The sequence below is a fragment of the Mustela putorius genome, unplaced genomic scaffold, assembly GCF_011764305.1.
Source record: "Mustela putorius furo isolate JIRA1106 unplaced genomic scaffold, ASM1176430v1.1 tig00000129_pilon_pilon_pilon, whole genome shotgun sequence".
NCBI classification, from domain to species: Eukaryota; Metazoa; Chordata; class Mammalia; order Carnivora; family Mustelidae; genus Mustela; species Mustela putorius.
In genome coordinates this window covers 5,767,125-6,028,682 of record NW_025421290.1, presented here as the reverse complement: position 1 = coordinate 6,028,682, position 261,558 = coordinate 5,767,125, and the positions used below count along the sequence as shown (strand labels likewise).

The 261,558-nt window shown below is 42.3% G+C and overlaps 4 protein-coding genes, 1 long non-coding RNA gene and 1 pseudogene across 18 annotated transcripts; 4 read left to right on the top strand and 2 right to left on the bottom strand.

Annotated features, from left to right (window-relative positions):
- The first annotated feature begins 12,552 nt into the window (after positions 1-12,552).
- Positions 12,553-13,594, top strand: LOC101682628 (annotated as a pseudogene).
- A 17,464-nt stretch (positions 13,595-31,058) lies between these two features.
- PYGL (glycogen phosphorylase L) lies at positions 31,059-72,049 on the top strand. 2 transcript variants are annotated; one of them, XM_004738765.3, is made up of 20 exons: positions 31,059-31,591; positions 36,444-36,545; positions 39,432-39,510; positions 43,543-43,646; positions 49,212-49,343; positions 52,411-52,522; positions 53,002-53,084; positions 55,301-55,444; positions 55,675-55,767; positions 56,662-56,808; positions 57,147-57,310; positions 57,765-57,879; positions 58,597-58,698; positions 58,824-58,971; positions 59,070-59,128; positions 59,234-59,375; positions 60,820-61,027; positions 69,138-69,272; positions 69,951-70,017; positions 71,690-72,049. In XM_004738765.3, exons 1-20 carry the CDS (start codon positions 31,349-31,351, stop codon positions 71,864-71,866), a joined length of 2,556 nt encoding a protein of 851 aa, XP_004738822.1. In that variant the 5' UTR covers positions 31,059-31,348; the 3' UTR covers positions 71,867-72,049. The 2 variants fall into 2 exon arrangements, with proteins under 2 accessions (XP_004738822.1, XP_044925282.1); XM_045069347.1 differs by lacking the exons at positions 52,411-52,522; positions 53,002-53,084 and having other exon boundaries at positions 31,248-31,591.
- Positions 72,050-72,179: 130 nt separating this feature from the next.
- On the bottom strand, positions 72,180-135,647 carry ABHD12B (abhydrolase domain containing 12B). Of its 2 annotated transcripts, XM_045069357.1 has the most exons (14): positions 135,190-135,647; positions 118,261-118,352; positions 96,187-96,314; positions 95,129-95,231; positions 92,871-92,990; positions 90,664-90,694; positions 87,577-87,622; positions 87,340-87,469; positions 86,883-86,920; positions 83,549-83,628; positions 74,629-74,711; positions 73,427-73,505; positions 72,692-72,810; positions 72,180-72,559 (listed from the first exon to the last, which is right to left on the bottom strand). In XM_045069357.1, exons 3-14 carry the CDS (start codon positions 96,212-96,214, stop codon positions 72,532-72,534), a joined length of 885 nt encoding a protein of 294 aa, XP_044925292.1. In that variant the 5' UTR covers positions 96,215-96,314; positions 118,261-118,352; positions 135,190-135,647; the 3' UTR covers positions 72,180-72,531. The 2 variants fall into 2 exon arrangements, with proteins under 2 accessions (XP_044925292.1, XP_004738826.1); XM_004738769.3 differs by lacking the exons at positions 118,261-118,352; positions 135,190-135,647 and adding an exon at positions 101,062-101,354.
- On the top strand, positions 109,446-119,592 carry LOC101682412. The gene is made up of 4 exons (XR_198452.3): positions 109,446-109,754; positions 113,202-113,295; positions 116,986-117,058; positions 117,967-119,592. It is a non-coding gene; the product is annotated as an uncharacterized LOC101682412 (long non-coding RNA).
- Positions 135,420-141,156, bottom strand: LOC123390491 (translation initiation factor IF-2-like). Its single transcript, XM_045074578.1, has 2 exons — positions 141,153-141,156; positions 135,420-136,822 (listed from the first exon to the last, which is right to left on the bottom strand). Exons 1-2 carry the CDS (start codon positions 141,154-141,156, stop codon positions 135,420-135,422), a joined length of 1,407 nt encoding a protein of 468 aa, XP_044930513.1.
- Positions 135,653-233,227, top strand: NIN (ninein). Of its 12 annotated transcripts, none has more exons than XM_004738754.3 (32): positions 135,653-135,804; positions 136,272-136,325; positions 144,636-144,839; positions 155,457-155,538; positions 165,433-165,522; positions 167,066-167,226; positions 180,352-180,391; positions 181,725-181,915; positions 186,253-186,399; positions 186,851-187,018; positions 187,499-187,635; positions 187,946-188,086; positions 188,336-188,510; positions 191,184-191,294; positions 191,707-191,796; positions 193,825-193,963; positions 195,980-196,101; positions 197,416-197,921; positions 198,779-200,926; positions 202,217-202,342; positions 202,455-202,524; positions 203,876-204,091; positions 207,007-207,120; positions 210,262-210,384; positions 211,453-211,566; positions 212,359-212,505; positions 213,826-214,005; positions 216,079-216,228; positions 218,533-218,634; positions 222,875-223,075; positions 226,972-227,085; positions 229,274-233,227. In XM_004738754.3, the coding sequence occupies exons 3-32, from the start codon at positions 144,657-144,659 to the stop codon at positions 229,481-229,483; spliced, it is 6,498 nt and encodes a 2,165-aa protein (XP_004738811.1). In that variant the 5' UTR covers positions 135,653-135,804; positions 136,272-136,325; positions 144,636-144,656; the 3' UTR covers positions 229,484-233,227. The 12 variants fall into 12 exon arrangements, with proteins under 12 accessions (XP_004738811.1, XP_012911522.1, XP_004738816.1 ...); XM_004738753.3 differs by having other exon boundaries at positions 135,654-135,804; positions 218,530-218,634; XM_013056068.2 differs by lacking the exon at positions 207,007-207,120 and having other exon boundaries at positions 218,530-218,634.
- Positions 233,228-261,558: the final 28,331 nt, after the last annotated feature.

Below are 261,558 nucleotides of genomic sequence, written 5' to 3'. Positions count from 1 at the left end.
TGTCACTGCCTTTTTCAAACCTGGTTCCTTTGACATTTCTTTGAATGGCTGAACAATGTACTTGTTTTTAAGTAATCACACTGGGGATGTCTGGGTGGCTCAGTCAGTTAAACATCTGCCTTTGGCTTAGGTCATGATCCCAAGGTCCTAGGACCCTGCTCCCTGCTTAGCAGGGGGGCTGCTTTTCACTCTGCCCTTCCCACCTGTTTAAGTATTCTGTCTGTCTCCGATAAATAAATAAAATCTCTAAAAAATAAGTAAATAATCACAACAGTACTGATCACCTTTATATTACCATTACCCCTTATCTATTTTTTTTTTGCTGACTTTTATTTATTTATGTCTGTAAATTTTTATTATTTTCTTTTTATTTAAATTCAATTAATTAACATATAATATATTATTAGTTTCTGATGTAGAGTTCAGTAATTCATCAATCTTATATATTACCCAGTGCTCATTACATCATGTGCCCTCCTTAATGTCCATCACCAGTTACCACATCCCCCCACACCCCTTCCGCCCAGCAACCCTCAGTTTATTTCCTATGATTAAGAGTCTCTTATGGTTTGTCTCCCTCTCTGATTTGATCTTCTTTTATTTTTCCCTATTTCCTCTATGATCCTCTGTTTTCTTTGTTTTATTTTTTTATTTAAATTCAATTAACTACCATGTCATATATTATTGGTTTCAGAGGTAGAGGTCAGTGATTCATCAGTCTTATATAACATCCAGTGCATATGACATTATGTGTCTTCCTTAATGCCCATCATCCAATTACCCAATTCCCTTGCTCCGTCCCCTCCAGCTACCTTCAGATTGTTTCCTATGAGTAAGAGTCTCTTATGGTTTGTCTCCCTCTCTGATTTAATCTTATTTTATTTTTTCTTATATGATCTTCTGTTTTGTTTCTTAAATTCCACATATGAATGAGATCATATGATAAATGCCTCTCTCTGATTCATATATTTTGCTTAACATAATATCCTCTAGTTCTGTCCAAGTCACTGCAAATGGAGAGATTTCATTTTTGATGGCTGAGTAATATTCCATTGTAAATATATACACCACATCTTCTTTGTCCATCATCTGTCGATGGGCTTTTTCCATAGTTTGGTTATTGTGGACATTGCTGCTATAAACATAGGGGTGCAGGTGCCCCTTTGAACCACTATGTTTGTATAGTTCAGAAAAATACCTAGTAGTGTAATTGCTGCATCACAGAGTAGCTCTATTTTCAACTTTTTGAGGAACCTCTATACTGTTTTCCAGAGTAACTGCACCAGCTTGCATTCCCATCAACAGTGTAAGAAGGTTTCCCTTTCTCTACATCCTCACCAACATTTTTCATTTCCTGACTTGTTAATTTTAGCCATTCTGACTTATGAGTTAGTATTGCTTTGTATTTCCCTGATGCTGAGTGATGTTGAGCAGTTTTTGTTGTTGTTGTATCTGTTGGCCATTTGGATTTCTTCCCTGGAGAAATATCTGTTCATGTCTTCTGCCCATTTCTTGATTGCATTATTTGTGCTTTGGGTGTTGAGTTTGATAAGTTCTTTATAGATTTTGGACACTAACCCTTTATCTGTTAAGACATTTGCAAATATCTTTTCCCATTCTTCGGTTGTCTTTTGGTTTTGTGGACTGTTTCCTTTGCTGTGCAGAAGCTTTTTGTCTTTATGATGCCCCAATAGTTCAGTTTTGCCTTTGTTTTCCTTCTTTTGGAGACGTGTCCATCAAGAAGCTGCTATGGCCGAGGTCACAGAGGTTGCTGCTTGTGTTCTCCCCTAGGATTTTGATGGATTCCTACTCACATTTAGGTCTTTCATCCATTTTGAGTCTATTTTTGTGTATGGTGTAAGACAATGGTCCAGTTTCATTCTTCTGTATGTTGCTATCCAGCTTTCCCAACAGCATTTGTTGAAAAGACTGTCTTTTTTCCATTGGATATTCTTTCCTGCTTTGTCAAAGATTAGCTGACCATAGAGTTGAGGGTCCATTTTTGGGTTCTCTATTTGGTTCCATTGACCTATGTGTCTGTTTTTGTGCCTGTACCATACTGTCTCGATGATTACAGTTTTGTAATAGAGTTTGAAGTCCAGGATTGTGATGCCACCAGCTTTGGTTTTCTTTTTCAACATTCCTTTGGCTATTCAGGGTCTTTTCTGGTTCCATACAAATTTTAGGATTCTTTGTTCCAGCTCTGTGAAAAAAGTTGATGGTATTTTGATAGGGATGCATTGAATGTATAGATTGCTCTAGGTACATAGACATTTTAACAATATTTCTTCTTCCAATCCATGAGGCATAGAATAATTTTCCATTTCTTTGTGTCTTCTTCAATTTCTTTCATGAGTGTCCTATAGTTTTCTGAGAACAGATCCTTTGCCTCTTTGGTTAGGTTTATTCCTAGGCATGTTATGGTTTTTGGCACAATTATAAATCAAACTGACTCCTTTATTTCTCTTTCTTCTGTCTGTTAGCGTATAGAAATACAACTGGTTTCTATGCACTGATTTTATATCTTGCCCCTTGGCTGAATTCCTACATGACTTCTAGCAATTTGGGGATGGAGTATTTTGGGTTTTCCACATAAAATATCAGATCATCTGCAAAGAGTGAGAGATTGACTTCTCTTTTGCTGATTCGGATGACTTTTATTTCATTTTGTTGTCTGATTGCTGAGGCTAGGACTTCTAGTACTATGTTGAACAGCAGTGGTGAGAGTGGACATCCCTACTATGTTCCTGACTTGAGGGAAAACTCTCAGTTTTACCCCTTTGAGAATGATATTCACTGTGGGCTTTTCATATATGGCTTTTATGATATTGAGATATGTTCCCTCTATCCTTACACTGTAAAGAGTTTTAATCAAGAAAGAATGTTGTACTTTGTCAAATGCTTTTTCTGCATCTATTGAGAGGATCATGTAGTTCTGTCTTTTTTTTAATTAATGAAGTTTATCACATTGATTTATTTGTGGATGTTGAACCACCCTTGCAGCCCAGGAATAAATCCCACTTGGTTGTGATGAATAATCCTTCTAATGTACTGTTGGATCCTATTGGTTAGTATCTTCATGAGAATTTTGGCATCTGTGTTCATCAGGAATATTGGTCTATAATTCTCCTTTTCGGTGGGGTCTTTGTCTGGTTTTGGAATCAAGGTAATGCTGACCTCATAGAAAGAGCTTGGAAGTTGCCCTCCTTTTCTATTTTCTGAAACAGCTTCAGAAGAATAAGTATTAGTTCTTCTTTAAATTTTTGGTAGAATTCCCCTGGAAAGCCATCTGGCCCTGGACTTCAGTTTGTTGGGAGATTTTTGATTACTGCTTCTATTTCCTTGCTAGTTATGGGTCTGTTCAGGTTTTCTATTTCTTTCTGGTTCAGTTTTGTTAGTTTATAGGTCTCTAGGAATGTATCCATTTCATCCAGGTTGTCAAATTTGCTGGCGTATAGTTGCTCATAATATGTTCTTATAATTGTTTGTATTTCTTTGCTGTTGGTTGTGATCTCTCCTCTTTCATTCATGATTTTATTTATTTGGGTCCTTTCTCTTTCCTTTTTGATAAGTCTGGCCAGGGGGTTATCAATCTTATTAATTCTTTCAAAGAATAAGCTCCTAGTTTCATTGATTTGTTCTATCATTTTTTGTTGTTGTTGTTCTATTTCATTGATTTCTACTCTGATCTTTATTATTTCTCTTCTCCTGCTGGATTTAGACTTTCTTTTTTCTTTCTCCAGCTTCTTTAGGTCTAGAGTTAGGTTGTATATTTGAGAACTTTCTTATTTCTTGAGAAAGGCTTGTATCACTATATATTTTCCTCTCAGGACTGCCTTTGCTGTGTTCCACAGATTTTGAACAGTTGTGTTTTCATTATCATTTGTTCCCATGAATTTTTTCAATTCTTAATTTCCTGGTTGACCCATTCATTCTTTTTTTTTTTTTTTTTTTTAGTTTTTATTTATTTATTTGACAGAGCTAGATCACAAGTAGGCAGAGAGAGGGAGGAGGAAGCAGGCTCCCTGCCAAGCAGAGAGCCCAATGCGGGACTCGATCCCAGGACACTGAGATCATGACCTGAGCCGAAGGCAGAGGCTCAACCCACTGAGCCACCCAGGCGCCCGACCCATTCATTCTTTAGTAAGATGTTCTTTAGCCTCCATATATTTGGGTTCTTCCAAATTTCCTCTTGTGATTGAGTTCTAGTTTCAAAGCATTGTGGTCTAAAAACATTCAGGGAATTCTCCCAATCTTTTGCTACTAGTTGAAACCTAATTTGTTACTAGTTGAGACCCAGGATATGATCTATTCTGGAGAATGTTCCATGCGCACTCAAGAAGAATGTGTATTCTGTTGCTTTAGGACAGAATGCTCTGAATGTATCTATTAAGTCCATCTGTGAGTGTGTCATTCAAAGCCCTTATTTCCTTACTGATCTTCTGCTTAGATTCTGTCCATTGTAGTGAGTGGGGTGTTAAAGTCCTCACTATTATTGTAGTATTACCAATGTGTTTCTTTAATTTTGTTATTAATTGGTTTATATAATTGGCTGCTCCCAAGTTAGAGCATAAATATTTAGAATAGTTAGATCTTCTTGTTGGATACACCCTTTAATTATGATATAGCGTCCTTCCTCAACTTTTATTACACTCTTTGGTTTAAAATCTAATTTATCTGATATAAGGATTGCCACTCCAGCTTTCTTTTGATGTTCATTGCCTGATAAATGGCTTTCCACCCCCTCACTTTCGATCAGTTCTGCTCTTGCTGGGCCCCTGCTCTGAGAGCAGTTGCCCAGCTGAGCTGTCGTTCATGGTTTATGGCTACCCCAAGCTGAGAGCCCAATCCTGGGATCACTGATGGCAGCCAGCTTCCCCACTCAAATGCCTGGGAGCTCTGCCACACTCAGGTACCCCTGGTCTTCCTATGACCCCAGGGAGCCTGAGACCACATTGTCCCACCTAGTGTTCCTCCCCACTTCACCACCTGAGTGCCTCTTAGGCAGGGACACCCCCCACTGGAGCAGATTTCTAAAAGCTCCAATTTTGCACTCCGCTATAATACCACTTTCCGGTAGCTGGCTAACAGAGGCTCCCTCCTTCAACAGTTTAGCTTCTCATATATCACCTCAGATTCACTTCTCTCCACCTCCTACCTTGCAGAAGGTCATAGTTTTTCTATTTGCAGAGTTGCAACTGTTCTTTTCTTAGATCTCTGGTTGAGTTTGCAGGTTTTCGGAATAGTTTAATAACTATCTAACTGAATTCCTGGGACCAGACAAAACTAAAATCTTCTACGGCTGTGCCATCTTGCGCTTCTAGGGAGACAATCCATTATGCTTTGAAAAAAAAAAAGATTTGTTTATTTATTTTAGAGAGAGAGAGAGCACATGCAAGCAGGTAGAGGGGCAGAGAGGGAGGGAAAGAGAATCCTCAAGCAGACTGCCTGCTTAATCTCATAACCACAAGATCATGACCTGAGCCAAAACCAAGAGTCCAGTGCTCAACTGACTGAGCTACCCAGGCACCCTCGTCATTACCCTTTTAAAGTGAACTGGGGGCTGTGTGTGTGTGTGTGTGTGTGTGTGCACATGTATGCACGTGTGTGTTTAAGGAAAACATCCTCTGCAAGCACCTGATCCAGGTTATGACCTCAGAGCAGCACACTAGGGGGCTGGCAGCTGCTCTTGCTCTGTGTACACTAGGTTTCCCCACATCTCTGTTTCCTTACCTGGTACCCTGATACTTCCTTCTTCCTCCTCCATGGGTCTGCTCTGGTGGTTTTCTTCCCTTCTGCTCTCTACCTAAGGCAACACATTAGCCACTTTCTACTCTTCTCGTGGCACTGAGGTTAATGGAACTTATGATTCCTCGCATTGCCTCACAGGAATGATGGACTGATTTGCAAGATATCATCGTATTTTCTGGAAGTGAGGTCCTTTTTTTCTAACTCTAATGTGTGCATTAATCTTTTACTTATCTCTTCAACTCACTGATAAGAAAGGAATACTTTCTGTTGAATCAGGATTTTTTTTTATCATGAATCAAAGGAACTATAGTTATTAAAGAAGTTCTCAGACCACACTACCTTCTAATTTAAAGTAACATGCTAAAGATACCTGCATATATATTCAAATATATGGGCCAGCTACTTCCACTGACACTGGCATTTAGGGGGACCTGAGTCTGACATAATATATCACAGGTAACTGAGACTTCTTCAGTCTTGTCTTTATCCAAAGAACCAGCATTCTGGATATGTACAGAATTTGAGGCACTGAAAAAGACTTAACAGTGGAGGCATCTAATTCAATGCACAGAAAAATCGGTCTAGCTTTTGGATGTATTATTTCTACCACTCTGCTACAACTATGCAAAGAAAAGCTTCAGGTACAGAACTGGATATCACAGAATTAATAGTGATGGTTGCATAACCTAGTGGTAGCACTAAAAATCACTGAATCATATACGTTGAAAGGGTGAGGGACCATGTTGGACATGACCACAGCTCTTCTTACAGCCTCCCTCCAACTACACCCAAGTCTGTTCCTATTTTCTCCAAGCTGTCCCCTGAGATAAAGCCTAAAGCCAAGGATGGGTGTCAGGGACCTAGGAGCAGATCTCCTAACCCTACTCTTTCCTTCCCTTCCCATATTCCCTTGGCTGGTGTAAGGGCTTTGATTTGTTTCCTCTCCTGGTGAAGACTACCTCTCCATTTTGTTCTGAGCCTCTCTAACATGGCCTTTAACTTGCCCCTTTCCTGAAGTTCAGAATGGTGGAGAGAATAGAACACCTTTCTCCCATTAAGGAAGCAATTAAAAATAGCTCTTACAAACCCCCAGTGGTTATGTACCTTGCTCATATCTTTCTTCCTTCTCCTTCCAGGGAAAAATAAACATTCACCATGAAATCTGAAAGAATTAATATTTTGGTTATTGTTCTTGCCCTTTTTTCCCTCAATATTTTTTTCTAAAATTCCCTAATAATAAATATAACAAATCACAACTCCATTAATGAGGATGGCTGGATATTAAATTTTAACAGCTTGCAAACCATCTTTTGAGGCATAGCCACAATTTGTAATGTGTATAATAAAGGAAAGCATAAAGCTAAAGAAACGACCGTGATGGGAGAAACTTCATGGAGGTATAAAACAGTGGTTTTCCACCCTGGCTAAAATCCTTGGTAAGAACAGTATGTTCAACCATGCATTTCTATATGTTCCACACAAAGAAAGGGACACGACGTGAGATCCTGCATACAAAAGCACTTTGTGCAGTAGAGATGAAAGACACGTTAAATGTAAGTATTCATTATTAAGTAACCTACACTCCCATTATCAGACAACCCCGAGAGGACTAAGTGTAGTGACTGAGGACAGCATCTGGCAGTAACTGTCTGAATTCTGGTCCTGGCTCCAGGTTTTGCAGCTGTGCGCCCAAGTGCATGGGATAAAAACTCACCCACATTTTCCACACTCTAAAATAGAGGTAACAATAGAATGGTTTTGAGGGTTCGATCAAATAATATGTGTCAAATATTCTGAACAGGACCCGGCCCATGATGAGTGCTATGAAGTGTTAGGGATTATTCATTTGTGTGCAGTCTGTTCATGATGCCACCATCAAATCCCCCCCTTTATTAATTACCAAGATCCCAACTGAGTGTCAATAATGAGTCATATAATCATCTTCTCGGGAGACAATGCTATCTATGGAACTTGACAAAATGTTAAATTCTTTTGTTAAATTAATGGAAGACTGTAGGCAAGAATGTTCTGAGCAAAAGCAGTAACTTGATTCATAAGACATGCTGAAATCTCTTTTAAAGTCACAATAATCAAAATGGCATACTATTACTAAATCAACCACAACTCAGAAATAGAGATTTCAATAGATATTGAACAGAAAATCACAAAGGGGAAATGAAGCTTATTCAAAAATGTTGAAAAATATTTGAAAAGTGGTTAGCTATTTGGAAAGCCAAACTATATTCTTAATCAAATCTATGTTCCAGATATTAAGGTGGTAATGTAAAATATTTAAAACTTTAATAAACCAGGAGAGATTACAAATATTCATCTGATCTTTCTCAAAGAGGCCTGCATCACTGTAAATTACTTTATGCAATAGGCTTATCAATTTTCTAAAACTCCTTTCCAACTTATATTTTACATTTAAATCCTTCCTTTGTTATCTCTATATATCATGCTTATCTATTTTCTTCTTTAATTAACTGGGTCCCTCTTTATCCTGTCTAAACCTACTTCTAGTATCATAGATACTAGAGGTACTGTATTGATTTTTTTTGTCATGCCATCATTTAACAAACTACTTTTAAGGAAAGATTAAGGTATTGAATATGAACTACTCTGCACTCTGTTTCTGGACTGTATTTTCTTTTTTATTTATTTATTTATTTATTTATTTATTTATTTGACAGAGAGAAATCACAAGTAGATGGAGAGGCAGGCAGAGAGAGAGAGAGGGAAGCAGGCTCCCTGCTGAGCAGAGAGCCCGATCTCAGGACCCTGAGATCATGACCTGAGCCGAGGGCAGTGGCTTAACCCACTGAGCCACCCAGGCGCCCCTGGACTGTATTTTCAACCTAGTAGTTAATGAGTTTATAATGAGCAAGTTGTCTCAAGTAAACGAGGATCCTAATGTTTCCTTCTTTAATGCTGATTCTCACATAGGATCTGTGAAAAGAACACTCCACTCAATTTTTCCCAATTGCCTGGTGGGCAGTGTGGCTGCAGATGTGAAGAAGTAAGTCTCCAGTCTTATCAGTTGGCAGGATGAGAAGGATGAGCAGGTGAAGGTTAATCGTAGCTTCTCATGAGGTTGGTTTCATTGTTGGCAATACAATAACTTAGCAAATATGCGAAATTTAATACTTAGGTATAGGGATGGGCTTGCTCAGAACTGATAGACCTGCAGGAAAAAAAATCATACATATCTATCAGAAAGAAATCAATCTTAGAGACTTATGAGGATCACCTAGAACTCCACACCACTATTAAATTCCATGTGTTCAAGATTTCAAGTATTGAAATGTAGTGCAGTTACCTCCTGCAATACACATACTGTGTGTAAGCTGTTTGTCTACCATCCAAGTGGAAGGGACTTTTCCTCGGTGTTAAGAGAATCTGAGATCTGTTCTCCATGCCCTGGGAAGGGGTAGAGAGAGGATCCCACTGGATCAGATGAAGCATGGAAGACCAGTCCTGGAGCATTTAGGCTGCTAAATCAGGGACTCCCAGGGGACCAGAAAGAACAAGATACAGATGCAGGCTCATTGAAAAGGGGTATCAGATGCATCCCACATGTGCTTTCTTTCTCTTTAGAGGTCTCAAGTATCAGGCTTCACCTTAAGCCTCTTGTCAGGTCTTTGGCAGTAACTAAGGAAACATAATCTCTGAGACACCTTCCTAGAAGGAACTATCAAAGGTGTTCTTAAGGAAAACAAAGGAATGTCCATTATTCCACAAAATGGATCTGACCCAATATGATATTCTTCATGGTCTGAAGCTACCTGGGGCTAGGCTATTAATAGCAAAATAATACCCTATTTTCTTTTTTCTCCAATGCAAAGGTTTTATTGTTGTTGTTGTTCTTGTTTTCAAACCTTAACATCTCTGCAATGAAGACACATTTCACTTGCGTCAAAAGAAACTCACCAGCCACTGTTACGGCAAGTGCCTCTCAGCCTTCAACTGCACAGGGCAATCATCTGGAGAGCTTTAGAAATAGTGATACCAGGCTACCCAGTTAATTGGCTTGGGGTCCAACCTGAGAATGTGGGATTTTTTTTTTTTAATTGCCCACATGGGGTTGCCTGGGTGGCTCAGTAGCCTGAGCCTTTGGCTCAGGTCATGATTTCGGGGTCCTGGGATTGAGCCCCGAGTTGGGCTCTCTGCTCAGCAGGGAGCCTGCTCTCCCCCCTCTCTCTCTGCCTGCTTGTGATCTCTGTCAAATAAATAAATAGACTCTTAACAAAATAATAAATTGCCCACATGATTCTCATGGCCAACCGGGCTTGAGAAGGCAGAGGAAGAGAATGTGAGGATGGCACAGACTCAGAGTTTGCACTGCTGGTGCATTTGAGAAATTAATAAGACGTGGGGCTGAATCAGTTCATTGGTCTGTTACTTCTGGGAAGTCATTTGCACTGGTATGTGGTAAATTTATTTATTTATTTTTATATTTTTAAATTTTATTTCTAGTACAGCTAGCCTGCAGTGTTACATCAGTTTCAGACAGCTGGAAAACTTACATTCATATCACAGTGATCAGTTTACAGGTCCTTTAGAAAATTCCACTAGAATGCAATATAGAAAAAAATGTACAAAATTAATAAACATACACTGTATGTGGTGACTGAAAATGGTAAAAATTGCCAAAATTTTGAGAACAGATTACCAGATTTTCAATTGTTGGGAGCAATTGATGCATTAAAAACTATCACTCAGATGTCCAAATCTGTCAAAAGCTTCCAGCTACTTCTCAGAAAAGCTCTTTACTTATAATTCAGTTAACAGCAGCAGCAACACAATGTAGCCAAAAGGGAAATGCAAACAAACTAACAAAACCCCACATAACCCACAATATTCTCTGACACGTGTTTAAATGATTCTGCAGCATCACAAAGATGATAACAAGGTCCAGATCATCACCAGCAGTTACCATTAACGTTACTCGTAACTGCCAATGGTCGTACTCTACAGGCGTTTCCAACCCCAGGTATGACTATCATTCTGAAAAAGCAAACAGCATGTATTTGTGGAGAAAAATGTATGATATTGTAACTTGGGTTTTTTAGAGTTGTGGGCATTTAATGTTGTAGTTGATTTTGATTTTCTCCAAAAGAGCTAATATGAAGTCCATGGTTCATTTTACAATCTCTGACAAAGACTTCCTAAAATTGAGAAATACTCTAATAATATTGGTAGTCATATATTGAACCTCTTTGTTTTCCATGCAGTGTACAAAACTCTTACTTAATCTTCATCTTACTTACACACTTTAATTATTAGCATTTTAGAAATGATAAAATTAAAGCATAGAGAACTTAAGTATCTTGCCTAAGGTCACACAGCAGGCAAGTGGTAGAGCAAAGATTTGAATGTAGCCTAACTCCAGAGCCCACACTCTTCATTAACCTCTTGATTATAGGACACCATGATCCCTCCACATACCGCGTACAACATATTTACTGACACAATACATATTCACTGAGCACAGATTAAGCGCTAAATATAAGGAAACACTAGAGATACCAGTGAACAAAATAGAGAAGGTCTCCACCTCCTTAGACCTGATATTCTAATTGGGAAATGCAAATAATAAATAATTAGATAAATGAAACTCAGCATTATTTAAAATGCTAACCAGAAATGGAATGGGCTAATGAGATAGAAAGTTCTGGTGTGTCAGCAATTGCCTCTTTGAGAAGGTGGCATTTGGGCAGCAGAGCCATGAGTGATGGCAGAGGGTCTTGAGGTGGGAACAAGCTCCGTGTGTTTGGGGAGCTAGACAGTGATGCCCTGCAGCTGACCTGTGGTAAGAGGGAGAGCAGTGCCAAGTGAGGTCAGGATGTGGGCGGGGCCAAACTGGGGAGGCTCCCACAGGGGGGACACCAGGGAGGAGTCTCGGTCCAAAATAAAGAAAAAAAAAAAAGGAATTTGACTCTGGCTGACATAAAGGCACAGAGAAAAGTTACTAGAATGAATGTAGTAACTTCTGGTTACTCAACTCAGAAAGATGAGGACCAGAACAGCTGTGGGTATCAAGGAGCAGGAACTGATGAGCAATTGACCTTCTCTGGGCCACACAAAGCCTGCTCAAATGCTTCTAGTCTTTCCCAACTTTTTCTCTCTGCTCAAGATTTGATCCCAAAAAGACAGATGTGATTTTTGCTTGGGCTCTCTGTCTGACTCCTAGCTGATAGAGGGCAGGACATCGTGACATAGAACCCAAACCACAGCATCCAACCCAAGGGCTGTTTCCAGAAAAGTGGTGATGGGTGCTGGCAGCCAAATGAGCAAAGGAAAGTGACAGTTCTATCAATGCAGTGATTTGAGTGAATGAGGGCTGTTTAGGTCTGTGACTTTCATTACTGTGATGTGTTTTTTTGTTGTTGTTTTGTTTTGTTTGTTTGTTGTTGGTTTTTTTTGTTTGTTTGTTTGTTTGTTTTACAAAAGCAAGTATTTTGGAAATAACAGAAGCACGGAGGCTCCATTTCGATCTCTGCAGAGAATACACAGTGAAGGGGAATATTCTCTTCAGTATTGACATTATGTCTCAGAATACTAGGTGCTCACAAATGATGGAGCCTGAAAAACAATAGCGCTTCCATAGCTCAGTTGAAACTGGGGCCAGAGCCAATTTTACATCTTTACATCTAATACATCTTTTCTAAGAAATGAACACAAGATATCACTGCCTCTAAGCTACTCAAAACTGAACAAGGAATTTTCTTCTCACAGTTTAAACATCAACATAGCCGATAAAAAAAATTTTTTTTTTAAAGATCCTAGGACTGAATACATACCTTAGTCAACACTATAGGAGCACAAGAAGTGCAGGGAAAAAGGCGCACCCAAGCGGGCACGTCCCATGGAAGGCGAGGATTTCTAGGGCTGAGAGCAGCACACCCAAAGAAGAACCAAGTTGCATGGAGGAAGAGACCCTCGGATTCTTCTTGAACCTGAAGGAAGCAAATTTGTCTTAGGAGGACCGACACCTGTTCAGAAGCAGTTAATGGAAAAAGAGAAAGTGAAGCAACTTGAAAGAGACCAAGTCAGCAGAAGAACGGGACATTGGATCTGACGGTGACAAGCTGAGATGTGCCTTCTGTTAACCAGCTGGTGGTGAAAATATAAGTGGGTGATCAATGCCGAGGGCCTTGGGGCTCAGGAGAGGTCGTCTGACATCCGGTAGCGCCTCAAATACCCAGAATATCAACAACCCAGCTCAGAGAAGAACTGCATTATTAAATTACAGAAATTACCATCTTTGCCTCCTTTATCCCAAACGAGAAGCCCACAAGCTAAGTAAGGAGGAAGATGATAATTTAGGACCAAAGACCCTATCTCTAAGCAGCCGCCAAAATAATCTAGATCCAGTGTAAATACAGAGAATGTAAGGAATGGTGCTACCCAGTGCTCCCAAAATAGAATACTCCAGGCGTTGGGACTGTGCGCAGACAGTCTCTAACTTTGGTATCAGGGGCTCAGGTTTAGAATACAGATGGCTCGTTTATGCCCAGGAAAGCAGCAGCAACTCTAACAACCCTCGGACTCCAAACATGCCAACCACACCCCTTCTGCAAGCCCACAAGCGCGCAGAGCTGTAGGCTGTGACAGACATCGCGAGAGCTGCCGCTCTGTCCGATTTGCAGAAAGCACAGCCAGAGGTGCTGGTGCATCTAGGAAGACCAGGAATAATAGTACTGACTGCCCATGGGAGCACCTTTGTGAAGTTTTGAAAAATGAAGGTGCAAGCACTTCGTCATTTCTAAACACGAACTCCTTGTATAGACTGGTAAGACTTTTTCCTATTTCATGTGCCTCCTTAACCAAAGGGAATTAATGCAGTACAGGTACTCATTAGAAAACACTAATTTCAGTATATACTATTCAGCATTCCCGTTCTCACAGGGCCTATTTAAAATGAGAACTGGGGGCACCTGGGTGGCTCAGTGGGTTAAGCATCTGAATCTTGATATTGCCTCAGGTCAAGATCATAGGGTTCTGGGATGGAGTTCTGTGTTAGGCTCTGTGCTGAGCATGGAGCCTGCCTAGGATTCTCTCTCTCCCTCCCTCTGCCCCTCCCTCTACTTGTGCTCTCTTTCCTCACCACCTCAATAAAATGAAATAAAATAAAATTAGAGTTGAGTGAGCGACATGCTGATTGATTTTTATCAGTATTCTGGACTTAACACATATCATTCATGTCTAAGTCGTGGTTAGCACTTTAGACATTTTAGAAAGCCTCTTGATACAGTGCATTGCTAACAGATAACTCTAGGTTTTGAAAGTCATATTTATAGATTCACTATTTATAGTATATGGCCTCCAGCATGTAACCTGAGGAGTTTTTTATGTTATTAATTGTAGGCTTTTTGACTGAGCCAAAACATACATAAAGGAAATAGAGGTACCACACCACCTTAAATACCAATCAGTTCCTTTGTCTTCTGAGTCACTAGAAAGAGTCCTATGTTCATGAATATGGTTTGTTCTTGGTATATTGAAAGGCAAAAAGGAGACAAGATTTTCTGTTTACTTATCTCATGATATTATTTAAAGGGATGCCCAGATATCTTAATCAGAATTACACTACACTTGGGATGCCTGGATGGCTCAGTCATTGAGCATCTGCTTTCAGCTCAGATCATGATCCCACGGTCCTGGGATCAAATCCCACATTGGGCTCTCTGCTCAGTGAGCCTGCTTCTCCCTCTCCCTCTGCCTCCTATGCCGCTGTGTGCGCTCTCTCTCTCTCTGTCAAATAAATAAATAAAATCTTAAAAAAAAAAAAAAAAGAAAAGAAAAGAATTACACTACACTCAAGAATCAGTCTCGGGTTACTTTACCCAAAAATATTTGGAATCTGAACTGCAAACTCTTGAAAGTTTCTCTCCTGGAGATTACTAACAATAACATTGTTTTATGGATGCATTTATGCCATCAGGTTGCCACTTGCCTTCAGTTTAGTTTTTTCCTTTGGTATTTAAGATGTCTTATTTTGTTGATTAATGTCTTTTTCAATTTAAGATGTTTGAGCATGCAACATCATAAAAACTGTGTATGAAAGACCAACAGTTAATATCTTCAACTGGGAAAAACTGAGAGCTTTTTCTCCATGATCAAGAACAAGACAGGCATGTCAACTTTCACCATTATTGTTCAACTTAGTACTGGATGTCTTAAGCTTCAGCAATCAGACAACAAAAAGAAATAAAAGGCGTCCAAATCAGCAAGGAAGAAGTCAGATTTTCAGTATTTGCGGATGACGTGATATTCTATGTAGAAAACCCAAAAGACTCCACCAAAAAATTGTTAGAAGTAATACATGAGTTCAACAAAGTCATAAGATATAAAATCAATGTACAGAAATATGTTATATTTCCATACACCAATAATGAAGCAATCAAAAAAAAAATCAAGGAATCAATCCCATTTACAATTGCACTAAAACCCAAAAGATGCTAGGAATAAACCCAACTGAAGAGGTAAAAGATCTGTACTCTGAAAAATATAGTACACTTATGAAAGAAATGGAAGAGGACACAAAGAAATGGAAAAATGTTCCATGCTCGTGGATTGGAAGAACATTGTTAAAATGTCTATACTACCAAAAGCAATCTATACATTTAATGCAATCCTTATTAAAATGCCACCAGCATTTTCACAGAGCTAGAACAAAATTTGTATGGAACCACAAAAGACCCTGAATAGCTAAAGCAATCCTGAAAAAGAAAAACAAAACTGAAGGTATCACAATTCTGGACTTCCAAGTATACTACAAAGCTGTAATCATCACAACATTATGGTACTCACACAAAAACAGACACACTGCTCAATGGAACAGAATAGAAAACACAGAAATGGACCCACAACTATATGGCTAATTAATCTTCGACAAAGCAGGAAAGAATATCCAATGGAAAAAAGACAGTCATTTCGACAAATGGTGTTGGGAAAATTGGACAGCAATATACAGAAGAATAAAACTAGACCACTTTCTATCAACATACACAAAAATGGCTGAAAGACCTAAATGTGAGATAGGAAACCATCAAAATCCTAGAGGAGAACACGGGCAGTAACCTCTTGGACACTAGCCATAGCAACTTCCTACAAGATATGCCTCCAGTGGCAAGGGAAAGAAAAGCAAAAATGAACTATTGGGACTTCATCAAGATAAAAAGTTTCTGTGCAGTGAGGGAAACCATCAATGAAACTAAAAGGCAGCCTTCGGAATGGGAGATGTTTACAAATGACATATCTGCTCAAGTATTAGTATCCAAAATCTATAAAGAACTTATCAAACTCATCACACAAAACCCAAACAATCCAGTTAAGAAATGAGCAGAACACATGAATAGGTATTTTCCAAAGAAGATATACAAATGGCTAATAGATACATGAAAGATGCTCAACATCACTCAGCATCAGGGAAATACAAATCAAAACCACCATGAGATACCATCACACACCTGTCAGAATGTCTAAAATATCTAAAACTAACATTAACAACACAAGAAACAACAAATGTGGATGAAGATGAAGGGAAGGGAGAGCCCTCTTACACTGTTGGTGGGAATGCAAAATGGTGCAACCACTCTGGAAAACTGTATGGAGTTTCCTCAAAAAATTAAAAATGGAACTACCCTATGACCCAGCAATTGCACTATTGGGTATTTACCAAAAGGATACAAAAATACAGATTCAGAGGGGTGTATGCATCCTAATGTTTATAGCAGTATTATCAACAATAGCCAAAATAAGGAAAGAGCCCAAATTTCCATTGACTGATGCATGGATAAAGAAGATCTGGCATTTATATACATGGAAATATTGCTCAGACATTAAAAAGAATGAAATTTTGCCATTCACAATGGCACGGATGAAGCTAAAGTGTATTATGTTATGCAAAATAAGTCAGTCAGAGAAAGGCATATACTATATGATTGCATTCATATGTGGAATTTAAGAAACAAAAAAAGATGAACATATGGGAAGGGGAAAAAAGAGAGGGGAGCAAACCATAAGAGACTCTTTTTTAAAGATTTATTTATTATTTTAGAAAGAGAGCACATGCATAGGGGCAAGGGGCAGAGGGAGAAGGAGAGAGAATCTTGAGCAGACTGCTGAGCATGGAGCCCCATGCAGGGGCTCAGTCTCACGACTCTGAGCCAAAATCAAGATTTGGACGCTTAACCAACTGAGCCTCCCATGTGCCCCAAGAGACTCTTAACTAGAGAGAACAAACTGAAGGTTGCTGAAGGGGAGATGGGTGGGGGTTGGTAAATGGGTGATTGGCATTAGGGAGGACACTGGGTATTATATGTAAGTGATGAATCACTAAATTCTACTCCTTTAAAAAAAATTTTATTTATTTATTTGACACACACACACACAGAGATCACAAGCAGGCAGAGAGGCAGGCAGAGAGAGGGGGGGAGGCAGGCTCCACACTCAGCAGAGAACCCAATGCAGAGCTCAATCCCAGGACACTGAGATCATTACCTGAGCCGAAGGCAGAGGCTTAACCCACTGAGCCACCCAGGCGCCCCTAAATTCTACTCCTAAAACCAATATTACACTGTATGTGAAGTAACTAGAATTTAAATAAAATGTAAAAACAAAACAAAACGAAGTGTTTGAGTTCGTATACAGTTTTGAAAGTGGATTATGTGATCATTGTTGTTTAGTTTGTATTTTGGTTCAATTGTTTTGAAGGCTCATTTGGAACTTGCTGTTATTCTATAACAAAGTTGCCCTTGTCCGGTATTTATTTATATGCTGTTTACTTTTCAAGTTGATAAAAACATTCACTCAATATGAAAAAAAAAATTTTTTTAAATCATTCTTCAGGTCTTGCTGATCTGAAAATCTGAACCTCTGTGTCAACATGGACTCTTTTAAACATGGAGTCATAAAAACTGGATTCCCTACCTACATGAACCACATTCAATATGAGCTTAGAGAACGTAATTAACCTCAATAAGACTTTGTTTGTCATAAACTGGAGATAATAGTACCTACATGATAGGTTGATTGTGAGGATTAAGTGAAAAAGTAAGTGGCATGTCTAATGTAGCATCTCATCAGGATCCCGGCAATGCAGAACGGTCAGTGTATCATTAAATATAATGTTTACAATGTGGATGGGGAAGGGGAGGAAGTTTGCGAAGGATTTGGCCTTGAATAACTTTACAAGATTTTCATTCCATGAGTATCATTCACACTGATGTTTCTTAGGGCAAGTAATAATATTATTATTATACTCATAATATTATTATTATTATACTCACAATACACCAAGCACTATTCCAAACACTTCCCCTTTATTAACTCACTTAATCTACACAATATCCCTATGAGGTTGGCATTATTGTTGTTCTCCAATTTAAAAATGAGGAAACTAAAGCAAAAAAGTTAGTGTAATTTTCCCAAGGTCACACAGCTGTTAAGTGACAGAATTAGAATTAGAAACCCCACATGGCAGTTCTGGAGTCTTCACTCCTAACCATTCTGCTCTACTTTCCAAATAGGAAAGAAGCACTAATCCACACATACCTGGGGTCAGGGGGCTGCTCAGCTTCCTCCCTTGCATGCAAAGCTGTTTGACTTGAGATGTGGAATAACAAATGACAACTCCAGTTTTAAAATTACATGTGTTTTGTGGATCCTCAAGAATAGATTTAAAGAGTTTTCAAGTTTTAACTTTCTTTAGACAAATACTTTATGTGAATAAATTCTCGGAGGACAGGGACCTTTTTAAGCATTATTTCAATAGGAACAACTATTTCCTATATGCTGTTCCTTGTACATGTGAACAAACCAGCCACAGCTACCTGTGCACATTCCTTTAACTCTTGATATTGGTCAAGCTTCTCAGCTCCCTCTGGTCTTGTGAGCAAAACACATGGCATGAAGGTGTCATTGACTGGTATGGGATCAGAGGGACACGAGTCTTCTTTTCCTAGAATAGATTAAAATGATTTGTCTCCAAGTATTTGATTATTTTAGATACCTCTTATAAGTGGAGTCAGGTAGTGTTCTCTCTTCTGTGGTTGGCACATTTCCCTCAGCCTGATGTTCCCATGGTTCATCCATGTTGTTTCATGTTACAGAATTCACTTCTTTTTCAAGGCTGAAGACTATCCCGTTTTATGTATATATCATATTTTCTTTATCCATTTATCTATAGATGGACACTCAGGTTGTTTCCATATCTTAGCTATTATGAATAATGTGCACTGAACAATGTGAGTGCTAAAATACATGCAGTCAGGCACCTGGGTGGCTCAGTCGGTTAAGCGTCTGCCTTCAGCTCAGGTCATGATCTCAGGGTCCTGGGATCGAGCCCCACATCAGGCTTTCTGCTCAGTAGGGAGTCTGCTTCTCCCTCTTCCTCTGCCAGCCACTCCCCTTGCTTGTGCACTCTCTCTCTCTGTCAAATAAGTAAATAAAATCTTTAAAAATAAATAAATAATAAAATAAAATATACACAATCAAGGAGTAGAATGGTGGTTGCCAGAGACTGGAGGAAGGAGGAATGGGGAACTGCTAATCGATGGACATAAAGTTTCAATTAAACTACATGAATGAGTTCTAGAGATCTGCTATACAATGTTGTACTTACCATTAACGATATTGTGTTGTACACTTAAAAATTTGCCAAGAGACTAGATCTCACATTAAATGTTCTCACATCATAAAATAAAATTTAATTCTTTTAAAGGATTTGGAGAAATTCTGGTAGACACCTGTTTCCCTGAACCCTGGCCTTTGGCTTTGGCCCTCTCAAAGGATCGCCAGGCTGGTATGAAAAGGATTTCTTCTTTAGGCTCTATTGCCCAGCTAGTGTCTTGGAGGATTAAGACCAAAGCCAATCCCGGCCGAATTCCAAAGTAAACCAGATATCTCTTTGGTATCCACTCACTTTCCTTTCAGTTCATCTCCTCTCACCAGGATACAGTATCCTAAGGACAGAAAGCTTCCAACAGCTGTACTGTACCCCATTCCTGCCTCAGAAGCCATACTCTGCTCAGTCTCTCTTCCCTTTCCCTCATTAATCAAATCTCCTAGCCTTCAGTGTCCACGTTATTGCTCTATCAGGGTAATAATCTCCTGTCCTGCTTCTTACAAACTCCCACGAAGATATTCATAGAAGCTGCTTAAAACATAGAAGTTTCAACAGCATTAGAAATCCTGTCAGCCATTTGACAGGACCTAAAAAGCATCTAGCCCCATGTCCGCACAAAAGGGACGGGACTGTGGAACATCACAGCCAAGATGCTAAGAGAACTTCTTGAAATAAACAGAATTCACCCTTGGGGACAGAGCCGCATAAATAACTGGGAAGGGCCAAAAAGGAGCATAAATCACCCCCACTCTCAGCACCGGGTCAGAAAGCCAGGGCCTGCACAAAATAACACCCAGGGAGCTCTGTCCTGGTGCTGCCTCTTTTTGTATCCACTCCGGACTTGCCTCTCAGAACACCCACAGCTGGACGCAGAGGGAGTACCGAGCGATGGAGGTGATGCTGGCTCATGGAGGCTCAGGCGGGAAGAGCTCCAGAGGCCAGCCACACTCAGGATGTCCTGCTAATAATATTCTTGATGACAAAAAGTAACTTTCTTAGTGAAGCAGAACAAAAGGGAAGGTGTTAGGACAATTTTTTTTTAAGATTTTATTAAATTATTTAACAGACAGAGATCATAAGTAGGCAGAGAGGCAGGCAGAGAGAGAGGAGGAAGCAGGCTCCCCGCTGAGCAGAGAGCCCGATATGGGGCTCAATCCCAAGACTCTGGGATCATGACCTGAGCTGAAGACAGAGGCTTTAAACCACTGAGCCACCCAGGTGCCCCAGGACTACAATTTTTTAAGCTGCAACCATTGCAGCATGGAGGACACTGTAGACAATGGCTAGGCGGGGGGGGGCGGGGGGGGGAACGGACGACCTGCTTGCCCTCCACCATTTTTTGTTAAAATGCTTTAAGGTGGGTATTATAGAGGGCATGGATTGCATGGAGCACTGGGTGTGGTGCAAAAATAATGAATACTGTTGTGCTGAAAATAAAAAATAAATTTTAAAAAAAATGCTTTAAGGGAAACTCTGATCACACAAAAGGAAAGCCCCAGCCCCGCCCAGCAAGGATGGATGACGGAGAATGAGGACCTAAACTGCAGTAATGTGAGTGCAGATAGGTGGGGGTTTGCTTGTTTATTTTATTTTAAGAAGACTTCTTTTTCCTCCTCGCAGCCGGAGATTGCAGTTGGGGGGTGTCAAGGGAAAGAAGAGGTGGGAAAAGCCACTCCCATCTAAAAGGGTGGTCTCTAAGAACATGGAAGCCAAATAGGATCCAAGGGAAGAATCAGCCAGAAAGGAACTCCCTCTCAAAGTGTGTCAGATGGTCTTTGGGCTCAGTGGTATCTGATCATTGATTTCAAGATATTTCCTGTGTTGTGACATACTTCTCTTCTATGACCACCTTCCCTGCCAAGGCGTTAAAGATGCTTCTTAACTCATATAAACCAGTGCCAGTTTTAAGTGAGAAGTGTCTCAGTGCTTGAAACCAAGTGATTTGGGGATTAGAGAGTAAACCAAAATGCCTAGGATTGACTGAGAATAAGCCGGCACCCAAGCAACACATTTCTTCTAACACATACCATGTTCTCAGTAAGAAGACTCTATAAATAAAAATTTCTCAATTTTATTACTTATTTGTCCTTATTTTTTAGATTTCCTTTCTTTGCTGTATTATTTCTTTCTCTTCTGTGGGTCAGTTCTGTCAATTGAAACCATGCCTATCATGCTTTTGGTCTGCCTTAAATGTTTGGCTATATTTGTGTTGAAGGTATATAGAACAATATCGGTAGTTTTGATTTTTTTTTTCAAACCAGTGAAACTGTTCAACAACAGGACTGATCAGGGCAGAGGAGGATGTGCATTGAACAGTCTCCCCATCTCTCCTGTGGCTATAAGTTACCTGGGACATTAAACCCTTTATCGTGCCCAAATCTCTACTCTGGGAGTATGGCATTTGAGGAGACCCACTCAGGGAGCTGTATTCTCAGCTTTATCCTAAGGGTCACCGTGAAATTAGAGGTAAGGACTCATTTAGTAACTCATTTCCCAGTGGGTCACCATATCAGGGGTCCCCAAGACAAAATTTATGTTCAGTGATGTTCGAGAAGGACTCACAGGATATAGTTATCTTCATAGGTACAGTTTACTGCCCCCCCAAAAAGAAAAAAGGATACAAAGCAAAATCAGCATCCCCCCCCCAAGTATACATATATGGGACAAAGTCCTGCTGAACCTAGAACCAGCTTCCAGAAACTATGAGTGGAGTCACAAGATGTACTTAATTCTTCCAACAACCACATGTGGCGACACATGCAAAGTGTTATCTACCGGAGAAGCTCATTAGATTTAGATTCCAAGGTTTTTATTGGAGGCCCCTCATTTAGGAAACTACCATGTGTCAAAATTCCAGCTTCCCAGAAGAAGAGCAGGTGTTCAGCGTAAACATATTGTTTGCACAAACAGTAGACTATCCTTATCAGTTAGGGAATGGGGAGAAAACTCCTGAATTCTAAGTTTCCAGATGCTGGACAAAGGCCAAACTTGCAAGCAAGTCTTTCTAAGGACAGCAGTCTCAGGGTCCCTATGTTATCTCTTTCCTACACCGTCTCCTGGAGGTCACTCTTCCCAGCGCCATGCCATCTCTGATCTTGGAGTTGTTCTGGATTCTGCTGGGTAACCTCAAGTCTTAGAGATCTTGTAAGAGACCACAGGATCTCTGGTTCTATTCATTTGGGACATCAGTACATAGGAAGTTCTCAAAAACATGCATTGAATAAAAGAGCTTTGTAAAAAATGGGTAATTTAAAAACTAAAAGAAAATATTCTAAAATATTAACAAAGGATGATGCTATTACATGAGATTTTTATTTGTTATATTTTTATATGTCATCCTTATTTTCTAGAATAAACACATGCTAGTTTTATAATTAAGAAACAAGTAGAAATAATGTTATTTTCAACAAATCCAAGTGAAAATCTAGTAGGTTAGATGCAGAATTTGCAGTGTGGTGCCAAGAACTACTAGGTAACTTTAATCCTAAAGATATTTTTGGCCACAGAGATTCTAGGGAAGGCCAAGAACATAAAACGTTTGTTTTTTGGGACCCAAACTTAGTGCTATTCCCTTCCATTCAGTCTTCATAGCTGAAATTCCTGAAATACAATGGTCAGCACATAAAACAGATAAATTGAAATTTTAAAAAATTAGAAAACCCACTGATGTTTTTCAGCATCCAGTTGTAAACATCACAAATTTTAACCATCTCCGCTGATGTACAGAAATAACTTTTTAAAAATTTTAATTACTTTCCTAAGCTTATCTCCCTAAGGTTAATAAAAAAATTAGCTTCCAGGAGGAGAAATGCTAGAATATTCTAGGTAACGATGGAAAACTAATCTAATTGTTTCTAAATTTATGATGAGCAATGACATAGTTTGCATTCTCATTTATTATAACTTAAGTTAACAAATGATGATTCAAAAGTATTGGTACCCAGCTAGTCTGAGCAATCCCAATGCTTTCTTCCTAGCCTTCTGGTCAAATTATTTCCATCACTACTTCAATCCCTTTACTTCAAGAGAAATATATATCTATACGCAAACTACATTTTCGATGTCAGGAAGGAAAAAAGATGCCATTAAATCTTCTGTATGAGACCCAGCTATTACATTCCCAACAGAAATGAAAGCATGTGTTCAGGAAAAAAAACATGTACGGATATCCTTATGACAGCATTGTTCATAATAATAAAAAATTGGACACAATCCAAATGTCCACCAACAGTAAAACATAAATGCAATTGTGCTACATTGATATAATGGAATACTATACGGCAATGGAAATATGAGGTTTGGCAAGAACATAAATGAAACTTGTAGACCTAATATTGAGTAAAACAAGTCAGACAGAATATAGATGCTCTGTATAATTCTATTTATGCAAAGTTCAAAAGAGGCAAGAGTAATTTGTAATATTGGAAAACAGGGTGGTGATTACCCTTAGAGAGGGAGAGTGGAAATAGTCTAAGAGAGGCTTCTAGGCTGTTCATAACGTTCTGTAGACCAATCTAGGTGAGTCTGCATGAGTTATTCATTTATAAACTTCATTGTGATACACACTTCAGGTTTATTCACCAGCGTGTATTTTACTGCTATAAAAATAATACCCAAGATTAATAGAGTTTTGTAAAAGAGCTTACACATCAAATGAGAGAGACCGTAATGAAGATTCTTTTAGTAAATGCTTTATAATTGTAAGAACCTGGTTAATAGTATATCCATAATGCCTATTTCTCCAGTTCTTACAAGCCTCTGTGTCAGAGGACATCCCATTAACTCCAACACAATGTCACTGGTTCTTGCTACCAAACCTCCAACCCCTGCATGGCAAATCCTGTATTTCTGGGAGTGTCCAGAAGGTGTCTCCACGTGCTCCCAGTTCTGCAGGCAACCCCCATGCCACTTGAGCTAACAGCTCATAGCGACCCTCCTCCAAGCTGTGCAAAAGAATGACTCACCTGTTCACGTTGGAAGGGAAAAGAGTGTTTCTGGGATCTGAGCATTTTTTTATAAAACTGGTGTGAAAATTCATTCCGTTTTTACCGACAGCCCTCCATGTCCCAATGAGGCACATGCTTCTAAGTAGCTAGACTACAGAACACAATCAAGAAAGGGCCACACTGTCCCAGTCAGACCCACCAGGCCCCTCTGACAACAAAGGCTTCCTCCCGGCTCAATCGAATCAGCAGATTCCTTCTGCCCTTAGGGTGAGCTGTCACCCAGGAAGCTCCTCAGACCTCACCAGCCACCCACAGCTTGCTAGACAGGCTCATATAAACGTAAACCCCACAATGGACATGACTTGACTTCCTCCCAGATGACTTCAACCTGCCGCGGGCACATTGGCTTCACTCAGGGCTGTTTCATCAGTTCCGACATGCTTGAAAACACGGGATGGGCTTGAAAGCATGTGACAGACTCCAGTGGAGATCCCTCCACTCTGCTAGTCTAATCCTGTAAACTCTTACGGGTGACTGGGGAGCCCACAAGCACACCCAGCTTTGAGGGTGTTCTAAACCTAGCATAAGAATGTTAAGATCTCGGGGATGCTTGGGTGGCTCAGTCGGTTAAGCGTCTGCCTTCGGCTCAGCTCATGATCCCAGGGTCCTGGGATGGAGCCCCACATCTCGGGCTCCCTGCTCAGCAGGGAATCTGCTTCTCCCTCTCCCTCTGCCTGCTGCTCTCCTGACTACCGCTCCCCTGACTGCCAATCCCCTGACTGCTCATACTTTCTATCAAATAAATAATTTTTTTAAAATGTTGAGATCCCATGCTTTTTTTTTTCTTAAATTTTTTTTAAATACCTTTTTTTAAAAAGATTTTTTGTTTATTTGACAGAGAGAGAGAAATCTCAAGTAGGCAGAGAGACAGGCAGAGAGAGAAAGGGGAGGAAGCAGGCTCCCTGCGGAGCAGAGAGCCCGACATGGGGCTTAATCCCAGGACCCTGGGATCATGACCTAAGCTGAAGGCAGAGGCTTTAACCCACTGAGCCACCCAGCGTCCCTTTTCTTTTAAAATTTAAGACTGCTCCAGTACTCTGTCTCAGCATAAATTATTCCTTTAGATTTCAATATTTTACATCGAAGATTCTGAAAGGGAGAAAGTGTCATCTACTTTATGCTCTGGCTGGACTGATGAAAATAATCAATTTTGATTTACCATCTTTGGATTATGGGTATCTTTTTCAGGGTGTTTTGTTGCATGGATATCCGGAACAAAGAAGGAGAAATAAAACAGTAATTAAAATTGCAATCACCATCTTGCCAAACCACTGAATAACCTGAGATGTCAAGTTCAAATGGCAAATTCCTCCACCTGCTGGTATGGGTCTGTCTCTGCAGTTCTCACACTAAATCTTATCCTCAAAAACATGAAAGATGATTCGTAATGAAAATAATGAGTGAAGTGAAGCTTCATGTTTTCATCTTAAACTGGAAGTGTATTATGATCCCATGACTAAGATACTATCATTCAAGAGGGTGGAGGAGGACCTAGAACTTCCAGAAAGAAAAACAGGAGAAACAGCTGTTGTCATTTGCCTTTAAGACAAAGACAAGTCACTCTTTCTTTCCTGTGAACTTAGATATCACTCAAGATCTGGGCTAATTATTTTTATACTGTAGTGTGGTCTGCCTTGTATTTTATTTTATTTATTAATTTATTTATGTATTTATTTTTCTTTCTTTTTTTTAAGAAGGAGAAAGCAGGGAGGGAGAGGGGCAAAGGTAGAGGGAGAGAGAATCTTAAGCAGCCTCCACAGCCAGCACAGAGCCCCACTCGGGGCTCAATCTCATGAACCTAAGATCATGACCTGAGCAGAAATCAAGAGTCAGACACTTAACCAACTGAGCCACCCAGGCCCCCCCCACCGGCCTCATATTTTTATGTGAGTGTGGTACCTTAACATAGTTTAAAAGTTCTTGGTAAGGCAGAGACCATAGCCTGTATTTTTTATACCGTTAGCAGTGAACACTATGGATTTATACAGTGGGTGCTCATTCAATCATTGCTTTGTTGATTTTCCAAGTTGGCCAATACTTTCAGGTCCTTCTTTCAACTGGGACATGACCACAGTGGAGACTTATAGTCATGGCTATAAAACCAGGTCAGGTTGTCAAATGACCCACTCCCCTGTCATATATATACCCAATATATACTATATACCCAATAAGTATATAGACTTATTATTAAAAATAAAGGGGTGGGAGGGAGATAAAAGGAGGGAGGTAGTCCCCAAAAAACGGAGTGACGGGGAAACAATGTAACTGGCTACTCTCTAGTCAGTTTGGTTCACTAATGTATCTCAAGTGCCCAGCCCATGCTAGATACATAGTAGTCACTGCATACATATTTTTTGAATAAATTGACAAATTAGAAATATTGAAAATGAGAAACAGATAGATTATGCTATGCAAAACTATGCATTATGAACTATAATCCACCAAAGACAACAAGAAATGCAAAAAGAAGAGCCCTGCATTTGTGTTTGAGAATGGCTTTTAATGCCTCATCCCAACTCCCAGGCTCCATCCTTGCAAATATTAAGTGAAAAAGAAGCTATATTTCTTTGTGTTATATGTTTGAAGTCCTCAGTATCTAAACACCTTACTGATTAGAGCTTTAAAGGTTGGTATTTAAACAGCTCAGAAATGTTAAAGAAAATATCTGGCATTTAAGAACCTATGTTGGTGATTCCCTTAGATTGACTTTCTAAAGAAACAAAATTCTAAAAACTAGTATTTGTATAGGAGAACCGCAGCTTTTCAGGGAACCACAGTTTGTTTTTCATGGTCTATCTTTTATATGGTTAATGCTTACAATTAATCAATCGCCCACAAAGGGGAAGCCAAATGTGCTCACGTAGGTATCTGCATGACCGAGGGCCCAAAACAAGGTTTCTGGGATGCTGTCTTTAGGGCATGTGCCATCATGATTATCTGCTGAAACCCTGTGCTTAGCCCATTTCTCACTTCCCTTCATTTGTTAGGATTTGTTTATATCTCTTTGCAAAATGTCCTCAGAATCAATCTTCTCATTTGTTCCCATAAAAAGTTAAAGCTTTTTCTGAAACATGTGTTGTTGCATTAGCAATGATAGCACAGGGTAAAGCAAATATAAACAGCATATAAACTCAGTTGTGCAAAAAATGCAACTTTATTTTTCATATATCAGCTTAATTTCTAATTTGAGCGTTCATTTTTCCAGGAAAGGAGAAAACGGTCCATTCATTTGGAGACCAAAGCACCATGGAAGGGGCGGGGGATGGAAGGCTCAGGCCTTGACATCTCTACCCCTGGGGATTTGCTGAGTCAGCCTCATACTGGGTCTTTAATGGCTCCTTGGAGGTGGGGAGTCTTTGTGAACAGGTCTAAGCCCTGACTTCTGGAAGCCTCCAAGCAGCCACACCTTCCCTGGGGTCCTGCCACCTCCCTGGGTCTTCCAACGAAGGAGAGCAACATCCCAGGCTGCTTTCACAGACTCAGGCTTCCGGGGTTTCTGCTGCCTCCCCAGAAAAGCAGGCTCCAAGCTCCTCACTTCAAGACCAGAGACATCACCATTCCCCCCACGACTGTTATGTAACCTTCTCTCTCCTGCCCCAGTCTCCTCAGCCCCTTGGCCCTCACTCCTCCTGCATCTCCCAAATGCTCCCAAGGGCCAGCAGTCCCAAACCAGGAAGGCTCATGTCTTTCCTCAGAGATTCTAAGCCCAAGGGCTAGAGGGGCTTCTCAAGGGAGATGGGGAAAAAGTAAACTCCCAGGAGAATACTAAAACATATTGACTATCATTTCAAAAACACAATCTCCAGCCCAAAGTTGACATCTTAAGAATGCTTTCTAACATACCCTAGCACTTCTCCAGGCATGCCTTTTTTTGAGCTTACCCACCTTGTGGAATGAATAGGACAGAGAGCTTCAGTATTATTTTGCAGAAGTCGAAATGGAGGCATTACGTGATTCTCCAGTCTCAGCCTATTCCCCGGCAGGCATATTAAGACCATCAGTGATTTGATGGACGGGAAGAGATGGGTTGTTAAATATTTCTGGCTTTTCAGGAACTCCCACTGGACCACACCTAATGAGCCAAACTACCATATTAATGAGCAATCAAATATGACAGGACCTGAAAGTGCCAGGAACACTCACTTGCTTCAAGATAAGTCAGATATATTCAGGTAACAAGTGAATGGTCACGGTCACGGCCAATTACAGAGATGGCAATTCCGTCAGCCATGCTGTCTACAGATTCTTAGGGCATTTGATAGTATAATAAATCTATAATAAATATGCTAAATATTTAAAACAGCAGAGCCTGGGTAGTCCCCTTGGTTGACAGACTCATACATTAAATATACTGAGCGGAATGTAGTGAAACACGCTCACTGAACATAAAGCTCACCTTTCACACTGCCAATCTCTGGAGCCCAAGTGACCTGACATGGGGCCACTCTGGACTTCTGACATCTCCCTGGATTTCAAAACTGATTAGAAGTAGGTCAAAAGGCCAGGGGACAGTATGGAACAAACCAAGCGGATAGGGTAAATAGGTCAGGGGAGGTGCGGTCAGAATTCAGGTTTACAAAACAGATCCCAAACCCTGTTTCAGAAGAGGGAAAACAACATGCAGAGATCTGAAAACCTCTTCAGCCTGTTCCCTGCGGGATCTTGTGCAAGCTACGTACCTTCTCTAAGCCTCGGTTTCCTCATCTGCCAAATGGGAAGAAAAACAACATGCAGAGATCTGAAAACCTCTTCAGCCTGTTCCCTGCGGGATCTTGTGCAAGCTACGTACCTTCTCTAAGCCTCGGTTTCCTCATCTGCCAAATGGGAAGAAAAACAACATGCAGAGATCTGAAAACCTCTTCAGCCTGTTCCCTGCGGGATCTTGTGCAAGCTACGTACCTTCTCTAAGCCTCGGTTTCCTCATCTGCCAAATGGGAAGAAAATTACAACTTGTCCAGGATTAAATGAGGGAACACATGGCAAGCGCCTAGCCAGAGCCCTCAGGAAATGCTTGCTGTGGTTTTGATTAATCTGAAGATGGTTTGTCAACCCAATAAGCTCTACCTTAAAACACAGTGACTGTTAACCTATGTTTATCTGTTAACCTACTTTAACCTATGTTTAACCTTTGTTAACCTATGTTTAACCTATGTTAACCTATGTTTATCTATGATGACCTATGTTTATCTTTCTGTAGTGGCCACCAGAATGGGACTGAGAGACCTCGAAGTACAGGGAGCATAAGTGACCAAGGGCCCCAGATAACCTTGCTGTCCACGTGCAGAAGCCACGCCTCCAGGGCACCCCCCCCACCTCCCAGCATGACTCAGAGAGCATGGGGATACTTCTGACAGTTGACTTTAGCTCCAGAACAGCCTAGTGGCCTTGGTGGTTCTTCCTAGGACTGCAGGGCAGCCTGGGATGCCCCCTTTCCGTTCTCCCCTCCCTGCTGGTGCTCAGGCTTGCCTCACGGCCTGATGCTTTCGCAGGCTAACTTGGCTCCTTCTCTATTTTCTCTCCCTCAGGCATTCGCCCTGATAAAAATCTTTGCATGTTTAATCATGTCTCAGCATCTGCTTCTCAGTCGACCACACTAAGACACTTTCCCACAAGGTTCTCTGCCGACAATGGGCAACTTAGACTTGTCCTGGGAGGTCTGGACAGTTTATTCAGCAATTCCCCAAGCCCCGTTTCATCATCACGCCCACTGGGTAACAGTAGTTGGGAACCAGGAATCACATAAGCCTTTGTTGGCAAGGCTGGCAATTCAGGCAATGGACTGTTCCTAATAGAATCTAATAGATAATACTACCCTTTATTGAAGAAGAAAAAGCCTCTGACATCCTAAAATACCGTGTGTTTGCCTTTGCCCAGGCTTAAACACACACACAGACACACACACACACCCCACCACCACCACTACCACCACCACCACCAAAGCTGGGGACACCGGTGCAAAGATCAGCCTGTACTGCAGATCAACACAGGCTACTTTGTTTTATGTCAACAAGGCAACCGGCTCCGTGAGTTTTCCTTCATTTTCCACAGACATACCCTTCTCTTTTCTCCCTACTCCACCCGGCCGCCTTCCTTTAAAGAGGTAATTCGAACAAGAGGCCTGACGGAAAAGCTCCCGACTCCTAGTCAGCCCGAAGATCCAGTGCAGGACTTTCTGACTCTTACCAACCCTTCTCTACAGATGAGCAGTAGGGAGCTTTTGACGGGGCAAACTGGGGATGGGTCTGAGGGGTCAAGCAATCCGTGGCTCCGAGTCTTCGAAAAATAACTGAAAGCAGAAGAGGCCCCTGGGATCTCTTTCTGAGACCTGGGATCCAGGATGGGGCCATTCAAGGAGGGCTTGAAGTAAAAGCGGGCGGCTCCCTTCAGAGGCTTACGGCGGACCCCATTCCAGGTGAGAAGTGATAACGCCAGGGGCACAGCAAGTAGACGCGCGTCAGACAAAGGTCTGCCCGTGGTCCACACACACACATCCTCCAGTGTGGGAGCATCTCCAGCGGGTGGCCAGGACCAGCGCCGCCCTCCGGGACTCGCGGATCCGGAAGCTGGTCGCCGAGTGGCTACGTGACGGGCCGTAGGTGCCACCTCGGACGGCCCAGGGGACTCAGCCCAGCCTCCGGAGGGACGGTCCCTGCGGGAGGGGTTCCCGGCCCCCCTCTCCGCCCCAGCCCCGCGCGGCGGGCACGCAGACTCCGGCCGCCCGGGGTCCCACGCGTGCGCCCCGCGCCCCCCGCAGGCCCCACCCCGGCGGCCGCAGAGTCCGGGGCGGGCCAGGCCCTCCTTCCGCCCCCCAGGCCCGAGAGCTGGAGCCCCGGGCGGCGCCGCGCCCAGGGGCGGACCCCAAACTTTCCTCCCACTCAAAAGCGGCCGCAGCCCGCTCCGCCCTGCCTCAGCTCCTCGGCCGCTAGACCCGCTCGCCGCGCTGCCCGCCGCCGCCGCCATGGCCAAGCCCCTGACCGACCAGGAGAAGCGGCGGCAGATCAGCATCCGCGGCATCGTGGGCGTGGAGAACGTGGCCGAGCTGAAGAAGGGCTTCAACCGCCACCTGCACTTCACGCTGGTCAAGGACCGCAACGTGGCCACCCCCCGCGACTACTTCTTCGCGCTGGCGCACACGGTGCGCGACCACCTGGTGGGGCGCTGGATCCGCACGCAGCAGTACTACTACGAGAAGTGCCCCAAGGTACGGCCGGGCGGGAGGTGGCCCCGGAGTGGCCCTCCTCGCCGCGCCCTTGTCCGCACCGCGCTCCCCGCGGGGAAGTGACCCCGGAGTCCGGCTGGACGGGTGGGGTGGGGGGCGCCCAGGGGACGGCGCTGCGCCGCTCCGCCAGCCCCGGACCCACCCGAGTCGCCGCGCCCTGGGCTCCCGCGGCAGCCGGGGAGTGGGCGTCCGGGCCTCCCTCCTCTGTCCGCTGATTTCCCAAACTTGGGAGCATCCACATTAGCATTTAATGGGAAGTGTTAATGGGAGAGCGCCTCCTGGGTGAAAGCCAGGCACGGTTCTAGGCCCCGAGCAAAACTGACGAAAGCCATGCTCTGGCTAAGTTTAATGTTTAGGGAAGGGAGACGATCACAGACGCCCGTCAAAAGGTCATAAGAGCGGGGACTCGGGATAGGGCGGGGGGAGTGGAGAGGAGGCAGAAGAGTCGAAGGAGCGTGCCTCACTGCCCCTAGGTCCTTTGGAGGGGCTGACCTGGGGGGATCCGTGGATGACCTGGGTTCTGAGAGAGGTGAAGAGGGAGGAGCAGAGGTCCCGCCCCACTGTCAGAACTCCGCCCAGTCACGCCCACCAGTTCCGAGTAGTGGGGTGTGGAGCTCCAGCACTTCCTTGTTTCCTGCGGGGATGGAGGTGGAGGGCCAGGCGGTTCTCTGACTCTAAGCCCTACCCCAGAAGCTGCTGGGGAAGACTGTGCCTGACCACCCTTATCCATGGCGCAGGGGCTTATCCAAGACGCAAGATTCCTTAGAGAGCTTTTGGGCGCACAGAGGGGCACCATTTCCACCTGGCGAATGTCGGAAGATTAGGGGAGTGCGGGGGTGGGGTGGTTGGAAAGGATCTGGCAGGGAGAAGCATTGTGTTGTGCAGAGAGAGAGGGGTGTGAATATGTATTGGGAGAGAAAACCGGACAGACTGGCTGGGGGCGTACTGAAAAGGGTGAATGGAAAACAGCATGGAGGTTCCTCAAAATGTTGAAAATAGAACTGCCCTATGACCCAGCAATTGCACTATTGGGTATTTACCCTAAAGATACAAATGTAGTGATCCAAAGGGACACATGCACCCGAATGTTTATAGCAGCAATGTCCACAATAGCCAAACTATGGAAAGAACCTAGATGTCCATCAACAGATGAATGGATCAAGAAGATGTGGTATATATACACAATGGAATACTATGCAGCCATCAAAAGAAATGAAATCTTGCCATTTGCAACAACATGGATGGAACTAGAGCGTATCATGCTTAGCGAAATAAGTCAAGCAGAGAAAGACAACTATCATATGATCTCCCTGATATGAGGAAGTGGTGATGCAACATGGAGGCTTAAGTGGGTAGAAGAATAAATGAAACAAGATGGGATTGGGAGGGAGACAAACCATAAGTGACTCTTAATCTCACAAAACAAACTGAGGGTTGCCGGGGGGAGGGGGTTTGGGAGAAGGGGGTGGGATTATGGACATTGGGGAGGGTATGTGATTTGGTGAGTGCTGTGAAGTGTGTAAACCTGGTGATTCACAGACCTGTACCCCTGGGGATAAAAATATATGTTTATAAAAATAAAAAAAATTTAATAAATTACAAAAAAAAAAAAAAAAAAAAAGGGTGAAGGAGGCAGTGGGGAATGCATATAAACGTCTATTAGGAATATTTTTAATATGTAAAAACATGGGGGAAAAAAAGACTAGTCCAAAGAACCCATGAGCAAAAGAAAGTAAATACTTGTAATAAGAAACTGCAGCTGTTACAAAGCTTTCAAATACTTCCACACCCTGGAAGCCTAGATCTCTACCCAAAGGTGGCAGCTGCTAAAATAGAACCTTAGAAATCACTTGGTGTGTACTTATGTCTACTGTACTTTTTTTATTTGCATAGGAGGGGCCGCACCTCCCATTAAATAAAATTTTTAAAGTTTTTTTTTATTTTTAAAAAATATATATATATTTATTTATTTGACAGAGAGAGACACAGCAAGAGAGGGAACACAAGCAGGGGAGTGGGAGAGGGAGAAGCAGGCTTCCCGCTGATTAGGGAGCGGGTTGGGGGGCTCCATCCCAGGACCCTGGGATCATGACCTGAGAGGAAGGTAGATACTTAAGGACTGAGCCAGCTAGGTACCCCTGTTTTAAGTTTTTAAACTGGAGAGTGAGATGATGAGCATATTTTAGAACCTAGCCTTTCCCAACACACACACACACACACCCCTCCATAGCCTTTAGCACTACAGAATACACTCACCTTGTGTGTTTCTCCTCCCTTGGCTTATCTGGTGCTTTACTGTTCTCCAGTCCTCTGGCTAGTTTCCCACTGGACAGCACTTTCCTGCCTCAGCTCAGGTATAAACCAAATATTCTGATGGGGATAGGCTGGGGATACCACAGTGAACGAAATTCATTCCACACTTTAATAAAATATCTCTACTGTGGCAGTTGTTCCCCTAAGCAGAAGGTTCCTGCCTTCATTAGAACACAGCAGAGCCAGTAAGTGTCTCCCCTGCTCTCCATACAGATGAACCCCTAATCTGGACCTTTGGCCTGGATTCCTTTTCAGATTCCTGCATTTCTGAGTGCTCAGTGAACATACCTAGACCTCTCCCTGTTTCTTCAAACTCAGGTCATCATCTGCATCCTGGCTATCTTCTGTATGTAATTCTAATGGCATTGCCAACCTGTCACCCAGTTGCAGAACTTTGGTCTCACCTTTGATTTCCTCCTGTATCCCCCATTCAGCACATTGCCAAAGTCCGTTGGTTCCCATGGGTTCTCTTGAAATTACCCACTCCTGCATTCTCCCTTCTCTGCGCTGGAAGCCTAGGCTACTGGTGTATGAAGTAGACCTCTGCATCGTTACCTTGCTTCCCATGAGTGTAAAGCTGGCAGCGTGCGGCTGGATATGGCTAGCTCTTGTGCTTCATTTAGCCAGGAACACGCCTTTAAGCAGTTAAAATTTCAGTGCCTTCGAGCAGGACACATATACCCCAGTGGCCCAGGACTCGTTGTTTCATGTGATTCTCATTACACATTTATTTTCTCTGTCTGGCTCCTGAAGGCATTTGGGTATGCAATCCCATCTCATTCTGTGTGCTGTAGCCAGTTAAACTTCCTAAAGCAACACATCTTGCCCTCTGTTCAAATATGGCACCCACTGCCTGTCACAGTCCTGGAGTTCAGGTGAACGGATCCCTCCTATCCTACCTCCCATTACCCTCCTGGGCTCACCTTGCTCTCCCACCAAAATGATCTGCTGTCCCTGTCCATGCCCTTGCCTCCCCACATCTGGGCCTCTGCCCACAATGCACCTGTCACTTGGGATGCCACCCCCCACCACCATGTGTCTCCATGCTCAACTCTTGACTGTCCTGCAAGTTACAGTTGTGTTGTCACCTGTTCATAGATCTTCCCAGAAACATCTGGGTCTTCTGGTTGATGCTAGGACTAAATATAACATTTTAAAATATTGGTTATTGTTATGTCTTCTTTATAAGCCTTTCAAAAATGTCCACTCTATAGAAAATTTACATAAAATATCAGTAGTAATAGTAGTACATGCATATAATTATAAGGTGTATTGGAGATGTTCAAATATTTTGCTACCAGTAATATGTTTTAAGTGTTTAGAGACCTCTGACTAAGAGGATCAGTTTTTCAAGATTTTCAAGTTTTATCCCCAAATGTGAGGTGAGGTTCCCCCCAAAAAAATTACTTAAGGGAAAATAGGAAATCACCTTAAATTCATGTGCTTATGAAGTCTGCTGTGTAATGAGGTGCTTACTCAATAACTTTATTTTAAGCAACAACATTTTTTAGGAAGATATTAAAATGTCTGAAGTCTATGCTGATTTTTTTTTTAATTAGTTAAACTTGGGGGCACCTGGGTGGCTCAGTTGGTTAAAGCCTCTGCCTTGGGCTCAGGTCATGATCCCAGGGTCCTGTGATCAAGCCCTGCATGGGGTGGGGACCGGGTGGGGGGGGGTGGTCTCTGCTCAGCAGGGAGCCTGCTTCCTTTTCTCTCTCTGCCTGCCTTTCTACCTACTTGTGATCTCTGCCTAATAAATAAATAAATAAATAAAACCTTTAATTAGTTAAACTTAGATTGTATTTTGAAAGGCTTTAGGCAATTCTGACCTTGGCACCTTTCACTTTCATCTCAAAAAGTGTTTACCTGGCTTTAGGTCAAAGGCAAACAGTTGCTAAGTTGTTAGAGAAATTTCCCACTTAATTAAGGACAAACAGCAGCAAACCTGAGGTAGTCTTTTGTTTTTGACAGACCATGGCCTTTCTAGAATCATTTTATTCTAAAATAATTAACTGTAGTATTACTTGCAGTAATCAGACACACTGGCTAAGTTCTAGCCATTGTGTGCATCTCGAAGGAGTTAATCCTTACATTTCCTGGATGAGTTGAGATGATCACAGTCAACCTCACCTGAATATCATCATATAAATATGCTACAAAATGAGTGATGAGCTGTGACAGTCTGATTTCTCTTTGTCCCAAACATATGCGTAATTCATGAGGCTGTGAACAGGAAGGAAAACACACACACAAAACAGTGAATCTAATTAGTTGGAGGAGTTTGCTGTTCTCTCCCCTGAGATAAAAACTACTTTGCCAAAAGAAAGGTATAAAATGGTTTTTCTCAAAGCCAGCTGTCAGTTTTGCTTGTGTTTAGCCTTTCATCCATCGTTCGGAGTCTCATGTTCAAATGAGACTGTCTTGGTCTGGCCTGTTTGTGTCTTACAGGTGACCTTTTGTGTTTGTATGTTGACAAATAGTGTTGGTCTTACAGCATTCACCTGACCTCTCTTTGTTTCAGAGGGTTTATTACCTCTCTTTGGAATTTTACATGGGCCGAACATTACAGAATACCATGATCAACCTTGGCCTGCAAAATGCCTGTGATGAGGCCATTTACCAGGTACGTTGTCTCTGTATTTCTTTCATTCTCTCCCCTTAAATTTCAAGTTCAATTCAGGAACCTTGAGAATATAACACCAAAAAAAAAAAAAAAAAAAGTGAAAAATTGCTCCTTAGCTACAGCTATTACAATTAGAAATATAAACTAGTGGAGATCTCTGGTTTAAGAAAAACAAAGTTAGAGAACTGGTTTTGCCTCACAAGAATTTTCTTCACTGTCAGTTTTTGACAGCACTCCCCAGCAAATTACATCTTAGGAATTAGCATCTGAACAAGACTTTGGGCTCTTATGTACTTTCATTATTTTTAAAGAATTTTTAAAGATTTTGTTTATTTATTTGACCGAGAAAGACACCTTGAGAGAGGGAACTCAAGCAGGGGGAGTGAGAGAGGCAGAAGCACCTGCTGAGCAGGAAACCCCATGTGGGGCTCAATCCCAGGACTCTGGGATCATGACCTGAGCGGAAGGCAGATGCTTAACGATTGAGCCACCCAGGTGTCCCTTAAATAACTTATTTTTAAATAATCTCTATATCCAGTGTGGAGCTGGAGCTTGTAACCCTGAGATCGAATCACACACTCCACCAACTGAGCCAGCCAAGCCCCCCTCCTATCTAGTTTTAAAAATGATCAAAATTTGACTGTTACTCATGTATCAAGGCAACATGTATAAATAATGAGTTTTTTTTTAATTACATTGACATACTTTCTTTACTGATAACTGAACTGTAAAATATACTTCCTCCTTAAATGAGGAGCTCAGGGTCTTAAACTTATTATGCTAATTTGTTTTTATGGAAAGTATTTAACTGTTCTTCTCCCGAACTTCAGGGATCTCCCTGCCAAAAACCAAATAGTTCTTAATCCTTTTCATGGGACTGAAAGGAGGAATGTGTATTTTCAAAGATACATTCTAAATGTGAGACCGTCTAGTCCAAACAGCTCCTTGTCCTTCCCATGGGATTGTCTCGTGTGGCCAGCCGCTGACACGAAGGGCTGGTTTCTTTCATGGCGGTTAGATATTTTCTATGAAAGAATCATTGCAGCTCCCCTCCATGTCCCTGTTCTTTGCTTCCCCTGATAGCATGTGAAAATAAAACACCTCGCCTGGCCTGGCATATAACCAGATGGGTGAAGTAACCTACATCAGCCTCTTCGAGGTTTACAGCCTACTGTAGACTTCCATGTTTAGAACTGAAAAGGTCCTGAGTGTTAGCATTAGCCCTAAAGGGTTTCCAGAGCAGCTGTGTCTTTACCTTACTGTTGTTTGTTCACAGCTACTCGATTTACACAGTGGTGTGATACTTATTACTTAAGCTGCTTCCACATTGTGTTGTAGGCTTGCACAAGGACCCCAATAAACCCTGGTCACCGGAAAGCACATTTGAAAACCCCTTCAGAAATAAACAGAGGCGAGGCCGTTTTTGAACTCTCAGGAGGTTTAGTTATTAAGACTTGTGTGAGAAAGCCACCTTTGGTGGAAGGGTGGGGATCCAAGTAGTTGGCTCTAAGGAAACCCCGGGCATCAGCTTCAAGCATGGTTCTAACTTAATGTGTCTGTTTGTAAATCTGTCAGTTATGTTCCCATTTTTAAAATAGTGTCTAATTTAATGACGTGTCTCACTTTCAGATAAGAATACAGTCATTTTCGCAACAAACCATTGTTAGCCAAGCATGGGCTAGATTACTATCTAGTCAACATAGGGGAGGTCATTTAATTTCTCTAGCCATCAGTTTCCTCATTGTAAGATGAGCAGCCCAAAGGGGTCTCCAGGACCGCTCAGCCCTGACATGAGTTCACACTGGTGCCAACCAGACTCTGGTTGTATGAGCTAAACACTCAGGGGCAGGGAGCTGGCTGGCAACCCATTCTGTCCATCAGCAAGGTCATAGATGTCCATTGGCCTCCCATAGTCTCTTTCCCACTTCAGAAAGAAGTAGAGGATTTTCACCCTTGTCCAGCTGGCCCTCAGGGCTGTTTCCCCGGGGTGTTCTCTGGTCCCAGGCCTCATGGGCAGTGACTCAGTAACTAATTTTGGGTTAACAACCATTGACCCTATGAGTAAATATGTTGTGGTCATGAAAAGATGAACTTTACCCCATCCCAGAAGTCTGACCTCATACTCTTTGATAGTTTTCAAAATCCTTCAGCCCAATTAGTGTCAGTTTGGTGCTAGACCATTCCTGAGGTTTTACCCCTACCGCACCCAAAAAAATAATAATAATTTTAAGAAATAGTAATAGCTAATATTTATTGAGGAATATCTGTTCAGGGTGATTCTAAATGCTTTATTTGTATATGCTCATTTAGTTCATAATAGCCCTAAATCAGGCAGATGCTGTTTTCCTCACTTTCTTAAATAAGAGAGGAGGGGCTCCTGGGTGGCTCAGTGGGTTAAGCCTCTGCCTTTGGCTCAGGTCATGATCCCAGGGTCCTGGGATCAAGCCCCGCATCAGGCTCTCTGCTCGGTGGGGAGCCTGCTTCCTCCTCTCTCTCTCTGCCTGCCTCTCTGCCTACTTGTGATCTCTCTCTGTCAGATAAATAAAATCTTAAAAACAAACAAACAAACAAAACAGAAAAAAAAGAGAGGAGAAGCACAGAGAGATTTATGTGTCCCAGAGTCAGAGAGCTAACTAACAGAACCCAGGATGACCCTTTACAGCACACACTCCTCCCCACGCTGCTGCTGGCCATCTGGTACGGTTCGCAGTGCCGTCTCCAGCATCTGCTGGGGGCCTCTTATGTCAGAACACTGTGAGGGAGCTGACAGAACTGAGTCCCCGCAGGACCCTGGAGGCCCGACCCAGAGACTGAGGAAATGACTGTGCTTCCTGAAGCGCCCTGCATTTGTGCCTGCATCCAATGGTGCTTTCCTTTCATCTCCAGCTTGGGTTGGATATGGAGGAGCTGGAAGAAATCGAGGAGGACGCCGGGCTTGGCAATGGTGGTCTTGGGAGGCTTGCCGGTAAGTGACATCTTGAGGGTGTTATGTGCTGTCTGGCCGGTTGACGGCTCCTTACATGCCCAGTATGACTGTGCTTGGAAGAACCAGACAGGCTCTCTAGGAAGAGTGCAAAGTGTGACCTGGCTTACAGGTATCTTTGTCTTTGAGTTTGCACTGTGGTTTGATCATTTCTACACAAAGAGCAGAGAAGGGAACTTGAACCAAAGAGACATTGCTTAAAACCCTTGGAGACATTGCTTAAAACCCCACAGTTAACCAGCTCCTTCCTGTGCTCTTCAAGGTTTCCCAAGTGGCCCCTTTCCTTCACTGCTGTTTGTCCACAGCTGCTCACTTCACGAACCTGTGAGGGGTGACCTGCGCTATTGTCTTGTGCCCTTGACAGTCTGCTTTCTGATGGACTGGTAGGCAACGGTACACTTACTATATTAGTGGTATGATTTAGTTCATTAATACCTTTTTTTATATGGATGCAATTCGAGTGCTTTATCCAGGAAATGATTTTTCTGCAAATGTAAAGGAAAACGTTAAAAAGCTAATACCAACTGCATTAAATAAAAAATATGCTTCCGGATCTATAATGAACTCCTCAAACTCAACACACACAAAACAGACAATCATATCAAAAAATGGGCAGAAGATATGAACAGAGACTTCTCCAATGAAGACATTCAAATGGCTATCAGACACATGAAAAAATGTTCATCATCACTAGCCATCAGGGAGATTCAAATTAAAACCACATTGAGGTATCACCTTACACCAGTTAGAATGGCCAAAATTAACAAGACAGGAAACAACATGTGTTGGAGGGGATGTGGAGAAGGGGGAACCCTCTTACAGTTGGTGGGAATGCAAGTTGGTGCAGCCTCTTTGGAGAACAGTGTGGAGATTCCTCAAGAAATTAAAAATAGAACTTCCTTATGACCCTGCAATTGCACTCCTGGGTATTTACCCCAAAGATACAGATGTCGTGAAAAGAAGGGCCATCTGTACCCCAATGTTTATTGCAGCAATGGCCACAGTCGCCAAACTGTGGAAAGAACCAAGATGCCCTTCAATGGACGAATACATAAGGAAGATGTGGTCCATATACACTATGGAGTATTATGCCTCCATCAGAAAGGATGAATACCCAACTTTTGTAGCAACATGGACGGGACTGGAGGAGATTATGCTGAGTGAAATAAGTCAAGCAGAGAGTCAATTATATGGTTTCACTTATTTGTGGAGTATAACAAATAGCATGGAGGACATGGGGAGTTAGAGAGGAGAAGGGAGTTGGGGTAAATTGGAAGGGGAGGTGAATCACGAGAGACTATGGACTCTAAAAAACAATCTGAGGGGTTTGAAGTGGCAGGAGGGTGGGATGTTGGGGTACCAGGTGGTGGGTATTATAGAGGGCATGGATTGCATGGAGCACTGGGTGTGGTGAAAAAATAATGAATACTGTTACGCTGAAAATAAATAAAAAATAAATTTAAAAAATTTAAAAAAAAATGCTTCCCTGTGACCAGCCATTCTACTTCCTGATATTTACACTGAAGATATACTCAACACTTGCACAAGGAGGCATGTGAAAAAGTTATTATAGTATTATCTGTTAAGGCAAAGTATTAGAAATAACATGATGCCCCTTGATCTACGAATAGGCAAGTAAGTGTTAGGACATGTATGCTGCAGAAAAATATGCAGTAAAAGAATAAAAACAATAAAATCAATCTGTATGTATATCTCTGGGTAGACCTCTAAGGGGAAAGAAAAAAAAAGCAAGTGGCATTGAAAGGAACACAGTGTGATACTATTTATGTTTTTTAAAAATTAAATATTTTCTGTAAGTAAATCCATAGGGAATAAAGTCTGGAATTTGAAATACTAAACTGCTTCCCCTCACCCTCCCTAGAGAGGAGTGTGAAATTGGGTGTGCTCATCTGTCTGTAATGTTTTAATGTTTTTTACAATGAGGATATATTACTTGTGAAATTTATTTTTTTGTTTTAATTCTAGTATAATTAACATACAGTATACTTGTGTAGTTTAAATTAAATAATTAAAATGTACCACCATACATTTCTTTATCAGATTTCACTCTGAAAAATAATTTATTTCTTCTTCTTCAAGAATGATTTTAATATCTCTAAATTTATGCACACTTTCGAGTTACTGGAAATCCATTTGTGTGTGTTTCATGGTATCTAATCCTTACGTTAGTGGCAGTGTGCATTAACATTGCTATTCGTATTAGAGATACTTACTACCTTGTAACATCAGCCTTTGGGCAGTTCAGTAGGCTTTCCATGAGGCGGTAGGAAGACCAGCAGAACCAGTGGCATACACATCTAAGAATGACAACCAGCTTGCCTTTCATTTATGTAAAGCTCCAGGTTTGTTTGTTGGCTGAGTTAACCCCATTCTGTGCCTGATATTAATGACCTTGCACCTTCAGTTGGCTGATAAGGTCAAAGAGTGAAGTGGTGAACCAGGCTGAGTGATTCTCTTTATATGGCCTCATCTCTGACTGACTGAAAAGGTTGAGACCCCGTTCTGGTCAGGCTTTAAGAATAATTTGATCAGGATCTAGGAAATACAAATGGCCACAGATCTGAGAGAGCAGGAACTAGAGCAGAGTCAGGCCACGTGAGCATAGGGACCAGAAGACCACTGTGAGGTTCCAGTAGTAACTTGACAGCATTGGCCATTGGCCTTTGTGGATTCTGTTTTAGAGCCCACCGTGAATCTAACTCAGCCCATTTCTATGTGATCTGCAAGTGTTCTTTTCCATTTTAGATCCTATTGTGTGTTCCCTCATTCTCTGTATATTTCTCAGTTCCAATTCCTGAGAAGGACAATCAGATTGGTATAACCTCTCACGTAGAATCTGGCCACAATATAGATCCCTGCCTAGCTTTTGTTATTTTTTAAAGATTTTATCTATTTATTTGAGGGAGAGAGATAGTGAGCGAGAGTGGGAAAGAAGGAACAGAGGGAGGAGCAGAACCAGCTGGAGAAGGAGGCTCCCCGCTGAGCAGGGAGCCCAATGAGGGGCTCTATCCCAGGACCCTGAGATCATGACCTGATCCAAAAGCAGACACTCAACCGACTGAGCCACCCAGGCACCCCGTGCAGCCTTTGGATTGGCTGCTCTGGACCGGGGCTTTATCATTAATGCTCTTGGCTACAAGTAACAGAAAATCTAGCAAAAATTGGTTCAACTGACAAGATGTGTGTTATCACTGACTAAACAAAGACTCCAGAATTCAGGCTGCTCCAAGATGAGTTTATTCAACAGCAGGACTCTGGGTCTTTGTGGTTCTTCTGGCTTTCCCCCATGGAAAAAAAGGTGGTAGGAGCAAGGAAATCTTTCAGTGTTACCTAGCAGACTTCCTAGCACCTCTCATTACAGAGGTCATCAGGCATGCCCATGCCAAAACCAATCACTGGTGAAGGAAATAGAATTACTATGATTGGCTTAGACCAAAGCAAGATTCATTTCCTGGCCCAGCCTCCCTGAAGCATATGGCCCCTTGATACCTGAACAACACTGGAATTCCACTGGCCAGAAAAAGAGTCTGCCACAGATGTCTAGCTAGTTGGTTGGGTGGGCCTATGCAAATTAAACTCTCCTGGGGCTATCTTTTCAAGCAGGGGCCACAGAGAGAGCTTGCCTTAGAAAGGGCAGTGTGAGTGACAGACACAATAATGGATGTGTCTGAGGCAGGCCAGCTTCCTTCTCTGTTCTCAGATAAGATGCCAACACATACACAGTGTTATTTCTAAATGGCAAGATAGTCAGTGCTATTTATTTTCTTCTGTATTCGTTTTTGTATTTTCTAACTTCTCTATATAATATTCGTTTTATAATTTTAAAATGTTATTTTTAAACAATACCCACCACACAGCTGTCTCTGTGCTTTAAAATACAAATGTGGGTTTTCAGAAAAAAAAAAGTTTTGTGGCTACCATGTCTTTTAAAGGAAGATGGAATTTGGACTAACCCTGATGACTCTGCCTTTGCCCATGTTTTCTGTGATTCAGCCTGCTTCCTGGATTCCATGGCAACCCTGGGACTTGCAGCCTATGGATATGGCATCCGATATGAATATGGAATCTTCAATCAGAAGATCCAAGATGGATGGCAGGTATGTGAAACGTCTTTCAAAAGTTTGTTATTAAAATACTTCTCCTTTGTAGTATGCTGGGTGATTTATAATTTACAGACATTTAATGTAGAGCTTTTCTAATATTTCTGGCATTTAATCGCCATCACTGAAAACCATCAGTCTAACCCCTTTGGGGTGTGAGGCATGTGAGTTCCCTAAGAGCAGAGAGCCTGCCATTTTCATTCAGCTCCAGATCCAGAAGCACCTCACCTAGTCTGACTCCTGAGAATGCTCTGAAAATGCTTGCCACTGACCCCTGACTGTGGACCACCTGTTATCACAGTAATCAGACCAGACAAATAACTCTCATATGATTTTTATGTAACCAAATTGGATTCTTAGGTATTTGTTTCTTTTATTTTTGGTCATTCTTTGAGCTTACGGTCAGCCCTAGTGGGGAGAGTCTTCCCTGATGCTGAGTGTGATTTAGACTTTCTCTCTCCCTGTCTTTTTCCCCTACACACACCTCATTGACAAAAAGATACTGAATTCGATTTCCAAAAAGCCCACATTCTCTGGGCCCCTCCCACACTTCTGTGAGTCGGTCTGAGAGGGCAGAGAGCTCAGGACTGGATGGGGGCGGCCTAGGCTGGAACTACTCGCAGAGGAGAGGAAGGATGAAAATAAGCTGAGTGTCAACATCATTCTCCTTCCCCTCCCTCAGTATTTTGACACCCTCTGAACCAGGGAAGAAGGAACTAAAAGGTTTGAGGTAATCAAAGAATGTACCAAGGAAAGAGTCTCAGAAGGAGAATACTGAGTACATACCAAAAGGCAAACATTTTGAAAGACAAACTTCCAAATTTTGTTAAGGACCAGTGGATCTTAGGTATCCCTAAATAAATTAGAAGGCAGCATTGCATAGAAAAAAACATGTAACCTCTAACTGAGATCTGTTTTCTAATTTGAGGCCTAACTGCAACTCATTACCCCATGCAGGGTGTTGCTTTAATTAGGCTACCTGACCTGTCTGACCCTCAGCTTTCCTGTCTGCACAATGGAGACACCAGCTTCACGAAACCATTATGAATATATGTAAAATGTCTGGCACACAGATAGTGACTCAGTAAAACATTAATTTTGCCTAAGAAAGGAGCATGATTTAATAAATAGTGGTATTATATAATATTGGTATAGTTATATATTTTATTAATTTTGATGAAATGGGAAGTTGCTTATGTTAGTTGAGAAGACAGGATTTGGAATCATATGGGTGATATGACCTACCCAAAAGAAGCCAAAAAGATAAAGTACTAGGAAAAAAATACTTCGAAGCTTCAACAGTCATTATCTCTGGGAGATAGGGTTACAGGCGACTTTTACTATCTTATATTTCCTCCTCCACATGACTCATATTCCATAAGAAATGTGTATGTTATAATCATAGAAGTTATGAAAACAAAGTAATGGGTTCCCTTCCTTAGTGAAGTAACCTAGAGTTTCAGTGTGAGAAACCCAGGTTAGTGGGCCTTTCCAGGATGACCAACATTCTGACACCATCTGACCAAGCCATACATGATTTCCATTTTCAGTCTTTGAGCGTGTCCTGTGCAGTATTCGTTATACCCCCCACTATTTAAGGATGTCCTTTCTTATCCCTTTACTGTTCTGTGAAAATTTTAAAAGAAACTCAGCAAGCCCATCTCAAAAAATTTCTGTTCAAGTGCGTTTTCCCCAGAATTTAATGCAAGTTCACTCTTTAAAAATCATACCAACATACCTTTGCTACTATTCAGTGGCCTTTAACCCAGGAAACTGTTCTTTTCTCTCCTATCAGACCCAGGTCGTAAAAAAGAGAAACTGCGTGACTTTTGCTTGTCTCCAAAGCTGACCTCACTGGCCACCATCACTACTCTCACTATGACTTGAAACTGAGTCAGAAAAACTCATTTTCTTTACCATATCCATTGTTCACTGAGATGGGATTTTAACATCATACCACTAAAAAAGAAACAATTTCCATTAAAAAAAAGGTATTTTCCAGGAAAGCAGCATGCCTCTTGAGGGAAGGGCACGCCCCCACACACATCAGATACATCATTGCTGAAGAAAATGGCACAAGCTGAGGACTTTTTTTTTCAAGTAGGGCCCACAGCCAACATGGGGCTTGAACTCCTGACCCAAAGGTCAAGAGTTGCCCACTCCACTGACTAAGCCAGCCATGCACCCCCAAGTTCATTAAAGGTTAATGAACTTCTAGTTTTTGAAGTCTCTCTTCAACAAAGATTTACAGAACTAAACTGTTCACTTTCCCCCTAAGGAAAATAATTTCATTGCAAAAATTCTTGACTTAACAAAATTCTTGAACTCTAATGGAGATCGTTGAAACTTTATCAGTAATAGTGTTCTATGAAAATAATTACGCACTGAAAGAAGGACAAAAAGACAATTGCGACAGCCTCGCATTAAAGTTTAACAGTCATATGTGTCTCAGAGTTGAATCAAAGAGTATCTACTAGAGCCCTTCTCTCTCTCGGAACCTGGCCAAGCCCGCTGTAACTAGTCACGCACAATTCACGTTCCCCAGCAAGCTTCTAGTTACCACTGTTCAATTTGTGGGCTTCTCCAGGAAACCATGGGTTTTCAGTTATTTGTACCATCAGAAAGCAATGTTTGTTTGCTCGTAAGTTCTTCATGTCCTATGTATTCCACAGTGGAGGGGAACAGCATTTCTTAGAATTCGGTCAGTAAGAGAGCTCCCTGAGCTGACCTCTGCTTCTGCGCTGGCTGGAGGACAGATGCCATTGAGTTAATTCCTCTAGGGAGGTGCCAAGAGCTGGTGGTCCTCCCTCCCCTGACTGGCACCCTGCTCCCCACTCCACGGACCCACATTGGCTTTGTCTCCGTTCTCTTTCATCTGGGATGTTCAGATCCAGCAGCCCACTTGGATGGAAATGAAAGCTCTTCTCCCATCTTACCCCGCCCTTCACATGGCCCCGCGTGTTAGTACATTCAGGAATCACTGGCTGCACGAAAATCTAAATTTACAGAGTGGTATGTTGATTCATCAGAAGAAAGCAAGGTAGAGAAGACGTTTTTCATCACCCTGCAGCTTCCGTGGATTTACTAAGGGTGGCGGGGTGTCTGTCCTCTGATCTGCTCAGACCAGCTTGTGGTAATGAACCAAGTTTTTCAGTTTACCTGATAAACAAGCTTTGTGAAATCGGGGGAGTTATTATCTGGTTCCTTGCCAAATCAGGAAGAGACTCAAAATAACAGCAAGCTAGGAGTTCTGTCTTCCCACAGAACTTGTTACCCCAGTCAGGTCGAAATCAGCCAGAGCAGCATTTAATGGCATTAAGAGTGATCTGCTGACAGGTGTCCTGTGGCTTTGTGTACCCACAAAAGGGCAAATGCAGCCTCTGACCGGCATAGGAGGGGGCCGGTAGTGGCAAGCCCAGAGGGCAGCAGAAAATGTGTTGTCAGCTCTCCTGTACACCTGGTTTTTGAGAGGAAACCTTTTTCTGCCTCCTTGTCCTGTTTCGTGCCGTATCTTCAGGTGTGTTTTTACAACAATCCTGAGTGCTGAAATGAAGTGTCTTCCTGTTACAGGAAGCAGTGTTCACACCGACCAGCGTTTGAAAACCCCGCACCCGCCCTTGCCTAAGAGCAGTAGAAAGTTCTTTTGTGTCAGGATTTTTTGATCCTCTGTGGATATTCTCATTTATTTGTGTGGAGTTTCTAGTTATTAACACAAGCTAGTGGACTCTGACTTCACCAAAGCTTAACAGCCAGCTGATGAAATTCCACCATTTCCGTGTTAAGTTTTTGTTTTATTTTTTGCTGTTCTCTTTCTGGTTAGATTAGCAGAAGTTTAAATTTTGAGTTGCAGTTACTGACTTTATCACCGTATGTACCTCGCCCTGGGGACTTGTTAAAAATGCAGAATTTCAGACTGCTCCCCAGACTGCCTGATAATCTGCATTTTAACAAGATTGGATCAGCTGATCAGCTCAAACCTCACTGAAACCTTCGCTAGGCTTCCCCCTGCCTGTGAGTCAGCCTCTTGCCTCCCACATCTCTCATCTCTCACTCCCAGATCTACTGTTTACAGATGTTGTTTCTATGAGTCCCCTTTTCATTCACCACTCTCCTGGAACTTAATGTTAATGGGTAGCTCCCTGGCTTTCTGGACAAAAAGTCATGATCAGTGTTGAAATAAATGCATGTGTATTTCCTTGTCTGTCTGTGGACTGCAGTGTTTTCTCTGATATCTCAAAACACAGTAGCTGTGTTTGTCTCCACTCTATGCCCACAGCAGGCATTGCATTCGTATGTAGGTGGTGGTCATAAAACCACCTAAGAATTCATAAACAAAATTTTCTTAAACTAAAGCTATCTTTTCTAAAAGGGGAAAGTGAGAAATCAGATAAGTAAAATAACAAGATTTGGGGTAATCTCTTTCACAAGAGTACTTTGTCCCAAAAGCTCTCACCTCTCCTTTCTTGTCCAAACACAATTGCATTTTTTAACATATATGTAATATTTTAAAGCTTTCACTGATAATGTCTTTACTTTAAAAGTACATTCCCCTCTCCATTGTGTTTTTTTGTTGGTTTTGTTTTGGCATGTTTGTTTATTGCAAACCAAAATTCATTGGAGGTACAGAATAACCGAAATACAAATTATGATTTTAAAATTTTTATGAGAAATATGTGGTTATAAATTAACATAAACATATTGGAAAATGTTGAAATTGTCAATAAAATAAATTCCTTACATATTAGTATATATTATTTTCAAAATGAACCATAATTAATAGTTCATTATCAGATCAAAATTACTAAAGGGATTAAATTAAACAAAGACTATAAAATGTAATAGTGTCTTGTATCTATACAGTTCAGCCAGGGTCCTGGGATTGAGCCCCACATCAGGCTCCCTGGTCAGTGGGGAGAGCCTGCTTTTTCCTCTCCTGCTCCCCTTGCTTGTGCTCTCAGTCTCTCTCTCTCTCCCTCTTTGTCTCTCTCTGTCAAAAAATGAATAAAATTTTAAGAGAGAGAGAGCTTTCTATGAGTGGTATTTCTTAACTGGTCTGTGCATTCTAGGCAAAACAATCTTGACAGAAACCATCATGTAGAAACCTTCAGGTCCAGGTATCCAGCTATAAACGTTCCTAGATGGCCTCTCTCAGTCCCCCGAGCTGGACAGTTGTATTCACAGATGTTAAGACACAGGCCGAGAACCCACACGCCTAACGTCAAAACTCAGCAGTGCCATTTACTATCTGTGTGACTTTGAGCAAGTTCCAATTTCCACTTCTTTAAAAAGGGAAAAATCATAGTTGCATCCTACAGGTTTATGCCATGAGAATGAAATGCAGTGCTATGTATTGACAGGTGTGATTGTTGTTGATTTAGGTTGCAATACCCTAACATAGGTGAACTGCATTCTACAGAATCAATGACCTCTTTTACCAAAACAGTATTTTTGCATTGAGTTAGTCAAAGATATTTTGATTTGATTTGATTTGACTTTTGACTTGAGATAATGGAAGGTCCATATCTCCCGAAAAATAAATTCTCAGCTGTGTCCTTTTTGTAGGTGGAAGAGGCAGATGATTGGCTCAGACATGGAAACCCCTGGGAGAAGGCCCGACCCGAGTTCATGCTGCCCGTGCACTTCTATGGAAAAGTAGAGCACACCACCACTGGGACCAAATGGGTCGACACCCAGGTATTGGAAGTGTTCTCATGCTGAGCATTTTGTACAGTAGAGCACGGGGAATCCACGGCACTGAGGATGATATGCATATGATACTGAGGGTAGTATATTATGTAGTGAAGGACAGAGCTACAGGACGTAGCTCTGTTCCTTCTAGTGAACCCACTCTTGCAAAACAAGGGAGCTGAGACCAAGAGACAAGTGACTTCCCCAAGGTCAAGTGACTTACCAGGGTCATTCTGCAAACAGCTTTATCAGAGATTAATCAATTCTGTAATCCTAGTAGGCTTAGCTCTCTGGTTTTATATAAAGTTTTTGATACCAAGATTAAATAAATGTAAATGTTCTTCCTTACCTTGCTGCCATAGATACCTTTACTTGGGAGTTCTCAGGGGTAAATATTTTAAAACCGAAGTATTTATTGAAAGGATTGAGAAAAATTTTATTTGTTGCAAAGTCAAGAAAAATAATACAAAATGTTGCAAAATGTTTTGTTCTGTGCAGAATCACTTCTAGAGAAATCATGCTGGTGTCAGTCCAAGTGGGCTTACTTCATGGCTGGGTATTTATCTTGCCACCAGATATGAGCGTTACCTTGTTGCTGACCAGTTCACTTCTCAGCACCTCAGTGATGCTGTGTGCTCTGCTGTCTTCTTATTTTGCTGACAAATAACCCCTATTCATTACTAGACTGCCTTGTCCAATCTTTTGGAGGCTCCAGTTGAGATATTTGCTTAATGAATATGATCTCGGGCCGGGAGGGATATGTCACCAGCCATTCTTTAAAAGCTTAAAGTAAACGGTAAAGAGCAAGTTAATATTTTTAGCTGGCAAAGCTGTGAGTGAAATTCAGTACTGCAGTGCTAAATTCATTTGGTTTGAGGATTATGCCCCATGAATATATCCTTTATTTTATTTTAGAAGAACCAAGACCCATTTTATAGTTAACTTTTTAAACTGATAATTTATTCCGCTAATCCGTGTAGAGTGGAAAAATAATACTATTTAAAAATGATTTTTCTATCTGAGGATGAATTTATTCAACATAGGAAATAGCAGAAGCTAAAATAGGTCATTTTGGTATAATAGTAAAAGGCATAAACAAAGACTATAATTTCAAGGTAAGTTTCTCTTTCTCTTTCTCTAAATTTGGTTAAACAAAGAAACACAATTTGAGTTGAAGTTTGTTACAAAGACAGTCAAGAGAGCTGCAAACAAATCAATTGTTAATATGCCTGAAGAATTCACATGTGTATTTGGCATTAAACTAGTATTTGGTATAGGTTTTGGTGTCTAAAACTTCCAGTGACTTTTGAGCTTTTTAACTGTATGCAGTTTACACAACCAGTCCTGAAAATACTCTGTTTACACAAGGTCCCACTGTTGAGCTACCTCGTATTTACAGAGCACCTCTACACATTTTCATAATACATCCAGAAATTCAGTTAGAGACAGTATATTTTTCTGTGCCCACAAAGGCAATGTTACGGGGCAGATGGAATATAAGGTGAGCTGCCCCAAGGCGGGCAACATTTTATGGATTTCTGGAAGCCATCGTGCAAGTCAGCCCCAGGTCTGTAGCTGGTGAGGTCAGAAGGCATGAGGGCCGGCACGGTGTGCACACGCTGGGGGCAGATTCCAATAAACCGAGCAATCCGTTTCATTCGTGTGTCTGCTTAGGTCCTCTGGGAACCAGATACCAGAGAGAATTAGAAGTGTAGGTGTGATATCGGGGGCAAGGCCTGTGAATGACAGAGGGGAGGGGGAGGGGAGGAGGCGTGGCACTTATGAAGAGAAAAGGGGAAAGAGGGAGGTGTCAGGAGGAGCCTCCGCAGGCCCTGGATCCCAGAGCGAGCAGCCCCGCTGATGGGGCCTGAGATTGAAGAGAAAAGTCCTAGCTCTCAAGATCCCACCACACCGGGAGCCTTCCTAAGAAAGCGCAGACTCACCTCAGCAGGACTCCCAAGTGGCAAGTTCTGCCAGACGTTCTCTAAAGGGACATCCAAGCTCTGTGTCTCCCCAGCTTCCTCAGTTACACTTCAAGGATCAGAAGGACAAATCATGTTCAACACCCAGACTCACTCCCACTCTGCAAACACCTTTTCCTGATGGATCACAACGTGCTTTAAAAATCTCCAGAGACCTTTATTTCCCAGTCAGAGGTATTTAAAGAAGGGTGGTTACTTCGTGGTCATGGTACTCAAGGAAGCATGACTGAATTTATGGGATTGACTGACCCAGCTATAATCTTCCCTCGCTCATAATTCAGCAAACCACATTAAAGAGATGAGTGTAGGTTTCAACCCTGCCACTGACTGTGACTGTGGGTAAGTCACTTCTCTCTCCGCCTCATTCCTCTCATGTCTAAAATGAGTGGATTGCACGAATTGATCTCTGGCACCCTCCAGTACAAGCTGTCTGTCATTCCCCTTCCTTTGTGCTTGACGGATGAGGCAGGGAATACGAGTGAGTCTTTTCCCACATAAATTTTAAATTCACAGGCAACACAGTTATCTTCCTGTTCTTCTCTGTCTCCATGACTGTCACAAAGACTGAGCTAGGGTTTCTGAAGCTCACCTCTTAAACCCATCTCAGCTAATTATCAGCTGATTTGTCAGACCACTAAAATAACTCTTCTTCATGCAGCTTTGAAAAATCTCCCATAGCACTTCCAACATCCTCTATAATCTATCTTCATATATTTTCGTTCCATTCATTTTCACCGTATTTGAAATCAGATCACTGCATTACCTACACTAAACTTACCCTGATTACTATTTTGTAATGGCAACAGATTTACATTTGTCACTTGGCATGTCATATTTTATTATTCTCAGAACAGTGGCTTAAATGAAACATGAAAGAGTGGCTTCCAGATCAGGACAAGGGACAGGCTCCACATGGCCCATCAGAACCTCCCCACCCCCAGACCTAGGACCTTCCATCATGATTTAGGCGTCCCGCAGTCTGAGTCAGGGATGGAGTCACGAACAGAATCCCTTGCTGTGTCCCAGCCCACCGTTCAGCCTGCGTCACCACACATGGGAAACTGAGCAGCTGCTTCGGTTTAACCCCACAGGTGGTCCTGGCTCTGCCATATGACACCCCAGTGCCTGGGTATATGAATAACACCGTCAACACCATGCGACTCTGGTCCGCTCGGGCGCCTAATGACTTTAACCTCAGAGACTGTGAGTACAGCCTGGGCTGGAGGTGTGTGTGTGTTTAATCTTTTTGCTCTCAGAGGCAACCAGATCAGTACCAGCTCTGAAAGAGGACACACAACAAGGATCTTGGGGACCGGGACATAAATGGTCTCTGTGTCAGTGTGTGTGTGTGTATGTGTGTGTGTGTGTAATCTTTCTGATCGCTAGTTAATATCAAATTGAGCTTGAGAGATAAGCCTTGAGTTTCTTATCAGAACTTTCCAGTGAGCAGACATTTTACGGAGTGCGCATAGAGCACATTTTGAAAGCAGTCCTTCTGTCTGGCCCTCCCAGACTCTCATGAGGATCACAGCCTGGACGGTTGTGGAAATCCTTTTGGATTTTCAGGAGTTGTAGGAATCCCCACATTCACCTGGCAAGCAGCAAGCATCAGGGGAGGTCAAGGGGCTTTGATAACCGTGGCTGGCTTGTCTACTTATTCATTTTTCTAACCTTCCCCTCAGTTAACGTTGGAGACTACATTCAGGCTGTGCTGGACCGAAATCTGGCCGAGAACATCTCCCGGGTTCTCTATCCCAATGATAATGTGAGTGGTGATGCTTGCTCTCGCAGCAGAAACAGAAGCAGCCTATTTCAGAGGCACTTTTCCGTAGCCCATAAAGCACATCTTCGGAACTGATTTTTTTGGTCTTCAGTGTACAATAATCTCCATATCTCTTCCTGAATTGTCTAGATTTCCCCTGCCCCCAAGTAAGGGAAACATATTGTAAAAGACATGAAGTCAGAATTGGTATTTTGCCTTTCACCGGTGACCTCACAAATTTCAAAACAAAACCGAGATGTAAAAGATGAAGTGGAGCACTGATGAGTTACTGTTTCCAAACAGAAGTTTCTTCCACAGAGTCAGAAGCCCCTGGAGGTTTCCTGCCTGGCCTCTTCCTTTCGCTGACAGGCTCTTCCCAGCCTTCTATGTTCAGGCGAGTTGGGGTCTGGACCTCAGAGCAGACCCAGGAGCAAACACTTGTTTCTTATGCCACTTACTCATCTCTTGAAATTTTTTCTCATGAGTGGTTATTCCTAATTTTACACTAAAAATAGCTTAGCTAAAATTTAAAAAAATAATAATAACTTGGAACTGTATCACAGATGAATGCCAGGGATTCTAAGTTGGTTTAAATATACTTAGCTCTATCTTATATGTGGGTAAAATTACCTTCTTGATGCTGTAATGATTGTCCTTTTAACAATAAGTCTCAAAAACAACCAGATTAGTAATCTGCTCTGCAAAGATGGCACCAAGCAAGGATTGGGAGATGAGGACATAAATGGTCCTTAAGACTGGGTGTCCACTTAGTTGTAAACCGTTGTCTCAATAGCGGATGAAGTTTGTTGCAGCATTTTCAGAAACTTAATGCTCTATGTTATTTTGCCCTTTGAGAGGGACAGGGTGACTTCAGTATAGGTCAGAAAAGTCTCTGACCCAAAAGCAAAAAGTCTTTTTGTTTCATGGTCAGTTAAAGTAAGAATCCTTCCAAGCACTCCCTAGCCTAACCCAGCCTGCAAAATTATTTAACTGGAAGGGGCTTGAAATTCATCCTCCTGCCCTCAGTAAGGACTAAACCTAACTTTTCATGGAAATAACTATCTACAGCAATTCACGGGGGACACAAGGTTAGCATGGGGTGCAAAGTTAACTGAATTCTTTGAGTAAAAGGTAGCTGTCAGGGTCATGCCTGTTTTTAAGTACAAGTTGATAAATCCGTTTTGTACCGTAATTACAAAAACAAACTCGTTCACTCTCCCCAATTTGGCCATAGCACTCCTCCAGGCATGAGTCCCTCTTCCAGGAATTTTGCGACTGTTAGCCCTCTGCAGCTAGTTAATTTTGCCTTGCTTAAAGCTCCTTAAAGTCTTCTGATCACCTGTAAGAAAAGTGCAGAATCTTAGATGTTCTCCCCAAGTTCCTCAAAGATGTGGTCATGTGTTCTCAGACGCACCCTCCATGATCTCGCCTGAGGTCCCCACCGTGCAGGACTGTTTGCTATAACCTTTTCTCACCTCCGAGAGAAGCCTCTTGCAGCTTCCTTCCTGGCAGAAGTGACAACCACTGCCTGGGTTCTGAAATTTGGTTGGGAGAAGAAGGCTCAGAGTCTCAACAATTCGACGCATAAACTTCCCTATAAATCCCTTCCCCCCATTTTCAGTACAGAGTGGTACCCCTGCTTTCGACTTCCTGTCTCCCTCCAGCCCAGAGACCGCTGTGTTACCATCTCCAGAGAATACACATCAGGCTTCTGCCTCCATTGGGGGAAGAGATTGCTCAGCTGGGGGGGATCTGGGGGTGAAGTCTGAGGCCAACTCCTGCTTACTTAGGCTCACAACTAACCTTTCACCACATCTTTTCCCCTACTTCCAAAGGCACCAGTGCCGCTAAGTCCTGATCCTTTAGGGCTTTGGAGCATAAATTTAGTTGCTCTTTGGCCCTTCTTTTCTAGCAGGTCAGGATCCGGTTTTTCTGGGTCTTCTGGCCCAATTACCGCTCATGCATCTATTTTTCAGCTTCAGAAAGGTTGTTGCTGTTGTCTTGTCTCCATTCCCTTTATCCTGTATCTGTGCACCTTCTTTAAAGCTCTTTAGAATTCAGGAAAGAGCAAGGTCTGATGATGCTTGGCCTTCAACCTGTCCTCTTCCGCCAGATGTTCTATGAGCTTTCGTCTTGAAGTTCTCTGGGCAGGAGATCCCTGGCATATTTTGGCCACGCCGCAGTGTGAACCACTCTCACTCTGTCTCTCTGGCTTGAAGTTTTTCGAAGGAAAGGAGCTGAGGTTGAAGCAGGAGTACTTTGTGGTGGCCGCGACCTTGCAAGATGTCATCCGACGTTTCAAAGCCTCCAAGTTTGGCTCCACGGACAGCACCAAAACCGCGTTCGATGCCTTTCCAGACCAGGCGAGTATTCAGTCTGCAAACACGGACAGAGACAGTGAGGGAGCAGGACTTCCTATCAGACGTACTCTTTCTCAGGGCTAAAAAAAATGTTGAGTAGGTGCCGTATGCTTAAAGCGCCTCACCCAGAGTGGGCATTCTGTTTGGTGCTTTGTGCAGGTGCGCATGAGGGTAAGAAAGACCTTATCCCAGGCCATCTGTCCCCTGCTCTCTGATGCCTTTTCCTCATACAGGTTGCCATCCAGCTGAATGACACGCACCCTTCACTCGCCATCCCTGAGCTGATGAGGATTTTTGTGGATATTGAAAAACTGCCCTGGTCCAAGGTCTGGATAGTTTGGCTTCCTTTTCCTTTAATTAAATAGTATATCTATGGTTCAGAGATTTTCCCAAAAGTTCCCTTTACAGTTTTTCAAAATAAGTTACTGTTGCTAACTTTGCTTAACTTGAGCAAAGTTAAAGTCTGCCCAGTGCTAACATTTCTCTGTCCTTACTGCTTTACGGGTAGGAAGACTAAGAAAGTAAATACATTGCTAATGGTACCCAGCTCAGATGGACGGGGTCTAAAAGGATTTTTTGTGTGAGTCTTAAAGGATTCTAAATTAAATTCTCCAACCTCAGAACACAGCTAATTGTAAGTGTCCCCACCAGCTTGCAAATCAAAATTTTAAACATACTCCATACTTTCCCAGAACATTCCTTGTTTGTGTTGTTCAGATTTCTGGGTTTTTTTTTTTTTTAAGATTTTATTTATTCATTTGACAGAGAGAGAGATCACAAGTAGGCAGAGAGAGAGGGGGAAGCAGGCTCCCTGCTGAGCAGAGAGCCTGATGCAGGGCTTGATCCCAGGACCCTGAGACCATGACCTGAGCCAAAGGCAGAGGCTTAACCCACTGAGCCCAGGCGCCCCACTCAGATTTTGTTTTTAATAAATGGCAGGTTAGGACCGTAGAGAAGACTTATCAGTATGTTGTCTTCAGTTTTATCCAACAGTTTTACATATGGCTGCTTCCCCCACCCCCCCAAAAGAGAAAACCATATTCCCAGTCTCTGGATGATTCGGCCCCTGGTTGAATTGAGTGTGTTCGACTATGTGGATGAGCTGTGCTGTTGCAGACTGGCAGCAGCTGAGGAAGTGTGTGGTCCTGTGTGATGGGGTGAGCACCTGCTGGGCAGGCTTCTTGCACAGGGAAGCAGCTAACTCCTCTCCCTTCCCTCAGGCCTGGGAGATCACCAAGAAGACCTTTGCATACACCAACCACACAGTGCTCCCAGAGGCCCTGGAGCGCTGGCCTGTAGAGCTGGTGGAAAAGTTGCTTCCTCGACATTTGCAGATCATTTACGAGATAAATCAGAAGCATTTAGATGTAAGTCATTTTGAGAAATTCGTACCCCTTTTGAGAATGAAGTCTTGAGATGTTAAGGGCAGCTACCATGTTTCCTCTTACCAAACTGGAGGCCCAAACATCTTTTAGACATAGATACATTAAAAGTATTCAAGACTTGGTGGGCCACTGTTAAAGACACCTTTAGGAAAACAATAAAATTAGAGGATGCATCTCCCCAGGGTGAACCCCCGCCCTCTCTTTGGAAGTGAAATTTCATATTTGCTTCATCAAAGATTTTGCTGGGGAAGTGAATGACGTTATCTCAACACTGCTTTAAACCTGAGTGGCCAGCAAGGCCTTTCTCTTCCCTTGGCCAGAGAATTGCGGCCTTGTTTCCTAAAGATGTCGACCGTCTGAGAAGGATGTCTCTGATAGAAGAGGAAGGAGGCAAAAGGATCAACATGGCCCATCTCTGCATTGTGGGCTCTCATGCTGTGAATGGCGTAGCTAAAATCCACTCAGACATTGTGAAGACCCAAGTGTGAGTCTCCATTCCTGAGGTGGTGGGTCGAACATTGCTCCATGAATGTACTGATGCTAGTAAAGGCAGGGTTGCATTTGGGGAAGAAAGGCCCCAAATGCGCAGAATTATTTTCTCCTATACAAAGTAACCTCTTTTAAAAAAAAAAATGCCTTCCTCTCTGAACCATCCTAATTCTAGATGCAGGAGCAAAGGCGGAAAAAAAACCTATTCTGCAGAATATATATATGTCAGAATAAATATATGTCAGTGCCAGGAAATCGTATAGAGGTGACTTATTTGGAATTTTTCTTATAATGCTGAATTGCAAATGAATCTGTTTAGAATGACAGCACTAGCTGCTGCCAGCCTCTCCCTCCACCTTTAATCTCTCTAAGCCTACACTTGGCTTCTTGAATGTAACAGGAGCCTGCTCTTTCAGACAAATTCAGTGACGTCTCTCTTCCAACTCCAGATTCAAGGACTTCAGTGAGTTAGAACCAGACAAATTTCAGAATAAAACCAATGGGATCACTCCGAGGCGCTGGCTCTTACTCTGCAACCCAGGGCTCGCAGAGTTAATAGCAGAGGTAAGGAGGAAGGCAGGGGAGGCCTGACTGCAGGGTGAGAGATGGTCAAGGGCCCTTTTGACTTGTGAGTCTGGTCTGCAACAGACAGCGGGGCCAGCCCTCAGCAGGTGCAGGGTGCTGTCCCATAGGGCTCCCTGTTTGATCCAATTCTCTGCTGTAGGCCTGTCGAAAGTCTTAATTTTTATTTTTTTTTAAAGATTTGATATATTATTTATGTCACAGAAAGACACACAGCGAGAGAGGGAGCACAAGCAGGGGGAGTAGGAGAGGAAGAAGCAGGCTTCACACAGAGTCTGATGTGGGGCTCGATTCCAGGAACCTGGGATCATGACCTGAGCCAAAGGCAGACGCTTAACAACTGAGCCACCCAGGTGCCCCGAAATTCTTAATTTTTAACCAGGGGGTTCACAAATTACGTGGCTGGCTAACAGTACTCCTGTGACACAACAGATGGAAGACGGTGACCCTATTTAGTAAGCGAAGGTCATAATAACGGCTGGTGGAACCTGGTTCTGCGTTACCCCTTTTAGGTAGGGCTCCTGTTTCTAACGCTCGCTGCCGCTGAAACTGCATTTCGGAGACTAGCGAAGGGTTCTTCCCACACCAGGTGTGGTAGGTCCGCCGCCCTGTTGTAGGCACCCGCCACAGACGGACACAGACTGCTCGTGTGGGCAGGTGCCGTCCCTGACTCAGATCCCCTCTTCTCTAAACTGAAAGAAAATCGGGGAAGACTACGTGAAAGACTTGAGCCAGCTGACGAAGCTGCGAGGCTTCCTGGGTGATGACGTCTTCCTCCGAGAAATCGCCAACGTGAAGCAGGTGAGGCTTCCTGGCGCGGATTCCTCGGGCGGCACGAGCCCGGGGGTGCGCGAGCCCCCCCACCCCCGACCGGCTGATGCGTCCCGGTGCAAACAGGCTCCCGCGTGGCGCCCTTGTCTCCACAGGAGAACAAGCTGAAGTTTTCCCAGTTCCTGGAGAAGGAGTACAAAGTGAAGATCAACCCCTCGTCCATGTTCGACGTGCACGTGAAGCGGATCCACGAGTACAAGCGGCAGCTCCTGAACTGCCTGCATGTGGTCACCATGTACAACCGTGAGTCGGCGCGCGGCCGCAGCGCCCCCTGCAGGCGGGAGCCTCCCCGCCCCCGCCCGCGCCTGCCTCCCGCCCACCCACTCCTAAATCTTTTCCAGGCATTAAGAAAGACCCCAGGAAGTTATTCGTACCCAGAACAGTCATAATCGGCGGCAAAGTAAGTTGATTCTCTTCACTGGGGCTGCGGGGGCTCTGATCTCATGCCGTTTGTCCACTTCGTCGCGGCTGCCTCCCGACCGTGTGTTTGACGTCCTTCCCCAAGGCTGCCCCAGGATATCACATGGCCAAAATGATCATAAAGCTCATCACCTCCGTGGCAGATGTGGTGAACAATGACCCTGTGGTTGGAAGCAAGCTGAAAGTCATCTTCTTGGAGAACTACAAAGTGTCTCTTGCTGAAAAAGGTAGGATGCCCTTCCCAAATCATGCAGGGGCAGGGCAAATTCTCAGGAAATACATGGTAGGGAAAAATGATGTAGCTGGGTTCAGGGGGTCAGTAGCTTAAGATAGAAAGCATCACTCTTGGGCACCATAAGGGCCTAGGCTAAGAGTCTTTAAGTTGATGTGACTGACAATGAGATTGTGGTCTCCGAAGTCAGTATCACCCATTACCTTTGCAAGTGCATTTTTCTGTCAGCTAGCTAGCCAGAACTGGGTGCTGGAGGAGGGGGCCCCGATGTCTGGGCAAAGTACAGATGGTGCTCTATAAGGGAAAGGAAAGGGCTTCCATTCCCAGCTCCAGTTTTGCAACAGAACGCCAATTCCCCAGCCCCCGATATTCCTCTGGTCACTTCATGGAAGGAAGAAGGGCTGTCATTTGTTCACGTGGCAAGAGGGAATGAGGACAGATGTCAGGCTGCCAAGCATGAGGCTTAGATGTGCTCAGATGGGCACTGAGCACGCATGGAGTTCCCACGTGGGGAGAGTTAGACTGGCAGAAAGCCAACATCCCTTTCTCTACTGCTCTCTTTGCTTATTTGCATCATGTGCTTACAAAGCACGGTCCACAGGCAACTGTGCATTCACCCAAGTCCCAAATTGAAAACAGGCCTTTCTCTTTTTGAGGTATTTTTGGGTCCTCTGATGTTACTGTTTAAGACTGTATGCAGAAAGAGAAAAGAGCCAGGTTCCTACTGATGTCAATGAAAATATATCTAATCTACAAATAAGGCTTCAAAGTAAAACAGAATTGGTTCCGACTTTTGAAGTCAAAGAGGGGGAAGGGGGCCTTCTGGCAGTACTAATTTGTGTGTAAATTAGGCTGAAAGGTCAGAGGCTTTGTGTCTCGCCCCAGGCACACCTCAGGTGCACCCAGCACATTTCCCAGCCTTGGAATAGGGAGGGAGAGAGGAGGTTGGAAGTGGAAAGAATGCAGACAATCCAATTCGCTCAGATCGTAACAGAAGGGTCAGGAGAGACTGAATTTTAAAGATCAAGAAAGAGATGTTTCAATATATTTTATAAAGCTATCAAGCAGAAGAAAAAAAAAAAAAACCATAACCAAAACCGGAAGGAAGAGAGGGAAGAAGAGAAACGAAGTGTCAGCTTTTATAGGGGAGAGTAATAGGTGCTCTCTAGAGTTTACAGACCAAGACAGAATAGTAGAAGCACAGGATTATTTAGCACTGCAGCCATCACCGCCCAGGTAGCACATCAAAAAATGATCAAAAGCAGTTGCCTCAGTCAAGGGAAAGAGTAAGATCCATCCTTCCATGCCATATGAATGTTTATCTTGATGAACATGGACTATTTTAATGATCACAACAGGCCAGCTGGATAAATACTCAGATCCAATGCAAGCAGATCTAGAGAAACAGGATCACTAACTTTATTATACCTTTCTTGCAGTCATCCCAGCCACAGACCTGTCGGAGCAGATTTCCACTGCAGGCACTGAAGCCTCAGGGACAGGCAATATGAAATTCATGCTGAACGGGGCCCTGACCATCGGGACCATGGATGGGGCCAACGTGGAAATGGCAGAGGAAGCTGGGGAAGAGAACCTGTTCATCTTTGGCATGAGAGTAGATGATGTGGCCGCTTTGGACAAGAAAGGGTAAGGAAGCAGCTCCTTCTTATTGGGCAAGTGCCCCCCACCCCTAGGAGGGTGCCTGCCTATCCAGGTATCCCTTTGAGGTGGAGTCACGGGAAACACGGCCATAGAACTCTCCCACACACCTGGGCAGCCTCCTCACGGCTGAGTTTTATTAAGCCCTGCAAGTGAACGTGAAAGGAGCTTGGCCCCAGGTGCATCGGGTCCTTGCTATTTCTTATTGGTGGGTGTAGTTGATTACATTAGTTTCAGGTGTACAATATAGTATTTCAGCAATTCATTACATCACCCTGTGCTCATCGTGGCAAGTGCACGCCTTAATCCGCATCACCTGTTTAACCCATTGCCCCACCCCCAGCCCATCTCCCCTCTGGTAACCGTTAGTTTGTCTCCTGTAATTAAGAGTCTAAGGGTCTGTTTTTTGGTTTTTCTCTTTATCTTCATTCATTTGTTCTGTTTCTTTAAGTTTTATATATAAGTGAAATCATATGGTATTTGTCTTTCTCTGACTCACTTATTTCACTTAGCATTACATTCTCTAGATCCATCCATGTTGCAAAGGGCAAGATTTCATTCTCTTTGTGACCGAATAATATTCCATTATATATGGATACCACTTCATTATCCATTCATCTTTCAGTGGACACTTGTGTTGCTTCCATAATTTGGCTGTTGTAAATAATGCTGCAATAAACATAGGGATGTATGTATCCCTTTGATTTAGGGTTTTTGTATTCTTGGGTAAATACCCAGTGGTAGAATTGGATCATACGGTAGTTCTATTTTTAATTTTTTGAGACACCTCCCTACTGTTTTCCATGATGGCTGCACCAGTTTGCTTTCCCACCAGCAGTGCACGAGGGTTCCTTTTCTCTACATGCTCACCAACACTTGTTTCTTACGTTTTTGATTTTAGCCATTTTGATAGGTGTGAGGCAATACCTCATCGTGGTTTTAATTTGCATTTCCCTGATGATGAGTGATGTTGAGCATCTTTTTATGTGTCTGTCAGTCACCTGGATATCTTCTTTGGAAAAATATCTCTTTGTGTCTTCTTCCCATATTTAACTGGATCATTTTTCTTTTCGGTGTCGAGTTGTATAGGTCTTTGTATATTTTCAATACTAACTCTTTCTCAGGTAAGTCATTTGCATGTATCTTCTCCCATCCAGTCAGTTGTCTTTTAGTTCTGTTGATTGTTTCCTTTGCTTTACAGAAGCTTTTTATTTTGATATAGTCAAATAAACAAAAACAAAAAAAAAAGTTTGATAAAAATAAACAAAAAGTTTATTTTCGCTTTTGTTGCCCTTGCCTCAGGAGACACAAACAGAAGAATGTTGCTGTGGTACATGTCAGAGAAATTACTGCCTGTGCTCTCTTCTAGGACTTTTATGGTTTCGGGTCTCACATTTAGATCTCTAATCTATTTTGAGCCTTTTTTGTGTGTATGGTGTAAGAAAGTGGCATAGATATTAAAATTGTTAGATCTTCTTGTTGGACAGACCCTTTGAGTATGATATAGTGTCCTCCCTCATCTCTTATTATAGTCTTTGGCTTAAAATCTAATTTATCTGATAGAAGGACACCCCCCTCACTTTAAATCTGGGGGTATCTTTGGGTCTAAAATGAGTTTCTAATAGAGAGCATATCAATTTTTTTTAATCCATTCTGACACCCTGTGTCTTTTGATTGGGCATTTAGCCTATTTACATTCAGGGTAACTATAGAAAGATACAAATTTAGTGCCATTATATTGCCTGTAAGGTGACTATTACTGTATATTGTCTCTATTCCTTTCTGGCTTACTACTTTTGGGCTCTCTCTCTTTGCTTAGAGGACCCCTTTTAATATTTCCTGTAGGGCTGGTTTGGTGTTTGCAAATTCTTTTAATTTTTGTTTGTCCTGGAAGCTTTTTATCTCTCTTTCTATTTTCAGTGATAGCCCAGCTGGATACAGTATTCTTGGCTGCATGTTTTTCTCATTTAGTGCTCTGAATATATCATGCCAGTTCTTTCTGGCCTGCCAGGTCTCTGTGGATAAGTCTGCTGCTAATCTAATATTTTTAACATTATATGTTTCAGACTTCTTGTCCTGGGCTGCTTACAGGATTTTCTTTGTCGCTAAGACTAGTAAATTTTACTATTAGATGACGGAGTGTGGACCTATTTTTATTGATTTTGAGGGGTGTTCTCTGTGCCTCCTGGATTTTGATGCTTGTTCTTTTTACCACATTAGGGAAATTCTCTACTATAATTTGCTCCAGTATACTTTCTGTCCCTCTCTCCCTTTCTTCTTCTTCTGGAATCCCAATCATTCTAATATTGTTTTGTCTTATGATATCACTTCTCTCTCGAATTCTCCCCATGTGGTCTAGTAGTTGTTTGCTCAGCTTCTTTATTCCCTGTCATTTGGTCTTCTGTATCAATAATTCTCTTTTCTGCCTCACTTATCTTAGCAGTAAGAGCCTCCATACTTGATTGCACCTCTTTTGATTTTAATACCTTTTTTTATTAATACCTTTTTTGATTTCAGCTTGGTTAGATTTTAGTTCTTTTATTTCTCCAGAAAGGGATTTTATTTATCCAGACAGGGTTTCTCTAATATCCTCCATGCTTTTTTCAAGCCCAGCTAGCTCCTTGAGAATTGTCATTCTGAACTCTAGTTCTGACATATTACCAATGTCTGTATTGATTAAGTCCCTAGCCATCAGTACTGCCTCTTTGTTCTTTTTTTCTTGTGGTGAGTTTTTCCGCCTTGTCATTTTATCCAGATAAGAATATATAAACGAGAGAATTAAGTACTAAAAGGGTGACAAAGACCCCAGAGAAATGTATGTTAACCATATAAGAAGAGAACCTAAACTGGAGGGAGAAGTAAGGGGTTAAAAAGAAATAAATTAAAAAAAAAAAAAAATATATATATATATATATATATACCTATATAGATAGATGGATAGATTAGATTAGATTAGACTGGTGAATAGAACAGAGCCACCCACTTAATTTTGGGTATATTTTGGTCTCTTAGAAGAAACTACCTCCCAAAATTTTAAAGAAAAAAAAATTTATATATATACAAAAATAAGGGTAAACACGATGAAGGGATGGAATATGACTGTAAAGATGAAAAGTTTTTAAAAATTCTAAAAAAGGAATTGTAAGATATGTTGGTTGGAGAAAGAAGAAAAAAAGGGCAAGGGAGAGAATGTGCTCAAGCTGGAGACTAGAACAAAGCCATGTGCTAGATCTAGGGTATATTTTGATCTATTAGAATAAATTGTGTCCCAAAGTTTTTTAGGAAAAAAAAAAACCTATATGTATACAAAAAATAAGGTTAAATACAATGAAGGATAAAATATGACTATGATAATGATGACTTAAAAATATTATTTTGGAAGGTATTAAGATAAACTAGTTAAAAAAACGTTAAAAGAGGAAGGAGGAAAAGTTTAAAAATTAGAATACTAAAAAAATAAAAAAAAATTAATTTAACTTTGCAAGACTAAAGAATAATGGGGAGAAAGCCATGAATTCCATGCATTGCTTTCCCCTAGCTTTGGAGTTCCTTGATCAGTGAGCTTGGTCTTGTTCTTGCTGATCTTTTGGGGGAGGGGCCTATTGTAGTGATTCTCAAATGTCTTTGTGTGAGGTGGAATTGCACTGCCCTTGCCACGGGCAAGGCTAAGTAATCTGCTTGGGCTCACTCTCAGGAGCTTTTGTTCCCTGAATGCTTTCTGTAGAGCTCTGGAGGAAGGGAATGAAAATGGTGGCCTCCCAGTCTCTGGCCCAGAGGAGCCGAGAGCTTGGGTCCCCACTCCTCAGTGTGCCCTCAGAAAAAAAAGGGGTCAGTCAGTCTGGTCTCCCTGGTCTCTGGCTGCACTCTGGACTCACTTGGCCTGTGACCGAGAGGTTTTGTCTCTGGCACACGGCCCCGTTCGGAGTCTCCAAACCCAGCAGATTCTTGCTTCTGGTGAGTCTCCCTGGATCTGCCACATGTGGGGTCCCTGCTCAAAGAACAGTGGTCCACTGTCTCATGGATCATGGTTTAAGGTAACCCTAAGCTGAGAGGTCACTCTTTGGCTCTGTCCCTGTAGTCAGCTTCCCTACTCTGATATCACACTTAGACACCCCCAGTCTTCCTGTAACCCTGAGGGTCCTGAGACCACACTGTCCCCATGAGGCCTCCACCCCTGCTTAGCCTCTACAGCAATGTGCCTCAGTGGAGCAGACTTCTAAAAGTTCCAATTTTGTGCTCCACTCCTCCCACATTTGCTGGGAGCCGGCTCCTCCCTCCCATGGTCTATCTTCCCGTCTCCTCAGATTCACTTCTCTGCACGTCCTACCTTTCAGAAGGTGGTCTATTTTCTGTTCCTAGAATTGCTGCTCTTCTTCTCTTCTATCTCTTATTGAGTTAGTAGGTGTTCAGAATGGTTTGATAACTATCTAGCTGAACTCCTGCGACCTGATGTCATTTCAATCCGCTACTCCTCCGCCATGTTGCCTCTCCTCCTGGAATTCTTAATTTCTTCTTCTGCCACTTCATTATTAGTATAAAAATGCAAGACTTCTGTATACTTATTTATCTATCCCATGATTTTAATGGATTTGTCAGTTCTAGTAGTTTTTCTGTGGAGTCTAGGGTTTTCTATATGTAATATGATGTCTTCTGGAAATAGTGAAGGTTTTACTTCTTCCTTAGCAATTTGGATGCCTTTTGTTGTTGTCTGATTGCTGTAACTAGGACTTCCAGTATTATGTTGAATAAAAGTGGTGAGAGTGGGCATTCTTATCTTGTTCCTGACTTTAGGGGAAGAGCTTTTAGGTTTTCAGCATTGAGTATGATGTTAGCTATTAAGATTTTATTTATTTCTTCAAGAGAGAGAACATGAGCAGGGGGCATCAGGGAGAGGGGAGAGGGAGAGGGAACAATTCCCCACTGAGAAGGGAGCTGGTTGCTGGGGTTGATCCCAGAACCCTGAGATCATGAGCTAAGCCCAAGGCAAGCACTTAATTAACTTAACCACCCAGACACCCCTCCATCTCTTCACTTTCAATCTATGTGTGTCCTTATGTCCAAAGTACGCGTCTTGTAGAGAGCATAGAGATTATTGTTTATTTATATATATTTATTTATATCTTATTTTTTAAATCCATTCCATCACCCTATGTCTTTTGATTTGAATGTTTAGTCCATTTACATTCAGAATAATTATTGATAGGTATGTACATATTGCCATTTTGCTACTTGTTTTATGGTTGTTTCTGTAGTTTTTCTTTGTTCCTTTCCTGTTTTCTTCTTACGTTTGTTTTTGCATATCTATTACTGGTTTTTGATTTTTGGTTATCATTAGGTTTTATTTAACATCTTATGTATATAGCAGTGTCTATTAAGTTGATAGCTGCTTAAGTATGAACCTATTCTTTACTCCCCCCACCAACATTTTAGGTATGTGGTATCATATTTCACATTCTTTGATTTTATAGATCCCTTGACTGATTTTTTTTTTAATATTTCATTTATTTGAGAGAGAAAGAGCATGAACAGAGGAAAGGGGGCAGAGAGAGCAGGTGGTAGGGGAGAAGCTGGCTCTCCACTGAGCAGGGAGCCCAACATGGGGCTCAATCCCAGGACCCTGGGATCATGATCTGAGCTAAAGGCAGATGTGTAACCAACTGAGCCATCCGGGTGCACCCCCTTGACTGATTTTTATAGATGTACTTATTTATTGTATTTATTGCTTTTGTGCCTCCTACTTTTCTTACTCCTACTTATGTTCATTCCTTTCCACTCAAAGAATCCTTTTTAACATTTCCCATAGGGCTGGTTTAGTGGTCACGAATTCCTTTAACTTTTGTTTGTCTGGAAAACCCTTTCTCTCTCCTTCTTCTCTGAATAATTTTTTTTTTTTCAGCACTTTGAATATATCATGCCACTCTCTTCCAGACTGCAGAGTTTCTGCTGTAAATCAGCTCACAGCCTTATGGGGTTTCCCTTGTATATAACTATTTTCTTTTCTCTTGCTGCTTTTAAATTTCTCTCTTTATCACTACTTTTTGCCATTTTAATTACTGTGTGTTTGGGGGTAGACCTCCTTGGATTGATCTTGTTGGGGGCTCTCTGTGAATCCTAGATCTGGATTTCTGTTTCCTTGACCAGATTTGGAAAGTTTTCAGCTGTTATTTCTTCAAATAAAATTTCTGCCCCCTTATCTTAGTCTTCTTCTGGAATCCTTATAATATGAATGTTACTACACTTGATGGTGTCACTGAATTCCATGTCTATTTTCATTTACTATTTTTTTCTCTCTCATGTTCACAATTACTTTACAGTACTCTGTCCTCCAGATAGCTAATCCCGTCTTCTACTTCTTCTCATCTATTTATTCTAGCTAATGTATTTTTAATTTCAGTTATTAAGTTCTCCATCTCTGGTTCATTTTTATATTTTCTTTCCCTTTGTTAAGGATCTCATTGAGGTCCTGCACTCTTCTCAATTCCTGTGAGTATCTTAAGACCATTACTGTAAAAACTCTATCAGACATATTACATTACTTATCTCCATTTTGTTTAGGTCTCATGCTCTGATTTTATCCTGTCCCTTCATTTGGGACATTTCCTCTGTCCCCCATTTTGCCTAACTTTCTGTGTCTTTTTCTGTGTGTTGAGAAAGTCAACTACATCTCCTGCTCTTAAAAGTAGTGGCCTCATGAAGAAGAGTTCAGCAGTGCCCTAGAGTGCAGAGTCCCCGTTCACCAGAACCTGGTGCTTCAGGGGTGTCTTCTATGCATATCACATGCACTCTGCTATTGTAGCTGAGCCCCTTTTCCCCTTCAATCCAGTTGTCTGCAGTGGTTCTCTTTGCCTTTTGTGGGCACAGTTTGGTTCTTGTGTTGTGCAGGAGCCAGGCTGGGGCTGCCTCAGGCTTGAGTGGAATCAGAACAGGCATTTGCCAGAGCTGTAGTCCCAACAAAGTGCAGGGCACTCTCCCTATGCCAAGCCCTGAGAAGCTTTTATTGGCGGGCAGTGCTTGTAGACAGACCAGCTGTCTGCCCCCTGGCCCGTTGTTGGGGCTGCAGTCTGATTGTTGCATGTAGTTATATTCCCCTCTCACTCCATGGAGCAGGAGTCACTTTGGAGTGGTGGTGCCCCCTTTTGCGGCTACTAGCACACTGCTAGGTTTCTGGCCCCACTTTGGATGGACTCCCGCTAAGAGCACATTGTAGGGGACAGGACCATAGGAGGACACAGGGGCAGGGTGGGCAGTGTCAGCCAGGTTTGCACAGGTCTGCTGTGGGAGGGGACCTGGAGGGGACCTGGAGGTGGTGGGACATATCTGCAGATGACCTGGGGGCCCGGGCACACTGTTAGCAAGTTAAGTAGCAAGTGTTGGCCTAGCATTTGTTTCCACAGGTGTCCACATGGCTAAGCTGGGGGACAGGGAAGGGAAACAGTGGCCCACAGCTCCTTTGGTCCTGAAGAGGTCTCCTAAAGTTCCCTGCCCATCCAGCATATGCTTTGAGATGAGTAAACACATCTCCCTCCAGTATACCCCCGGTGTATTTCAAACTATGGCTTCTATACTGTAACTGCCTGGGTTGCTTGCTGTGCTGTCTCTTTAAGGCCAGGGACTCAGTTTCCTGTTGCTCTCCCCCCTCTCTCAGAGCCAAGCCTGCTGATTTTTTTAAAAGTCCCAGGTGGTAAGCCTCACTGATTGTAAGAACTCAAAAAATTCAATCCCTCTGGTTTTCAAGCCAGATGTTAGGAGGATTCATCTGCCCCATGTGGGCTCCAGTGTAAGGGCGTTTTTCTACCGTCTCTATGCCAGCAGCATCCCTCCTTCCTACACACAGTCCCATGGGTTCATTTAACTCCCAACCACATCTCTATCCTTCCCACCTTCTTTAATGTGACTTCTTCTCCAGATTTAGCTCTGGACAGATGGTTTTCTCAGTAATTTACATTGATGTGGGTGTTTTCTAGCTGTATCTGTGGCACAAAGTGAGGTTAGGGTCTTCCTACTCTGCCGTTTTCCCTGTAAGTCACCTGTCTAGTGTATTGTTAATCACACCCACTAATGAAACATTTTTCTTATCACCCACTCTCTCATCCCACAGGTATGAGGCAAAAGAATATTACGAGGCACTTCCAGAGCTGAAGCTGGCCATTGACCAAATTGACAATGGCTTCTTCTCTCCCCAGCAGCCTGACCTCTTCAAAGATGTAATCAACATGCTATTTTATTATGACAGGTGAGTTCCCACAAGAAGATCGTGCTATTTGGGCCATGAAAAGGGGATAAGAACATCTAAACCAACTACAGTGCCTCTGTGTAATTAGCATAGGTCTGTGATTTGAGAAGCTAATCTACACTTGAAAAATCAGATAGTCTCTACTAACTATACTAGGAAGGTTTAAGAATAAGACCCACAAATCTGGGATTCTTTTTCTCTTTCCTGGTACACCCAGCTTTCAAGTGCATCCATATGTTGACATTCTTACATGTGGGAAGAACCATATAAATGTTGAAGGCTGGTTAAAACTCTAATGAATAGAAATGTAAGTTTGGTAAACCAGCCATGCCTGACATTACACAAAAAAGAATTTGTCAAGGGGAGGGTGCACTTGGATGGCTCAGTCAGTTAAGCATCCGACTCTTGGTTTTAGTTCAAGTCATAGTCTTAGGGTCCTGAGATCAAACCTTACATCAGGCTCTGTGCTCAACCCAGAGTCTGCTTGGTATTCTCTCCCTTCCCCTCCCTCCCCCTTTTCCCCTCCCCCTGCTCATGTTTGCATGCTCTCTCTCTCTCTCTCTCTCAAATAAATAAATCTTAAAAAAGCAAAAGATAATTCTAGGTGGAATCTTAGCACATATATTTTAATGAAGCTTTTTGTTATTTTGTTTTTTCCTTCTAATCACAAAAAAACAGGTTTAAAGTCTTTGCAGACTATGAAGCCTATGTCAAGTGTCAAGAAAAAGTCAGCCAGCTGTACATGGTGAGTACACTGCCAAGACCATAAACGAGACCAGTTTACTACGGTTAAAATTTTTGTTTCTTTTATTAAATCTAAATAACAGGGCCCCATTAACCAATCCAAAAAGAGAAGTGAGGCTACTGTCCAGGATATTCAGACCTTATGTTCTGGTAGAACCATATCTAGTCCCCCCAAAATGCATAGAACAGAGTAAATTAAAGTTAGTGGTTGTCAGCCAGCAGGGGCAGTACTCGAGTCAAGCTGAGTGGCTGACTACCTGCCTCCAAGAACTCAAAGACGGAAAGAAAACGGTTAACTCCAGCTCTTTCCTCTTGATCTCCACTTGTATTTGTGTGTAGAATGGCTCCAGAGGAAAAGAAATATAAAGGAAGCAGGAAAGGAAAATATGACCAAGGGCAAGGACAAGTGTGAATGCCAGTTTTGTACAATGGATCTCTTTTGCTAAATCTATGGCCCAAATCCAAAGATGCCCATCTCAAAGCCCAGGATTTGGTTCAATCTTTCCTGTTCATTAGTGCTAATTGCAGTTTTTACTCATAACAATTATCATATTGTTATGCTTAGAAACATGTTGAGAAGTCTATTCATTATCCATTTAAATGGTTTACTTTCTTCTTATTTAGAAGGTTTTCAAAGTTTAAATAAACGAATTTTAGACTCTGTGATACAGTACCTTATGGCATAATCATAGTTTCAGTTTTTCTTTTAAATTTTCATAATACATGGCTAATGGCTTTGAGTGATGGTCTGGTATTTTTCTTTTTTTAAGATTTATTTAATTTTTTGAGTGAGAGAGAGTGGAGGTGAGGGGGTGAGGCAGAGGGACAGGGGGAGAGAAGCTGAAGCAGACTCCAAGCTGAGTGCAGAGCCAGATGCAGGACTTGATCTCACAACCCTGAGATTGTGACTGAGCCAAAACCAAGAGTCGGATGCACCATCCAGGCACCAATGTTCTGGCCATTTTTAACCAACTTTTAGAGTTCTTTTAAAAATCATGAGGGTATGAAATAAATAGCTTCTTATATTACTTTACATAATTATAAAATTTGGATAGAATATTTTTTTTCAAGGATAAGGCCTTAATTGATCCTGTTTTGAAACCCCAGTAGAGTATTTGGAATTCAGTATAAATCAGCTGGGGTGTCTACCTTCAGAAAGAACAAGAAAGGAGAAGTAGGTCAATAAACTGTCCCATTACATTGTTCCCCTGAACAACAACTAACATTCTAGAGTCGTGTTTTTCACACGATGATGTAAGCCACAGATTAAATCTCTTGACACAGCATCTAGCAGATAATGAACATTAGTCCCTTCCTTCCCCTCTAGTTTAAAGGGAGGTGAAATTTAAAAAAATAAAGCATGGGAATATGGTTTGCATGCCAAAATATTGTAACCATAGCAATAATTACCAATTAGGGAATTTACATCCATGGTTACTCTTAAAATGAAAAATACTCTTTTTCCTTCTTAAGAGAAATACACTCTAAGAAGGAGAAAAAGCATGATCTACCCTCTCTAGCTCTAAGCTGTGAAACAAGTGTATTTATGACTCACTACAACTGTATCCTGTCATTTTTCCCCATGAAATGTGCTTGGATATGCTTGGCCTAGTGTTCGTCATAAAGTTGGATGGGCGCTCAGGCCATAGGCCATATGTATGTGTTCTTTACAGAATCCAAAGGCCTGGAACACAATGGTACTCAAAAATATAGCTGCTGCAGGGAAATTCTCTAGTGACCGAACAATTAAGGAATATGCCAGGGACATCTGGAACATGGAGCCTTCAGATCTCAAGATTTCCCTATCCAATGAATCTAGCAATGGGGTGAACAAAGACAATGGAAAGTAAGTTGTAAAACGTCTCGAGAAAAAAATACAATAACTTCTTACTGGATTTAAACCCTTTTACAACATTCTTTGATTTTTGTCTTATTTTGTTAGCTAATAATCTGGTTAGGAATTTCTGGGAATTGGGAGGGCAAGTGTATGACTGTATTTGGGCTAAAAATAAAGTATCAATTTACAAGGGCTACATGAGTGCCAAAACTTGTTATTTGATGGTAGATTGAGAGGCATGCTAGGACTTTCTCCAGGGCTATTCAAAAAGCTACAAGATACTTGGAACTTTTTAATGCCATTTAAATTAACTAAAACACAAATTACTTAACTACATTATAGCACCATTCTTACCCTGTTAAATCCCAACTAAAGACCACCTTGTTCACAGCCCCAGGATGTTTGGTAACCACACATTTTTAGAAGGGATCCAAATTTTACCAAATTCTGATAATCTACAATGAGATTGCAGTTTGTTCCTCAAAGTAGACTACAAGCTAAATGAGAACTTTCAATAACGCCCAACATCCATGCTTTCCCTAAAATGGCAAGTGACTTGTAGAAATGTCAGTGACTTCAGCTCATCCAAGCAGCCCAGTACAACTTTACATCAAAAATCTGCATCGTGGGTGGTGTCTGGACCAAGTCTTCACTGCAGATTTCTGGTACTCTCAGACCTCATGCCCACTGCTCACTCAGGAACTCTCTGCAAAAAAAGGACCTAGGTCAGCTCACATGCTTTCTCCACTTCCTGATATAAGTAAAGCCAGAATAGCCCTAATTGCCTTTAAGAGAAGGATTTAGCAAATCATTTAGCATTTAGCAAATCAGCTCTTACCTCACAGTGTTTAGTAGTGTGGGGCTTCTACAGAGGAAGTTGTGTTGGAAACCAGGGGGAAAGACCACCATCTTGACCCTCTCTTTGTTCCTGTAAGCATTGTGTGCAATTTCATAGAGCTGCATGGGACAGAAAGATAGAGACTCAAAGGCTGACCATCAAAGGTGGTCAGTTTAATTTTCCTCAAAGGGTACAGAAACAGCCAACCTGGGGACTTAGTCCCATTAAGTCAGAGATAAGGGACTCTTCTACCACCCTTCCCCAACTGCCAGTGTTGGCTGCCTCTACAGCTAAGGAACTAAAAGCTGCACAGCTAAGGAACACTGACAGAACCTCATCCTTCTCTTGCCAACGCCCTCCCTGCAAGCGGACAGGAACTGCGACAGACCCACTCTATTTGTCTAAAAGAAAAGAAACTGAATCCCACTTTTGAGCCACAATGGGAGAGACTACATGGAGGTTGATGCAGCTGCCTGGGATTTTCTCTACCCTTGTAGATCCACACATATGTGTTCAGATCAGGAGCCAGGATCCACCACAAACACTCCTTCAAGCTCCGCAGCATAGCACACTGATGCAGAACATATAAACCATAAGCATAGCCATTGAGGGGCATACAGAATCCCTTATAATGTCAGAGACCTTCCTGTGGGATCTAATCTCAAAGTCTGGCTAAATGAGAAAATGGTGCAACACATATGGTATGTTTCAGGCAGCACTGAGCTCTTCGTTTACCTTCTTTCCAAACTCCAAAGGCACCGTCTTGTCATCCTCACCATGTATGATGAGAAGGGGAGAAGACAGGAATTTAACACTAGGCACAAGTAAAAGAAAAGCATTCAGTTAAAGAATTATAGGTTGGGATTTCTCTTCTTCTAAGTTAAAGCTTTAGTAAAACATGAAATTTGCCTCAAAGTATAAGATCTCTCTTTCTTCTCCTCCCAGGAATGACAACTTCATACGTAATAAACTTCATATAGTAACTGTTTTTTTCTTCCAGGCAAGATTATCTCTCTCTTGTTGACTCACATAATTTAATTAGGTATTTAATTAATTTATTTCTGTATGATTTTTTTAATAAGAAGAAAAATACTAAAAACACTCAATTTGTACAGTTAAAAGAACCTCATCTTTTTCCTTATTCTACCTTATTTCATAATATTTGGCATATTTTAACTAAAAGATTAGATCGAAGAAATGAAACAACTCAAAACTCAAAAATAGCAAGAACTACCATAGGACTAAAGAGAACTCTTTGTAGCAATGCATTTACTTTTCCCTATAAATGTACAGATGGACACACGATTAACAGGATTAATCAGCTTCCTCGTCAACCTCCTAGTCTGGTAATTCAGAAAGGCTATGACATGAAGAAGACTTGTTCTTCATTTTAACTTGCTCAAACAAAACTTCCCAAATTCTGATATGCATCTGTCCTGTCACAGTGACTCACAGTTACTCCTGAGAAGTTTAGATCCTTCAAGTGTGTCTACATAAAGTACTGATAACAACCGCCCATTTGGAGGCACTCTTAAAATCAGCTGTGAGGGGCTAACTTGCCAAATTCTGGTCATTGGACTTGCTGTTGGGTCAAAAGGCTGAATGGTGAGTGGGTTTTGGTTACATGGGGAACAAGGCCTAGAAGTCAGGGATCCCCCAAGGGACATTAGACTAGACCCTCTCAGAGCACTTTTAAAGGGTCCTGTAGACTCTAAATCTACAACCCCCTTTATGACTTAAGAGAAAGTATCGACTTCATAAGTCATCAAGTTAGACATGAGGAAAATATCAAAAACTAAAAATCTGTGGACACGTTACCTCAAAGTTTAGTGCCCATCTAAGAATTCTTATCTACACATTCAGTAAGTCTCATGATAGTTACCCCCCAGAATCCCCTAAATATAGTAAAAATGGACATCTTTTCATCATTAGCTTACTTTTCATCATTAGGGAAGACTATTTTGTCTTTTCTCAGGGCATCCATAAGCGCGCGTAAAAATCCTGGAAGTTTCCGGTAAATCTGTTTTTTAAAAAGAAAAAAAATTAAAGCATGACCTATATCTCTGTCATTTGTTATGTTTTCCTACATGAAAACATATACTAGTGTAAAAGTAGCAAATTCCTACATATAATCAACTTTTTAAAAAAACCTCATGATTTTGAAAGTAACTCATGTCATTGTAGGGAAATTGGAAAATACAAAAAGGAAGAAAGGAGAGGGGTATATATGTGTGTATGTGTGTATATATATGTATATATACACACATATATATACATACAGTGGAATATTATTCAGATATACACACACAACCACCACTTCTTCATCCACTCATCAGCTGATGGACATTTGGACTCTTTCCATAGTTTGGCATGAGAATTTTTGACTAATCAGAATACTCTCTTCAGTAACTAGACTAGTTAATTATGTTCACTGTAGAAGCAATTTTTAGGTTATGCATCTATCACCGCTCTTTTACAAATGTGAAGATAGAGTTAATGGTGCTATTTGTATTTTAAAGAAACACGGGAAGCAAAAACACAATGTTAACAGTGATTGTTTGTGGATGGTGGGGATTATGCATGATTTGTTTCTTCTTTCTAACTTTTTGCATCACCTTGGGCTCTGGGGCCCACAGAATCTGGCTGTCACCTGTCTGTCCTCTCACTCAGCCCACTCCTATCCACCCTGGGGCCATGCTGCCTTCTCCTGGAACACATCTGGAATCTACCACACAGGCTGGAATCTACCTCAGGGCCCATGTCTCTCCTTTCCCTCAGCTCAAGACCCAGATTTTCCCATGACAGCCTCTTGTCAGGCAAGGCTCAGCTCAGACGATAGTTTCTTCAGAGAAACTTTCCCTACCAACCCCCCATCCACCCACCAGTCACCCCCTGTCACAGCACTTCTCGTCCTGAAAATCAGCTTGTTGTGTATTTGTCTCCTACCTGACTTCCCTACAGTAAGTACATACACTTCACAGGAAGTCAGGCCACAACTTTTTTTATTCCCTGTGGTATTCCTAGAACCTGGGAAATTTCTGGAACCTAACGGACACTTGAATAAAGACTTGTTGCAGATGGACTGAATCTACTGGGCCCATATCCCTGGCATACACAGTAAGCTATTCTCTGTCATGTTCACCGTAGTGTGACTTGAATTTCATTCAGATTTTATTCCTTGGAATAGATGTGCCAAGAGAAAAGACCAGAAAAGTATTACATGTCTTCCTCCATTGTGCCTGAAGGGGGCGTGGGGAGGAAGGTGCTATGTCTATGATGGGACATTGCTGAAGGAAGGAACTGAGTACAGCACAGGTAGGCTGGGGCCAGTTTAAAAAGAAAAGAATTCTGCTCATTGTGGAAGGAATTTTTAGATTTTGCGAATCATTGCCCTTTATCATAGGGAGAAAGAGAGTCAGCTGCTCTAATACATCATCTGTTGTAGCCTTCTACTGTAAACTGTAGTAATACAGAGAATAGCATCTTTCTAAATATAATGAGCTTTAAACATTTGTTTTCCTGCTTTTAAAAAGTAGTTGGTGTCCTTGTAAGGAAATTAGCACAGAACAGGGAAGCTGGGTCCAGTAAAGATGAATATCCGTTTCACAGTTTTGGCCTAGGCCTGCTATTTCCAGGAGCTTCCACATTTTCATGGGAATGTGTCTGGCTTGCATTTTTTGCACGGTCTCATGGCAAATGATTTGCATTCAGGTGCCGTCTGGAGATCCTAACACTGCCTGTCCTGCCCCTTTTCCTTTCTCCTTCTCTTATCCATAACTAAGGGCAAGATTTCTTGTTTTGTTTCTTTTGTCTTTGTCTCCTGATTCTAACACTCCTGGAATTAGGACTTCTCTGAGGAAAATTCAATAAGAGAAGCCCTTCAGCAGTTCATCTCAAATTCCAAAGGAATAAGAAGAAAGCAAGCCCAAGTCAATCTACCCCCCCACCCCATTCCTCATCAGCCAGCGGTGCTCCTTGAGACTCAGAGGTCATACCATCCCCTCTAGCCCAGACCACATCGATGGGCTCCTCATTGGTCTTCCTGCTTCCTCTCTCTTCTGGAATGCTGCTAAGTAAATATTCTTAAAAGACTAGTATGGGAAATGTATTGTCACAAAGCTTTGGTAGTATCACATAAGCTTCTTAAAAACAAAGTAAGAAACTCCCATCCTGGCAGCAAGCCCATCCACATCTGGCCACAATCTTTCATTCCAAAGGCTGCACACCTCCAATCCATCTGCCTCGAGTTAGAAGATGTAGGATTGAGTCCTGTTTCCTCCTCTTATGGGACATATAACAGTTGGGCAAGCCTTGGAGCCGCACTTCCCTCCGCTCTAAGTGGAGGCAATGATGCCAAACTCAGACTTGTTATGAGGATTGAAAAGGATGACAAGTGTTCAAGATCTTTCATGGAAGCCTTATAGGACTCAGGTATTTTATAGCACATAGCTTCCCCACTCCAGCCATGTGCCTTGGGTCACACTCTGCCCTCCTCTCTGTGTTTCCTAACTGCTCTCCCTTACTTTCAAGAAAAGAGCTTAGGGGCGCCGCCTGGGTGGCTCAGTGGGTAAAGCCTCTGCCTTCGGCTCAGATCATGATCCCGGGGTCCTGGGATCGAGCCCCACATCGGGCTCTCTGCTCCTCAGGGAGCCCGCTTCCTCCCCCCCCTCTCTCTCTGCCTGCCTCTCTGCCTACTTGTGATTTCTCTCTCTCTGTCAAATAAATAAAATCTTTAAAAAAAAAAAAAAAGAAAAGAGCTTAGATCCTATCTCTCTGTAAGTCTTCACTGACCGTACCTGCACACAAAGCCCTTCTCTTCCCTGAACTCTTCCTACCCTGAAATGACTGTTCTGCATCCTACCCTAGCACCTACCTTAGTCTACTTAGTAATGGAAAAAGTGGGAAAAGGGAACACATTTGTTGAGTCCCCGCTAGGAGCTGGGTACTTTGCAATGATTATCTCACTTAATTTAAACTTCTGAACAACCTTAGGCAGTAGGCAGTATCATCCCCATTATTTGAAGATGGGAAAACTCAGAGAAGGAAAATAACTTACCAAGGTCATAATTGGTTAGTGGCAAAAACCAAATTTGAACCCAAATCTATCTGGCTCCATAGCTCATGCTTTTTTTTCCCACTGTGTCATGCTGCCTTCCTATTTTGAGTAATGAATTGATTCCAAAGTGACTTATGGAAACCTCTGCCATTACTTTACATCCACCATTAATTTCCTACTTCCTCAACTAGACAGGAAGCTTCTTGAGAGTAAGGACCTATGTCTTTTACTGTATTTGTATGTCTCACACCACCTACACTTTCTTATTTAACAGGAATATTCAGAGTTATGGCATTCCACTGATCATAAAAAGAGTTAATGGCTATTCAGTGCTTACTCTGTCCCAGGCATTATTATAGATGCTTTTCATATACAAATTTATTTTCACAGTCATTTGGAATAGATTATTATTACCCCCATTTTATAGATGAGGAGATTAGAACATTAAAAGCAATTAATCCAAGGCTATACAGCTGTTAAGTGGCAGCCCTGGAAACCAACCCAGGGAGTCAGACGCCAGAGCTATGGTTCTTTAAGACAACATGATACTATAGAACTCCTCTACCTCTAAACCATAAGGGTATTAAACTGAAATATCATGACATTTTATTTATTTATTTTTTAAAAGATTTTATTCATCCATTTGACAGATCACAAGTAGGCAGAGAGGCAGGCAGAGAGAGGAGGAAGCAAGCTCCCTGCTGAGCAGAGAGCCCGATGTGGGGCTCGATCCCAGGACCCTGGGATCATGACCTGAGCCGAAGGCAGAGGCTTCAACCCACTGAGCCACCCAGGCACCCCTATCATGACATTTTAAAGTAAATTTCAAACTTAAAAATATTGGAAGATTCCCCATTTCTAATAATAGAAGAACCATTACAAACCAAACCTTTTGCCGAAGACACTAGAAAAGCTAAAAAATATTTTAAAAACCTTTCTGTGAAGGTGTCAGAGAACTGCCAAGGCATCTTGAGTGGTCTGGTCATCCCAGAGAGGAGGGAATCTCAGAGAGGTAAAATGGACAGTCAACACCACTCTTCTCCTTAAGACACAGCTGGCAAGTCAGGAGAAAGCAAAAAGTAGAGACCGAAAAACACAAATAGAAAAAAGATGGCACAAATAGAAAAGAACATAGTAAGAAAGTAGATTTAAACCTAAATATATCCTAATTTCACTAAGTTAAATAGACTACTACAATTAACAAACAAAGCTTGTTTGAAAAGGAAACAAACCCCTACTACATACTGCTGACAAGAGATATGCATTAAATACAAGAATTCAGAAAAATTTAAAGTCAAAGCATAGAAATTATATATTATGCAAACACTATTCAAAACAAAGATATATTAGACACAATGCTGACTTTAAATCAAGAAGCATTACTAATCAAAAAGGATATTTCATAATAAAAAAGGATCAATTCATGTGGAAGATATAAAATTACATTCTTACTCAATGTATGCTCTACATATGTATAACATATGCTCAAAAAAGCTAAAGCAAAAATTGACAGAACTGGAGTAGAAATAAACTCAATCATGGCAAGATATTTCAATAATCTGCCCCGAGTAACCGATAAAACAACCAGTCAAAAGATCAGGGCATGGGCGCCTGGGTGGCTCAGTGGATCAAGCCTCTGCCTTCGGCTCAGGTCATGATCTCAGAGTCCTGGGTTTGAGGCCCGCATTGGGCTCTCTGCTCAGCAGGAAGCCTGCTTCCCCTTCTCTCCTTGCCTGCCTCTTTGCCTGCTTGTGATCTCTCTGTGTCAAATAAATAAATAAAATCTTTAAAAACAAAATAAAATCAGGGCAAATACAGAAAAATTGAATGACATGGTTAGTAAGCTTTACCTAACTGATACATAAAGAACACTGCACCAAAAACAGAACATATTCTTGCCAAGCATATGGAACATATGCCAAAATTGACCATATGTTGGGACATAAAGCAAGTCTGAACAAATTTCAAAAACTGAAATCATACAGAGAGAAATCTCAGATCATGGCAGAATTAAGCTAGAAGTCAATAGCAAACATCAAATCCTCAAATGTATAAAAATTATAAAATACATATCTAAATAACCCATAGGTCAAAGAAGTCATAATATTATAAAATATTTTGAACTAAATGATAATTGAAATGCACTTGAAAACTTGTGGGATCCATCTCAAGAGTGGCTTCGGTAGAATATGGCTTCAAGCATAAATTAGAAAAGAGGAAATACTGAAAATAAATTACCCAAGTACCATCTCTAGAAATTTTTTAAATAATAAATTGAATCTAAGAAAATAGAAGAAAGGGAATAAAAAAGGTAAGACCAGAAATTAATAAAACAGAAGGCATTCAATATAGATAATCAACAAAGTCTGAGTTGGTTCTTTGAAGAGAGTAATAAAACTAATTCTTGCTGTAAATGTTGGCTGTCCCCCTTCTCCTTAGCCTTGGATAACAGAAGCCATTGCCCCCAAGGTTATGTCACACACACACCCCAATTATTGTGTAACCCTGCAGACAGCAGAAACAACCAGCATCCCCCTATAGTTGACTCAAAGCTTAGAGTCCCAGGTGGATCAGGCCAAAGCTACACTTTACTTGAAGTCACATCTTGTCCAGCTCTTTCTTTTTCTTTCCCTTTCTTTTTTTTTTTTTTCAAGATTTTATTTAATTATTTGACACAGAGAGAGAGCACAAGCAGGGGAAGCAGCAGGCAGAGAGATAGGGAGAAGCAGACCGACTCCAGGCTTAGCATTCTGAGATCGTGATCTGAGCCAAAGGCAGATGCTTAACCGACTGAGCCATCCAGGCACCTTTCTGCTCTTTCCCCATCCCTTATCCTATAACCGTCATTCAAATGATCTTGCAGGTTTTGCCTTTAGACCACTCTCTCAATAAATCATGAACATCAAGTCCCTGTCGTGGGCTCTGTTTATAGGATAACCTGACCTAAAACTAAAATTAAGAAAACCTCAATCAACCAATCAAAATAAACTTATAAATATGATGTTCCTAAATTAGAAGATTCAATATTAAAAAGGCATCATTTTCCCCCAAATTATATATAGACCTAATGCAATTCTAATCAAAATCCTGGGAAGCTTTTTATAGAAATTGGTGAGTATATACCAAAATATACATCAAAATGCAAAGGACAAAGAATAGTCAAGACAAATCTTGAATAAGAAGAACAAAGCTGAAAAACTTACATAGACAGATAATAAAAACATATTATAAAGCTACAGTAATCAGGGACTCCTGGGTGGCTCAGTTGGTTGAGCGTCCAACTCTTGATTTCAGCTCAGGTCTTGATCTCTGGGTCCTGAGATCAAACCATGCTTTGGGCTCCACACTGGGTATGGAAACTGCTTGGGATTCTTTCTCTCCCTCCCGCTCTCTCTGTCCCTCCCTCCATTCACTCTCTCTCTTTAAAAAAAAAAAAAAAAAAACTATGCTAATTAGGAGATGCAGCATTCATATGAGAATAGACAGATAGATAAGGGGAAGAAATAGGAATCTACTAACAAACCCATATATATTAAGCCCTGATATATTCAAACATTGGCACTGCAGAATTGGTAGAGAAGGTTTGTTTAGTAAATGTTACTAAACTGGATATCCATATGGACTTCTACCCCCTACATACAAAAACCCATACTTGTAGATTATAGTTCTAAATATAAAAAGTAAAACGGACTTTCTACAAGAGAGCATAGAAGGGTATCTCCATAATCTTTGGTATCCACAGTTTTATTGAACAGGACACTTTTCTTAAAAATATTAACTGCATTTTGATAATTGATAAACTGGTCCACATTAAATTTAGGAATATCTCTTCATCATAAGATAACATTAAGGGAGTGAAAAGGCAAAGTAAGAGAATATACTGGCAATACAAATAGTTTTCTAATGACTTATCCTATGAAAAACTACAACAAAAAAGACAATTTAAAAATGAGCATGAACAAATATCTCACAAGAGATACCTAAATGACTAATAAACATGAAAAAAATCCCAGCTTCATTAATCAATGAGATATCCATACTAGGACAAGGATGTGAAGCAATTGGAACTCTCATATACAACAGGAGGGAGAATAAAGTGGCTGAGTCACTTTGGAAAACTGGTTGGCACTCTAATTACTAAAGCTAAACATATGCATATCTTACTGTCCAGCAATTCCACTCCTAGGGTATACTCCAGTGAAATATGTACCATGTTTGCAGGATACATGTTCAAGAACATTCATAACAGCAGTGTTGTTAATTACCTCAAGTAGAAAGCAACTCAAATGTCCATAAACAATAAGTCAATAAATTGTATATTTATATAATAAAATATTATATAGCAATGAAAGCAATCAAACTACAACTATACCTCTAGGGTAAAATCCCACAAATATATGTTGACTGAAAAACATAGAATACATCCTCTATAATTCTACTAATTATATAAAGTTCAAAAACAAAATTATATTGCTTAGAGATGTACATGCAGATGGTAACACTATAAAGGAAAGCATGGATATGTTTACCATTGAACTCAGTCTAAGGATTACATCTAAGGGGAGGCTAATTGGATTAGGAAGTGACTTACAGGAGACTTCTGGAGGGGCTAGTGTTGCTAACTTCTGGACTTAAAATGTTAGTTACATGGATGTGCAGTTCATAATTATTGGTTAAATCATGTATTTTCCTATCATGTTTCATTTCAAAATTAGAATTTCAAAAAAGAAGCAAAATACATGGATTGTATCTGATTTATCCGTACAAATTAATGAATTTATAAGTAATTACTTAGAATATAATAATAGGTGCTCAATTAGTGGTTACCTTAAAATGTATACTTAATTGCCTAAAACCAATTGAAAGTGCTTCATTATCTCAAATTACTCTGCATTCAGTATTTTTTATTATAGAGGGGATTTCTGTATCGAGATGGAGCTTTTAATACAGGCATTTTTCAAGAAGATGTGGTCTGTGAATTAGCTGTCCCAGGAAGTAATGAGCTACCTTCTCCTGAAATAGTTAAGCAAATTCAGAAAGTTCTATGCTGATTTATTACAAAAAAGTTTCCAAAAGTAGGCAGCTGTATTAAAGTACCCTTAAAATGCCTCCTAACATTATCAAAGTTCAAAAATTTGGGGTCATGTATTCCCTCTGAGAATCCTCTCTCTCTCTCTCTTTCTCTGGCTCATTGACTAACATTTATAAGGCGGTATGTCTATAAGCAGTTGAGCGTCAGGCATGGGATGAAATTAGGATAATCTGCACAACAGATTTTAAAAAAACTAGATCTTGTTGCCTAGTTCTTTAAACTTTATCTTCTTGGAAAGATTGTCTTCTCTACCTGGGCTACTGTGTAAAACCACTTGGCAGCTTCCTTGAATTCTCTAAAGACTTTTTTAAAATCATAAAATAATGATAAATATATGGCTGACAATCATAGAGCTAAAAATTATATAGGAGAGGCATATTTTCACTTTAAAAGGGAAAAATAATGAACTAACCTAAGTCAAGTCTATTTAAAAACTACATGATAAAAGGTAGAGTTAAATGAAGAGGAGGGGAAAAAAGCTTTGGCTCTTAATAAGCCATTATCTCAACCTATTAGAAGAAATAGAAGAACTACAAAATCCAAAAGCCATTGTGCCCTCCTTCAATAGCAGCTGGCTAAAAACCTGTCTCAGGTAAAAAATAACTTAGAAATATATAATACTAGTTAAGAAAAGAAAATGGTTAATAAACGTAAGTGTGCAGAAATCGCCTACACGTTCACGTCTTGTGAAGACGGTTTAGAGACTCACCTTTAACAAGGGATAATTAATACTTGCAACCCATATGTTGGTAAATGGAGCCTCCAGTATAAGAGCATCAACTGGGAATCCTTGAAAATAATAAAAAAGAAATAACTATCCGATCATATTTAAATACTACCTTTTCTAAACAAGGAGTCCTCAAGGTCCTATACATGAACTACCTGAACCAAAGTTATTTGTGAAGCTTGTTAATAATGCAAATTCCTGGACTCCACACTAGACTTGAATCAGTCAGAATCTCAGGAAGGGGAGTGAGAATGTGTGTTTTCAAGTGGGCACCCCCACCCCAAGAGATTTCTATGTACATGATAGTTGAAAATCACTACCTTCTAGGACACAGCCAGGTTTTCATGACTTGGATAATTTAAGAAAGCAAAGTACTATAGGAAGGAAGAGCATTCTGCAGCCCATGGTTAGGAATGTACCAGAGGCTGACTAGGTTGTTTTGTTCAACACTCCTCTAAGAACAATTAGAAAAGGTGTGTCAGATGGGGATATGTATCCGTATATGTACACAGGTGTCCCCCTTTATCCACAGTTTCAGTTATCTGCAATCAAGAGAAGTCCAGAAGCAGATAATCCTGTTTCTGTCATACTGTCAGAAGATCAGTAGTAACCTAACACTACATCTCAATGCCTACATCATTCACCTCACTTCATCTCATCATGGAGGCATTTTATCATGACACGTCATCACAAGAACAATGAGTACAGTACAATAAGTTATATTAGGAGAGACCCCAGTCACATAACTTCTTTTGTAGTATATTTTTATGATCGTTCTATTTTAGTATGTTGTTATTAATCTCTTACTGTGCCTATTTGATAAATTAAACTTTATCATAGGTATACACATATAGGAAAAACACTGTACATATAGGGCTTGGTATTATCTGTGGTTTCAGGCATCCACTGTAGGTCTTGGAACATATCCCCCAGGACTAAGAGAAGATTACTGTATGTATATGTATATGTTTGAAGGCATCTGAAGGCTATTAAATCAATGAGATTTTGAGAGCCAACACCAAAAGAAAAAAAAAATCCGTGAGAGTTTGAGAAGTTTTTCCCCCTCAAAGCAGTTGAAACTTTGAAAGCAACAGTAGTGGTTGCTCTTAGAGGCTTAGAACTAGACAGAATTTCAGCAGTCCCACAGGACCAAAAGACAAAAATTAGAGTTTGGAAGCTGACAAGAAGGAGGACTCTAATAAATTTCTCAAGCTTTTGGTGACTTCAAAGGACTACACCCTGAGAGTAATGATGAACTAAAACTGGACCAGACCTCTTAGAGACTAAAGCCCAGCTTCAAATCAGCTTAATTTCTGATAGGATTAAGATGATCTTCCCCCTATTTTAACTGCTTTTCAGGAAAAAAGTAAATTTTGTCTGGAAAAAGATAATATTATCCCTAGGCCCTCAAATTATCTCTATAATTTCCATAAACAATATCTAGCATTTAATAAAAAATAACTAGAGAGGGGCACCTGGGTGGCTCAGTCAGTTAATTGTCTGCCTTCCACTCAGGTCATGATCCCAGGGTCCTGGGATGGAGCCCCATGTTAGGCCCCTTCCTCCATGGGGAGCCTGCTTCCCCCTCAGCCTGTCACTCCCCTTATTTGTGTGCTTTCTCTCTCTCTTTCTCTTTCTCTGTCAAATAAATAAATAAATAAAATCTTTTAAAAAAAAAAACTAGACATACAAAAATAAAATAAAGAGGCCAAAATTACAAAAACAAAACAAAAAACAAGTAATGGAAATAGATCAAAGGATCTAGATATTGCTATTATCCTATACGGACTTTAACTTGTAAATAAGCAAGTGTAAAATCATAAAGTATTTTTTTATTTGATATTACATAGTGAACGATATAATATGTCAAAAGAAAAATTTTAAACTAAAGCACAAGGAGAAAAATGTCTGGAAAACCCAAAAAAGAATATTGGAAACATACAGGACATGGGAACAGATCTAAAAAGATACATATAATTATAGTCCTGGGGGAGAGAAGATGAAGAATGGGGTAGGCACAATATTTGAAGATAAATGACCAATTTTCCAAGATGGGTGAATATCAAGCCAGAGTTATTACAGTGCTATGAACCCCAAGCGGGATAACTGCTAACAAACCCACATGTAGGAAAATCAAAGTAAAAATGCTGAAAAACAAAGCAAAAAGAAAACCTCAAAAATAGCCTGAAGAAAAAGTAATTATCTTCAAAGGAGCAGCAGCACGACTGGAAGCTGACTTCCCAACGGAACACTGAAAGCCAGAACCAAACGGACAACATCTTCAAAGTGTTGAAATAAAGTAACTGCCAACGAAGAATTCTATGCCCGATGAAAATATCTTTCAAAAATGAAGACAAAACAAAAGATATTTTCAGACCAAAGCTGAGGGAATTCTTCACCACAGATAGATAGGCAGAACAAAAATCCCCAGTGGAAGCCCAGAAATGCGAGAAGTAATAAAAAGCAAAGAAAAGGGTAAATCTAGATATTGACTTTATAAGGTAAGAGCAATAACATTTTATGGAGTGCGTATTATAGAGAAAAGTAAAATACAGGATAGCAAGAGTTCAAAGTCAGGGATGTAAATGGAATTGCATTATCCTCCAAGAAGTGAAGTATTCATTTATATGGGAATTTAGGTCAGATAATACAACATTGTCAACACTGTGCAGGAAGTGTCCACAGAGAGCTATGAGTGCTTAAAGGAGCAGGAAATAATGTCTGCTTTATTTCCATAATTAATTAAGACTGTGGATAGCAGGTGACTTGCTTTAAATGTTCACATAACTCAGCCTGACCAGTATTGACAAGCCTAAGAAACAAAGCAAGCTTTTGATTTTGATGAAATCACCTTGTCCTGTTCACAGAGATTCTAACTCATGGAAACAGCTAGGGTCCAGGAAACCAGCATTTAGAACAAGCATCTCTAGGGAATCTGAGACAGGCTGAGCTCAGAACACTGGGAAAGGCTGACATACATGTCACGAAAGACAAGCTGCAGAAAGCAAGTCCTGCTTGTGACTTCATAAAGGGCGTTTTCCTCTCCCATGATCCAAGTCACTCCACAGGAACATTTACTTCACAAGAAGGGTTTTTCAAGGGAGATTTTAACTCTTCCTGAGTGTTTCATGACCTTGAAAGGCAACTATTGTTTTATATTAAATAGAAAAAAGAAGGTTTATTACACAATCAGCGATTGTCTAAGGTCAGGGTGCTCTAGGTATCTCTGTGTTCCGAGTGCGCACAACAGTCCGTAGGCTACCTTTTCTTCCCCACCCCAAGCCAAGACGTGATACATGGAAGCATTGTAGAGTACCTTTCTCTTCTAGTACTTTTGCAGCATTTGTTGCAACTCTGTAAAGCAATGAAAATTAGTACAGATGTGAAGCAATGACTTAACAGTCAGGTAAACAGTACAAAATGTAACATCTGATATAAGCATCTAATGAAAGTTCTGGACCCTGTGGTAGGAACATACATACAACTTCAGGGGGTTCCACTGGCCCTAAATTAGGAATCCTTTCCTTTAATACTCTCAGAGAGAGTTCTGGAACAGGCTTCAGTGTCCTAGATAACCACAGAGCTACACCGTCCCCTGCATTACAAACAGGCACGCTGAGATGGCAATGTCTCTAGCCACATGTGGGATGTGAGAGAAACCAGAGCTCCACCTCCCAGCTCAGTGTTCCCTCCTCTGCTCATCGCTGCCTCTGATGACACCAAAGCCCCAAGGACTGCCCCCCCCAAAAAAGCCATCTTCAGACCCCACTTACCCTGTACCCAGAGAGTGGCCCCAGAGACACACAGGTGTGGTACCACTTCTCGCCTTGGTCCACTCGTAAACACAAACAGCATCCGTGGTCAGCCCCTCCTCTGTGGGCTCTCCCGTGGAATCCCCGTACCCTGGTGGTAAGGAAAAGCGAGCACAAGTATCACTACCTCCAAAAGGAGGGCTATCAAAAGCCCCCCGGCTTATTGAAAAGTCTTTATATACTGTTCTTCACACACACCTCTGTAGTCCACAGATAGGACGTGAAAGCCACCATTGCTCAGCATCTAGATGATAAAGGAGAGGTTATCATTGTGATTAGAAGGTGTAAACTGAAAAGGGGGTATAACCTCCTCAACACTTCCATAATCCTCATTGCGCTGGTTTCCTAGGCAGGGAATAGATGAAATCTGCTGTTTGACCTCAAATGTGAGAAGGTCAGACTCAAAGGGAAAAAAGGGAGGCGGGGCGGCGGGGGTTGGGGGTGGGGTGGGGGCGGCCAGAGCAGGTCAGACAGCCTGGACACACCCTGGCTCTGCCCTGGCTCTGTGACCTTGAGCCACCTAACATCTGAAGAGGTAAACAGTATTCTGAAAAGCGAAAAAGAATAGTAGCTCCTTCAGCTCCTTCAGGACTGTTGGAAGATGACGTTAGATGAAAGTATTGAAGTTGGTACAAAGCAAATGTCCATTTTAAGAATTCGCTTGAGAACAAAAGGCCTACAGAGTTGTAGTAGAGGCAGTCAAATAATGGGAAGATATTTATATTAAATGTGAACAGATAAAGAGTTAATGTCAATCAAAAATAAAGAGATTGCTTGATTAGATGAAACCATGGCCATGCTCCATGTGGATGAACGAGGCAAGAATATGACGTCCTATAAGTCAAGCAGAGAGAGTCAATTATCATATGGTTTCACTTACTTGTGGTGCATAAGGAATAACACAGAGGACATTGGAAGATGGAGAAGAGAAATTTGGGGGAAATTGGAGGGGGAGACAAACCATGAAAGACTGTGGACTCTGAGAAACAAACTGAATGTTTTGGAGGGGAGAGCTGTGGGGGGTCAGGAGGACCTGGTGGTGGGTATTAAGGAGGGCACATATTGCATGGAGCACTGAGTGTGGTACATAAATAATGCATTTTGGAATACTGAAAATTAAATTAAATTAAACTAAAAAAAAAAAGAATATGACGTCCTTTTAAATGAAGTGAATTTCAATGATAGACAAAGAAGAGGGGACAAAAATGTACAGTGAAGATACTTCTATAACTTTATTTAATCCTCACAATAATCCCTAAAGGTAGGTATTATCCCCATTTTAGCGATAAAGAAACGGAGTCCTAAGGGTTTAAGTAACTCGTTCCTGGTCACCCAGATGGCTAGAGAAAGAACCAAGACTCACACCTGGGTCTGCTTCTGTCCCAACACCGTGCTTCCCCTGCCACAGCACAGATGTGGGGAGCTGAGTTTCCCCAGGAGTCTTTCAATGCAAATTCAGCTAATACTTACGAACTAAAGGAAACTCTTTTATATCAATTTAAATGGCCTTGCCTCCAGAACAGTGATACAGGACACAGAGCAGTTAAGCATCCCAGAAGTGGGAATATCCATGCATCATTTGTGGCATCGTTTGTAGATGGAAAGACCACTTGGTGAAACAACTTGAGAACAAATCTGACTTCTAAAAATTTATCTCTAAGAAAAAAAAGTCCAAAAAAAGAAGAAACTAAATGCTTCAAGTTTTCTCTAGCAACATCACTGAAATGATTTTAGGGGGGAAGATCTTGTATCTAGCAACAGTGGAATCGTTAAATAAACAATTGCCTACAAATATAGTAGAGAAGGATCACCTTTTAAATTGGTAACTATGGTAACTACAGAAAACCATGGAAGAATGTTTATAACATAGTATGCACATAGTATTAAGTAAAAGAGCAACAATGTAGAATTACATATAGATATAATCATAATAACATAAAACTATATAAAGTGATAAAGACAACTAGGTTGAAAACAGCTGTACTGGGTGACTGAAGTGACAAAAGAAATGAATGAGAGAGAGGGAGTGGAGGAAGAAAGGGAGGAAGGACAACATGATAGCAAAGACTTGATTTTTAAAGGAAATCACCCCATCTAAAGAGGAGAACCAAGGGCTACGGAAGTCTGGTCAGGGTGGGGGATGATGACGAAGGCACAAGGTATCCAGAATCTTCCTGGAGGAAGAAGTCTTATCATACCTTCCCTTCCCATCCCAACTACCACAAGGATGCCCTGGCTCCTTTTCACACCTAAATCTATGATTCTTCCTTTCTGGGCATGTAGGGACTATACAATTCAGCTTTGCAAAGAGTGGGGGAGAAAAAAAAACAAACACACGTTCTCATGGACATCAGCCTCACCACCATCCCATGTAGAGAGGGCAAAGAGTGAGGTGCAGGGTGGAAAGGAAACCTAAAAATTAATACACATTATCATCCCAGGCAGAACTGCACCCAGCCCACCACCCACCAGAGTCAGCTCTGGGAAGGCGGGGAAGAAAGTGAGGAGTCCACAGGGGAGGAGCCTCCTGTCTGAGCCAGGGAGGGAGGATGAAGGAGGTGCTGGGCACACTGGGCCTCGCAGGATGCGGGGCCCCACTCGGGCTGTTATACCAGGGAAGGGCTCTGAGGTGGGAGCTGGCCTGGCGTGTGGGAGGAAATATCAGAGCACAAGCACTGATCAAAAAGTGCACCAGCAGCCTGGTCACCTGAGGGAGAGATTACCCAACTGGGGTGTGGGAGAAGATAAACAGATAGCTGCACTACCAGCTGTGAGTCAGCCATGGCTGCGTCTCCCTCACGCTCGGAAAAGCAGGGGCCGCCCCAACAAGCTGCCATCGTGTAGCAGGCTAGCGAGAAGAGGAGTGTGGCCACCAACCCACATGCAAAACCTTCTATGGGGCTGAAGCCAGAGCCTGAATGACTCTAACAGCAGACATTCTGTGTATTTATCCTCTGTCCCACAAAAAAAGGCTGTTTCTCACAGGAATAACTTCCACATTTAATATACTCTCACAACCCTCCCCCAGCCCTCAGGAAAAGCCAATAAAGAGAGTCTTCAACTCCATCTGGTGATGAAGGCAATGTATTTATGAAAGTGTTTGGGGAATCAAGAATGTTCACTTTTGTTCTGATGCCCTGTGGTCACGGCAGGACCTTGAGTCCCACCCTTGGGAGCTCTCGGTACATCCCCCTGCTGAGGGCTGAGGAAGATCTATGGCTGTAGCCCATAAGAGAAAAAAACAGATGTAAAGTGGGTGGGTACTCGAAGCCCCTTCAGACATACCTTTACTAGCTCAAGTCTGTGAGGAGCTGCCCTGTGGAGGAGGTTAAAACAGAGAGCAAGAATTAGGAATTACAATGACAAATTCAATAAAAGTCATTCTCCTGCTTCTGGCATCTGATCTCAAGCATTTGTTTTTGAGGTTAGAGAAATAAATAACTAGAAGAAAGGGAAATGGGTTTTGGTGTCAAAGCCCACTTGGATGTGTCAGGGGGAGTGACAGATGGCTCCCCAGGGCGGCTGCATTCCTCTGTGAGCGCTGGTCGCCCAGATGGCTAGTGCTTCTCAACAGAGGCATGTGAGGAATTACTGATAATTCACCTCCTCTCACTGCTACACAGCCAGACTAATTTCTAGGGATACTTTTAGAAGCTAAAGGAAAATCAGTTCCAGAAAGTGGCTTTTCAGAACAAAGGATGATAGAGTGATGTTCATTAAGCCAAGACCTGTCCGTAGTTGACTCTGCCATTAAGTTCAAGAGGAAGTGAAGGAGACTTGCAAGGCTAGAGGTACAAGAAACACTTTTTCCCAAAATAACCATATCATCTACTCTCTATTAACCATGTTAATAAAGGAGAGACAAGGATGATTGAAAAGGCAGAGGATTCTTTTAAAAAAACCTTTGAATTTTTGTCTTAGAGCCAAAAACTTTAAGACTGAAGTCTTAAGGGGCGCCTGGGTGGCTCAGTGGGTTAAGCTGCTGCCTCCAGCTCAGGTCATGATCTCAGGGTCCTGGGATCAAGTCCCGCATCGGGCTCTCTGCTCAGCGGGGGGCCTGCTTCCCTTCCTCTCTCTCTGCCTGCCTCTGCCTACTGGTGGTCTCTCTCTGTCAAATAGATGGATGAGATCTTTAAAAAAAAAAAAAAAAAGAAAGACTGAAGTCTTAAGCTTCAGTGCATCATGAAGTCCTTTGAACATAAGATTAAAACTATGGACCCACTGCCCAGAAAAATGTATCCACACTTGAAATTTTGAAATTTTTAGTACAATTTTGGGAGGAGGTTCGTGGACCCTGTAGGATTTCTCCCAAGTCTAGAACCACTGTTCTCAACAAGGCTCCTGTAACCTCCCATTTAGCCTCCTTTTGGTTCAGTACTGCTGATAGCCAGCTGAGACTTTTGGCAGGGGACAGGAGGAAGCTGGGGCTAACTCCAAAGCCAGTAAATTGGGGATCACAGCAGATCGACACAGAGGGACAGACATGAATGGGTGAGCCGAATGATCCTTTAAATACACACACTGTAACACCATGCCCAAGTCTGCACAATCAGAACAATGTTCAACCGTGCTGAAAAAGGTTGAATTTCATGGGAAATCTCTGTAAATGTCATTCTAAAATGGACACCTTTGGAAAGCCCCTAATGCAAAGACAAAGCTTGAGAAAGCCATCAAGACAGAAAAAGACAGTGAGAAAAAGGGACATAGGCAAGGGAGCCAAGGGGCAGATTCCAGAGCTCATTACTTAGTTTGCAGACAGCTCTGTCTGTGGTCTCTGAGGCACATCACCCCTCCCCCAACCTGAAGCCATGCAGTCACAGCTGATAATCATCACCCACCATAATGACAGGCCCACTGGGAGGCCTGGCAGCACATCAGAGGGGATCAAGACTCCAGGGAGGCTTTCTTCCTGACAAAGCAAGGTGGGAACAACAGAGGGTGGGCTGAGGCATCAGTCTTCTAGACTAGAACCAGTCAGATGGTTCCCAGTAGCAACGGTCAGAATTCCAGATGATCTCTCATAGGGAGTCCACACATCTGATTAACAGGACTCCTGCCAAATCAAGGAATCCCCAGGCCCTTCTGTGAGGGACCATCGATAAGGAAATTGCTCTTCCTTTTACCCCCTCTCATGCCTGTTCCCTTTCCCATCGTCCATAGGCTCAATTCATTATTTTGGGCACTCTTTGGGACTAAAGGAACTACTGGCTTCTTGGAAACCAATATCCGAATTTTGGAAGTTGGTCTACCTTTCAGTTAAATGTTGACATTAGTCTACATACAGAATATATAGATTTTTTTTTAAGAGAAGCCTATTGCCAGAACACACTCAAATTTCAACAAAGGGGAAAAAAATATATGTGGAGGCATATTTACAGGGTCAAAAAGGGAGTTCTGCCTCCTTTCCTTCCCCCACAGGACTGAAATGCTCCCTCTGTCTTAAAAGAAAAGAAAAAAAAAACAAAAAACAATAAACAAGCAAAGACACGGACCTGTGTTCTGCGCTGCCGTGAAGATAAACAATAATTGGATTGCCATCCTGAAGGGCTGCTTCATACCAGCCGCGGTCCTTCCCCTTAGCATCTTCCCCCCGGCAGCTGGGAACTGTGTGCCTAAAGAACAAAGAAACGTTTTAACAAATGTACAGATAGAATTTGCTCTCCTTGCCAAAGTCTGAAACCCTCCTCATGTCAATCAAATACATTTATATACATTTGTAGGTATACATTTATACATTACGTTATGCATACATTATATATACATATATGTACAATATATGTACATTATATATACATGTATGTGTGTATGGGTATATGTATGTATACATACTTATATATTATATATAATACATACATATAATATATGTATGCATACATACATATACATATATGTATACTTATACATATATATACCTATCAATGTATACATTACATACATTGATGTATATATGTATATATATATGTATAAGTATACATATATACATAGTGGAAGTTTCTGAGTAATGCATGCACATGATAAAAATTAAAATATAATACTACAAACATCTTACAGTGACAATCACTACTTTTCTACCCCCCCTCCCCCATGCACAGAAACAACCCCTTTTAACCATTTACTGTTTAAGTCCTCCTGACTCCTACATCCACTAATCTTCTAAGACTACAATTCTTAGGTGTAGTCCATGGAAATCCAGTCCGTTGAGTGGAAACAAGTAAAAGACAAGAGGTATTTGCCACCTGCTATTGGTTTGGCTAAAGAAACAAGCTGAAAGAATTTAAAGGGAGACCAGTTCAGGTGGGGGAAAACAAATATGAAACTAAGCTCTCCTATTCAAGAAACAGTGACCTTGTGGGGTTAAACACTTGCCTGAGCTCCAGTCCCTCCACCTGTTAAACCAGTGAACGACTCCTGAAGATAAAACAATGCCATATGACATGTCACAGGGGGACCTGGAAAATTGACCATGTAATAATAAATCTTCAGGCTTCTCAACCCTTTAGGGGCAAAAAGGCTGACATCGAACCCCAGGGCCTCTGGACTAAGAGGACTGGCATCCCAGCCAGCTTGGTAAGCCAGGGCAAGAACAGCAAATAAAAAGATTTTCAAATTCCAACACTGTTCGCTGCATTGGACTGTGCAGATTAGGAGGAAGTTATGTGAACCCATATTGGTTCCTAAACATTCTATGATGACATATTTAAAGTCAGGGAAAGGAAATATAAAACAGGACACTAAGAAACTGGCAGCCAAGAACAAGAAGTAGAACCAAACAAAAAATGTCGACAATAGAATAGCAAAAAAAAGATAATAGAATGCTCATGATTTTGACAACTGAGTGGTTTTTTTTTTTTTTTTGTATGCTGTCCCAAGCAATGAAAACCCACCAGTGAGAGAAAGAAAGAAAGAAAAAGAGAAGAAAAGAAAAGAAAAAAGAGGGGGCCTCTGGGTGGCTCAGTTGGTTAAGCAGCTACTTTTGGTTCAGGTCATGATCTCGAGGTCCTGGGATTGAGTCCTACATCGGGCTTCCTGCTGAGTGGGGAGCCTGCTTCTCCCTCTGTCCCTTCCCCTTCTCGGTTCTCTCTCTCTCACTCTCTCTCTCAAATAAATGAATAAAATATTTCTTAAACATTTAAAAAAGAAAATGCACCAACAAAGTCACCTACAAGAGCTATAGTCTTGTAAAGAAGACAAATATTAACCGAATAATCGCACAAACGTTTATTTAACTACAGTGGGGAAAAATGCCGTAAGGGACAAGCACAGGTTGCCACCTGTGCCTGAAATGGGAGACGAGGAAGGGCTTCTCTGAAAATTATCACATTACCATTTAAACTGAGACCCTGAAGATAAGGTAGGCAAACAGAGGGAGCAGAGACCTAGAAATGTGGCACACAGAGCATATTCTGCAAGAGCGTGGCTTGGGGAGCCAGGAGGCTAGCTGTTCTGGAACAGTGTGGGAAGGCCAGCATGGAACACAGCAGAAGAGTGGGACAGTGCCAGGCCCTTGAGGCCTGATGAAAAACCCAAAGCACAGGGCCCAAAAGACTTCTCAGTCCAAGCTAAAACTACTGAAAAGCAAATTCAAGCAGGTCAAATATCAATACAAAGGGAAGGTATATGGAACAGCTTCCTGGTTACTCCAAGAAACACCAACCTCTCCCCAGGCAGCTAGCCCAGCACTGCTCACCCTTGCCCTTGTAACATGAAGACCATGCCCATCAAGCAACCCAGTGTCCATTAGCGCACTCACCAGATTCCCAGAATCACCCCAGGTTCAACTCTGATATACAAGTTCACCGTGTGAGGAATCTTTAACTCCGGTTTCTTTAAATCCACAAGAAATGGTGCTTTGACTGGAAAGTAGAATTCATTATCAAAACCCAGAGCCAAATTCCATGTCTTTTAATCACACACACACACAAAATTAGTCTTATGGTTAACACTGTTTCTAGATTGTAAGCTACCATGTTAAATTCCTAGCAAAGTGTTCTATTTTATAAACGAGGAACAGCCCACAGGAAAGTTGCCAAAACAAAACAAAACAACAAAACCTCTAAAGCCAGATTTTATTTTTTTTTATTTAAATTCAATTAGCCAACATACATCATTAGTTCTCGATGTAGTGTTCAATGATTCATTAGTTGTGTATAACATCCAGCTAAAGCTAGATATTAAAAGAGCACCAGTGTGACGGGCCATGCTTATCCTCATCTCCAGCTAAAAACAAAGGAGACCATTCCCCTAAAAAGATAAGGGGGTCTAGGAGAAAGTAATGAGTATTCTGCTACCTATGTTAAACATTACGTTTTCCACTAAATTAAACCTAGTCATTAGCCACAAACCATGAAATGGCCTGAAGCAACAAACCCCTAGGGACCACCCGCTGAGAGCATTACCCGTGGGCTAGGACTGTGTTACACTAACCACACTCAGAAAAAACGTGGGAAAAGAGAGTCCTCTCAACAACCAATCCCCAGCCCCAGATCCCCATTTTCTCTTTCAAGGGATATAGGTAAAAAGAAAACATAAAAAAATAGAGAATATACCAAGCAGTAAGGCATCCCTGTTAACAGCTAATTCAAACTGAGCTTCTGAACTGAAACCAACCACAAGACCGTGTTTTTCTATCCATAAGATTCGCGCTAGACCCCAAAACCTCTGTGAAATAGGTTTCAGACTATTGGAGTCTAACCACAATTTTATAGCCAATGTGCCTTTTTCATTGTCATACGGGTAACTTTAAGTGCAGCAAGTCCTTTCTTTGGGAAAATATATATATAGGCAAACTCATGACAGATATATACTTACAAAAATTAAAAAATATTAGCATGTTCATCAGAGGAGGAAAAATGTGTTCTTTTAATGGTTTACTAGTAAAGCTGTTGTACAGAGAGGCAATTTTTCTTCCGAGTGTTGAACAGGAATGTGGAAAAGATCTGCAAGATGTAACAAAAGCAAGGCATTCAAAATCAGTCCAAGTTTTGTTGTGTTTTTTTTTTTTTTTCTCTTAGCATCCAAATAAAATTTCAGAAACTCACACTGGAATTACAAGTAATTTGGCATTTAAGCAAAATGTTTTACAGAATTGCATGCCATTAGTACAGATCAGGACTGGACCCTAAGGGAGAACAGGAGAGGAAAGCAGTAAATCCAGCGCCCAGCCAGCGGCTGAGACTAGCTTGGTAGGACAGAAGAGGAGTGGGGGAACATGAGTGCACTGGAGTCAAGCCTGTTCCTCAAATGGATCCCAATGCAAGACCAAAGCTGGATCCCCAAGGTCATCAGGAAACTGGATTCAGACTATTTAACAGTTGTCACAGTTTTTAATCACATCACAGTTTAGCTGTATGTATTAACTATTATTAGTCTAAAGCAGTGAATGAAAAACCATCAGATCCCTACTCTTGCAGCTGGGTCTTAGGAAAAAATGAGCCGATGAAAAAAAATCCCCACTTGTGATGTGACGTCTCTGGTAAGAGGGACTGTGAGGAGCAAGATGGGGAGCGAGGGGAGTGCCTGGAGGGTGCTGCGACATCAGGGCTGGGGCCTGGTCAGGGAACAGGACACGCCAGGCCAGGCACGCCAACCACCCAAACCAGGAGCCATCAGCAGACAAGTTACACTTGTCTATGAGGGGTCACTAATGCCATGTCTGTCCCTAGGCACATCTCTTATCAGAGCTGAAGGTCTCCTACCTTGGAGAAAGGACAGACACGGGAAGTCAGGGTCACCACTTCCTGCTTCCGGTTTTTGTCCACCTCATCCACTGAATAAATCCCTCCCTCTGATTTGAGCTGTCAATGTAAAGACTGCTCAGTAAATCAGATGAGTCTGTGGGACTGGAAAGCATGCTGGACGAATGGTTTCCTTGTCCTGGTTTCTCTGCTAGACCAGAGCATTTTGAAGAAGATAGCTGTTATCACCTGTACTTTGCAAATGAGGAGACTGAAAAGTTAAGGTAACCTTCCCCATGCCACAGAGCCAATGAGTGGCTGAGTCATGCGTGCCCAGGTCTGTCCAACCCCAGTGACCCCAATGAGCTGTCACCACCCTGGTGAGGGCAACTTGCCATTCATGCAGGCAAAAGGGAACCCCAGGAACTGGCTTCTGGCAAGATTCAGCTCTTCAAGAAAGTTGTTTCAGGATTCCGCTTCTCCCCTTCTGCAACCTTGGCCCTTAGGGTCCCTCCTCTTCTTCCTTCCTGTTCCTGTATTCTCGGGAACCTTCTGACTCTAAAGTCATCAAAGAGAGACCTCTAAGAAAAATTCTCCCTCAAGTGTTAATAACTAAAAAATCAGAGTGCTTATATGTTTGGAAGAGGCATGAAGGGAGAAGATAATGAATCTCTGATGAATTTCCAGCAATTCTGCAGGGAACAGAAAAGAGACGTGGGCTAAGGGTAGTGGGTAGCTCTCCAAGTACATCAGACATAGGCAACTGCCTACACACAAAATTAGCAAGGAAAAAATGAAAATTATCTTCTCATAATAGTTTAAAATAGCCTCCATGAAGGCGGGAGGAAGGAGAGGACATCGTTGCTCTGATTTTAGAGAGAAGAAATAAAAACCCAGAGAAGCCACTTTGAGTCCCAGATCAAGCCCAAATGGGCAAAACTGAACACAATCTGAGTTCTTCCTTCCCATTGGCTGGCTCAGGCTTTCTTTCTCCTGACTTGAACTCATGCTACCCCTCCTGTTAGTCTCCTACTAAGTCATCTTTTGAAGGCAGCAGGGTGCTTGGGAAGCAGAGACGGTGGAGGGAAATATGTTTCTGTTTTTAAAGAATAATTCATGTAGGACCCTTCTCTCAAATAGCTCCAGGCACTTCTGTGAGAAGCACTGCAGGAAGAGAACAGAGTGACCAGATTCCTGGGAGCATCAATAATGCACAACAGCTTCTTTTAACTAGGGGTTGTCAATTTGACTTCCCCTAGATCAGTAGGGGATCAAAAGTCACCAGTGGCTAATAGACCTTATTTGAGTAGAGGATGCAATTTCAGCCCAATCCCTGCCAACGGCCAGGCACATCAAACAGCCACCTTGATGCCTTGGTGTTCTTTCCCCTGCCCTTTGATCCGCTGTGGCTCCAACAGCACAGCACCCCACAGGGGCCACAGAACTAACTGGATCATTCCTACCTTGGAAGCCGAGTGGCTATGGGGCAAATCATTCAAGATCATGCTCAGAGGCACCAGCTTTCGGAAGCCCAACTCTAACCCCATTTGGCAAGACAGCTATCCCAAACAGTAAGACTCACCACACATCCATCCCAGGTGCCCATTCATTTGGCCAACATGTACTGACCCCCGAGCGCTTAGGTTACATCTATGGTCTCCTCCCTTCTTTCCATCCCACCAAATCCTCCCCCTTCCTTCCCATCCATTCAAGTGTCCCGTCTCGCATAAAGCCTCTCTGCACAGATCTTCCCGAGGTGACCTTTCCTCTCTTTTCGCCCCTCCCACTCATTATAATCGGGCCTTGGTCTGACCCTTAACTCTTCTCTGGGGGCTCTCCCGCTATTAGTCGTGGCTTCCCACTGAAAAGAATCACCCGGGCTCTAGCGCACCATGTCTAGCACAGGACTGAGCCCTGAAAGAAAAGTGTATTTCTTTCATGAGGGAGAAGGAAGCGATGCTTATTGGTAGCTTTGAGAAGGGAAAGGCTTCATATTCTTTTTTGAATTATAATAGAAAATTAATTGTGAGCTCCACAAGAGCAGGGCTTTGTGCCCTGGCCTAAACTTGTGCCCAAAAGGTAAGCGATGACCAGGACTATGGAAAGAATGAATTAGATTATCAGCCTGTGCGTGGGGGTTTCCTTAACGCTATCCAGAAATGTAAAGACTTGGGGGTGAATGGGGAGCAATGAAGAAGGAACTAGCCCACTGGCTTCCTTCCCCCAGCTTCTTTCCTGAGCACATTTTCAATGTTTCTTGTTTGAAGAAAACCAGTGGTGAATGAAGACTGACTTCCCCCGGGCCCATCTATCTTAAGGAGCAATGACAGCTGATGAAATTTTTGCAAACTAAATAAATAGATCCCCAAGGCATTAAAAAATAATCACTGAAAATATGTTTTGATGAATTCTTCTCCTGAGTCACACAATACAGCACCATAGATCCTGGGCTTCTAGCAGCCCCAGAACCGGCAGCTGTGAATGTTTGCAGATCTAAGCAAACTTGGTTCCAAGAACCAAAAGGATTCAGGATCCTGGATCTCCGTCTGTGCTTCTGCCTCAGTGTATCTTAAATTAGAGCAGTAATTCTCTGTTCAGATGAAGAAATGTGCTTGTATTTTATTCTTTTGGGAAACATCTCTTGAGACCTGTTTTTTAGTCATTTAGTATTTTTTGCCTACTTTAGTAAGGCAAGTAAGCAAGGGTCCCCAACCCCCCATGTTCCACTCCATTATCAACAAAGCAGGTTGTTCTCTAAGAGCATGAACTGCAGGTTTGATTCTCCACCAAATAAATGTTAAGTATCAGCCATCAACTCTGGAGGGAGCACAGAAGACAAAGGCAGAACATGCCAGCTTTCCCAGAACAGCCATATCAAGGAGGTAAGGCCTAAGAATGTGTCAGTCAGGATGTTCTGACGCATGTTGAGATCCAACACAGAAGAGAGGTATGGGTCTACACTGCTGGGCCAGGCGAAAGCTGCTCTCTGCTCTCTGCCCCGAGCTACAGAAGGAATAGAAGAGAGAATATGAGTTTTTGTCTTCATCACTCAGACATTCCAATGTGAAGTCTCCTGGTCTGGACGGGACTCTTGAATATTTTGTAATCAGCAAGAAACAAAACTAAGGAATATAAAGAAGAAAGGTGAACAAAAGGCCAACTCCTTCCTGCTCCAACAAAACAAGATACCTGAGTCTTCTGAGTCCAGGGTTTCTAACCAATACCAGGCTTAAACACAAATGAGACCAGCAATATATTGCGGGTCAACTCAGGTAGTTTAACATTACCCTTTAAGCCAAGGATTTAGAATGGGAGCGAGAGGGGCACCTGGGTGATTCAGTTAAGTGTCTGACTCTAGATTTTGGTTCAGGTCTTGATCTCAGGGTCATGAGTTCAAGGCCAGTGTTGGGTGTAGAGTCTAATTTAAAAAAAAAAAAAAAAGTAGGAAGAAAATTTATAGATATAGACATTTCAGAGTTAAAGGATGTAAGAACTTGGCACAGGTATGGGTTCAATGCACCATCCACTTTTAGCATTATGGAGGGATGTTCTTTAAATACATCCAAGGGACTTTACCCTGGGGGACCTGCCCTTGGGATCCTTTTCCACCTACACAGAGACACATTTGACCTAAGAGGATGCCATCTAAGAAAGAGTACAAGATAGATTACTATTTTGGGTCTTTAAAATCCCTCCTGAATTTCAGTAAAATGGTCAAGGCAGAAAAGGTCAAGGCTTGGGGTAGGAACTTGAGCCATCTTTCTGGAAATCTCTATTTCAGAAGCCCCCAAAGGATGCCAAGCTCCTGAAAGCTCAGACTCCAGAGGCAGAGGCTTGCTAGATAAGGCAGCCCAAAGGGCTCCCAGAGCTTTGGGGGTCTTCGAAGCCCCAGCCCCTGGACCACCGCGGGGCGCCTGATGCACCCTGCCCATCCCTGTCCCGGGTTCGGGGCGCGTGGATGGGGTTGGGGGACGGACCGGGCGCCAGGCGGCGGGCCAGGAGCACTCACCGCAGGTTCCGCACCACCATGTCCCACCAGGAGGCCACACAGTCCTGCCTGTCCGTCTCCATCCCGCGCCGTGTGTCGAGCCGCCGCCGGGGAGTCGCGGCCTGGACTCCGAGCCGCCCCCGCGGACGCCCGGCCCGCCCTCCTCCTCCGCGCGGGGCGCTGCTGCCGGGCTGCGGGCGGGCTGCCGCCGGGGTTCGGTGGCTCGCGGCGCCCCCCACCCCCGCGCCCCCATCTGTGCCGGAGACGCCAGTGTGCCAGGCTTGTGGCTAGCTGCACACGATTTCCTTTCTACTTTATTTTATACATGTGTGTGCGTGTGCGCGCGCGCCCCGCGTGCTGAACTGAAATAGATTTCTTACTGTGCTAGTCATAGAACAGAAGCCAGCTATCACAGTCGCCTAAGATCTGCATGAGGAAAATAAGGTTTCCTCTACTTTGACCCGTCTTCTTTTTTTTTGTTTTACGTTGTCCTTTTTATTTTTCCCTTTTTCTGAAGCTTACCCATCTCCAGCACCCTCTCTCTCTCTCTCTTTCTCTCTCTCTTTGCCCCCCTCATCCCCACCACTGAGTAATGGTTTATCTGTCCACAGGGTTATGAGCTACACAATTAACACCAAAACTGACACGTTTTTGGCACTGGTTTATTTACTAACATTGAACAGGACCCCACCCTGTATCAAGGAGTTCACACCTTGAAACGTTTCGCCCGGATACATGCTTACATGTCACCCAGGGACGTCACACAGCCAAGTAGGAGAGCGAAAGAGTTCAGAAGGGAATGAGGTCTCCATCAGCTAAAATTTGATACGAGCATCAAGACTTCATCTTGGAAGCAAGGTGCAATCTCCCTCAGAGGGAAAATGTTTTTTGTGGTGCCCATGCCATGGGGCAGCGGGCTGAGGGAGGACAGCCACGCCATGGAAAGTGCCCAGGGAGCCACCTGCTTGGGGCTGGTAGGCCAGTCTGGAGAAAAGCGCCCAGGCCTTTCAAGAAAGGGCAGTTCTCTGCAAGGACTAGGCCATTTCCTATAACTAGTCAGACAAGGCTGAATCTTGTTCACCACCTCTTGTAATCGCTCTGGGGATGTTAATTGTCTGATTCAGATCAAGATAGAAGAGGAATCGCATCTGGAAGGACGGAAGGGACCTAAGCCTGACTGATGAGCCCGCAGCAGGTAGATTTTCTGAGGGCCACACCCTGCATGATGAGGAAGGTTAAAGGCCCCACTCAAGCAGGTGCAAGATTCCTCCCCTGGAGTTGTTCACGGAATTGGGTCTGGAATCCCACAGAACTTGTTTAGGGAAGCTCCAGAGAAGACCCTGGGCCATGCCATGTGGAGACAGAGTGATCAGAGCTGGGGAACGGTGGGCAGGACTAAGCAGCAGCAGCACCTGGCCCCAGATTCTATCTCCACCTGTTTATTCAGGTTGAAAGGGTGGGGGTCCACATGCTGGTTAAGCCAGAATGTTGTGAGCCCCAAGTCTAATGAAATGTTTGAAATGCTCAGCAAATTCTCTGAAGTTGGAAATCATGACCCCCCCCCCTTTTTTAAAGACTCTTTGGGGAGCCTGGGTTGCTCAGGTGGTTAACCCTCTGCCTTTAGACCAGGTCATGATCTCCAGGGCCTGGGATCAAACTCCACATAGAGCCCCATGTGGGGTTCCCTGCTCAGTGGAGCATCTGCTTCTCTCTCTCCTTCTGCTTCTCCCCCTGTTTATGCTCTCTCTGTCTGTCTCTCTCTCAAATGCATAAGTAAAATCTTTTTTAAAAATAATGAAAACGTAAAAGACTATAAATTAGGAACTCTAGGAGAAAGCTTCCCCCAACATTAATAATCCTTTTTCAAATGGCACATCCTGAAAATGAGAAAACAGAGTCTCTGATTTGACTTGGCAGAATCTAAAACACAAATGATTCATTCATTTACTCAGCATCTATTTACTGACCAACTTTTAAGTGCCAACTACCAGGTTGGGTACAAAGCAGCATCCTGCCTGGTAGAGAGATTTATCTCATGAGAAATCATGAGAACACAGACTAGGAACTGAAGCATACCCTAAGGGCAGAAATCAGGTCAGGGGGTTACAGGGCCTGGATGTGGGGACAGTAGGGAACATTTTAGGGTGATGGAAATGGTCTGTATCTCATGTGGTGGTGGTTACAGGACTATAATCTTTCACCAAAATTCATAGAATTGGTAATCTTCCAAGGGTGAGTTTGAACATAAATTATACCTCAACATACCTGACTTTTGGAAAAGTGACCTAAGAAATGTACAAATAAATTATATAAACAAACATGTCTCACATGATTTGGTAGAAATGTCAAGACAAAGCTGTGGGGAGAAATACTCCAGAAACCAGTAGTTGGGTGTTATTTGTATTTACAGTAGAAAAAGAAATCTCAGAGATAGATTAGTTCTACCACCCAGAAATTATTCTGAAGGGGCACTTGGCTGCCTCAGTCAGAAGAGCATACAACTCTTGATCTCAGGGCCATGAGTTCAAGCCCCATGTGGGGAGTAGAGATTACTTAAATAAAAACTTAAGAAAAAATAATTATTCTGGAAAAAAGGAAAGGGAGGTAACACTGCCTGTCTCTCAGCTACCACACAGTCAGGAAAGGGAACTACTGTTAGTAGAGCATTTGAGGAGCAAAACAGTAGCAAACCACAAATCACCAATTTTATATGATTTAGAGAAAATTTTATCTTGAAAGCAAAGATTTCATCCCCCTTGCATTCTCTTCTTTTTTAGAATCACAGCTTTATTGAGACATAATTGATGATGCTGTGGTTTTAGGATATTCATGGAGTTGCGTATCTATCCTCCGGATTTAATTCTAGAATGTTTTCCTCACTCCAAAAGGAAGCCCCCTACTCTTTGCTGGGTCATATGTAATTTTGGGTTTAACTTTTTGAGGAACCTCTAAATTCTTTTCCAAACTGGCTATCCTGTGGTTCAAGCCCACCATCATGAGCACCTCACATACCCCCTTGCTCGTCTTCACCCCTCCTCAGCTCTCCATATGCAAATAGGGAGTTTCAAAAAAAAGTGATGCTTAGGAGGTTGAAATATAACATTCAAGGGAAGTTTGGGGACACTCCCAGATGACAGACAGTGAATGAGGTGACTCACTCAGAACATTTATTCTTTTTTATGCTGTTGAAGCTTTGTATTGTCTTTGCCTATATCAGATCTAATTTAAGGACTGATTTATTTTAGTTACAAGAGTGGGTGGTTGTTCTCGAGTTGAACTTGAGGGTGTTAATATGAGCTTCCTTTTAGCCAAAGGGTTGATTTCTTTGAGAAGAGAGAGCAATGGGAAAGCTGAAACAGGAAGTGAAGGGCTTGAGTGCCTTCTGTCTTCCCAAGAACCCCCTGCACATTCCCAGACGTGGTCTATGGGCTCCCGTGTTCGTAGCATGAGATGGGACTCTGGTTTTCCCTGTGTCTGTGGAATCCCTGAGTCAGGAAGGAGTAAAGCCCCACGGTTAAAACTCCTCCCTCTCTAGATACTCTACTCCAAATTCTTCCCGCCATTCCTTACAAGTGACTTGTTCTGTAGACTTCCTTCCTGGCCCTGCTTCTCTTCTTGTGTTATACCAGTGTTTCCAAAACCACATGCAACTATTTGGAAAGCTTTGGGCTCAACACAATAAAATATATTCCTTTGGCCAGAATCTCATGTCTCATAATCGTTTCTTGGCCAACGTTCCATGAGAATCTCAAGAAGGAGGTATAGAATGTTGCTTCTCTCTAACTTCATCTCTGCTCCTCCTTCCCCCAAACCTGTCCTATCTTGAAGAACAGCTCATCACACACCAGCCCTCCCAAGCCACAAATCTGGAATTCACCCTGGATTCTTCTGCTTCCCTTAAGCCTAGAATTCCCTCTAGATAGAAAGATTATTCTTTATTGTAATATTCATTCACTTAACAAACATTTACTGAGCTCATTTTAGATATTATCTGGGTTAGGAGGCTTACACTTTAATCGCAGGGACAGGACCCACACCAAGGTAAAGCTGAATAACAACCTGGAGCTCTATCACTAGGTAAATAAATAAATATGCATTACAGATAATATTGTGGGGCAGTCTCAGGGAACAACAGCTTTGTGGGCTGAAGAGGTCAGGCAAGGAGTTGGGGAAGTACTGTTCTGTTGCTTGGAAACCGCTTTCGTAATGGGCGGTAATTTAAAATGGCCATCCAAAAGGCCTCGGAAGATGTTAAAACTGGAAAAAATATAAGCAATCATTTGCCAATACTCTCATTTTACATAGAGGAAACAGAGACACCCACGCTCCCCACAGAGACCAAATGATAGATGTTCAGCAGCATTCATTCAGTAGTTATTGAGTTCCTACTGCATGCAGAGGCCACATTCATTCAGAAGAGCTGACAAAGTGAGAGTAATTCTCAAAGGACACATGCTATCAGCAGCCCGATACCCTGTATCAAAGTGGCCCCAGGGAGCAGGGCTGTGTTGGCAACATGGTGGGACCCACTGGTGGTTAGAAACTGGGTGACGAGTCCTTCCTTCCACTTGCCCTTGAAAATACAGGAATTCAAATAGTTAATCACAGGTTAGTTATTTCTCCTTGGTGAGTCATGGGGGCGGAAGAATCCACTGCCACCCACAGTGCCAGTCATCCCATCAGATAGCCAGGTGGGAGATTCTGAAGCAATCTTTACAGTGTCCACTCCACGGAAGCTGACATGGCCAGAATTTTTGTGAAATGGAAACACCATGTGTTGGTATTAGGACAAACAAACAGCACTGGGGGAGATTCTCACTGACGGGGATTTTTTTTTTTTTTCAACTTCTACTTGAGTTATTTTTTAAATGTGCCTCTAACAGATTCAGAGAAGGGCACTTCCATAACCACCGCCCAGCCTGAGGAAAACAATGACATGGGGTTTTCATTCCCAAGGAAGCCTAACAGGAAAAGCTGAACGATTAGGTGAAAATACATTCATCTTCCTGAAAATGAAGGCACACTCCTGGAGAAGAGGAAGACGGGAAAAAAGTCCCAGCTGTAGATAGAGTAAACAGGAACTGGCTTTGCAATCCCAGGAGAGCGGAGATTTCCAACTCGGGGCTTTCTGGATGCATGACAGGAGTTTGAAGTCATCTATTTCTCATTGTTTGTACAGTCTCCAAAGTCGGTCCTCAAAGTAGCCTCATTTCCTTAGTTCCCCCGTTCATGCCCCGAGCGTCTGTGCGCTCGGAGCGCAGCTTGAAATTAGTGTACTTTTTCATCTTTGCCTTTAGTTTTTAAACCAGCCAGCAGAGACCCCACGGGACCAGAGGCGCCTGCAAAGTTCGAGACTGCCCTGCGGAGGGATGTCGGGTAGCCCGAGGCAGGGCTTCATTATCCTCAGCCGGCCTGGTTTTGCAAGCACGGAACAACCTGTCCCTAGAGAGGACTTTTAAGATAATCATATGTAGAGTGAAATGAGATCATAGATATGAAAGCTCTCCTTTGAAGTTAAAAGAATTTTCAGCTGGCAAATGCACGGCATTAATATTATTTATTAACGAATGTATTTGATACGGTCTTTGTCCGGCTCCTAGTCCGATTTGCATGTATTCATTTAAAAATGCAATCATCAGCAATATGGCTTATAGACCGGAACGTAGAAGTTTAGTGATTAATGCATACGAACACACACATAGATGTACAGAGGAGGCCATGGGGCCAATCTCTTCTATTTCATCACCAACCAAAAGGAATGAAAAATTGATATCACAGGAGACTCTCTTCCTTCCCTGCAGCGTGAGAGACAAAGGAATGCCTGGGGGTGGGGGCAGGGGATGCTCTTCCCTCTCCTGCCTACTAAGTGTCAAAAAGGGTAGCAGCTCCCAAAGGAGCCCTCCCAATGCAGCAATCACTAATTACTTAGCAAACACCAGCTCTGGGAGAGGAGAGCATTGAATAGCATTGTGAGGTGACCAGAGGGGCTATAGAGTTTAGCATATAATCTTATAGTCTTGCAATGTATGAATCAGGAATCCTTGGCATGTTTAACATTCCCTATCAAGTTGGAAACAGCTTGGGTATCCCCAGGTTTGAGCATAATGCCTAGCACAAAGCAGGTGTTCCATAAGTCTTTTGCAAGATGAATGAGTGACTGGAAAACTTGAATCTGTTCGGCAGTCAGTCCAGCGCCATAAAATCCCAACGTCCCCATCACCGTACATTCTCTAGAGGCCTCTCCAGCATCCTCTGATTCACACCTGTAAAATTCTGAACTGCATGATGATAGAGAAATAGAACCCAAGACAGGCAAAAGTGCTGGAAGGTCTAGATGCCTATTGCCGGTCCACTGCCTTATTTTCACCTTCCCCACCCAGCGCCATGCTGCAAGCTTGGTATGGCCCCTGTGCTTTCTGTAAGGGTGAGGTCCCTCCCCTCTCTGCCTTGGACCCATCTGAGGATTTGCTTCCCTCATGCAACTCCACTCAACAAGCATTTTTAAAAATCCAACTGCATGTGTTATGCCATGCCAGGCACTGTGGAGAAGAACAGAAATGATAAGATATGGCCCCTGATCTCAAGAGCCAAGATTATAGTAAGGGAAACTTTGCATTATTCTTTATTTATTCTACAAGCATTTATTGAGCATAACGGGCTAAGTACTGTTCAAAGTGCTGGGGATTCAGTGTTAACCAGAGCAAAGAAATTCCCTTCTCTTATGATGCTGACATTTTACAGGGCAAAGACAAAAAAAAAATATTCTTACAAACCAGCACATAATACAAATTCATATAAGTGCTATTAACATGAAATCAGGTCACAGAGAAGCTATTTTATCTGAGATCTCAATAACAAGACTTGAGAACAGAGTTCCAGCCAGAGGGAAGAGCAAGTTCAGTGTCGCCCAGGTGGGAACACAAACTTCAAGTGTTCAGTAATACTACCTATCCGTTCACACTATGCCCTTTACAGCTTCCTTTTAGGAGGAGACATGGGGTTGGGTGGAAGACAATCTACCTACACAGCATCCTATGTGGGCTCAAAATTTGACTAGATTTATTTGATTACTTTGGAGGAGGTAAAGCTCATGTCTTCTACCTTAGAGCTGTTTTTGGATTGAGCAGCGAAAAATTCATGAGATCCACAGACACAGAAGGTTGCCGATGGCAGGTGACTTTGGGAAGTGACACTAAGTGACACTAGCCCCTGCAGTATAGAAAGAATCTGGGATGAGGGTTAGGAGTAGGTGGCCCTTGCCTCCAGGCAGGTGATGCTTCTGCTAAAGCAAGTGACTCCTTGATCTATTCAGGATGGAAGGCATTTTCCAAATTCCATCCAGGAAAACATGATATTCTGTGTGGCTCCCAGTTTGTAAGAAGCTAGAAGCAATAGAAATAAACTGCATGGATGAGCAAAAAACAGGAAGAATTGGTGCTTAATACAAACCCACAGAGGCAGGCTCTTTTTCATCAAGATGGAGATCCAAACGGCTCACTAAAGTCAAAGGTAGCAGGTGAGCACAAGGGAGGTTGCATTTTGATGTGCATTTGTTTGAGCCATTTCCCCAAAATTATCTCACATCAGAGACTGTGCAAACTTTCAGCCATCCTGAATATAGGATTTTTATTGAATGGTATAAATAAAATATAATGCACATCAATGAATAAGTCATGTGGTTTCTCTGCAAGAGGGTATCATTAGTAAGACTTACATTGATAATATGGTCATAACCCCTCGAAGGATTAAATTTTAAATGTATCCTTCCAGCAAAGCCATGGTGAATTGAAAAAGAAAGGAAGAAAAAAGGTGATATAATCACATCTCCTAAAACGAAAATTTAAAATCTCACTTGGGTTATACAGCTCTCACTAACAGGCTTAATTAAACATTGCTTTAATTCTACGTTTTTTATTGTCATGGGAGCTAATAGACTGGTGGGGGGTGGTTCCACCATTTATTCCTGAAGCCATAAACTGTGTGGTGATTTTTAGCTCAGACACAAGGGGGCAGCAGTGAGCCAACGAGGAGCATAAACAATGGTAACAGCTTGGAGCCGGGAAAAGTTTGACTCCAGACACTGAGAAACCCGCTAGCTGTTTAAAATCATTTAAACCCAAACAGAAACACTTTATTTAAAAGACTTTAAAATTAAACATTAGAATAATTTACTGTTCTAGCATATGTTTTCTGCTCCCCGTTAGTACTTACTTTCCAGATGTCTTTGTTTTTCCTACTGAAGATTTTCTTTTTTTAAGATTTTAAGTAATCTCCACACCCAACGTGGGGCTCGAACTCACGAACCTGAGCTGGAACGTGGCCTGCTGTCCTACCGAGTGAGCCAGCCAGGCGCCCCGGGATAATTTTCTTTTTTTTAATCCATTTAGGAGTTGGAGGAGTTGGAGCATTTTAAAGCTCCAGCATCTTTCTGTCTAGTCCAAGGTGAAGGCCGGGGTGCGGATCAATTTGTTCCCAGCCCTCCAGCGCAGACAGCAAGCTTCTCGCCTGGGGTGGCGGGGAAGGCACAAAGTAACAAGGACCGCCTTTGGGCAGAACCCTCTGAGGACCACAGCTGACAACACTATTGGAGCAAATTGGCTTCCAAGGGCTCCTCTCCTTTAAATCCTCTTCCTCCCCAAAGAGGAAGATTGGTCTCCTCCCTGCCTCTCTGGAAACGGACTGAGCACTGCAGGCCGGGCATTCCGTGAACAAAGGTACCACACCCAATCCATCCTTCACCCACGGCGAGGGTGCAGAGATTCCTGGAAGCAAAGGAGGGGGTGTTGGCTGGGGACAGGCTGGTCCGCCCCAGGGCTGGAGGAGGTATTGGGACTGACACCCCAGCCGGAGAGGGTCTGGGCTCCCTCCCCCCCGTGGCCTCAGAAGCTCCCTCAAGGAGCACCCAGGGCCGTCCCCCCTTGCTGCACCTCACAAGAGGCCTTTGTTAGGCGGTCAGGCCCAGTTTTATTTTTAAGCTCGCGGGGGGCTGCCCTCCTGGCTCCGGCTTTCCCCTCGCACAGCTGTGGCTTCTGCGGGCCTAAGGCCTGGCCCGAAGTTGCCGCGGTGTCCCCCCCCCCCCCCCCCCCCCCCCAGTCTGCCTGGACAAGTGGCAAAAGGGATGCAGCTGTCAAGGGGGGGCTGGGGCAGGTGGCACCTGGGCCCAGGTCCCTCCTCCCGCCTGCGCTCCCAGATCCCCGCTCCAGCGGCGGGCCTTCCCTCGTCGTACCCCCCCCCCCCCCCCCCCCGGGCTCCAACTTGGGCCTTTCTGGAACTCAACTGCAGAAGCCCCGGGTGGGCAGCCATACTGCACGGAGCGTCCAACTCCAAAGCCTGCTCTCCTTTCTGGGCGATTTCCATCCAGTCTGCCTCTCTGGGCAAATGGAGGCGTAATTTTACATTTCTGATTTTTTTGAGCCTGGCTGAACACAGCTGCAAGCCTCCCTTGGTGGGTCTTTAAATCCGCACAGAAGCAGAGATTGCCTATGGGGAACAGGCAGCTGGGGGGTTTGTTTGTTTTTACTTTCTACCCTTCTGCGTTGTTTCGCCTTTCCCCAAGTGTTATTTCATCACGTCTGAAAAGGAGAGAATGAGGGCAGCTCTGCAGCTCTGACCAAAGTCAGGGTCCTTACCACGCTGGAAAGCAGGGCTCACACAGCCGGTTTTTCTCTTCTGTTCTTAAAACTAGGCTTCAATTCTTGCTCCCACTATTGTCGTCTCCTTTGCTAAAAAGAGGATTAAGTGCCTAACCTGTCCTTGGATGCCTATTTCCTGAGGAGCAGGCCGAAGGGCTTCCTAGGGGCCCAGCCCAGTGGCCTGCATCCACTGGGCTCTCCACTGCATCCTGCCACTCTGTTCCAGTCACCTTGTACTTCTGGAGTTACCCAAACTGAAAGATAATTGGGGGTTAGAGCAAGGGCTCTGGAGCCAGACGACCTCAGCTCAAATTCTGACTGCCCAGCAGGCTGTGGTTTTCCCTCGTTTTCAGAAGCATGATGCTATCAGGCCTAAGAATTGGACAGGGAAGGGCTCACCACAGACAGGACTTCTCAGAAAAACGTTCAGATAAGTCCATGCTGTGTATGATACTCTGAAAAGCAAATTGTCAGGAGAGCTGCAGCAAACTGGCTGCTCTTTAACACTTTGTCCTCTGATTTGCATTCTCTCCTTAATCCATTTAGCCTCCAAACACCCACCCTGCTCAAGGCTCTCTGGCTCTCTGCGGGTACTGGGTTACAAAGGGAGGGAGACACATCCTGCAACCCAGAGGACCCCCCACCTGTGTGGGATACAGTTCAGGGATAGGTGGGGGTCACAGAGCCCAGAGCCTTGGCCAGCCTCGCCAGCCCAGGTTCCAGAAGGCTCTCAGGAGGAGGAGATGCCTGAGGCAAATCTGAAAGGACCAGTTGGCCAAGCAGAGAACATGGGAAAGGCCTTTCCCCATGAAGGAAACATGAAATAAAAAGGAGGTCCCTCTGTCATTGAACTTCTCTACATGTCCTGTTCCCCCCATTCTAAACACTGTGTGGGTCGTACACTTAGTTCTCACAACACAGTGGGGCAAGTGCTCTAATGGCTCCATGTCAAAGCCAAGGTCCCTGAGGCACGGAGGATGGAGTGATTCTTCAAGGTCACATGCGTCATGAGCAGGGCGGTCAGAATTTGAGCTGAGGCCGTCTGGCTCCAGAGCCCTTGCTCTAACCCCCAATTATCTTTCAGTTTGGGTAACTCCAGAAGTACGAGGTGACTGGAACAGAGTGGCAGGAACTGGGTAGAAAGGTAGGCAGAAGCCACAGGATGCCAAGGAGCCCACATTTTATACTGAATATGGGGAGAGGCTTGGGAACAATGGAATGTTGTTATCAGATCTAGGTTTTAGAGACATCTGTGCTTCTGGAAGGATTGGGGAGGTGAGTAAGACAGCAGCCAGGTGGCTGTGAGCCATCTAATGGACCTGAGGTGGTCAAGCCAGGTGGAGAAGGTGGATATTTCTGAGCTCTACTGGGGAGACAAGGCCTAAGACTCAGCACCCAGTTTAGGGGATGGGCTGGGGGGGGGGGTCTCTGCTCAGGTATGCTGGGGACACGGCGAAGATAAGATCAGGCTTGGAAGGTGGGGGAGGAGCCAGTCAGGGGTCTGTGGAGATTCCATGTGGACAGAAGGACCCTAATTAGGTCAGTGGCAGGAGGAACGGAGAAGAGCAGACAAGTGCCAGCGAGCATTTTCAAGCAGGCATTCTTAGCCTGGAAAGAATTCAAGGGGTTAGTAAACTTGTAGGGGAGAAATATTTTATCTTCATGTTTATTTTTACCTTTCTCTTACTAAAATGTATCCTATTCTGAGATGATTAATATAAAGACACTACTGTAGCAACATTAGCAATATTTATGGCTTTGTCACCCATAGAAATCACCAGATTTTTCACATCATATTTCACGGAGTATCTGTGAGTATCATTTGTGTTCATCACTACTTTAAAATGATGGTAATTAGACTTGACATTGAATCTGAGTATTTAATACTATATTAGTGCATTATTACAATTTAGGGGCACCCAGACACCCCTAAAAAGCATTATTCTTGAAGCTATCCTAAGTCTTCACCATGCTGCCAAGAGGTTTAATTATTCCAAAAAAAAAAAAGTTATGAGCACCTGACGAGGGATGCCTGGGTGGCTCAGTTAGTTAAGCATCTGCCTTTGGCTCATGTCTTGATCCCAGGGTCCTGGGATTGAGCCCCACATCAGGCTCCCTGCTTACTGGGGAGCCTGCTTCTCCCTCTCCCCCTGCCTGCCACTCCCCTTGCTTGTGCTCTCTCTCTCTCTTTCTGTCAAATAAATCAGTAAAATCTTAAAAAAACCCAAACAAACAAATAAAAAAAACCCTGACTGAAAGGTAAGAGAAATTATGCTTGTTAATGGCTGGTGATGAGGAGTGAGGGGGAAGGAGGAAAACAAGGAGCCTAAGAGAGTACCTGGGTGATTGACGGCAGCACATTCCACCATGGAGTACACAGAGGGAGGAGAGGTTTGGGGAGGATGGGGAGCAGGATCTTCATTTTGTGAAAATGGCAGGTACAAGAAGCAGTTGGAGCTTCCTAGTGGAAAGCTGGAAACGTGGGTATAAAGTTCAGGAGCAACTGTGGGAATGGAAATCTCGTTGCAGAGTCAACAGCAGAGACTTGTCCTCGAACCAACAGGCATACCCAGGAAGAGCCTGTGAGATGGGAAGACAAGAGGTTGGAACATGGGGGACACTGGTAGGTACTTAAGGGAACCTGGGAAGGAGGGGCGGTGACAAATGGAGATCAAGCAGTCAGAGGGCAAGGAGGTGAACCAGGAGAACGGGCCATCCCGCGGGGCCAATATAGAAAGGATACAGGGGACTGTGTTGAAGACCTTGGCAGAGGCAGCACAGACGCCCCATGAGATGAGGACCAATCAGAGGCCAGAGGCTGGCCCTGGCGACCCTAGGGAGTGGTTCTCAAAAGCTGTGAGGAACCAGATCTCAGTAAGGAAGGAAGGAAAGAGGAAGCAGAGGCCATATAGAGGAGCTTCTCTTTCAAACCATTTAATGGAGAGAGGACAAGAGTCAGGAAGCTTTTAAAACAGAAGAGGGCAGGGGCGCCTGGGTGTCTCAGTGGGTTGGACCTCTGCCTTCCACTCAGGTCATGATTCCAGGGTCCTAAGATTGAGCCCCACATCGGGCTCTCTGCTCAGCAGGGAGCCTGCTTTCTCCCCCCTGTCTCCCTGCCTGCCTCTCTGCCTACTTGTGATGTATCTCTCTCTCTCTCTGTTAAATAAATAAATAAATAAATCTTTAAAAAAATAATTAAAAAAAAACAGAGGAAGGCAGGGGGGATGACACTCCTGAGCATGCTTGTGGTGTGACAGGGAAGAGCCAGTGAATAGCCATCCAAAGGTGGGGACATCCGCAGGAAGAAAGAGCTGCAGGACAAGTGGGTTAGTCGGGTCAGAGGCCGGAGCCCAGCAGGGCACACGTGGAGGGAACGAGTGGAGCCATCTGTTCCTCTTGCAGGACAGAAGATGTTAAGTATAAAAGAACACACAGCTCAGACTGGACGAAGTGAGAAAGGAGAGAAAACGCATCCCCTCATTCTGGTTTCCTCCTGGGAGAGGTGGGTCCAGGGCTCATGGGCCAGAGACGCATGCCGTTTGGGAGGAAGTCCTGTTTAAGAAAGAACATACAATTCATAAAATCAAAATTAGGGACAAAATGGATATTATTTAGAATGAGAAAAGGAGTCACACAAATTACACCACCAACTATACAATTCAGAAAATAATATGATTTCTATTCATTGACTGGCATGCCTCTCCAATACTTAATTTGCCCCTACATCTATAGCCATAGGTTCTGATCATCTCTAAAATGGAGAAAATTTTGTAATATTTTCTAAAGAAATCGTAGAATAAGAATGTAATACTTCTCATGTGCATGGTGGAAATTTATTTTTTATTTTTAAAATTTTTTTAAAGATTTTATTTCTTTATTTAACAGAGAGAGAGATCACAAGTAAGCAGAGAGGTAGGCAGAGAGAGAAGGGGAAGCAGGCTCAATCCCAGGACCCTAAAACCATGACCTGAGTCGAAGGCAGAGGCTTAACCCACGAGCCACCCAGGCACCCCAAGAAATTGATTTTTTAATATTGATGGGTGGGATGCATAAAGCTGGGAACCTCAACACAGACCACTTGGTGTTTGTAGAACTGCCATGGGCTTCTGGTCTGCAAATGCAGGAATTATAGTTTGCTCGAACTTGATTCCCATTAAAAAAGGGAAAAAAATGTACAATGTGTGTCTTAGCTTAGGCTATTATAACAAAATACCCTGAACAAGGTGGCTTAAACAACAGACATTTACTTCTTCCAGCTCCAAAAGCCAAGAAGTCTGAGATCGAGTGCCAGCTGGGGCAGGTTCTGGTGAGAGCCCGCTTCCTGGCTTATAGAGGCTGTCTTCTCGCTCTGTGCTCACAGGGCAAGGAAAAAAACAAGCTCTCTGCTCTCTTCTTATAAGGCCACTAGCTCCATCATAAGGACTCCATCCCCATGACCTCATCTAAACCAAATTACCTCCTGAAGGCCCCGTCTCCAAATACCATCCCACTGGGTTTTAGAGTGTCAATGCCTACATGGGGGGGGGGCACAAACATTCAGTCCATCAGAATGCATTAATGATTATTAACATTGCATTATCTGGCATTATCCCGATAGGGAAGAATTCCTGTCTTGACTATGCCCTGAGAACCAAATCCTTTACTTATAATTTTATATGGCAGAGAATTATACGAACTTACCAGTTTTCCAGAAGACCGATTTCTGGCTCTGCACATTTCAAACCCTGTTTTCTCCTCAACCACTATGCGCCTGCTGTCAGCCTGTGTGGGACACATTCCCTTTACCATGCTCCACCCTGTCCCTACGGCACAGTGGGTGGGAGGAGGCCTGGGAGCTGCCTCTACCCTGGGGTGGCTGGCAGTAACCAACATTGATACAAAAGTGGCCCAAACATGTAGATGTTCCCCCACTAAACTCCAACTGAATGTATCTCCAACTCAACTCCATTAGCTGACTCCCCAAATGCCCACAGCCACCTAATGCTACCTAACGCAGAGACATCTTAACCAGTGGGATTAAATTATCTTACTTTTATTTATGTGTGTGTGTGTGTATGTATATAGCTTACATTTGCAAACTTCACAAAAACACCACAGGAACACCTCATTAGGACCTCTCTCAGGGCCTGGAAGTGAGTGACTGTGCCAAACAAGGAGCTTTCCCTTCCAGGTGATTTGATCTCTGCCTGGGGGGCACAGGCTGTGAAGGGGAGGGTAGGAGCCATGACGAGACAACTTACTGGGGGAAATGTTACTTGTGTATTAAATCATTGAATCCTCTTAATGATGCTGTGATGTTGGTACTATGAAAAATCTTCATTTTACAGATAGGGAAACTGAGCTATAGAGACATTAAGCAACATGCCTGGGGTCACACATATAGTAAGTGCCAGACCTGGGATTTGAACCCAGGCAGTCTGGCTCATACTTGTACCTAGGACAGGAAGCAGCCTCTCCACAGCATAGCTCATAACCTCCATGGCCCCTTAGGACACTGCAGTCCCACCTATAACTTTCAGGCAGTATATAGTTTATTTATTTGCATATTTTCTGTCCCTTGCTACTAAAATATAAACTCTCTGCGAGCAGAACTGTTTATTTTGCTCACTGCTGTCTCCCTGCACTTGGGATGATGCTTGGCCCACAGTAGGCATATAATAAACATTTTATTTATTTATCATAAATTCTTTAGTATTCTCCTAAACCTTTTTAAAAGATTTTATGTATTTATCTGAGACAGAGAGAACATGGTGGGGGAGGGGCGGGACAGAGGGAGAGGGAGAAGCAGACTCTCCGCTGAGCTGGCAGCCTGACGTGGGGCTCATTCCCAGGACCCCAGGATCATGACCTGAGCTGAAGTCAGATGCTCATGTAACAGACTGAGCCACCCTGATGCCCCATTCTTCTAAACTCTTTGAGTTGAAATACTCTAGTTGGAAGAATATAAATAAGTAATATCTTTGGAAAACTGCAAAAGAAAGTGAAAATTAGAGGAAGTGCATACCAAAAAAAGCAGGGAGTGGGGAGGGGGGTTTTGACTGACATGAAATTCAGGAGAGAAAATGAAATTTATTATGTATTTTGAAGATACATAATACATTCACTATGGCTCTGTTCTAAGTGTCTGTGATTCATGTTCTCCTGCCCCATGTCTCTCAGATCAGGTTGGTTATACAGGGAACCAGCAGGGGTGATCAGATCATCTTGAAACTCAGATGATCTTGAGTGCCCAGTTGAGGTTTGAAATTCAAAATTTGTACTAACTCCTGATGGTGTGAGTATGTATTATGTGATTTTCTCCATTAATATTCAGGGCCCAAAGAAAATGGAGAGATGGATCCAAAATTGAGGCTTTGTTGACTGGCTGTGCCATTACGTCAAAGGAGGTAAGAGATTGTATCTGATGATGACAATATTCTGAAAACCAAGAGGGCTGAAGGCCATTAGCTGGGAGACCAAAGGCCAGATGCCTTGGTAAGACTGAAGATGGGGGGTGCCTGTTAAGCATCTAACTGTTGGTTTTGGCTCAGGTCATGATCTCAGGATCCTGGAATGGAGTCCCATATCAGGCTCCTTTCTCAGTGGGGAATCTGCTTCAGGATTCTCTCTCTCACTTTGCCCCTCTCCCTTCTCACTCTCTCTAAAATAAATAATTGTTAAAAAAGACTGAAGACAGGAGGAATGGCGGTGTAGGGGAGGAAGGTATACGGTTGAGGTCAGAGTGGAATTTCCAAGTTCAAGATGTCAGAGGTGAAACAGTTCTAGGTGATGACAAGGTCTTGTAACAGGATAGGAGATATTGATGACAGGTGAGTACAGCTCTCAGATGAGTCATAGGATATGAGAAAATTTGATAGGATGTGGGTTAGGCATGGATGTATAAGTTCATCAGCTTGAACCATGATTTGTAAACTGTAAAGCCAGCCTTAAATATCACCTTCTCCAATACTCCACTTTTTTTTTTAAAGATTTTATTTATTTATTTGACAGGAAGAGATCACAAGTAGGCAGAGAGGCAGGCAGAGAGAGAGAGAGAGCGCAGAAGAAACAGGCTCCCTGCTGAGGGTCTCGATTTCAGGACCCCAGGATTATGACCTGAGCCAAAGGCTGAGGCTTTAATCTGCTGAGCCACCCAGGCGTCCGCTTTTGACTGACAATACTTTATCTGTAATAATTCTAAAATAATGACCCTCCTCAAATTAACAAACCAGGCTCCTAGCATCATCTTAATTCAGTAGGCTTATAAAATCGGGGCAGTTTTGTTTGTTGAAGGATTAATTCTGTTCATTTGCAGATAAACACACAAGAAAGAAATGTTCTTCACAGCTCCAGATTAAGTCCCTTTTAAGATGATACTGAAGAACCCATATTTTATTCGGTGTTACACACATCATAAAAGACTTGTGGTCTCCAGAAGTTCATATTCCAAGGTGACAAGCCCCTCAGTCAATGCATAAATATGATGTTAAACAATGGGAGGATGAATAAAAGCACTTATATCTTCCAGACACCCTGTCCATGAAGTGCTCCAATTACCAATATACCCAGCTGATTTTCAGAGAAACAAAGAACTTTACCAGATACTCACCAGGAGCTTTTAACACAGATAATAGAAGCTTGAAATTGGATGTAGCATCCAGTGAGGAGTAAGATTTCAACTTCTTTCAATGTCAGGTGCAGCTGGGGATAGGCAAAGAAATGTTTTGTTTGGTTTTGCAGACTTTTTTCATTCAGTACTTAGCCTGAAACCTTAAAGAGCAGTATCAGAAATCCCAGATCAGCAGTAGCCAGCCAGGAAATTGATTTTACTTTAAGGGTATTCATAATAACAGAACCAATCTGTATGTTCATTAAATCCACCTGAAATGATAAGAAGTCTCACAGAAGTCTTTCAAAGTGGAGGTTTTGCAAAAAAGGCTTTCAACCCTGCACATTTTCTAACCAGGGAGTAACTGGGCAATTTCTCCTCTCCCTGCTCTGGAGGAAAGATCGACAGGCACCTGGGTAATGTAGACGTTAGAGGTGAAGGATTCCATGCACCAAATCTTGCATGTGAAGTAATTTTTAGAGATTTTATGGAGCTAGGGAAACAATTTTGCCCTTTCCATTTTTCCCCTACTGAGTTTTCCATATCTCCAAGACAGATGGAGCACATGTAACAAAACCAACCAAATGCAGAGAATGCAATCTGGGATATTAAAAATAAAATCTTTTCCAAATCTTCACAGGCTCCTTTAAAAACACTTCTACCCAAGTGCTAAAGCAGCTAACAGAGGTGTCTAAAAATGGAAAGAAGAGGTGCCCCAAGGGTTCTTTTTTTCAAAACCAGTCAGCATTAATATTTACTTCTCAGAAAGGGTTCTATACACAATCAGCAAATATGACCAAATTTAGTCATATGTGGATTGAAGATGATTATATCCCAGAGAGCTCTCCATTAAGAATCTTTAAATATAAAAATGTTGAATCTAATCCAGAAATAAGGCGAACGGGCAAATGCAATCAACACCGGGGGAAAATGTTAGTATTTCAATGGCTTCAAATAAACACTCAGTACCATTATATTACTCAGAGAAACCAGTAAAGAGAATATGGTGAGGTAGATTTTGACATTGTATTGTTTGGCCTTTTACTAACTATAAACTCTTTATTATGGACATGCTGTAGCTTATATTTTACATTTTCATAGCATTTAAATTTTATATTTCTGTAATATTTAAATGTAGGAACCTATCAATCATGGCTCCTGGGTTTTTAATTTTCTATGTAAAACTAATTTATTCTGAACCGCATGTAATTTCAGATTTTCTAAGAATAGATTAACCTCACAAAATTGTGTTCAAATATCACTATTCCTTTGCCATCATCCAAAGAATACATCAATATTCAATTAAATGTAAATAAAATTAATTTTTTTCTCCTTCTTTTTTCCACTGGGGCATATAAGTAAATTGTTTGAAATGTATTACTGATGGAAATTAAATGTAAATTACTTATTTCTCAGTTTCGGGAACCTCTGTGCACTGGGAACTTATCTAGGTGCTGGCGATGAACAAAGTGAACAAGACCCAGTCAGGCTAAGGGGGAGGGGCGGGGGGGTATGTATGGGCAAAGCTCCATAAATAAGCAAATGAATGAATAAGACCATTTCAGATAGTGATGAGTACTGTAAAGGAAAGGAAATCTGCTAATGGTATAGAAGGTGCTGAGAGGGGGTGAGGGGCCGGGAGCTGGGTGGTTGGGAAATTGGAGGCCGTGGTGTTTAGATCACTGGAGGGGAAGGAGTCAGCGAGGCAAAGAGCTGGGGGCCTGGGGTTGGGGGAGGAGGAGGCAAAGGGAACCGTGAGTGCAGGGAGGAACTCAGTGTGTTCATGCCACAGAAGTGTGGCCGGTGTGGCTGGGCTTGGCGGGGAGAGGAGTGAGAGATAAGATCCAGGTGTTAGAGCCGACTTTTGTAGAAAAGATTTGGAGTTCATTCTAAGAGTGAGAAGAAGCCATAGGAACTGACTGCATTCTCCTAAAGATAGGTCTGTCTCCTGCGAGGCAAATGGATGGGAAGGGGCAAGAATGCAAACAGGGAGACCAGCTGGACGGATGTGGGATACTAGGAGAGCCACGATGGTGACCCCAAGTGGGCTGCTGGCAGTGGCCTTAGTGGGGATGGTGAGAAGTGTTCAAATTCAAAACATATTTTAGAGATTCAACCTAAGGGACTTGCTGGTAGTTAACTGCATTTTCCCAAGCTAAGTTCTCTCACTTGAGCTACATTTCCAAAGCTTTTCTGAAACAATTTTAGGTCCAAGCTCCTTGCCCCTCACCTCCCTACTCATATGTGTATATATGCATATGAGTAGGTCTTTGGGCCTCAGGAAAATGTCCCCCCAACCCCTTATTTTTTTTTTTAAGATTTCGTTTATTTATTTAACAGAGATCACAAGAAGGCAGAAAGTTGGGGTGGGGGAGAAGCAGGTTCCCTCCTGAGCAGAGAGTCCAATGCAGGGCTCTATCCCAGGACCCTGAGATCATGACCTGAGCTGGAAGCAGAGGCTTAACCCACTGAGTCACTCAGGCGCTCCCTACCCCAACCCTGGTCCAAATGGCTTATCCAGCTTTCATTTGAATGTACCAAGTGCATTTCCGCTGCTTTTCTGTCTGCATATCCCAGAAATGACTCTCCAGACAGCTGTTCCCAGCTCCTGTCCCCTTACCATCCATACCCTCCTACAGACTCCTAGAGAAATTCACACACAATCATTTCATATTTGTGCATGACTTCTCACATCCCCAAGAGTTCTCCCCACTCTGGGGGTTGTCCTAGAAGTTGCAGCAGCCCCAATAACATTATCACGGTTCCCCTCAATGCTGGGGTCTTCACAAGCCTCAGTCATTTCACAGAGGACAGAAACCTACAAAGTGACATTTCATAGTTGGGAAAACCGGGATGTAGACAAGTTTGCATATCAAGAAACAATACCCAGCTGGGTTTTCAGTTAGGTGAAGCTCCACTGGGCTCTTAACCTCTTGCTTCTCCAATAACTGGCTCCCCAAGAACTTAGGTCAGCATCATAGAACACGACTGTAGGGGCTCCTGAGTGGCTCAGTCAGCTGAGCATCGGACTCTTGGTTTGGGTTCAGGTCATGATCTCAGGGTCATGGGGTCTAGGCCTGTCAGCCTCTGTGCTCCGCAGGGTGTCTGCTTGTCATTCACCCTCTGCTTGTTCACTCTCTGAATGAATGAATGAATGAATGCGTGAGTGAATGAATGAAATCTTAAAAAAAAAAAAAAACCCAAAAAACAAAAAAACACAGCTCTGGATTGCCTAAAATCGAATCTGAGTGTCACCACATTTTAGTGGCCTAACTTTGGATGAGACACTTAACCTCTCTTGCTGTGCCTCTGTTTGATCATACATGAAGAAGACATGATAATACTTGCCTCAGGACGTGGGGAGTAAGGGAGCTACTGTGCAGAGTGCTTAGAATGTGCCCTTGGCAAAGAACAAGTGCTTTGTAAGTGTTAGCTCTCACCCTCATCATTCTCTTGTCCCACCCACCGAGGCGTCACCCTCCTCTCTTATTTGTGCAATAGAAATTCAGCACTATGATTATGGAGCCGTTACCCAGCCCCCTAGGAAGGTGTGCAGCAGGAGGATGTGGTTAGGGGAGAGGACAGTGGGGTCATTACAGAAAAGCTCGGTGGGGCAAAGTGATGAGGTGAGCTCAGAGATGCTAGAGAGACACTTAAGAAGTTGTGATTAATTTACTCTGAATAATGCATCGATGTGAAGACATTTTTAAAGCGTTCTTCGGATTAAGTTACCTACCATTCCGAGGTTCATCTCACTGAGCAGGAAGTGTGTGGAGTGGACAGGGGCAGGCTGTCTTTTGCAGTAACTCAGAGCTGAGCTTCTGTATCTCAAGTTCTTGCCTTCCCTTCCCTGTTTCACTGGAGATTTGGGGATGTTTGGCAGTCAAAGTAAACCAGATTTATCTGTGGTCACAATGCATTTCAGTAGCTTAGGATGATAAAGTTTACTTCGTGTTCATGCTACAAGTTCCCCTTGGAAGGGACAAGAAGGTTTTACTTACTGAAGAACCAGACTGGCAGAGGCCCCATCTCAATGGGCTTCCTTGATCATAGGGGCAGGGGAGAAGGAGCATGACAAACCACACGTTGGCTCTTGAAGCTTCCACCTGGATATGACCCATCATATTGCTCAGATTTCTTTTGCCAAAGCTAGTCATATGGCCATGCCTGGGCTTAAAAGGGAGAACATGTATAATTTTTCTACAGGAAGTGCCCCAAATACCTGGGGACAAATTACCACAAGGAGTTAACTGAAAGTTAACAGAAAAAAACCTTCTAAAAGTTACAGCTTAAACAATTAAGGGGGTATTTTCTTACACAACAAGAAGTTTGGAGGTAGGTCAAGGCTCAAATTGATAAATCCAGTAGCTCAAAGATGTTTTTAGGGACCCACTTTATTGCCATCTTTCTACTTTCCCATCCTTAGGAAATCTCTTCCTGGTCATAAAATGGCTGCAGCAGTGCCAGCCACCACATGCAGAAAAGTAACATCCAGTGAAGAATGGAAGTGTTTCCTTCCACTATTTGCATAGCATTGAGAAAATCTTTCCCAGAAACCCCAGCTTACCTTGGGTCCTGTCAGTCAGAATTAAATCACAAGACCATGACTCATCCCATCATGAGCAAAAGGAAAGACCACTTCTTGGGATTAAAAAATAAAAATAAAAATAAGGCCTATTTTCCCTTTGCACAAACAACTCTGATTTCTATAAGGAATATGCCACTGAACGTAAGAAATCAGGAAAACGTAACCCAGTTTTACCAATTATGGTAAGCTCCTTTATTCAGGGTGTAAGTAAAGAAGGACAATTCCTTTATGAAAAGCCAACATTAGTGCTTACATAATAATTATTCACAGTTAAATAACTATGGGCAAATAAAGCAAGCAAAACAGGCATCTAACAGGGAAGGATCATTTACCTACGGGATAGGGAAATAAGAAGCTACTTTGGATTGATATTACATCCATCTCAAAAGAGTTGACCAAAAGAATTCACCACTCCCTTCTTTGTGGCCACCCTGGACTACAGCTTAAATGTTCTTTCTTCATCATTATTCACCCACACACTTCATTGCCTTTATCTGTGTACCTGTCTCCAACTGCAAGACTATAAGCTTTTTGAAAGATGTGGCCTGTTCCATTTGTTTATTCCTATGCATGCTAAAAAGAATAATGGGTAACATCATTTGATTGCCCACTGTGTACCAGAACCCGTTCTAAATTCTAAACGAATTGATTCTTGTAATACAACTGTCCCATGAGGCATATGCTATTATCTATGCTTAATACATAAAGAGTTGTAGGGTAAAAAGGTTAAGTCATTTGACCAAATGTATACAACTATTAACTGATAGAGTTGAATTTTGAATTTCAAATGAAGGTAGCCTACTTGGGTTATGTGTGGCACATTTGTCCCCAAAATAGGTGAACCCAATAGTCTTTAATACACAATATGAAGGTGTCAGAGAACAGGAGTGAAGGACAAGTGACATTGTCTTTTATTTACAAGTAGAATTTGAAATTAAGTATGATAGACTTAAATTCTCTGAGGGTGGAGAGCATGTATGTTTCCCTTGCTCAGTATGGAGTCTCTATCTCCTAGTATAGATCCTGGCACAGTAGGTCCTTATGTGTTCCTGGAAGTGGGGGAGGGAGGACGGGAGGGACCGTGGGGGGAAGGAAAGAAGGGAAGGGGGGAGGAAGAGGGAACAAATGAATAAACACAGTTAATGTTTTTCCCTTGCTCCTTATATTTTCTACCTTTTCCTGTTTATTTCTATGGATAATTTGGTATCTAAAATCTGTATCTTACCTAGGTAGAAAGAAGTGTTAGTTTCTCTAAGTATCAAGGGTTCTCAAAGAGAAGAGTTTAAATGTAACATTGTTACAGAGTAGGGAGGCCTCTCTGCAGGTCTATAATTCATTTGGCTTTTGAAACAATGTGTCTTATTTAAAGTAGATTTTTTCCCCTCAAATGGAAACATTTTTTAGGAATTTGGACTTGTGCTTTTTCTTCTAACTGTGCAGCTTGAAATGTCAATAGCATGCATAGACATAATGATTTATTTTTTTAAAATCAATACAAGGCCATAAACAAATAAACAGCAATAATTAAAGAAATGGCCACTGTCAGTAGATGGAAATACTACTCTAGCAGTCCCTCCACCAGCAGCACATTTCAGGAGACAAATAATAGCTTGGGACCACTAAAAACACCATGTTTCTCCTTTATTTTAGCACCAGCATCATTGGGGGCTGCTTCCATAGAATGTTCCAAACTGTCATACAGATTTAATACATTAGACCGAATATTAGACCACATAGAACCCCCACTCTAGTTTCAATCAACAAAGTAAAATCCCGATGAAACTGAATCATTGCACTGTTGTCACAAGTGAATTTTAACTGTTCTTATTTGTAAAGAGTATCCAAGTTTCTACTGTTGACTTTGTTGTTCTGATTCTTATCCAGAGAGCTAATTTTAAAAAGCATGTCTATGATCTAACCTTGAACTAGAGCTTCATGAGTCCCCGAATATCCCAATTTTCCCCAATATTCCATTTTTTTCTTTGTGCTTTATTCTCAAATGATTTTCAGATTTCATTCAAATTTCTTTGAGTTATTAAGGATTTTTTTCAGATGTCTCATCCAATTTCAATATATCAATGAACTCACTAATTTCCCTCTGCCATCTGTCTTTCTCTCCTAGGTTCTGTCCCTTGGTCGATGGCACCATCATTCACTCTGTGATCCAAACCAACATTTAGCCACCTTTGATGGCTCTTGCTTTCCCACTTACCCCAGTTAGTTGATAAGTCCTTTCATTCAACCTCTATCTAGATCCATCCTTTCCTTTTCACTCCACACCCTAAGTCAGTTCCTCATCAGCCTCACCCAGAATATTGCCACAACCCCCACCCCCAACAACTAGCTTCCACTTTGTATCTTTTATTCCCCCAACCCATCTTTTATATTTCCATTCAGTTATTTTCTAACAAAGAGATAATCATGTTTCTTCCCTGCTCAGAAACCTATAATGGTTCACTACTGCCAATTTTTTAAAAAGTCCAAACTCTTTAATAACATTCAAGACTTGGGGCGTCTGGGTGGCTCAGTCAGTTAAGCATTTGCCTTTGGCTCAGGTTGTGATCCCAGAGTCCTGGGATTGAGCCCTGCATTGGGCTCCCTGGGCTGGGAGCCTGCTTCTCCCTCTGCCTGCCACTTCCCTTTCTTGTGCTCTCTCTCTCTCTGTCAAATAAATAAATAAAATCTTGAAAAAAAAATCTTTAAAAAAACTTTCAAGACTCATCTTTAATTACTCCCCACCTGCCTTAGTAGGCCCGTTTCCTATCACTCCCCATCATTACCTGCACATATATGTGTACTCCTCAGATTTATGTGATACTCCTCAGTTCTATCTACCTGGCAAAAGCCAAATTACCCTTCAAGGCCTAGTTCAAATACCCTCCTTGGTATCCAGGCAGTTAGTCAGTCGTTCTCTGCTCTCATATCTTTTTTCTTTTTTTAATTTTTTATTTTTTTATAAACATATATTTTTATCCCCAGGGGTACAGGTCTGTGAATCGCCAGGTTTACACACTTCACAGCACTCACCATAGCACATACCCTCCCCAATGTCCATAACCCCACCCCCCTTCTCCCAACCCCCCTCCCCCCAGCAACCCTCAGTTTGTTTTGTGAGATTAAGAGTCACTTATGGTTTGTCTCCCTCCCAATCCCATCTTGTTTCATTGATTCTTCTCCTACCCACTTAAGCCCCCATGTCGCATCACCACTTCCTCATATCAGGGAGATCATATGATAGTTGTCTTTCTCCGCTTGACTTATTTCGCTAAGCATGATACGCTCTAGTTCCATCCATGTTGTCGCAAATGGCAAGATTTCATTTCTTTTGATGGCTGCATAGTATTCCATTGTGTATATATACCACATCTTCTTGATCCATTCATCTGTTGATGGACATCTAGGTTCTTTCCATAGTTTGGCTATTGTGGACATTGCTGCTATAAACATTCGGGTGCACGTGTCCCTTCAGATCACTATGTTTGTATCTTTAGGGTAAATACCCAGTAGTGCAATTGCTGGGTCATAGGGCAGTTCTATTTTCAACATTTTGAGGAACCTCCATGCTGTTTTCCAGAGTGGTTGCACCAGCTTGCATTCCCACCAACAGTGGAGGAGGGTTCCCCTTTCTCCGCATCCTCGCCAGCATCTGTCATTTCCTGACTTGTTGATTTTAGCCATTCTGACTGGTGTGAGGTGATACCTCATTGTGGTGCTCTCATATCCTTTTGTTTCTAATCTTATTGTGCCCCTATCTTAGGTCAGGTTCCCGGATGCAGACCCTGAGGAGAGGATTTGTAAGGAAGTCTTTTCTTTTCTTTTCTTTCTTCCTTCCTTCCCCCTTCCTTCCTTCTTTTCTAAGATTTTATTTATTTGACAGAGAGCACAAGCAGGGGGAGCAGCAGGCAGAGGGAGATGTGGCTCCCCAGTGAACAGGGAACCTGATTCAGGCTCCAACCCAGGACCCTAGGATCATGACTTGAGCCCAAGGCAGGTGCTTAACCAACTGAGCCACCCAGGTGCCCCACCCAGGAAAACGTTTCCTTAAGGAAATACTCCCAGAAGAGATTGGCGAATGCAGGAGAAAAGGAGACAGGCAAGAGAAAGGGATTGAGCAAGGGTGGCTTTAGATAAAGTCGCCGGGGAGTGGCTCAGCCTGATTCAGTAGAGAAAGCCCAGACATTAATTTATGTCCTGCTCTCTGGGGGACTGGGCCTTCCTGCCCCCAAACCAAGCAGTCACTGGCAAGGAACTCAGCTCTCAAGCACTTCCTGCTCCCTGAATATGTTCGCAGTACTCAAGGACAGCCACTCAAGGCATCATAGGTGCAAGCCATTGGAAACAAAAGTATGTCAGAGCTGAATGCGGGGGAACGGGGATGGTAAAACGGGATCCCCAGGCATTTGGGAGGAGTCAGACAGTGTCAGCTATGCTCCTGGGCATAGTCTGCCTTGTTTCCACCTCTGCACCTCCAGCCCGGGATAGTGAGTTACTTGGCAGGGAAGACCCCCTTCTTAGTTGTCCTTATGCCCCTACGGCAGGGAAGATATTACTTCACACCCAGAAAGTGCTTAAATAGCGTTTATTGGTCTGAACCGAATACTCATTTTGTAGGTCTTTTGCAACATTTTGCTACTAATAATCATATTGCTGAGATTCCCCCCCCCCTTGCTGGTTTTAGCTCACTAATAAAAAATAGGGCTTCTGGGGTTTCAAAACCTAAGGTTCAACTTTTCACCTTGTACTTTTCTCCCCAGGGCAACAATTTGCTCAGCATATCTCTTCCTAAATTCCAAGACAGGCTGCTTGCTCTGCTCAGTCAAGACTGCCAACCCCAGAAACATTTTCGAAAGATCACAGTCAACATCATTGCCAAAAGAAGAAGTTCTTGGCACACAAAAGACCTGGTTCAATATGAGATGCCAGATGGTGATTTCAACTTCAGCTAAATTCCTGCTGAAAAAAGTGTTTGAACTGCAGATGAGAAAAGCTTCTATGACAAATTTCCAAGCGTTAGAAGCTTCAGAGGGAGATGGCAAGTGTTGATACACCCCCCCCCCAACCAAGCACATGCACACACCACAGACTTACTACCTGCAGCTGGTAATTAAGATTCCCACAAAGATGCCTCTGCTTTTTAAGAAGACTGAGCCCTGACTTGATTTTGACGACTATCAAAGTGTATTTACTGAGCCCATTGAAGTAAAACCTAGTTGATTACATGTAGTGTTTTTCAAAGCATCTGCTTTCATTAGCATCTGCTGTAATAAGTTTTTTTTTAGTATCTGGAGTATGTTATTCCTCTCTACCAATAACTCCATTATTAAGCCAATTAATAATAAGCATGTCTTCCCTCCCTAACTAACTTTCTTTCTTTCTCTCCCTAACTAATTTCAGATTACAGGGAATATACATGAAGTATAAATTGATGGTCCTCTGTCTGGACACTCTTGGGTCCCTGACTCCCTTTTTCCTTCCAGGAGATTGAAAGCCCAGCTCCCCTGATTCCAGAGCTCCATTCAAGATTTAGCTGAGATTGGGACTTTGCCTGAAACTGTGCCCTGGGCTGGTTCCTTCTCTTCTACATTCCCCGTCTTGTTCCTCCCTCCCCATCCTTCTCCTCCCCTGAACTCCCTTACGGAACTAATGAACCCTTCTTTAACAACATTCTCGCACCCAGATCCTCATCTCAGGGTCTGCTTCTGGGGAAATGGCTTAAAATTCTGTGCAATGGGAAAATTCAAGGCATTTCATGCTGACATAGAGAAGGGCCATGTTTCCGGGGCAAGAAATGCATGCATACCTACTTTATCAATCAAAATTCAGAAGAAAATAGTAGATACACTCAAATTAGATATTTGGAGGATAGTTAATCAAAGGACTGGTTATGAAGGGGTGGGGTGGGAGAGAGACAAGGAGAGTCTGGAAACTGGTAACAGGGGGGGCCACTACCAACCCTAGGCTCCACTGGAAAGTGGAGAACTGGTGATGGAGAGGCAAGGGGAGGGCTGTGGGACAGAAGTTGTGATTTTAAGGGATGCCGCCAGCCTAAGGGACCCTACACGGAGCAAGCTGGCCAAAAACCCCGATCTCGTGCTCCTTCATTCCTCCTTTTACCAGTGATCCCGTCAGCTGAACCTAATGGGAAGCCAGGTGCAAAACAGCCCCATCACACAGCACATCTAAGCTGGCCTCTAAGGACATAGGGCAGATGAAGAAGGGCAGAGAGGGCATCCAGAAGGACAAACAGAATCTATCCAGCGTACCTACTTATTTTCTCTCTCTCTCTTTCTCTCTCTCTCTCTCATCTGTCGTACACACACACACAGTTCTTCCTGTTCTTGATTTTGACTTGTGACTAGACACACATAAATAGACCCTGATTTTTCTGTCTGCTGATCTTGTTTCTTTCTATCTTATTTATACTTCAGAGGACCCAGAGATAAGGTTGAATGATATTACTCATCATATAGATAATCAATAATCAAGAATCAGACAAAATACATTTTTTATTAAAGTCTGAGTATAGTATCTGGACATTTCAATGGCGGCCCCCAAACCCCAGCCTCTAAGATGGCAATTTTGGTAGATTGAAATGTGAGACCTTGCTACCATAAAATTTATCATCTCTTTGACCTCACCATTTTGGTGCAAAGAGCTCTAATTTCTATCCCTAGAGAACTGTACTCATTTCCTCCCAATTGAAAACAAAATACAAATCAAAGATTTATGTTGTTTTTTGTAATGATGTGTTAATTGCTTTCTCACCAACCCAGGTGCAAAGATGCCCTCATTATACGGCTTACTCCCAGATGTCCTCATTATTGGAAGCAACGCTCTCTTCCATGGGTCTCATTTTCTGTGTTGGAAATGGTCATTTCCCCACAAGCAGCTCTGGCTTGGTTCAGAATATAAAGCTCCATGAAATGTGCAGAATGAAGACAAAGGGTTACTCAGTTATTTGAAGGTCTTTGAGATTAATCATGGAAAACAATATCCTGGTCCTCAGGAGGCTGGCAGGAGCCAATGTGGGGGAGATGAAGGGTAGATGATGGAGAAGCACCACTTCTCATATCCCTGGGGGACAGGCCATGCTCAGCAGTGCCTTCTGAGCCTCTAGCTCTCTCTCTCTCTGCTGGGTGCCTTGCAGACTCAGATACGGCTGAGCAGAAATCCGGTAGGTTGTGGTGCACATGGCCTACAGGGCTGTCATTTCTAAGTATTAAAATAATATATATTGGGCTATTTTCTTCTGAAATTTTATTTTAAAGATACTTTTGGGGGATCCAAAGGTTTTAGAGGGTAGTGATTTAAAAAAAAAAAAAAGTCTCTAAACACCAGGCTTTCTTTTGAGGCAACTGTTCACATCACCCAGGCAAACTAACCACGAAAGGGGGTGTGAGTGGGGGCTGAGCTTGCCTGGGCATCTGATGGGGTCACTATGAGATTATGTGGAGCAAGGCACCCAACCATCCGGAACCCAAGTTCCTAGTAACAAGAAGGAATGAGGTGAGATGAAATTAGAATCCTCTTCTTGTCCTAACATTGCACTGTGAGCTACAGTAACCACTGGCCACATATGGCTGGTCTAAACTGAGATGTGTGGCCGGTGCCCCAAATCACCAGATTGCTAAGACTCAGTACAAATGCAAACGTCAGGTATATCATTAAAAATTTTTATATCGATTATGTGTGGAAATGATAACAATTTGAGGTATCCTGGGTTAAATAGAACATAAAGTTTCCTAATTTACTATTTAAATTGTGGCTACTAGAAATTATAGAATTATACATGTGTCTTATATTACATTTTTATGGGACAGAACGGTTTGATAAATGTATTTATTTATTGAACTATTTAAAAATATGTTTCTGGATTCCCATTTCATCTGGATGCACCTCAAATTCTAGAAAACTTGCAGTAGTCTTGCTTGGGAAAAAATGTTATATCATTTTTCCATGCAAAGGTCTTTTTAGAACAAGAGGTAAAAATTTCATGTCATGCTGGCTAAGTGTTGAAGAGAGTGTGAGGGGGAAGGAACGGCAATGTTCCTTAAACTAGAATTTAATTTTCTTCTCCTTTGAGTGAAGCTCGAGTGTCAATCTTTAATTTCTAGAACAGTAGAACATTTCCAGATTGCAGAGACATGAAAATAGATGCTACCGAAAGTAAAGAGCAGCCCTCCTCCCCTGCCACACACACGCATGCAACATCTCTTCCCCGTGGGAGTGCCAAATATTTGGAAAGCACCTAAATGCTCAGTTCATGAGCTCCAGAAGGCACATGTTCAATAACCACTTCCTGCTGTGTGTTAACTGCTGGGTCAAATAAAGAACAGCAGACAGAGAAACAGAGACAGGGTATTGCAATATGACTTCAGCCTGATGATCGGGGCAGAAAGAGCAGCACAGGGAAGATTCAGGGATTCAGAGCCCCATAAGGGCAGAGTGGAAGGAGGGTGTGTTGTTGGGGGACACCGAGCAAACATCCATCTGCAAGTATCAAGTGGGCCTTGCCTATCAGGAAGGAGATCTAGGACGTGACATGACAGATGCTGGGCTGAATCATCTAATGGAAGTCGTGTTTTAGGGGACTCATCCCTCTCTTCTCTGTCATGCTATATGTGTGTGTCCCCCAACTGGAGGACCTAGTTAGAATCCAGTGCTACCTAGGGGCGCCTCAGGGGCTCAGTTGGTTAAACATCTGTCTTTGGCTCAGGTCATCGTCTGGCTCAGGTCATGATCCCAAGGTCCTGGGATTGAGGTCTTGGTTAGGCTCCCTGCTCAGTAGGAAGTCTGTCTCTCCCTCTGCCCCTCTCCCTGCTTGTACTTTCTCTCTCTCTCTCTCTCTCTCTCTCTCAAATAAATAAAATTTAAAGAACAACAACAACAACAATCCAGTACTACCTAACGTTATTCCCTTACTCTCTCCTCTGTATGTTTTTTGCTTCCTTGAGGGAGAATGACACAGTCAAGGGCAAGAGCCAAGGTTGATGTTTCTGTTGAATATCTCATGATTTCAGGACAGTTGTAGGCACAAAGTAGGTAATTCAATGCTTACTTTAAAAGTAATAATAACGAATTAAATTGTGCTAAATCCCCATGTCCTCTTCTTTCATGTATTTCATGAGGGAAAATGGGGAATCCTAATTCTTAATGAGGTTTCTTCAGAGACGAAAGTGTAAATCAGTTTGCCTTCTATTTCCTGTCCTTTTCTGGTATATATCTCCTTTCTTCCCAGCATCTTCCTGGTTCTTACCACCATTATTTTGTCACTGAAATTTTCTCTTGGGCTTTGACTTGTGCATCTGGGTGGAACCCAAATTTCCCCCTTCCTCCTTTTACCACTCATTTCCTTTGGTTCTTGGCAGGAGAGTATGGTGCCCCTTCCACCCAGACAGTCCCTGGCTTGGACTAGAAATGATGATCTGCTTTAACCATTTAGCCCTCCCTGATGAGGCTCTTTAACTCACCTGAAGGTTGTTTCTTTCTTTCTTTCTTTTTTAAGATTTTATTTATTTATTTGACACACACATACACACACAGAGATCACAAGTAGGCAGAGAGGCAGACAGAGAGAGAGGGGGAAGCAGACTTCCTGCTGAGCAGAGAGCCCTATGCAGGGCTCCATCTGAGGACCTCAAGATTATGACCTGAGCTGAAGGCAGAGGCTTAACCCACTGAGCCACCCAGGCACCCTAAAGATTGTTTCTGATCAGTTCACATGGTCAGAGAAATAAGAAAGGCATTAAATGAAGAAGTGTAGAAGGGCTGGGAGTTACCACGGAGGGACAGAAGCATTTTTGTTTTGTTTTGTTTTTTGTTTCTGTTTTTTAAAGATGTTATTTATTTGCCAAAGAGAGAGAGGGAGACTGAACACACAGGGGGAGCTGCAGAGGGAGAGGGAGAAGCAGGCTCCTTGCAGAGCAGGGAGACTGATGTGGGGCTCGATCTCAGAACCCTGGGACCATGACCTGAGCTGAAGGCAAGCCACCTGTTTTGCTTTGTTTTTCACTGTACTGTGAAAGAAATAACTTACACTTGAGTGCGACTCTGGGGGAGAGTAGACTCAGTCTGGTTAGAACTATGGGCTTTCCTTGCCCAGCAAAGAAAGATAACTCTGTAGATCCCAGGAAATTTACAAAGCCTGAATTTTCTCTCTCTTAAAAAAAAAAAAAATTCACTTTTGTTGTCCTGATTTTAAACTAATCATTACAAAGTTACTTCAAGAAGAAAGATTATTCCCTCGATTATTCTTTGGTTAACTTTTTAGAGCTTTTAGCCACCTGAGAAAGCCAATCCAATACTGAAAAGTGTTGCCAAAAGCCACTCAAAAATGTCATCTACCTTAATACTTAAAGGATCCTGAGTCCCTGAACAAGGCTCTTTGTAAGGTAAGAGTTAATATCAGAGACAGATGAACTGCAATGGATAAAAGTGAAATGTAGTCTGTAAAGGCTGGGTAAATGTTTCTGGCTCTTTTCTTTTTTCCTTCTATTGCGTATTATGCAGATTTGAAACCTGGCTACTATTTCTGCTATCTTCATTTTTGTTTAACAGAAAAGCACAAGTAATAGGTTCTAAGGTAAGTCCCTGCTTTTTTTCCAGTGACTCTAGACTGCACTAAGATTGACCTCCCCCCCCTGCCCCTGCCCCGTGCTACCTAAATTGCAGGCACACGGTATTAAATTATCTGCCTTGGTAAGACTGTCCTTGCAAAACTACACCGTAAAGTAGCCATGCTCTGGGCTCTCCCCCCTCCTAGGCCGCAAGGCTGGAGGTTGGATGTCATCCCAGGTTTCTAGCCCCAGCATTAACTCCACCCCACTCTCCCCCCTCAAGAAAGAGTATCTTCCGTTTCTCAAACCACACAACTCCCACCAATTCTGACCTTTTTTCATAGGGAATGAATACCACCTCCAGAATCCCGACTCCCAAGAATCACCATTTTGAATTAATGAGCAATCCCAAGCTTAAGGATTCTTGCAGGTAAAAAGGGTTGCTCAGAGAACATAGGATGAGGCTCCCATGGCCGAGATTAGGTGAAAAAAGGAAACATCTCTTCATTCTTACCTTTTAAGACTATTGGCTGTTTCCCTCCCCAGTGAACAATTTTCTCTATTTATAAGATGACACCTACGTAAGTATTCTGGTCACAAGTTAGCTATCCACTTAACAGTGTGTCTGTGTGTTGTCTAATTACTACTGGATGGAACCGTGCATAAAGTATATAAGTGTGTATGTGATAAGAGTATTAAAAGCGGAGGGTGGGGGAAGGAGTGAGTATGTGTGGAAAGAGAACTTGGTTCTAAAATAAGACTGATATACTTAAAAAAAAAACCTTTTAATTTGGGGAACTGGAGATTCACATTAAGTTTTAAGAAATAGTATAGAGAGACCCCTTATAGACCTTTTATCTGATAGTAATATTTTGAATAACTGTAGTACAATATCAAAACCAGGAAACTGACGTTGATACAGTCCTAGGGCCTTATTCAATGTCCCCTCTTTTGTATGTACTCATTTGTGTATTTAGTTTGGTGCAGTTTTGTTACATATGTAATCTGCTTTTGAATCTCAGCTAAGTACTAGCTGTGTGACATTGAACAAGCTCCCTGGCTACTCTGAGGCCCAGTTTCCTTATCTGCAAAATTGGTATAATGTCTCTCTTCTAAAGATGGTGCCAGGATTAAGTAAGATCATTTCTGCTAAGTTTCCAGCACACTAGATTCTCAATAAATGCTGGTTTCCTTCCCGTCTATCCCTTGTTCTTTCAGTAGCAAGGGAATATTCTCCAGTTTCTTGCAGAAATAACCAGACTTGTGGGTTATAAGAAATCAGGCGGCTCCTTCTTCAAGTCCAATGCATTTAACCCTGCCGTTCAAAGAGAGCAAAGTGGATGTCACCTGCCCACAGCTGTTGCCTGAAGGCCTGGACTTGGGATCCTATTTGTATCTAGATCAGAAGTGTAGAGACGGGGGTGGGCGGAGTGAAAAAGGAGAGACTCTGGGGGAGCTGTGGAGTAGGGGTAGGAAGCGGTAAATACTGAACAACCGTTGGCTGGAGAACTACCAGTTCCAAGGATTTTTCGTCCGGTGTGGCTAGTGACCAAGGGTTGGATGTACCCGCGGAAGGCTAGATAGGAGGCGGGAGCCTCTGAAGACATGGTGGGCAGGTGCGGAGCCCAGTCTAGACTTGGTAGGGGGATCACCCTCTTTCCAGAGTTCAGTCAAGTCTAGAGCTCTTCTGTCTTCTGGAGCCCTCTTTCAAGGACGGCCGAAGAGCGCTCAAGGGCCAAGAAATCCAGGACCGCCCGGGGGCAAGAGAGGCACCTGAGTCCCTACCTTAAGGTCCCGCTGGCTGGAGGAGGAGGCCATTCCTCCACACGGAGACGTGGATGGCTGGGAGTCCTAAGGGCAGCCGAATGTGAGCGGGCGGGTTTGGAAGGAGAGACTAGAGGGCAGGGGGGTCGCGGGGTGGACGCGCTAGCTCCTGCTCGGCGGCGACCTCTTCCACCTGCACCCCGCGAACCTGGCTTTTCCAAGTTCAAATCTCCAAAGCGACCGCTCTAGCGTCACGCAGCAGCCAAGCCGGGACCGGGGCTGTGTTCCCGTGACCCGAGCAGTCCCCAGGAGCCGGGGCGCAGTCTGCGTCGAGTTGGGGGCTGGGGGGAAGGACCCCGCGGGGGCCGGGACACCGCTCGGCGCTCCTCCCGGGGCCGCCCCCAGCGCCGCGGGCCGCGGAGGAGGAGCCGCGCCCAGGCCGGCGTCGCCCTGGCTCCTCCTCCCCGCGCGGGCCTGGCCCTTCCTCCCCGGCGTCCAAAGCTCCGGGTGGCCGCGGCCGAGCCGGGAGCGGAGCGCGCTGGGCGCGGCCGTCCCGCTGCCGCCGCCTCCGAGCCCTGAGTGCGCCCGCGGCCATGGTCCCCGCGGCGGCGCCGGGCGCTTGAGCCCCGGAACGCGGTAAGCAAGGAGCCCACTCCCGGGGTCCCCGGCCCCGCGGCCTGGGGGTGCGCAGAGGCCTCGCGCCGCCCCCGCGCCGTCGGCAGGGCCCTGCGCGCCCAGGGCGGACCCCACACCGGGACGGGTTGGGGCTTCCCCTTCGGGGCCCGGGCGGGAGCTGTCCCTGCGCGCGGGGCGCCCCCGGGGGACGAGGCGGGGAGGGGGCGGCTTCGCGGGCGGGAGGAGGGGCTGGTCCTGGAGGCGCGGGCTGCGCTGCCGGGGGGCGGGCCGGCGGGCGGGGAGGATGCGCGCCGCAGCCCCGGAGAGCCGCGCTTTTGTACGCGCTGGCTCCTTACATATGGAAATGACGCTCGCGCGGGTCCCCAGTCGCGTCCTTTTGAAGGACGCCCGCCCGGAACCGCGGCGCCGGCTGCGAAGTATTGTCCCGCTTCTTGAGCCCTAACAAAGCGTCCTCCTTCGCTTTGCAGAGCACTGGAGGCGGGCGGCCGGCGGTGCGGGCGCAACGGAGAGGCCGCCTGAAGGTAGGCGAGGACGGCGGGGGCCGAGGCGGCGTGCCTCCTGGTGACACAATGGGGTGTTTGAGGTTTCTGGGGTGCAACGGGCAGGCAGGTCGGAGACGCATCGGCATCACAGGTTGCCCGGGGAGTCGGGCGGCGCGCCCGCCCTCCGGCTGCACCTCCGCCTCCCCGCCCAGCAGCGCGGCTGCGTCTGGGCTGCTCGGCCGCCCCCGCGGTCCCGGCCAGCCGACGGCGATTGAAAGCCGCTTCTGTGTGTAGACCCAGGAGCGGACTTGACGCCGGGAGGGAGCAGAAAGGGTGGTGGTGCTGTTGGCTTGTGCCACCAAGGCAGCCTCGTGATGGAGCCGCGGAAGAGAAACCCCTCTGGGGAAACTCGAGGTGATAAGCCTGGGCTGTCTGAGCAACGGAGAGCTGTTTGGGGTCCCTAAAGGGGGGCATCTCAGAAGGCGGGGGCGGGGGGAACGCATATAGCAAGACTTTCCCAGTGCACTGAGCAAGAACTAAGGGGAAAAGGACCAAATGACACGCGGTTATTGCCTGAAAACCTTGATCGCCAGACCACTGGAATGGAAGTGTGGCGTGCTGCGGGAGAAGCTTCCAGGATTCCCAGTGCTGGGCTTCTGCGACCACCACACCGGTCCTGACAAAAGGACAAAGCTGATGGAAACACTTTACTGCAGAAGGTTCTTTCTGTGAAGTTGAGAGACAGAGAAAGAGGCGTTTTCCTAGTCCCAGCCCTGACAAACCGAGGTCAAGGTGCACAGAAAATGGGGGGTGTAAAGATTGCTCTACCCTGTATCTTGTTTCGACAACTTAGCGATTATGAGAACCTGGGCCTTCTTTACTCAACAGCGGCAGCGAGATTCCTGAGGTGGACTTGCCAGACAACTTAACTCTTAATTTATGAAATCAAATCAGATAGCCTAGTTGTTTTTTGTGACTGCCATAGTAGCTTTTTAGGATTAAAATCCCGGTAAAATCCATCCTGGCATATGGGCCGAGCTCCTGAGGCCATGGAGGATTTCTCAGTGGGGCTCCCTTAAATAGGTTGACAGAAATTTATGTCTGCTTGTTTCCTGAGGCTTGCCATTCTACAAGGAAATATATTTTTCCTGTGTCAGCTTAATTTTGTCTTGAATCTTCTCTAGTGGCTAGCATATTAGTGGATGACCTGAAATACTGGCTCTAGAGTTGAGGTTTGTCGGTTTGGTGGTGGGGGTGTTGTGAAGATTTCCAGACTGTGTGTAAAAGTAGCATTACAGGCTGGCTGAAAAGCAGTTTGCTGTCTCTTCAGCTGTTGTCAGTGTTCTTAAGGAGGTGAAATGAACTGCTGGGGAGTTTGTTTACAGATTTATTTTCACCTGTTCCCTGGTGATTCTGCAGGGGAAACCATTCTGAACTGCAGTAGAGATAAAGGGAAGGACTTATAGATGTTCCACATGGGTTGGGCATCAATAAAGATATAGCCAAGGCAGAGAAGGCTTTACAGGGGCAGTGGAAAGGAAGCCGTCAGAGGCACAGTCTTCACATTAAAAAATGTCAAGGATCAGTCATTTTAATAGGCATTTGCTCAGAACGGCCTGGTTTCTTTCTTCGTCTTTTTTCACTTTAGATATGCTATGACCCTTAATATCAAAAGATGTTGACTGTCACAGAGGGGGAGAAGAGGACCCCAGTGAATTCTGAACAGCCAACCTTAATTTAATGGGCAATATTCTTATCATAAGTCAAATGTTAAAATAAATTGTTTTAAATGTCACTGCAAATGACTTTCTAAACTAACATTTCACCAGTCTTGATGCTTCCATTTTGTGTTGATAATGAAAATACATTTTATCAGTCTCACGTTGATAAAGGGTTGGCAAGTTAGCTGGATTCAAGCAGCCTAAAGCCTTTTCAGGAGGTTTATTTTTATAGATGCCAATTCATCTGTAAGCCAATAAATTATGTGGTTGGAATTCTGGCTATTGAGCTTACATCTGTTGGGCAGGAAGTTGTGGAGAGACCACGGCTTGCAAAAAGATGTTTTTCTCTTATTTACAAATAAAATAGAATTTTAAAAAGATTATGGGAATATACAAGTGAGCAACTTTTTTTTTTTTAAATTAGGACACTTCTTTGTTGCAATGTATATCAGCAGTTACTCATTTATTGAAGCTTTTGAATAGAACAGTTACAAAGTATTTATGTCCTACCATTCACATAAAATACAAAGTTGAGAAAACATTGTTTATAGGCAGTAAAAGAGATTCTCCTCCCCCCCCCCCCAGGGGAGGGGGGACTGTGCCCCTAGCTGCAGGCATTCTGAATTAATTCCAGTAAATATGGCTCAAGAAGTGAAAGTTGTTATGAGCAGTCTCTTTTTTAAGAAAGTAACAAACATGGAGCTCTGTTTTCTGCTTCTCTAATTTTACTTAGTAGCTGATTACAGGTTATTGACTCTACATTGTGCTAGAATAATGATTTTTTTTTTTCCTCCAGCTATCCTGAGTTAAGTACTTGATTGGTAATCCACCTCACTGTTAGGTTTAACAAAAGCTTGGGTTTGGCACATGGTTCAGAATAGTCACATACTAAAATTTTTTTAATGTTTTAGAATAAATGCTAGGAGACGGTCCTTGGTTAAATTCAGTTTAATAGTGTAGTTTAACCAAGGTGGTTATTGTCTTTTAAATATATGTAACGTCATTTTTGTTTCTCTGCAGTGGCATTTAAACTTTTGTGTTGTATCTGTATCCCGTGACTTTATTCCTGGTGATACTCAGGTGCCTGTGGTATCCAGCTAGGAATGAGGTACTGTCGGAGCCCAGAGGAGGCTACCTGACGGGAGTCGTTGTGATTAGCAGCTGTGGTTTCTGGCAGAAATATCCTATATAGATTTGTAAATAGTCGCTTTTTCTATTAAGCTTTCGCTCAACTTGAATTTATTCTTGTCACTATTTCGTTTTATACTGAAATGAATCCAAATGTTAAGAATGGAAATCTTTGCAATTAGAGTGGTTGCATAAAGAGAGAGAGAGAAGAAAAAGAAACATTTTAATTTGATCTTTGGCATTATGAGGCTCCGACTTGCCAAATGGTGAAAGCTAATGGCGTGAATGAAAAGTGTTCCCAGAGCACGGTTTGTCCATGTTGACCACTTTCGTTATAAAGTAACTAAATTAGTCACTTGGTGGTCACTGCCTGGTCTGTGGATCCCCAGCAGCTATGTCTGAACACAAACCTAAAAGCATCTATTGTGATACCCAAGGAAAGCGGCTGAGCCAAGAGGGGCATCCAGACATTCCACATAGCTGTTCAGCTGCTGGACCATCTGGAGGGAAATAAAAGGCCTGGGCTAGGGGCTCTGGCATTGTGCTCATTTATTATTTGGTTTTCCCTTGCCAGACTTTGTCCCTTTTTTACTCCCTCTGGCCCAGAACAGACGTCCCCTTTGGCTGGGATGCCATTCTTACAAGCTCCTTTCTGTACCCTGCATGCCGGAAAGTTCAGAAGTTCACGTAGCCCCTTCATGGTGGCCTTATGTTGGGGACTTCATTATTCCAGCGGCTCCTCACCTGTGTCTTTCCCAGTCCCAGGTGGTGCTGATTTCATCAGCCAGGGTTGCTGAGTGTCACAGAGTAGCACAGACTGTGATGGACATCCCCATCCGGGTCTACGCATTTTGGCAGCCTTGTTCTGAGTTATTTGGAAGGCAGACGCTCCAGATAGTTCTCATTATGGGTGCTTATTGGGTGGTAAATGTTTTGATAAATGTCTCTGTGCATCTGCCTCTTATTTAACCGTCCCTAGTTAGAACTCCCAAATACTGTGCACCCTGGCCCTTCTATTCCAGAGGAACTGTGAAGGCTTCTGTCAGTGTGATGGGGAAGGTAGCAGGTGAAGAGAGGCCCCGGCTTGGCGGGGGTGGGGTGGGGAGCTTTATAAAACCGGAATTTTTCTTTGTGATTTGAAGGAGGGTTTGTCACTCAAAACCCAATGTTCTTCATCTCTGAGGAAGATTTCTGTCGCTAGTGGGAGTCCATTAGGCTTTAACTCTGGAAAGCACTGATGGCACAGATTAGACATACTTGAGTATTTTGAGGGAGTAATTTAACAATGATCAATTTCTGGACCAGGCCCGCTGTTGGAAAATACGGGGCTCTTCAGATCATTTTTATTAAAAAAAAAAAATGTGTTTCTTCCTTGCCCTAAATTCCAAAGCTGCTTTGGAAAAAAAGAGTGCTTACTCCATATATCTCTAGTGCCTTATAGACTCTAATTATTCAATAAATGGATTAGAGCCGTGGGCAGGGAGAATCCCCACCCTTCCCCCCCACCCCCACTCCGATTGGGAGGAGTTTGTGGCCATCAGGTTTTCCTGGCGGTTTCTGGTACTCAGTAGTCTAGCTGATTAACACATGAAGGTGGAGATAAGGGATTGGTCTTGATGTCATTTCAGTGGTCCCGTTCCTGTGTTCTGTGTGCATGTGTAGCCCTGAGAGAGGGTCTGATTTAGAGTCAGACCGGAATTCAGATGTCAGTTCCACCCCTGTATTAGCACTCTCTCCTTGGACAAGTTGCTTAATTTCACCAAGCCCCAATGTCTACATCTTAAGTGGGAATGTGAGGTCTACTTTAAAGAATTAAAAGGATTAAATGAGCTCATTTATGTAAAGTACTCAGCATGGGCCAGACTTCTAGTAGATACCCAGAAGTTAAAAAAAAAAAAAAAAAAAAAAAAAAAAGTTTCATCTTAAGTCCCAACTGTGTTTCAGCCTTTCTGCTTTTGTTTGATGTTAAATCTATCAGTAATCTGCCTTTAAAGATGGAGGTAGCGCTGAGCCTTACCCATTGCCGTTGACCCACTGTTAGTAGTAGAATATTGTTTATAGTCCTGTTCCCTGCCCTATGCGTTCTCAGCTGTCTGTAAGGCATTCGGCAGCTCCTGCTCTGCTTCCTCGAAGGCAGATCCATGGTTGGTTGACTTTCTTCAGTTTATTCTTCCTTGGTCAGTTGTTTCTATTTTCATGGTTGTTTTCTCAATTCCCCTCTTGTATCAGCTTTCTCTGGGATTATCCTGTCACTTGCTTGCCGTCTTTAACCCCCAGAACAGCCCTTCTAGATGGGTATTATTATTCCCATTTTATAAACAAGGGGACTTGGGAAAGTGTTTTAGTACAGACTCCCCTCCAAAGTCACATCCTATAACCGCCCCCCCAAAACAACACAACAACAACAAAACCCCCAAATGCAGCTGAAGTTTATGACTCCATTGGCTTAATCACTAACTCCTTAATCCAACTCCAGACGGTTCTGGATGCTATAGTTTGGGAGTGGGTCCTGGCTTCTACTTCTGCTTAGGTACATCTAAGACTGAAAATGCCTTTGAAGAAAGGGTTGGATGGGGGAAGGAGAGGTATGCTTGTGGAAGAAATAGGCATTTCAAAGTCTTTCTGTGCTCATTATGTCACTCTCATCCAGGGGAAGTTTCCACGCAAGGGATCTCCCTACACTAAGTCAGTCCTTGGTGTTTACTGAGTTTCTGGTGTGAGGAACAGACTGTACTATGCATTTGGGGGAGTGATATAAAAGAAATGAGTTGTGGACCTTGTCCTGAAGGAAATTTCTGCCAAGCAGGGGGAAAAAATTCTTGCACATGAAATTACTCATGAACATTTGGGGGATAATATCATCCAGTAAAAAGGCATTCTGTGCCAAACGAGATCTGACAACTTGTCACCATATGCAACATCGTTTGGATGTTTCCGTATGCTCATTTGTTCCTCAGAGTTGGGACTGTTTTCCCTCTTCAGTCAAAAGAATGTTTTCCAAATCACAGTGTCTTGGGAAGAGGGAAGATGAAATAAAGAGATAAAAAAAAAAAAAAGCTAAAAAGATTTGCTTTAGCGAAAGTCCAATAACCTCCTGAAGATAGGGCATGATAGCTTATCAGATTCACAGCTATGGATAAGATAGGACTTCTCAATGTGTTAAGAGTTTTATGCCCCTCTTTTATTGGTCTAAATGAACCAATCCCCATGTTTTAAAAATAATTTTAAAAAGAGGAAATGTTAGAATTCTTTCGCTTTTGAGGGTTGGTCTGTTTTTAATATGCAAAGTCAAGTGAAAGCAGAATAGACTGCCTTTTATGACATTAGTCAGATTGTAGCCTGGGTAGGGGTGCTGAAGAGGTATGGAAGCCCCGAAAACCCCAGAGCAGCCAGGGGTGTGTGTGTGGTGGTGGGGGGGGGGTTGGTTCTCAGCTCTCAGTCGACAGCAAACTGGCTGACTTGTAAGTGAATCTCACGAGCCAGGCATTGGCCTTGTCTAAATCCCTAACTTTGGTGGCTTTGCATTAACACCTTGGTGTTTCTTTTCTGGTGCTCTTATGTTTATATAGCACTCTCAACTTAATTGTGAAAACATTTGCATGGTGATTAGTTAACCCAACAGACCAACTCTGGGAAGGCAGCCAGAGCCAGCAGCACCTTAGTAATAGAAAAGCTGATAATTAGGAGAAGAACCTCCATCCCACCGCCTCACCCCCAACACACACACCCCCAGACCAGCAGCCTGGACATAAGTGGTGCTCCTTTGCTTTAAGGAGTGACCTCAGGGAAAACCAAGAAGTGGTTGAGCTGTTTGAATCCACCTTGAGTCCATCCAGTTCTGCTGAAACTCTTGGGATGGTCATGGCTCTGGGTGAGCTCGTGATGTTCCAGATGGCTGTCTCGGGCGGGGGGGGGGGGAGAGTAGCACTGATGGGTCCTGGGAGCCTCTCTCATTTTCAGTTCTGGCCACATTCCACACCTGAACTTGTGCCTTGCCCATGTTTCTCATCTGCTCTATGAACAAATATCACTTCTAAGTTAGAGAGTTCTCTTACTCAGGGCTTTTATTAGTTAAAGGTGCTGCTTTTAAAACTAGAGTGAGGATTGCCAGAAACTGGGGAAGGGGGTGGTGGGACATGGCTCTGCAGAGGGTATAGTTTCCACTGAGTGAGATGAAACCATGCTAGAGGTCTGCTGTACAGCGGTGCACATAGAGTGAAGAAAGCTGTCCTGCACACATAAAATTTTAAATAAATTTTTGTTAGACTAGGTGTCCTGTTATGTCTTTTTTAGCGTAGTAAAAAACATAATGGCAAGATAAGAATATTTTTGCAAGTGCTGCTTTTTATAGTCCGGGGGCTGGTTCTGAGAGACTGGTTTCAGATGGCTGAGGTCACCCTCTTGAGGCGATGTTGTGTTTGGCTTCCATTGCATCAGGGTGAAGGTAGCTTCCGATGGGCTCATTTCAGGCTTTCGTTGGAAGCCCCACCACATTAAAAATGAATTATTGTGCTAGCAACCCCACCCCTGAAGATTTGGCTGTTAGTATATGAGGGACTGAGAATTTAATGATGTATATTTTTAGCAGAAGTGGTTCTGCGTTAATCTCGAGTCCACATTTCCACTGATCCCACGGAAGGTGGAGAAATGGAAGACGGGTTGGAAGGATGGAAGACAGATGAACCAGGTGTGCAGACAGGAGGTGGTCTGGATGAGGGAGACTCCCTGACACTGTAGGGTTCGTGTGATCAGCAGCTCCTCTGAACCTCTCCATCTGAAAACTGGGAGTAGTGTTTTCTCCTTTCTCTAGGCAACCAGGCATTACCTAAACTCCCTGGGTGCTAAAGTGAGCTTCAGGGAATACTGGTCACACCTCATGTAATTGCTCCAAGGAAGTTAATTGAGCTGCTTTTTGAGGAACTTGTGTAAAAGGCATTGTGTCTCCTGTAAACAGGGAGGTGGTTTGCCCGGTGCCTCTCCGGCTGCTTGCCTCCAGGCTGACTGTGATGGGGGGCATGTAGGCTGAACGAAGGGGAACTAGATAGCCGCACCGCAGGAGTGGGGTGCTACATCTGGGCAGGTGGTTCACAGCTCGCCTACTTCCGTGGAAGCCTGTGGGTACTACCGGTTAGTTGGAAAAGACTGAGTGTCCGAGGTGGCCTTTCACTGTAAGTCCAGGGCCAGACGAGCTGATAGAGAACTGCTTTCAGTCTTGAGTTTGGGACTGGCCGCTCACCCAAGGACCAGGCAGGAGAGGAGACTCCCTCATTCTGGTAACGCTACCCCACATGACCGAACCTGTGGCTGGGGCCCTGGTGGCAGTGGCCACGGAAGCTCAACTGGCCAGGGCTGGCTCCTGGAGAGCCCCGCAATCTTGCTGGGGGGAGGCTGGGAGGGGCGGCGAGGTGCAGCATTGCCTCTCCTGCCGGCCTCCACCGAGGTCCCGGTCGGCCAGCCCTGGGGGCTGCCACGACCCCGCCCTTATCTCTGTCCCACACAGGTGAGCGCCGTGGGCTATGGGATGGATGAGGTGGGACAGGACCAGCATGAGGCCCGACTCAAGGAGCTGTTCGACAGTTTTGACACCACAGGCACCGGGTCCCTGGGGCAGGAAGAACTCACCGACCTTTGCCACATGTTGAGCTTGGAGGAGGTGGCCCCGGTGCTCCAGGAGACGCTGCTTCAGGACAACCTCTTGGGCAGGGTAAGGTCTGGGGAAGAAGGCAGGTGGATGGAAGTGGGTGCGGCTTCTGTGGGGAGGGAGCGGTGGGTGTGGGGGAGAGGGGCTGTGGTGACCTGCCTCTCACATCCTGGCTGTGTGTGCCCGGAGCTGTTAACCTGATAAACAGAAAGAGAAAATGTAATGGGCGGGACCAGCAGTGTGGTTTGCTTGGGATATGGAGGGCCTGCTTAAATTTGTGCTCTGGAGTGTACGTGTGCCCAGAGCATCTTAAATGAAGGGAGGAAAAGAGGCAGTAGGAGCATGTTTTTCAACTCTTGTTCATGGTGGATCATTTTATGGACTTTGCATTCATCACTGGGGCACAGGGAGGAAAACCTTGAAGAGCAGGAAAACACAGAAAATTGCTACTCATAGGACGAACAGTTTGCTGCTCTGACTTTTGCTCCCAATAAAGCTATTTCTTGTGCAGATTGCTTCTAGGGTGTGAAGGATTAATTAAACCTTTCACCTAGGAAATATGACAGGAGGGTAAGTAAATACAGGGCAGGTTCATTTAAAATCCAGCACGACTTCAGCAGTGATATGCAAGTGTCTGCTGGTGGTAACTTCTGCATTTGACAACAAATAGTCCTGTTGTCCCCGTAAACCAAGTCACAGGAACGAGTACCAGGTGAGAAGGGGCCTTTTTTTTTTTTTTAAATGTAGAAAGTTTTGGTTTTTTTTTAAATTTATTTATTTGACAGAGATCACAAGTAGGCAGAGAGAGAAAGCGGGAAGCAGGCTCCCTGCTGAGCAGAGAGCCTGATGCGGGACTCGATCCCAGGACCCTGAGATCATGACCTGAGCCAAAGGCAGCGGCTTAACCCACTGAGCCACCCAGGTGCCCTTTTTTTTTTTTTTTTTAATGTAGAAAGTTTTTGTTTTGTTTTGTTTTGTTTTTATTTATTTGACAGAGATCACAAGTAGGCAGAGAGGCAGGCAGAGAGAGAGAGAGAGGGAAGCGAGAAGGGGCCTTTTTAACTCCTGGTGGGAGTTAAAAGTGGGAAGGATGCTCGATCTGTCTTGACCTCCCATTGCCTTCAGTTCTCATAATTCTAATTAAGAGCATCATTTGTATGGCTTTGAGTTGAGTCTTGCTGTTGGTTGTTAGAATAGATGAGAGGGAAAAAATGGGTAACGCTTTCTGAGCTCTGTTGTTATCATTGATGACACTTCGTGGACAATGGTTTTTATCACGTGGTACAAACTGAGGAAGGAGTTATGAAATTCAACTTTATTCTGGTGACTGAATTTCCTTTTCTTCATTTCATTTTCACTGACTTTGAGTTGACAATTTGGGTAAGTGACCTCAGAGACAGTATGATGTATTGGCTGTCTGTGACACGAGACAGACAGGAGTAGCGATTATCCTGAAATTAATGTACAAAGGATGCTGTTCTCAGGGGCTTGGCACTATGGATGCCGTGGCTAACAGGGCTCCCTCTTAAAGAAAAACAAATGTGAGGTGTTTTACAAAACTGGAACCATTCTCTGTCACTCTGGGAGTGGGGACTAGCTGCTTGTGAACTCTAAAAAGTGCTGAAAACCTTGTTTGGAAGCCTTAGCAATGGGAGATTTGAGGATGAAGTCATTTGCCCCCCCCCCCCCCCCCCCCCCCCCCCCCCCCCCCCGTAATGCTTTCAGATGTGTTTTTGTTCTGTCTCAATCCCGGACACCTTGGGGGAGCCAAAGGAGCCAGGGGAGCTGAGTTTCCCACTGTGGTCCTGGGGGAGAAGGCAGAGTACCAAGAGTGGATATGTTTCAGGTCTGATGAGAGCCTGGGAAGAGCTGGTACAACCTGAGGCTTCCTTGGGAGGTTGTCTCCAAGTCAGTGTAAATACACAGCCCTCCGCTAACAGACCGAGACTTGGCAGCACGTTCACGGTGTCCCTCTCCAGATGTTGCCCATCTTTGGGCGCGCTACCCACCCCAACCATTCCGCAAACTAAAGCAGGGGAACAGTTATCGATTGATTTGTTAATGACTTGACACTATCAGCCTTTTTCCATTTGCTATTTGCCTATGAATAATGAATACCTAAGTGGTCTTGAGCCTGATATTTACTTAGTGAGCCAGTGATAAAAGTTAAATAGATAGATGCATGTTGATTTCATGTGGAAGGTCCCTGGGGACTGTCTGGAGAGCAGGGTTGGCATGAATTAATGCACTCCTGTTTGATTTGCATTTTTTGTGAAACTGAAATTATTCTCCTTAGATGATCACATAAACTTGGCCATATGTTGGTAAGATACTGTATATGGTCTAAAATTTTAAATTATAAGGAAAAAAATTCCTTAGAATTTACTGAAGAATTCTAAGCGGTAACATGTTCTTGATCTATTGAGTATGGAGCTTAAGTTGTAAAATTATATGTTGTTTCCAATGCCAGTCATCTTTCTTCTCTTTAGATGGTATTTATAGAAAAATTTGTAAGGGTTTGCAGTTTGGTTTCATAAATAAGGAGAAGGAAATAGTAGCATGACAAATCTCAATATATTCAACTATTCAGTAATTCAACAAATAGGTATTGAAGGGTCCTGCATGTTAGGCTTTCTGCTAGTCTGTGGGGGTGCAACTTACTTATGTTTTTCATAGATTAAGGTTTTCCACTAAATTGGCTTTTGGGTACAGTAGTATCCAACAGCTTCCTGAAGGCTTAGGGTTTAATTGTATCTTTAAATATTAATGAGTATAATTTCTAAATGAAACAAAACTTTCAAGTTTACCTTTGTTGGAATCAGGCTGAATTAATAATTTTTTTCTTGAAAAAGAAATAAAATAAAAGGCATTGCCCTCGTCAATAAGAATATGAATATTTTCTGGGTTTTTTGTTTTTTTTTTTTTTAATTTCCAAATCCATCTGTAAAACTTCCTGGGTTTTTTGGGGTTTTTTTAAGGCCTAATGTTTCTTTTGACAGTTGTTGAGGAGGGTAACTGAAATTGACTCCTTGACTCACCATTTTCATGCATTTTACTCCCAGGCCATTTACTCCCAAATCAGGTTTCTTTTTTTCTTTCTTTTTTTTTTTAAACTAAAAAAAAAAAAAAAAAAAAAGGATATTTATTTATTTATTTATTTGGCCGACAGCGATCACAAGTAGGCAGAGAGGCAGGCAGAGAGGAGGAAGCAGGCTCCCTGCTGAGCAGAGAGCCCAATGCGGGGCTGGATCCCAGGACCCTGGGATCATGACCTGAGCCAACGCAGAGGCTTTAACCCACTGAGCCACCTAGGTACCCCGCCCCCCAAATTGGTTTCAATTCATCTATCTGATCTGGCTTTGTAACTTGAAGTCATATCCCCCTGAGTTTGGTGCTCACTAGTTAAGGATTTGAAATGCCTGCTGATTGTGGATCACTGATTTGAAGGAAGCAGGACAACAGTGGGTGTTTCCTGCTAGTTATCAAAAGAGCTCTATCCAAATCTTTGTCCTCAGTTAGGCACCTATCAGGTGGGTGGGAGTCCAAGACCCAGGGACTCCTGAAGACACTGAAGAACTTTCAGTCTGGTCAGCTAATGTTTGCCCCGCAGCTGAATAGTCCCTTTGTTTGTTTGTTTTAAAGGTTCTATGTATTTGAGGGAGAGGGCATGAGTGGGAGAGCAAGGGCCAGGGAGGGGAGGAGCAGAGGGAAAGGGAGAAACAGAGTCCCTGCTGTGAGCAGGGAGCCCAGCGTGGGGCTCTGCCCCAGGACCCCAAGATCATGACCCCAGCTGAAGGCACACGCCCAGCTGTCTGAGTACACAGGCATCCCCAGCTGAACAGCCCTGAGAGCAGATACTACAAGCATATAAGAAAACATAACAGCATTAGCTCTTTTATGGAACCATGTTTTCATCTAAGCAACTGATATTGGTCCTAGTGCTTCCTCTTTTTTGTCTTTTATTTTTATTATTTTTTTAAAAATTCAAATTAGTTAATATATAATGTGTATTATTAGCTTCAGGGTAGAGTTTAGGCTGCATCAGTTGCATGAAACACCCACGGCTCATCATATCAGGTGCCCTTCTTAATGCCCATTCCCCCAGTTACTCCATAAACCACCTACTTCCCCTCCTGCGGCCCTCAGTTTGTTCCCTATAGTCAAGAAGAGTCTCTTATGGTTTGCATCTCTCTGTTTTTATTTTATTTTATTTTTCCTTCCCTTCCCCTCTGTTCATCTGCTTTGTCTCTTAAATGTGTCTTTTAAATTAAATGTAGTCATATGCCTCTCTCTTTTATTAGAAATTAGGACATAACTATGATAGTCTACCTTGGTTTTATTGAAGCTGTCGTATCAGTTTTAAAAATGCATTTTCATATATAATATATATATATATATATATTGCAACTTTGAGACATAACAGCTTCCTGGGATTCTAAGGAGTTTCCTTGCTGTGCTCTTTGATGGGAATCTGGACACTGAGGCGCTCCATGCCCTTGGCACACTTTAGAATCTGAACAAGCCACCTGGTAGCAGAACCCACAGCTAACTTCCAAAGAGTCCCATAGGTGTGTGGACTTCGGTCATCAAAGGCACTTTGGAATTTTTAGTGTTAAAATCTTATAGCTTCACAATTATATGATTTAGCTCACTTTTCCTACCTTTCATTTTAAAGTGCTTGGGGGTTCTTTTATGAAAGAACTTTGATAAATAGTGGCATCCCAGGAATGATTTCCTGAGAAAGATCCTAGGCATGGAGAATGGATTTGCTGGAAATTCTCTTGTGTGGCCGCGTTTTGCATCTGTTTCCATCTGTAGGCAGGGCCCCTTGACTCACTCTTGGAGTGAGTGACCTCAGCGTTTGCTCTAGGTTTGGACTCGCCTTTTTGCCTCTCTTCACGTTGTCTGCAGTCAACGGCTACAATAACCTGAGTGCGTTATTTAGAATCAGACATTTCACAACGATGTCTTTTTTTTTTTTTTTTAAGATTTTATTTATTTGTCAGGGATAGAGGGAGAGAGAGCGAGCGAGCACAGGCAGACAGAGAGGCAGGCAGAGGCAGAGGGAGAAACAGGCTCCCTGCCGAGCAAGGAGCCTGATGTGGGACTCGATCCCAGGACACTGGGATCATGACCTGAGCCGAAGGCAGCTGCTTAACCAACTGAGCCACCCAGGCGTCCCACAACGATGTCTTTCATTATGAAACTGTGTCTCTTTATCTGTATCCTTTCTCTTTTGCATAATGCTGTACACATCATTTTTCTGCACAGTGACCTTCTGGAGATTTCCATTTTTCTCTTCCCGTGGCAGCTACCCCTTCATGTGTGGAGTGTTCTTTCATCGATTTCCCTTTGTATTAGGAGATCCGAACCTCCTTGGTGTGGTGATAGTTACGCAGGCCTTTGTCTCGTTTAATAAGATCACTTGGTTGAACACTTGGCTTGAGCCTCTCATCCTGGGGCTGTTTGAAGTGCTGCCTGTACACATGTGGAAACTCTATGTATTTCATCTCCATGATTGCAGGAGACAATTTTATGCAACGTTAAGTTCCTTATTCTACTTCCTGTTACAGGGTTTGTGTGTGTGCGCGCGCGCGCGTGTGTGGTTAGAAGTAACGTTTGTTTCTTATGCCATGCTTACTTTCTTTCTTCAGAAAGGCAAATTGTGTTTCTAAAAAAGCATTCGAATAAAATGTGGAGAGGAAAGATGATGAGGTACATTTCTATTAGGCGGGGGTGACACAGGACAAAAAAAAAAAAAATCAGACTTGACTGGTCTTCCTGTTAATTTAGTTTAAATGTCATGTGTGTTTTTAGTCCGTCAGGTAATTTTCCCATTGCTGCAAACTGCCCTTTGAGGCATACAAGATAGAGGAATGCTTGTAAAATGAATGGCAGCAATTATTATTCAAATGAGGGGGGTACCAACCCGGGGAAGCACAGCTTGGAGGCTTGTTACCGCATGAGATTTAATTGGATTGTATATTTGTGAAGATTTCTACATTTTAACATAAGGCAACAGCAAAGCTCCCTTGGAGGAGAAAAATGGTACTTAAAAATTCCAGTTACTGAGCTTAGCGAGCCCACTGGTGCACATTTCTTCACAATAGAGGGCATTTATTAACGTTTGGGTTCTGGGATGTGCCCTCAGGGGCTTTTCCACCACATCAGTATTCATGAGCATTGTCAGAAAATAGCAGTCACCTGCCTCTATGAGCGAATTATCTTCTTGGAAGATGCAGAATTTACTGTTCTCTAAAATGGAGGGTCCAGTGTCTATGTGCCTTTGCAGAAGGAAAAATAGACATCAGTTTAAGACAGTTTTTTTTAAGTTTGCCATGTTTTCATTTTTGGATTTTTAGGGGTGTGTGTGTGTGTGTGTGTGTGTGTGTGTGTGTTGAAGAGGTCCATCAGATAGGCACTGTTGGATTATGAAGAACCTCTGAGTTCATCATGTCTTAGTCTTTTATAGACCCTTTTCCTTGTTAAAAAAAAAAAAAATTGTGGCTTATCTAATAGGTCCATTTTGGAAACGGTTTAGCTCTGCCTGGGAATATCTTCGTGAAGCCAAATGTCCCGAAACTGTCCCACGAATTTCAAAGCTCTCACCGGACCCTACCTTCCAGGTGCTATCAGCTTTCCTCTCTTCTGCCCTCCCATAGTTAAGATTCTCTTCCTGCTCTTTTACCCCCTGTCGTCCCAGCATGTTGCTTTAGTGGGGTTTGTGTGGAGGATCTGACCATCAGGAGGGGCACAGGGATTTCCCTGAGATGTCAGACCAGCAGTGAAGCCTGTCTGGGGCGGGCAGGGCTGCCAAGCTTTGAGTCCAGTCAGAAGGCCTGGGTTCTGCAGGTAACCCCAAGGTTTCAAGACGTGAGGTGCCCATCAAGGCACATGCCTTCTTCATGCTCTGTCTCCTCAGTTCTACCGGGAGATGCCTGCCTTGACCGACTCCCGCGGATGTTGTGAGATCCAAATGACCAAATGCCTGGGAAAGATTGAACCAGCAATAACACACCTGGTTCCTCTCGTGTGATCCAGGACCCACATTTCATTCGATTTTCTAATAATTGGATCTCTTACCCCATTTACTGACAGTCTTAAAAAAAAAAAAAAGAGTTAACCACTGGGGATTACAAACATTTTATTAAAGTTTTACCCTACCAAAGAGGATATGACACGAAATAAGGTTATTCACAATCATTTAAAATCTTCTTGGTCTGTCAGTTACTCATCTTTGTTATAAGAGCCGTTCTCTCAGGATTTACTTGGTGGCACATAATCCTTGCCTCAGCACTAAACAAGCCCAGCCTATTAGGTTTTTAACACCATGACTTTTTAAACAGTTGGTATAGTTTTTAAACCAGGTGTTTTAAGTGTAAAAATAGTGCTGTATTTTTGCTTGAGGGAAGAGAGTTCATGTCTTTCTACTCAATCCCAAGATGTCAGTTGTTACTTCTTGGAGTGGTTACCCCCGAGTACTCCTGTCTCTTGTTTGCTGCTTCTCATCTGTGGTGGGTGGGGAAGCAGGACAACAGAGCTACTAATAAATCAGGTAAAGTGACATAAATAGTTCCTGAGCTGCTTGTGCGGCATAGTCTGTGAGAAGAGTTTGTGGGCTTTCTAGCACCTTCCTCGGCTTTGGACACCACTTGTTTGTGTTCTAGTTGTCTACTCTTGGGTTGTGTGATAAGCAGTCTCTGTATAAATGAGGCTTTACTGGCTCAGAGGCTGGTGTGTTTCTAGGAGGCCTAAATGTCCCTCAGATGTGGTATAACGAAGTCTTGGAAGTTGAATGGGATTAACGTCCAGAGTATATGTACCTTGGTCATTTTTCAGGGTAAGATTGAGGTCCATAGACTCCTGGGCGACCTTCACAGCTCATACTCACTGAATTGAGCTGTGTCAGGACTAGATTCAGAAGGGCTCTTTCTGGTAGCCTCTGCCAAAGCTTAGGCCTTCAGAAGACTCAGCAGAGACCCTTGAGTGAAGCGTAAAGGACTCAAAGTTCTCAAGGCTAGTTACCTTCCTTTTGAAATAGGAGCTCTTTCTGTCCATCTCACAGCTGGGAAGGAGAGACAGTTTTCCTTCAGGCCCTTCCCATCAGTATCCTACAAGCAGAGAAACCCCCAAACTGAGGTCCCTAAACACAGCATGATGAATACGTCTCTCTGATTGGGGGGGCACCTGTCCAGGTCTTGGTGGGGAGGCAAGATCCCGGCTGTCACCATGGCCCCTGGCCATCCTGGTTACTCTCAAGGCTTTGCTTAAAAATGTGGCCATCTGTCTGTACAAGTCGAGGAAGCAGTCATGCTCTATACCGATTGGTAGTAACTAGCATTTACCTATCGGTAATTAACTACACCAAGTGGCTTTACTACCACTTGCTGAGTACCTGTTAGGTCCCTGGAAATTCTAGACACCTCATGTAACTCTCCTTTGGATTTCCTCCTGCCACTGTGAGGGAGGTGCTGTTACAAATCACATGAAATAGGTGCCGTGCACTTGACACGGCCGGTGTCCGGGCTCCCCGTGCCATCTCTGGAAGATGCGCCCTGTGGTGGCATGATCTCGTCACTCTTGTTCGCTAGGATAGTGCCCAGCCCGTAGCAGCTGCCCACAGATATTTGTTGGATGGGTCATAAACATTGTTAGAGGTGGGGCGCTGAGTCAGCCTCTGCCTTCAGCTCAGGTCGTGATCTCAGGGTCCTGGGATTGAGCCCCACATCGGGCTCTCTGCTCAGCAGGGAGCCTGCTTCCTCCTCTCTCTCTCTCTGCCTACCTCTCTGCCTACTTGTGATTTCTGTCTGTCAAATAAATAAATAAAATCTTTAAAAAAAAAAATTTTTTTTTAATTGTTAGAGGTCCCCATTTTTACACCTGAGTAAACTAAAGCGCAGAGACGTGAGTTGTTGAGCTACAGCTGGCAGGGTCGGATCCTGGACCCGGCTGGCTCCAGCGCCGAGCCTGTGCTCCTAACCCTCCTACTGCCCACCCTAAGGGGAAGGGATGGTTCTAGTAGGCAGTGGTAAATGCCTGGCAAGTGTCTGAGATGGGAGAGCCCTTGGGTATGTGCTTGCTGTTTGTGAACTGGCTGGTGCTGGGGAGACTGCCTTGCCCTTGGAAACAGGAGCCGGGATGCCCCAGTGCCTGAAGCCCATGCTCAGACTTTGGGGCAGCAGCAGGACTTGGCCCTCTTCCCTCCTGCAGGCTCCTTAGTCATTTGTCCCTTTCAGTCTCTTAACCTTCTGTTGACTGCTGGGCCCTGGTTCTCTAGCGGATGCCCTGCCTCCCTTGATAGATTGCCTTTTTTTTTTTTTTTTTTTTTAAGTGGGAGAGAGGAGGAGGGCAGGGGCAGAAGGAGAAAGAGACTTCCAAACAGACCATCCTCTGAGCACAGAACCTTACACGGGGCTCTATCTCACGACCCTGAGATCCTGACCTGAGCTGAAACCGAGAGTCGGATGCCCAACCCACTGAGCCACCCAGGCCCCCCTGCCTTGACAGATTCTGCTCTGTCTCCACAGAGTATGTTGTTTTTTAGTCTATACTGGCTAAAGGAACATGATTTTAGAAAGTAATGGTAAGTGATGAAAATGGATTTAGTAGAAAAACCACATATACTTGGGGAGAATGTGGTGAATTGTAAGCATATACAATTTTATGATGTAGGAACCTCGATGGACTTCTCTCCCTTGCATCGGTTTGCGTGGATAAGACATGCTTTCCTTTCTCCACTGTTTAGGTAACTGACGAAGTTTGCTGCTTTTCCCAGTATAATTTGGCAGTGTCACTGTCACCTATATTCCAACTTCTAGGCAGTATTTTATAATGATGTCCAAAGAGACCCATAGCAGCACAAATATCAAATCGACTGACTTCTGTATAAATATACTGGCTTCTGTATAAAGAGGTGCCCCGTTATCAAATGAGAAGGAATACCATCTTTCCCTTCTGTCCCCTGGTGAGGTCACATAAATTTAAGTTATAGAAGAATACACTTGGCCGTAAAGAAAATCATGTTACCCCTTCAGCCACAGCCATATCTCAATTCTGAGTAATTCCTCCTTCTATCAAGGTAATTGTGTGTTTAAAAATTCAAGAAAATGCTTCCTAAGGTTCCTTTATTCTTTGTGTTTGCTATTGATTTCTTTTTGTTTATAGAATCACAGGGGCCTTGGGCGATAAATATTATATACCTGCCTCAGGCAAGACTATGCTCAAGTCATCCTGAAACCGTTGCTCATTCTCCTCTAGAATGTCTGAAGAGATGGCATCCTGGGGGCATTGTTACACTGGATCATTTACTTGGGGAGTTTTTCCTAAAATCTCACCTAACCTCTTTCTCTTGTGATCTTGCTCAGAAAAATAAAAGGAGTTGAATTCAAAACACATCTTTTCCTGAGTTTATAAAGAGGGTTTTGCTCTATAGCTTTCCCCCTCAGGGTTGAATAAATATTGATGTTGACTTTAGTGTTTATGATGCTGGGGTGTCAGAAATGATCAGCCCACTTTGCCTTCAGTGCTTTACAGAAATGAAGAAAGGGGAACAAAAGCAAGTTAAGACTCACTTCGAGGCTGTCAGGTTGCTACCTAATGGTTCTGGTACCTTGAAGATGGATTTACTTCCTTAAGGCTGTGGAAACTATTTTGAATTTATTTTTTGCTATTTACTTTTAGGTACATTTTGACCAATTTAAAGAAGCATTAATACTGATCTTGTCTAGAACTCTGTCAAATGAAGAGCACTTTCAAGAACCAGGTAAGGGCCCTGACTCACTTTTCTTTTCTACATTCCCTTTTAAGAATTGTCCAGGGAAGAATCCAGGGACCTTGAAGCATGTCTATGAAAGCTTGGGTGTCTGCCTTTTACAGATCGAACAGTTATTTTCAGTGACTTGTCTTCTGATATTATCCTAAAAGCCTTGCAGCTGTTGAACTCTAAAATGAGGCTTCCCTACCACAACAGTGTATTATGGAAGAAATAATTGGATTGTTCCTAGGCAATATGTCAGATGGAGCGCCTGTAACTCATTCCTGGAATGAGCAGAGTGAAGGCGGACCGTGCCTCCTGCATCCTACTTCCTGTGTTCATGGAAGGATCTGAGTCGGGGGTGGGGGGAGGGGTTTTGCCTGAAAGAAGAGTCATCAATCTAAAGATAATCTTATTTAGTCCTAGTAGGTGGATAACTCTCTGCTATAGACATTATTGCATTATATCATAATTGATAATATCTGTCGCCAGTGATAGTTCTTGTGGGCCATGTTGTTCATTTTCGTATTTTCAGTGTCTAGGAGAATGCTTCACACATAGTAAATATTCAGCAAAGGTTAAAAAATAAAGAACTTAACATTACACTTCACTGATTTTTTTTTGAAAGCACCATAGATTATAAGACATTATTTTATGTATCTCTGTAAAGAAACATCTTTTGCCAGTTATATTAGTAAAACACCATTGATTGTAAGATTTATCCTAAAGTCAGTGTTCAAATGTGTGTGGGGGAGGGTGTGTGTGTGTGTGTGTGTGTGTGTCTGTCTGTCATAGGATCAGTGAAATATGGTGAATATTTAAAGGAAAGTCTGAACAGGGTTGAAATTTGTATTATAATTCAGTCCCGTTTTATCAAATCATTGATTGTCAGATTTAGGCTAGGGCTTGGCTATAAGGAGCATGAGGGGATTTGGGGGGTGATGAAACTGTTTCAGATCTTGATGGTGGTAGTAGTTAGAGATACTAAGAGTTTTTCCAATCCATAGAATTGTGTGCTGAAAGTGAAATACTGTGTGAATTGCACCTCTATAAATCTGCTTTTATTTTTATTTATTTTTTAAAAGATTTTTTATTTATTCATTTTTTTATTTGAGAGAGAAATATCACAAGCAGGCAGAGAGGCAGGCAGAGAGAGAGGGGGAAAATAGGCTCTCCGCTGAGCAGAGAGCCCGATGCGGGGCTCGATCTCAGGACTCTGAGATCATGACCCAAGCTGAAGGTAGAGGCTTAACCCTCTGAGCCACCCAGGTGCCCCTATAAACCTGCTTTTAGAAAAGATGACATAAAAATATAATCCAGTTTTTGAGATTGAGGAGAACTCATTAACATTTTGTCACTAGAACGACTCAATGTGACCTATTTAGATAAAGCACTTTCATTTCTTCACTGGTGATCTAGTTCTTCACTCTACTTTCTGGAATGGTTAAGATTTGTGTCGTATGTATGAACATTGCGTTTAGCAGTGTTTTGGACCCCAGACTGAAGTTCCCCTTTCTGCCTAACGTCACCACCTCTAAGAAGGTTATCATCAACTCTGAGGCTTGCCAGCGCTCTCTAGAAGCCTGCAGTGAGCCTGTGGGGGAGGTTATTGCCTTCTGGAGATTTTCCAGACCACTAATAGAATTTCTGTAGATAACCACTGCTGGAACATGGGCTTCTGTTCTCAGGAGGTCTCACATTCTGTTCGTATTTTTACTTATTTATGGCGTCTTTCATCTTGATAACAATAGGGGAAGATCCTAGGGACCTGAGTAGAGCTATGGTGACATCTCCACATTTTAGTTCATGAGAGCCTCTGTAACCTCAGAATCCAGTTTGCTTCTCTTCTGCGTTGATCCCATGCCTTTATGTGGGTTTGGAATGGGCAGTCCTGCCAGTAGTCCACATGATCTCTGTGCTGCTCTTTCCTCAAAACCTGTATGGTCACCTGCCAGAAAAAGGTCATACTAAATGTGCCAGTTTATGGTGACCCCAGATGTGAGGAGTACCTCCTAGAGCTGCTCGGTGTTGGGATCTAAATAATAGGATGGGGAAGGTAGGCAGAGGCTGGCTGAGCTTGGTCATAGCCGGGAAGTAACATTTACAAATCTGGCTCCAGATGGTGGGCTTGGAGTTATGGGTGTGCCCCACTGCTGTGCAGGTTGAGACCGTAATTTGGACAAGTCTTCCAGGAGAACACACAGAAGGGGTTTTATCTTGTTGCTGTGTGCTCCGTCCTTTGGGGAGGCTGCAGCAGACCTTTGGGAGAGAGCCGTCCCAAATCAGCGGGGTGAAGCAGCCGAGCACCTCTTGAGAGCATTTTGTACAGCATTTGTGCCCGCCTCACCCCCCACCCCCGCCCCGCAATGCCTGGCCTGCAGGATCAAAGCTAGGATTGAGCCAGCGCCTTAAAAGAGTGTTTGATCTCCTCGGAGCCAGTGAGTCAGCCCTGCCTCCCACACTCCCCACTTTGTGCCTGGGCATCTCTGCTTTTTCTGTCCCTGGCCCATCTCACTCTGGCCCCTCCAGTTGTTCCTGGGGATCACGCAGTCCATTCCACTGCAGCATCCTCCCACCCACTCGAAAATGTGATTCAGCCCCCACAGGCTGACTGGCTTGGCAGGCAAGCGACAGAGAAAGAAGGTTCAGGACTCAAATGCCATATCAGGAGTCCACCTGAGGTCACCCCCTTCTTCTTCTGTATGAAGATGACTGTCCCCTAAATCCTAGACCATATTCCTGTAGGGCTGGAGAAAATGTTGGCATTTTCTTCATGAGCCCACCAAGGCCCGAAGAGACACGTGGCTTCGTCGAAGTCTCACAGAGAGTGGCAGAGGGGGTCGCTGCCGCCATGTCACGGGGGGGCCTCCTCCTCTCGAGGAAGCTCTGGTTTAAGAATGTCAACCCCCAGATGGATGAGCTGGGGGCAGACCCAGTCCTCAGTCCGTGCAGCCCAGCCCCAAGGATTCTGACAATTGGCCCGAGTCAGCAGGAAGGACCGAAAAGAGCAAGTTTCACCTGATCATTAGTGACAGGAATGCCTGTGTCTGCAGCATTCTTTGGCTTTTCAGCACTTAATTCATCTTGTACCATAAGGGCCAGACCTGTGGTATTTTTGTCTTGTCTTTTGTAATCAATGGACCAACTAGACTTTGAGAGCAAAGACTGCCCTTCATCTGTGGAAGGTGACTGAAAAAACAGGGCCACAGTGCACAGCCTTTGAAACGGAATGGGTCACAAATGGATATTTTGTAACACCCGAGATTTTTTTTTTCCTTAAAAATACCGGATGCAGTACCAGACTATAATATAGAAAGCCCAGCTTGATATGGTGGAAAGGCCCTCGAGCCAAGACTTACAAAATACCAGCTCTGCCCCTCTAACTGGGTGGCCTTCTACGTCACCACCTCTGTGGTTTTCAGTCACCTCAAATGTGAAAGAGGTTGTACTGGAAGATACTTAAAATCTGTTCAGCTCCAGGATTCAGTCATGTCACTCTGAATATCTAAATGACATCTAAATTCGTGAAAATGGCTAGCTTTGTGTTTCTGTCAGATTCTACCTCACATAAACTGACACTGTGAAGTCCTGCTTGCTAAGGACAAATGCCTAGCGGACCTCATGCTTTCACGTTCCTCTAATAAAAAAGAGTTATTTATAAATTAAACAAAAATGAAGCTTTATTAGAATTTGAGAGGATGGGTGCCTGGATGGCTCAGTCAGTTAAGTGTCTGAGTCTTGGTTTCTACTCAGGTCCTGATCTCAGGGTGGTGAGATCAAGCCCCATGTGAGGCTCTGGGCTGGGCATGGAGCCTGCTTAAGATTTTTTCTCTCCCTCTCTCTGCCTCCTCTCTCTGCCTCTTCTCTCGTTCTCTCCCTCTAAAGAAAGAAAGAAGAAGAAGAAAAAAAAAGAATTTGAGAGGAGATGGAATTAAGTCTTTATTTCATAGACTTGAGTTCTGCCATTTATAATTTCTCTGAGGTACAATTTCTTTATTTTTAAAGGTAGTGTGATGATTTTTCATACTAGATGATTTTCAGCATCTGTTTTACTCTGATAATTTATGATTCTAAGACTCTTAGAGAAGAGTTTTTCCCCTAAAACCAGTAACAACAAAATGAAAAATGCTGATATTGAGATAGGGACAGAAAAATGGATTGGGGATGTAGGGAGTTATTTGCAGATTCCTAATTGATTAACACCAGTGACTAATTCCTTCATATCTACATGCACAATTTAATTTTTAGACTATTTTCCCAGAATAAGAGAGGGACAAAAGCTTAATTATTGGTTATTTTTTCAATTTGCTCTGGCTTTGGATTATAGGATTTTTGTAATGGAAATGCCGGCATGGGCTCTACGCCGTATGGTATCAACATACCGTCTGGGTCTGTTCTCCAGAGATTTTATCCTTGTTTGATGCATCTTGCATTAGATTTCTGTTCAGTAGTAGATGTTAGAAAGGAAGATGTTAGCAAAGAAAGCAAGCCCTTTCTTTCACCGATATACTTACTGTAAAAATCTTCCCTTTGTTTACCTGGGGTGGGAAAGCTCAGATCTGCAAAAGCCAAATCATGAAGAAAATAAGACTATGCGTGGTTTTGGTGCAGCTGACTCTTTGATTTTTTAGATAATATTCCTAATTCCAGGGGCTGCCCTATTTTAAATATTTTTCTTATATCTTGAAGAAGCTATAACAATAAACAGATACCTCTTCATTCACTCACCAAGTTTGCAGTGAAGCAGGTCTTATGGCCAGGCATCGGGCTGGAGGTGGTGTTTGCCACTGTATTCAGAGGCGTTGGGCCAGGCGCCAAAGTCTGGCCAAGGGCTCTGTTTTTAGGAGATGGACACACAAATGGCCCAAGAGTTGAGTTCTGTTGTGCTCTGTCTGGTTGAGTCAAATAAGTAAGAACTTGGTTCCTTGTTCCCATGTTGTCTATGAAGACCAGAACAATGGGGACCAGAACATTTTTCCAAAAGTTAAAGGCAAAATAAAATCACCACCACTACCATCAAAAAAGGAGTGAGGAATCACTTCCTAAGGTCAGGGGGAGCTGGAAACACTGCTGGTCACATAAAATGATAGGACCTTCTTGGAATTATGTGAAACAATGAAAGGGCACCAGAAACTATAAAAATGCCTTTGGCTAATCAGTGCAGCTTACAGATTTTATGCTATGGAAATATTTATGGACATGCACAAAGATGTGTGTTTAAGGATAGTCATTTGAAATAGTGGGAAAATATATATCAAGCATGAATATTTGATAATGTATAGTTAGACAAATTGTGATGTGTCTGTAATCAAAGAATAAATAGCAATTCAAATGTGCCAGAGAAGAATGCTCGTGATAATTTTACTAAGAATGCTTGCTTTGATGATCTTGCATGTGCTTTATTTTCACTAAGGGCAGGAAGGCATGTTTTTTTTTTTAAACTACATCTGTTGTGCAAAAAACCCAAAATACTGTTTTGAACAAAACCATGGACTCAGGAGTTGTGCCAGTGTTGTAAGTTTGTGTTTGCTCCAGAGTTGGAGAAGACTTCCAAAGCAGGGACATGAAGAGGAGAGTTAGGGAGTCTTAGCATCCCTCCCATATCAGGTAATGGGGAAAGAGGTGACAAGAAAGAAAATTCAGGCAAGAATGACACGGACGGGACTCCAGTTTCTGAGATGACAGACTGGATCACATTATGTGTTTGCCGCTAGTCTTACCCATTGCAAAACAAAATGAGGTTAAGGAAGTTTGCTGCAGGTTTGGGGGCCGTGGAGTCTCTGACTTTGCTCCCCAGGCTCAGCGCATTGGCTCCAGGCCACTGTTGGCCCCACAGAAGTTGGGGGGCGGGGAGGGACCCCATGGGGTGTGTCTCGAGCTTCTGGAGCACGAGCTGCCAGACAGAGCAGCGACCTTGTCCCCCTGAGCTCCTGTCGATTTCATTTCCAGATAAGTAGGCTAAGCTTTCATGACATTAAGTACTTCTGATCTTTGCAAGGACTGAGGGTTCTGGTCCAGGTCTGTTTGAATCAAAGGCCAAGCTCTTTCCATGAAGCTCTGCTGCCCTAGAAAGGATCACAGCCCAGCCCGGTTGGTAATTCTACCAGGTAAAATGCTTTTAGGAAAAGAGGACCGTGATCGTTACAAAGTCAGGTGCTATCAACAGTGTGGGTGGCACTGAATTCATAGAAGAAAAGGTTCCTTGAGAGTTGGGCCAAGCAGTGACTCGAGAGAAGTACATCATGAGTTGACCTGGAACAATGGGGAAGATTCACTTAAGTGAATATGAATTCTCAGCCTCTTCCCCCAAGGCTGCATGGCCTTCCAATAGAGATCCAGCAGGCGGACACCCCAAGAGAAGGCTGGGGAAACAGTCCTGTCATCGTTAGCGACTCAAAGTGGTTTTCTGTGGATCTGCAAGGGCTTTAGGGCTCCACGGATCAGCTAGTCAGACTGTGGGTTACCGGCCATACCCTTCCACCATCCTGGGCATCCTGGGGAGATGCAGACCTTCACCTCAGAGCTTTCTTCCCAGGTAGGGTTAATCAGAGCCCCCCTCCTCCATTAACTTTGTGCCCCAAAGCACCTGTGCTCCAGCAAGAACCATCAATGCAGACTGGTGGCGACCATTCCTGAAATTCTGTCACCACATTCACTGAAAGCCCCGGCTGAGCCCCTGCATCTTGTGTGCGGATTCCAGGAGAGAAGGGTAGCTGCGGAGCAGGGCAGCTGCGGAGCGGGGTGCTGGCAGCTAGGGAGCAGCTGCCCTGGAAAGGGCCGTATATATGCACAGAGGTGTGGAAGAGACGACCCTGCTGGCTGGTGACCTCCCACGGAGGCAGAGAGCACGCAGGGAGGCGGAAGGAACTTCCGAAGGCTTCCCCAACGTGTTTATGTTCATTCTCTCTTGGACTCTCTTCTCCCCTTCCCTCCTGGGGACATCCCCCTCCTCACCCCTTTCTTCTTTCTACCACTCCAGCGCACCTCTGCCCTCCTCCTCGGACCCCCGCTACACTTTGCCCTGACTTCTGATCCCCTCCCCATCTGTTCCTCTTGCTTCCCACCCTCCATAGGCCTCTGGGTCCCTGCCCATGTCCTCCTCCTCTCTCCTCACCCTCTCCCCACTTGCATCTGTCCATGTCTCTCTCTCCCTCCCTCTGCCCCTCCTTCTTTCTCCCTCCCACCGCCCACTCCCCCCGCCCACTCCCCCCGGTCTTGGTCTCCTTTTAATTCTTTCTCTTCTCTCTCTCTTACTTAGGGTCAGGTATGGGGTTGCACTCTGCGTCATGCGCGTGTAAGGGTGTTCACAGGAGGCCAGGAGGTAGGGATGAGCCATGGGGTTGGGTGGTGCTCATTTGCTGCCTGACTGCCTTCACCCAGGGAAGCTTCTTGCGGCCCCTTGTCCTGAGGGTTGCATGTGCTTCGTCTTGGACTCCTTATTTTTAAATGAGTTTCAGGAATCCCATGAGCTCAGCAGAAATGTAATACAGGGGCCCCAGACTGGCGTCACTCCGTGCCGAGGGCCTGTGGCTTTGGAAGGGGCTGCTGTCCTTGGGGACTACTGTCCCAGGCTAACTGAATGGGGCAGGAAAGGAAGGAGAAAACAAAGGTCCATACAAGTGTTTAAAAATAAGAATATCAGCACTAAAAAGACAGAGCTTCCTTCTTCATCTTGGAAATATCCTGAGGTCAGTTTTGGGAACAGGGAGGTTTAAATCAAAAAGTGATACAATATCCATAAAGTGATAACATATCCATCTTATCCCTCAATAGATACAATACAGTACTTTGCCTGTGAACTTCCACTTGGATCCTCATTGTATTGCCCTTTGGCCATTGGGAGGGCAGAGCTTCCAAGGGGAGACCTCCACCCCTCAGGCTGCAGTAAGTTCAAGAAGGAGGGGTGGACAGTCCCTCCTTAATGCTCAGCTAGAGTTGAGCCAGGGAAGGCAGTCGAGAAGGGTGGGTGGGTGAGTGTCTGTGGTTTTCCCTGCCTGCAGCTGGCTTATCCCCTGAGTGGTCATTCTCACTGACTCTGCATTTCAGTTTTCCTTTTATTTTAAGTGCAAGACATATGGTTACAAGTCATGCATATGCGTGCTGGTTCATCCTGATTCTGGAAGGTGGACATTATCACAAGTCTGGAGTTCCTCTCCTTGGGACAGATGGGATATGGAGTAAAGAATGAGGTGTCTAGCATCCAGATTTTGTTTCCTTGCTGAGGCTGGGAGAAATGGTATTTCTTTAGTCTTTGGAACTCCCCGTTAAGATCTTCCTCCCCTTCAACTGCTCTGTAGAGACTGTTGGTTGGTTCTGTGTTTCTCTAGCAGTCTTTAGGGAAGTGAATCAGGATTTCTCTGTCCCTTACTTATAACCAAGTGTTTGGTTTATGGCATAAAACCCAGATCATCTCATCTAAGTCACGTAGGACTGCTTCAAAGCCACCTTATTAGGGCTGGTGCATTTCACAAGAAATTCTCCAAGGATGGGGTCTAAGACTCCTCTAGGCAGTCTGGGCTTGTCCTCCTTTTTTCAAAGACCATTTTTACTTTTCTCAAATAGGAGAAACAGAAAACTGAAAGAAACAAAAGTGACTCTGAAGCTTGGCAGTCCAGGCAGAGTCATAAATAAGTGTTGAAGGAAATAGACGCTGAAAGTTTGGCAGTCCTTTATGTATTGTTTGTTTCACTGAAACAAACAATAGCCCTCCTTGGATCACGTGATTGGAGCAGTCACTTACCCTTATGTTAAAGAAAGCTGTTTGACCTAAACGATTTCATTTCTAAATAAATCAAGCTACACCCTATTATCTGGCATAGATAAACTTGTTCTGTGATGGAATCTTGAAATGTGTGTCTTCCAGCTGGATGCACTTATAAAGGACAGAAACTTTGCCCCCAGGCTGCTGTTGTGTGAGTCTCTCTTGGGCATGGTATGGATGGGGTAGAGCATTCTTTAATTTAGGGGTTCAAGAGTGTCTTAACGTTCATTTGGTGGGCTGCTGCTGTGGCCTTCTAAAGGTCTGGTTGAGATTGGTGAAGAAAATCATAGTTTTCAAATGTTTAACACACGAACAACTGTTGTCCATGAATGTTCTCTCCAGATGTCCTTACTTTTGCTCTCTTCACTACTTAGCATGTAAGTACAGTGATGCTCAGGCTTGAAATAGAGATGTGAGTATGTAAGTCAGAGAAGTAACTGTTGATAATTGGTTCAGTTAGTCTTTATTGGTCACAGAGATGGTTTCAGAAATTTGCTATCAGGTCACATGAACACCCCGTTCTTCCTCTCTGTGGGCTGATATCTTTAGTATCCCCAAAGAGTATACAGCTTCATAGAGTTCTCTAGAAATTGACTTTGTGATGTAGTTACATTCTGTTAAAGATGCTAACTTATAGTTTGCTCAAAATTACTACAATAATAAAATATGAAATAAATTTTTTTAAAAAATACTTGGCAATGCTAAAATAGATAAAATAAACGCAAACCTCACAGGGTTCCTAATGGCTCGCAATCCATTACCTTCTGTCCCCTATCCAAATCCACCAGCTGCTCCCCACATATCTGGGGAGTTATTTCCCCCATAGGTGGGCTCTGAAATAAATCCCAGTTGTTTTAAGCGGGTCAGTCCCCTGTCCCACCAGTCTTTACCTCTGTAAAAGACAACACGCAGCGAGAGCTCCTCTGTCACTCCCATCCCGAGACCACCAACCTTGTCACATTGGGGACATGTCACGTTCCCGTTTCTGACATCCTAAGTTTTTCTTTTCATCTTTTTCAACTCCCCCCGGGTCCCCTCCTCACCCCCCCGCAAGGTCACGAATGGTGTATCTTGTCTGCCAGGAAAATTTAAGAATGTGTACTAAATTAAGGATGGTTCTGCATTGCCTCTTGTCTGACCAGCATCTGTGGGGGTCAGCTGCCAACACGTAGCTCGGGTATCTGGGCCGCTCCTGAATACGCGCAGGCTGACCCACTCTCTCCTGATGAAAGGTACCTTCAAGCATGCATGTGATTTTTCAATATAAATTGCGTCTGCTTAAAGCCTCTCTGTGAGAGAATCGCTCAACCAAATGAGATGACTTGGCTGGGACTTTTAAGAAGCTGGATATAAATATCGCTGGAAATTATAGAGCGAGCATAAATACTTCACTCTGAGCTCTGCTGAGCATTTTCAGGATGCTTCTGACCACATCTCTGAAAGCTGAGCTGATACCAGAGGAAGGGCGGGGGAGGTTTCAGGGAAGGGCAGAGTTAGCCAGACGGGATCACCTGGCCTCCCAGGGAAAGGACAACATAATGGCTAACCCTGAACATGGTTTCTGCGGTGGTCAAAGTAGGGTTTCACTCTTCCAGTCCTTCTCTAATCAGCCACGCCCCAGTTTTGATGACGGGTGTCCGCAGCTCATCTGAACATCTGCGTGTCTGAGTTCAGACACATCTTGTGAAGACTGCCCTGTTCAAACAGAACATTATGTTCTCTAGAGAGACCCAGTGCTTTGGTGGATGATAAGAACTGCAATCAAAGCTTTGGCAATCTTTAGTACTTTAATAGAATATCTTATTCTCCTAATTCTGTGCAAGGTGCTAAAAAAAATTTATCTAAGATGACATTGGCATAGAGTGAAGTATTTATTCTACTGCTTTAAAGCTACCCATTGTAGAGAAAGGTTAGCATGCGGTGGCGGCGGTGGTGGGTGACGGTGGTGGGTGACGGTGGTGGATGATGGTGGCGGGTGATGGTGGTGACTGTTGTTCCTGAGACACATTACATCAGAATGCTGAGGTCTTCCTTTAAGGTCAAGAATGACTCTCCCCTTAATGCACGCTCCTTTTTATTTTGTACAACACCGAAATTCATGAAGAGGAGAAAAAAAATCACTTACTGTTTGCCTTTCTACAGTTTTGCATTGACGATTTTATTTTATTCCCTAGGATTTAATTTTATAATGAGATCTCAATGCCAGGTTTCATGTAAGCGATGAGCTGTCATTAATTTATTAGGAGCCAGTGTGTCAGTCTCTTTGTTCTGTCATCCTGCTTGTCTGATGGATCTGAAGGTGGGATGGGTAACAAAGGAGTCACTGAGGTACAGGAGGGGTGTGTGAATACTAACGGTGCTGATGTGGCATTTGGTTTAGCATTATTCTCCAAGACTTCCTCCGACGTGCCTCTGTTGCCCTGTCCCTTTTCCCCTCTCTGCAAGGCACCAGCTTCGTCAACAGAAGAGTAGCTAGGACATCTGACTTTATCCCATTCTTAGTCCTGTCCTTCCCAAGGGAACCCTTCCTTGCCGGCATTGCATCTCTCCCGTTGGAAGCAGGGATGTGCTCGGGGTGCTGTCAGTCACTCAGAATTAGAAGCCGTGCTCTGCATCTGACCTGATGGCTCAGATCCGCCCACAGCCAGCACAACTGGCCAACAGCGGTGGTTTATTTTGGGGCTAGTATAAGAGGCTGCATCTGACAGCTGTGACTGTCAGCCACGGGCTGAGTCTGTCATGTAATGTGGCCTCAACTCTTGTCTCCTCGCCTAGACTGCTCACTAGAAGCTCAGCCCAAATATGTTAAAGGTGGCAAGCGTTACGGACGAAGGTCCTTACCTGAGTTTCAAGAATCCGTGGAAGAGTTTGCAGAGATCGAGCCCCTGGATGGAGAAGCTCGGCCCTCACATACCCCCGCCGGGGACCGCAATGAGGTAAGGAGTCGGACAGGTGCGCCCTCCCCGGCCAGCGGTGGGGACATCCCCACCCACTCCCACGGTGGTGGTGTGGGAACAGGTGAACTGGGGGGGGGTGTCATCGTTTGGACATTCTCGTCTCTGTTTCTTATGGAGAGCTGACATTTCTGTGCCAGCCTTATGTTTATGTGTTTTAAAATTCAATGACTTCCACGTTATCTGGGGTCTGCCACTTTCAGCCCTGCTTGGGGATATGTCTCTCCTCACAGCACTGCCATTTTTAGTTGTGTAAAAAGCTGCCCCTTTTGCCCCCCAGCCCCGGCACCCTGCAGTCCATAAACCAGCGTCCGTGGCAGGTGTGAGAGGAAGGCAGTATGCGTGGCCGTCCTGAGAGCCACGCCTTATCTTTCGTAGCAGCAGAGGACAGCTTTCAGACTTGGTTCTTGTGGCCTCGGCTGTCGCCACAGCTCTCCTTCTTGGGTGAGGAGCGCCCAGGCCCGCCTGGTCCTCCAGCAGCCCGATCTGCCTGCTTTACTCATCTCCCTGCTTTTCCTTGTGCACGTCACCGTCATCTACCCGCAAAGGGGAAGCAGTAGCATTTTCTTTATTCTTTCCTTACGGCTCATTTACCAGCATGCCATTTATAGAATGTGGTCGAGAAGGCCGTGCTGAGCAAGCTCTAAATATTTCTTGCAAATCCCAGCTCCAACTGGGGATGCGAATATTTCACATGTTAACATAAGCTGGGGAAGAGACAGAGTGCCTCAACTTTCTCAACGTGGTCTGTCCATTAGAGGTTGGTAGACGTGCACGTGTGTACGCTCATTGCTGTCTGACGCCCATGTTCGGCTCCTTAAAGCCCGCAGGAGGCTTGCTCCAATAGCGTCCCCAGCAGCCAGATCTCTAGCATCGTCTGCCTTGAGAATGTCCACAAACCCTGAGATAACCGAAAAGAGCGCAGGCAATGAGCAGAAATGAAACCAGCCACAGTCCTGTAATCTAGAAGACACAGGACTGGTCTGCCTATCCCAAGAGGTGGCCACCATGGTTTTAAACACAAGGAATGCGTGGGAACACCTGGGTGGCTCAGTCAGTTCAATGTCTGCCTTTCGCTCAGGTCATGATCCCAGGGTGCTGGGATCGAGTCCCACATCGGGCTCCTTGCTCAGAGGGGAGCCTGCTTCTCCCTCTGCCCCTCTCTGCTGCTAGTGCTTACTCTCTTGCTCACTCTTTCTCTCAAATAAATAAAATCTTTAGAGGAAAAAAAAAAGAAAGAATACTTATCCTCACACCAGAAGTGAAGAAGCAGTGTCAGACATGTGAGTGAGACAAGAGGAAGAAAAGCAGACAGAGAAAGCTAGAAAGACCCCCAGAATGGTGTAAGAGTGTCATGGGAAAGAGGTGACAGCTGAAGACAGAAAAGGCCATGAGAAGCGAAGAGAACACTGCCTGCGATATCACAGCACGGGGCCAGTCGGTCTGGAACAGAAGCTACTTCCCTTCTTGGGTTCAATTTTAAACCCTTTTGGGGTCCCTGTGAGGATTTAGATTGGGCTCTTTCCCCAGCAAAACACATGCACAAAAATTTGGCATATCCAATTTCAGAGATGCAAGTGGTTTTCCTACTTGAGTTATTGCTGTGTCCATAATGTTTATGTTGCTGTCAGGAAGGGTACCATTTTATTCCATAAAGTCTGTATCATAGCCCTAAGTACTGTGGAATGTATCTGAGACACTTCTCTCTGGGGAAGAAATGGTTAAAATCTCTCTCAATACTTTAGGGGATAAGCTTTCATTATATAGAACACACTTTTAAGGCTAGTATCTCTTGTCTCCCGATGACTTTCAGTACCCAAGGCATTATTATTTGGTGGTAATGAATAAAATGACTACTAATTTTTCGATAAGGTAATTTCTAGTTACTACCTGGGGGTACCCAGAAAGTTCTTGGACAGAGCTGATTTTGTTGCTGGCAGCTTATTTCTTACATCCTTGCTTTATCTTCCAACTTCCAGTGAGACTTACTGTTTAAAAGTGAGACTTTTGGGGGTGCCTGGGCAGCTCAGTGGGTTAAGCCTCTGCCTTCGGCTCAGGTCATGATCTCAGGGTCCTGGGATCAAGCCCAGCATTGGGCTCTCTGCTCAGCGGGGAGCCTGCTTCCCCTGCTCTCTCTGCCTGCCTCTCTGCCTACTTGTGATCTCCCTCTCTGTCAAATAAATAAAAAATCTTAAAAAAAAAAAAAAAAGTGAGACTTTGGGCTCATGTTTACATAATGGTAAGAGTTGAGGCCTAGTTTGGGCAAAATCTTAGTAAAAGCGTACATTGGGAGAACCATTTCACACCATGCCAGGTACTTGGCTCCCCTTAGTCTTCCAGGACCTCGTAGATGAGACCTTCTGACACTGTAGATAGATGTTTTAGTACTCAGTGAGCCCTCTCCATGGAACAGCAGATAGAGGCCCCAAAGGGTTCTTTCTCTCCATGTTTGTTCTCCCAGAGGACCCCTACTGACCTGACTTGGCCAGTCCATTGTATCCCGCCTCCCAAAAGCCTTACAGAGGCATTGGATTACCCCCTTTTACCATTTTTTAAATTGCTGAAGGTGGACCCAAGCCAAAGTTCATCCACATGCTTTCTTGCCTAAAAATGAAGTGTTTTGTGAGCTGAATTGAGCCTCTCAGTTCTCAAAGGGATTCCTCTCTTTAAGAGCTGCATGAGTGACATGTTTGGAGTTCCTCTTGTCAACTCTTGTCCTAGCCACCGCCATCAGTCACCCTTGCTGCCTTCACGGATACGTATAGTCCAGTGACGTCGTTTCCTCAGGATGTCGGTCCTACGGCACGCTGTCCTGTCAGGAGAGCGTTCCTGTTTTTTGGCCAGTTTCCACAGAAACCTCGGAGATCTCGGGCCATTCGTGGGCCAACAGAGCTTCATGCTCTGGGTGGCTCGAGCTTGTCCTAGAAGTGCCCTTGTGTCTTTGGGAGTGCCTGCTCATCCTCCTTATGCTAGAGTGGTCCCCACGCAGGAACTGTGAGGAGGAGAACATTCTTAATAACCTGCAGGGTTTGTTTATTCTCAGCTTAGAAGCAGTTGAGAATCTGTCAGGAGTTCTTCACTCTTCCATTGGCTTCTTTTTTCCCTTTGGAAAAGGAGGCCCTTTTGTCTCCTGCCCTTGAGTGTTAAAAATTTATTTCTTGGGTGTGTTTGTTACCAGTGGTTCATACTTCATCTTGGTGTTGCTGGGCAGTCCTGAAGGAGGGAGCGGGGGTGGGGGAGCTGTCTCCTGACGTGAATAATTCACAAGGGGTTGTCAGACGGGAAGCTGGAGATGGGCCTTCTTGGTTTCGATTGTGGGTTTCCTTCGACGCCTGGGACCTGGCTCAGGAAAGGTGAGAACGCTAGCTTGCCATCAGACTGCTGTCTCTGCTGTCCCTGCTGCTCTCAGACACGCCTGATTTTCTCTAAAGTGACTTGAGAATTTTTTGGTGACGATGAAAGGACCTGAACTTGTTGTCAAAAGTTACCTGGAGCAGAGGCCCTTCTGTTGCTATGTAACAGGAGACCAACTTTTGCTCTTGGATGAATCTTTTGTTTTATTTATCTGAGTATGTGGAGGGGGATGGGCAACTGAATGGAATGTGTCACAGACACCTCTGAAAGCTGTCCTGGGGTGGCTTTCTTCCTTCTAGGAACTCCTTCTATAGGGGTAAGTGAGCAGACAATTATCTGAAGGGATAAACAGTAATGCTCCCGCGTGCCCCCCACTTCTTTCTAGGGTTATTCCATAATAGGGAAGTTGCCATGGTTTGACAGTCCATTCCTCTCCCCTGGGTCAGTGGCTCACAACATTTTTTCTGCATCCTTATTTGGGAGGCCTTCTCCCATACGTCCAACCAGAATTACAGGGAATGCGGCACAGTTGTACTTCTCTGCAACTCCTGCCCTCCCTCCCACCCGAGAAGACACAGACACGCAGACCCATGAGAGGGATGCCATTGTAAAGTTTGCTTTCACGCAACTGAACTTATTTCTAATGTAAGTCCCATGGGAAGCTTCAGGCCTGGTTCATTACCTGGAATCCCTCTCACGACCCCTCACGGTCCACCCCCGTGCTGCGCTGCCTTGGGGGGAAATACACGTGGTTGCCCCGGGGGGACTGAATGCTCACCACCTTGGCCTCATCCTCGGAATGGACTATGTGACGATAAACTTTGTTAGGAGGTGCTTTCGATGTGGTAGTTCGTGCACGTTGAACGAATAAAATGATACACATTTTAATCCTCTCAATCCAGCTTTATTCCAGCAATTTGATTCTTTCCTGCTGAAACAGAGAATCTCTTACCTAGCTATGAAGCACGCCTCCCCTGCCATGTGTGGTTCACAAGACCATAAAGCTATCGCATAGGGAAAGACCTAGAATCTTCCTAAATTTTCAGTGCTAGAATGTGTCTTTCCAAATTTCTTTTGGAAACCCCGAAGCAGAATGTGATGATTCACAAATGACAAGTGTCATTTGTCAGACCGTCGGCTGATTGCGCGTTCACCTTCCCATTTAGTGAGTTTATCAGGTAAATGCATTCCCCTTGGGAGTCTGACCGCTCATCTCAGGTGGCATTGAAAGGAAAGTGGTGATTTTTCTTTTCTTTCTTTCTTTTTATGGGATTATTTTCACTCAAGGCGGTTCAGTTGGACATTCTATTCTGAATTAATTGAGACCAACAAAGGGCACATTCTTGATTCCAGTGTAAGATGTGATTAATGAGACCATTTTGGTGGTGGTTTTTGCTTCACGTGGTTAAGAAATAGAAGTGAGATTTGAGGGTCCAAAGAGTACATTCCTACCCTTTTTATATGCACACCTGGCAGTGGCTACTGAAATGACCTTGAATTTTATTTTTGTGTTCTCTTCTCAGGATAGGTGGAAAAGGGGAGAAACAAAACTAATGCCCAGTTCTAGTCTCTTCCTCAGACCTCGTGGGCGAGGCGGTTCCGTGAATATAATTGGGGCAGGGCCACTTCGCTTTCTGCCCTTGTCGAAAACAGGGGACACCTTGTTAACTGTTTTCCTCCACAGGGAGTAAAGCAGGTCTAGTAAGATTATTATCAGGAGCAGGACGCTTTAAACAATGATTTCTTCAACTATAGACAATTGGAGTGTAAGCCAAAACCAGGCAGTTTAAGTGAGGACCTGAGAGAAAAGTGGAAGCCATTTTCTTCGTCTGCTCAACAATGGCCATGCAATCACCGCTTTGTGTCCGGCCTGTGGAGGGAGGGAGAGGAGGGGTGCTGGGGGTTTAAGAACTCGGAAAGGAACAAACCAACCCCCCAAACTGGTTTTACTACCCTACAGAAAACCAAACTTGGCCAAGCAGTGGGAAACTGACTTCTGGTCCCCTTACGTTCATTTTCTTATGTGCATAACTTTGCCGTGAACCTTCATGAATTATTCATTTATATCGTATAGAGGCAATATTTGATTCCGGAGCAAACATGTTAATAACAGAGAGAAGGTCTGCCAAGAACTTTGGTAGTTGAAATGGACCTATTTTCCCCTTCCTCCCATTAGTTTTTCTTGTTCCAGTCTGACAAAGTAAGCAGTCTCGTTACTGATGCCATTTATTCCCATCAAACGATGTGACATCATCAAGATAGGTTTTTTGTTTTTATTTTAATGGAATTCCAGCATTTCCTTTTCTTTTTTCTTAAGTCTATTAGAGCCTTTGGCTATTCCCGGAGATGAAATGCTCATTCAAGATGCAATAGTAGACCACTTGAAAGTGATATAAAGAAGTCCCTTCAAAGCTAATAAGGTATCTCTCATTCAAACACAAACCGCCGCTTTCAGACTTTGAGGCTTTGCCGTCCTGGTAAGCCTTCCTGACTTGATCCCAGAGGGAACTCCTTTGGCGTCCAGCCCCAACCCCCACGTCCTTCCAGGTCAGCAGTTTCGAGTAATGATTCTCCAACTAGAAAATAAAACAGACAACAAATAAAAAAATCAGCAAGTTAATTTTAATGATAAGAGTAACATTTTCCAACTATACCATTAAGTTTATTTTCCAAATGGAAAAGCAGTGTTCCCTACCAACCGAGAACGGCTCTGATGAGTAAGATACGGTGAGCAGATGTGTTTAAAAACCCCTTTCCTTAGGGACTTAAGAACCCAGTGAACCGAGAATACTCCCCAACCTTGGTAGGAGGAGAGACTTAAGGCTCAAATTCTTAAATTCAGCATTTCTTCACCCTGGCAGTCCTGGAGGTGTTTTGACAGTGTAGCAGGACTCCTCTACATGTGTGTGCCGTTAAAAATCCTACATTAACTCCTATTGTCGGTGGTCCTTACCTGTAGCTCTTAATTACTGGTGAAGATAAAGGAGGTGATTGGCTTTGTGGTTGAGGCAGAAGACTGGCAACTGAGCAGCTTGACCTTGGGTTCCCAGCGGAGAGATCAGGGGCTGGGCGGTCAGGCCCTCCACTGCCCGGTGTGCCTTCAAAGGCAGGGCGGCAGAAAGGAACTGAAGTCCCAGGAAAGGTGTCCCTGCCAAAACAGGGGCCCTGCTGGGCGTCCTGGGTTCCCAGGACCTGGCTCAGAGCAAGGGCTTTATAGGCATTTAGAACTATTCGTTACATATTCCACAGATGCTGTAGTTTTGAAAGGTCTCAAGTTTTTGGTTATAGGCACTCTTCTAAACTGATCTCTGTGTGGGTTTTGCCAGAGACTTCCTAAGACAGTCTAAGACACCTAAGTGTGCTGCCTTCGTCAAATGGACATTACAGCTCCATTTGTTTGGGGAGCTTTGTTATCCCGGCAAATTTCCTTCCTCCTTTCTCTAGGCTTGCAAGGCTTTCCCCTTTCAAAAAAAGGAGAAGGGAAAAAAAAAAAAACAAAACCAACACATCTGCTTAAGGCTGCTGAGATCAGTTCAGCCACCTCTGCTGGGAAAGAATAACCCCGTGTGCGCCCCCATAATCGTTTTAATTAGCCATACATTCTGTGGGGCACAGGTCTGCACTGTGGAGCAGATGGCTGGTGGGGGCTGTGACTGGGCTATTGTGGGCGGGGGCCTCACCAGGCCCGCAGGCTACAGATGCTGCCCCCGCCTCAGGGCTGGAAGCCGGGGCTCCAAGAGGCTCAGGCCATCTGCTCTGCAGTCCAGCAAAGCAGGTGGCCCTCCCAAGAAAGCATTCCTGAAAGCAGTTTCTCTGGTGTGGCCCATGTGCACGGGGCTCCCTGGTCCAGCTAGAGGATAGCCAGAACGCCGGCCACAATGGCCCAGGAGATGTGAAGAGGCACAACCCATGCAGTGGGTGTGGGGCTCCCTTTGTCTGCTTTGGGTCGGGTGGTAGGGGGCTGGAGGCTGCTTTCTGTAGCAGCCATCTCAGGGCCCAGCAACCTCTGACCCTCTCCCCTCTGACTGCTCTCAGTGGGGCTGTGGGCCAGCATGCTGGGCACGGTCATACAGAAGCCCCGGCCACCCCTGCCAGCTGTGGCCACCCAGGGGACACTGCCACCCATGGGGAGGAGTCTGGGGGGCCCTGTTCCTAAGTTGAATCACAGATTGACGGCTTCATCACAACTACTGTGTTCCAAGCTGTCATTTCTACAGTCTCTCTTGGGTTTGTTCTGAAAGCGGACACTGGTCTATCAGCTGTGTCTTTTCTCTGCCCTTGTCTTAGCTTTGGACACCCAAATAATAGGAATAGTAATAGTGATATTTATTTGCTTAACAGACACTTAGATCTGAATTTGTAGCAGGCACCGTTTTAAGTGCCTTCCAAGTATATTAGCACACCTTTGTAGGCAGGCATGGTGAGATAATCAAGGCGGGTGGGGAGTTAAGTAACGAGGCCAAGGTTGAACACACCTAAGTGGGAGGAGCATGGAACTGGGGGGGGTCCAGCTCCAGAGCCCAGATCCTTAATCACAACATCATCGTGGCTGAGCTAGTAGCAGTGGCTGACACATCCCAGGTGCCAGGCTCATGCCTCCTCCTCCCCCCGGGGTGGCTCACCAACGCCACCCCCGCCCCCCCGCGCCTTGTGGCTAAGGCTGGGTACTGAGGGCTCCCGGAGTGCCGGAGCAGGACCGAACCCCGTCTCTCCGCTCAGCCCTGTGATCACGTCCTCTACCATTTTGCCTCCAGCTTCTGCAGTCATTGAAAGTCCCACAGGATGATTTTGAAGCATTGATTAATATCCATTTCTGCAGCGAGAGGTGATATAAGACTTCAAGGGAAAAATTAAAAATCCCTTTTCTGAATTAGTCTCGAGAACACATGCCCGCAATTGTCCCTCCCTTCTCTCCTGACTTTTCCAGAGATTTGTGAGATTCTCTCCCTTCCGATGCTCATGGCTGGTCTGTGCCTGCCAGGCTTTTCACTGCACTGGGTACACCAGCAGCAATGAAAAGACCTTGTTCCAGAATGATGCCTCCTTTTATTGGGCTGTTCTAGTAGGCGGATGAGCTCATCACCCCAACCTTCCAACCTGACATCCCCCCTTCCCCCTCCCCATGCTTTTTAATTGGAACTGCAGGCTCCAGGCAGTGGGAATAAAAATGCGCTATGAATGAACTGAACCCCCCCCCTCCACCCACCCCTCAAAATTGCAATTTAATAAACACTCAGGCACTGTGTGCTTATCCCTCCCCCTTACTAAAGGAACAGACCCTTGGTGGAGAATGGGGACAAGCACAGCTCGTTCCTGGGCAGCAAACTCCATCTCCAACTGAAGCAGTTGTGGAATGAAACTACAGCCATTCAGCATAAGTTTGCGGCTTCTAGAAGGCTGGTCCTAGCTTGCATCTAGGTTTCTTACGTAGGGCCATGGGAGAAATGTGTGCGTGATCGTCACCCTAGCCGTTTTCTAACAAGTTCTCCCTTACCCACTACCGCTTGCCCAGAGGGTTTGGGTGAGATTGTTGAAGCTGCCCGAGCTGCTTGCCTGGCCTTTAGGAGGCTGGGCTGAACCTGATGCCACCAGGTTAAGCTGCCTCTAGTATGTCATGATCTCAGGCCCCTATTCCAGTCTCCGACCAGTGTCCCTGATCTTTCCACACTCTGCTTAGACCGGGAGGCACCGGCAGCAGCTTCCACCCTCTTGAAGGGCACCTGGGCCTCCTGCGATGCCTCCCCTGCCAGGACACAGGGGGAAGGATGCCACAGATATAAAAGAGGGTTGTGTAGCAAAGGGGAAGTTCTTCCTCTTTCTCCCCATCCCCACAACATACGAAATTCATTTGGTGAGGATTTGAGGGCAGGTGGGTAAAAGAAAAAACAAAAGTCGGACCTGTTTGTATTTCTTTTTAAAGATTTTATTTATTCATTTCAGAAAGAGAGAGTGCACAAGCAGGGGAGGGTGGTGGTGGGAGACAGGCCAAGAGAGAGGGAGAAGCAGGCTCCCCACTGAACGGAGAGCCCGATGCAGGACTTGATTCCAGGACCCTGAGATCATGACCTCACCTGAAGGCAGACACTTAACTGACTGAGCCACCCAAGCACCCCAGGGACCGCAGTGAACATCTAGAGTAGCAAAGGAAATATAATTGTTTGCCACATTCCCTCAACCAAATGCATCCATTCTGATTATGTCTGTTTCCTTCCAGTCTTTGTCTAATTGTATAAATATTTTTGCCAGCAGCAGTTGTAGTGTAGAGAACATTTTTCCATCTCCTCTATGGTTTTGTAATTATACTTTTAATGACTATATTATGATGTATAATTGTACTTTGTGCTCCATTGTTCAAAGTTTAAATTGTGTTCGGTACTCTTATAAAAAGTGCTAAATGTACATGTCTATGAATATGCATTTTTCCTTTGATTTTACTATCGTTAGAAATCATGAAATTACTGGGTCGGAGAGTATGAACATCTTTATGGCTTTCAAACATGAAGCAATTTTCTTTACTAAAAGCTAATGTCCATACACATTGCTACCAGTAACATTTAAACAGGCCTATTTTAAATAAATCATAACCTTGATGGTAATAGGACTCTTGTCTTAAATACTACTAATTTAATGGGCACAAAGTGATTCCTTGGTTTTAATTTATACTTTGCTGTTGAAATGAGTCTTTCCCCATATTTGGTTTTTTTTTTTTAAGATTTTATCTATTTATTTGACAGACAGAGATCACAAGCAGGTAGAGAGGCAGGCAGAGAAAGAGAGGAGGAAGCAGGCTCTCTGCTGAGCAAGAGCCCGATGTGGAACTCGATCCCAGGACCCTGAGATCATGACCTGAGCCGAAGGCAGAGGCTTAACCCTCTGAGCCACCCAGGCGCCCCTCCCCATATTTGTTTAACTGTGTTGCCTGTCTGTATTCTTTGCATATCTGCCAGACTTGGCATTTTTCTTATAAATTTATATGAATAACTGATACTGACCCAGGGCCACCCAACTTAATGCCTTAAGTTTAAAACATGGTAATAAAAATAAAATCTGCAAAAATAAATGTAGTAAGTTCTGCATAAACACATGCCCCATAAAAGTAAGTTCTTATCATGCTTGTTATGTGCCAAGCACAATTCTAAGCATTCTACCCAACTCTGTGAACTATGTACTAGTAGTACTAGTAGTACATTATTATTATATTACATTATATTATTATTATTATATGTACTAGTAGTACATTATTCCCATTTTGTTGATGGAGAAACTGAGGCAAAAGCAATTCATAAATGTGTCCAGGCCAAATTCAGTAGGTAAGGCAGTCTGGCTCCCATGTCCCCACACGCTTACTAGTTAGGAGGAAGAATCAGGGAAGGAGGGCAATACCAGGAATACTGTTCTGAGAAGTGACTCAGATACACTCATCCAGGCCCATAGAGTCACGTGCCTCTCTGCAGATTGGAGCCTCTCGCACCTCTCAACGAAGTGCCTCCTATTTTAAAATGAATTGAGAAGTGAGCAAATGTGAAATAAATCTTTCTGTCACTATACGCACCTCATTATGTTAGGGATTGTTACTAAGGGTTTTTTTTGAAGGTGTATGTTTGCATTTTCCCAACTGTGTATCCTAGTGGGGGCTCCCTTGCTTGTTGGGTCCAGTGATGATATAAATTGTGTTACTTTTCTGTCCGTTTGTGCTGTTAAAAAATTGTTCCCTGCTCATGATTTTGGTAGGTTTTATTATTTTGCGTGATGGTTCTTAGATTATAGAAACCCATTTTATTTGTTTCAGGTGGATTTGTGTTAGGGTGCTTCCAACTGACATGCCGAATGATACATTTTCACAATGTGGGGTGCCAAAGTAGTAGAAGAATTTAATTCTTTGCTCTGTGGGTGAGGAAATAAATATGCCGGGACAGAGAGGCAGGCTGCTTTTATTAGTGGAGCTTTATTGACTTAAATCATTTCCTATGACAACAGTTAAATTCTGCCCGGAACCAGAGGTGTAAGAAACTGGACGTTGGGCTGCTTACCCCACTGCTCCTTCCCCACCCCCACTTTGCCTCCTCCCTCCACTGGGTCAGCAGTGTGTCTTTATGAGGAAATGTGGACTGCTAAAATTGTAATCACAGACAAGCAAAAGTCACACTGTCCCCTAATTTTGTTTCCATAACTACCATGTGTATTAGCGACTTGCAGTTATAATCTGAAGGACGTGTAGTACATTTCCGCATTTCGAGTCACGGTCTTGTGACATGTTCTTCACGGTGAGAATGACCCCTCCCAGCATTGCCAGCTTGGGTTTCGGTATAGTGTGGCAGAACTGAGGGAACGTTCTGGTGCTAGCTTCAGTCTCTAAAATATGGAATTGTGAAACCCTGGTAGACATCTATCCTTTAGTTCACTGGAGAGGACCAGTGTAAATGAGTATGGGGAGGAAGAAAGTAGATGACCTCAACTCATCTCCGCTTGAATGAGATACTGAAAGTCAACATTCCGGCTTAGAATTTTGGGTGGCACACTGTTTGCTGTGAGGGATCCAAGCTCTTGCAAATTGGAGTTAACAAGATGAATTCTCTTGTTGAGTTTCTTTAGGATCCCAGGAAATCATATCGATTTGTGTAGTTCAGCCATCACAGAGAAAGGCTGAGTATTTGTAATCAAAGGCAGCTTCATTCATCAAGTTGGATCTCTGCTGAGACAGCAGCCCCTTTCGAAAGGGGGAATACCCCCTTCTCAACAGGGTTTCCTGCAATGGTTGTAGAACCTCCCCGCAGGAGTGATTAGGCAGCTTGCTGGCTAGCCAAAAGCTACTGCGGACCTCCTTGTTGCCACTGACTGGAAGTAGACCTGTGCTGTGCTTGGTCGGTGGAGCAAAGGCTGGAGTCGGGTTCTGCTTCGTGCCCTTGAAAAAGACCCAGTAGTAACACAGCACGGTAGTCCAGCAAACTGGTCCAGTTCAGGTAATTTTCATGGCTTCTTATGCACTTTACCAGTAACATAGATTTTATTTAACTTGAGCTTTCTGGCCTACCTGTTTTGGGTTGCATCTCTGTATCCTTCCTCACTGAGTCATGGACACATTAGGCTCATTCTTGCCTCTGTGCTTCAGCAAATAGTGGCTGTCCGTTCCTTTTCAGTTGGCTGTCTTCAGCTCACCCTTCAGGTCTCAGTTCAGATGTTACCTCTTTCAGGAAGTCTACCCTGATTTCCTGAGTCTGGAGGATCCCATTGAGGTACCTTCATAACATTTTGAATTTCCCCATCATAACACTTCATATGCTACAGTATTGTAGTTTCTGTGTTCTTGTCTGCATGTCTTCATTAGCATATGAACTTCTCGAGGCAAGAAATGTGTTTGTTCTGTTCATAGTTATATTCTGAAGATGTACCATAATACCTCACACCCAGTACACATTGAAGAACAAATTCATAAATGCATGGTATGAATTTTTTGTTGGTTGACGGATTCTGAGTATTTGCTTTGGCTTGGTTTTATTGGCTGTGCTAGGTTTTGCTGTTGAATGAGTCAGTTTGCACATGTGAAAGGCAAATCCCTAGTGAAACAGAGCAGGCTGCTACCTGGTGTTTTTTAGGAGTCTCTTCTGGATTGGCGGGTTGACTCCAAAGAGCCCACCTGGAGGGTTCTGAGTCATGAGACTCACCCAGCTGATGATTCCAGAACCAGAAAGTGCTCTGATCTTGGAAAAACTGAATATGTACTAAAACACGCTAATCTTCTCTCACCTTCTCTAGCACTGGAAGACACAACGCAGTGAGGAGTATGAAGCAGAAGGTAGGAACTGAGTGTGTGTCCGGCTCTGCCCATCACAGGGCACTCTCCACCCCCCACTTCCTGCATCTCCCAGCCTTCTTCCCAACAGCTACTCCTAGGCTGGAGGCCAGCTGCGAAGTAACCTTAAGAACAACGTTCACGAGAACAACCTCATTTCCAGGGGAACGTTCATAGTTTTAAAACCCTAGCCTTTAACCTCATGCAAGCTATGGCAACTAAGATGTGGGATTTTACTTATGGGTCAATTACTGTCTCATACAAACTTTCAAATTAATCTATGGGCAGTCCTAAAACTAAATAGAGCCCTTTTAAAACACACTCATTGACAAGTTTCCCATGGTTTGAAGCCGCTGCAAAGCCTGTTGGACTTCCATGGCCAGCAGATGGCACTGTGGTTCAGCGAACAGAACTTCCCCGTTCCCGCGCAACCCCCCCCTTCACAGCCTACCCTGGTGAAGCTCCACTTAAGTGTAATTACTGTGTCTAAACTGGAAAGACACAGCAGTAAGGAGCTTAATTTCTTCAATAAATAGTAAGGGTAGCACTAAATGCACTTCTCAGCCTCATAAGGTTCTTCCAGGCACACAAAATTGTGCCAGTAATTATCTCATGGTTCAGTAACGACTTCATAAATCTCAAACGCGCAAGTGAAAAATTTAACTTGAAGTGAGAACTTTTAATAGAGGATAAATACATTTTGATTTTTAAATGGGAAGTCTGACCCTTAAGTGCTCAAATAAACTCTATCCCTAATGTTTAGATGATGAGTCACTTGCATTTTACACCCATGTACTCTTTCAAGTGGGTTTGTAGGGCAGAATATCTAAAGGTGTAAAGATTTAGAAAGAGGCTAATCCTGAGACTTTTAATGATTATGTTTTGATATTTATCATGAAATCATTTCCTTCTCAGTAAAAGCAGTTCTCATGCTTGGACTCGAAGGAGTGGCGATAGTGACGTCTGGCAGCTATAGTTGGGGCAGGGCATAGAAGTCTCTTTGGACTGGTTCTCAGCTAGCCTTCTCTTCCAATCACACCAAAGCCTGAAGCCTGTGCATGCTTTCAGTTGGAAGAAAACAAACCTAGAACCTTTGTATGCCTGTGCGAGAGGTGTTTCTTGCGTGGTGTAGAAGAAGGTGCCTCTTGGCTCTAGTTGCAGCCCAAGAACCCGTGGTTCCATTTCATTTGAGCTGCACATTCATATCAAAATGGAACCAGCATCAATAGTCTCGTTCCTGTAATACCGACTTTTACAAAACACAATTCTCTTTGAGGATAGGCTTGCTCTCCTTGCACTTCCTTTGCGGACAGCACAATAGATGTTTTTATTTCAGGTCAGTTAAGATTTTGGAACCCAGATGACTTGAATGCCTCACAAAGTGGGTCTTCCGCTCCCCAAGACTGGATAGAAGAGAAACTACAGGAAGTTTGTGAAGACTTGGGGATCACCCGTGATGGCCACCTGAACCGAAAGAAGCTGGTCTCCATCTGTGAGCAGTACGGTCTGCAGAATGTGGATGGAGAGGTAAGCCTTGAGCCATGTTTTCATTCAGGAATAATAATCATGATAAAATCTAGACAGGCCACAGGCTAGGAACAGCCGTGTTTTGGCTTCCTGCAGCATGTTACGGAGACTCTAGTCTCTTTTTTCTCCTAGGAAGTAAGCCATGAAGATTCTTTCTGGAGAAGCTCATGTTGTGTTATGGGGAATGGCGGGGGGAGGACCAACCCTGACAATAGCTGACACCTCCTGGGCACACACCATGTGCCCTTCACTGTGCTAAGCGTGTTACCCCACATCATTATCAGCCATGACCTCAGTGCAGCCACCATGTCAAATGTATTTGTTGAAGTAGCTTTCACTGAGCAAAACGTGGGAAAGACTCCGAGGCCGGATGACACAGGGAGTTGAGAGAATGGGAGCTGGCTGAGTGTTTATTTCAAAAGCCAGGCTGATGAGTTTAGGTTTTTGGAGAGATCTCCGTATCAACCATGGGTTCTTCAGTAGGACAAACTTGGATACTGAGGTGGGTCTGAGCTTTCCTTGTGGGGCATATTGGTGTCAGAACGGCCTGTGCGAGGGGCCCAGCCGGGAGCCATCACACTTTTCTGGTCATGAAGAAATGGAAAAGGGTAGGTTGGTAGTTTTGAAGGGACACAGAAGAATCTTGAAGGAAACCCAAAGACTCCTGCTTGCTGAGATTCTGAGTTTTATCTTTTCTGAAGAATGAAGAGGGGAATGGCCAGGACTGCATACTTGAATGGCCGTGAAACATGAGAAGAGAAGTAATTCTAAGATGTGTTTTTCCAAGAGTTGAAAACAAGGAGGGACTCAGAGGTTAGGGCTGCAGTTATAGTTGGGGAAGTCTTGGGTTATAATGATGTTTCAAACCATACTTTCTGCTTGCGCGGGGGCTACGTGGTATTATTTTCCTAAGCCAGAAAGATATTCATCATCAAAAGCCACCAAATAGCCGAATTTGCAGAAAAGCCTTTTCCCTGCTTCTCCCTAGAATGTGTGACTGTTCTGTGCCCTTTGACTACCTTCTTTTTTTTTTTTTAAGATTTTTTATTTATTTATTTGACAGAGAGAGATCACAGTAGGAGAGAGGAAGGGAAGAGATCACAGAGAGAGGAAGGGAAGCAGGCCCTCTGCTGAGCAGAGAGCCCGATATGGGACTCGATCCCAGGACCCTGAGATCATGACCTGAGCCGAAGGCAGCGGCTTAACCCACTGAGCCACCCAGGCGCCCCCCTTTGACTACCTTCTTAATGGCTCAGTGGTCCTTTATTTTTCAGGGTTGGTTGTTGAATCATAAAATTAAATTCATCCTCCATACTGTAAACCAGCGCAGTATGCAGAGCCTTGGGCAGTTTTGCCAAGAAATATTGCACACACTTGGATTATTTCTCTAAGAGCAATTCTTGGGATAATCTGTAGCCATTTGCGGGGAGTTGCATTTTCTTCCATGGTGGAGTTTCCAAAGCCCAGGAAGAGAAGTAGCACAGCTGGTTATTTTCCTCTGATCGAGAATGAGTAAAAGATTGCTCATTGAATATAGCTTTTACTTAATGTCTTCCCCGCAAAAAAAAAAAAAAAAAAAAAAAATCATGAAATACTATAGTACTTCATACGACTGGCTCTAGACCACAGAGGAGCCGAAAATTCAAGATGATCTCATCACCCTGCAACTTGGGATCATGGGATTTCATGACTGAAAGCAATTATGGATTTAGTTCTCTCCTCATTTTATAGATAAAGAAAGTGATGTCCCTGCTGCTTGTTACCCTGAAGGGGAACTACATTGCCTATCTCATGTACCCTGCTTTCCAGAAGCAAGGACAACTCTAGGGCAGGAATGGCAAATTATGGCCCTAGATGCCAAATATGGCCCAAATTTTGGGGGCTTTTGGTTTTCTCCTTAGGCCTGCCAAATGTTTAAAACTGAACTTTTGCTATACTTTTTTTTTTTTTTTTTTTTTTTAATTAGGAGATTTTTCTAAGAACCAGAGTATTTGACTCCATTCTGCTAGCAGTGGGAGGCGACTGGCTAGCTCCTTTGGACAGGGCTTGTGCTCATGTGCTCAGTTCCCGCTTTAAATGGTGCCACTCTGTGATATCTGAAGACCACCCAGCCTCATCTATCTACCTCACCTCCCTGGCCTCTCTGGGTATTTGGGTCTGTTAACCCTAATTTGGTGCATCATTTCCCAACTGACACATTGGGAAATCAAACATCTGAGACCCGGCTGGTGTGTCATGAGGAGTAAGAATGTCCTCAGAGTTCTAGATTTGGCTCCTGCCCAGGGCCCGGGGGGGCACCCCTGTTGATGCCCATTTGCCTTGCATTCTGTTCAGCCCAACCCTGCTTTCTCCAGAGTCCAAAGGCATCTCTTTGCCACTTGTCTGCTCTGCTGTGTGCAATTCCTAGTGGGACTCACTTGCTCTGCCATTTTGAAGGGATGAGGCAATGGGTTTTTAGGCATTTTGGAAACTATGCATAGGCTTAGCCGAGGTCACAAGACCAAGCAGTGTGGAGCTAAGGTTGGAGTCAAAATCATGCTTAAACTTTGGTCAGCACACCTGGATTTACTGTGACTTCAGGCTTGGTGGACCTCCAAGAAAGTGGTCTTTTGGTCAGTAAGAATGAGACAGAAATGCTAAGAGATCTTAGTAACCTCAGAATCTCACCCCAAATACTTTTCCATTGGTTTTACCATTTAATTCTCTCTTAGGAACTGTTCTTCTTCCAGAGATTTCCACTCTTTAGAATGGTTTCTTAAAAAAAAAGAAAGAAAAGAAAAGAATGGTTTCTTGTTTCAGAGACCTCTCCAGAGGAAGTGGTATTTAAAAAAAAAGAATAGAAACAGATGTTTCCTATTGGATGTGACTTAGAAAGAAGCATTTGAGATAAATGCCTCAGGCACTTCCACAAATAATAAAATTAACAGTTATGAGACGACAAACCCTAGCAATAGTCCAGACTGGTGAAATGAATATTCAAAATTTGAAGATGTGTCACAAAGAGACCTTTGTTAGAATGGACCCGGTTGCAGACTCTACTGCCTCAAGAGTATTTCTGCTGCTTTTTATCGGTTCCCTTGCCACTCAGCAACATGGACATCACCTGAGAGCTTGTCAGAGATGCAGAATCTGGAGCCCCTGCCCCCAGATTTATATCAGCCCCGTGATAGCAGAATCTGCATTTTAACAAGATCGTTAGGTGATTTGTACAATGGAGATGTTTCTGTATAGAAAAATCTTAGCCCCCAAAGTAAAGAGGAATCCAGCTGTCAGGAAAAAGGAGGTCATTGCCTTTCCTCCCCGTTTCGTGGTGTCAGTGACTCATGCTGCTTTATTCATCCCTTTATATTCTTCTGTTTAGCTAGGGCACAAACCACCTCCTAGGCAAGCCTCTGGAAGGGACTATAGTCTGGTTTTTCCTTCCCTGGTTACATGATGAGGACCACTTGGTTATTGTTAGAGGGTACAAAATAGCCAGACAAAATTCCCTTCTCTTTACATCTTTTGGATCCTTCTGTTGAACACACACAAATCCATCTCAGCTGATCTTATTTCTCCTGCGCTAAAGCATTAAATAAAAACCCAAAACATGCATTGCTGTCCAAGTAGTGCTCTAAATCCCAGGTCCTGGGTTTCAGACCCAAACTCTTAGATCATTGCAGTCTGTCCCAGACCAAATTCTGCTGTGCTAATATACCAATTTCAAAAATTCAGTATAAGCAAAATATCATGTAGAGTCACCACAATATAATGGCTTAATGATTGTCAAAAAAAAAAAACAAATTTTTTAATTTTTTTTAGAGAGGTTGGGGAGAGGCAGAGGGAGAGAGAGACTCTTAAGCAGATTCCATGCCCAGTATGAGGCTGGCCTTGGGGCTCCATCTCATGACCCTGAAGTCATGACCTGAGCTGAAATCAAGAGTCTGATGCTTAACCGACTCTGCCACCCAGCTGCCCCCAATCCAAGCTTATTTCTTTTATTACAACACTGGGAAGCTAGACCTTTATATTTTTTTAAGTAATTTTTTAATCCATAGACTAATGTATAGCAACTTTACAGACGACCCATTTGAAGAGTACGAATAAAAGAAAAAACAGGTAATTGTTAAATTGCATAAGATTATGAAAATGGACATTTACTTGGAGAAGGAAGTGGAGGAGGAAGGACATATTACTGAAAAGGAAAATAAATTCAGTGAAATGAGAATAAAGGGACGTGTTCTATTCCTGGAGCTCTAGGGTCAACAGTGGTGCACCAGTTCTACTGACCACAGATGTACTTTGGTCTTGTGTTATTTTCAGGGAAATATTGAAAGTAAGTGGTTACTGTTTTCTAGATGCTTGAGGAAGTCTTCCATAATCTTGATCCTGACGGTACAATGAGTGTAGAAGATTTTTTCTATGGCCTTTTCAAAAATGGAAAATCCCTCACACCATCAGCGTCTACTCCCTACAGACAGTTGAAAAGGCACCTCTCCATGCAGGTAAGAAAAGCAATAGGAAGTGGTTTCTCTGTGGGTAGAAGTTAGAACCCATTTGAATCATTTCTAATGAATTAACCTGTTGTCTAAAGAAGGAGGAGGAGGAAGAGAAAGAAGCCAAAGAAGAAGACAGACTAAACTACCGGGAAGGAAAAGTTGGGTTTGAAAAATGACCATAAATTACAGAGCGGGAAGCCACTAATTAGGCTCCTTAATGTTAGCTGTGGATCAGAAGAAACCTGGTGTTAAGCAGACACTTCTATGTTGAGGGACTCGCTACCAGATGGACTGTTCTTGATAAGCTTTGCATTCTTGACTCACTTGGGAAAGAAAGATCAAAGGGGCTGTATGACTTGTTTTTCTAGTAGTGTTAGAGAGACATGTCTCCTGCTCATTGTGGTCAGGACTGTCCAGTTTGGGTCAGCATCTGGCTTAAGTCTCTTTCTTCTTCCAGTCCTTCGATGAGAGTGGCCGACGCACCACAACCCCATCGGTGATGACAAGTACCATTGGGTTTCGGGTCTTCTCCTGCCTGGATGATGGGATGGGCTATGCGTCGGTGGAGAAGATACTCGACTCCTGGCAGGAAGAGGGCATTGAGAACAGCCAGGAGATCCTTAAGGTATGGCAGCTAACATGGGACAAATAGGACAAATTGGGGAAGGATTGAAAATTCCAAAACTTTTGAAACTGATTTGATTTGATTTCTCCTTAATGATTTCTTGAGATCTTTTCATAAGATCTCAGAGATAAGATCTTACCCCGTGTGACCAGGAGTCTGTTGCTAACTACTTTCCATGTTCATAAATCCTAAACTATTGAGAAGTGCAATGCTTTTTAACGGATCTCTGGTTGATAAAGATTAGATTCATATTGTTGTATTTATTTACAGTGCCAGATAGTATTTTTTTAAACATGCAAATAAGTACGTTATTTTTTCCTCAGAGGGAACTTAGATGAAGATGGTCCCTAAGCAGTCATTAAAGAGACGTAATTATCCAGCTTCTTGACTATACAGTCTACTTCTCTGAGTGTGTATGCCCTCCCCTGCTTCTACTTTAGAGGACAGAACCTGTAATCATCTTCAACTTGTGATTTCTAGGCCTTGGATTTTAGCCTTGATGGAAATGTCAACCTGACAGAATTGACACTGGCTCTTGAAAATGAACTTCTGGTCACCAAAAATGGTATCCACCAGGCAGCTCTGGCCAGCTTTAAGGCTGAGATCCGGCATTTGCTGTGAGTTGAGTAGAAGGTTCACCTGCCCCATTCCCTTTCCCACTCGAGCCACACGTCCTTTAGATGCCCGGGACACATTCTGTGCACACATGTGGCTCAAGTCCTCGCACCTCACTACTGTGGAAACCAGGTAGCACTTAGATTTGCGTTAGGCTTTTGAAGGGGGTCGTGGAAATGTCTTTCTGTTTTGGAAGGGTTTGGGTTGTCTTGGTTTTGGCTTTGTGTCGAAGCAAGCCAGATGAGAACCTTTCTGGGTCTCCTTGTTGCTTCAAGACAGTTTCTCTTGAACTTGTTCTCTTTCTCCTTCTAGGGAGCGGGTTGACCAAGTGGTCAGAGAAAAGGAGAAGCTACGGTCAGATCTGGACAAGGCTGAGAAGCTCAAGACTCTCATGGCTTCAGAGGTGGACGATCACCATGCAGCCATAGAGCGGCGGAATGAGTACAACCTCAGGTGTGACCAGTAGGGCCACAGCCCTCCCTCCTGCCACCCTGGCCTTTCGAGGTGGGACTCAGCCTGCCCACCTGCATGGCCACACCTGGGCTGGGGCAATGTAGGTGTAGTCAAGCCTAGAGGAAAGCAGGGCATGTTAGATCCTTTAAGGAGGTTCCCATCTCTGTGACCCTGTGTTTCCATTTTTGGTGGATCTGCAGAGGCCTCCGAGGGATTGGATGGCAGCTCGTTGGTCTTCCCTTCTCACAGGAAACTGGATGAAGAGTATAAGGAACGGATAGCAGCCTTAAAGAATGAACTCCGGAAGGAGAGAGAACAGATCCTGCAGCAGGTGGGCAAGCAGCGTTTGGAACTTGAGCAGGAAATCGAAAAGGCAAAAACAGAAGAGAACTACATCCGGGACCGCCTTGCTCTCTCTTTAAAGGTAATCCTCCTAGGAAGGTCTCTGGCCTATGTCCCTGCTGGGGATACTGCCGGAAAACTAGGGCTCTATAAGAGGGTGGGTCTGTACATGACTGAGTCCCAGGATTCCTGGAAGTTTGCCCTGCTGGTCATGACCCGGACATGGCCAAGCCCCTGCTGGGATCCAGATTTCAGAAGGAGCCAGGCTTCTGGTTTGCCGACAGTGTTGATTAGTGTATCTTGTTCTTCCCCCTTCCACCTGGTCAATGCCCTCTCCCTTCCCTGTCTCCTACCCCAGGTCAGAGCAGATAGTATTGTCTCCTGCCACACACAGCTCAACAGTTTTGTTTCTTTGCTTCCAAATATGGCTATTGCCTTATACATCCTCCTCTCCTTTCCTGTGTCTCAGGAGAAGAAGCAATCTTTCTCTTTATTGGACTCTGATATGGTACAGTGTAGTCTAAAGGGGGTTGGCTGTGGACTCAGACTTCCGAGTTCCATTCTGGATACCACTACTTACTGGAAAAGTTTGGTCACATTATCCCAACCTGTTTCCTGATGCCCCAAAATGGTGTCATTGTGATGTCTACCTCAGAGCATATTTAAATATGTGGCATTTGTAAGGTAATAAATATACATAGAATATGAAATATTGTTCCTGAAACTCCACACATCAAAAACTGAGTGAATTCTCCCACTCTCACCATCAAATTGGTTCCTTTTCGGAATTTCCTCCTTGGTCTCCATCATTACCATGTTAAATAGCTTAAGATCCTCAGTCGTCCTCATTCATCGGTCTCTCAGACCTGTTGATGTTCTGAAAGGTCTCTCAGATTTATCCCCTTCCTCTTCATGTCTGCAGCCTCTGCACAGGTTCAAATTCGTCAGAATTTCTCAGCTGACCTCTGTGCACCTTTTCTCCATCTACCCAACCCCCATACGGCCACCAGAGTTACCTCACTTAAGAACTGACTAAAGAACATGCTGTTACCCTTAAGGTGCAGCCTGGTAGCACTGAAGGCCCCTGGAAGGGAGCCTGGCCTCCTGCTTTTCCAGCTGCACGTCCTGCCAGTAGGCCCCCACCTGCCCTCACCTGTCTCGGTTCCTCAGTGGGCTTTTAGGCTCCTTCACTGCTTTTTCCAACATGGCCGACTGCATGACTTTTTCATTCCCATGATGCTTGCTTTTTTCTTGCCAGAAGATAAGGCATCGTAGATGATTGTATCTATATCTGTCTCCCTCCCCACGGTCCAGACTGTTTTCCTTGTGGTCAGTAACAGAATCTGACTTGTTAGTTTCCAGAGGACCAGCACAGGCCTGATACACAGAGATCACTCCTAACTGTTTTGACATCTAAATTTAGACATACTTTGAAAGATTAGAGTTTTAGAACTGGCATTTTGAGAGAAGGTGATTTTTTTTTTTTAAGGAAAAAAAAAAACTTCAAGCACATTCTTTTTTTATTCCATATTGCTATGTGAGGGTGTGAACAAGAATGTATTAAAAATATACTGGCTTTATATTCTTTTGGCAAAATATACTCTGAAAATAATGTTCTTCCAATCAGCCTTTAACACTGGAACAGAACATATGTCAAAATGCACGTCTGGGAGGTTTTATTTATTTATTTATTTATTTATTTATTTTTAGCAAGTGTGACTAGAAATCTCTCTAACAATTATTATACATACAGGTTAAAAAAAATCTTTTATAACATCAGTTGATGTATTATTGTATTATAATAATTTAAACATACAAGTAATGAAAAATCTTTATGTGTAACTTTTATATCTTTAAGCCAAAATAAAATTATAAATATAAATCAAACTATATCATCAGTAAATAAAAGCAATGTTCATTATTCTCCTTTTAAACTTTTCTGAGTTCTTTTTTGCTATCAGATGAACAAGATATCCTGCTACCAATTTTGACAATATATTGAGAATGTTTTTCATGTCAATAAATACTCTATTGCAACACTAGCCCATAGAAATACAATGCAAGCCAAATATGGAACTTCAAATTTTCAAATGGCCACATTGAAACAGGTGAATTTAATCCTGAATTATTTTTATTTAATCCAGTATCTCCAAAACATTACTTTGACACATAATCAAGATATAAAAGGTATTATTAAGCCATTTTGCATTTTTGCACTAACTCCTCAAAGTCCGGTGAGTCTTTTACACACTTAGAGTGTATCTCATATAACCACATTTCAAGTCCACATGTGACTGCTAGTCACTACCATATTAGACAGCATCGTTCTGTAAGGTCAAAGAAAGAGGAGGTAGATTTTGGGGTTATAAGATAAATATCAGGGGCGCCTGGGTGGCTCAGTGGGTTAAGCCTCTGCCTTCAGCTCAGGTCATGATCCCAGGGTCCTGGGATCGAGCCCCGCATCAGGCTCTCTGCTCAGCGGGAAGCCTGCTTCCTCCTCTCTCTCTGCCTGCCTCTCTGCCTACTGCGTACTTGTGATCTCTCTCTGTCAAATAAATAAATAAAATCTTTAAAAAAAAAAAAAAAGACAAATATCAGTGTTTTATATTTACTTTTGTCCTCTCTAATCTACTGAAACTTTCAAGATGAACAAATTCAATCTAGAGCACAAATTAATTTATGCATCCTCCCAAAAGATTCGACACTTTGCTTATTTTTAATTCTGTGCCCATTTAATTTCTCCATATTTCTTCAGGAGAACAGTCGTCTAGAAAATGAGCTTCTGGAAAATGCAGAAAAGTTGGCAGAGTATGAGAATCTGACAAACAAACTCCAGCGAAATTTGGAAAACGTGCTAGCCGAAAAGGTAAATCTGTTTAAATTTGATCTCCTGACATGCAGCCCAAAATGTAGTTTACTCAAAAGTGCAGAAGCAACGCCCCCAAGGAAATTTCTAGTAGAGAAGTATTTTGATGGCTCAAGGAGGCCGTAGGTTTGGCAGGGATATAATTTCAGAGCTTGGATACGAGGGAAAATACTGCCTAGCGCTGAGACGTGATCCCTGCCCTTGCTGAACACATCTGTCTAGTATTTTCTTCCCATCATGCAGTTGGTAATGTTCTGCTTAAATATCACATTCCTTTCATACTCAAGAGACCATCCTCTGGGTCAAGAGACCATCCTCTGGGTGAATACCAGGATCTGAGGCTTTTGGTGGGTTAAAGGTCCAAGAGAGATACTTGGGGAAAATGAAAACCATGCCCTTTCTCTGTTTCTAGTTTGGTGACCTTGATCCCAGCAGTGCTGAATTCTTTCTGCAAGAGGAGAGGCTGACCCAGATGAGAAACGAATATGAGCAGCAGTGCAGGGTGAGTGACTAAGGAGAACCCAACAGGTGCAGGAGGGCCGGGGTTCAAGACCCATGTCACCATTTACTAGTGACCATAGGCAGGTCACTTAGTAATCTGTGGGCGCCTCAATTCCTCATTGGTAAGACGGGAAACATGAGGGTACCCGCTCAGTAGCTTGTTGTGAAGAGTCAATGGGTGAATATTTGTGAAGTGCTTAGAACAGAGCCTGGATCTAGGAAGCACTTAACCCAAACGTTAGCTGTATCCCAAAAATATTAGGAAATCATGCAAACTGCATTTAAGTCTGTTTTATCTAGGTCAGAAATTGCTAGTGCTTAGAGGAGAATATCATTTCATTCCAAGTGGAGAAATATATGGTCACGTTGATGGACTTATCCAAAATGAGCCTTACTTAATGAAACACCACAGACCTAATCAGATATAATTTGCTTTGTCCTGTGGTTTTTGGGGTTTTTTTTCTGAATACATTCCTTATTTTATTTACAAAATGCAAATGAAGCAAAACCACTCAAGTCTTCAGCCAATAAATCCTTATACAGTCCTACCAGAAAAGACAAAAACGTCCTTATAAATAATAAGAATCTTTGATTTTTTTTTTTTTAAGTAACTCTCCTAAGTTTAGGAATTTGGGATTTTTTTTTCCCTTAAATCACAAACACTTGTGGCTCTTAACAAGGGTAAATATAACAGTTCTAATAACTACTTTAGATGAAAATTGTACTCATGCAGAAACAAGGAAAACAATCACATCCTTATAAGGGCGCTCATGGGCTGCCTTCCCCGGAAATACATGTGCACATTTTGAAAGAAGAAATGAAACATTAGTGCCACTTTTACAATTAAGTTTTGACTCTAGGCTCTAATCAAAGAGAGGTATTTTCCTTATAGATCTTCAAAGTTATGATTTCTTTAGTAAAATCTGTCCTCTCTATCTCCCCAAAATCCCCAAATTCACTAAGTGTTTCTTTAATAGATTTATATACCATTCACCCATTCAATTCATCCATGTAAGGTGTACAGTTCAGTATCTTTTAGTATATTCATAGAATTATACAATCATTGTCATAATCAAGGTTAGAATATTTTCATCACCCCAAAAAGAAACTCCCACTCCACTTAGCTATAATCTCTCCCTAGGCAAATAATAATCTACTTTTTGTCTCTGTAGATTCACCTGTTCTTTACATTTCATGTAAATGGAATCATATAATACATGGTCAGTAGTGGCTGGCCTCCTTCACTTAACCATAATGTTGTCATGACCCATCCTTGTTGTAGCATGCATCAGCCCTTCCTTCCTTTTATTGCTGCGTTCTAGTCCCTTATATGGTTACACACGTTTTATTTACCCATTCATTAGTTGATGAACATTGGGGTTAGTCTGTTATGAATAATGCCGCTGTGAATATCTGTATGTAAGTTTTTGTGTGGCTAGATTTTCATTTCTCTTGGGTATCTAGCTAGGAGAGGAATTGCTGGGTTAGAAGATCACTGCATGATTAACCTTTGGAGGAACTGCCAAACTTTTCCCAAGAGGGTTGCACCATTTTACATTCCCACCAATATGAGTGTTCCAGTTTCTGCACATCCTTGCCAACAGTTCTTCTGGCTGTCGCTTTTGGAGTCGAGCCATCCCTCGGGGTTATGAAGTGGTACTTTACTGAGTGTTTTATTTACATTTCCCTGATGACGAAGCCTTTGAGTATCTCTTCAAGGGCTTATCAGCATCCCTCTTTCGGAAAAAGATCTATCTGACATCCTTTGCCTAATTTTTAAATGGATTGTCTTTTTATTATTGAGTTGTAGTAACTATATATTGTAGGCTCATATATTATAGTTACGAGTCCCTTATCAGACCACATAATTTGCAAAAACTATTCTGCCACTCTGTGGGTGGTCTTCTTACTGTCATGATACCCTTGGAAACAAAAGGTTTTTTGTTTGGTGATGTCCAGTTTATTTTGTCTTTTGCTGCTTGTGCTTTTGCTGTCACATATAAGACTAGTGTTGGTTTTTAAACTCAAGGTATTACAAGACCAAGTGGATGAACTCCAGTCTGAGCTGGAAGAATTTCGTACACAAGGCAAAGTGTTGAGACTTCCCTTGAAGAACTCACTGTCCGAAGAACTTGATGCTAATGGGGGTTGCATGGAGTCTGACCAGGGTAAGCCATTCGATATCATCTTTCCAGAGGCTGGGCTTCAGTTTTTGCTTTTAGGGCCATGTTTGTTGTAAAATTGCACAACTTTGGCAACCAACAAAAACAAAACAAAACCTGGCAGTACTATTTTCTTGAGCTATTTCACTTGTGGTCTGTTTTTTCATTTGTCTTTAAAGTCTTTATGAAAATATTTCTATCTGATTTTTACGTGTATCAACAAAAGAATGGAAAAATCAAACCACAAGGATATTTGTTTTGCTTAAAACAAAACAAAACAAAACAAAAACAACTAACCACAATTCAGAGAGTCTAAGGCCTTGTGAGCATTAGAATTCAGACACTGAGCTGTTGCAGAGTCCTCCCTTTATTGAGTGCCTCAGCAGTATGGTTATGGTTTTGGAGAATAGGCCAAGCAGAAACCAGAATTTGGTTTTCTTATGCTGGCTGTGCTAAATACCAGCATTGCCTCTGTAAAACAAGAGGTTGGTTGACTGTGCCTGTGAGGAGGATTTTGAGTGGTGAGGTAGAAAGGCAGAGTTAGCCCTGCTACATTCATTATTAGCTCTTTTCCTCCTTCCTGTGCTGAGTTTGCATTTCAGAAAGGGCTCATAATAAATTCTTCTGTTATGGTCTTCCCCACTGCTAGAGAAGTACAGGTGCTTAGAAGGTTTGTTTATTCCTCTTTTTATCTATTCATTCTAGAATAAATAAGGGATTGGGGAGGGGACTGGGACAGAGTGGAAGACCTTTCCTGTGGTTCTGAGTATGTGATCAGTGGCTTTACTGTAGTGTGAGGATGGAACCCAGCTGATCATATGATGCATCTCAAAGCTTTTCTGGGACTTTCTTCATAGTGTTGGGGGTTCTCCTCATAGGCGTATGAAGCTGTGCCATCTTGGGGAGGCTTATACCCCAAGTATCACTTCTCACATTGGGCCTATGCCACCTGAAAAGAAACAATATATGAAAAGAAACCCCAAGGCAAGACTGTCAATCCCAGGTGCCAGATGGGCTCTTTCTCCTATCTGCCTATGGGCCCCCACACGAAAAGCCTTTTTGAATCCCCTCCCTTCAGAGATTTCCACATAGTATTAGACATCGTCATTTTTTTTAAAAAAGATTTTATTTATTTATTTGACAGAGAGAGATCACAAGTCGATGGAGAGGCAGGCAGAGAGAGAGAGAGAGAGAGAGGGAACCAGGCTCCCTGCCGAGCAGAGAGCCCGATGTGGGACTCCATCCCAGGACCCTGAGATCATGACCTGAGCCGAAGGCAGCGGCTTAACCCACTGAGCCACCCAGGCGCCCCTAGACATCATCATTTTGTCTGTGTACTGCCTCAGCCTCCAATTTTCACTTCAAATTTCAGTGTTGTTCTCAGTCATCATCATGGGCAGTTGAGGAAGTGAACCCATATGTATGAGTTGAGAATTTTTCTCCCAAAATGCCTATATCTAGGTTCCTAACTGGTGCCCTGTATTAATGAAATTTGAGCTGATAATTGAAAATGGCGTTCCACTTGCACCATAGGGAACCAATACTATAATACTCGATCTTCTGTAACTGAGTGGGGGATTGGAGATCTTGACCCATGAAGGTAATGCCTCCAGGCGCCTTCTTCCACATTGCCCCTCTGCTAATTTGTCCCGTAGTATTTGTTGGATGGGATAGAAGGAGGGTTGGTGTCACCGAATTACTTCACTCCATGGCATTTTCATTAAGAAGGTCATCTTTAAACAAGAATTTCCACCCCTACCCACCTACTTCACAAAAAGATAGATTCTGTTAAGGTCTGGCACATGGTCTATCCATGAAAGAATCTTACGGTACTGCCCATTCACCTTCATTTTTAATGCTTGAAAACAAGAAGCCTCTTGGGTTCTGATGGTTTCCTAGTAGATCTCATTAGTGGTAATTTAGGCTAAAAATTATCCCTTAAGCTGGACATCCCTTCCTCAGATGCCAGTTGTGTTACTGAAAGAACCTGCCACAGGGTCAACAGATCCCATGTGTTTTCAGGGCTCAGTTCTGAAGAATGCAATCCATTGAACATGAGCATCGAGGCGGAGCTGGTCATTGAACAGATGAAAGAACAACATCACAGGGACTTGTGTCACTTGAGACTGGAGCTTGAAGATAAAGTAAGTCCTTCTTATCCTGTACATTTCTTTGAACTCTGACAAGCGTTTGCATGAAGGACGTTCTTAATTCTTTTTACTCATAGAGCATCACTTTCTATACATTTCCTCTTGCGTCTGATAGCTCAGGATGGTTTCATAAGCAGAGCCTGAGGACTTTTCTTCCTAGGAGAGAGTTTCTCCAAAATGTATTATCTTCAGACCTAGCAAGCATGAAACTTGAAGGCCAATACATTATTTCTAGCTGGTTGCAAAACATCTTAATAAAAGCAAAAAAGCCCTTTGATATAGCTAGCCTTAGGTACAAGTTCTGAATCTTGGCCTCCAAAACCCTCCACCGTGTTGCTTCAACTTATACTTTTAGTCTTCTCTTTTACCTTCTTCTCTAGTCAAAACAGGAGTTCGCTGTTCTCCATTGAACTGTCCTCTCTTGTTCATGCTATTACATACTACGTTATTTCTTTCCTACTCTTAAGAGTCTCCTTACCCTTCAGAGTTTATATCAGATGCTACCTCTTGCATGAACCCATTCCTAAATACCCTTGACCAAATGTGGTTTCTTTTCTGTCTTTGGATCTCCAGGTTACAATGTATCTCTGTTTCCTAGACCTTTTATATTTTTCATTCTGCCTTGTTGTATACTTCTCTGTACTTGTCAAAACCATGTCTAGGGTGGTTTCCTCTGGATGGCAGGGCTACATCTTATCTCACTTTGGGTCCCCACAAGGCCCACAGAGTGCCTGTGATAGGTGTTCAAGAAATGCTTGAATTTAATTAAGTATTTTAAGTCCCTACATTTACAGCTGGACAGGATGCATGGGAAGACAGATGGTATCTATGGGAAAGTCTAGTCATTTTTTTAAGAGTTGTTCTGAAAATAATAAAATTCAGGGCACCTGGGTGGCTCAGTCTGTAGGGCATCAGACTCTTAATTTCGGCTCAGGTCATAGAATGGAGCCCTGCATCAGGCTCCCCACTCAGTGCAGAGTCCGCTTGAGATTCTCTCCCTCTGCTCCACCCCCCCTTGCCCTGCTCATGTGCATGTGTGCACACTCTCAAATAAATAACATCTCTAATAAATAACAAGATTCAGTGAAGTTAAAAAGGAAAGCAAACTATGCCTGACTTAAATATATCTTGTTTGACATGTTTTTAAGTCATTAAAATGGGAAAACTGAAGAATGTCTCATAGGCAAAAAGTGGCCACAGCCTCTGTCCAAAGCCTTGAGTTGAATAACACTGTGGTGGTTTTGCTTTTTGACCTTTCCAAAGCCTTGAGTTGAATAACACTGTGGTGGTTTTGCTTTTTGACCTCAGGTGCAGCATTATGAAAAGCAGCTAGATGAAACCAAGGTCACCTATGAAAAGGAGCAAGAGAACATGAAGCAAAAGTATGAGAATGAAGTGCATGTCTTGGAAAAACAAATAAGTGACCTTAAAAGTGAACTAGCAGAACTTCAGGGTCAGGCAGTGGTGCTCAAGGAGGCACAAGATACAACTATCTGCAGACATGAGGACGAGAAAAAACAACTGCAAAGAAAATGGGAGGAGGAGAAGACTCACTTGCAGGAGAAGCTGAGGTTGGAACATGAGTTGGACCTCAAGGCTCACCTGGAGCAGGCAGAGGAAAGCTTTAACCGAGAGAGAGAAGGACTCATTCAAAATGGCGCCTGGACAGAAGAGAAGGTGAGAGGCCTGACTCAGGAACTAGAGCAGTTTCACCAGGAGCAGCTTAAAAGCCTGATGGAGAAGCACACTCTTGAGAAAGAGGAGTTGCGAAAAGAGCTCTTGGAGAGACACCAAAGGGAACTTCAAGAGGGAAGGTAAGAAAATAGGGGGAAATGGAGAAACCTGGGGCACTGTCCCTGGGGGCACCGTCCCTGGGGGCACCAGAAGTTCCATTCACATAGGGTGACTTTGACTAGGCTCTTTAGTTTCACAGCCCATTTTGTCATTGTTTTGACATAAGCCTATCCTGGGATTATTGGAACTGTTTTGTTTTTTTCAAAGACTATATTTCTTATATCAACAAGTATCCTTTCAGGTTCCAGATGAGAATAATTATTGTGTTTGAGAAACGCTATTTGTGAGCTAAATTCTGGGTAAAGTTCTGTTGCTGCCAAAAGTATGAATTGCTGCTTTGTGCTTCCCTTCCTCACGTGAAATCTCAGGCACATGTGAAGGATTTGATGCTTCATACTCTGATTCATTGGGTGCTGCTTTATTAAACAAGAAGGAAAAACAATGATTGTGTTAATAGGTATGGTTTACAGGACTACTGTCCTCCAGTGTGTACTTAATTAAAATGAAGGAATTTTATATATTTCCCAAGTTACAGATTAGGTTAATATGCATTTGATCATTGATGTGAAGTATCAGTTTACGTTTTCCACACACAAATATACCCAGGAGTATGCCAAGGAAGTCCGTGTCTCAATTTTCCCTCTAAATGCAGACAGAGAGGTAGGTCTTATAAATTGATTATGGCTGCCCGTCTTAGCCCTCAGAAATGAGATCCTGCCTTTGTAGAAATCAGTTATGTAGGAAAAAGTGAAGACCGTTTTAAGAAAGCATTTAAATTTATTTGCCTGGCAGCTTCCTCTGTGCATGGGAAAATGTGTTTTGTTTCCTTCTGGAGTTGGTGGCAGTTTCAGTAATGCTGTATGTTGACTACATTTAGGGAAAAAATGGAGACTGAGTATAATAGAAGAACCTGTCAGATAGAAGCCCAGTTTCAGGCTGATTGTCAGAAAGTCACTGAGAGATGTGAGAACGCTCTGCGGAGCCTGGAGGGGCGCTACTGCCAACAGCTGAAGGAGCTCCTGGAGCAACAGCGTGAGGAGAGATCCCAGTGGGAGTTTGAGAAGGACGAGCTCACCCAGGAGTGCGCAGAAGCCCAGGAGCAGCTGAAGGAGACTCTCCAAAGAGAGAAAGCAACCTCTCTGGTCCTCACCCAGGAGAGAGAGATGCTGGAGAAAACCTACAAAGAACATTTGAATAGTATGGTTGTTGAGAGGGAGCAGCTTCTCAAAGACCTGGAAGATCTCAGAAACGTGTCAGCAAGTCAGCAGAGCCTCCTGTCCGACCAGATCCTTGAGCTGAAGAGCAGTCGGGAAAGAGAGCTGAGGGATGGCGAGCTGGTCCCGGGCCGGGCCGGGGCCTCAGAGCCCCTGGCCAGACAGCAGCTGGAGAAGCTCGCCACGGAACGGGACCGGGAGCGGCAGGAGATGGCGTCCAAGCTTCAGGCCATGGAGAGTGTTCACAGAGTGACCTGTGAGAAAGCAGACCGAGAAAGGGCGGAGATGAGCACCGAAATCTCCAGGCTTCAGAAAAAAATTAAGGAAATGCAGCAGGTGGCCTGTCTTTCATCCAGGAGAGAGTCTGGCTGCCAGGCAGCAGGAGGGGAGGAGGCGGACGGAGGTGGAACCATGTCCCTGCTCCAGCAAGGAAAGCAGCTGTTGGAAGAGAACGGAGATGTCCTCTTAAGCCTGCAGAGAGCTCACGAGCGAGCAGTGAAGGAAAATGTGAAAATGGCTGCAGAAATTTCGAGGTTGCGACAGAAGCTGCAAACATTAGAGCCGGGGTCGGTAACGTCCTCTTGTTCAGAGGAGCCAGTGACTGGCTTATTTGGAAACTCTGTGGAACGAACAGAGCCCTTCTTGCTGCAGAACCAGATGAAAGAGGTGGAAGGTGTAAGCCCACGGTGCGTCCTCAGTGACCTCCCGGACGATGAGACCCGGGATCTGGGCAGTCCAGGGACGAGCTCTGCTCAGAGACAGGAGGTCAAGATGCAGGAGTCTGAGGCATCGATGGGGAGCTTTTCTGAGCTGGAAAATAGCGAAGGGACCAGGACTGAGACATGGGACCTGCAGAATCAGATTTGTCAGCTTAAGGAACAACTGACGATCCTACGCGCAGACTGCAGTCGAGCCTCCGAAAAGAAACAGGACCTGCTCTTTGATGTTAGTGTGCTGAAGAAGAAACTGAAAATGCTTGAGCGAATCCCCGAGGCCTCCCCCAAGTATAAGCTGTTGTATGAAGACGCCAGCAGGGAAAATGACTGCCTCCAGGAGGAGCTGCGAGTGACCGAGCTGCGCTACGATGAAGCCCTAGAGAGCAACAAAGAACTCGCTTCGGAAGTGTTCAAACTGCAGGACGAGCTCCAGAAGGCGGCCGAGGTGACAGACGCGTTCCTTAGCCTGGAGAAGAGCTACGAGGAGGTCAAAAGAGAAAACCAGGAGCTGCATGTTCTGGTGTTAAGACTTCGGGGCAAGCTAGAGAAGCTGCAGGCTGGCGCCGGGCTGAGGCGGGACTGCATCTCCTCCCGGGAGGCCCCCTTTGCTGCCCTGGGAGCCCCGCCAGACGGGAAGGTACTTGAACTCCGTCAGAACCCAGAAGAGCGTGCGGCGAAGGTGACGGACATTCACCATGTTATAGAGGAACATTATCAAGAAAACCAGTACCTCGAGCAGGAGAACACACAGCTCCTGGAAAGAGTACAGGCCCGTGAGATCTCCTGGCTACGCAGAACGATCCGGACACGTCGAGAAAGGCCCCGCATCCAGAGCCCGGTCATATCGGAGGAGGAGGATGCCACTCTTCTAGGCCTTCAAGACAGACACCTGCAGCGTCAGGCCACACTAGCAGAGTTAGAATTGGAGAAGGAGAAGCTGCAGGAGCTGACCAGGAAGTTGAGGGAGCGAGTCACTGCTGTAGTTAGGCAGAAGGACACACCTTGCCAAGGAGAAAATGAGGAAGAGCTGAAGGCCATGATGCACGACTTGCAAAGCACGTGCAGTGAGATGCAACAGAAAGTTGAACTTCTGAGGTAACGTATGTACCTTCTAAGCTCCCCGGACTCCCGAGAGCACCTCACCACATCTAACTCCCACTGCTTGCTCTGCCTAGAGAAACTAACCCGCTAGTCTTCAAGGAGAGAGCACTACTGTAGACTTCCTTCTGCTTCTGTGTCGTATTAACAAGTAGAATAACCCGGCCTAGGAGGCGCTCCTGTCCCCCATAGGAGATGCGTGTAGTTCGTTTGCCATGTTGGAGTGGAGAGTGTTTGCCATTTAACCGTGTGCCTCATCAGTGTACGTCAAGTCTTTAACTCCTCTCTAGCATCTCATTTGGATTGATAGTGGTTCGGTTTGGTTTTTGGCTCAGTGTTATTTTCGTCATGTGGCGGAACGTGTTCTAGGAGAATGCCTTTTGTGTATTGTTAACTCACTTGGCAAGGTCAGAACTCCGATCCTGTACTCACAGAGGGAAAAGGTCATGCCTTATGGCATATAGTTTTTCACTGGTAGCAATTGAAGTACATGCTGGTATTCTCCAAGCAATGAAAATTTTATCGTAGAATGTAGAATTTTATCGAAGAGCTATCAGATTCTAATAAATGTGCTCAAAATAAAGACAGAAATAAGACTAATTTGAACCACTGCTCACTTGACTTTATATACTATGAGTGCAGTTGTCTTCTAACAAATTTGTTTTTTTTTAAAAAAAACTTGGAAAATATTACATGTTTCTGAAATATCTTGATATGAAACAAAGTAATTCTGGATGTAGTTTTTCCTCTTCAGACCATTTTGAAGTTCTAAAAATCAGAATATAATGAGCTGAAAAGAAATGACAAAGTAAACATGAGTGTACATATTTCAGTGTGGTCTTTTGATTTATGTAGTGAATTTTCTTTCTCTAGGAAACCTGAGGCCTGTAACTAAAGCTAATAAGCTTAAGTAATAGGCTTATTCCCATCCAGAGCAAGTAGGACTTGAAACTGAGATAAATGAAGTTATTTGCTCAAAGCAGTATGCTTGCCACTGAGAAAATTAGCATCTTTGGTGGGCAGAGTCTCAATTCCTATCTCTATGCTCAAGTGTTTTAGAGACACTTCCCTAACGTCTTTTCGTGAAATTCTTAACTTCCCAAAAGAAATGAATCAATATGTCATAGCTTGACTTCCATTACTAAGAGTCTACTAATTTAGACTTCTCTTTCTAACTGGCATGGAAAACTTGTTTTATTGGAAGTTACTAGAAAGCATTTTCCAAAGATGCCAGATGACTGCCTTGTTACAACTGTTTTGTTTTTTTTTTAAATCTCTGTAATTCAGATATGAATCTGAGAAGCTTCAAGAAGAAAATTCTATTTTGAGAAATGAAATTACTACTTTGAATGAAGAAGATAGCAATTCTAACCTGAAATTAGGGAAATTAAATGGATCGCAGGAAGAAATGTGGTAAGACATATACTTAAATTTTCTTAAGGCATTTTTGCAAGGAATAAAACTGTTTTGCTTCCTTCAACTTTTAAAGGCTAACTCTTAGGTTATATTTTCACTGTCCCTTTAGGCAAAAAATAGAAACTGTAAAACAGGAAAAAGCTGCAGTTCAGAAGATGGTTGAAAGTTTAAAGAAACAGGTAAGGAGATACTTAGTATTTCCCAGTATTTCTTGATTCTCTGAAATTTTCCTTATTTGTAATTTATAAACTTATAGGATATGCTACTGGAAGAGCATGTACCTAATGATAGTAAAGTTGTAAATCCAGAGTTCCAGAATGGAAACTCACCCCGTGCTGACTCTAAACTAGGTTTCTATTTTTTGGTGAATATCATAATATATATACTACTTCTAGATTCTGAGTGCTTAATATAAGCTTTATAACCAGTGGGAAGGGGAGATGACACCTCTGAAACCATTTCTATGAAATACTAGCTCTGTCCCTCACATTCTTTCATGTAATGTTAACTCCTTCCTCTTTCATCACCATGATTGAAACCAGAAAGTTAAGGACACAATTTTCACATATACAGAGTAATGGTTCATCAGTATATCTTTGCATAGAATTACAGTATATTCTGATAGCTTGTGCCATTTGGCACCCAATTTGTATAATCTCACAACAGGCAATTGTGCAGGGAAAGGCCATTTAAGGTTGTGTTTGAAACAGACAGGGTCTTAACATCCAAAATATATTCTGTACTCTTAGAAATAAATGGCAAAATCCAGTTGAAAGGTAGATAACTGGGTGTGAAGAACTCAGTGTACTCATACATTTTGGGGAGAAGTATAAGTTGGTAGCACTGTGAGGAAGACACTTTTGGGATCTCTCTCCAAACAGCGATGTGTATGCAGACCTCCTAACCAATGGTCCCACTTCTAAGGAAATGGTCCTAAATACAAAATGGTATCATTTTTCAAAAGAATATTCTGTTTCTTCATAATTAAAAGAATAATAACTGTCCTATATGTCTGTCAATGTGGGAATGATAAATACGTTATGGAATGTCCTGAAACATAGAATATGCTATTGCCACTAAAAAACAGAGCATTTGGTGGTTTCTAAATGCACTGACTTAGAAAGATAAAAGTCTGCAAGAGACTAAGTGGAAAAAAGGTTGTCCAAACATCTGAAATGATTCCTATTTTTGTTTTAAAGAGGAGAAAAACCTCTATGTGCATTTGAGTTTTGTATATACACAGAAAGCAGTCTGGAGGGAGACAGACCCAGCTGTGAACAGTGCTATCCCCCTGCAGTTAGACTGAACCGAAGGTCTCTCACTTCCTCATACACTTCCCAACTGATGGAATTTGTAATAACGAGTACTGTATTCGTTCTCTTAGTATGGGGATGGGGGTTGGAGTGTGTACATGTGTACGTATATATGTAGAAAACCTTATCTACAGAGGGGGAAAACCAGTTAGTCTCTATATCTGTTTTTTAGTACACATGGGGTAACTCGTTTTTAAAACTTATCAATTTTAATTAGATTTCAGAATTAAAAACCAAAAACCAAGAGTTGGATTTGGAAAACTCTGAACTTAGCCAAAAGAACTCTCAGAATGAGAAAGAACTGCGGGAACTTAATGAGCGTCTGGCGGAAATGCTTTGCCAGGAGGAGGAAGAGCCGGGACCTGGTGCATTTGAGGAGTGGAAACAACGAGAGTCTCACCTAAAAGAAGAACTGGAACAATGTAGAGCCCAGGTACGGAGGAGAGCTGCCCTACAGCCCAAGGGGGAGGAAATCCCAAGGAATAAAGCAATGCTGGTGTTAAATTTCTTACATATACAATCTTAATAATTACAACAGTGTGGTACCGGCAAATGAATGGGCAAATAGATACATGGACTAGAAAGTCTAGAATTAGACCCCAGCACAGATGGAAACTTAGTATATAACAAAGGTACCTTCTCCGATCACTGGGGTAAAGATGGAATTTTCTTTTTTCTTTTTTAATATTTTATTTATTTATGTGACAGAGAGATCACAAGTAGGAAGAGAGGCAGGCAGAGACAGAGGGGAAAGCAGGCTCTCCACCAAGCAGAGAGCACAATACGGGGCTCGATCCCAGGACCGTGAGATCATGACCTGAGCTGAAGGCAGAGGCTTTAACCCACTGAGCCACCCAGGTGCCCCTCTTTTTTTTTTTTTTTTTTTTCATGAGTGGTTCCTGGAACACTTAGTAGACATTTGAGAAGAGATTAAATGAGATGCATATTTTGTATAGTACATAAGGACCGACTCTAATTGGGTAAGGAATCTAAATATCAGAAACAAAACTGCATGAGTCCTAGAAGAAAACATGAATGAATTTGTCTTTAACATTAGTGTAGAGAAAAGCTGTCCAACTATGACTCATAAACCAGAGGCAAAAAAAAAAAAAATCAAAATTTGTTCGTGGTAAAAAAAAAATACCATAAAGTCAAAAGATAATTCACAAACTGGGAGAAAAATGTTTACATCACATACTGCAGAGAGTGGGGCTAATATCCCTACTGTATAAAGAGCTTTTAAAAATCCATGGATTGGGGCACCTAGGTGGCTCAGTCAGTTCAGTGTCTGCCCTTGGGTTATGACCTCAGGGTCCTGGGATCAAGCCCCATGTCGGGGTCTCCCTCTGTCTACCCTATGGTCATATGCACGCTCTCTTTCAAATAAATTTATAAAAAAATCTTTAAGAAAAAATGCCCCAAATCACTCATAATTAGAACACTGCAAATAAAAACAACACTGATACATCTTTTCTCACCTATGAGACTGGAAACAGTTTAAAGATAAGACTTTCTGTTGGCAAGGCTTTGGGGAAGCAGGCCACTTTTATACATTGCTGGTGGGGCTGTAAATTGAGGTTATCCTTCTGGAGGGAGATTTGCTAATTCTTATCAAAATTACATATGGGCTTACCATTTGTCCCGGCAATACTATCTCGAGGGATTTACCCTAAAAGTATACCTCCAACAGTGTGAATATTCATATGCACAGAGCTTGGAAACAACCTAAATGTTCATATATAGGAGAATGGTTGAATAAATGTGGACACAGTCACAGCTCAAAGTAGTATTTAGCTATAAAAGGAAGGAAGGAAGGGAGAGAAGGAAAGAGAGACTTCTACTTGATATGAAATTATTTCCAGGACATACTGTTAAGTGAAAAAGAAAAGCACAGAAGAGTATAGGATGCCTCTTTCATGTAAGAGAGAAGGGGACGCGAAAAAATACACATATACTTGCTCATTTGTGTGAAAGAAACCCAAGAATGATAAACCAGAAACTAAAGAGAAGGTTACCTATAGTGGGTAGATGGGAAAGGGACAGAAGAGAGGAATGGGAATGGTGTCAAAGGGAGGAAGGAAGGGAGTGTATCTTTTCACATAGCTCTGACTCAAGGAATCATAGCAGTGTTTTCCAAACTCTTCACATACCCCAAAAGAAACAGAATTGGAATCAGTCAAGATGGCAGGGGATACCAACATGGAACACAAACACTTAAGAATTGAACCCAGCCATATTATAAATGGATAATGTAATTACGATAGGGAAGAAAAGAATTCAGTCATTTGGAAATTATTATCTGACTCCATACTGTAGGGCTAAAGATAGAAGTGTACCCAAATGCTACAATAATGTAGTCCGTAAATGTGTTTCTCATGGGGGATAAGTTAGTAATTCTGAAACTGTATATATTAGAAGTGAGTAAATATGTAAATAGATTATAGGCAACAGAACTGAATCTCTCACTTTTGGAGAAGGAAGCTTCAACTAGGAAAATGGGGAAACTATCTTCTGGTGTTGGACTGGAATTTGAGGCATTAGTATAAACTCATGTTTCTTAGTATATATACAGATTGACACAGAGATAGAGATGTGTGTGTATGGATGGAGTGCCCAAATCTTGGCTTCTAATCTAAACACCATTCTCCTATAGAAGAAACCAGAGCTCCTTGGAAAAATGATTTATTCCAGGGCTGGAGCAGGGAAGATTCAAGATGAGCCTGAATACCTCGTGGTTCCAGAAAGAAAAAAGTGTTTAAAAAAGAAAAAGAAGGGCACATTAAAAGGACACAAAGCCCCACCTGAAGGAGCTCTTACTGGCCAAAGCTAGAATGGTGTGATCAACAAAATTAATAATTCTAGTATAGCCTAAGATAAATATAAAATGAAATATGTATGGGCACATCCTGATATTAAAAATTGATTAAATAAATGGGGGAGAAATAACAGCTCTTCTTCACAGTAGAATTCCAATTAATGAATGTAGAAAGAAAGAAGGAAAAAAAAAGGGTCATCATCAGGCCAACACGAGGGTAATAGCTGTTGTAGACAAAATCCACTGAGAGAAACTAAAACAAACAGAAGTTTCAGGAGAAACATGATTTTTGTAGTCTCAAACTATCTTCCCCCAAGAGAAAGTAACTTTGCCGTGGAGAAACTTGCAAAACCCATCTCAGAAATCAAGTTCCTACTGTTCAGGTGCCCAGCCTTTCAGAGGATAGCTTTGGTGCAGAGCGTGTCGCTGAACTGGGGCTTGGGTTCCCTGACTTCTGCCTTTTGTGAGCCTCGTATGTGTCCCCAGGCTACGTGAAGATGCCTGTGTCTTGACTTCCTAATTTTTCGTCTTAGTCCTCTACTTTAGTGTCTTCTCTGGAGGCAGAACTTTCTGAAGTTAAAATACAGACTCATATCGTGGAACAGGAAAACCTCCTTCTCAAAGATGAACTGGAGCAAATGAAACAAGTAAGACTGTTTGCTGCTTGGAGTGGGCATCGGGGAGGCTCCTAGAACAATATGGTACCTGACGGTCTGGCTTTCCAGCCACCGGATGTCCTTTCTACAGAGTCCTGAGGGCTTGCAGGACAAGTCCACTTACAGGGCTCCAATTGCCAGTTCTCTAAATGCTGTTCTAGTGTGTCACTTACATATGTGGCAGACTGAAGTTCTATCACTACAAATCAGTCACAACCACTTCAGTTTAAGAAGTTTGTTCTGCCTTCTTCCAGCCAGGTGATAAAGTAATAGAAGTGTATCTAAAAAGAAAGCGACTTTCTCGCTCATAACTTTAATAACTATTCATTTAGGTTTGTAAGACACAGGTGGAGCTCGTCCCTCTTTCCCTTTATTCTTACAGCAAGTTTGAGGCTTCAATCCTGGACTAAAGAGTAGATTCTAGAACATTATCAGGGATGCAGTCTCACTTGTGAACTTGGCTTTAAGAAGCCTATTTCAAAGTTTCAAGCAAAGACTTAATTTTAAACATAAAAGAGGGCTCACCTTAAAGTTATATCCTGAATGTTGCCCTATTTTATTCTTTATTCTGAACTTTTCAGTGGGTACAGGATTTGAGCAATCCCGATTTATGAATAGGAGAGTTTGGTTCTGGTTTTTTTTTTTTTTTTTAATTTGCTTCACTAAAGGTTTATTTTGATATTATGACATCCTTCGATTATAAAATTTTCTCGCTTGTGTCTGTTCAGCTTATGAGAATAAAGGTGTCCTCTGCATGCTGAAATACTGGGTCTCTACCACTGAGTTTTCTGTTTGTGTTGATCTGTACTTGACTCTGATAAGTCTTGATTTCCTAATAGGATTGTAAGACTTCCAGGGAATTTGTGTCCCCCGTAATGCCTTGTGATTGATACCTGATAGGAGCTTTATAAGAACCTTTCAGCTCAGATGCTGCTATGCAAAGTATAAGCCTTCTGCTGTAACAGAAGCTGTCTGCCATTATAAACATTCCAGAAGTTAAAATTCATAAGGCCTTTCTGTTGATGCATAAGTATTCCAAAGCTGTTACTACCAAGTTCATCCTGATTACTATGGGCTTACTATTCTCCTTCATCTCTTGAAAATCTGTTGTGCAGTCTTTAAGATGGTTAATGATGGACTCCAGATCCATAGCAATTCTCGAGAAGTCCGTGTTTTGTGACTTCACTAAGCTAGAGATCAGAAGAAGAGGAGTGGATGGGGGAGTAAAGCAGAATGGGGAGGACATTATACAGCACATTTTTATTGTCTGTTTTTTACAGAGGCATTGGTATAAATAGTGAAGTGGAAAAATGGTGAAGCCTGTCTGCCTCTGGTAGAAGGTGTTTTATGGCCCCTGGGCTCTTTTGGATCCCAACAGTGGGATAGTATCCGCCCATTGTTGCTGACATACAGTTTGGACCTAGGAAGTATGTGTGGCTCTGTAGGACTTAGTACAAGTAAAATACTTCGTGAGTGAGAGATTCTCTGTTGTACAGAAAAGAAACAAGAGTAGCATCAGCAGAAGTCTCATACCAGTCTCTGCACCAAAAATGGCACAGGCTTTGTGAGGGTCTGGGGATGCGGAAGCAAGGTAGTGAGCAAAGGAGACAGGTCCTTTAGTCAACGAAAGCCCAGGTACTCTAAAATACATTTAATATGTCCTTCTGACTTTAGATATGTAAGGGATGCTGGATTTGTTGTCAGCTGAAGACAACATTCAACCCTCAGAGTCAGTTTGTCATATTATTCCTAAAGTGAATGTAAAGGAACGTAGGGTAGGAAGTAGAAGGATGACCATAAAAGCATAATGAATAATAAAGAATTGAAGATGGGAAAGCCAAGTGAAACAGAGGGAAATTAAAAGTGTAGGGACTGGGGTGCCTGGGTGGCTCAGAGGGTTAAAGCCTCTGCCTTCGGCTCAAGTCATGATTCCAGGGTCCTGGGATCGAGCCCCACATTGGGCTTTCTGCTTGGCAGGGAGCCTGCTTCCCTCTCTTCCTGCCTCTCTGCCTACTTGTGATCTCTCTCTGTCAAATAAATAAAATCTTTAAAAAAAAAAATGTAGGGTCTATGGGAAAGGGTAAAGAAGTATAAGAAACAGTCAGTCTCTTTAGAGAAGTTGTTACTGGAGGTGGGACTTACTCCCCCACCCTGGGACATCTAGCAATGTCTAGGTCCATTTTTGGCTTTCACAACTCGTATATGGGGAGGGCAGTGCAACAGGCATCTACTAGGTAAAGCCAGAGATGTTTCTGACCATCCGCCAGTGCACAGGACACTTTCCCCAAAAAAGAATTATCTGGCTCAAAATGTCCATGCTTGTAAGTTAGGTGCTGAAATGGAACAGAGACTTGGTTTGTCTTGTTTTCAGTAGAAAGGATGTCCACGCTGAACATTTCTGAAGCAAGTCAGTTTTGGCTTCTTCCAAAGGGAAGGGCACATGGAACAAACTGAAAAACACTCACTGTTTTAGCTTTAAGACTTGCCCTTGCATTGATTTACTGTACTTTGTTCATGCCAATTCTATAGTCCTAAGATTTCTTCATTTTTAAATTTTTTTTAAGATTTAATTAATTTATTTATTAGACAGATCACAAGTAGGCAGAGAGACAGGCAGAGAGAGAGGAGGAAGCAGACTCCCTGCTGAGCAGAGAGCCCAATGCGGGGCTTGATCCCAGGATCCTGGGATCATGACTTGAGCTGAAGGCAGAGGCTTTAACCCACTGAGCCACCCAGGTGCCCCCTGACTGAGATTTCTGAAAAAGATTTTTTTCTCGTTAAAAAAGCCTGAGGAAAATGTACTGTGCTATATATGTGCACAAGTTAAAGTAATAACAGAATGGCGGTATGTTACTTATCTTGGCCTGAAGGTGAAACAGAAAGCAAGGACCATGATGTAACTGTATCTGTCTACATGAATCTCTCTGGGCAGACATTTTGGCAGCCAATTGGAGAGTGGAGAGAATGTAGCAGGGAGCATTCTGTTGAATTTAATTTTAGTCCCCTCAGTTTATATGTCCTCTGAAATATCTATATAGATAGGAAATAGCAGCAACCACGAAAATGCCTTGTTTATAAATACTCTTTATAAACACACCCATGAGATGTGATGGGATTGTTTATCTCTTTCAGCTGCACAGATGTCCTGATCTCTCCGACTTCCAGCAAAAACTTTCTAGTGTTCTAAGCTACAATGAAAAACTGCTGAAAGAAAAGGAAGCTCTGAGTGAAGAATTAAATAGCTGTGTGGAAAAGGTAGTAAACATAAGACATTTTACCATTATTATATAGTATATACTATAATGAGTATTTCTCTGGACAATTACATATGGGCTTCCCATTTTAGCCAAATTGTTCCAAGGTCTCCTAGTCGAACAACATTTCAGCTGGCCTTGTGTGACCTAAGAATTCCAAGGTCATGATTTTGACAGGCGTCTATGTTGGTTAATAATTATATTATTATATATGTAGTAATATGTAGTTTATCTCATTTTAATATATAACCATGTTACTTAATGTATATTACTTAAACATTTATTTATTATTGAGAGAGAGCACGAGCAGAGGCAGGGGACAGAGGGAGAGGGGGAGAGAGAGAACCTTAAGCATACTCCATACCCAACCGGGGGCTCGATCTCACAACCCTGAGATCATGACCTGAGCCAAAATCAGGAGTCAGACCCTGAACTGACTGAGCCATCCAGGTGCCCCTTAATGTATATTATTAGATATATCACTGTTAACATATAATATAAATATTGTTGCTTTTAATAATCTGAAATCTATTACTTCGACACTTTTTTTCTATTTTCCCTAGCAAATCCCCAAACACTACATTTGTCCCACAGGCCTTGATAGGCATTTCATATTTTCCTGTTATGGTACTCTCTCGAGACTAAACTAGGAAGGTTGCAGGACGGGAGAGGCCTAGAGAGAATCCCAAACAGGCTCCATGCCCAATGCAAAGCCCATCTCGGGGCTCAATCTCATGACCCTGAGATCATGATCTAAGCTGAAATCAAGAGTCAGACACCCAACCAACTGAGTCACCCAGGGGCCTCTTGAAATTTCTAATTGCATTCTAGCCTACCATTTCTTACCCACAATGAGGCAATGAGAGAGAAAAATGGAAATCGCCAAAAAGAAGAGACTCCTCAAAATTAAAGGTAGAAAGGGTGTCAGGAAGACATCTCTTTTGACCTTGCCCTGCTCCCCCATGTAAACAGACGGTGCTTGATCTTTTCAGTATATGCAGCAGTACAGAAATTGAGGCTAGATATGTGTGCAAAAAGCCCTGTTCCCTCTTTTCTTTTCTTGAAACAGTTGTCAAAATCAAGTCTTTTAGAGCATAGAATTGCTACTATGAAGCAAGAACAGAAGTCTTGGGAACACCAGAGTGAAACCTTAAAGTCCCAACTCGTGGCTTCACAGGAAAAGGTATGTGGCCAATTCTTGTTTCATCTGCCCAGTTAATATTTTCCTGGATATTCCAGCAGAACTCCCAGTAGAAAGAATATTCCAGGTGGAATTGGCCTACGAGGGCTCAGATGATGCAACTTGACTAATACCTGTCACATGTTTATGGTATGATGAAGTAATTTGAACAGTTCCCTCAAAGCTCATTGTTAGAATTATGAGATTATCTCATCATTATGAGATTACTTATGAAAGCTTGAGAATAATGTTGTAGAAAGGACTGCTTTTTTTTTTTCTCATTTAGAAAAAGGGTTTCTAAGGCAGATTCATGCCCTATTAAAGATCTCTATCAACCTTGCTTTTACAAATTTCAATTATTTTAAATTAAAACATATACTAGATGTTAGCATGGAGTAAGGTTCAGACAGCTACATATTTTCATTTCTAACTAAGAGATCCTTTACAAACCAACACCACTGGCTAAAACACATCTCTACAAAATTGAGTAAAGCCATCTTCTGTCATGCCAGTTGGTTCTCATTGGTTCTGTGAGATACCACTTGGTAATATACCAGATGACGCTATCAGCCAGACCCTGTTCCAGAGCCACAGTTCATCACTGACCTAAATATTGCATCCTGTAAATATACATAATATCTGGGATTTCCACTAAGCTACTGAAAAAAGCTGTATGTAAATAAAAAGAAACAGAAGGGACTTTGGAATTCTCTTGTCCTAGCTCATTCATTCCTGGACATGTTTGGTGAGACCGTGAGGATCTGTGTCAAGTGTAAGATTGTTCTCATGATACAGGTTCAGAGTTTAGAAGACACCCTGCAGAATGTAAACTTGCAAATGTCACTGATTAAATCTGACCTACGAGTGACTCAGCAGGAAAAGGAGGCTTTAAAACAAGAAGTGATGTCTTTATATAAGCAACTTCAGAATGCTGGTGACAAGGTAATTTCTTTTTTATTGAGGTATAACTTTATACAGTAAAGCACACAAGTTTTAAGTCTATAACTTATCTATTATGTACATACCTATCTATTATGTGCGTATGTTTATATTTGTGTAAACACCTCCTCGCTCAAAATTACCATTTCCAGCACCCAGCAGGTTCTCTGGTCTCCTCTCTGGTTGGTAACCACAAGGGAACCACTTCTCTGCCCTCTGCCACCGTAGGTTAGGGATGCCTGTTTCTGAACTTGAGATAAATGGAACCACAGTGACAAGGTTGTTTTTTGTAATGTACAAGACAAAAGACCATGCTGAGTTATTTTGTAGTAACAAAACTAAAACATTTTGATGTTGTATAAAGTGTGTCTTATTTTAATATATCAAAATGCTGCTTCACCTGTGTGCATAGAAATGATGTCAGCCCTGTGGAGATGTTAAGAGTTTTGCCTACTGTAAAAGTAGGACAGTTATTTTAATCCAGTTATTTCACATCTTCTTATTTTTTTTATATTTTATTTTTTTACATAGGCTACATACCGAATGTGGGGCTCAAACTCATGACCCCGAGACTAAGATTCTCATGCTGTACCCAGTGAGCCATCTAGGTGCCTCCTTTTTATTTTTTATTTTGTTAAAGGAAAATAGCTGTTTCCATTTTTTAAAATTACTTCTGGGCTGACGTTTTCCTCAAAATGAAATTGTGACTTTTTTTTTCATGTTTTGGCTTAAAAAGCAAAAGGCTTATCTACTTGTTACCTTATTTAAAGCATTTTCCAGGATCCAAAAAAATCACTCTGATAGCTAAAAGCATGTTCTGGAGTTCAGGTCTCAATTACATGAACAGTATGTGCTTTAGATTCTAAAAAAAGGATCTGACTGCAAATGTGAAAAGAGTTTAGCCTGTGAAGGCTTTCAAGTTAGCAGTGTGTTTTAAAGTTCCCTTTGTGTCCTTTGTTAACCTAAAGAATAGTTATCTGGGGCCCAAAGCGTTACCTTCATAAGGATGGAGCAATTTTTAAGGCCACCGATCTCTATACACTTGGGTTCTCTATAGAATCAGGACTTGCCCTACAGTCATCTTTCCTATTAGATTTGCTGGGGCTATTTTGCCAAAGATCATTTTCAGCAGAATTTCCAAACCTTTTTAAAATCAAACTCCCAAAATACTGTTTTTATATCTATGTATACAACATACAGTCACACCTCCATTAGAAAAAGTGAAGAGTGAAAGGTGCTAAGAATTATTGTCATTGAGTCAAATGCATTCAAAACAGAAACTAGCTTGTTTTTAAGGCTTACCTCTGCCCTTTGCTCTTTAAGAACCGGGCCCCAGAAACAGCCTCCCATCCACCAGGATTCCATACGCAGCAGCCAAAGCTGACTTGGGACAAGATGGATCATCTGATAAAGGAGGAACAACAGCTACTTCGGCAGGAGAACGAGAGACTCCAAAACGTGGTGCGGAACACCAGAGCTGAACTCACGCACTCCAGGGACAAGGTAACTTGAAAAGCTGCAGTTGCTGGCATAGATTTGAAAATACTTTGTTTGACGGGAAAATGTGATTGAAATGGCTCTAGGGTGTGAATTTGAGTATTCTCCCATGGCAGACTTACTTTCAGAATGTTTAGTTGTTTTTTTTTTTTTTAAAGATTTTATTTGACAGGCAGATATCACAAGTAGGCAGAGAGGCAGGCAGAGAGAGAGGAGGAAGCAGGCTCCCTGCTGAGCAGAGAGCCCAATGTGGGGCTCGATCCCAGGACCCCGGGACCACCACCAGAGCCAACCGCAGAGGCTTTAACCTACTGATGCACTCAGGCGCCCCCCCCCCCGCCTTTTTTTTTTTTAAGATTTTATTTATTTGACAGAGATCACAAGTAGAGAAAGGCAGAGAGAGGAGTATGGGGGGAAGCAGGCTCCCTGCTGAGCAGAGATCCCAATGCAGGGCTTGATCCCAGGACCCTGGGACAACGACCTGAGCCAAAGGCAGAGGCTTTAACTCACTGAGCCACCCAGATGCCCCAAGAATGTATAATTTATCATTTACTTGCCAATAATTTTACCGTGGTATGTTTATAGAATAGTTTTCATTTTGCATCATCAGGTTTTTTTTAATTTTATTTATTTTTTAATTAAACATATAACGTATTTTTATCCCCAGGGGTACAGGTCTGTGAATTGCCAGGTTTACACATTTAACAGCACTCATCATAGCACATACCCTCCCCAATGTCCATATTTCCACCACCCTCTCCCGTCCCCCTCCCCCCAGCAACCCTCAGTCTGTTTTTTGAGATTGAGTCTTATGGTTTGTCTCCCTCCCCATCCCATCTTCTTTCATGCATCATCAGTTCTATATTAAGTCAATGATTTTAATCCTCCTATCCAGAATAGCCTCAGGGAAATTATAGTTTATTTTTTATTTTTTTTTTAAATATTTTATTTGTTTATTTGACAGAGATCACAAGCAGGCCAAGAGGCAGGCAGAGAGAGGGGAAAGGAAGCAGGCTCCCTGCTGGGCAGAGAGCCCGATGTGGGACTCGATCCCAGGACCCTGAGACCATGACCTGAGCTGAAGGCAGAGGCTTTTAACCCACTGAGCCACCCAGGTGCCCCAGGGAAATTATGTTAACCATATATTCTTTGTTCAAATGGACTAGTTCAAAAAGATTGGTAATTAAAAAATGGCAAAATTGGACTTTTTGGAGAGAAAAGGGACCTCTTTTTAAAAAGACTCAAGGTTAGAATGGTCTCTGAAGAGGGGCTTTTCCAGCCACCGATGTTTATATTTACTTCCACTAAATAGCTGAACAACTCTGCTGAAACACCTCTTTCAAGAAAGAACTCTCAGAAGAGCCACAGAGTGATTTAGAAGCCCTGCTCTGTACCCGAGATTGTGCTCACAGAAGGTGCAGTCTCAACAAGACAGAGGGGTCGCTGTCCTCATGGAACTTGATTGATATAAATGCATTGTTTCAGGTGTGAACAGTCCAAGACAAAGTGGAGGGGACTGACACCTCATTGACTCCTAAAAGCTATGCTCCTGTCAGAACATGCCTAGGACTACATCTGTTTTTGCGACAGCCATGTCACACTATTCGACTCCCTGTAGTTTGGTAAATTCAGAGGTCTACCATGTCTCAGTCTCATCCTTAACAGGGTTGGAGTTTTACACGCAGCCAGACTAACAATCGATTTCCCCAGAAGGATTTTTTGAAAAGCAAAAAAGCAGACTTCAAGAATTGACCGATTTGGGGTGCCTGGGTGGCTCAAGTCAGTTAAGCGTCTTCCTTTGGCTTGGGTCATCACCTCAGGGTTCTGGAATCGGGCCCCACATTGGGCTCCCTGCTCTGTAGGGAGTCTTTCTCTCTCTCTCTCTCTCTCTCTCTCACTGTCTCCCTAACTCTGTCTCTCAAATAAATAAAATTAAAAAAAAAAAAAAAAGAATGGCAGACTTAACTGGTTTTGATACAACAAAACCCAAGGGTGGAAAAAATTTTCTTATGTTCATTTTTTTCTTTCTTGCTGGATGACTAGATTAACATTTCTTCCTCTCACATACGTTCTTGTTAGGTCCGTCAGCTGGAATCCAACCTTCTTCCCCCCAAGCACCAAAAACATCTAAACCCATCAGGTACTGTGAAGCCCACAGAGCAAGAGAAGTTGAGCTTAAAGAGAGAATGTGAACAGTTTCAAAAGGAACAATCTCCTACTAATAAGAAGGTGAGTTTTAAGACTTTATACCATGTGTCTATGTCCTTACCATGATGTGTCCCCATGCATAGGTTCCTTTGCCTGCAGGCTTCCAGGGAAATGATTCCAGTGGACTATTTTGGTTCTTCCATCTTTCTATACTTTTGTGATCTTATCAAATAGTATCATAGCTCTTTCTGATTTAGTGATGGTTAGAAAGGAGCACTTTAATATTCATAATGAAGATGGTTAATCATCTTCAGTAGTACTATAGCCCTTTTAAGTTAGTGAAATCTATTTTTAAATGTATATATCCTGAATATTAGAAACATCTTGGTATGTTATTAGTTACCTATTGCTATGTAACAAATTAAAACAACACACGTCTGTTGTCTCAACGTCTCTGGGGGTGGGGAATTCAGAAGCAGCTTAGCTGAGTGGTTCTGCCTGCGGGGCTCACAAGGTTGCAGTCCATGTATCAGCTGGGACTACATTTATCTGAAGGCTTCTGAAGTACTAGAGTTTCCACTTCCAAGTTCAATAATGTCACTGTTAAGAGGAGGCTTCTGTTCCCTGCTGCCTGATTACCAGAGGCCTCTGCTCCTTACTACCTGGGCCTTTTCCCAGGACATAGCAGTGATAGGAGAAAGATCCCAAAAGTTGTAGAGCCTTTTATAAACTAATCGTGAAAGTGACACACCATCATTTCTGCTGTCTTCAGTCGGTCACACAAACTGACCCTGTTACAGAAAATCTACACAATGGTGTGAACCCCAGGAGCGGGGTGGAGATCATGAGGGACCATCTTGGAGGCTGGTTACCATGTGACCATGTGGTTGAACCTCAGTGGCATCACTCGGTTTGCTTTCTGTATTTTGTTCCATGAATTAAGAGTTCTAAAACCAGTGTTACCCTGGGAGTTCTTATTGTTACTTTTCTTTTTTTCCTTCTAAACTAAAACCCAGGGTTTTCACTGTTACCTTCCTCTTCTGAAAATTATGGGAAGAATGATGAACAATTACTTCTGTTATAAAAATTATATGAAACTTTTACGTTTGTAAAATTTATCATGACCATAGGCAGTAAGAAGAGTGGTTTGTGCTCTCAAGGGGGAGATGCCATTCAATTTTAGGTACATTCAAGTAAACTTTTCAGAAAGATAAAAGGGTTTCATCCAGATGCTAAGGGAAAAGTCTAATGGTAGTTTTAACCTGAGAAGATTATACTTCTAACAATTCTTGCTCCTCTCCTCAGCTCTTTTTGATAGAAACCAAAATCAGCATTCTAAAAGTGTCCTGTATTTTCTGCTTAGCAATATTCTGAATTCCAGGATCATGTAGCTCATTGAAGTCCTCCTATAATAGAGAATTCCAAAAATGGAGACTCACAAAATCTTCAAATTTCATCTTTAAAATTGAGAATGGAGTTCTCCAACTCAGGTTTTATGTACTCTCTGATTTAAAACTTTCAACTTTGCCTTAGGGCCCCTGCGTGGCTCAGTCTTTAAGCATCTGCCTTCTGCTCAGGTCATGATCCTGGGGTACTGGGATCGAGCCCCACCTTGTGGGCTCCCTGCTCCACAGTGTGGGAGCCTGCTTCTCCCTCTCCCACTCCCCCTGCTTGTGTTCCCTCTCTCACTGTGTCTCTGTCAAATAAATAAAATCCTAAAAAAGAATAAATAAGCTTTGCCTTAAAGACAGTGTTTTTCCCACTGCAACTCCATAGTAGAGGGTCATGGAATTTAGTGTTCAGCCTTTTTATTAATAAAATATGCTAGGAAGTATCAGAGTACATGGCTTATGGTAAGGATAAATTTCATTTCATGAAAGCTTTCTTTCAGGGATATGTACTTATAACTGGTTATGGGCGTGGGCTTATGTCCTGGATATATTTTGGACAGTGGGCGGAACTGAAGTTTGAAAGCCAAGTGCCTTCTGGAATCTGTTCCACATAAGCAGTGGTGATTAAAAACTATCCTAGGGGCACCTGGTTGGCTCAGTCTGTTAAATGTCTACCTTCAGCTCAGGTCATGATCCTAGGGTCCTGGGATTGAGTCCCTCATTGGGCTCCTTGCTCAGTGGGGAGCCTGCTTCTCTCTCTCCTTGCCGCTTCCCCTGCTTGTGCTCTGACAAATAAATAAATCTTAAAAAAAAAAAAAAAAAAAAAAGAACCACTATCCTACTTAAATGTAACCAGTGCACTCAGTTATATTGTTGTTTTCCTTCACTGAGTGATCTCTTTCTTACAAGGGTTAAGATTTCTGACTAGCACAAATTTGTCAAAATAAAGTAGAGCAACCCAAAGGGTTTGGCTTTTTTGTTTGTTTTTTAGCAGGTCAGTCAGATGAATTCCCTTGAAAGAGAACTAGAAACAATTCATTTGGAAAATGAAGGCCTGAAAAAGAAACAAGTAAAACTGGACGAGCAGCTAATGGAGGTAAGTTTTTAAGCAGCTGGCTTTAGCTATGAAGAATATTTTAATCCATGGATGTGACATTTGTTGGGAGAGGCTAACCTAGCACTGAATTCTGATTATGAAGAAAAGTGGAAAAGTATGCCGCCAAGCTGAATTCTTTGGTTTGTCTTACCAAGACTGATAGTCATTTTTGCTCATTACATAGTCACAGGGATTCATAGTTCACAGAGGAAGGAATAATGTTGACTATCCTAAAATGCAAGGAAGGACACGGACCTCCACAAATTCAGGTGGCGGGAACTTGGTCTGACCTTGGCCAAGAGGTCCAGAGCTCTCCCTCCCCCCACCCTGCTTCTTGGGTTATAACAGTTTCCTAATACCTCCCCCGTTGTAGTGTTTTACAGATGGGATTGCTAACAGCCTTTTTAGTTAGGAAATCCATGCAGGGAATTTGGGAGCATTAGCATTTAGAAGCTTAATCTTCAAGTGCGGTCACCGTGCATTACTACGTTCAAAACTCAACACGGCCTTGTGAGGGGTAATATGTTCAATACAAAAGTGGACTTGTAAAACCTTTCAGCTTGGACACTGAGTTTCTAGATCGCTTTCTGACTATAAATGCGATTTTAGGATCTAAAACAACTTACGTACAAATTCTCCTTAATAAGTAAAAATTGCATCAAGATTTTTGGCTTGGGTAGATGAACATGTCATGTAGTGAGCTGTAAAGTTTATTTACGGTAGAGAGGCATGAACAGGAAATGTCTTTTTGTGCTTTTAGAAAGTACTAGGTATACAAATATTTTAGAGCCAGAATTAGAGGATGAGAGAGATTTAAATATTCTCTTTTATTGAGCTGGACACATGCAGAAGTACCTTTAAATAAATGTTTTTTAAACGTGAAATACGGGCAGATATGTCATACTGGCGTTTAAATGACCACGGAGGTTTCTGCCAATTTTATGTTCTCTGATTTATTCACTAATAGGGAGATTAAACTATAAATAGTGAAATCCAAACCATTTTTTCTTTCTCTGACAGCATATAATAAATGTGTTCCAGCGCTTGAGCTGCAGGCTGTGTTTTGATGTAGACATGCTTTCTGATGAAATAATTATACATTGTGGTGAATAAGAGATCTGAAGCTAAGCTCCACATGTCTCGTCCCAAACGGAACAGTAATGGGGTATACTTAGTCACTGAGGGGGGCCTCTCCAAATGTTCCGCCAGCAGGCTCTTCTCTCACCCGCTCTCGCCGGCCTCAGAAACCCCTCTCTCTTCCTAACTCAGCTTTACATGATTAGCCATCATAACCAATTTCCATTCATTATTTTTCTCCTCGATCAAATAGTAAATATTTGCTCATGAAGGAGGCAAATTGAATGTTCCTGGCACCAGAGCTGAATAACTAAAGAAAAGGCATGAATTTTCCATTGGAACACTGAAAAGAACATCTTTTCGAATGAAACACTATTCTAATGAAATTTTTTTAGGCAATAGGAGAGCTATTAACTCTGTATAGACCGGTACAAATTTAACATGTAAGTCATATACCATATAAGCTCACCTATTTAAAGTATAATTTTATGACTTTGGTATTTGCATAACAAAATGTGCCATTTTAAAATTCATCAGCATGAATTACATTTACAGTGTTCTACAGCCCTCACCACTACTTCTAAAACTTTTGCATCACCTCAAACACTAACCATTAAGCAATAACTCTCCCAGCATGCTAGCCCTACAAAACAGGTTCTTATTTATGTTCTGCTCTCTATAAATTAGGCCACTTTGGGGGCACGTATGGTAGTTTTCATACCATTTTTTATGCCCACCTCACCTGAGAGATAGGTACATTCCTCTCACTTGGCAGAGATTCTCACTGGGTTTGGGTAAGGAGCAAGCGGCAGGCGGGGAGATGTTCCTCTATCAGAATCTTTGGTATCAAGGATTTTAAGAAAAGCGTTCTAGGCCATTCGGATCTGGTGTATGCCCTCCCTCAAGGGAAGGAGTTTCTCCTCGTCCTTGTATGTCACTGATCTAGGGGCCCCCGGCTGGCTCAGTCGTTGGAATGTGCAGCTCTGAGTTTGAGCCCTGTGTTGAGTGTAGAGATTTTACTTAAAAATCTTAAAAAAAAAAAGTCACTGAGCTAATACAATGCATACCCATAGCCTCCATAGCCTAGGGCAATTAAATTCTTCCATTTCCTCATCTAGTGATCTGGGATCTTCTATTCCCACTCCAGGGTTTTTTCAGCGACATGAGGCAATGTTCTATAAACAATTCATTGTGAAAGTTCAGGAAAAGGGTTACAGTCTGTATCAGCAGTTCTCAGGTCTGCCTTAGCCAAGGGTTCCAACACTTGAGCAACAAAATTGCCATTTAGAGATGCAGAATATAAACCATAAAAGAACTCGGTATCTGATCCATCCAGACTGGACCTGGAATGTTCTAAATAATTCTTTGGGGATAGGTGGAGGTAAGGGTGGTAAGTTCACAAACTAACCAAACCACAGTAGGTGAAGAAGCAGTTAACAGGAGTAGATGAGATGAGACATTTTAAGGTCTGCGAAACTGATACACAGAGAAATGTAAATGTTGGCCCCTTGTAAGTTCTTACAGACTAGAGCACACGTGTTCAGGTATATAATATACCCAGTTTTAATTGTTCTCTTTTTATAACTCATACTTTTCTTCCTCTTTTTATGACTCCTGTAATTTTCTTTTGTTTCTATTTTATCTGTGGCTAACCTGTACCTAGAAGTCTGTGGTTGGAACTAGCAGAGAAGGGTGCAGTTCTCTGCCTGAGCTAGTGTGTGAAGGTAGAACGTTCTCTTTCAATGAATATCATAGCATGGAGATCTCTCATTAGACTCCTTGTTCACCTAATCATTTCTACTGATTGTGACAGTAAATACACAAGAGCCAATATTCATTTTCATCTTGCTTTGACTATGGAATAGGTCTCTGTTTACATGTACACCAGGATTTCCCTCCATATTTGAAAACCTACCTGGGGCGCCTGGGTGGCTCAGTGGTTAAGCCGCTGCCTTCGGCTCAGGTCATGGTCTCAGGGTCCTGGGATCGAGTCCCGCATCGGGCTCTCTGCTCAGCAGGGAGCCTGCTTCCTCCTCTCTCTCTCTCTGCCTGCCTCTCTGCCTGCTTGTGATTTCTCTCTGTCAAATAAATAAATAAAAAAAATCTTTAAAAAAAAAAAAAAAAAAAAAAGAAAACCTACCTGAAGAAAATCATCCTGCTGGTATAAAATCACGGGACCAAAATTCTGTTTTTTATTCCTGAAAATAAAATGGTGGGTGTTTCTGAATCTACTACTAGAAAATTTCAAAATGGGTCATCTCCTACCTCCAAAGTTTAGATTTCAGGAAATGGATAGTGGCTCTGATGTTTCATAACATTTAATTAGAGTTGTGTCTTGGAGGGCCCTTTTCCCTTCTCACAAGCCTGGAGGAGCTGAGGCTTGAGTCTGGTACCTGGTCATGTTCATTGCATGCCTTCTGTGGAGTCCTGTGTCTGCTGAATGTGTCGATAGATGGGAAGGGGCATGTCTGCCTGGCCAGATGCAGTGTGTTCTCCTTTTTCCTCTCCCCAGCTTTGGCGTGTGATACACATACCATTTCCTCATGGTCTTGAACAAATACTTCTGTTCCATGTACTTCAGTTCCCCGGGGGGTTCTCGGATATCCCCCCTTTGTCCCAGAATTGCTTATCGTACAGTGCTGTTTAAGAGTTTAATGTTGGTAAACTAAAACAGGGTCAAATAATTTTAGATAGGAGGTTCTGTGGCTATGCTGGAAAATAGGTGGTCCCTGAACTTTTGCTTTTAAGGATCTTGATGAATGGTAAGTAAAGTGGCAAAACCCTAAAGCATCATCAATTTCTCCCCTACGCTTACTCCAACCCTGTGTTTTGTTTAAAATGGCGTAATTAAACATTCTAATATAAGGAGACAGTGAGGTAGAATTTAGACACACTATGTATGTCGTGTACCTCATGCCTTTAGAGTCCCTCAAGAGTGAGGAAGTACAGTGTGTCAAGTCGAAAACTGTATTATCTCTTAAGGAAAACAATGCTTCCCCATTACTTCTACTCCAGTCACGTTCTGTCCTGTTTTCAAGTTATCAGGGGGTCTGAGAAGCCATTACTGAATCCGTAGGCTTCATTCACTCTGCTTGACACTTTCAAGAGTAACGCTGTGCTGGGACGCAGCACCACTGACCTGGGCTTTGCCTTTCTCCTCCAGAAGCAGCACCTGAGGTCCACTGTGACGCTTAGCCCGACCCCTCACGCCTGGGATCTCCAGCTGCGCCAGCAGCAAGCCTGTCCAATGGTGCCCAGGGAGCAGTTTCTGCAGCTTCAACACCAGCTACTGCAGGCAGAGAGGATAAACCAGTGCCTGCAGGAGGAACTTGAAAATAGGACCTCCGAAACCAACACACCGCAGGTACGAGGCTCTTTCTTCCCTGCCCGTTAACTCAGCTCGTGGAATTTGGCCCGTTTATAGGAAAGTTGTACCCGTTCTGGGTGGGGGCAGAGAACTGAAATCTCTGTCAGAGAGCTCCACCTTTCCTGTAGGACAAATCCACAGAACTACAGTGTTATTTTGGGGTTTGGTTTTGGTGTTTTTGCAGTGATACTCTTGTGCTCTCAGCTTCCAAGCTAGGTAACAGAGTATTCTGGGTCTCAATTGCACCTTCGTAATTGATGAAGTATCAAGATCACCTGAGCCTAATGTACAACTGACCGAACGGACCAAGTTTTTTTGACTTGACATTTGTCTGATGCCAAAAATATTACAGAATTCAAGTGCAAATGATGGAGTTTGAAAACCTCTTTTTAAGAAAAGGAACATCTTTTCCCCTTTCCTTTGAAGTAGCATTACCCAAGCTCGCGGCAGACACAATGTGATACTACCTGGGTTTTCAAATACTTCTCTTAAAGTGCTTCATTCATAGTCAAGCTTTTTCAGAAGTCTCTTAACGCTTTTTGCCTGCCCAATTTATTCAGAACTAGGAATAAAATTAAAAAATACTCCTTAGTCTGTATAATTCTGAATTCATTCTGGTTTGGATGCTTTTCTTCTGTTGTCTCTCAGTTGACTTTTCATAAGGAATTTCCCCGCCTCCTTTTCTGTAATCCTCTCAAAGTGGCTTTACAAGTCAAATTAGCACCATAATTATACTCTGAAGCAGTTCTGTCTTCCCCTTCTAGTAGTAGCTATCCTGGGTCATGATACACTTCTGTCAGCTCTGCTTTCAAATTATTAAAATTATTTTTGTCTTTTGTGCTTTAAAAATCCACGTTTTTGGAAGTTTCTACTATTCCACTTCAGTTGTCCATAGTAAAACTGTGCCGGTGGGGTACTGAACAGATGCTTCAACAATTCAACAGTTACAGAACTGAATTCTAAAACCTTGGCCTCAGTTTTTTTAATCAACATATAATGTGTCATTCGTTTCAGGGGTGCAGATCTGTGACTCAGTCTTACACAACTCACAGAGCTCACCTCAGCACATACCCTACTCCCCAGTACCCATCACCCAGTCACTCCTCCCCCTCCCATTGCCCTCCCCTCCAGCAACCCTCAGTTTGTTTCCTGAGATTAGGAGACTCTTACGGTTTGTCTCCCTTCCCCATCCCATCTTGACCTCACTGGTTTTTTTTTTTTTTATATTTATTTACTTGACAGAGATCACAAACAGGCAGAGAGGCAGGCAGAGAGAGAGGAGGAAGCAGGCTCCCCACTGAGCACAGAGCCCGATGCGGGCCTTGATCCCAGGACCCTGAGATCATGACCTGAGCTGAAGGCAGCGGCTTAACCCACTGAGCCACCCAGGTGCCCCTTGACCTCACTTTTTGACAGACTTTTTTTTTTTTTTTAAGATTTTTATTTATTTATTTGACAGAGAGAAATCACAAGTAGATGGAGAGGCAGGCAGAGAGAGAGAGAGGGAAGCAGGCTCCCTGCTGAGCAGAGAGCCCGATGCGGGACTCGATCCCAGGACTCCGAGATCATGACCTGAGCCGAAGGCAGCGGCTTAACCCACTGAGCCACCCAGGCGCCCATTGACAGACATTTTAAACCAAAGGATTAGGGGAAGACTTTATCCACTGCTTTCTCATACACACTGTTTTCAGAGCACGCTTTTCCATCCCACCTGCCAGTGTTTAAAAATGATTTCCTTTTACTCGGATTACTTCAGGATTAGGAGGACAAAAACTGTTAAGATTTTTGTACAGAAAAAAAAAAAATTCTCCAGCCAACAGCAGAGTGGACTGCTTATTGTTCTCACTAGAACGCCACTGCCCACTCTCCTACTTCTGTTAGAACTGAGTTGACACGAATTTGAAGATGACAGAACATTATTAGAATCTGCACCTTGCCTGTGTGGAGTGATGATTTCTCCTGCCTCGGTGTTGCTTTGCTTGCAGATGGAGTGTTAATGTGTGTGCTTTTAAAAACTGTTTGCATTAATAAGTGTGTGAATTTAGACTCCTCCCAAAACAGAATCTTGATATCAGGGTGAAGTGTACCACTTGCCTTCTTTCTCTAGGCCTTGCTACCGGAGCAGCGAGCAGTGCACGCAGATTCCTACAGAAGGATTGGGCACCTGTGAAAACTGGGCTGCTTTTGCTGACATTTCTTACCCTCGCAGATACTCAGTGCACACACCCACATACCCCCCCCACACACACATAAGCTGAAAAACGTTTTGGAATCAAGTGCTCTTTTAAATTATTATTTTTTTTTTTTTTATTTTTTAAGCCTTTTGCAGTATTATGTCTCTTATTTATTAATGTAGAAATGACAGATTTTGTGAATCAAATTCACAAACTTAAGCTTGTTTTGAATCGTTTTATTTATACCATTTAAAGAGTGTGGACTTGAGAGTCTTAAAAGGATGTATTCTATTTTCTTATTCCATGTGCTGTAACTATTTTTAACGAGAGGTACTACTTTTATATATGGAATTTGAAGAAAACTTGGGTTATTTATACTGTTTAAAATAACTTGGGTTATTTATACTGTTTTGTATAATGCTTTTTTGACAGGAAAAAGGAAAATTTTGACAAAACAATAAAATACATTTTAAATCTATGACTGCCTTTGTTTTTCCTCTTTCCCCTGTTGCCGTGTTCGGTCTTCTTTGAGTTATCTGTTACGGTTTTTTTGTTATTGTTGTTGCTTTGCTTTGCTTTGTTTTTTTAGGCAAGTGGAAATCAGGCATTTTCCATTTATGTTTGAAATTTAAAAAGCCAATATAGCTTTTAAAAGAGTGTTTTTTAAAGCTAGATGTGGTCAAGGCCTGATTTCTTGAGGTTTACTTTCTGCATTAGACGTCTGCCTACTACAGTTTTTGTCTTCGAATCATCACATGGTTTAGTTGCTTTTATCTGAATAAATGCGGTTATTTTATCCCAACCAATGTCGGCTCTCAACCCATGTTTGGTCATTCTGCGTGCTTTTAAAAGGAATAATACTATCAGCCATTAACACCTGAGTTTTGCTTAAACATTTGAAGAACCTTTTAAAATCTCAAATTTCTTATGTGGACATTTTAGCGGCCTGCCGGGAGGGGCAGTTGGTAGGACTGAGTTGCTCCCTGGGTCCTCGGGCTCTCCAAACCCCACACAACTCCTCCAATCCATCACTGTTGTGTGGGGAGAGAACAGCCAGGGTCTTCTCCCCTATGGTTCTACATAGGAGTCGTGGAGGCAGAGAGGATTCCTGATTTTACATCTTTTAGGATAAACCCAACCTCCAGTACACATGTTTGCTTCACACTGACAAGCAAACTGGGAACCACTGACTACAGAAACTGGCAGGAAGAAGCTGTTTATTGCGAGGAAAGGAACACTAACACCCTTCCCAGTAACCAGCCCTTCTATGCAGGAGAAATGGACAAACACATTGCAAGCCGATTGGCTTTGTTTTGTTTGTTTTATTCTTGGGAGACCCACAGTATGGTAAAGGCCCCAATCACAGATGGAAGTTTGATAGCTTGATTTACTTTGGATACCTATTTTACTGGAAGAGATGCACACAGGTACTAAATTCTAGGTTTTAAGAATATTGCTTTATCTCAGGGGAAGATGGTAACACAGGTAAGATTTTTTTTTTAATCTTTGATTCTTTCTCTGATAGGGTTTCTTTCCTAATGTGCAACCCCGGTGTTCAGAACCCCCATTTCACCAGAAATCCACCCTTCTAGTTCCAAAGGCAAACATTTCCTGTCCTTTGTCTAGGCATCTTGTGGGAAAAAAATAAATTACTAGTGTTTTCTTTCTAGTATGGCATGATTTTCCAATGATAATACCCTTTTCTGTTCTTCCCTTCAGGGAAGCCAGGAGCAACTGGTAACGGTCATGGAGGAACGAATGATGGAAGTTGAACAGAAACTGAAACTGGTGAAAAGGCTTCTTCAGGAGAAAGTGAATCAGCTCAAAGAACAAGTGAGCCTCCCGGGTCACCTCTACCCGCCCACCTCACATTCCACTTTTAACTCCAGCTTTCCATTCCTTTATCGCCATTAACTCATTCACTTTTGCTGTCAAATAAAGGCAAATGCTACTACGAATGTATATAGCTGAATTTAGGACTCACTCTTCCCCCATACCACTCCAGAAGCGTGAATTCTGTATTCTGCATTATTTTCCCTAAGCTCTTTTAAGGCAGGTTGGTCCACAATTTTAAAAATGTACGTTTGCTGACAGAGACTGATGCAGACCTAACAAATTAATTCCTAACAAAGTTTAGCTCAAATTTAATTTTTGTAGATTTTTTTATTTGCCCAAGACCGGAAACATTCTATTTAAGTAAACACAAAATGTATGTTGGTAAATGGGAGGATAATAAGTGGAACTTGAGCTTTTCCTATTTTCAACACCTATGAAAGTTCTTATGGCCATAAAAAGTACTCATGGCTATAATCAGACCCCAAGAGGCTGTGCTCTGAATTAGAATAGGGACCTGGAATTCTAGGACTGCTGTGCAGACTGATCCTTTTCACCTGCTGCTGGCAGGTGGGTCCTGTGTTTGTAAAGTATTTGTGTAACATCTGATGACATGCAAAAAAAAGGACTACTTTATAGGAATGTGTTGTAGTGCTTTGGAAACGGAGATTAAGAACTGAGGGGTGGGAGCAGAAATTGTCCAAGTGGTTTTCTAGATATATAAAAAGAAGAAGAAGCCCAAGAGAATGCCTTAATGCAGAGGTAGACTGGAATTTTCCTTTGCTCGATGTCTTAATCACAAAATGGAAAGAAAGGAAAGTCTTATACAATAAGCATTTATTCAATCCTTTAATCACTCACTTATTCAAAACATAGCTACTATGTGCCAAGTCCTGTTCTAAGCGCTAGAAATACAGCAGAGAACAAAACAAAATCCTGCCCATGTGGAAGGTAGTTCATTTACAAGGTATTGAGCATTTGGCAAAAAATAAAGAAAACGGAGTCTACTTCAGCAGAGGGGAACATAGAGAAAGAAGTACTTGATCCAACTCAGGAATTTAAAAGCGAGTTTCCTGAAGGCCTCTTAAAGCAAGTACTGATGCTGAGTAAGATTTAAACAGATGAAGAAGTGTGAGAAGGGCAGCCTAGGCTGTGGGAACATCATGCAATTATGGCACCATATGGGGTGTGGACATCTACAACCATTTTGGCATTAACAGTTCATACTGTCCTGAAAGAAGCAGAAGAAACTAGAGCAATGGGGAGGAGTGGGCAGTAGGGAGCCTTAGGGGCTGAGCTGTGGAGTTTGCATTTCATAATGCAGGTGATGAAGAGCCATCAAAGTGTTTTTTAAAAGGGAGGAAGGAAGGGAGGGAGGGAGAGATGAAAAGTTGTCTTAGGGCAGTTCAGTAGAACAGGTCAGTATGTTACACCTGAGAGGCATCCAGGTCCTGGGCTTGTGTTAACCCTTTTGAAATGCTAATAAATTAGCTAAGTTTCAGTTCTTCATTCCCTGAAACCTCTATACTTTCAGATGTCCTGGTTAAAATTGGGTGTAAAATGAGGCATAAATGGGGGATTGGAATACATTAATAGGAGCCATAATAAAATTATCCCAAGGCTGCTGACAAATTTTCCTAGCCCAACCTAGACTTTGTCTTCTAACCCTAAAAAATTAAAATATATCTTCTAGGCAAGCTCTACCATGCAAAAGAGGAAGAGTTAAGGAAAAATAACTGCCCAGATCTTACCTCTTTGTTCCAAGTAATACATGGACCAAAGTTTGAAATAATCAGGAGGTTGTAGTTATGAATGCTCTTAACAGAGGTTTGAGCTTCCCAGAGTTAAAGTTCATACTCTATACCTCAAAAACTAAACATATTCTGATATTTTTTTAGAGAATGAAAAAGCAGTAACCATTTATTTAGGTGGAAAAAGACTTTGGTTTTTGAGCCTTCAAATATCAATATGTTCTTTTTGTTAGTGACTTCTAAAAACAGGCAAAGAAACCGCTTGAAAGAAGTGGATTTGCTCTATTTGTATCCCTGATGCCAGGTCTGATGTTAAAACTGTGTTCTAAAATAAAAGAATGTAACTGCTAGATGTCATTTGCCTTTATGAACAACTGTCCTAATGTCACCCCTTAATTACAGAAATGGAGTCAAGATGTTTCTGGTTCTGTTTCTAGCTCTGCAAGAATACTAAAGCAGATACAGTGGTGAAGGACTTGTATGTTGAAAATGCCCAGTTGTTGAAAGCTCTGGAAATGACTGAACAGCGACAAAAAACAGCAGAGAAGAAAAATTACCTCCTAGAAGAGAAGATTGCCAGCCTCAGTAATATAGTCAGGAATCTGGCACCAGCACCACTGACTTCTACGCCTCCATTGAGGTCATAGCCAAGCCAAAGGATACACTCATTTTTGTGCACTTGACTAAAATGGATGGAACATTTCAGTAGGTTCTTTCAACCCTTTTTTTTAAACCTTTAATGGTTTAAAGTTAAGCTCAACCTAAAACTGCCAGCAACAGACCTAGAGTCTCCATGTAGTATAATTAGTTTTTCTAAAGAGACTAAATCATTCCCAAGTTTTGAATTAAAAAAAAAAAAAAATCCTAATAGCCACCAGAACAGTAGATATATGAACACAAAGAGTCTTAAAACCCCAGTTTTGAATGAGTTAAAAAAAAAAAAACTATGTACAATGCTATGTGTCAATCCCAGATATTTAACGTTTGAGATCTGATGACTTTTAATCTTTATTTACAAAAAAAAAATATATATATATATATATTCTTACACATTCAAATATGGAAAAGTCATTCTGTTTCCAATAATTTTGGTTCTTTGGTAACAGACCCTGGGCTCAATAACCACAGAGGTCAGAAAAGCCAGAGTCCGTAGTACTCTATCTTCTAACACCTGTGACAGTATTACAGCTCTCGATGTATAATAGATGTGAAACTTATTTTTTCAGCTGCACTGTTAACTAATGTTAAAACTGTACTTTCTTTAAACATTTTTTTTTCCTTCTTAGAAGTTTCATTTGGGGAGCTTATCTTCTAAAAAATGGATAAAGCCACATTCTTAAAGCATTTGAACTATAGGGAAAGCAGGGAACAAATCACTTTGGAGTAAACATCTGCTCTTAGAAGGGAGATAAGTAAACCAGGTAGGTTTCTCTCTCAACTCTTGGAGTTCATGAACTTACTTTTAGGGTTGCTTCAAGAACTCAGGGAACAATACTTTGGTCTTCCTGAACACTGTAGGGCCTCTTTAAGAATTTGAAATGCATAAACCATGTGACCTTATTTAGAGCTATACTATGATTTTTATTTCTACATTTTTGGTGAATTTACTCTTCTGAAAATCCTTGATTTTAGAATTAAAAACTTATGGAAGAGTTACTTGCTTGCTTAACATAGGTTAAATTTCCATGCTTCCTATTCTTCTAACACTTCAATTCTGATGATAAGAATTTCTTTCTTTGGGGACGCCTGGGTGGCTTGGTTCAGTCTGTTAGGCATCTGCCTTTGGCTCAGGTCCTGGGATGAAGTTCCACATGGGGCTTGCTGCTCAGTAGGGAGTTTCCTTCTCCCTCTGAACCTACCCCTTCTCATGCTCGCACACGTGGGCGCTCTCTCTCTCTCTCTCTCTCTCTCTGAAATAAATAAGATCTTAAAAAAAAAAAAAAAAGGAATTTCTTACGCCAATAAGCACTGGCATGCCATCTGAGGTAAAAGAGTGCCAAGTGGGATTTTCCATTCAGTTCTCAAGACTGGAACTTTATAGAGCAGTCAACATTTTTACGATGGGTAATCATTTTCCCCCAAATCAAATCTTTGCTTCTTAGCCTACTTCATCTGGCCAGCCATGGGTGGAGGACTTATGTTTAGGACACTAACAAAGCTCAGTATAGTCACCTGTTTGTCTTTGTGGAACAGCAATTAGATAAGAAATATTCAATCTGATGTATTTCTAGAAGACAGGTAAGAGCAAAGTCACACACAGGGTTATGGGCAGGAACAAAAGATTCAAGAACGCTGGCCTAAGAAATCATACGATGTTTCAAAATCTCAACAAAATAATTTGCATCAAGCAACTTTCAGGTTCCTCATGGCCTAACCATTTATTGGTCCCACCTGACAAGCTTAGGGCCAACACAAGTCCTTACTACAAGAGCTCTGACAAGGCATTGCAGTTTGTGGGACTGGAATTCACACTCATGAAACAAACTTTTCAGGTCTGGATAGCTCTTACTATCAGAAAGTCCTAATTTCCCCTTGGAAAAATAAAAAATTTTAATCCTTCCCTGTAATTACCCTTCAAAACATGTCACATCTGCTACCATCCCTTCCCTAATCTTTCTTCCCAGTGCAAACAGTACTTGTAAACCCAACTGCTTGTATGACATTGGCTTTTTAACAGAGAATCTTTTTCACTTAAAACTGTGGATAGACCTAGGCAACTAAGGTCATAAATAAACTATGCATCTGTGGTGTATTTATGTGATATGCTTCGAGTTACTCAAGGTTATTACTATCAAAACTGAACACCAAGCAGACTGCTCAAATAACTAGCTTTAGCATGTGATCACATGTGTTATAATTTTTGCTTTTACATTATGAAAAGTGTAGGTTAATTTCTCAAAAATCTGTATTTATATGTATATAAAATGCTGTTTAATGAATGTAAATATGACTTTCTGGAAAGTTTTAGACCACATTTAGAATCCCTTTATCCAAAATCAAAATGCTGCTCAAATGAAAGTTAATTGGATCAACATCTAGGTGCTTTATTTTTTGCTTTACTGTACTTATAAAAGGAAAAAAGTTCAACATGAGAAATAGTTACCTTAAGTTTATATATTTGTGCAGCAGTTTATTTTTGTAGCCTAGAGTGGGAATTTAACTAGCAATTTACAATAGCATTTACAGCTTTTAAAAAAATCTCTTAAAGAGATTAAATTTGAACTTAAATGTTTAGGTTTGGCTTTCAGACTTTAACAACACCCTTTAAAATCACAAGTTATATATTCTTTTATTGGCATTTAGCTACTCACTTATTAAACTAATAAGTTTAGTTTAAACTGGTTAAACTTTCTTTGGCTTTCTTCAGAGTTATTTAAATTAGTCTGAGAGGATGGGATATTCATTTCAAGGAAAGAGTCAAGTTTGCCTTTGTGATAATATGTTACACTAAGACAAAGAAAATGTGGATCACAAAACCTGCGTTGTTCTATTTTGCTTTCTTCTGCATTTTAGAAGCCTGAACTCTTAAGCTCAAATAGTAAAGGGAGAAAAGTAGAGGGGGAGTGGTAGAACCGATCACAGTATTTTATTTATTTTTCTAAAACCTGAATTTTAAAACTTTTAAATGTGAATCCTTCCCAGAAGCTTCAAATACACTGCTTATATATTTAATCATGAGCATATTTTACATAAATCACAAAGTCAAGCTTTCAGGATATAGAAGGAGCTCTTACAGTCTAGTGTTTCAATAATGTACAAATACCCAGGTTATGTATTATTAAGAATGAATAAAAAGTCTACTTTATGATGGATTTTAACATGGGAATGAATTTGTTTTTGTTTTTTCCTGAGTGAAGGAAAAGAGAAATATGTTGCTATTGTCAGCATCTTAAAGGTATTCCCTATCAAGGCAAGTTTAAGTGCTTTGTAATAGTATTAAGCAAATCTTGTTTTAAATGGATTACCTGTAACGGCTCATTGGAATGATATGCAAGTAATGCCAAAAGCCACATCAAAGCCTAATAACCAAAGCATTCCATATTTAAAGCTTATTTATTATATCAAATTTGGACCTATTTGAACATACCAACACTCTAAATAGAAAACTGTTTTATGGTAGGGATAGCTGTTTAATAAAATTAACCTTTTATTTCTCAGTTTTGAATGATTTAAGTTAACTATTCTTATGGGAAAACATTTTCACACCATGTTTTAAGGGAACACTAATTTTGGGGGGTGGGGGCTGAGTTCATCAAGAGGCCATCCATAGGATTCTTTTGAGAGAAAAATTAATGTGTATGTGTGGATACCAACTTTGTATATTTTATCTTAGCCATTCTAAAAGGTTTTAATGTGAGCTTAAAATGTAAATAAAGAGTTTTGTAAATGTGGCTCTTGTGTTCTATATATCCCGAACTTTCATACAGTGTCAGTGTGTCCATCATTAGTCTTTAGAGTAAAAGCATTAAAATACTGCACTGAACACATTTTACAAATGCAGAATCTCTGCATCCACCCCAGCCTAATAAATCATATTCTTCATTTGCTGCATTTTAAGGAGATTCCCAAGTGATTTGTATGCGATTCAGAGCACTGGGACTCCATTTCTGTCGCAGAATTGATTACTTTTACATCAGCAAGTTTGAGGTCCCTGTACCCTGTAGTGGTTCATAATTCACATCCAAAATCCTGACTTAACCTCAGTTGAGGCCCTAGTTGGGATTTTGGGTGCACTTGTTTCCTTTTGCCATCTTTATGGGTGACTCAGACTTTCTTAGTTGAGCTGTGAGTGATGAGATATATACAAGCATAGGCATAAAAAGTCAGCCTGAAATACATTAAGCCACAATGCTGAATACTGAAATGTAGAATGGAAATGCTGGCCAAAGTAGACTCGTCTCACAGGCCTTGTTTCACTATTTTCAAAGCTTTTATATCAGCCTTACACTGCCTTTAGGAGGCAAGAGCTATAATTATCCCCAGTTCACAGATGAGTAAACTGAAACTTAGCAAACTTGTGACTTAAGTCCATGCAGCCAGCTAAAATTGGCACTCAGGATTTAAGATCCTGATTGGTCTGTATTAATATATTGAAACACTTTCTCAATTTCTACTTCCATCAAACAACATATAATGTGTTGACTAAATACCTACCATGCATACTATAAAGAAAAATGTAAATCATTCCTGGTTTTCTGTTTATGATTGGATTGGGGTAGAGCAGTAAGATTTATGCACAAAAAAAAAAAAAAAAAACCTAGAAAAAATATATAACATACAGAAGATGGTTAAGTTTTGTTGATGGATTCAGTACTATGGGCATTAGAATAAGAAAAATTAGCATCTTCAGGTATGTGTCCTTTTTAAGATTTTTACTTACTTATTTGACAGAGTAAGTGAGAAAGACAGCACAAGCAGGGGGAGAGGAAGAAGCAAATTCTCTACTGAGCAGGGAGCCTGATGTGGGGCTCAAACCCAGGACCCTGGGATCAGTACCTGAGCTGAAGGCAGATGCTTAACCAACTAAGCCACCCAGGCATCCCAAATCTTCAGGTGTTTTAATGTAAAATGGGGAAGGTTCTTCACCCAGGATGTTAAGTGTAATTGTGTATGTACTTCATTGAGATTAGTGTAAACTGTTTGTTTTATAGTCTCTTGTTCATGTTGCATTCAAAAAGTCCCATTTTCCCTCTGATATTAATTTGATGTACATTTTCCAATAATGGTTAGATTTTATCCAAAGGATCAGAATTTTTATCTAAAGTATATAAACTATCTATAATCTATTGATTAAAATGTTAAACTTAATCTAGATAAAATGTGTTGATAAGTCACAAAAGCGGTTTTTATTCACTGGTTTAGCCTCATTTGCAAGTCAGGAAAAAATGTTAATTAAAACATCTTTTTAAAAAAAAATTTAAATTCCACAAAGGGGAACTGTAAAACTGAACAAAGAAATGTCAGTTGAAGAGAAGGTAACCCAGGATGCTCGGGTAGCACAGTCAGTAGAGTATTTGACTCTTCATCTCGGAGTCATGAGTTCAAGCCACACATTGGGTACAGAGCTTTCTTAAGGGGACAAAAAGCAGGCAACCATGTAAAACAAAGCTAGATACACTTATGTTAAAATATTTAATTCTAAATGATTGCAAGATACATGCTTTACTAGTTAAAGCAAAGTAAAAATCTGAACAGTCCTTAGAGCCCAGATGAGCTTCCACCAACCATTTTTCATTCTTGTTTGGAATTTTATCTGTCTTCAAGATCTCAAACAATACATAAGCACCAACTCAGTCCCAGGCACTAAAATGTTATCCAGTATTACAATGCTATGGACGATGAAAACAGTGAATGCTACAAAAAGATGGAAAAAAAAAAAAAAGAGAGAGAGACATGACAACTAAATGCAATACGTGCTCCTAGGTTGGAATTCTATATCAGAGAAGCCAATCGGGTGGATGGCACAGTAGAATATAGTATTACATCAGTGTTAAATTTAACGAAGTCTATAATTAGTATGTTTATGTAAGACTATATTCCAAGGAAAGACACACTTAAGTTTTTTTGTTTTTTTTTTTTTTAAAGATTTTATTTATTTATCAGAGAGAGAGAGGGGGAGAGAGTGAGCACAGGCAGACAGAATGGCAGGTAGAGGTAGAGGGAGAAGCAGGCTCCCTGCTGAGCAAGGAGCCCGATGTGGGACTCGATCCCAGGACACGGGGATCATGACCTGAGCCGAAGGCAGCCGCTTAACCAACTGAGCCACCCAGGCGTCCCAAGTTTTTTTTTTTTTTAAGGTTTTATTTATTTATTTGACAGAGAGTTCACCAGTAGGCAGAGAGGCAGGCAGAGGGAGAGAAGCAGGCTCCCTGCTGAGTGGAGAGCCTGATGTGGGGCTCGATTCCCAGGACCCTGAGACCATGACCTGGGTCAAAGGCAGAGGCTTAACCCACCAAGCCACCCGGGTGTCCGCACACTGAAGTTTTTAGGGATAAAGAGCCATAATGTATGCAACTAACAATTCAGAAACAAAGAATTATACACACAACACAACACACACACACACACACACACACACACACATATACACACAAACAGAGCAATGAAGCAATGATGACAATGTGTAAAAAAATTGGGAGGGGCTCCTGGGTGGCTCAGTCAGTTGAGTGACTTCTGATTTTGGCTCAGGTTGTGATCTCAGGGTCATGGGATTGAGCCCAATGTTGGGCTCTGCACTCAGTGCAGAGTCTGCTTGTCTTTCTCTCTGCTCCTTCCCTACCCCACCCCACCACTCCCTTGCACTCTCTTTCTCTCAAATAAATAAATGGATAAATAAAATCTTTTTTAAAATACAGAAGAAGGGTATGTAAGTATTTGTAATATTCTTGCAAGCTTCTTTAAGTTTGCAGCTATTTCCAAATAAAACATTTCTATCTATAACATATAGATAGAAATTTATAAATGTGGTAGTAGGCACTTAACTTTAATTTTCTTTACTCTGAAGCATAGATGGTACTCCAATGGCAGAGAAAAGGAAACTTACTAGAAACCATGTATAGCAGCCTCTCCATATGCCTATGCTCTATTATGTAAAGTTTGGCAGATCCAGATATTTTTCCTATTTCCCTGGAAATATAGACAGTGGGAAAACATGGGGAAGATGGAGGCATTTGGCAGAAGAGGTAAAAGCCAGAAGGAAGCAACAAGGGGGTCTGTAAGGCAAAAGAGAAGATATTCAGGAAATTAATCCTCCCTCCAGATACCAAAGGACAATCCTTAAAGCAAGACATAAAGGTCAGTAGGAGCTTAGGATAAACAGTGCGCCCTCTTCACTCTCTTCACTTGGTAGCACACAAGTACTTATTTTTCCTGAGGTAGAAAACACACTTTATCATGCCTACAAATGCTTGTACTCTCCTGCTACCATAGGGAGGAAGTGACTCCGAGAAACTAGTGCCACGTAGTTTAAGTAAAGGGGGGTTTACTGTAAGAAATCATCTTTGTTTCATGGAACCAAAAGGCAGAAAATACACAGACTGACTTCATGAGCTATCTAATCAAAGACCTTTGGTGCTTTGCCCTACCACATCACTCTCCCCCCCCCCCCCCCCCCCCCCCCCCCCGTCCCCATCTCTATCCTTATCTCTCATCACATGGTCTCTTGTTTTTGTTTCTCCCTCTGCACCTGTTTGGTGGTGGGAGTGGGGGGTGGCAGCCATGTTTTTCTGCTCTCGCTCTTCTTTCAAATGCCGAATAGAGTTCAACAACTACTTCCAAGTCACAAATCCAAATTCTTTAAGAATGTGATTAGATTATGGAAAGACTGTTGCCTGGTCAACTATGGACACCAAGGGTCAGGGTCTTGGAGTATGGTACAATCTGCAGAGGTTACCACAGGAGACAGATTTCTCTCACAGATAAGGGGTTATGATGGATAGTGAGGGATATTTGGGCTTAAGATGTATAGAGAGTAGATAAAAATGATGATTTTAAAGATAGGATTTTGAAGACGGATTTTTCTGTTTACCCACATTATTATGGAAGCCTATTCAAAGATAAGTGCCATTTTAAGATGCCACCTGGTGACAAAAGTAGTTGCTCATTACTGTTCATGTTATTCCTATCCTTTGTCCTTGGTCCCTGCCCCCACGCCCTTGTCCTAATTCCTACATTTTCTCCAGCTATCACATACAGAGCTTTGTCAGGGTGTCCATCCAAGTCACAGTGGCTATAATAAATACCACCTACCATAACCTACGTAAGCTTGCAATCTTGTAGCAATGTATTTAAAATATTGACAGGGAAGGCAAAAGTTAAAGGTCTTTTTAAAAATATAATTAAAGAAGATTTAAATTTAGCATTAAGACCATGTATAAAAGAAATTCTTTTTTTTTTAATTTTATTTATTTATTTGACAGAGAGAGATAGATCACAAGTAGGCCGAGAGGCAGACAGAGAGAGAGGCAGGCAGAGAGAGAGGAGGGAAGCAGGCTCCCCACTGAACAGAGAGCCCGATGGGGAGCTCGATCCCAGGACCCCGGGATCATGACCCGAGCCAAAGGCAGAGGCTTAACCCACTGAGCCACCCAGGTGCCCTGCATAAAAGAAATTCTATCAAAGTTTTTCAAGATATTTTTCCTTAATCTTGAAATCTGGTGAAGGAGCCCCTCCCATGTGTTCCCATAAGCACCCTGTGCATTTTCAGGTGAAGTTGGTACGACTGTGTAATTGCCTATGATTTGTCTCATCTCTGACTTTTAGATATTCCCAGTTCCCACCCCAATGTCTGAAAAAAATTATTGCCCAATTAACACTCATTACATGAATGGAAAAGTATACATTTTTGAGTTTTCCATCCTATAGTGGCACTGCCCTCCCAGGAGAGTAGGTACACCAGTTGTCTTATAGTATAGGATTTAATGGTGCTCTTCTCAGTTTTCAGTGTTTATGAAAAGGGCCAAAATTTAAAAATATATTAGTAAGAAGCTGTAGGGAATTTTCCAAGTAATTTAAGGAAAAATAATCCTTTAGCAGGATAAAATCAAGTTGAAAGAATACATTTCCTTTCCAGGCCCTTAAATCACAATCTAATAACTGGCAGAAAGTAGTAAAAGCTCATGACATTTACTTAGACTAATGGTTTGTAAGAAAGTATAACAAGTTAAGTACCACTTTTTCTAAAGAAAAGGGCAAAATTCTAGTGATTTCTTTTTGATACAGATGTTGGGCTTAAATTATCTCACATAATGTTACAATTGTTTAATCTTTGCTAGTCAACAAATTGCAGCATTCATCATTTTTCTGATAAAAGCAAAAACTGAAAGGTTAGTTCATGTCCTGCTTGCATGCAAAGGGGTCAGCCTTTGCCTCAAGGTTTGTGCCTGGCTGTGATTTAAATGTCTTCCCACAATAAACGGTCACCCACCTGCTTGAACCTAGCAGTCCCATGATGCAAGAAGACAGTCTCTTCCCACCCACTCCTTTATTTCTATTCTTCTGCTCATTAGTACTTGAAAATGAAGGTAGGCAAGGACCAGGGCCACTTCAGAACAATTCATTAAAACGGTCTTTCAAAGGGGCACCTGGGCACCTCAGTAGGTTAAGCCTTTGCCTTTGGCTCAGGTCTCAGGGTCCTGGGATTGAGCCCTGCATTGGGCTCTCTGCTCAGTGGGGAGCCTGCTTCTCCTTCTGTATGTGTGGTCTTTCTCTCAAATAAATCTTTAAAAAACATTTTTTTTAAACACTATAAAGTAAAAATGACCCCAAATCCTAACACCCAGTAGGAACTACTGTTAACATTTTGGATAAAATCTCTTCTGGACATAATTTTATGCTTATATATGTATACACAGGCACACACTCACACTTATCAAATTTTATGTAAAGGACAGCATAATGCATACATGTGTATACACACATACATACACATACTCACATGCATATATATGGTGTGCCCCATAATTCTCCTATGTAACAAATGTCACATTATTTTCTGTAACTAGTGTAAGTCTAACTTCAAGTTCCTCAATCTGTCAGTGATTGGTCATAATCGGATGGTTCTCCTTTTTGAGATTATGCTAAGTGAAATAAGTCAAGCAGAGAAGAATCAATTATCATATGGTTTCACTTACTTGTGGAGCATAAGGAATAACACGGAGGACATTGGGAGATGGAAAGAAGTGAACTGGGGAAATTGGAGGGGGAGACAAACCATGAGAGACTGTGGACTCTGAGAAACAAACTGAGGGTTTTGGAGGGGTGGGGGTGGGGGTTGGGTGAACCTGGTGGTGGATATTAAGGAGGGCACATACTGCATGGAGCACTGGGTGTGGTGCATAAACAATGAATGCTGAATCACTGAAAAGCAATAATTTAAAAAAAAGATTGTACAAGAATCTCCTCTACTAATATTTAGGCTACTACCCTCCATTAACCCCATTTATTACAGAATTTAACACCTGGATCATTATCTTGTTGACAACTATTCCTGTCATTATTCTTGATGACTTCAATTCCATATAAAGGATGAGAGTCCCAGGGAGGTAACGAGTTTAGGTGGCAATTCTTTTGAGAAGTTGGGCTGTGAATTGGAGGAGAGTAGGGGGTAGACCTAGCCCACAGAGAAGACCTGTTTTAAGATAGGAGATACTTAAGTATCAAACGTGAGTCTAAGGACATCAGACAAGTAAGTCAGAGTAAAAAAGGAGGGAATAATAGATAAATTGGTCATGATAAAGTGAAGAAAGAGCAAGGGGTTTGAAGGTACATTCAGGGTAAAAGTTTAGGGAAGAAGTACAGAATGTAAGGTAGGTCAAGAGGCCAGTGGGGACAGGAGTTGGATGTGGGTAAATAGCTGACATATATTGAAAAGTAGTAGAGTCAGTGTTTAGAAATAAAGACTTTTTGAAGGGAAGATGCTAAAACAGATGCGTAGAAAGGTAGAAAGTGGTGGTCAAAGAGTTGGAAGTGAAAAGAATTTATGAGGTAATACACATAAGGGTCATAAAGTGGGGAGAGGAAAAGATCAAGAGAAATGAAGAGATCAAGGATCTGAAAGGCCTAGGTTTGGGAGTGCTTTCCTGTCAGATGTCTGCTCCCATCATTTCACCAAAACTGCACTTGCCAAGGTCACTAGGAACCTCTTCAAGTTGCCCCATTCCAAACTGTACTTGACATAGCCTCCAAAGCTAGTCCTTCTAAAACAAAACCGTAGGCCACACTAAAACAAAATTAAACATCACACTCTGGTTTAAAGTCTTTCAGTGTCTCCCCATATGCGCAAGCTCAAGTCCTTGTGCTTTAACTAGCTTACATATAGGTCCTTCATGCTCAGAACCTAACTTCCCACCCTTGCCCACTGCCCCCCTTGCCCCACAATTCAGTCATACTAAACTTTGGTCAACTTCCCAAAGGACAAGGCTCTCTCTTGCTGTGCTGTGTCCGTGTATTGAGTACAGAGAGAAAGGCAGAACAAATAGTTGCCTCTAATTAGCCATTCCTGCCTCTTCCTTAAAGCATGGATGTTGAAATTAAACCATGCATGGAATTACCCAAAAGGTAATACTACATTCCATAGCTACTTCTATAGCTGGCTATGGCCATATGACTAAGTTTTGGCCACTGATACACAAGAAGTCTGAGAAGATTATCTTAAAAAGGATGAGATATACCTTTCTTTGTGCCTTCCTTGTTCCTACTATCTGAAGTAAAGATGATGACTAGAGATCTATAACTATTTTGGACCATGAAAGTGAGGGCCTCATCCTACATAGGGAAGAGAAGATTGTTGGAAAGGGCTAAAGTCTCTGACAAATTTATGCAGTTGTCTGTGAGGCCTGAATTGAATCCATCTGCAGTAGAATATTATTCAGCCATAAAAAGAAGGAAATCTTGCCATTTGTGACAACATGGATTGACTTTGAGGGCATTATGCTAAGTGAAATAAGTCAGAGAGAGAAAGACAAATGCAATAGGATTTCATTTATATGTAGAATCTAAATACCACTCATATATACAGAGAACAGACTGATGGTTTCCAGAGGCAAACGGTGGGGAGGAGGACAACAAGGATATAGGGGATCAAAAAGTACAAACTTCTAGTGATAAAATATGTAACTCATGAGAATGTAATTCCAACATGGTGACTATAATAATATAGCATTGAATATTTGAAATTTGTTATGAGAGTAGATCTTAAAAGTTCTCATCACAAAAAGCCAAATTTGTAACTATGAATGGTGATAGACATTAACTGGACTTAAAATGGAGATCATTTCAAATGCATATAAGTAAAAAATTGTTAATGTTGTACACCTAAAACTAATAGGATGTTACATCAATTTTACTTCAATAAACTATTGAAGACTTCAAAAAGTTGTGTTTATGTGGACTATATTGATTCATATTACACATATTGGAAATTAAGTCTAAGAAATTTATTTAAAAATCCCTCTAGATATCTTTATGTTAAAGGAATGAATTTTTTAAAACCATTGTTAATTTAGATCTTGTGGTCACATGCAGCCAAATGTAATCCCAATGGAGACCAAGAGGTTGTTGTACATTGGGATGGTATGGTGTGGTCTTGACCTTCTAACTTGAACCTAGTGAAGATGTAAGATGCATGCCAATCTGGGGAAGATGGAGAAGACCAAGAAAGGTAGACTTTAATTCCACAGTAGCTTTCCTAGAGAGAACAGGGTTAATTTTATTTTAAAGATGATCTACCCACTAGGGAAGGACAAAAGTGGAATCCTGAGAGAGAGAAAAGCAGCAGGCTGCAGTGTTGAAAGAAAATTAAGTGCAACAGTTTTATTTTTACATGGACATCCCATGTACCAGTCTCTAGATTCTACTTTTCAAGTAGAATTGATTTGGTGGCACATAGACCTGAAATAAGATTGTCTTAGTCTCACTGAACAAAAGGCAAAACAAGATAATCACACATATGGTACTGGAGGGCTTTCTGGCACTACTCCTCTAACACTTGCAGTGAATACATGAAATTAGGGTCTTCAGAAGAGAAGCCATGATGCTTTTGCCCACAGATAGCAGTATTATCAGACATAGACACAAGGCAGTTTTTTACACATTTTCTCACCTACATAGGAACAGTCACTCACAACAAGGATCTGAAATGAAGAGTAGTTCCAAATAAGTAGAGAATACACTAGAAGAGCATCTTTGAAGATCCCCTTTGAAAAATCACTTAAGCTTTTTCTTATTTTCTAAGAATACAAAGTCTATAGAAAATAACTAGTGAGAACACAATAGTCCAAAAATTGCAGGATGCAACAAAAGCAGTTCTAAAAGGGAACTTTATAGCAATACAGGTCTCCCTAGAGAAATAAGAAAAATCTCAGATAATCTAACCTTACACCCAAAGGAACTAGAAAAGAAGAACAAAGTCCAAAGTTAGTAAAAAGAAGAAAAGAATAAAAAACCTGGAGGGAATAAATGAGGATATAATAAATAAAATCATAGAAAACATCGGTGAAACCAGGTACAGGTGGTTTGAAAAAATAAACACAATCGATAAAACTTCAGCCAGACTCAAGAAAAAGATGGAGGACCTAAATAAACAAAATCAGATATACACAAGAGGTAATGACAACACAGAAATGCAAAGGATAAGAGACTACTACAAGAAATTATAGGCCCACAAATTAGACAACCTAGAAGAAATGGATAAATTCCTAGAAATATACAATCTTCCAAAATTGAATCAGGAATAAAAAATACAAACAATCTAATTATCAGTAATGAAACTGGATTGATAATTAAAACACTACCATCAAAAGGACCAGATAGATTTACAGGCACATTCTACCACAAATTTAAAGAAAAATCATTATCTATTCTTCTTAAACTATTGCAAAAAATAGAAGAGGAAGGAAAACTTCTAAAAATATTCTACAAGACCAGCATTACCCGGACAACAAAATCAGACAATCATCTGCCCCCAAAAAGCTACAGGCCAATATCCACGATGAACATAGATGCAAACATCCTCAAAAATATTAACAAACAGAATCCAACAATACATTAAAAGGATCATTCACCACCATCAAGTTGGGGTTTATTCAATAGTTCAATATCTGCAAATCAATCAAGGCAGTACACCACATTACCAAAATGAAGGATAAAAAAAAAATCATGTATTATCAACTCAACTGATCTAGAAAAGGCATTTGACAAAATTCAACATCTGTTCATGATAAAAACTTAACAAAGTGGGTTTAAAGAGAACATACGTCAACATAATAAAGGCCATATATGACAAACCCACAGTAACATCATACTCAATGATGAAAAACTGAAAACTTTCTCTCCAAGACAAAGATGTCCTTTCTTACCACTTTTATTCAACATAGTACTGGAAGTCCTAGCCACAGCAATCATACAAGAAAAAGAAATAAAAGGCATCCAAATTGGTGAGAAAGAAATAAAACTTCTACTATTTGCAGAGGACATAGTATTATACATAGAAAGCCCCAGAGACTCCAAAGAACTTTGAGAAGTAACAAATGAATTCAGTAGAATTTCAGGATACAAAATTAATATACAGAATTCTGTTGCATTTCTTTATGTTAATAATAAAGTCACAGAAATAAAAGTTAAGAAAACAATTTCACTGACAATTTTGCCAAAAATAATAAGATACTTAGAAATAAACTTAACTAAGGAGGTAAGGGACCTGTACTCTGAAGACTATAAAACACCAGTGAAAGAAATTGAAAATGACACAGACAAATGGAAAGATATTCCACACTCCTGAGTTAGAAGAACAAATATTGTTAAAATGTCCATACTGGGGCACCTGGGTGGCTCAGTGGGTTAAGGCCTCTGCTTTCGGCTCGGGTCATGATCCCAGGGTCCTGGGATCGAGCCCTGCATCAGGCTCTCTGCTGGGCAGGGAGCCTGCTTCCTCCTCTCTCTCTGCCTGCCTCTCTGCATACTTGTGATCTCTGTCTGTCAAATGAATAAATAAAATCTTTAAGAAAAATAAAATAAAATGTCCATACTACCCAAAGCAATCTACAGATTCAATATAATCCCTATCAAAATACCAGTAGCATTTTGCACAGAACTAGAACAATCCCGATATTTGTATGGAACCACAAAAGACCTTGAATAGCCAAAACAATCCTGAAAAAGAACAAAACAGGAGGTATCACAATCCTAGATTTTAAGATACACTACAAAAGCTATAATAATCAAAACAATATTGTACTGGCACAAAAACAAATTAGAAATCAATGAACAGAGTAGAAAGTACATAAACACACCCATGACTTTAAGGTCAATTAATTTATGCCAAAGGAGACAAGAATATGCAATGAGGAAAAGACAGTCTAGTCAATAAATGCTGCTGAGAAAACTAGAGAGCCACATGCAAAAGAATGAAACTGGACCACTTTCTTATACCATACACAAAATAAACTCAAAATGGATAAAAGACCTAAATGTAAGACCTGAAACCATAAAAGTCCTAGAAGAAAATATATGGTAATTTATTTGATATTGGCCATCTCCTTTTTCTAGATCTTCTCCTGAGGCAAGGGAAACAAAAGTGAAAATAAACTACTGGGACTACATCAAAATAAATAGGTTTTGCACAGTGAAGGAAACCCTCAACAAAATTGCAAGGCAACATACTGAATGGGAGAAGGTATTTGCAAATGATTTATCCTGTAAGGGGTTAATATCCAAAATATGTAAAGTACTTAAACAATTCCACATTAAAAAAAAAAAAACTAAATAATCCAATTAAAAATGGGCAGAGGATCTGAATAGACATTTTTTCCAAAGATGGCATACAGATGGCAAACAGACACATGAAAAGATGCTCAACATCGCTAATCATCAGGGAAATGCAAACCAAAACCACAAGAACAGTGCCTGGGTGGCAAAAATCAATTAGGAGTCCGACTCTTGACTCACCTCATCAACTCAAGTGATGAACTCATGGGTTGTGGAATCAGTCCTGCATCTGGCTCCAAGCTTACCAGGGAGTCTGCTTGAAAGTTTCTCTGCCTCTGCTCCTCCTCCTGCTTTCTCTCTCTTTCTCTTTCTCTAAATAAATATATCTTTAAAAACACAATGATATATATCACCTTACATCTGTCAGAGTGGCTAGTATTAAAAAAAAAAAACAGGAAATAACAAGTATTGGTGAGGATATGGAGAAAAAGAAATCCTTGTGCACTTTTGGTGGGAATGTAAATTGATACAGCCACTCTGAAAAACAGTATGAAGTTTCCTCAAAATATTGAAAATCGGAATGCCATAATGATCCAATAATTCCACTATGGGATATTTGCCTAAAGAAAACAAAACACTAATTCTAAAAGATATATGCACCCCTATGCTTATTGCAGTATTACTTACAATAACCAAGATATGAAAACAACCCACATGCCCATCCATGGATGAATAGGTAAATATGTAGAATGTATATATACACAATAGAATATTTATTATTCAGCCATAAAAATGAACAAGAACTTGTAATTTGCAACAATGCAGGTAGATCTTGAGGGTATTATGCTAAGTGAAATAAGTCAGACAGACAAATACCATATGATTTCACTGACATGTGGAATCTGAAAAACCAACCAAAAAAGCAGAAATAGACCCATAGTTTGGGTCCTCTTGCTTTTCTTTTGGGTTAGTTTGGCCAATGGTTTATCAATCTTACTGATCCTTTCAAAAAAACAGCTTCTAGTTTCTATCTCATTAATCTTGATTATCTATCAAGATTATCTATCTCATTAATCTTGATTATCTATCAAGATTATCTATCTCATTAATCTTGATTATTTCCCTTGTGTGTGAGGTTGGCTTAATTTGTTGTTGATTCTCCAGTTCTTTAATGTCTAAGGAGAGCTGATGTATTCTGGATTTTTCCATTTTTTTGAGGGAAGCTTGGATGGTTATGTATTTCCCCCTTAGGACCGCCTTTGCTGTATCCCATTGGTTTTGGACTGAAGTGTCTTCATTCTCATTGGTTTCCATGAATTGTTTAAGTTCTTCTTTGATTTCCTGATTAATCCAAGCATTCTTAAGTAGGGTGATAAATAGCTTCCAAGTGTTTGAATTCCTTCCAAACTTTTTCTTATGGTTGAGTTCCAGTTTCAAAGCATTGTGGTCTGAGAATATGCAGGGAATAATCTCAATCTTTTGGTATCAGTTGAGCCCTGATTTGTGACTCAGTATGTGGTCCATTCTGTAAAAAGTTCCATGTGTGCTCAAGAAGAATGAGTATTATGTTGTTTTAGGGTGGAATGTTCTGTCTATAGCTATGAGGTCCATCTGATCCAATGTGTCATTCAATCCTCTTATTTCTTTATTGATTTTCTGCTTGAATGATCTATTACTGAGAGTGGTGTGTTAAGATCCCCTACTATTAATGTATTCATATCAATATGACTCTTTTTTTTTTTTTTCATTTTTTTTTATTTATTTATTTATTTATTTTTCAATATGACTCTTTATATTAACAGTTGTCTTATGTAGTTGGCTGCTCCCGTATTGGGGATATAAATATTTACAGTTGTTAAAACTTCTTGGTGGATAGACACTTGAAGAATGATGTAGCATCCTTCTTTATCTATGACTACTAATCCAAAAGAAAAGAGAGAGGACCCAAATTAATAAAATTATGAATGAAAAGGGAGAGATCGTGACTAACATCAAGGAAATAGAAACAATCATAAGAAATTATTATCAACAGTTATATGCCAATAAGTTAAGCAACCTAGATGAAATGGATGCATTCCCGGAAACCTATAAAATTCCAAAACTGAATTAGGAGAAATGACAACCTGAATAGACCAATATCTAGTAATGAGATTGAAGCAGTGATCAAAAGCTCCCAAAAAAACAAGAGCCCAGGACCTGATGGATTCCCTAGGGAATTCTACCCAACATTCCAAGAAGAAATAACACCTATTCTCCTGAAGCTGTTTCAAAAGATAGAAACAGAAGGAAAACTTCCAGACTCTTTATGAAACCAGCAGTACCCTGATCCCCAAACCAGGCAAACACCCCACAAAAAAGAATTTCAGACCAATATCCCTAATGAATATGTGCCAAAATTCTCAACAAGATCCTAGCTAATAGGATTAACAGTATGTTAAAAAGATTATCCACCATGACCAGGTGGGATTTATTCATGGGATGCAAGGATGGTTCAACATTCACAAATCAATCAATGTGATAGAACAAATCAATAAGAGGAGAGAGAAGAACCACATGATCCTCTCAATTGATGCAGAACAATAATTTGACAAGATACAGCATCTGTTCCTGATTAAAACATTTGAAAGAACAGGGATAGAGGGAACATTCCTCACCTTCATAAAATCTATGTAAGAAAAGCCCACAGCGAATATCATCCTCAATAGGGAAAATCTGACAGCCTTCCCTTTGAGATCAGGAACATGACAAGGATATCCACTCTCACCACGGTTGTTCAACATAGTACTAGAAGTCCTAGCAAGAGCAATCAGACAACAAAAAGAAATAAAAGGTATTCAAATTGGCAAAAAGTCAAACTCTCTCTCTTCATAGATGACATGATACTTTATTTGGAAAACCCAAAAGACTCCACCCCCAAACTATTAGAACTCATACAGCAATTCAGTAATGTGGCAGGATACAAAATCAATATATAGAAATTAGTTGCTTTCTTATACACTAACAATGGAAAAATAGAAATCAGAATTAGAGAATCAATTCCATGTACTATAGCACCAAGAACCATAAGATACCTGGGAATAAACCAAACCAAAGACATAAAAGATCTGTACTCAAAGAACTACAGAACACTCATGATAGAAATTGAAGACACAAAAAGATGGAAGAGCATTCCATGCTCATGAATCAGAAGAATAAACATTGTTAAAATGTCTATACTTATCAGGGCAATCTATACTTTCAATGCCATCCCTATCAAAATTCTACTGGCATTTTTCAAAGAGCTGGAGCAAACAATCCTAAAATTTGTATGGAACCAGAAGAGACCCTGAACTGCTAAGGAAATGTCGAAAAAGAAAAAGAAAAAAAAAAAAAAAAAAAAACCTGGGACATCACAATGCCTGATTTCAAGCTTTCCTCCAAAGCTGTGACCACCAAGACAGCATAGTACTGGCACAAAAACAGACACATAGACCAGTGGACCCACAACTCTTTCGTCAACTAATCTTCAGCAAAGCAGGAAAGAATATACAGTGGAAAAAAGGCAGTCTCTTCAACAAATAGTGCTGGAAAAATTGAACAACTATGTGTAGAAGAATGAAACTTGACCATTTTCTTACACCATACACAAAGATAAACTCGAAATGGATAAAAGACCTCAATGTGAAGCAGGAGTCTATCAAAATCCTAGAGGAGAACATATGCAGTAACCTCTTTGACATTGGCCACAGCAACTTCTTTCAAGGTATGTCTCCAAAGGCAAAGGAAACAAAGGCAAAAATGAACTTTGGGGACTTGTCAAGATCAAAAGATTCTGTACAGCAAAGGAAACAGTCAACAAAACAAAGAGGCAACCCATGGAATGGGAGAAGATATTCACAAATGACAGTACGGACAAAGGGCTGATATCCAAGATCTATTAAAAAAACTCCTCGATCTCAACATACACACAACAGATAATCACGTTAAAAAAAAAAATGGGCAGAAGACATGAACAGACAGTTCTCCAAAGAAGACATACAAATGGCTAACAGACACATAAAAAAATGTTCATCATCATTAGCTATCAGGGAGATTCAAATCAAAACCACATTGAGATACCACCTTACACCAGTTAGAATGGCCAAAATTAACAAGACAGTAAACAACATGTATTGGAGAGGATGTGGAGAAAGGGGAACCCTCTTACACTGTTGGGAATGCAAGTTGATGGGAATGCAAGTTGGTACAGCCACTTTGGAGTGAGGAGATTCCTTAAGAAATTAAAAATAGAGCTTCCCTATGACCCTGCAATTGCACTACTGGGTATTTGCCACAAAGATACAGATGTAGTGAAAAGACAGGCCATCTATACCCCAATGTTCATAGCAGCAATGACTACAGTAGCCAAACTGTGGAAAGAACCAAGATGCCTTCAACAGACGAATGGATAAAGAAGATATGGTCCGTATATACAATGGAGTATTATGCCTCCATCAGAAAGGATGAATATCCAACTTTTGTATCAACATGGATGGGACTGGAAGAGATTATGCTGAGTGAAATAAGTCAAGGAGAGAGTCAATTATCATATGGTTTCACTTGTGGAGCATTAGGAAAAACACGGAGGACACTGGGAGATAGGAAAGAGAAGTAAGTTGGGGGAAATCAGAGGGGTAGACAAACTATGAGAGACTGTGGACTCTGAGAAACAAACTGAGGGTTTTGGAGGGGGATGGTGGGTGGTTTGAGCCTGGTGATGGGTATTATGGAGGGCATGTATTGCATGGTGCACTGGGTGTGGTGCATAAACCATGAATTTTGGAACACTGAAAAAAAATTTTTCAAAAAAAAAAAAGAAAGAAAGAAAGAAAGAAAAAGACCCATAAATACAGGGAACAAACTGTTGGTTTCCAAAGGGTAGGGGTGAGGTCATGGGCAAAGGGGGGTAAAGAAGTGGGAAGTACAGGTTTCTGGTTTAAAGCAAGAATGTGGGTTTTCATTTCACTCCCATTCCCTAGTTTAACATCCCCCACCTCCCCAGTGCCACTTTATTGGCTGAGAGATTATCCCCTAAAATCTATAAATGAGATGAGAATGCTCTCTATGTTTTTCTTTAGGATACTTTCTCCTCACTATGACATCACAAATCTCAGCTCCTCACCACTAATTGACCAAGAGGCCAATCCTAAGTAGGAGGCTATAATTCTAACTAGACTAGTCAGTCCTTGTTATGGTCATCTACTTAATAGGATTCCACCTAATTCTCCTTTTCTTTCCTCTAGTACAAAGATTTCTCTTCTAGGCAGAGAAGACAGAAGCAAAATAGGCATATGACATTACCATTTGCACATCTCCTCTTCAGGTGCCCAATTTCTCAGATCGTAAATTTTTTAAAAATTTATTTGACAGAGAGAGAGAGAGATCACAAGTAGGCAGAGAGGGGGAAGCAGGCTCCCTGCTGGGCAGTGAGCCCGATGTGAGGCTGTCCCAGGACCCTGAGATCATGACCTGACCTGAAGGTAGAGGCTTAACTCACTGAGCCACCCAGGCACCCCATCAGATCACAATTTTTAAGAAATTCTTTTTCTTTAGCATATTTTCAAGTCCAGGCTCATTTTAAAAATTCTTGGTACTGGAGCTCATGGGTGGCTCATGGGTTGAGCATCTGATTCTTGGTCTCAGTTCAGGTCTTGATCTCAGAATCGTTAGTTTAAGTCCCTCCCTGGGCTCTACACTGGAGGTGGAGCCTCCTTAAAAAAAATTCTTTATACATTATTCCAGGCCTATGTGACATTTATATATTCTTACTTGATTATAGGCCTATCTTTTCATCTTCTGTACAATTTTTTTTAACACCTGAGCTCAAAGAAAATTTCTCTATTAAATCATTCAAGATTTAGGGGCACCTGGGTGGCTCAGTGGGTTAAGCCTCTGCCTCTGGCTCAGGTCATGATATCAGGGTCCTGGGATTGAGCCCCACATCAGGCTCTCTGCTCAGCAGGGAGCCTGCTTCCCCCGCTCTCTGCCTGCCTCTCTGCCTACTTGTGATCTCTGTCAAATAAATAAATAAAATCTTTAAATTATTCAAGATTTAAATAGTTCTTCTCTTACTTTCTTTGAAAATATCTCCATTTGTACTTTCATATTTTGAAAGTTTGTGATTCTTTTTTATTCCTTTTTCTCGCCAAGATTTCATGCCAGATAAACCTGCTCTTTGAATTTTGTGAAATATACTTTTTACAATCTTGGCAATACATTTAATTTTGTCCAATTTTTCTCTCCTCAACTATTAGAATTCTTCCTCTAAGATCGAGTCAGGTATCCTGGTTCCCATCACTGGCTTTTGCCAACAATTCCTCTTCATTGCTTGGAATTAAGTACAGAGTAGCAATTCTACTTGTTGCTTCTGTCTTCTTGGTATTTTAACCACTGGTGAACATTTCTTTTGGTTATCTAACATGAACCAAATCCTATCACTGTTATTACATTTTTATTTTCAGAGGCTATTATGATGTAAATATTTATGAAGATTCAAAGAAATGTAACTTAAGTACTATCTTGCTTATTTGATCTTATATTATGCACAATATATTATTCTAGAAGCTAGAAATATGAACAAATGCAAAGTCCTTTGGATTTTTTTAATATTGTAGGAAAGAGACAAACTGGCAGAAGATAGCTTCACAAAAACTGAATTTCCTAAGAGTAGGTGGGTGGTCCAGATAGTTATATTGGAATATATCAGAAGACTTCAAGTTACCTGACAAAATGGATGTCTATTATAAATCTGATGACTGGAATTTATAAGGAACACAGGCTAAGGGCCCACTAGAGAGAGGCACATGGAGTCTAAAGTTTCAGAAATTTTCACCACAGTAAGGACAAAGTCAGGAATTTCTCATTCAGCTTCTTACTACCAGAAGCTACCCAAAAAAAGAAAGAAAGGAGGAAAGAAAAGAAGAGAAAAGAAAAGAAAAAAAGCTATCTAGGGGGCTGCTGGAGTGGCTCAGTTGGTTAAGTGTTTGCCTTCAGCTCAGGTCCAGATCCCAGGATCCTGGGATTAGCGCCACATCTGGCTCCCTGCTCCACAGGGAGACTGCTTCTCCCTCTCCCTCTGTCTGTTACTCCGACCACCCACCTACTTGTGTTCTCTGTCAAATGGATAAATTAAATATTTTTAAAAAATAAGAAGAGGGGCGCCTGCGTGGCTCAGGGCGTTAAAGACTCTGCCTTCAGCTCAGGTCATGATCTCAGGATCCTGGGATCAAGGACCCGCATCGGGCTCTCTGCTCAGTGGGGAGCCTGCTTCCTCCTCTCTCTCTGCCTGCCTCTCTGCCTACTTGTGATCTCTGTCTGTCAAATGAATAAATAAAATCTTAAAAAAAAAAAGAATAAAAGAAGCTATTTAGGTTTAATTAGTTGTAGCAAGGTGGTTTAGAACATTAAGTTAGAAAACTCTAGGATGGAGAAAAATTGGAATTTAAATTCTGACCATGTCATCTACTGCTTGTATAGATTTTAAAGAGCTACTTAATACTTAAGCTCTCAGACCCTGATTTGCTGCATTTGTAAAGTGGGAATAATAATGTTGATCTTGTAAGACTTGTGAGGTCACATTAAGATATACTTAGGATAGTACCTGACAATGAAAGTTAAGTATGTATCAGCAGTTTTCAAAGTGTAGAAACAAGGAAACAAGGAGTCCCCAAGATCCATTTCAGGGGGTTCTTGAAGTTAAATGATATATTTCCTAATAATACTCGCTTGCCTTTTTAACTATGGTGACATTTGCACTGACCATGTAAAAGCAATGGTGGATTAAAACTTTTGGCATCTTAGTATGAATCAAAACAGTGGCACCAAACTATACTATACTAACAGTCATTATAATTTTCTCTACTGGGGTGCTTGGATGGCTCAGTCATTGAGTGTCTTTAGCTCAGGTCATGATCCCGGGGTCCCGGGATTAAGCCCCACACTGGGCTCTCTGCTTGGTGGGAAGCCTGCTTCTCCCTCTCCCACTCCCCCTGTTTATATTCCTGCTCTCACTGTCTCACTCTCTCTCTCTGTGTCAAATAAAAAAATAAAATCTTTAAAAAATTTTTTTCTCTGCCACATACTTTAAATGCTGGAGAGATAAAAGGCAGTTTCAGTTAAGGATTTCCTCATTCTTGGATGAAGCAATAAAAACTTAATTTTATCCAAGCTTGACCCTTTTTAATATTCTGTGCAATTAAATAGGAAAGACCCATAAAAAAACTTCCCCATACTGAAAAGTGGTTATCTCAAAAAACTTATGTGATTCCTTGAATATGTGAAACTGCTTTTTTCATGAAACACCATTTTTACTTAAAAGAATGATGGGTCTCAATAATAAAACAATTCAATTAAAAAATGAGCAAAGTACCCCGAATAGACCATTTTCCAAAGAAAACATTCAAATGGCTAACAGTTAAATGAAAAGGCACTCAAACATTACTAATCATCAGGGAAATGCAAATCAAAACCATAATGAAGCAGACGTGATGTCAACATCAATTTATGACAAAAACTCTCATTAAAAAAGAAATACAGAGGGAATGTACCCCAACACAGTGAAAGCCATAGATAACAAACTTACAGCTACCATTATATTCAATGGTGAAAATTCGCAAGCTTTCCTCTAAGATTAGGAACAAGACAGGGATGCCACTTTCACTCAACATAATACTGGAAGTCCTAGCCAGAGCAATTAGGCAAAAATAAGAAACAAGTCATAAATAAAAAGCAACCAAACTGGAAAGGAAGGTACAATTATTTGCAGAGAACATGATATAGAAAACCCTAAGTACTACACAAAAAAACTTACAACTAATAAATTTAGAAAAGTTGTAGGACACAAAATTAATACACAAAAATCTGTTAGTTTCTCTACACTAATAACAGACTTTCAGAAAGAGAAATTAAGGAGACAATTCCAATTACATCAAAAACTATAAAATATCTAGAGATAAATTAAACCAAGGAGGTGAAAGTTCTGTACACTGAAAACTAGAAGACACTGGTTTTTTAAAAAATTGAATACAAGACAAATAAGTAAAAAGATATTCCATGCTGATGGATTAGAAGAGTATTATTAAAATGTCTATACTACCCAAAGCAATCTACAAATTCAAAGCAATCCCTATCAAAATCCCAAAGACATTTTTCACAGAAGTAAAACAAACAATCCCAAAATTTGTGTGAAATGAAAAGACCCCAAATAACCAGAGCAATCTTGAGAGAGCACAACAAAGTTGGAAGCATCATACTCTCTGATTTCAAACTACATTACAAAGCTAATCAGTAAAATATGGTAATGGCATAAAGACATAGAGATCCATGTAACAAAAGAGTCTGGAAATAAACCTACACATATGTGGTCAATTAATTCATAACAAAGGAATCAAGAATATTGTGTCTTCAATAAATCATACTAGGAAAATTGGAGGGACATGCAAAAGAATGAAATGGAGCCATTACATTATACCATATACAAAAATCATCTCAAAATGGATTAAAAACTTGAACATAAGATCATAAAATTCCTAGAAGTAAATGGGAGATAAGTTGAATCAGTCTTGGTGATGATTTTTTTCGTATGACACCAAAAGCAAAAGTAAGAAAAGCAAAAATAAACAAGTGGAACTATATCAAACTAAAAAGCTTCTTCACAGTAAAGGAAATCATCGACAAAATGAAAAGGAACTTAATAAATGAGAGAAAAATAACTGCAAATGATTTATCTGACAAGGGGCTAATATTCAAAATATATAAAGAACTCCTATATCTCAATACAAAAACCAAAGCCCCAATTAAAAAATGAGAACTCTGTATTTTTCAGGTTTTTTTTTAAACAATTAACATTTATAGGATTTCTACAGCCAGAACTTGTTTTCTTCCTTCCTCTTGGAGACATAATGACACAAGAGAAAGCTAAAAAGACAACCAAAATGACCAAGATTTTGGGAATTCTATTGCATGAGAATTGACCCAAATTAACTGAAATCCCACATTTTGGTTTTTTATTTTGCCAGACTCCAAAAAGTGGTAAATAAATTATGTTACTGAGATTTCAAAATTAAATTAAATTAAATGAAAATGAAAAAAATAGCAAAAGATCTTAACAGACATTTTTCCAAGAAGACATTGGATAACCAGCACGTACAGGAAAAGATGAAATTCTTATCATTAGTCACAAGGGAAATGCAAATCAAAATCAGAGTATCACCTCACACTTGTTAAAACACACCTCCCCCTTCCCAAACACACACAGTAATATTCTCTAGCCACAAGAAAGAGTGAAACATTGCCACCTCTGACAACATGGGTAGACCTTGAGGGCATTGGGCTGTGAAGTGAGTTAGTCAGAGAAAGACATTATGTATTATCTAATATGTGGAATCTTAGCAGGGAGGAACAGATGGGTGGTTACAAGAGGCAGGGCGTGAGGGTCAGAGAAATGAGTGAATGGTTTCTGTTTTTGTATTTTTAAAAATAAATTTAAAAAAATTTTTTTAGAAATCCCATGAGGTATCACCTCCCACTTGTTAGAATGGCTACCATCAAAAAGGAAATAGTAAAGGTCTGCAAGGATATGAAGAAAAGGGAACCCTGTGCACTGCTGGTGGGAATGTAAATTGGTGCAGTCGCTCTGAAAAACAATATAGAGGTTCCTCAAAAAATTAGAACTAGGGGCGCCTGGGTGGCTCAGTGGGTTAAGCCGCTGCCTTCGGCTCAGGTCATGTTCTCAGGGTCCTGGGATCGAGTCCTGCATCGGGCTCTCTGCTCAGAGGAGCCTGCTTCCTCCTCTCTCTCTCTCTGCCTGCCTCTCTGCCTACTTTGATCTCTGTCAAATAAGTAAATAAAATCTTAAAAAAAAAAAATTAGAACTAGACAGAACTGAAAGACCAAAAATGGGAGTTACAAAAGTAGGAAGCACCAGAGCAATAAAATCAAGTGTTATCTATAAAACTCAGTCAAGAGATTCACAAAATAAAAGGATGTGAAGTAGGACACCATATACCTAAAACATGAGGGGAGAGTAGAGAAAAAATTTAGAGCTTTTGTATATACGAACATAAATATATAGAAGCAGGGATGCCTGGGTTACTCAGTGGGTTAAGCATCTGCCCTCGGCTTAGGTCGTGATCTCAGGGTCCTGGGGTCTAGTCCCACATTGGGCCCCTTGCTCAGCAGGGAGCCTGCTTCTTCAACTCTGTCTCTGTCTGCCATTCCCCCTGCTTGTGCTCTCTCTCTGACAAATGAAATCTCTAAAATATATATAAGCATATATAGAAATGTATATACATATAATTTGGGGGTGGGGGCTTGGGGACAGAAGGGCAGAGGGAGAAAGATAATCTTAAAGCAGACTCCACACCCAGCATGGAGCCTGATGCAGGGTTTGATATCATGACACGGAGATCGTGACCTGAGCCAAAATCAAGAGTCAGACGCCTAACCCAGTGAGCCACCAATGCCTAACCCAGTGAGCCACCCATGTGGCCCTATAGTAAAATATTTTTTATTTCAAGTATTTATTTAATTTCTAGTTAGTTAACACATATGGTAAGAATTGGTTTCAGGTATAGAATTTAGGGATTCATTACTTATATATAACACCTAGTACTCATTACCTGTGCCCTCTTTAATGCCCATCACCCATTTAAGCCCATTTCCCAACCATCTCTCTCCATCAACTCTCAGTTTGTTATTTGCTGCTAAGAGTCTCTTATGGTTTGCTTCCCACTCTTTTTCCCTTCCCCTATGTTCATCTGTTTTGTTTCTTAAACTCCACATTAGTGAAATTATATGGTATGTCTTTCTCTGACTTATTTTGCTTAGCATTATATACTCTACCTCCATCCGTGTCATTGCAAATGTCAAGAGTTCATTCTTATTTGATGGCTGAGTAATATTCCATGGTATATATACCACATCTTTATCCATTTATCAGTTGATGGATATTTGGACTCTTTCCACAATTTAGCTATTGTTGATAATGCTGCTATAGATATGTGCCCATTTGAATCATATCTTTGTATCCTCTGGGTAAATACCCAGCAGTACAATTGCTGGGTTGTAGGCTAGTTCTATTTTTAACTTTCTGAGGAACCTCCATATGGTTTTCCAGAGTGGCCACACTAGTTTGCATTCCCACCAACAGTGTAAGAGGATTCCCCTTTCACTATATGTTCACCAATATTGTTGTTTCCTGTGTTCATTTGAGCCATTCTGACAGGTAAGTGGTGGCATCTCATATGGTTTTGGTTTGTATTTCCCTGGTGAGGAGTGATGTTGAGCATCTTTTCATGTGTCTGTTAGCCCTCTGGATGTCTTCTCTGGAAAAATATTTATTCATGTCTGTTCATTCCTTAATTGGATGATCTGTTTTGGGAAAGTTGAATTTGACAAATTCTTTACAGATTTTGGATACTAACCCTTTAGCAGATACATCATTTGCAAATATCTTCTCCCATTCCATAGGTTGTCTTTTAGTTTTATTGTTTCCTTCCCTATGCAGAAGCTTTTATCTTGATCAAGTCCCAGTAGTTCAGTTTTGTGTTTGTTTCCCTTGCCTCAGGCAATGAATGTTTCTAGTAAGAAGTTGGTGCAGCCAGGTCAAAGAGGTTGCTGCCTTTGTTCTCTAGGATTTTGACAGTTTTTGTCTCACATTAACATCTTTCATCATTTTGAACTTATTTTTGTGTATGGTATAAGAAAGTGGTCCAGTTGCATGCGACTGTGCAATTTCCCCAAGACCATTTGTTGAAGAGACTTTGTTTGTTTGTTTGTTTTTAAGATCTTATTTGACAGAGAGAGAGCTCAAAAGCAAGTAGAGTGGCCGGCCAAGGGAGAAGCAGACTCCCCACTGAGCAGAGAGCCCAATGCGGGGCTCAATTCCAAACCCTGGAATCATGACCTAGCCGAAGGCAGACACTTAACCAACTGAGCCACCCAGGTACCCGAGACTGTCTTTGTTCCATTGGGTATTCTTTGTTACTTTGTTGAAGATTAGTTGACCATAGAGTTGTGCATTCATTTGTGGGTTTTCTTTTCTGCTCCATTGATCGATGTGCCGGTTTTAGTGTTACTACCAAACTGTCTTGATGATTACAGTTTTGTAATATAGCTTGTAGTCCATAATCGTGATGCCTCCAGTTTTGCTTTTCTTTTTCAGGATTGCTTTAGCTATTCAGTCTTTTGTAGTTCCATACAAATTTTAGGATTGTTTGTTCTAGCTTTGTGAAAAATACTCATGATATTTTGATAGAGATTACATTAAATATATACATTGCTTTGGGTAGTATAAACATTTTAACAATATTTCTTCTCTCAATCCATGAGCTTGGAATGTTTTTCCATTCTTTTGTGTCTTCAATTTCTTTCATAATTTTCAGAGTACAGATCTTTTACCTCTTTGGTTAGACTTAATCCTAGGTATCTTATAGCTTTTGGTGCAACTATAAATGGGATCGATTCCTTGATTTCTCTTTTTGCTGCTTCATTATTGGTATATAGAAATACAATAGATTTCTCTACACTGACTTTATATCCTGAAACTTTGCTAAAGTCACCTTTCAGTTCTAGTAATTTTTTGGTGGAGTCTTTCAGGTTTTCTACATAGATTATCATGTCATCTGCAAATAGTGAAGTTTGGCTTCATCCTTGCCAATCTGGATGCCTTTTAATTCTTAAGCAGCATTTGTTTGGGTCTTGGTTTTTTAAATATATTTTGATTACCCTGTATCTTCTGATTGGAGCATTTAGTCCCTTTACATTCAGAGTAATTATTTATAGATAAGAATTTTGTGCCATTGTGTTACCTGTAAACTCTGACAATGTTCTCTATTACTTTCTTATTTTTTTGGACAGACAGCGATCACAAGTAGGCAGGGAGGCAGGCAGAGAGAGAAGAGGAAGTAGGCTCCCTGCTAAGCAGAGAGCCCGATGTGGGGCTCGATCCGAGGACCCTGACCCTTCGGCTCAGGAGCCGAAGGCTTTAACCCACTGAGCCACCCAGGCACCCTCTCTGTTCCTTTTTAATCTTTGTTGCTTTTGGTCTTTCTTTCCCATTTAAAGGGTCCTCTTTACTATTTCTTGCAGGGCTGGTTTAGTCATTACAAACTCCTTTAGTTTTTGTTTGGGAAGCTTTTTATCTTTCTTTCTATTCTGAATGATAGCCTTGCTGATAAAATATTCTTGGCTGCATATTTTTCCCCTTCAGCCCCTTAAAATTTATCATGCCACTTCTTTCTGTCCTGCCAGGTTTCTGTGGAGAGATCTACTGCTAACCTGATTGTCTTCCCTTGTAGGGTAGGGATTTCTTTTCCTGCTTTCAGGATTCTTTCCTTACCTCCATATTTTGCCAACTGTACTATAATGTGTCTTGGTTTTGGCTGGCTTTTGTTAAATTGAATGGGAGTTCTCTGTGCTTCCCGGATATAGATGACCATTTCCTTCCCCAAATTAGGGAAGTTTTCAGCTATAATTTGCTCAAATAAACCTTCTTCCCCCTTTTCTTCTTCTTCTGGGACATATGTTGTGACACTTTATGGAGTCACTGAGTTCCCTAAGTCTACATTCATGATCCAATACTTTTATTTCCCTCTTCTTTTCAACTTCATTATCTTCCATGATTTTATCTTCTGAATCACTAATTTGATCCTCTGCTTCACCTATCCTTACTGTCATTGTATCCAGTCAGTTTTGTATCTCGAGTATAGCACTTTTTATTTTGACCTGACTAGGTTTTAAGCTCTTTTATCTCTGCAGAAAGGGATTCTCTAGTGTCCTCTAGGCTTTTCTCAAGCCCAGCTCAGTATCCTTATGATTTTTTTTCTTTTTCTTTTTTCTTTTTTTTTTGGTTGTGGGAGGGTCAGAAGGAGAGGCAGAGAAAAGAATTTTAGGAAGGCCCCATGCCCAGTGAGGAGCCTGACATGGAGTCCAATCTCACAAACCTGAGATTATAACCTGAGCTGAAATCAAGTGTCAGACACTTAACTGACTGAGGCAGCCAATCAATGAATGTTCCAATCAAAAGACAGCATGATAGAATGGATAAAAAAGTAAGACCTATCTATATGTTCCCTACAAGAGATGTACTTTGGATATAAAGACACATGCAGACTGAAAGTGAAGAGTTGGAAAAACATTTATCATGCAAATGAATGTGAAAAGTTAAGGTAGCAATATTCAATTCTGACATCAGAAAACATGAGCTTTAAAACAAAGTTTGTAAAAAGAGACAAAGAAAGAGACTACATAATCATAAAGGGAACAATCCAAAGCAAATAAAACAATTGTAAATATGCATTCAACATGGGAGTACCCAAATACACAAAGCAGCTATTAACAAAGGAAATAACTGATAATAATCCAATTAATAGTAGGGGTCTTTCACTCCATACTTACATCAGTTGATAGATCATCCAAACAGAAAATCAAGAAGGAAACGGGCTTTGATTGACGCATTGGACCAGATGGACCTAACAGATAGATTCCAAACATTCCCTCCTAAAACAGATACATTTTGTTCAAGTGCACATGGAATATTCTCTCGAATAGATCACACATTAGGCCACAAAGTAAGTCTCAATAGATTCAAAAAGATTAAAGTCATGTTATGCATCTATTCCAACCACAATGTTTTGAAATTAGAAATCAACCACAAGAAAAAAAAATCTGGAAAGAGCACAAGTAACATTCTATGAAACAATGAATGGGTCAAAAAAATACATAGAGGCAAATGAAAATGAAAAATAGAGTGGCCCAAAAATCTTTGGGATGCAGCAAAAGCTGTTAGGAGGAAAGTTTAAAGCAATACAAGCCTAACTCAAGAAGAAAGAAAAATCTCAAATAGACCACCCAACTGTACCTAAAGAATTCATAAAAAGAACAAACAAAACCCAAAACCAGTAGAAGAAAGAACAGACTCAAGAGCAGAGCAGTAATAAACAATACAGAAACAAAACAAAAAGAACAGATCAAAGAAATCAGGAGTTGGTTCTTTGATAAGATCAACAGAATTGAAAAACCTTTAGCCAGACTCAGAGATAGAGAAGAGACTCAAAATCAAAAGTGCAAAAAAGGAAAATAACAACTGACACCTCAGAAATATAAAGGATTACAAGAGACTATTATAAAAAAAAAATGCAGCCCAACCAATTAGACATCCTAGAAGAAATGGATAGATTCCTAGAAACCTGGGTCCTGGGTGGCTCAGTAGGTAAGCATCTGCCTTCAGCTCAGCTCATGATCTTGGTATCCTGGAATCAAGACCTTCATCAAACTCCCCATTCAGAGGGCAGTCTGCCTCTCTCTCCCACTGCCCCTCCCCCTGCTCAGGCCCTCTCACTCACTTTCTCTCTCCCTCTCAAATAAATAAATAAAATCTTTTAAAAATTTCCTAGAAACCTATGACCTCCCCAAACTGAATCACAAAGAAACAGAAAATTTGAACAGCAGTGAAACTGAATTAGTAATAAAATGTTCCCAACAAACAAAAACCAGGACTAGA

Excerpts from the sequence above, each read along its gene's own strand:
- NIN (XM_004738753.3), top strand. The coding sequence starts at position 144,657 with ATGGATGAGGTGGGACAGGACCAGCATGAGGCCCGACTCAAGGAGCTG. Across the intron at positions 188,087-188,335 it reads CGGAATGAGTACAACCTCAG|GAAACTGGATGAAGAGTATA; the intron begins GTGTGACCAGTA and ends CCCTTCTCACAG. Across the intron at positions 210,385-211,452 it reads TAAATAGCTGTGTGGAAAAG|TTGTCAAAATCAAGTCTTTT; the intron begins GTAGTAAACATA and ends TTCTTGAAACAG.
- PYGL (XM_004738765.3), top strand. The coding sequence starts at position 31,349 with ATGGCCAAGCCCCTGACCGACCAGGAGAAGCGGCGGCAGATCAGCATC. Across the intron at positions 59,129-59,233 it reads CAGTCATAATCGGCGGCAAA|GCTGCCCCAGGATATCACAT; the intron begins GTAAGTTGATTC and ends TCCTTCCCCAAG. Across the intron at positions 59,376-60,819 it reads AGTGTCTCTTGCTGAAAAAG|TCATCCCAGCCACAGACCTG; the intron begins GTAGGATGCCCT and ends CCTTTCTTGCAG.
- ABHD12B (XM_004738769.3), bottom strand. The coding sequence starts at position 101,123 with ATGGAGACGGACAGGCAGGACTGTGTGGCCTCCTGGTGGGACATGGTG. Across the intron at positions 95,232-96,186 it reads GCTAATATTTTTTAATTTTT|TCAAAGCACCATTTCTTGTG; the intron begins GTAAGTATATAT and ends TCTACTTTCCAG. Across the intron at positions 87,470-87,576 it reads CCTATCTGTGGACTACAGAG|GGTACGGGGATTCCACGGGA; the intron begins GTGTGTGTGAAG and ends CCTTACCACCAG.